At 49.2% G+C, this 272,920-nt stretch overlaps 2 protein-coding genes across 5 annotated transcripts; one reads left to right on the top strand and one right to left on the bottom strand.

The window, feature by feature from the left end:
• Window positions 1-9,728: 9,728 nt before the first annotated feature.
• Window positions 9,729-32,065, bottom strand: MAVS (mitochondrial antiviral signaling protein). The gene is made up of 7 exons (XM_014597103.3): window positions 31,984-32,065; window positions 24,810-24,942; window positions 24,514-24,688; window positions 22,506-22,732; window positions 21,068-21,692; window positions 19,523-19,854; window positions 9,729-18,439 (listed from the first exon to the last, which is right to left on the bottom strand). Exons 2-7 carry the CDS (start codon window positions 24,927-24,929, stop codon window positions 17,612-17,614), a joined length of 2,307 nt encoding a protein of 768 aa, XP_014452589.2. The 5' UTR covers window positions 24,930-24,942; window positions 31,984-32,065; the 3' UTR covers window positions 9,729-17,611.
• Window positions 32,066-53,362: 21,297 nt separating this feature from the next.
• Window positions 53,363-250,950, top strand: PTPRA (protein tyrosine phosphatase receptor type A). Of its 4 annotated transcripts, XM_059721431.1 has the most exons (25): window positions 53,539-53,680; window positions 102,841-102,967; window positions 130,450-130,587; window positions 200,118-200,196; window positions 201,783-202,157; window positions 202,709-202,729; window positions 206,384-206,410; window positions 218,814-218,898; window positions 221,584-221,657; window positions 223,846-223,982; window positions 227,782-227,872; window positions 228,532-228,608; window positions 233,846-233,882; window positions 235,857-235,954; window positions 236,444-236,563; window positions 237,376-237,542; window positions 239,502-239,637; window positions 240,776-240,925; window positions 242,294-242,387; window positions 243,770-243,846; window positions 245,938-246,072; window positions 247,266-247,391; window positions 248,354-248,505; window positions 248,937-249,072; window positions 250,404-250,950. In XM_059721431.1, the coding sequence occupies exons 3-25, from the start codon at window positions 130,567-130,569 to the stop codon at window positions 250,476-250,478; spliced, it is 2,490 nt and encodes an 829-aa protein (XP_059577414.1). In that variant the 5' UTR covers window positions 53,539-53,680; window positions 102,841-102,967; window positions 130,450-130,566; the 3' UTR covers window positions 250,479-250,950. The 4 variants fall into 4 exon arrangements, with proteins under 4 accessions (XP_014452607.1, XP_059577414.1, XP_019351197.1 ...); XM_019495652.2 differs by lacking the exon at window positions 102,841-102,967; XM_059721432.1 differs by lacking the exon at window positions 130,450-130,587.
• The last annotated feature ends 21,970 nt before the right edge of the window (window positions 250,951-272,920 follow it).

Below are 272,920 nucleotides of genomic sequence, written 5' to 3'. Positions count from 1 at the left end.
ATGATCCACTGCCCGCACGTGGGGACATGCAGGCAGCAGAAAGTGGCTCTGCCCCAACTCCGGATCACGCTGTCACCACCACAAAATCCTGCCACTTTGCCCACCTTGATCTAGGATTTTGAAAAGGAGGGTGCAGAGGGTGTGCTGCTTCAACAAAAATAGCACAACACCTATTTTTCTCCAGATAAAAATGAACTAGAAGCTTTATTAATAAGCAGGGATCCTGGTTTTCTCCATTTAAAAATCACAAATTGTCTGATTAAAAAAAGAAAAAATTCCAAATTCTCTGATTAAAAACCCCCAAATCCATGTTTTTCCATGATTAAAATCAAATGCTGCTAGATAGATTCATAGATGTTAGGGTCGGAAGGGACCTCAATAGATCATCAAGTCCAACCCCCTGCATAAGCAGGAAAGAGTGCTGGGTCTAGATGACCCCAGCTAGATACTCGTCTAACCTCCTCTTGAAGACCCCCAGGGTAGGGGAGAGCACCACCTCCCTTGGGAGCCCGTTCCAGACCTTGGCCACTCGAACTGTGAAGAAGTTCTTCCTAATGTCCAGTCTAAATCTGCTCTCTACTAGCCTGTGGCCATTGTTTCTTGTAACCCCCGGGGGCGCCTTGGTGAATAAATCCTCACCAATTCCTTTCTGTGCCCCCGTGATGAACTTATAGGCAGCCACAAGGTCGCCTCTCAACCTTCTCTTGCGGAGGATGAAAAGGTCCTGTTTCTCTAGTCTCTCCTCGTAGGGCTTGGTCTGCAGGCCCTTGACCATACGAGTGGCCCTTCTCTGGACCCTCTCCAGGTTATCCGCATCCTTCTTGAAGTGCGGTGCCCAGAATTGCACGCAGTACTCCAACTGCGGTCTGACCAGCGCCCGATAAAGGGGAAGTATCACCTCCTTGGACCTATTTCTCATGCATCTGCTGATGCACGATAAAGTGCCATTGGCTTTTTTGATGGCTTCGTCACACTGCCGGCTCATGTTCATCTTGGAGTCCACTAGGACTCCCAGATCCCTTTCCACCTCCGTGCCACCCAGCAGGTCATTCCCTAGGCTGTAGGTGTGCTGGACATTTTTCCTCCCTAGGTGCAGCACTTTGCATTTCTCCTTGTTGAACTGCATCCTGTTGTTTTCTGCCCCCTTGTCCAACCTATCCAGGTCTGCCTGCAGCTGTTCCCTGCCCCCCGGCGTGTCCACTTCTCCCCAGTTTTGTGTCATCTGCAAACTTGGACAGAGTACACTTCACTCCCTCGTCCAAGTCACTGATGAAGACATTAAAGAGTATCGGTCCAAGGACCGAGCCCTGCGGGACCCCACTGCCCACACCCTTCCAGGTCGAGACCGACCCATCCACCACGACTCTCTGGGTGCGACCCTCTAGCCAATTCGCCATCCACCGGACTGTGCAGTCATCCACATCACAGCCTCTTAACTTGTTCACCAGTATGGGGTGGGATACTGTATCGAAGGACTTCCTGAAGTCTAAGTATACGACATCCACCCCTCCTCCTGTGTCCAGGCGTTTCGTAACCTGGTCATAAAAAGAAACTAGATTGGTCAGGCACGATCTGCCTGCCACGAACCCGTGCTGGTTTCCCCTCAGCATAATTTGCCCTGCCGGGCTCTCACAAATGTGAGCCTTGATAATTTTTTCAAAGACTTTGCCAAGGATGGAGGTGACACTGACAGGTCTATAGTTCCCCGGGTCCTCCTTCCTCCCTTTTTTGAAAATGGGGACACGGCCCTTTTCCAGTCCTCCGGGACTTGGCCCGTGCACCATATTTGAGCTTTCAAATATTCCCGCCAGTGGCTCTGCAATGATGTCGGCCAGTGCCTTCAGCACCCTCGGAAGGAGCTCATCCGGGCCTGCCGACTTAAAGGCATCCAGTTCTTCCAAGTGACTCTGCACCATCTCAGGATCTACGCATGGCAGTCTGGCGCCTTGCTGCTGCCTCTCCACAACCCCAGTGAGAGACTTGCTTAGGAACACTGAGGCAAAGAACTCGTTGAGGAGTTCAGCCTTGTCCCCCCTGTCCGTCACCAATTGTTTCTGCCCATTTAGCAGGGGTCCTATTCCTCCCTGGGCCTTCCTTTTACTCCCAATATATCTAAAAAACAATTTCTTGTTGTCTTTTACTTGGGTTGCCATCCTCAGCTCCATGGTAGCTTTGGCCCGTCTAACTGCCTCCCTACAAGCACGAGCAGAGGAGATAGATAGATAAATATTAGTTGAACACAATGTTTTATTGATACAGTTACAATTGTAAAGCAATTTGGAAGCTTACCAGTGCCTTTATTATTATAATAAAATCAAGTCTAAATACCTATACATTTTGGTGCTTGATTTTGTTTTTTATCAAGGAAAATCAGAGCTCCCCCTGCCCCTTTGACTCACCAGGACACAAGTCCAACTGTGACTGTCCCCCCTCCACCGCTTTGTGGTACTGAGCAGCCCTGATTTGCCAATGCCCTGCCCCTGCCCATCCACTGACCATCACTCCCAAACCACAGCCCCCTGGTGATGCCAGTGCCCCTCACTCCTGACCCACAGCCCCCCACGCCCAGGCCCCAGCCTCCCAGTGCATGGGGAATGGGGTGGGTGTGTGAGGAAGGAGGGATGTGGGCACAGGCAATGCACCAGGAGGGCAAAGGGTGGACTTGTTGGGGGGATGGAGGGGCACATGCCCCCCCAGATTTCTGTGTCCATGGCAAGGCATGCGGTGGACTAGGTGGGTCAGATCAGCTCCAGGCAGGAATGGGTGGGACCCAGCACAGGAGGGAGCGCAGCACCACCATGGTTGCCAAGGTGAGATGCGGCAGCAGCACGGAGTTGTGCCCCCCGCTGCTGCCGGGTGGGCAGAGGCACCTCACCTTGGCAGCCATGGCAGCACTTCCTCCTATGTCAGGTGTCTCCCACTGGCCTGCAGAGGCAGCTCCTGCCCGGAGCTGGTCTGACCCAGCTGCAGCCCCGTACCCCAAGGTGGGTGCAGAAATCTGGAGGGGCATGTGCCCCCTCCCAACTCATTGCCTATGATCCCACCCCAATACTTACCTGGAGGGAGTTGTGGGAGCTGCTCTCCACCACCCTGCTTGGCTGCCATGTGCATTCATGTGCATGCGTGCACGTGGACTCCCCTGCCCACAGCCCCCAGCAGCCCCTTGCAGGCTGGAACTCTGCCAGCTTGCAAGAGGAAACCCGTGGTTTAAAGGAGAAAACCCACAGTTTTCCATTGCAAATGGAAAATCCAGATCCCTCCTAATAAACTAGGGGCCCAGGGCTATGTTATTCAGTTTAAGATTGAAGCAAAAGCAAATCTAACTTTATTGGAATATGCATTACCTCGCTACATCATATATTCTGTATGAAAAGCACAACAAACTAGGCAAACAATAATCAAAAGATGCTGTTTCATTAGTCGTGTAGTTATTAGAATTAAATGTATGTCTTGTTTTTAAGATTTATAAAGAAAAATCTAGCCCCCTGGAGCATCCTGACACCACATCCCATGCTTGACTGAAAGTTATTTTTACACCTGAGTTTAACGTTTTTAGCTAGAGTTAAAAAAAAGTCTTCAGAGCTGTGAAATAGGAGCTACATGACCAGGAGCAGCCAGCAAAATTGCAGAAGGTAGGCTAGCCTGATTAGTGGAAAATCAAGACCATTCAAAACAAAGAGAGGGTCGTTAACACCAGTGGTATGAAGACTTTACAAGAAGCAGGTAGATTACAATTAGCCATGAAGTCAATTGACTCTCTCACCGCAGCCTGACCAGAAATGCTGCTGCCAGCCAGTTGGTTTTAAACTTTGGGTGGAGCAGGAACCAAAGGTGGGTGCGACTTCATTTCCCTGGACCCACCCTTGAAACCAGCCCACACAAAAGTCTGGAAAGGGAGTAAAGCCAGCAGCACCGGGGCAGGAAACCCTGCCCTCTTCAGATACCAGGATCCGGCAGTGAACATGGGGCTGACAGCAGGGGCTGCCCTGCTGCCAGTGAGTAGATGTGCCTATTAGGCAAAAAGTGGGTGGCCTTGAATAGGCACCTAACCTCAGAAGAGGATTTCCTGCCCTGAGCCAGGTGTCAGAGAGCAGCAGGGGTTCAGACCCATGAATCATCTCTCCGGAGGCAACTCCCTGCAAATGCCTCTCTTGCTGACTGTATAGGGAACCGAGTGCCTCACCCCATTGCCTTGATTCACTCTCCAGGGGCCCGGTGCCTAATTTTGGGGTGTGGCAATGCCAGGACTACAGATGTCCAGTCCAGATGTGCCCTTTTACACTTTCAACTTAGTACATGGCCAATGCAAAAACCTGGACCACGACAAGCTCCCGGGTCATGTGCACGTATGCTGTGCGACGTCAGGAGCTTCCAGCAATGCATGCTTAGTACACAACCAGCATGAATACCATGAACAGAGGAGCGCCCTGAGCGGTGCCTGCTTTCCACAAGTTCCGCCCTTTCCTGTGAACCCTTGGCTTCAAGTACCCAGCCTGCATTGATGCCTCGCCTGTTAGGTATCCTACCAACACAGGTGTTTGCACGATGGGAGAGAGGAAAGCTCCCTTAGAGGCCAAGGAAGCAAAGCCTTGTCTTCCTAGTGCAATCAAAGCGCAAATAAAGCATAACAGATTCATAGATGTTAGGGTCGGAAGGGACCTCAATAGATCATCAAGTCCGACCCCCTGCATAGGCAGGAAAGAGTGCTGGGTCTAGATGACCCCAGCTAGATGCTCATCTAACCTCTTCTTGAAGACCCCCAGGGTAGGGGAGAGCACCACCTCCCTTGGGAGCCCGTTCCAGACCTTGGCCACTCGAACTGTGAAGAAGTTCTTCCTAATGTCCCGTCTAAATCTGTTCTCTGCTAGCTTGTGGCCATTATTTCTTGTAACCCCCGGGGGCCCCTTGGTGAATAAATCCTCACCAATTCCCTTCTGTGCCCCCGTGATGAACTTAACGGCAGCCACAAGGTCGCCTCTCAACCTTCTTTTGCGGAGGCTGAAAAGGTCCAGTTTCTCTAGTCTCTCCTCGTAGGGCTTGGTCTGCAGGCCCTTAACCATATGAGTGGCCCTTCTCTGTACCCTCTCCAGGTTATCCGCATCCTTCTTGAAGCGCGGCGCCCAGAATTGCATGCAGTACTCCAACTGCGGTCTGACCAACGCCCGATAGAGGGGAAGTATCACCTCCTTGGACCTATTCGTCATGCATCTGCTGATGCACGATAAAGTGCCATTGGCTTTTCTGATGGCTTCGTCACACTGCCGGCTCATGTTCATCTTGGAGTCCACTAGGACTCCCAGATCCCTTTCCACTTCCGTGCCACCCAGCAGGTCATTCCCTAGGCTGTAGGTGTGCTGGACATTTTTCCTCCCTAGGTGCAGCACTTTGCATTTCTCCTTGTTGAACTGCATCCTGTTGTTTTCTGCCCACTTGTCCAACCTGTCCAGGTCTGCTTGCAGCTGTTCCCTGCCCTCCGGCATGTCCACTTCTCCCCATAGCTTTGTGTCATCTGCAAACCTGGACAGAGTACATTTGACTCCCTCGTCCAAGTCACTGATGAAGACATTGAAGAGTATCGGTCCAAGGACCGAGCCCTGCGGGACCCCACTGCCCACACCCTTCCAGGTCGAAGCCGACCCATCCACCATGACTCTCTGGGTGCGACCCTCCAGCCAATTCGCCACCCACCGGACTGTGTAGTCATCCACGTCACAGCCTCTTAACTTGTTCACCAGTATGGGGTGGGATACCGTATCGAAGGCCTTCCTGAAGTCTAAGTATACAACATCCACCCCTCCGCCTGTGTCCAGGCGTTTTGTAACCTGGTCGTAAAAAGAGACTAGATTAGTCAGGCATGATCTGCCTGCTACGAACCCGTGCTGGTTTCCCCTCAGCATAATTTGTCCTGCCGGGCTCTCGCAGATGTGAGCCTTGATAATTTTTTCAAAGACTTTGCCAAGGATGGAGGTGAGACTGACTGGCCTATAGTTGCCCGAGAGCAGAAGACGGCAGACAGCCGTACTCAGGGTGGTGAAACCAGAATGTGCTTAATAAGGCAGTCAGGACTCGTAGTAGAGATGATATCTTTTATTAGACCTTATAAAGCTTTCCATGGGAGCACGGCGGGCAGGACTGCTACGAACAGACCGTTCTCTCTGGGGGTGCTGTGGCCAGAGCCCGGCCTGCAGGTTCAAGGGAGCAAAAATGGGGGGGGTTCCCACACCAGGCTGGTTGCCCTCTTGGGTGGAAAGTCACTGGATGTCGCCTTACTGCACTTCCCAGGTGCCTTCCTGCCACCCCTCCTTCTTTTCCTTTTGCTCTCAAGGATAACAGATGTGGGGTGTCAAGGACACTCCCAGCGTCCCTGACAACTTGCAACCAAAAGGCAAGAGGAGTAATGAAAGGCTCTCACTGGATCTCATCACCTTCAGAGGAAAAGGCAAGTGTGGGGGGAGTTTGACCCACACCATGGGGATGTCATTTGCAGCGCCTCTTCCTGCTCAAGGAGACCCTGGTGGTGACACAGTTCTCCAGCCTTCCTCCTGGGCTCCCTGACCTGCTAGGCTGGATCCTAATGGGTTATCTAGTGGGCTGCAGGCTCGATTGCAGCTACACAGTGATCAGTATAACACCAGAGGACACCTGTATGGGGCAGGTACCAAGTTAAAAGTTTCCAAACTGCTAGAGGCTACCTTCTTCCAAGAAGGGGCCAGTCCCATTGAAGCCGGTGTACTCCAGGCCAAACCCACACCTACCATAAATGAGACTTCATCAAGTCTCCTTTCCCGGGATCAACTCCAAAATCCTGTCCCGCTCTTCCAAGTACAGACAGGGTGCCTGACATGGTGGATGAACTGCTGTTTCTGTCCCTCGCATGCTTGTAGGCTGCCTTCCAAGTCTTTGGTCTTGGCTGGTAGCACACCATGTCCCACCGCTGGCCCTGCCCAGACAAATCACTGGTGACAGTGTCCTACACTTTGCAATTTCTGTACCTATTCCTGAAGAAGCCTGCACTTTGACCTCACCTCACAGGACAGGACCTCTGCACAGGTCCCGAGACAAGTGCAATGCATAGGCCTAGTAAAGGGTTAATGTTAACATCTGCATTTGAGCCACCTGGGTGTTGATGCCTGGAGCATCCAAGCAGAGAGGAAGAGAATGGCCAAGTGCCAGGATATAAACAAAGCTGTCAGCCAGCTCCCAGTGGACACATGAACAGCTGGTGTAGAGGAGCAATAGGCTCAAGTTGCAGCAAGGGAAGTTAGGTTGGATATGAGGAAAATGTTTCTCACTAGGAGGGTGGTGAAGCACTAGAACAGGTCACCCAGAGAGGTGGCGGCATCTCCATCCTTGGAGGTTTTTAAGACCCAGATAGATTTCATAGACATTAGGGCTGGAAGGGACCTTGGAAGATCATCGAGTCCAGCCCCTGCCCGAAGGGCAAGAAGTCAGCAGGGGTCATTGGATCCCAGCAAGATAAGCATCCAGTTTTCTCTTGAAGGTGTTTAATGTAGGTGCTTGAACCACCTCCAGTAGCAGGCTATTCCAGACCTTGGGGGCTTGGACAGTAAAGCCTGTCCAGCCTGAAACGGTCATGGAGGAGTTTATAACCATTCAACCTCATCATCCCCTGGGACGCTCTGGTGAACAGACGTTCCCCCAGATCCTGGTGAACACCCCTGATAAACTTATAAGTGGCCACCAGATCACCCCTGAGCCTGTGCTCTTCCAGGCTGAAGAGCCCCATAGCTCTCAGCCTGTCATCGTAAGGTCTGTTTTCCTGACCTCTGATCATGCGCGTGGCTCTCCTCTGCACTCTCTCAAGCTTTTCCACATCCTTTTTGAATTGTGGAGCCCAAAACTGGATGCAGTACTCCAGCTGCGGCCTCACTAAGGCTGAGTACAACGGGAGAATGATGTCCTGGGATTTGCTTGAGAAGCATCTATGGATGCAAGCCAGCGTTTTGGTTGCTTTACTAGTCGCAGCATCGCATTGCAGGCTCATGTTCATCTTGTGGTCAATCATAACCCACAAGTCCCTTTCATCTGTAGTGCTAGCCAGCGTAGCACTGCCGAGCCTGTAAGCATGCTGCAGGTTTTTCCTCCCAAGGTGGAGGACCTTGCATTTTTTGGTGTTAAACACCATCAGGTTCTCGTCCACCCATTTCCTGAGCCTGTCCAGGTCAGCCTGTATTGCCCTCCTGTCCTCAGGTGTGGACGCTTTACCCCAGAGTTTGGTATCATCCGCGAACTTGGCCAGTCCACTCTGACTCCAATGTCCACATCACTGATGATGTTGAACAATATGGGTCCAAGGACAGAGCCCTGGGGGACCCCACTGGTCACAGGGCACCATTATGATTGACTTCCATCAACCACCACCCTCTGGGTTCGACCACGGAGCCAATTCCCCAGCCAGAGGATCCTGGTGGACCCAAGGCCACAAAGCCTTGGCTGGGATGATGTAGCTGGGGCTGGTCCTGCTTTGAGCAGGGGGTTGGACTGGATGTGACCTCCTGAGGTCCCTTCCCACCCTCATTTTCTATGATTCTGTGATCACACAGATGCAGCTTTTTACATAGAAGCAAAGGTTTTATTCAGGCCATTATAAAATGATGGTGTAGACTTGCCATAAGATGGGCTGAGGACAAGGAATACAACAAGATTAACTCCCAATAGTTTTGATTATAGGCAAGATCCTGACCTTGGTTAAACTGCAATAAATACAAAATTTACCTGTAAGGAGGTATTTTGTGTCAGCCAGTTACAAAGCCAAACCGTGCAGGGCTAGGGCCTGGCCAACCCAGCCGCTTGCAAGATTTCATTCAAACACTGGCATCTCTCTCAACAAAGGGGTGGAAATCTTGTCAACTGAAACTCTACATGGCAAGATACCGGAGAAGACAAAGCTCTTTCTGCCTTCTGATATCAAAAGTGCCTTATAAATGCTCACGTACCATCCTTTCCAAATGGGGAGGAGACTTTAAATAACCTGGCCAAGTCAGGCAGCGAGGCACGTCTTTGGAGCGATGAGAGCTGCAACGTAGAAATCTTAGCATCTAACTCATTGGCCAAGGCCCTTTGCTGTGGGTCACGCTGTCTGGCTGTGTGAAGACACCAGGGATGCTAAACCCCCATCCCACAGGCCAAATCCAGCTCATTGGGCTTCCCACAGGTCAAGAAATTTGGCGGTGGTGCAGCCGTGGCAATAAATACTGCCACCCTTCCCCCGTTGCCAAATTACCAGGCCCCATACGGCTGGATTGGAGCCTGGCTGGACTACCGCTTGCAAATCAGGCTCAATTCAAGCCCAGGCTGCCCCCAGCCTTCCCCATGCAGCCAGGCCAGGGCTGTGCCAGCCCACATCTCCCCCTCTCCTCCAGCATGGCTAGACCGGGGCTGGGCTGGGCCCTCCTGCCCCATACAATGGATTGGGCCCTTGCCATGCCTAGCCCATGCACCAGATCCAGCCCACGAATGGACCTGGCACCACCCACCTGGCCCACAGGGCAAAGAAGCTGGGACAGGATCGACCAGATCAATCAGTCTTTATCCGGAAAGGTCCTGGGACCACGAGTTAGATGCCAAGAGGTCTAGTTGCAGCTCCGTCACTGCTTCACTTCCATGCTAGCACCTGATGAGCATCCCCCTCCGTCCCAGAGATGCTCCAGGAGCAAGACCGCTTCCTCCATGCTGAAGCAACACATGTAACAGCATCACAACCCAAGTTTAACTTGAGAAACTATTTTATTGTTATTTATCCTGCGAAGGCATCTTAGAAAACACTCGTATCGTGAGAGCACGGCTTCCCCTTGACAGGCACCTCTCACGGTGGCTTTACAGCAGCCTCGTATGAAAAAATAAAATCTCATGCTGCCCAAAGTAAAGGCACTCATGCAGTTCTACCATGTTCAGCGGCTACAAAGCAACTGTTTCATTGAAAATATATCTATCCTGCAAAAATAACCGCGGACTACAAAGGACTGCAAAAATACAATTAAAAAAGAGCAAGGAAGCAAAGATGAGAGGAGTCTGGCACTTGGTCTGAAGAGTTGTTTGACTGGTGGAGCGTGAGCCACTCCAAGGATGTGCTGTGAATTATGTTGGAGAAAGTCACTGTGTAGACAAATATACACTCCACCTCCTTAGCACATTGATTTTTAACATCTCAGCTTGCTTTCACATGGCCAAATGCACTCTCTCCTTTGCAAAGCTCATCCATGGCTGCCAAAGAATTGATCTCTCCCTTCCGAGTTCCCTCTTTATGGTAACAAACATCAGTTTCTCATAATTAGAAGTAAAAGATTTGAGATGTTTGTGCCATTTGGGAATAAAGAAAAGCTTCCAGAATGAAGTTACTCTAGAAAAAATATGCATTTCCTTACACAGGGAGCTTTCAGAGCATGCCTTACTGCTTAGAAAGAGGGACTGAGAGTCTGGACTCCTGGGCTCTCTTCCTAAGCCTGGTATGTGGCGTTGGACAAGCCCCAGTGATTGCTGAAGGGGGATAACAGCTGCACACCTCGCTCAGCCAACGGGAGCCAGAATTTATTCGCGTGTGGAAGATGCACAGAAATTTTCAGAGGCGCTACACAAGTACAAACGTCTACAGCCCAGCTCTATGCTGCAAAGTGACTGTGTAACAGCACAGCCGTATGGGCTCCCATGTTACTGCCTCAATCACCCGAGAGCGAAGTCTGCTCCAGTTGGGAGTGAGGAGAGGGCTTCTCTCTGCCAGCCCTGCAACCCCAGCTGAGCTCGAGTATCATTTGCAATTTGCAGACCTGCGATTCCACTGCCGATGCGAGTCAGGCTAGACCCCAGCCCACCCTCCTGCTAAGATGCAAGACCAAACCCATCTCGTAAACCAGGTGGGAGTCACAAAACACTGGGGACACCGGGGCTGAGACCCGCACAGGTATTAAGGTGCCTCAAGAGGCTTTTTTTTTTGGAAATCCCAGTAGGGACAGTGGGAAGCCATTTACTGGCTTTAGAAATCTAGTCCCTGGGAGGGGAGGGAATGGTTACTATCTATTTTTTTACCATTACAGAGCAGGTCGGTAAGGGCCATGAGCAGTAACAGAGATGGGTGGATCTAGGATTTGGAGAAGGGAGGTGTAGATGATGAGGTGTGTCATCATTGCATATAACAGCACATATTTTTCTCCAGGTGAAAAGAAACTAGAAGCTTTACTAATATGCAAGAGCCCCAGGGCTGTAATACTCAGTTCAAGATCAAAGCAAAAACAAATATAACTTTACTGGATGAATTAAAAACAGTCTGCAGAGCTGTGAAACAGGAGCTGTATTACCAGGAGCCGCTATCAGACAGCTCAACTGCAGAAGAGAGGCTGGCTTGATTAGTGGAACATCAAGGAGAGAGGGTCAATCACACCTGTACAGCAAAGAGTTTAGCAGGAATCCAGTAATTTAATGAGCCATGAATTCAACTGATGCGCTCATTGCTGCCTGAATAGAAATGCTGCTGCCACCACCAGGCAGCTGGTTTTAAACTTTGGATGGAGCAGGAATTAACAGGAGGGGCAGCTGCGCCAGGGCACTCCCCTGGATCTGCCCCTGGTAGCAGACATCCAGCATGATGACGATCATGACCTGGCTTCACCACTTCCCCCTCAATGCTGACACACTGGGGACTACACAATTTTAGCTGCCTTCCCGCACATTGTCATCTCACTGGTCTCACTGAAGAGCCAAACATATCCCTCACTGGCTGAGACAGTGGTGGCTAACCCTGCACGCAGGCACGCTGCAAATTAGGCTCAGCCTCCTCCGTGTGCTGCTCAGATCCCTGCCCCAGTGGTGTATCTGATGGGGGTTTGCACCCCAAATGCTAGAGTGGAGGCAAGCAGGGGAGCAGGTTTGATCCTCCGGCTGTGTGGAACGGTGCAGGATCCTGCTATGAGAGGAGGTGTCACTGCTGAGAGCCAGATTAAGTCTTCCCTGGCCCTGTAATTTTACATGGCAAGGACCCAAAGCCCTGACTGCAGCAGGGTGTGACCTCCCCTTCCCTCCCAGGACAGCTTGCAGAGCTCCTCCCAGGGAGGTCCTCCACTAGTTTCAACCACCTGAGTAAGGAATGGTTGGGAGGGGCGGGGAAGGTACACCCGTTTCCAACCCTCCACCAGTAATGAGGTGGGGGAGGCAGTGACCTGCTCCAGGAAGCTCTGCCCCTTCCTCTCCTCCCCATGCTTTGCTCCCGCTCACATCTCCCTTCCCCTGGCCCTACATCCCTTCTGCCCAGGGGGCCCCCGGCTGCTGAGGCTGGGACTCCAGGACATGGAGTAAGGGTGATCTCTGTGCTGCCGTCCAGCTCAATTTGTGACAAGATCCAAGAACTCAAAGAGCAGGAAAGGGTGAGGAGCAGGACAGGCCCTTTCAGCGAGAGACAACACAGCCCAGCCAGAGGGAAGAAGCGGCTCTGGGAGTTGGCGCTGCCATATGGCGCTTTCCTCCATACACCCTTGGGCTGAATCAGCACCAACAGTCCCCCCGGCCATCACCACCGGGCAGCTGGCGAGGGGCCCCTATGAAAGTGTTGGCCCCAAAGCCCCTCGACCTGACTCAACTGGATCTGGAGGACTTCCTGGCCCTTCAACCAGAGCTGAAGTCAGGGGCGTGCAGTTGCAGCCCCTCAGCTGCACAGCGCATGCAGAGAGCTCAGCAGCTCGTTGGTGGGGCTGCAAGAGCTGGCACTGGTGCAACTCTGGACCACAGAGTGTGAACACTGCTCAGGCTCCCCTCTTCCCCTGCTGTTGAATTTGGTCAAGGGGAGGGAAGGGATAAGCAGTGCTCACGTTCCTGCTCTGGGTTCAAGGAGCCGCACCAATGCAGGCCCAGGCAGCAGCCGCACTGACAAGCCGGCGAGGTGAGCAGGAGGAGGGGGCAGCTCTACCCCCCCGGGACCACCCAGGCCTGTGTCACAAAGGGGTCAGTCAAAGTTAACAACAGGGCCCCCCCTTGGCTGTCCCACCTAAGAGCCCAGGCACTGAACCACCCAGAAGAAACCAAACCTTTCACCTTCCACTGCCTGGAAGTGGCTTCTCCGGGGGTCCCACCGCCGCAGCATCACGGAGAATCTTGCCCTGCAGCTGCCCCAATGCTGATCGTTAACTGTATTTTCTCATGTAGAACATGCACGTTTCCGCACAAACTAGCGCTCATCTTGGATTTAAGTAAAGACGTTGCCTAGAAGTACCTCATTTTGAAGCGGTTCCCAGGGGTGCAACTAGGGGATGCTCAGTCCAGGGACCCTGCTCCCCTGCCTCTGGGGTGCAGGCAGGGGGGTAGAGAGCGCAGCACACAGCCAACGCTCACCTGTAAGCCTGGCTGTCCCCAGGGCTGGAAAGCAGGAAACCCCATGTGGGTCTCTGCATCCAGTCTCCCAATGAGACCGTTCTTGGCAATCTCCGGAGCCCAGCAGCTGTGCAAGGCATGGGGGCCAGAGAGAAGTATTGCTCGCACACCTCCCTGCCTTCCTCCAGAGCCAGAGGCCCTGAGGCCAAGCACATGGCAGAGCGCTTGCTGGCTGTCTGCCCCGCTCTTCCTCATGCCCCCATAGATGAGAGGAGCAAAACTGCAGGACTGAGCAACCGCCTGTTGTGCCCCTGGCTGGAAAATGTGTTGCTGTGCGCCATCACGGTGATTTGAAGCACCCAGGGGCGGGGGGGACTGGCACATCCATATGCTGGTCACTGTGCTGCAGACGCTAAAGCAGAAACCTCGTGCCATCACGGCTCGAGGGACAGCTCTGCCCTCACTGCTGAGGTCTCTGTGCCATAAATGCTAAGATGATGCAACAGGGAAACAACAGCCTCACCATGGCCGAGGCACTAGCGGAAAGACCAGCCCCTCATTCCTAGAGTCCAACTGGAGGATGCTTTAGTTAACCATCACCATGAAGGGAGTGGAGCTCTTTCATTTTCCCTCCCCAGGTAAGGAAAGCCTGAATCTGTACACTGGGAAGCTCTACAGTTTCGCACCCAGGCCAGTCAGCGAAGAGGCTTGGCCTCTCCAGGCATCACCCTCACTTGCAAGTGATCCGACTTGCAGATGGAGGCCATGGAGCGTGGCATGATCCAAGTATGCTCAGGGCAGGGAGAGAGGTCACAAAACAGCAGCACTCCCTGCAGGCCAGTTTCCTGGATGTTGAGGGGACATCCCACTAACAAAAGATCCTGACTTTGCAAGAGGATGGAGCCCTCATCCCAGCCTGGAACCGGGCCAAGCTGCAAGTTTCATCCCCCATGATCCATTCAAACCATGGCCCCTCTGCCAGGAGTGCCAAGGATGGGCCAATGGTGGTGGCACTGTAAGACACGCACCGCTGCCCCACAGGAGATCAGAGGTCACTCCTTGCACAGGGAGGAATCAAAAAGCCATCAGATACTAATGACTGCATTCCCAGTCCTGGACAGATTCCCACTGGTGAGGTATAAGGCAAGGGTGGAATTCACCCCAGAGGGCATAAGGGGCTTGGCACATGGCCTAGCATCACCTTTGTCCTCGAAAGAAGGCACTGAGTGGGATCTGACTGGCACACAGAACCCTCCACCGCATTGAGCTCAGCACGGAGGAGGATCCTGCATTGCATCCAAGAATGGGAAGGACCGGAAAGTTGCCACCCTGACAGCAAACAGGAAGCCAGAAGAGCTCAGCACGGAGCTGAGTTCATTCGAGGCAGGTCCTGCCAGACCAGCCTGGTGGCCTTCTACGACCAGGTCACAAAATCCTTAGACACAGGGGTAGCAGTGGACGTAGTCTTTCTGGACTTCAGGAAGGCCTTTGACACTGTCTCTCACCCCATTCTCATTAAAAAACTAGGGGACTGTGGCGTCGACATCTACACAGTCAAATGGGTCACTAACTGGCTGGAGGGCTGCACCGAGAGTGGTGGTGGATGGGTTATTTTCGACCTGGAGGGATGTGGGCAGCGGGGTCCTCCAGGGCTCGGTCCTCGGACGCGTGCTGTTCAACATCTTCATCAGTGACTTGGACGAGGGGTAAAAAGCACCCTGTTCAAATTTACTGATGACACTAAGATGTGGGGGGATGTGGGCACGCTAGAAGGGAAGAATAGGCTGCAATTGGACCTAGACAAGTTTCAGGGGTGGGCGGATGAGAACAGGATGGGTTTCAACACTGACAAGTGCGAGGTGCTGCACTTGGGGAGGAAGAACCAGCATCACACCTACAGGCTGGGGAACTCCCTTCTTTTTTTCTTTTTTTTCTTCTTAGAAGTCGGGTCGGAAGGGACCTTGCAGATCTTCAGGTCCGACCCTCTGCCTGGGCAGGAAGAAAACTAGACTCAAATGACCCCAGCCAGGTAGGCATCGAGCCGCTTCTTAAAGATCCCCAGGATGGGAGCCAGGACCACTTCCCTTGGAAGTTGGTTCCAGATCCTAGCCGCCCTGACTGTGAAGTAGTTCCTACGGATGTCTAATCTAAACCTACTCTCCAACAACTTGTGGCCGTTCTTCCTTGTTATCCTGGGGGGCGCTGGGGGAAACAAGGTCTCCCCCAAACCCTTCTGGTCCCCGCTAGTGAGTTTATAGACGGTCACAAGGTCCCCCCTCAGCCTTCTCTTGTGAAGGCTGAACAGGTTCAGGTCCCATAGCCTCTCATTGTAGGGTCTGCCCTGCTGTCCCCGGATCATGCAGGCGGCCCTGCTCTGGACCCTCTCAATGTTGTCCACATCCCTCTTGAAGTGCGGTGCCCAGAACTGGACACAGTACTCCAGCTGCACCCTGACCAGTGTCGCGTAGGGGGGAGGATCACCTCCTTGGCCCTACTTGAGATGCACCTGTGGATACATGGAAAGGTCCGGTTAGCCCTGCCAACCGTGACCTCGCATTGTCGGCCCACGTTCATCTTGGTGTCAATGACTCCAAGATCCCTTTCTGCCTCCGTGCTCTCAAGAAGGGAGTTTCCCATCTTATAAGTGTGTTGCCAGTTACTACTGCCCAAGTGCAGCACCCTGCACTTGTCCGTATTGAAACACATCCTGTTTTTGTTAGCCCACCCCTGCAACCTATCCAGGGCTTGCTGCGGTCTTTCCCTCCCCGCTAACGTGCCCACCTCACCCCAAATTTTGGTATCAGCAGCAAATTTGAACAGGTTGCTTTTCACCCCGTCCTCCAAATCGCTGATAAAGAAATTGAACAGTGCGGGCCCAAGGACTGAGCCCTGGGGGACTCCACTGCCCACTTCCCCCCAGGTCGAATATGACCTGTACACCACCACCCTCTGAGTATGACCCTTCAGCCAATTCACAATCCATCTGACTGTGTAGGCTTCTCATCAGTGCAGACAGAAAAGGACCTTGGAGTCATTACTGATGCCAAAATGAACATGGGCCGACAGCGTGGGGACGCGGTCAGGAAGGCCAACCGTACCTTGTCATGCATCCACAGATGCATCTCGAGCAGGTCCAAGGGGGTGATCCTCCCCCTCTATGCAGCACTGCATCCAGTTCTAGGCACTGCACTTCAGGAGGGATGTGGACAACTTGGAGCAGGTCCAGAGGAGGGCCACCTGCATGATCAGGGGGCAGCAGGGCAGGCCCTACGAGGAGAGGCTACGGGACCTGAACCTGTTCAACCTCCACAAGAGAAGGCTGAGGGGGGATCTGGTGGCCGTTAACAAACTAGTCAGAGGGGACCAGCAGGCACTGGGGGAGTCCCTGTTCCCCCGAGCACTACCAGGAGTGACTAGAAATAATGGTCACAAGCTGGCAGAGGGTAGATTCAGACTAGACATCAGGAGGCGCTACTTCACTGTCAGGGCGGCTAGGATCTGGAACCAACTTCCAAGAGAAGTGGTGCTGGCTCCTACCCTGGGGGTCTTTAAGAGGAGGTTAGATGAACACCTCGCTGGGGTCGTTTGACCCTAGTACTTTTTCCTGCCATGGCAGGGGGTCGGACTTGATGATGTGCTCAGGTCCCTTCCAACCCTACCAACTATGAAACTATGAGCACCTCTGAGCTCCCACCATGGGAGGGAGAACTGGAGACTCAGGCTCAGGGGCCAGGCATTAAGGGCTCCCCACATACCCGTGTTTTGACATCAAGCAAAACCTCGCACCGGGGACCAGCAGCATCTTGATGTTCACAGAAATTGGCTTTGGCAAACGACACACCACTCCTCCTGGCGCTGGCGGAAGGCATCCGGGAATTCCCTAGAGACACGTGGGATGACTTGCGAAGAGGCATGGTGTCCCCATCATGGAGACCCCCTAACAGGGGCAGACCTCGAGCACTGCCAGAAGGGAGGGGCAAATTTTCCTCTCCAATGAGGGTCTCACTTGGTGGGTGAGGGTATGAGAGAGAAGCCTACAAGATGGCAACCAGGGAAGAGAAGCAGGTAGAGTACCAATAGGGTCAAGCGTCTGAAGTGGCAGGACTCGACCCTGCGGATAAGATTTAATAGAGCATCCCAAAGTCCCCCTCTTATGCCTCAGGTGTACAGCCGCTGGCTGAAATGCTGCCGAAAGAGAAAGGAGCCATCTGCATACACGGCTAAGCGTGGCATTCACCCAAGTCTTGGCGGCCGGACAGGAAGCGATGTTCTTCCATCTCCCTGCTGCGCTCCTCTGCTAATTATTCAGATGCTTGTACAGCATCAACCCCACAATGGAAAAGAAGGCAACGGCCATGGCTAGCCCCAAATAGGGAGAGGCATCCTCGGCACCGTCTCCTCTTGGCTGGCTCGCATTGTGGCCCGAATCTCTCGGAGGTGCCAGGGGATTCCAAGGACCATTGGGCTGCATGCTACTGCCGGCCTCGCGGCTAGGACGTTCCCCAGACAGGTCAGGAGGGGCCAATGGCAGAGTCCTGCAGATGCTGCCCCCGTCCCTGGGGTCGACAGCATTCCCCAGCTCAAAGCTAGGATCACTCGTCAGGTGGATCTCGTGAGTTCTCACATCGGCGGCATCCCAGCTGCTGCTCACCGACTGATAGGAGCTTTGGTCAGGCTGGGGAACCTCATCTTTCTCAGGGCCACTGACAGCTGCCGAAGGAAGTTGGCGTGGCTTTGAGAAGGACGAAGAACGGCTTTCTTCTGGCTGAAGGTTGCAGGCGCCTCCAGGGTCAGAGCTGGCCGTGCTCAAGTTGCTCATCATGATGGGGTCACTGAGGAGAAAGCGGTCTGACCTCCCAGAATACTCTGGGTCTGTGTCTCGCGAGGCAGGCTGCTGGCGTGCTGGCTGCTCCGGGAGCTTGCTCAGGGTAGAGAGGAGCGTGCCTGGCTTGCTGAGCTGCTCTTCCTCCCTGCTGGAAAACACCTGGTAGCTCCTAGAGATGTCTGGCACGGTGTTTCTGGTCATGCCAGCTGGGTTCTGTGGCCTGGCGTTTCTCATGCTCCCAGAGATCTCTGGCTTGGCTAGATTCACATCTGAAGGAAAGGGCTGTGGGGTCTGAACCACCTGCAAGGGACAGCAACAAAGGGGATCGTTCAGATCACAAATCAAAGTGCCGCCTGGTGAGTGCCCACAGCTTCTGCACTCAAACCACGCTGCAAGAGGCTAAGCAGCTCAGGTCATGCAGCTCAGCCCATGCAGCTAAGAAACAGGTCTCCTGCAGTACCCAGCCTAGGAGGATGGGGCACAGCCAGTGCTGCATGGCTGGAAAGATGGCGAGCAAAAATGGAGAGGAGATTATCAGGGCTCTGACGAAGCCTGCGGGATGGGGACAGACCAAGACAAGAGCAACTGAAATGATCCAGATGCCGAAGGGATGACTGACAAGGAAAAGCGAGAACAGCTATGAAGCAGCTGGGCAGCTGACTGGGGGCTGGTACTGCCTAGTTGCACCAGTGGGACTGAGACAGCCGGTACCAGCACTGGCAAATAGTAACCACTGGGCCAGGAAGGGGATTTAATGCAATGCAGCTGGACATAACCAGGAGCACCAGGATTAAGAGGGGGCATTTCAGGCTGCATAGCAGGGAAAGCTTCCTCTGAGCGACAGCTACCAGGCTGTGGAAGGACCCTGAGGAAGCCAGAAGCCCCACCACTCTGGACACTAACAGCAGCACAGCACACTCGGCAGGATGTTGCAGGGATCTCCCCTCTGCCAAAAAGCAGACAGACTAACTGATCTACCCGACGAGCCTTTCCTACCCGTGGGGTCTGATCCAAAGTCCTCTGGAGTCTGAACAGGAAACTTCCCATTGACTCAAGTACGCGTTGGACCAGGCCCCTAATGCGAGGAGGCCCGATTCTCCCAGCAGGATTTCAGTCAGCTGCACAGACGTCTCCATAATACTCATTAGCCCAAGGGCCGCTTTAAAATGCGCATGACAAAATGCCAGGGCAGAGCAGAAGACAGACGGCCCCCTCAAAACAAGCCACCTGCTTCAAGTCTGAAACTTCAGGAGGAAAAAGTTGAGGACTGGGAGGATCTGGCTGAATGGGGAAGCATCAGGCAGAGATGTCATCCATCCTCATCGAGGCTAAAAACCTAGAAAGCAAGCCAGGTGGATGCTCCACACACAGGAGACAACCTACCTCCTTCTGTGGCAGCACAGAGAAGTTGCTGCTGCTCTTCCCCTCCTCTGGCAATTTGGTCTCTTGGATCGGAGCCTTCATCTTATCCAGGGAGCTGTCGCAGGCCAAGCGCGCTGAGCCCGAGGACAACAACGGTGAGTGAGCTGCAGAAGAGGGGAAGCTGCTGGCATCCGGAGACTCCCCAGCAAGACCAGAATTAGAGAGGTGCAGAAGCTTGGTTGTGCCAGCAAAGTGCTGGGATTTGGCCAGAGGAGCATTACTGGGGACAGGAGTAGAAGCCACTTGCTGGGGGTCAGCTGCAAGAGCAGGGGCAGCGGTGTGATGCTGAAGGTCTGGGTAGAGACAAAGCACGAGATTCATTACTGGGGGAGAGGTCTCCGAGGAAGGGGTGCTCCAAATTCCCCCAACATGAACGCTAGGTTGGTCTGGACAACCCTCAGGGTCTCTCCAGCCCCACAGTGCTAGGAAAGCCCCTATTTGAGGGTACACATCCAGGGCAGGAGCAACTTCTCTCTTACTGGGCTTCTCTCTGCTTATGAAGTCCCACTTCTTAGATTTCTCATCCACCACTAAGCAGCAGGAGGCTGCTCCAGATATAAGGAAGAACAGGAGAAAAGTCATAAGGAAGGGTAACACCGAAAGGGTTAGAGCACCAACGCAGACCTGCTTTTCTGCATGCTGGGCAAACTACAGGGATGGGGGGGATGCTGCTGTTTGAGCCAAAACAAAATGTTTCATTTTGTTATACAGAGAGGGCAGGGGTTTTGCTTTAAAAATACATATACACCAGTATATATGTATTAATTTAGGTAAATTTTGTAAAGAAAAACAGGGCATTTCAAGACAAAACTAACCCCCAAGCGCTCCATTTCAAAACTATCAGTATGAAGCGCTTCCACTCTTCCACCCTATATCTGGAATTTGGGGCCGACATAATTCAACCCGACCTCATGCAGTTCAACCCCATCTTAGCTCATAAAACATTTGAGCAAAAAATGTCACCCAGGTCTACTTGTGATAGGAAGTACAGGGTGACGGGGGCACAAGCAAAAGCTCCACGAAGCCAGTGGGTAGCCACCCTGCACTGACTTGAAGGAGTTCTGGGTCAAGCCCCACGATCTCAGAGGGGAATAACATCTCTCTGCTATCCATGATCTCCAAGCAAGGCTTGACCCCTTGGCCTGGAACCTGGGACAGGCCTGGATGGGCCAGGGAGCACCAAGGCAGGACAGCTCACTTCACAGGCTGTCTGACCATCCACTGGCCCTGCCCTGGGGTCTTCTGGGCATCCTGCTAAATGCACAGCTCAGCAGGAGCCAAGACCACGTCAAGGTCCTGCCCTGGGAGGTGCCTAGTGCTGGGGATTCAAAGCAGCTGGTTCTGCACGTGACAATGCTACAATAGTGAAAGGTCCTATCCTGCCTGGCTGCTTGTTAGCCAGGATGGCTCTGGGCACAGGGTGCATCTCAGCCCTACCATGAGCTATGCTCCCCTCTTGGTCACAGCGAGTCCCCTGCCAAGGATCTCAGAGGAGGGAAGACCCACCTGTGTTTCCTCCACCATCTTGCAGCATCTGGGCCTGTTTCTGCTCCGCATCGAACTGCTTCTGAATCAGCAAAGGGCTGCGCACATCCACCATGCTGCATGCCACATCCTCATTCACATAACCTGCCAGAGCCCGGAGCTTATCCTCCCTGAGCGCATCTCCAGCCAGCAGCCCGTCCCCCTGGCCCTCTCTGGCCGCCCCTGCTGGTGGAGGGGAGCAGTCAATGGAGACAAAGGAAACCTCTTCCGGCTCGTTCCTTCCAGCACTGGGGCTCTCAGCAGATGTTGGCTCTTCCCTTGGTGCTGATCGGCCTGTCACCAGGGCTCTGCTACCAGCCCCAGAGCTCAGGTGATTCATGTTCCCAAAATACCCATTGTTCACGCAGACTGGCTGCTGCTGGCGACTGGGCCAGCTCTGGGTCTGCTCACTGGGCATATCCAGCTCTACAAGCCCTGCTTGTCCTGCTGGCACCTCCCTATGATCCTGCTGGCTTTCCAGGGGAGGTAGGCTGATGTTTCCAGGGTCACTGCTTCTGTAGGAGGCCTGCACGTCCCCCACTGATATGTTTCTCACTTGCTGGGGACTGACAACCTGCCACGGAGGAGCTGGGGTGCACTCTGGGACCTGCGAAAAAGGGCAAGATTAGATCGCAACATCGGTGCTATTTGTGCCTTGCTTGGGCATGGAGCTCCTTGGGACAGGGTCTGGCCAACACCCTGTTCCCTTCTTCACTGACTGACGGGCAACAATCCTAGGGACCCTCCAAAGTGCTGCCCACTGCAAGTTCTTCCTGCCCCATGCTGCCCAGGTACCTCAGCCCTTCTCCAGAAACAAGGCAGCTTGGAGGTGGAAAGGATAACTATTCAAATGAGTTCAGGAGAGATGCCATAGATCAGTAGACGTGGAGAGAAAGAGCATGTCTCCACCGCCACAACAGCGAGTTTCCACGTGGACACCATGAGCATGCCTCGCATACCCGCTCCCAAAGCTCCAGCGAGGCAGCTCCTGGGTGTCTCTCCGACACCTCAGTCTCAGGCATCCTCTTAAGAGCAGCCAGGTGGGTTTGGGACATGCCTGATGGCTCTCGCTGACCTCCCTGGCCCCAGAGGTGCATGCATGAGAGACCACCTTCTAACTGAGGGAACCGGCATGGGCCGGGAGTGTTTGGCGCATGCCCCAAGGGATACCCTGCACACCTGTTCCTACCATGGAGAACTGGAGACAAGGGCAACTTCAGAGAAACCAGGGGAAAAGAAGCCAGCTGGCTGGGCTGGGCATCAGGGAGCAGCATCTCCAACCCACATTCCCCCCCCCGAAAACAGGAGACTTCCAGCCAGGCAAAGCCGGAGGGAATCCAGCCCCACATGCACCATACAATTCAGTGGGGAAGAGTCAGGCCCAAATCCAGACCAAGGGGCAAGTCCGTGAGCAGCAGACCTTCTCCGGCGTCTCCACCTTCAGATCCCTGCAGCCCTCTGCAGCACTGTCAGTGGCCACGACAGAAGGAGGGCAAGATGCAGGTGTCACTGGCTTCCTGGGCAGTGGAGAGGCGATGCCAGGCCCACGAGAGCCAGGGCTCTCAGCGGGTGGGGGGGTCCGGCTGCACGCCAACGAGGAGGTGGACGGGGATCTGGTCGCCTGATGAGAGGATGGAACAGCAGGACCTGAAAGGAGAGCGAACACTCGCATGTGGGCAGGGGCAGGGAACACAGGAGCAAACAGGAGGCCTGTGTAGGCAGGGGCAAAGGCAGGGCTGGTGCAGCCTTGAGCAGAAGAGCACCAACCTGCTGGGAGCAAGGCCTGCGCTGGCCATGGATGTGCTGACACTGGGAAAGGCCCATGCCCATAGAAAGAGGGGTGCATGCTCCCAGCAGCTCTATCAAGTCAGACAGTGACTGGCAGGAACAGCCAGTGAGGAGACAAGGGGACATGTGGGCCCTAGGGACTACCCTGAGACCCACAAACTCATCTCAGGCAGGCTCCAGCCAGCTCCTGACACAACACACCATGGGATCAAACACACCCTTAGGCAGGGCAACCCAACAGGCCCAGAAACCACATCAGAAAAGCCAGGACCTACTGCCTGCTAGTGGCAGCCTCTGCCCTGCCACATCCCTGCTCAGCCAGCTTGCCTGCCTTTCCACTCAGCTTCCCCAAAGGGGCAGGGCTGGGAGGAGAGGTCCCTTCCAACCCTACTTTTCTGGGAATCTAAGAAACAGGCTAAACACTGGGATTCATCAGCCTCGGGGGGCGGGAAAGAAGGACGATTCAGGCTTCAGTCCTGACCTCTCCAAGTACTTCCCTCACACAGGCTACCCTTGCCAGACGGGGACCGTTGCAGAAAGGGAGGCAGCATCCCAGTGCAGGGGAAAGCAACGGCCTGGGCTCAGCAGAAGGCTGGCCTAGCAGTGCCAACACCCGTCCAGGATGTTTGGTGCCGTTCTCCTCCTCCCTGCTCTACCACCGACTTCCTGTGCATCCCCAGGCACGCTGGTCAGGGACAGGATTTCCAGGGCGTTCATCCACCCCCAGCAGGAATGAAACCCACACCCCTGTAGACCCACCCAAGTGCTGATCCCACGTACATGCACCCAAATCCCTCTGGGAAAAGAGTACTTCCCTGCTTCACTGAACCACAGAACAGGCAGGTTGGAAGGGACCTAGGGAAGCCCTCATATGCCACCCCCTGGCTCCAGTCTAAGTGGGATCAGTCCCGGCAAAGCCCGCCCAGCCAAGCATGCATAACCTGCTCTTAAACACCCCCAGCAACGGAGCCTGCGCAAAGCAGCCTCTCTCAGCACACAGAGAATAACCAGGGTTTATCCTCCAATGTCCCCATGCCAGGGGATGGGTCACACTCTACTTATGTATGCTCTCCCTTTAAAGCACCCACCCCAGGCTGCCATTGGAGGCAGTGGGCCTCAGCCCAGCAGGAATAACAAGCTTCTGCCATGGCTAGAGAAAAGCCACAAGGTGCCCAGCACCTGATTTCTTGGGACAACAAACTGCAGAACAGGAACAGAAATGCAGGTGACAGGGTCATAACCAGGCTGCCAAGGAAGTCTCCATGCAGCACCCACCCCCACTTGAATGCACCTGAGGAGCCAGAGGATGCCATCCAGTGAAACTCTACTTGGAGACATGTACAGACAAGGGAAAGGACAACAGACCTCCCCCTGGCCAGCACCTCCTTCCTGGTCAGGTAGATGGATGCTGGCCAGGACCTGGGCCAGAAGGAGCTTGGCCAGGAGGTCCAGATGCTGGGCTAGGTGGAGTAACCACTGGCATGACCCAGTACGGTCCTGCTTTTTGCATGCACATGGAAGACAGTATGTGAAGGACTGTGGGGACTGCACGTCCCCCCATGGTACCAGAGTCCACGCACGCCTCTTGGAGGCCCAGGGGTCAAGGACAGCCTGCAGAAAGGCACCACGGGGCCACTTACGAACTTGCACCGCATCGTACACCCGCTGCACCTCCTCTCCCAGCGCCCAAAAGTCGGCATTATAGAGGGCGTTGATGAAGACTTCCACCCATCCCTGCCGGCGCCTCAGGAAGTCGATGAAGTCCCACACGGCGACGTGGTTCCCCTTGCTGTTCAACACGGCTCGAATTTCCTCCTGTCCAACAGGACAAAGCAGAGGAGCAGGGGTCTGTCAGTCACTGGAGAAGGCTGGGCAGGGCTCTGGGAGCAGCTAAGCAATCCAGAGAGAACAGCCCGGAGACAGAAATAAAACTTACCACATCTGGAACAGAGAGGGATGCTGACACGAAGGGAAGCATCTGTTCCACGCGGATGACGTGGAACTTGGACATGTTTCGCTTAACGTACTTATAAACCTCATCCTCAGCGAACGTCATCTTGCTTCAGATCCTAGGGAAAAAAAAAAGAACCAATGAATGTAACTTCCCCCCAACTCCCCGCTCCCCATGGCAGGGCTCACGTGCTTTCCTATTGCAGGCTGGGACCTCCGTCGAATGGATGGTCTCAGCAGAGAATAAACCTACTGCCCTTGCAGAGAGCAGTTTCCGGCCTAATAATAATTAGAATGGCTCAAAGTATTTTATTAGGGTAGAAACAGAGAAATGCCCAGGAGGAACTTTCTGACCAGGGGGGTGGTCAAGCATTGAACAGGATGCCTAGAGAAGCGACGGGCTCTCCACCCTGGGAAGTTTACAAGAGCAGGTTCGACAAACACTGGACAGGGAATTTTAGTTCAGGGTGATCCTGTCTTGAGCAGGGCGTTGGACTAGAAGACCTCCCAAGGTACTTTCCAGCCCTACTTTCCTACGATTCCTGTGAGCCCTGTCACAAAGCTGCAAGGCATGGCACTAGAGGTGCACCAATATCGTTGCCCATTGGATCGGCACCAAAAAAGGGGAAATGACATTATTGGATATTGGCTTTTTTGGGCCACCGTTGTCAATAAAGTTTACCAATAATTATATCTTCTGGCCAGGGCCCTGGACACCTGGGCTCCCTCTTCCCCACACGGCTGGCGTCCCTGGATGCCTGGATTCCCTTGAGAAACAGCGGGTTTCCTCTTGCAGGTGGGTGGCAATCTAGCCTGGAAGGGGTCCTGCTCGGGGCTGAAGGGAGCGAGATGCAGGGGGGCACTGCGTGTATGTAGTGGCCACATGCATGCATGTGGCCAGGAAAGCACCAGTGCAGCATGGAGAGCAGCTCCCTGCAGGTAAGTCTATGGAGGGGACAGGGCATGGAGGAGAGAAGGGATATGTGGGGCGAAGACTGAGCTCCCCACAGTGAGGGAGGGAGTGGGGCTGGGGGTACTGCCCAGCCAGGGCAGTGCATGGGACCCAGGGTTGGGGAGGGGAGCAGGATGGATCCATGGGAGGCTTGTCCAGGGGGCATGGGGAAGGCAGCTCCTCACCACTGCATGTACCCCCCAGAAGAGGCACATCCCCCCACCCCCCAGATTTGTGTGCAGGGCAGATGCAAGCTGCTCGCTGTGGGCTCGGGGCTCTCTGCTCTGCTGCTTTTTCCTTGAGAGCCACCTATGCATCCCATCCCCACCTGGCAGCAGTGGGGGGCGGCAAGTTGTGCCCCCTGCTGCCTGGCAGGCAGGGGGCAACTGGCCAGTGCAGGGCTCCCGGGGCAAAGGCAGCAGAGCAAAGAGCCCTGAGCTCACAGCAAGCAGCCTGCATCTGTCCTTGCCCGGCTCAGCTCTGCTCTGCTTAAAAGCATCCCCGCGCTTAAAAACGGTGGTGGCAGTGCTTGAACTAAAGCTCATTTGACAAGCTTTAGTTCAAGGGCACCCGCCGCCATTTTTAAGTGCTGGGATGCTCACACACGTGATGCAGGAGACCGCTGGAGCACGCCCCCCAAAAATTTTTATTTACGTAAAGGCATTTTAAAGTAAATCGGTTATCAGATCAGCATTGGCCGATGTGATTGGTTAATAATTGGCTACTGGTATCGGCCAAGAAAATCTTTATTGATGCACCACTGCATAGCATCCTTATCTGCCATAGGCAAAGTATGGGCGACAATAGTGACCAACGTCCCGACGCTGCAAAGGTTTTTAATGTACGCTCAAGAGATCCCAGGAAGAGGACCATGCCTTCCACTACAGAGGAAGGCAAACTCCGCCACAGTCTGTACTTATCTGCCCATGGGGCGAAATCCCTTCCTGACCCCAAATCTGGCGATCAGTCTGACCCGGAGCAGAGAAGCAAAACTCTGCAGTGAGAAACCTCTAGGTTTGAGTCCCAGCAGGAGCATTTGGCACAACCCAGTCAACATGCCCAGCCTCGGCTGCAGCCAACACCCAGTGCCTCTGAGGAAGGGGGAAAAAACCGAGCTAGAGCAGGCTATGGCCCTCTTCTTTATGGCAGCCCTGCAGACATTTGAAAACTGATTCACGTTTCTTCTTAATCACCTTTTCTGCAGGCTGAACATGCCTATTTCCTTCAGCCTCTCCTTGTACGACTTGCCTTCCAAGCCCTTTATCATTTGTGCTGCCCACCTCTGGACCTCTCTAACTTCTCCATGTCCCTTTTCAAAGGTGGAATCCAATCCTGTACACAGTACTCTAGCTGAGGCTTAACCAGCACCAGGTAAAGAACAGCTTGCACCCAAAGCTCTTGCTGATGCAGCCCACAATTGCACTTGCTGTTTTGCGTGGCTGCATCGCACTCCAGCCGCGGTACGAGTCTGATCTACCCGAACTCCCAGATCCTTCTCCATACTGCTGTCATCCAGCCAGGTGGCACTCATTTTGTATTTGCATTTTTGATTATTCTTCCTGAGGTGCTGAACTTTGCATTTGTCAACACTGAACTTCAACCTGTTAGCTCCAGCCCAGCTTTCCAATCTGTCCAGATCCTTCTGACACATTGGAACGTGTCCTCCAACACGCTCGGGATCTTTCCCGGTTTCATGCTGCCTGCAGGTTTGCTCAAGAAGCTGTCTCTAGTCCAGTATCCAAATCATTAATAAACACGTTGAACAGCACTGGGCCCAAGACAGACCCCTGTGGGACTCCACTCAAAACCTTCTGCCACCCCGATACGGATCCATCTGTAATTACCCTCTGCTTGAAGCTATAAACACGTTGCCGATGCAGCCTGTAGTAGTCTATTGGGCCGGCTGTCCATGAACCTTGTAGTAGTTTTGTCTAGCCTACATTTCTCTAATCTGTTTATGAGAAGGTCATCAAGCTATCCCAGCCCCAAAGTCAGAAACTGCCTAGGTTTCAGGCAATCCTTTTACAGGTTTAAAATAGGGTTTGGTTTTCTTTCAAACTCTGCCCTATGGCTACCTCAGAGTCTGTTATTACAAAGAAGATGGTGATGGCCTATTCTCCATGGCCAGAGGGGACAGCACAAGATGTCACGGTCTTGCATTACAACAGGAAAGGTTTAAATTGGCTTTTAGAAAGAAGTTCCTTGCTCTGAGGGTGGTTCAGCACTGGAGCAGATACCTAGAGAAGCTGTGAAATCTCCATCCTTGGAAGTTTTTAAAAGCAGGTTAGATGAGCACTTGACAGGGACGGTTTAGACCGGGGAGAGCAAAATACAGCCCGCAGGCCACATCCAGGCCGCCAGTTGATTGTATCCAGCCCACTGACAGCCGCAAAGTCATAGGATCAAGCCCATAGAGAGCCATCAGTTGTGCATGTGCGCGTGGCATGATGCAACAGCCAGATCTGGCCCTGTCCTGGCCCCATCCACGGCTTACACCAGCTCCTGCCCCGCATGCCAGAAGCAGTGCTGGGTACACGCTAGCATCAGCTCTGGACGCTGACCGCAAGTTCCCTCCAGGGATCGGGGCAATTGCCTGGGACCACTGCTGACACGTTGATGGAGCAGTGCCACCCGCGGACCCAGGAGGCTGCCCCCACCCCCAGTGGGAAACAGCTGCTTGCATCCAGCACTTGCCTGCCACTACTTCCGGCGTGCAGGCTAGGAGCGGGTGCAAGCTGCGGGGCTGTGTTGTGCCATAGGAGCAGGGCAGAGAGGTGGAAGTAGGTGGGTAGGAGGGAAAAGGGGGAGGCCAAGAGAATCAGCCCTGCCCATGATGAGCAACAGCAGCCAGTGCTGGGCACTGGGCAAAAGCAGGAGCTGGCAGTGGGCACGCTTACTGCTTCCAGGGCCCTTCCGGCTGTGGCTGCCTGAAGCCCAAGCCTGGGCTGCCCTGTGGCTCCTTCTGGCTGCTGCCCTGCCCTGCCCTGCCCTGGGCCTGCGGGGTGGCGGCACGGGAGAGGAGCCACAGGGCAGCCCCAGGGTAGGCTCTGGGCAGCCACAGCCAGAAGTGCCCTGGAAGCAGCGAGTGCACCCACTGCTGGTTCCTGCTTTTCCCCATCACCCAGCACCGGCCACTACCACTCATCATGGGTACCTCATTTCTCAGTCTCTGTCTGCCCCTTCCCTGCCCTTTCTTCCCCCAACCATCCTGCACCTACAGCACAGCCCCACAGCTTGCATCAGCTCCCAACCCACGCGTGTGCATGGCAAGCAGTGCTGGGTGGGCGCCAGCATCAGCTGCAGACGCAGGTGGCAGCTTCCCCCTGGAGATCGGGGCATCTGCCTGAGCCCCTCCTTGGGGTAGGGCAGGCTGGAGGCTGAAGCTGCTGCCCGCGCCCACACCAGCTCCCCCTACCTCCACCCCTGCAGCCCCATCCCACATAGCGAGGTTTGGTGAGCTACTATGTGTGTGTGGGGGGGGTACTGACCCAGCCTGCGACAGCTCCCCAAAACTCCCTATGTGGCCCTTGGGCCCAAATAATTGCCCACCCCTGGTTTAGACTGAGCAGGGGTTGTTTGGAAGGGATGACCTCCCAAGGGCCCTGCCAGTCCTATTCTCCAATGATTGAAATACACACAGTAATTGAATACTTTCAATCAGTCCAATGAGTTAACTACCATATGTTGCAGCACCGCGTTTACTAAATATCTACTGCTATGGCAGGAACATAGGCTCGCTTGTGGGATATAACACCAAGGACACTCTGCTTGGACTCAAATCCAGTGTCTCAATAAAGATGACCTTTCTCTTTCATATATGCTGTGTTGCAGAGGCAGATAGGAGCTACAGAGGTTAGAGTCAGGTTAGAAAGAGGAGCCTGATCCAAGTGACTTGGAGTCTGGCAGCTCTGCAGGAGCTCCAGCTTGCACAGAGGCCTGCGGGGACAGCGGCTATAGCAAGTCAGCGATAGTTTCACTTCCTGCTCTGAAGCTCCGGGGAACACAAAGAAGCAGGATGCAAACCTTCTAGTTAGCCCCGGAGGGCTCTCGCAGGAGGATCCCTTGTTCACACACCACCAGGACTTACCTAGACCAAGAGGCAGCAGCACACACGGGACTAAAGGAGCAATGGTTTGCTGCTGTCAGGGAGCCAAATTCATCCTCCTCTTACGTCACTACAAAGGGCCCATAAACAAGGCAATGCACCCAGTGCTATAAATGCCACCTGTCTCACCAGGTGCAGCATGAAGCACGTGCCCCGTGCTGGCCCCCTGAGCAGCACGTGTGGCTGATCCAGCCTGCAGCTTGCCGGGCATGTGGCCCCCTGGACACAGGGCGCACGCTGCCCACAATGGCATAGGGGGCCTGATCCGCAGTGGACACTATCCCAGACTGGACCCCTGTGCTGCCTGCAGTGCACGCAGCGTGGGGTCTGGCCTGTATGCCACATGCAGAAGGGGGCTGGGGTTGGGGCATGATATCAATCTAGATCATACAGTGCCATGGGTCATACGCCTGACACCACTGCCCCAGCCCACAGCAGCTGGGAGCCAACCTGGTTCACTCCAGGGAAGAGCTGGTCCCCATCAGGACAGAATCAGGGATACCCAAGTCCCCTCTCTGCAGCCCTGTGGGGCCGAGGCAGGAACTGAATCGTAAAATCCTAGAGAAGTGATGCTGGAACAGACCTCTGGAGGCCACATCTAATCCAACCCACTGCCCGAGGCAGGATCAGCCCTGTGCAAACCATCCTGTACAAGCCATAAGTGAAACTCTCCATCAGACTGCCATCAAACCTGAAAGAACACAAGGCGTAACACCCGAACCTGCCACCGGCAAAGCGGGTACCAGGCACCCAACGTCCTGCTGCCGTGACATGCCGTCAGTACACGCTCAAGCGATGCCACGTAGAGGACCGTGCCCCTGCTACAGAGGAAGGCAAAACTCCCCAGTCCGTACCAACCTGACCAGTAGGTAAAAGCCTTTTCTGCAAGCTGAACGTGCCCAGCTCCTGCCAACCCTCCTCACCCCACCTGCTCCCGGGGACGCCCCAGGCCTCTTTCAAGCCTGGAGCCCAGAGCACAGGGAGCCTCGTGCTGGGCCCGGCTTCCCTGGGCAGGCGCCCGCCCCACCCCGCCCCGCCCCGCCCCGCCCGCAGGGAGAGCTGCAGCGCGCGGCTGGCGCCGGGTGTGTCTCTGTCTATGAGTCTCTATGCATGTGTGTGTCTCTGTGTGCATGTGTGTGCATATCTATGTGTCTGTGCATGTCTCTGAGTGTGTCTCTGTGTGCATGTGTCTGTGTGCGTGTGCGTATCTATATGTCTGTGCATGTCTCTGTGTGCATGTGTCTCTGTGCATGTGCGTGTGTATCTATGTGTCTGTGCGTGTCTGAGTGTCTGTGTGCATGTGTGTGCATATCTGTGTCTGTGCGTGTCTGTGTCTGCATGCATGTCTGTGTACATGTGTGCATATCTATGTCTGTGCATGTGTCTGCATGCATCTGCGTGCATGTGTGTGCGTATCTATGTGCATGTCTGTGTGCATGCGTGTGTGTATCTATGGCTGTGCATGTCTGTGTCTCTATGTGTATGTGTATCTATGTGTGTCTCTATGCCCGTTTGTGTTCCTATGTGTGTCTATGAGTGCATATGTGTTTGCGTGTCTATGTGTGCGTCTGTGTGCATGTGTCTCTATACGTGAGTGTGTGTCTGTGCACGTCTGTCTGTCTTTATGTGTGCGTGTGTTTGTGTCTCTGTGTGCATGTGTGTCTGTGCATGTCTGTGTGTCTGTGTGCATGTCTCTATGCATGTATGTGTCTCTATGTGTATCTATGTGCGTCTCTATGCACGTTTGTGTTCCTATGTGTGCGTCTCTGTGCACGTGCGTGTGTTTGTGTCTCTGTGTGCAAGTGTTTCTATGCATGCGGGTGTCTATGCATGTGTGTGTGTCTGTGTCTCTGTGTGCATGTGTTTGTGTGTCTCTGTGTGCAAGTCTACGCGTGTGTGTTTGTGTGGCTACGTGTATCTATCTATCTATGCATGCCTGTCTGTGTGTGGGCCCGTCTCTGTGCGTGTCTATGTGTGCGCGCGCATGGCCGTGCGCACGCTCGGTGGCCGGCCGGACTCCCCCCAGGCGCGGGCGCTCCGGTCCGCTGCCCCCCTCCCCCCCGCGCCGGGCGCACACACGCACGCACACACGCGTGCCCTCACCTGGCGGCGGCGGCGGCGGCGCACGGACCCAGCAGCAGCAGCGCAGCCCCCGCGGCTCCCGGGGACGTTCTGAGCCCGCCCCCGGCCCGCGCGCGCCCATTGGCTGCTCCGCCTGTCCGTCCGGGGGTTGCTTGCAAGAGCTTCCTGCACCCTGCAGCCTCCTGCCCCGCCCTCGCCCTCCCCCTCCCTGCCACTGCTCGCCCTGCTGCCCTCCCCCCTCTCCCCCAGCTCCTCTCTCCTCGCCCTTTGTGGGGCCCAGGCCCAGGTGTGGGTTTACCAAAGGGCACGGGGACACTGCCCATTTCCTTGACTGTGCGGAGGGGGCGCGAGGCGGGCTGTTAAATCCTTGCCAAGCACCCCCAGTCCCAAGAGTCCCATGTCCCTCAGCCTCTTCTCATATGTCTTGCTCTCTTGGCCTTTGATCATGCGGGTGGCTCTCCTCTGGACTGTCTCGAGCTTATCCACGTCCCTTCTGAAGCGGGGGGCCCAAAACTGGACACAGTGCTCCAGCTGCGGCCGCACAAAGACCGAGTAAAGTGGGAGGGTGACATCCCTGGTTTTGCTCGAGATGCATTGGCGGATGCATGCCAGAGTTTGCTTGCTTTGCCTGCTACAGCATTGCACTGGGGGCTCATGTTCATCCTGTGGTCAGTCAAGACCCCCAAGTCTCTTTCAGTCGTGGTGTGAGTGAGCATAGCACCTGTAAGTGTATGATGCTGGTTTGGTGGAGCACCCTGCACTTCTCTACATTGAAAGCCATCAGGTCTTGGTCCACCCACCTTGCGAGTGTGTCCAGCTTGGCCTGTATCCCCAGCCTGCCCTCCAGTGCGACCACCTTCCCCCGTAGTTTAGTGTCATCCACAAACTTTGCCAGCCCACATCTGATGCCCAAATCCAGATCATTAATGAAGATGTTGAAGAGTACTGGCCTGAGTACTGAGCCCTGAGGGACTCCACTGGTCACCTTGTGCCACATTTGATTTGCTCCCATCAACTAGTACTCTTTGGGTCCGACCCTGGACCCAGTTCCTCAGCCATCGGACCGTGAGATGGTCAAGGCTGCAGTTCCCCAGCTTAACCATAAAGACATCATAGGAGACTAAGTCAAAGGCTTTCCTGAACTCCAGATATATGACATCAACCTCATCTCCCTTGTCCAGGCAATGCATCACCTGGTCATAGAAGGACACAAGGTTGGTCAGGCAAGACCTTCCAGCAACAAAGCCATGTTGGTTGGTGTTTTATTGCTAATGAATGAAAAATAATATTTAATGATAAGATAATAGGTTACAGCAGAGATTGAAAGTGAACAAGCAAGAGTAACTCTTATTATAAAGAGAAATAATAAAGAACAACTATAAACACCACAAAAGTAATAAAAATAAAGAGAGTCAATGTAATACAATGCAGGGCAGTAGTGACAAGAACTCACACAAAGAACATGAACACAACAACAAATTACCTGTCCCATGGGTGAGAACTCAATATGAGGGCATTGGTCTGATATAGTGAGGGAAGCAACGGGGAGTCCGCTCTGAAGCCTTGCTCAACAGATAGCATTCAATTCACACACAGTTCATACTCACCATATACCTGCCATATACCCCACTCTCACACCCTCAACTTTATGGGGACTTCTCCCTGGGCATGTCCATATGAGAGGCGTTAATGCACATTAGATTAAGTTAATGCACAGTATGGGTGCACTTCTACATGTGCGTGCCCTTAATGCACATTATAAATGGTGATTTAGGCTAATCACGCATGCAAATGCAGGTATCAAAATTAGTTTCAACTAGTTTAAGCACATTAACACGTGTGTAGACACGACTGCAACTAACTTCAGTGCCAGGTCTGCCCAGCCATTGGGGACGCATGGCAGGACTGCAGGGATTTGGTACTAACTTTAGTGCCAAGTCCTTGTACATGTAGACACCTGCCAAAAATAACAATGCACATTAGTTTAATGCGTATTAAATTTAGTCACACTTAAATGCATGTGTAGATGTGTCCCCTGAAATGCAGAGGTGGAGTCCAGGATTTAAAGTCACTAGCTCCTCACATTAAGATACACACGCACGCCACAGGGAGCCAATAAGCTGTCAGGCAGGATCCCAGGGATTGGATCCAAACCAACACAGGAACAACTGGAACTCTCCTAGCGGAGAAAGAACCAGAGCAAAAAGCCAAGGCAAAAGAAAAAGACCCCTGACTGGGGTACCCAGCCTTTTTAAGGCCCCCAAACCACTCCACTCTTACCAATCACAGTCTAATTGTCAGCTATCAATTATCCATCTATAACATACATTTCAGTCGCATCCAATCAATATCATTCTTACCTCCGGGGTTCAACTGTCACTCGAGGTGCTCTCTGCTTTTACCTTACAGAAACTGGACAGAACCAGTCCAGGTTTGCACCAAAATTAGGTGTCAGTACTGCGCGTGCTTGGTTGACAGATTTAAAAAAGGCCTTTGATCCAGTGTCGCATCCCATTCTTATAATCAAATTAAGCACTTGTGATGTAGATTATTACCCAGTCAGGTGGGTGGAGAATTGGCTTATGGGATGCACCCAGAGGGTGGTGGTGGATGGGTTGTTTTCAACCTGGAAAATGTGGGCAGCGGAGTTCCCCAAGGTTCGGTCCTTGGACCAGTGCTGTTCAATATCTTCATCAGCGACTTGGATGAGGGTGTGGAGAGCACTCTGTCCAAATTTGCGGACGACACCAAATTATGGGGCAAAGTAAACATGCTGGAGAGCAGGGAGCAGATTCAGGCAGATTTGAACAGATTGGGAAAGTGGGCAGATCAGAATAGGATGCAGTTTAACAAAGATAAGCGCAAAGTGCTGCATCGAGGGAGAAAGAATTGCCAACACACCTACAGACTGGGAGGTGACTTTCTAAGCAGCACAGCATCAGAAAGGGATCTCGGAGTCATAGTCGACTCCAAAATGAACATGAGTCGTCAACGTAATGAAGTGATAAGTAAAGCCAACCGCGCTCTTTCATGCATTAGAAGGTGCATCACGAACAGGTCTAAGGAGGTGATACTTCCCCTCTCTGCAGCCTTCTACAGGCCATACTACAGGCTAGCAGGGTGCCAGTGTCCCCCTTCTGCCCCCACACTGTGTCCGTGCCATATGTCCCTGTAGATCCTAAGCTCTGGCCTCTCCCTCCTGCTGTGCAGTTTCTCTGGCCCTGTGCGATGAAGGCTTCTCTGGCTAGAAGCTGTGCAGTCCTTCTCCCTGGCTGGGGTGCTCTGACCGCCTGGGCTGTGATCTGACTGCCTCCTTCTGTAATGGATGTCCTATGGGTGCCCTCGTGGGGAGGGATGAGCAAAGGAAGGTCACCTCCACCTTACCACATGTAGCACAACAGGCAGCTGGCCTGGAGCCATAGGCCTGTAGAGTGGTTTGGATGCATAGCCCCTCACATATATACAGTATGTGTGCGCATCCCTGAAGGGACCGAGCCAGAAGTGCACAGGCCCATCGTTTTAAAAGCTCACCTACCCCAACACCTTAGCAATAACAGAGGCCAGGAAGTCATTGCTATGGCGGTACATTGATACCCAGCCATACACACTCAGCCCCCTGGACTGCATGTCTGGGTGCACGTCGAATTCAGGCTGGCCTGCTTGTCTGGAGGCAGAGCAGGTGTGAGCTGTATCCCACCATGCCCACTTGGTAGGGCAGAGACAGCCAGAACATTGTCACTAGGGCTCATTCTTAGATAGTCCTCCAATACCATTCCCATAACCCCTTTGCCTGTGTGTACCAGGTCTCCTACCTACTCACATCTCCTTGCCCCTTGCAGACTGGGACTACTTGCTGTTTTATATATTCTTGCTTAGTGTTTAACCTTTTTTCTGTCTGTTGTCTGCAATCTTTGCTCAGCTCAGCCAAACTGTGCTGAAAAGCCAGATGCCCCTGCCCTGCAGGCTGCTTGCTGACTAGGGGAGCATTCCCTGGGGGTGGTGGACTGCAGAGTGAATCTACCAAGGATCGAGGTTTGGGAGAAGTACACGAAACACCAAGTCAAGCACCCTCAACCACAAGGATCGGGATGGCAATAGCAGGCCTAGCCATTCCCCATCAAAGTTACCCTTCTCCATAGAGTTTGAGCAACCCCCTGGACCTCAGAGAAGAGAGCCCACCCTCCTCCAGCACAGACCTCTGCCCACAGATGTTCTGCTGTTTGTACCAATAGAAAGGGATCCAGGTGCCTGGGAGACAACCCCGAGGACAGACCATGGTGAAGCAGGAATCAGAGTTTTAGGAACAGATCAGGGACCTGGAAACCTTGATTCAGCCCATATGGCCGGAGAGTTTAGAAAGTGTCAGGAATATTTCCAAGGGCCCAGTGAACAGCTTGGAGATGGAGCAGCCCAGCATCCAGAACTGGATCCACAGCCTGGTAAGTGCTGTCGTCTTTATGCTCACCGCCAAGGATTTGAAGCATGACACAGAGGGATTCCTGGTGCTTGGCCTATACTGTTATTACTCAGGAGGGTTACAGGCAGTGGGATGGGTTTAGCTTTAGCTGGGGACAGGACCCATGACAATCTCTCTAGCAAGCCTCTTCTCTCCCAGCCACAGGATCCGAGATGGATTCCACGCAGGAAGGAAACCAGGAAAGCGGGCGCATTGGGATTCTCTTTAACTGCAGTCTAGTTTTTCTGTACAGCCTCCCCAAGGGCTGGAGGCCTACCAAGGATGATTGCAGGATTCAAACCTAGTTCATGGCACCTGCAAGCAGAGGACCAGGCTCCAGCACCACCAGGAGACCAGCCATGGACCTGCTCCAGCTCAGCTTGGGTTCTCAAACAGCCCCCAACTAGGGTTGAGTGAGGAGGGGGTGATTATCTTTGCTGTGAGCAAGCCTCTGTGTCCCATTTCAGCATCCTGGTTGCCCAAATTTCCACCCAGTCTTGATGCCTGAGAGCGTTTCCTACAGGAGAATGAGATTCTTGAGCAGGGTGACCTTCCAGGGACCACCTGGGACCGTGATGGCTTTCTCCTTTCCTTGCTCTGCTGTTCAGTCACCCAGCAAGGCCTCGCTTGCACAGAGAAGGATTTCACCTGCAGCCTGGGAACACGAGGCTTTCGCCCAAGGTGGGAGGTGGTTCTCAATTTCTCCAGTTGCTGCAGGAATCAGGGGAAGTTGCTCCTGAAGTGATTAGGCACGTAGCTAGTCCTGGGATCAGCTCGGGTGCCCCTTCAGCTGCTGGCTCCTGTGCCCGCATCCCTGCCAGAGGTCTCTGCTCCTCTGTGCCACAAACTGCAGCCATAGATGACCAATAACCCAGTCTAGGAAGTGGCAAGAACAGAAGTTTCCCCCTAGCCAATGTGGCCAACATTTTCCACTGGGGAAAAGGAGGCCCATCTCTGATACATGCTTCCTTGCCCGTAGGAAAGCCAGTCAATAGGTTAGGGGTAGGCAACCCCCAGCACAGGTGCCAGAGTGTGGCACACAAAGGCATTTTGCTTGACACACACACCTTAGGGCAGACACTGAGGAAGGGCTGGGGCTGCACTGCCACAACGGGGATCAGGCCCTTCACAGATCTCCCACTGTCCACCCCTGGCATGCCAACACCTTACAAGTCGAGGTTGTGGGTTTTTTTGGCACTGCCCAAAAACACTGCTGACCCCTGCAATAGGTGCTGCCCTGGCAGAGAGATGGAGGCAGGGCTGGCTTGACAAGGGCAGTGACGGAGCGGCTTGGCTGCTGGAGAAGTGGCATCCTGGCCCTGTCAGGAAGGGGCTGGCTCATGCTTGGGGACACGAGGCTTTAGGTCCCTATTTGTCATCCTTCCAACATAACCCTGCACAGTTTCTTTCCCCATAGACAGCCACTTTCTGAGCCTCCCTGAGTCTTGGCCTCAGTCCCCTCTTGTGCCAATGAGTTCTGCAAGCTCATTCTGCACTGGGTAAAACCCCATCCCCTGCATGGGGCTGCTCATGCCAGCCGAAGCAGTCACTGGAAATTGGCCCATCTGAAAGCCCCATATCCAATCCCTGGAAGCATTGGGAGCATTTGAGTCTGGCTCCAGGCTCTGCAGCCACCCTGTCTCCTGGCTGACCTGTTCCCCCAGATGTTCCCACCCTGCAGCAGCTGGGCGTGCTTCAGCCACTTCAGTGAGTGATACACCCAACCTGCTGGGATCTCCAGCTGCCCGGTGTCTCCTGCCCCTGACCTCCACTCACCTGTAGGTGCCCAGGGTGGAATCTTGCCTTCTGTCACCTACTGTCTTTGCAGCTCGACAGGCAGCATCAGGATGCCGTGGCCGGGAGGAAAATGTTCCATCCTGGCTGACCTCCAAGCAGGCAATTGCCTGCTGCCTACCACCAGTTCTCAGCAGCAAGTCACTCTCCCTCTACTAAATACTGTGCTGTAGGAAAGCTGCACTCTGGTCAGTGGATTGCTCCCCAGAAGTGGCTGCATTTCACTTTGTGAAAATACAGTGAAACCCAGATAGTCCACCCCTTCGCGGCTGCATTCACCGTGAAATCCCAGCCTCGCCAAAATACTCAGAAGCTTTTTGGTAAGATCAGGTTGACATCACAAGCTGTCTTATTACATTTTTGCAAGGATACCGCACTGAGTTTCCTGACACAAGGTGATTGTGCATAATATTATCAACATGCACAATGCAGCTTGTTTACCTACTATAGTATTACTATATTTTAGGGCACCTCCCCGCCCCAGCAAGAAATTATCAAATTGCCTTCACAGCAACTAATAAAGAGAGGGAGGGGGGCAGGAAGGTGGCGTGAGGCTTCTGCAAGACATCCGGTGTAATAAAGTCAGCTGCACTCAGCTGACAAAGCGGGCCCAGCTGAGCTGCACCCCTGCTACCTGGCTGGTTCTGGGGCTGCTTTTAAGGACCTCCTGTGGTACTGGGTCCTGTTGTGCAATGTACTGGTTTCAGTCCTTGAGTGGATACTGCCTTTGTGGCTTCTCTGGTTCCTGCCCAAGTACATCTGGCCATGGACCCAGCACTTTGGACTCTGGACTCCAGTTTGGGCTTGGCTTGCTGCCTGGGCTCTGATTCTGAGAAACTCTTTGGTTCAGTATTTAAACTTTTGCTTGACCTTAGCTTGTTTCCTGAACACGTATCCTGATTAGCCCCCCTGACTTGGCACTTGGCTTCTGACCCCCTGGCTTGTAACTCAGATGTGCCTTCTGTTGCTCCAAACTATGGCTTTCCTCTGCAACCCCCCGCTCCACCCAGTTGGCTTAACACCCCATTGGATCATGACAAATAAAGGGGATGAGGAGAGCTTGGCATACAAGTCCTGCCTCATGAAAAGAGGAGAAAGGACGAGTGCTTGCAGTACAGCAAGCGGGGGAACCTATGGGGACAGGGGCGAGCTGCTATAGCCCCTTCCTGCTTCTCCCACTTTTTCTAGTGGCAATGTGGCAACACTTCAGATCCTGGGGCTACTCTGTGCGCAGAGGCCTAAACAGGACTTGCAGACTGTCACAGTGCCGCTGGGCATATTGTCAAGGTACCAGTATCTAATAGTCATTACCCAGTACTTCCTGCTGTGGCTTTGGTGTATAAGACACACCACACTTTAGCAGCTCCTTTTTTGGGGAGGAGGGGGAAAGGGAGGGCATCTCGTATACTGGAAAATACAGTACATAAGATTTAGTCCACACTCTAGTTGTCAGACACTTGGAGCCGAGGAAAAGCTTCCTAGTCACAATGGAACTGCTTAAAACAGTCACTGACGGCCACGTGAATGGAAATCTGGTGTGTTCGGCTCGGCGGATTGACTGCAGACACCAGAACGAGTATTGGCATCGCTGACTGCCCCCCTGCAAGTGCAGAACGGGATCGGGCATCACCTTGGAAGAGGAGTCAGACGGTCAAAAGGGAGCAGGTGGAACGAGACCGTGCTCTCACGGCCCAGACACACCAGACTAGGGTGCAACACAGGCCAGGGAACGTCTATTGGTCTGTGGCTCTTGCAGCAACCATGCATTGTGGAGAAACCTTGCCCTGATACTGGAAAATGTATAACTAGTGGCAGGGCATGTGAAGAAGATGACCAGAACAGCCTAAATATACTTATTGTGCCTCTTGAAACCGGCCAGTAGCAGTGGATAAGGAAGTTGGTTCCCTTTCCCACAGAAGCCCTTGTGACACCGATGCAGCTTCCTTTTTCCTGCGTCGGATTTTTTTTCCCCTATTCATTTAATAGAGTGACCTTCAGGAAGGGAAGGTCGGGTGGCAGGGGTGATCAGCCCCAGGCGAGGGAAGTGATACTAAGCACTATTAGCAAACCTCAGAGTGCCTCCCACGGGGACCAGCTGCTGCGTTTGCTCTTGGCATCACCCCACCTCCGTTGCCAGCTGGAGTTTGGGAGCGAGGTGCTACAGGTGCCCCCAGACACAAAACACTTCCACCAGTGGAGGGCAGCAGGACTCCTGTTATAGTCAACTCCGGGCTAGAAACACCCCGCTGCATGGTGAATGGGGGAAGAGTGGGGACGGCGGGAGAGCAGCAGGCAGGAGGTGAGTGGGCCTGGGACAGTTTCCCGCAGCAGGGAAGACATCAGCCTTTCTTGGCTGCTGGTGCCTCTGCTGATGGCACTCACAAGTCCAATGCCACGTTCTCTGCCTCACACTGTGCATGTGACATCTTATTAGTGTATAGTATTTAATTAACTGCTTGGACTGGCTGTGTATATGTATTTGCTTTAAAGCAGGAAAAGTGCTTAAAGCTTTTACCCGGCATAGTGCAACGGGCACGTTTTGTTCCACCCCAAAGACACGAATCCATGCAAGGGGTTAGCTGCAGCGTAAGCCCAGGCTGGGGGCTCCTATGGGATCTGTGCAACCTCAGGAGGGTGTGGGGTGTCCTGTGCTGGGCAATGGGTGCACACAGACAGCCAGGGCAGTCCCAGCAACATGCCTTGTTGAGTCCATGTGTCTGAGCAGCTCTGGAAAGCCCCCAGTTGGGGTAAAACTGCCCCTCCTTGGTGAGAAGCCCCAGAGACAGGAGGCAGGGCTGCCCCTAGCTGAGCGGCTCTTGCGGGGCTTTGGGACAGGATGAGACGGGAGTGGGAAAATGACTCTGAGAGCAGGGGTAGCCTTTTGGTAAGACCAAGGGAGACCTGCGTTCAGTTCTTGCCTGTGTCCCAGACACCCTGGGTGTTGTAACCCCTACAATGAGGATAACCTTGCTTCCTCCGCTTTTATACATCCCCCGGAGCAGAGACAGCCTCTTGCTGTGCCTACCTTTCCCCTGTTGCAATGGTTTTTGGAGCTCCTCCAGTACAAATAACCGCGGTAATAAAGCGTGGCCCCTGAGAGCAGCACGGTACTCTAGCAGCGCGAAACTCTTTCTGCCTATTAAATACTTCTGAACGCCTCAAGAGCTGTGCAAAGGGCCTTGGGCCCGGTGGGTGACAGAGGCAAAGAAGCTGTTGTATTTGGATGAGTCAGGATTAGACAGAATTAGTAAAACTGCCTCGTCGAGTGGCCTTTTTATTGACATGAGGAAGCTGCATCTGTTTAAGTACAAGCGTGATTTAAAAAAAAAACCCAAACGATTTCAAACTGGTGCAAACTCTGAACGCTCTTCAGCTTAAACCAGGCTTTTATCAGGTTAATAGAAGTCAATTTGGAGCATTTTTAAGTAACAGAGAGACAAGCCCTACTTAAGCTCAAAGGAGAGCGTCCACACAGGGGTTTGCATCTGGTCTGGTCAGATCAGTTCGAGAACAGAGGTCAGCTGAAACCAGCCCAACATCTGTACAGTAAAGGCCGTCACCAAAGCAGGATCGTCCCTGCTCGCTCCGTGGATCCACCCACATGAGCTAGCAAGGAGGGTGGTGGGAACAACCAGTGATGTTAGTGGCTTAGCATTGAAGATAGGAGGTCTGGGGGAGGCTGTAGGTACCCACAGTGTACAAGAAGCCTTGTCACGCACCTTGAGTGATTCCTGAAGCCAGGCACTGGCTTCAGCTCACGAAATACAAGACAAAAGCTGAAGTTCATGGGCTGAGCACAGTTACTTGGAAAGCATGGGAGGCAGCTGCACCTCCTGCGTGAGACCCACACGCCCCATATCCCTTGGAGCCCCCAGGCACCGCAGCGATGGGCGCCAAGCAAGAACCCCAAACCAGAGGCTCTGGGATTGCAGACTTGCAAGAAAAGGACCACGCTGCACAGACCAGCTAGCCTCAGCTCATGCCGGCGTGGGGCTCTCTCAGGCCTGCTGGAGTGAGCATTGCGGAGCAGCCCCCAGAGCTGCTGTGGGAGGTGGCCGTGAGTCATCCTCTTCCTTTGGTTTCACATCTCCTCTGTGCTCTTTGGAGGCCTGGAAGGAGCTCTCCGAGTGGCAGCTCAGCCCCACGACTGCACAAAGGCATCTCGGCGTCCTCCCACTGAGCCGCTTGCTCCTGCCAGAGCCCAGGTATCGGGACGGATGGGGCAGAAAGCACGTGGCTGGGGTGGGCGTCCTGGGCCTTGGCAAAGAGGGAACAAGCTGTAGATAGGAGCAAGTCATTCTCTCCTTTGTGAGTATGGTGTGCTGCAGAAAGGAGACCCCCAGGGACTGCAATCCACCCCCCTAAGGAGTGACTCGAGACTTATTTCCATGCTGCCTCCTCCCGAATGAATCTCTGCTCACGCGTGGTGGGGAGCATGGTTCTGGTCGCAGCGGGGGATGCCGTGCAACATTTGCAGCCCTGCTGGCCTCGTTCCCTTGGCTCCAAGCCTCGCTCCTCCAGGCCAACAGCCTTGTCTGCTTGACTGGGAGCTTGGCCTGAGGAAGGGCTGGGATTTGCATTCACAGCACTGGAGGTCCCCAGTTCGGTCCTCAGTGTGTCTGCTGGGATAGTGGCCACCAGCCCCTGGTAAAACAATCAGGCTTGGCTCTTCAGTGGTGCTACGGCTCTGCAATGCCTGTGAGAACAGGGTCTTGGCAAGCAGGACAGGGCCCTTGCCCTGCACATGGCAGCTAGGAAGCCAGAGGCTGCAAAGTGGCCCCTTTGCTCCCCTGCTAGCCCCTGCCCACGGGTCACTGCACAGGAGGGATGGGAGGGGTTGCTCCTCACATTTTTGCATGGGAATGTGGGGCCTGGGCAGAGCTGGGCCCTGTGCCCGAACCCTGCTAGTGCAGCTGAGCCCTTTCCTAAAGCAGAGTCAACCAACCTGCTTCTGGCATGGGCCCATCGCTGCTCACCTACCCACCATGAGCCTGCAGGGGCGTCACTCTCCCACCCAGCTCCCTCCAAGGCGGTGTGGTCTCATGCTGCCCCTTTGCTGTGGGCTGAGGGCAGCCTCTAGTCCTCTGGGAGAAGGAGCATGTTCTGGGCCAAAGGGCTTCTGGCTCTGGACCCAGGGTACCTAAGAGGATGTCTGCAAGGGAGCAGGAGGATGCATAAGGCTGAGAAGCAACATGCGCCTGCAGCTAGACTGTCTCCGGTGCTTGTGCTGACAAGCTCTGGTGTCTCCACACTGCCTGCAGCATGCAATACCACAATCATGTACAGCATCTGCGTCCTCCACTGCACAGGGCAATGCTTGCCTCCCCGAGCCCCTCCCTTAGCAGGTGCCTGCGCCCTCCTAGGGAGTTCTCAGGGTCAGGTGTTCCCTGAGGGGAGTGGCGGGACAGGCAGGAGGACGTTCTCAGAGCCTGTGGCCTTCATGCCTTTGGCATCATCGAGGCAGCCCATCGGGGAACTGTCACAAAGCAACCCCCCCTGCCCCCCTCCATCCTTGCCTTTCCCGCTGAGATTGCATGTGGCAAGATGAGGGTGCAGGAGCAGATGCAGGGGGTGCAGCAGTGCTCCCTTAGTCCTGCTAATCTCCCTCCACATAGGGGTGTTAATGGCCCCCTGTCCTTTTTAATGGTCAAGTCCCACTAGTCAAACTGTCCTTTCTTCTGCAGTGTTGGCCATCCCTGGCAAAGTCTGTCTTTGCCACAGCCTTGCAGACTGTTTTCAGCTTTAGCTAAAAACCTTAACTCAGGTGTGGTCGTATTCACTCGGGTGTAGAAATGACTGACAGTGACCGTGGAGTATTGGAGGCACTGTCAAGATGCTCAAGAACGTAAGATTTTCTTTTATGAATCTAAATGAGAGAAGTACATTTAACTGTGATGACTACAGGCCTCATGGAACAATATCTTTTGACTATTTTTGCCTAGTGCATTGTGCTTTTTTTTTTAAACTTTATGTATAAGCTAGCAAATGAGTGCACATTCCTACGGCTCTATTTGGTTTTGCTTTCATCTTAAACTGAATAATATAGTGCTAGTCTCCTAGCGTGTTAGGAAAGCATCCCGTGTCTCTTTAACTGGAAAAAAGTGCATTGTGTTATATGTAAGGATGTGCCACAATATCTGTGCTCTCCTTTTCAAAATCCTAGATCTGCTCACGTGGAGGTGGGTGCTCCATGGAGGGTCCTGTGCCCTCTTTTTTCCTGCTTCCTGCATCTCTGCCTCTCACTGTTCTCCATAAGGGGGGCAGTGTTCAAGCTAGTGCAAGCCCTGGCTGCTCCTTCAAAACGGAGCATCCTCCTGCTGAGCAGCCTGGGGCTCCGGCAGCGCACGGTCAGGCTGTCTCACAATCCGCTTATCAGTGTGACACATGCAGCCTGGTGTCGTGTGGGTATGCACACTGCTCTCCAAGCATTTCAGACGCAGAGTTGCATTGTTGCCTGACCTAGCAGGGAAACACGTGAGAACAGGGGCTGCCCCTCGGTGTGGACACCAAAGAGGCATGGTGCCTTTCACTAGGGCAGGCTGTTAACTCAGGTGTCCCGCGCAGCATTCATGGTGTGTGTAATGATGCTGCTGCCCCTACAATTCCCCCCTGCTTGGTGGCTTGTATCGAGCGTGGAATGATTCACTTCCCCTCCTAAAACCCCTGTGTCATGTTGCTGTGCCCTGCTAAGCACATTTGCTCCCTCTCAGAGGCGGCTGCATCTTGTGGGCGCAGGAAGCGGTTCCTCGACAGGCAGCAGTGTCATTTGCAGAGAGCTGCGGGAGAAAACGTGACATACATAATGGCGAGGTGCTCACTATTAATAACAGTGACACTTTAGGACTCCAAGGGTGTGACCTACCCTCCCTCTCTGAAAGCTAGCATGGGGCAGCCTCCTTACAACAACCCCCCCGCTCTTGACGATCCAAAGAGCAAGAACCATTTTTTTTCAATATGATGATGCAGCAAATTGCCTATTATTCTTCCAGTGAACACCCTCCTTTAATGAGCTTTTCTCCCCCTCCGTTGGGACTCTTGTAATGAGGTTGTGCTGTGTATCCAGGTCAAGGACCAGGGACTGGGTGAAGGCCAAGGAAATGAGAGAGAAGCATGCTTTCCCCCATGTTGTAGGATGCTGACCTGAAGCCTAGGGAAGCCGTTCTGTTGGCCTCAGTGAGTTTTGGAGTAGGCCCTAGGTTAGCAATGGGCTTCCCCCTCCCAGGCTGATAAGTCAGTACCATACACAAGCTCTGAACCTGCTTTAAACACTGAGACTGTCTGGGGGTAGCTGATTGCACTCTTCACCTGCTGCCACATGTAAGCAGATGAAATGGGGGCAAAGCAGAGGCCCGCACAACCCATGTGAGATGTGCAGTGTCTCACGTGCCCTGGAGCACTGGGTGGGTTTTGCCTCTGCCTTTCAGAGCGAGTGGTTACAACCCACCACCTTGCTCTCCCCCATCTGCTCTGACGTCTCCATGAAGCTTGGCCTTTTGCCTCCTCCCTTAACCCCTCTGGGTCTACTCCCAACTGCACTGTAGAGAGAAGGTCCTGGTCTCTGGATGGATGCTTTGCAAGCCTCCCTGGAGAGGAGGGTTTATATGACCAGGATCCTGATCCCTAAACTTGGGACTTATCTAAAAGCCATTCCATCCAAAGACCAGGAGCTTTGGAGGAAGCTCGTGGAAGAATAAGGGGGCTGAGCTTCATCTAGGAAGCAACTGAGATCCTTGCTTCATTCCCTTGCCCCACGGGGAGGTCTGGAGTAGCTCCAGTCTGTTGGTTTACCACAGAACAGCCTCTGCTCTTCCCAGGTGTTACCTCCGTCATCCCCCTCATGGAAAGTGCCATGCAGAATAAGGATCTCAACTCTGCCTTGCGCTTGGAGCTTACGACAAAGCACCTGCTTTCCTGTGGAACAGCACTAGGAAGTGAGAAGGCCTTTCTTGAGCTGACAAAGCCTTGATGAAGGGTCTGTATAGAGATCAGGATAGCCACAACATTACTATAGGTGGCTGCAGCTGGGTGAATCCAGACCCCCGAAGACCTTCACACTCCTGGTGCATGATGCTTCCCTTTTCCTGGTCTCTTGAGCCATGCGTGGTCATCCTTGTTGCTCCTGGAGTCTCCAGTGCTCATTGCAGGGATTGCTCTGCATGCCCCGGGGTCTGTCTGAGCACACTCTGCATGGGTCTTCAGCATCTCTTGACTCCCAGGCTCACAAGTAGGCCACAAAGTAGGCCACTTACTGAACAAGTGTCTCTGCACCACAGCGGAGAATGGCATGGCATGTGGGGAATTTCTCTTGCGGGCAAACCTGGAATTAAGCCATCCCCATCACATGAATTGTGAGGAGAAGCTGAGGGAACTGGGTCTATTTAGCCTGGAGAAGAGAAGATTGAGGGGGATTGAATAGCAGCCTTCAACTCCCTGCAGGGGGGTTGCAAAGAGGATGGAGCTGGGCTGGTCTCAGTGGTGGATGACAGAACAAGGAGCAATGGGCTCAAGCTGCAGCAAGGGAAGTTGAGGTTAGATATTAGGAAGAACTTTCCTAAGGAGGGTAGTGAAATCTGGGACCAACTTCCCAGGGAAGTGGTCCTCTCCCCTACCTTGGGCAAATTCAAGAAGAGGTTGGATGATCACCTGTCTGGGGTCTTGTGAACCCAGCACTCATTCCTGCCTGTGGCAGGGGGTCAGGCTAGATGATCTGTTCAGGTCCTTCCTGACCCTAGCTACTATGAAACTAGGAAACACTGAAACTGTTACCCAGAGAGGTGGTGGAGTCTCCATCCTTGGAGGTGTTGAAGACCTGGCTCAACAAAGCCTTGTCTGGGATGATGGAGTTGGGGCTGGTCCTGCTTGGAGCAGGGGGTTGGACTACATGTGACCTCCTGAGGTCCCAATTTTCTATGATAAGACAGGGAAGCAGGAGAGGCTGCTGCTGCCAGAGGCTCAGCCCCTGCCTGGAACAGCTGACCAAAGGCCTTCACCTCTCTGAAGAGATGGACTTAGAGCAACATGTCTATGGATCTTCATAGGTGCTGGGCTGGGGCTCAGGAAACTCTTCCAGGCTCTGCCACTGGCTTCCTAAGTGACCTTTTGCAACTCACTTCCCCTCACTGTGCCACAGTTTGCCCACAATAAAGCCCTTTGGCTGCTAGATGGGTTAGAAGTGCTAGGTAAGACCTGGGGATGGTGATTAGTTGGGACAGTGGGCCTTAATGTTTCTGTGGAGGGAGAGGGGAAAAGGGAAAACCACTGCAGGAACGATGAAGGGCAGGAGAAGAGGGAGGAAACCAAGGGAGGACGAGCTGCTGGGGAGGCAAGTGCGAGCCATCACCTCCAGAGCATGGAGAGGTATCAGTGCCTCCAGAAAACCCTCCACAACAAATGAGAAGATTGCCGCAGAAATGCCAGCTGCCTTGCAGGAGCCAGTGTTACCAGCATATAGTTGGTGATCCTCAAGGACCAACTGGACTGGACACAGTGTGCAGATGCCCGACTCTTGACTCCCAAGAAAAGTGCTCTGCTCCTGGCTTAGTTGTGGCCAGACAGCCAGAGGAAACAGTGCCCAGGCACACTGAAGGCAGACCTCCAGAAAACAGACACTGATATCAAGGGTTGGGAGGAGCTGGCTGCTGACTTGAGTCCATTGGTGTCACAGCCTCAGCCAAGCAGCAGCTCATTTCAAGGTAAAGCTTCTTGCCCTTCAAGAAGAGAAGAGAGAGTGGAAGAAGGAAGAGGAGAGGAATCCCAGCTGGCAGCCTACTCTCCCCCCTGGGAAGACCCGCAACTTTTGTGGATGGATCATTGGCTCAAGAAATGGACGCTTAAGTCACCTCAAGACCGATCAATGAGCTGTGGTAGAGATCATCCTTGAATCAAAGGATTGCTGATGACCAGGGATCCTGGTCTACTCTGATAAAAAAAACAAAACTCCAATGTTTGGATTAAAAAAAGTTACCCAAAATCCACATTTTCCCATGATCAAAATAAAGTGCCGCTATCTATCTATCTATCTATCTATCTATCTATCTATCTATCTATCTATCTATCTATCTATCTATCTATCTATCTATCAGTGGTGTTTCATTCTAATTGTGGAAGAATGTGGATTTTGGGTTACTTTTTTTAATCTGAAAATTGGGGATTTTTTTTTTTTTTAATTAGAGAAAACTGGGATCCCCGCTGATGACAAAGAAATCGTGGAGGATGGGAGTGGAGTGGAGGCCACAAGCAGAACTCGTGTCTGGCTAAAGTCAGGGCCGTGATTTCAGCTTTGATGTTGGAGCCCAGAAGAGTTTATTGGATGTGCTGGTGGTTGCGACGAGCAAAAGAAGTGGAGGCCATACTGTGGTGGAGCTGGGTTGACCACTAGTGTCGAGTGACCGTGAACCTCATGCTAAGCTCAGAATAGCCAGCATACTTTCTGTTTCTCTGAGGCTCTCGCCCCATAAGGCTCATGCGCTCGCTCCCATTTGCAATCACCTTGATTTAATAGGAGGGGAAACTGGGTGTTCTCATGTGCACGCTCCCATTTGCAATCACCCCGACTTCATAAGAGGGGAAACTGGGTGTTTGAGGCAGGAATAAGCCATGCCCACGAGGACTAGAGCATTGAAGGGCTTGAGTCCTGTCTGAGAAGCTCCAGACTACGCCGCCCTGAGCAAGCAGCCTGCAGCCCTAACACAGGAGGCAGATGTGTGTGGCACCTGCAGAGCACAGGAGGGTTCATGTGTGTCCCTCCCAGCCAGCTGGAGCTCACCTGAGAAAACACCGAGTCAAGACCACAGCACCTGGCCCCGTGGGAATGGACAAGGATCCCTTTCATGTGGTTGAGGAGAAGGGCTCGGCTCACAGCAAAAGCCTTTGCGATTTGCAAAGCTCTTTGTCTGACCCAGACAGCTCTGCTGATGATTCACGGAGGGCAAAAGATCTGGCAGCTTAGGCTCTCTGCTGGCACTGCAATGGGAATTCAAGAGGAACCCGTAGATCTGGAGGCTTGTCTACATGACAGCGCTCTGCCCTGAGAGCCATGCCAGCGACATTGGCAGGGCCCACGAGTGGAGACGCAGCGTTGGTGGCAAAGGGAGAAGCGGGGGCAGAAGCTGGCGTAGCTACACCATCTCCCTGAATGGTTGTAGCCGAGCCAGCAGAAGCAAAGGGTTTTGCCTGCCTAGCTACAGGGCTAGGAGGTACAATGTTTTCACATCCCCAGCCAACATAGCGATGCCAACAAAACTGGGTTTGGACCAACAGGCCGGTGGGGTTGGCAGGGTGTAGAGTGGAGTGGATACCCCGGGTGTGGAGTTTCCTGTTTGTCAAGTAGCTTTACCTACCAAGCAGGTGAGTCAGTGGCTCAGGAAGCAGGGGGAGCTGCAAGGGCTCTGTGTAGAAATTGGGCAGTAGGCTGGATGGGGTTTCGGGCACTCTTATAGCAAGTACGTTTGTGCAAAAGGTGCAAGGGTAGCTGGTATTGACCTGGCACATGCCTGTCAACGGACTTGGATCCCTATATGAAATATTTGTTCGTTACCTTGACCAATTCATTCTAGGCTTTTGTAGAGACCTCGGCTTGGTAGTTTTTGTACTGCACCCAATTGTGGTTCGCACATTTCTACCCTACAGAAACCCCCGCTGGGCTCAATTCCTCCCCACGCATGAGCTCAGGGACCACATCCTACCTGGGTTGCTGTCATGTGCTGTTTGCTTTCAGTGCTTGCAAACCAGACTTGCAGAGCTGTCTTGCTGGCTCGCAATTTACTGGCCCACAGAAATTGTGCTGCTTTACTGAAGGACAGGACTGTTACTCACACCCAGTTTGTACAGACAGACACTGGGGGACTAAATCAGTTGCAAATCAAAGACGAGTCAATCAGCGGCATCTAAATCTGGTGGGTTTAAATGTGTTTAGCTCTTGGATGGACACTGTGGATTATGTCTCAGACTGAAACCATTTAGCAGCTTCCCCCAAGCAGGGCACTTTTGTGCTGATGTCATGCAGTACCCAGCACAGAGACTCTCTCTAAAAAATGACGGGACCTAATTTGTGGGGATTCGACTCGTGGAGTCACATGATTATGCTAGAATCTCAGGTTTGGTTTAATAAAAAGTCAGTTTCTAGCCGTGTGGTTGCCCAAAATATCTGAGCACCTTGCAAGTAGCATGTTATAAAAACAAGACCAACATTTGTTATGTGCTTTTCCATCCCTGAAGAGAGAAGCATTGTGCAATATGTCTTATTTTGCCAGGGTCTTCATTTGGTTTCTTTTTGGCTTTTAATAAATATACATGTTGGCGCATATCTGTGCTCTATTCTGCTAGCATAGCAACCAGTGGAGTTACTTCACTCTGAGTGGTAGAAGCCACTATTGCAAACTAGATCCACGATACGAATCCTGCTAACAACCTTCAGGGAGAGAGGAAGTTGTAATGTCAAGAGAGATTAGAGCAGGAGGACTGGCTTCCCTAATGTTTGTGCACCCAACTGATTGAGTTAAATCAGTGCAAACTCCTTGTGCACACACTTACGTCAGCCCGGGTTAAGTCCATTTCACTAACTCTACTTGGAAACACTATCTGCAAAATCAACCTTTAGCAAAAACTTTAGGCTGGGAGCATTAATGATTAATATTCGGATCTAGAGGCATTCATGGCATTTTACAGAGGGGGTATTTTCCTTATTTATATTGCTAGAGACATCCCAGTCAACTTTTGTGGGTTTGCCGGGCTTTTTGTGTTATTCTGTGTTTTTCTTTAAGACCCAGCCGTGGCATCGGGTTATCATTAGAGGATCTCTGCTTTCATCTGAAAAAGGAAAACCCTAGCTCCTGCGGTTGCAAACAAAAGCTTGAACACATGACCTAAGCATACCCCACGGCTCTCCACAACAGACAGCCAAGCAAAAAACCCCCAGATACAGCATGATTTGGGGAACCCCGCTTGTGATTTTGGGATGCTCCCGTGGGCACAGCTGCACTCAGGAACACGATCTGATTGCCCCGGCGTCCAGCAAGAGCACAAGGCCTGTCCGGAAGAGCCTACGGACAAGATGCCAACATCAGAAGGGAGACGAACCGTCGGATCCCCACGCTACCCTTTTAACGACGTGAAGTCGGTAGGAAAAGTAGGACTCAATGCCTTAATGGAGCAGCGCTGGATGTGCGTGCTGGATGAGCCGCGGGGGACGGGTCAAGACACCGTGACTTCAGGAGATGAGGGGCTGGGGCTTCACCTAGGCGCTTCTCACTGGAGGACGAGGCCTGATCTCTGGGAGGCACATGCAGAAGGCACAAAACCAGGCCAGTTCCCCCCGGTGCTTCCCGTTCGGACTGGGGGGCACCAAGGTACTCTGAGGGTGGGGGCCTGCAGGAGCCCGGGGCAGCAGCCCCCAGCAGGGTGCACCCACCCAGGGCTGGGAGCAAGGCCAGGAGGCGAAGAGGAGCCTGCCCCAGGCACTGCACACCCGGCGGGGGCCCAGCCAGTGCTGCCAGGTCTGAAATATGAAATCTTCTATTGGAAGCTCAAAATGCACACTGAAAACTGATTCAAATAACCATGCAAAGAAGTCTTCTTTTGATTTACTTTATACTTCTCACTATCACCTGCCAGCGAGTGAGTGCGAGCTGGGTCATCAAACGTGAAGCATTTCTTTATTTTGGAGGCAGGAGCCGTAGGGAAGTGCTGACAGCGAGCCCCGCACCTGGCTAAGACTCCCTGGGAGCCGCGCGGGTTTTGCTGCGCTGCATCAAGTAAGGATTGAAGACATTTCCAGCGATGTGTCTGGTGGCCGTGTTGGCCTGAGCCAAGAAAGAAATGCAAAACTCTACAACTCCTGGTTCAGAGATGATGCCTTTTATTAGACCAGCTCAGAAATCATCTGTTCATTTTCTTTTTTAATGAAAAACAATGGAAGATAAAATGATCTTTTAAATTGTTTTTAAAAATTAAGAAATAAAAGATAAAAATGATCTGTTAAAAAATTCAAAATTAAAAAATGTTTAAAACTTAAAGACAAAATTGTTTTATTTTTAAAATATAAAAATAAAGATAAAAATCATCCTTTTAAAAAATAAAAAATAAAGAAAAATTATATTTGAATGTTGTTTTTAAATTAAGAAAATAAAGATAATCTTTTTTAATTAAAAAAGATAATCTTATCTTTAATTAAAACATCATTTTTTAAATTATAATTTTTTAATGAATAAAAATTTAAAGAAAAAAATCTTTAAAAACTTAAAAGAAAAAATTAAAGATAAAATTATTTTTAATTTTTTAATAAATTAAGAAAATAAAGATAAAATTTTTAAAAATTAAAAATTAATGATTTTAAATTGAAGATACAATTATCTTTTTAAATTTTTGAAAAAATAAAAAAATTAAAGATGATTATTTAAAAAAAATAAAATGAAAAAATAAAGATAAAATTATCTTTTTAATTTTTTTAAATTAAGAAAAAGATAAAAACCATGTTTTTTAAAAAATGAAAAATTAAAGATTTTTAAAGTTAAAGATAAATTATCTTTTTAATAAAAAATGTAAAGATAATGATCTTTAAAAAATAAAATGAAAACAATTAAAGATAAAATGATATTTTTAATTTTTTAAATTAAGAAAATAGATAAAAATAATCTTTTTAAAAAATTAAAAATTATTTTTTTTAAATTCAAGATAATTTAAAAAAATTAAAATTTAAAGATAAACATTATCTTTACATTTTTTAAATATTAATTTTTTTTAAAAAAATTAAAAAATAAAGATTTTATTTATTCATGTATTTATTTATTTGCGATTTCTTGGTCCAAGAAGAGGTGTCAGCTCATGGTGTCAGGCTGTAACTCCGGCTGTGAAGCCGCGCCCGGCGCAGCAGCTGACCCGAGGCGAGGATTGTCTCTGCTGACAAACCAGGCCAGTTCTGCGTTCCCAAAATGAGGGTGCGCTCGCGCAGGAGAGCATTCGGTTACCGATGGCGGGTGGAAATGTTCGCAGACATACGGTAATTCCGGTGGCCTCGCCCACCGTGGCACAGGCCTGTCGGGGGGGGGAGGGCGTGAGCCGGCGCTGCCAATCCGCGCGGGCCTCTGAGAGAGCCAATCGGCGGGCGGCTCTTATCTTCCATCCGCTTTGATGGACGGGAAAGGGGCGCGGCTCCTCCCTCCCCGCGCCCCTGCTGAACGGCCGGCCCGGGCACGCCCCCCGCCCAACGGCTGCCCGGCCCCGCCCCCTGCCCCCGCCCAACGGCCGCCGTGGCCCCGCCCCCTGCCCCCGCCCGCCTGTCAGTCGCGCGCCGCGCGTGGAGCGGCACCATGGCGGGGAGCGCGCGGCACGGTCGCAGCCGCTGCTGACGGCGCCGAGCCCCGCGGCGTGGGGCGACGTCCCGGCAGGCCGGGGCCGGGCCGGGGCCGGGCTCCATGCTGTGGCGCCGAGGGCCGCTGCGGAGTGACGGCGGCGGGGGCAGCCCGCGGCGGGGTGAGTGCCAGCGCGAGCGCGGCCCGGCCTCTCCCACCGCAACTCACTCCCACCGCGATCATGGACGGGGTCGGGCCTGGAGGAGGGTGACCAGAGAGGAAGGGGGGAAGCTGCCCAGCTCCGTGTCCCCGGGTGGGCGCGCGCGGGGGTCTCCGCCTGCTCCCTGGAGGTCCCCGGTGGCTTTCGCATGCGACGTTCGGGGCAGCGTGGGTTGAGCCCAGCTCTGTCGCCGTTTCCGCCTCTCCCCGCTCTCCGATAGGAGAGGAAACGAAATCCTCGACTGTGAAAAACCAACTAAAAAGCCTCCGTAAATCCTCCGAGGCCGCTGCATGCCGTTGTTACGTGCAGCGCCTGGCGCGGGCTGAGCGGGACCCTCCCGTGGAGGGTTTGTAACTTAAATAGATGAGAGCGAAGCCGCGAGAGAGGAAGCGGTGCTATCCCTGTCGTGCAGATGTGGGCGCAGGGGTTAGGGCTGTGAGGTGTAACGAGCTTTTTGTGTGGCAGACCCTGAAACCCGCGCGGAGCGACATCGGTGCGGACCTGTGCTTTCCGCCTGCTCGCGCGCTGGTGAGGCCGCATCGGGAGCGCTGTGTTCGGGTTTGGGCCCCCCCGCTATGGAAAGGAGGTGGACAAGTTGGAGAGAGCCCAGTGGAGGGCAATGAAAATGGTTGCGGGGCTGGGGGACAGGACTGGTGAGGAGAGGCTGACGGAGCTGGGCTGATTTAGTCTGCAGATGAGAAGACCGAGGGGGATTGATAGCAGCCTTCACCTCCCTGCAGGGGGGCTGCAAAGAGAACAGAGCTGGACTGGTCTCAGTGGGGGCAGATGACAGGACAAGGAGCAATGGGCTCAAGCTGCAGCAAGGAAAGTTGAGGTTGGATATTAGGACAGACTATCATATGGAGGGTAGTGAAACGCTGGAACAGGCTACCCAGAGAAGTGGTGGCGTCTCCATCCTTGAAGGTGTTTAAGACCCGGTTAGGACACAGCCTTGGCTGGGATGATGTAGTTGGGGCTGGTCCTGCTTGGAGCAGGGGGTTGGACTAGATGTCACCTCCTGAGCTCCCTTCCAGCCCTCATTTTCTATGATTCAGTGATTTCAGTAGGATTGAGGGTTACAATCGTAGAAAGGTGGAGCTGGGCAGGACCTCAGGAGGTCATGTACTCCAGCTCCATGCTCAAGGAAGGACCAGCCTTGTCTGAACTGTTCCAGGCAAACACTTATCTAACCTGCTGTTAAAAACTTCCAATAAAGAACATTTCACAATTTTTTCTCTAGGCAGTCTATTCCAATACCCACCTGTCCCCACAGTTAGACAGCTCTTCCTAATATCCAACCTACATTTCCCTTGTTGCCATTTAAAACTACCTATTACTGCTTGTCCTGTTCCCTGCAGTCTATCGCTGCTCGCTTCATAGCCACACTTCAGGTATTTGAAGACTGTTACCAAATCACTCCTCAATCTTCTCTTTTCCAGACCAAATAATCCCAGTTCTTCCAGCCTTTCCCTATAAGCAGTGATTCCTAGACCTCTGATCATGTGTGCTGTTTTCTGCTAGACTCTCAAACTTCTCCACCTCTTTCTTCATGTACAGTGTCCAAAACTGGGTGCAGTAGTCCAGGTGAGGCCTCACCAATGCTGAATAGTACAGAAGAATTGCTTCCCTGCCTTGCAAGCAATACTCCTGTTCAGTGATTTGCGGGATCATTGAAGAGCTGGGAACAGACGCTAGACCTCCGGTGCCCCAGGATTGTGTCACAAGCACACAACTGTCTTTGTGTTCATGTAAATCCCTTTTCCTTAAGGGAGGATTTGCAGTTTTAAGCAGGGGCCCGGGATGCGGTATGCTTGAGTCATCTTTCTTTTTCTGCCAGTAACTTTTCCTGAACTTCTAAACAAGTTACTTCACTTCTTTGTGCCTCCATTTCTCCATCTGTGAAATGGTGATGATATATCTGTGCAGCTTCCAAGGCTTGATGTTATGTAAACTAATACTCCAAGCTGAATGTGCTGTGGGGGTAAAAAGGGCTGTTAGCAAGTAAACCACAATTTTTAATGGAATCAAAGAAAAGTAGGGCTGGAAGGGACCTCCAGAAGTCATCTAGTCCAACCTGCTGCTCAAGGCAGGATCATCCCTATCTAGACCATCCCATATAAGTGCTTGTCTAACCTAATCTTAGAGCGATGCACAAACAACCCTGTTGTACAACCACAAGGCATGTTGCTCCGAAACACTAAGAACACCTTATCCTGGCACAAGTAAAGCTGGTGGATGAGGGCACTGTTGCAGGGGTTATGTGAACACACTCACATTCTAGAGTTCCAAGGAAGAGGGCCATTTTTATTTAATCCCTCCTTCTCCCCCAAACCTGCACTCTACATGCCGTCAGCCTTACTGACAGGTGAAGAGCTAAAATTTTCTTTTTCTCCTCCCTTCTTCTGGGCACTGCACACAAATACAATGCCTACATAGACAAAGCACGTGGTATAGGAACCAAGTGGCTACACAATATAGAACGCAGTGTCTGCACTTGATGATTAATATTTCTTTATTGTTGCATAGCTAAAAACTCCCAGTCCTGTGTGAAGTAAGTATGTCACTTGATGCAAGTAAAATCTAACTCCTGCAGCTTGAGGGTGAGAGCCTCAGGTTGTGTAAATCCACTGTGGTTCCCATCAGCATGGGAACTGTGCTGACTTATGCCAGTGCTGGATCTGTCCATTAGACCCACTTCCTGAGAGGTACACATTTCCCATGCGAGTCAGTGCAGCTGTGCTAATGCTCAACAGCTAAGGATTGGCCCCTCTCTTTTAAGCATTTTTTCTCTTCCCCTCCCCATTACAAAATGTAGAACAGGGAGGGTAGACACGTACAGATAAGATACCATGGCTGTACCGCTGTGCGTGCACACATGAGAACGCATGTGTTGAACGCCCTTACGGGATGAATCGAACTCTTAAAGCAAGATTCTTCTCTCCCGTACTTTGATGGAAAACCCTCAGTTAAATGAAGATCTGCTTTTTTCTGATCTGGGTTGTCATCAAGGATGGAAAATATGACAGGAAGGAAGGGAGTCTTTTTTTTTCTCTCGCTAAATATGGAGCAACATTAAAATCTGGGTATAGCAGATATCAGTGGGAAAAAGAATTCCAGGTCATTTAAGTCTGGTTTCTATTTTAATCAGATGGTTAGGTGGATGGGGATGTGGGTGTATAAGGCGGGGTAGGAGGGAGGGAATTTTGTTCATCCTGTCTGCTGTAAACTTGCTAGCCTGCAGTTTCATGCTGGGAGACGCTGATCCTGCTGGGGGCCTTCAGAGTTTAATTTGGTGCAGCTCATAGTGCTCTTGCAGCATCTAAATAATTCAGTTAAGTTAAAATTAACCACACTGTCTGCCTTTCCCCCTCTCAGCTGATGGGACAGCTTGCCGGGAGCATTCTGAATGCGTGAAATTGTTTTCTGTTTGGTCAGGGACTTCTAGAAGACAGCATACAATGGGAGAGGTGGTAGCATGGAGATCAGCTAGAACCTGCAGGGTGTTGCTGCTACAGAACAATACGACAGATGTAAAGCAATGTTGTGTCTCCCCCCATGCAGAGAGAAGCTTCTCTTCTAGCGTTTGTGTTTGTTAGCCAAAATATATTGATTTAAAGTGATAAACTGTAGATTAACTGGAGCTGTTGTGGCCCCAGCTCTGTGCAGGGGATAGAAGGGGATTAGGAATTAAAGCTGCATGGCCAACAACCATTCCCATCCTTCATTTTAACTGCTTCAGTATGCTGTTAGCTGCAAATGTGCCTGCTTTATTGGACTTTGGAACAGGTAAATGAACAGCCATTGTCATATGCTTTTTCCCATCTCCTAAGCAGACTTCCCAGTGTCACTTGCATGTCTTCTTTGCATGGAGAACTCAATTCTTTCTGTTGAGCATCGGACTTTTTATCTCTGTATGTCCCCCCATAGTGAATGGGATACCAGTGCATTGAGAGAAAGGATCACGTTTTTCGAGGGCTGAGGGGAGAAGGGACACAACAACCTCAAGGCTGGGGAATTAATTAGAGAATTGTGTGCTGGCCTCTTCCTCTTCCCTCTACCTGTCCTGGGGTACTGAAATTTGTCTGCAAGCCACTTCAGAAGGGGATGCATTTTTGGCCTTTGTGTACAAATGGTTCTGTAAGCATAGGGTGTATGTGCTTACAGGTGTATCCTCTTTATTTTTTTACTCTGCTGATATTTAATAACTATGTCCTCATCTTGGTATATGTGGCAGTGCTGTTTAGTAGGGATGCAATGCCTGCATGCATTGTGTGGAGTCTCAGGGCTGCTCATAGTACTTAAGATAAGAGGGCTAGGCGTTTTCACTTGTATCTCTGGAAGTGGGAGAGCTCAGAAAATGTGGTCACTGTGGCCAGATCCTGATCAAACTCAGAAGCCATTACTTTATGCTGGTATGTGTCCAGGATGGGTAAGCGGGACACTTCTCATAGAGTGACATGCATGTCAACCACTTAAGGGAGATGATGGGAGTGCACACAGCAACCTTTTCGTAGCTGTGTAAGGAGGGAAAGAGGATTGCCTGACAGCACCCCTTCTGCTTCCCACTGTTCCATAGTTTTGGATGTGCTGCGAATGCTGGCGCCTGGGATCTTGTTGGGAGGCCCAAGGTGGTAGTTGGTGTTTGTAGACATTAAACAAAGTGCTATCAAGCCAGCAGGAGCTGTGGGAGTCCCTTGAGGTAGGTATTTTTTCCTTCCCCATGACTGCTGTCTTGGCTTTGTCTTTATTATCTTGTTTTTAGACTACAAATTCATGTCTCTGCATTCTCTAAAATAGAAACCACTCATAACTATGATGTTTAGTGTGCTGGTCCAGGGGATAACCTACTGGGGAGAGCTCCTCTAATCCCTTCCAACTCAAGCCAAATACCTACATCCTCTCCAAACTACGTGCTCAAAGGTCCAAGTAGATGGGCCTTGCATCGTACTTGGAAGAGCAGCAAACCCTGTTTCTGGTGAACCAGGTTAAATGGCTTATTTTGGCGTAATAATAGACTGCTTCAGGTTGGGTGCACATTTTGATGAAAGACTGTGGCATAAGTAATCATTGCTCAAGCTTCAGTGCTGCAGCATAATGTTGACTATGAGGACTGGTCCGTGTGGTAAGTCCAGCTCTCTGAATTTCAATCTGTCCAGCTGTGTAATGACAACTTGTGATCACAGATGATTGTGGCACACCCTTTTTCCATTTAGCACATTTCATCAGAAGGTAGGTAGGGCAGAGGAGCACCTTGGAGGCTAACTGGTTGCAGGGAATATTAAATCCAGCTTCCCCAAACTTTTTACACTACCCAGGATTCAAACGTGTCACGTGTATGAGGCAGGGGAGGGCCAATTTACAGGTGAGCAGGTGGCATGCAACCACTGTCTCCGGTGTCTGAGGTGCCTCCCTGCCCTGCTTGCTGTCTGACTTCACACTAACACAGCTAACTGTAAAATATTTGAATGTGCGCAGGGGAAATTAAGCCTAACTTTTGTTTGTTGAACTGTCAATGGCAATTAATTTGTAATGTTACTTGATGTTTAAAATTTACTCAGTGCTGGCCAGCATGGTAGCACTTACCCACACTTGTGGCTTGAATCACCTTATTTTATGGCTGCGTCTGGATGAACACAACATTAACGATTCCTCTGCACATTTAATCAGTACTGAAGTAAATTATTGAATCTTGCTTCCCCAAATTCCCCTTGCAGTTTCACTTGGGTGTGATAGCTGCAGTTCCTGTTAAGCTGTTGTACTGGGGTAGCACTCTTTGGCACTGTTCATCTTTGCAGGATAGACTATTATGGAGAAATGCTTAAATTAAATCAAAAGTTGTAGGCCGGATACAGGACTCACTTGGTGACGTTCTGTGGCCTGTTCTGTCGGAACAAGGTCAGTCTTAATGATCATAATGGTCCCTTGTGGTCTCAAACTATGAGTGAGCTTTTCTTTAGACTAAAAAGAAGCCCTACCTATTCCTTTTGCTGAGTAAACCTTCCATATGTAAGTACCAGACTGTCTCTTGAAGTCTGCAGACAGGCAGAAACAATAGGACTAAGAGGTAGGAAATGCCCATGTTAATAGTAGTGGGCTGACTCATCAGAGTGCTATTAACTACTGTGCTAGGTCACTAGACTTTCTTTTTTTTTTTTTAACTAAAAATGCAAACTACATAGTATGCTGTGTTTAGTGGAAACACCTCACTCGTCTGGTAGGATTGTAGCCAAGCTGTTCTGTGCTCTTGTCTTTAACTGCAGTTGGAACATGATTTGCTACCTAGAGCTGCTTTTCAGGGACCAATGCAGGACTGTGTCTCTGCGTTTCTGATTGGAGGGCACGTGGGGGGAAACACTATACATACATGTCTAAACATCAGCAGTTACACTAGAAGGGATTAATATTTAATATACAGAATAAAACCCTTGTGCTTAATCACTAGATGAAGGGATCAGAGAGTCCCTGGTAACTGTCTGTTACAGGGTTTCTTGTACCTTCTTCGGAGCTGGACCTGGACAAGACATCTGCGTACAGGTCTGATCTTGTATTACAGTCCCTCTGTCCCTAAACTTTAGGTGAAAGATACTATATAGATACAAGATGTTACAACCTGTAAAGAAAACTCGGGAGTGGACCTGTAGGTAGCTATAAAGCATCACTGCTGGGTGTTGTTTAGCAAGGCCTACAGGCTTTTCTGGTCTCCTGTGGCTGTATGAGCTCAATTTTGAATTTCTAAGGGGCTTGCAACACACTTGTCTCTTCCACGATACCAAGCTGGGGAAGTGCTGCTTTTGTGCATTGCAAATATGGGTTTCAAAGGCCTGTTATAAAAAAAACCAACCCATAGTTTGTCATATTGAGACTATTTGATGATTTGTATCTCTGGATATACTGCTCTGTGCAGTATGTCAGAGCCTCTGTATCGTTCCAATTCTTAGCTTTAACCAATACACTTTTTTTAAGCTAAGTGGGGTTGAATTTGTTAAGTGTATCAGGTAGGGGAAGAGGCCAATTTATAAGCCAGTGGGCGGCTTGCAGTCTAATAGTAATGAACTAGGTGCGTAGCAGAGGGAAAGTTTCTCACTGTTAGATCTTGTCTGGTTGATGCATTCCAAGGACCAAAAAGAAGCTGGTTTGGATTATTTTTCAGAGGCTCCAAGCACAGAGGGAGTCAGAAGTCCTCTTAATATCTCCCCCTTAAAAGCTACATCCTCAAATATGCATTTGGGATACTATTTTAGAAGAAAGAGTTTGGATCCAATGGGACTGTGCAACCCTAGGAAGAAATTAAGGGAGGAAACTTGGTTAAGAAACTTTGTCCCCCTTCTATTTTGATATACTGAACTGTTTGTGCTTTGCTAACAAAGTAAATGTGGATGGTCTGAGCTGTTTTCTAGTCACTTTGTGAGCCCAACTGTTGAAGGGGTGAATCTAGTCACCAGCTGCTTGTGCCAGGCAGCAGGGGTTAGAGGCAGCAGGGGTTAGAGGCTGCAGGGTCCAGCGCTCACTAGAATTCATAACATCCCGGTTCGGTGCCTGCACTCCCTGTGAGGTGCACACAGAACTAGGCATCTCAAGCAGATCTCTACTGCAGTACGAAGGTATGTCACTGCTTTCAGCACCCAAGCTAGCTATGTTGCCATGGCGATACAGAACTCAATGCGGGCTGTAAAACTGGTCCCCAGGACTTGAGCGGCTGGCCCACTCTGAGCTGCTGTCGCTACGTTGCTGTCAATAGTCAAACTAGCTAGTTTAAAATGGGCCTTCACAAGAAGGCAGCTGGGTCTGGGGATGTACTGTATTACCACATTTCATACCATCACGTCCTTGTTTTATGTGAGCTAATGACATTTCTAAAATGCAGCCAGGCTGCTTAGAGGTCCATTGAGTGCTGTAGTCTTTGGTGATGAATAGAAACCAAGTGACTTCCGAACCAGAATGATACAGGTGCTTGAGGAAGAGGATGAAATTAAGCTGGTACTTCTAGATGTTTTCCTGAAATGACTTCTCTTGACACTTTTCTACGTGGGGTTGGCCCACTGGCAGTGACTGGTGTTGCAGACCTGGCATCACAGCAGCACTCGTGGAACCGGGGGAGGTTAAAGGTCAATCCTAGGAACTGGTGTGGAGTTCACAAGTGAGTGGGGATGGATTCATCTCAGTGTGGCAAGGCACACTGCTTATGGATGTCTAGAAGCTTGGCTTTCCCACGCAGCCCCTTGTGGGAAGATTAACTACTGGGGATCTCTTACAGGAATGGTTTGCTTGTGTCATAATTGTTTCAGAGTTTCAGAGTTGGTAGGGTCGGAAGGGACCTGAGCAGATCGTCAAGTCTGACCTCCTGCCCTGGACAGGTGTCTAAAGCTGCTGTTTCCCTTTGGTCACAAAGATGGATGGGGCATTCAAGTGTATTAATGGGAGCCCTAGCCATGCAAACCCACTCTGTATTTGAATAATTGATGTGGCCAATGTGCCTTTTTTCCTCAGCCTGGCCTTAAAGTTCAGCACAGAAAGAGGTATTTCTATGTTGACATGATGCTGCAGGTTCTAGCTAATTCATTGATCTTAATATGGGGTTCATCAGTATTAATATGGGGTGTGTGATGCCCTCTAGAAACTGGCCTGTTTACGTGATTAGAAATAATTCTCACTCTAGTGGACATGGCGTTTGTTACAATTGCTTTTTTTTTTATTCAGGGAGACCCAGTTTACCCTGTGATTCCTTGATTTTATGAACTGTTTGGGCACTTAAATAGGAGCAATAGCTCTTTTAAGTATGACAGTGGGATATGCACGTGGAAGATGGAAAGGTAGATGGATGGGCCTGAAGTCAGTGAGCAATATCTGTCTTGCATTATTGTGCAGAAACACAGCAAGTGACTATCCTGTAAGGGGGAAAGCCTATAGAGTAGGAGGCAGCAGGAGGTGAGAAGACCTGGTGAATACCTGAACAGTTATTAAAGAGGAGGCTTCTGAAATATGACAACACATGAAATGTGCAGGAATAGTCAGTGATGTGTTAGCTCCTACTTTGAGAACAGAGGCCAATTGTGAACAATGCATGTGTTCTTGCTTAAGGCTCTCACTGTAATTACTGCATACAGCTTAATATGTGTGAATCTTGACTGTGAAGGTATCACAAATTGTCCAAGACTCAATGTCATGAATTTTAAGACGTTTTCAAGAACTTCTTGAATACCTATTACATTAACTGGAACATTAAGCAGTAAAACTTGGGGAATGTATTACCAGTGCCAAGCTAAAACCTAAAGCACTGCTATTTACAGATAAGTATTTGATCTCTCATGGAAGTGAGTGGAAGTCAAATGTTCTCTGCAGGAGGTGGTGTAGGACTGCAGGTCAAGTAAGGGAATAAGGGATCTAAGAGTCCGTTGCATGGAACATCTAACAGGACCTATTTCTTGGAGTAGCAATGAAGTGGGGCTTGCTATATTGTGGAGGCTCCTGTAAATTGGTGTAGACTAGTAGTTCTCAGACTCTTTTTTTTGCGCGCCACTTGAAAATTGCTGAGGATCTCAGTGGACCACTTAATCTCCATCATCAGAAAAAATAAATCAAATGCAGGGCCAAGTACAGATATACTCGATTGTTCTGCGACCTTTCTGCAGACCATCTGAATGGAGCTCGCGGACCAGTGGTCATCCACGGACCACAGTTTGAGACCATAAATGGAAAGCCACCACGTTCTTCAGCAGAGTGGTTTGCCTCACCTAGCAGCTGTGTCTGTGAAGTCCTAGCAATCCCCTTCTTGATCACCCTTTGGAAAAGTTCTCTTAATCGATTGATGTAGATACAAGCATTCCACTTTTGTTTCCCCCCCCGCCTTCTCCCCTTCCTCTGTGTATTGGCCAAGAGTGGCTAGCATCCCCTCTGTGGTTGCTACTATGTCAGGCATTGTAAGAAAGAAGGGACAGGGATGAACAAACAACTGCTTGTTTTTCTAAATTTTCATTTTGGGGTTTGGGAGTTCTTCCCAGGCTTTGAGCTGGGTGATGGTAAGTAACTTTTCACATACTTTCCCTATACATCTAGGACAGTTATGCTTATGTAATGGCTGAGATGAGTTGGGAATGGTGATAGCGGCAGCCGTGAGAAAGAGTTAATAAATGTCTGGGCAATAGGCAGGCTGCCTAGAGGGTGGATAGCCAAAATAGAGGCAGCAGTTCAATGTGCATATGTCATGGGATGACAGCTAGAGGGGTGGCAGCAGAGGCAAGCTAGTAATGCGCGTGCCCCTCCACAGGCCGTCTGTTCTTTCACAGATGTTACCTTGAGGCATGGTTTCAAAAGGCGGCAAATGATTGTTCAGAGCGGCAGCATGCAAGCAGGGAAAACATGCTTCACTGCTATCTGCCAGAGTCAAGTGTCCAGAAATGGTATAGGGATGGAAGGGAATTGCAAGCTATGTTGGCGGTGCCCAGAGACTGGCAGTGCTGTGGAATCGCCATGCTAAAACAGAGCACACTTTGGCCTGCGTTGTTCTTGGCACCTGTGGACCAGACCAGCATAAAATGCACTACAGAATAAATGGGATCTTCAGTAACTTTAAAAGGGATGGAAGGCAAATGCCTTTAATTTTTTGGTTTTGTAACATGAGATGGATGATAACTCGTGATGCTTCCAGTTGGCTCAAATCTCATTAAATGAAGTTGAACCCAAATAATGATTTTGATTTTATCTTTTTTATATCTGCTGCTGCAATAAAAGTACCTTTCATTCAATAAGTCTTACTGTGGTGCTTTCCTCTTGACTGTGTGAGGCTCTGGTTGGGCAGAGGGGAAGAAGGGGGCAGGAGCTAAGATCTGGCAAGCTGAAGCAGAGGTGGTATATTTGCCTGGTGGGGCAAGGGGAAAGGGTCACCGAGTTCATCTGTTCTTGTTCGTATGGCTACCCCTTTAGCAGTTAACAGTGAGTACCGTTGGAGTACTCCAGAACTAAGTTTAAAACTATTAGTGCAGCTAACACATTATCCAGTATCTGCTGGGAGTACTTTGCTTTTTGCCTTGGACCTTCAGGAGCATTCATGGGTCTCTGGGACTGTATGTGCTCAACAGGCCAGAAAGGTGTCAGATTAAGAAGCCATGTCAGTCAGGAGATTTGGTGTCACCAGTGGGTTTGTGGGTGGGTGGGGGGGATGGGAGGATCTCTGATGAATATATGGCCAAAAGCAGGGCAGAGTGGCAGCTCAGAGACTAATTCAGAGGCATAAGTTTGCGTAAGCATCTGTTTTCTGTGTTAGATGCAGTGACCTGCAGGCACAGCCAGTTCCTCACACTTGCTGTAGGACCTGTGATCTCCTGAAGAGGCCCTGTTCCTGTCCTCCACACTCATCCATCCAGCTGGAGCTCCTTTCTTTTCTGGGGATCCAGGCTGCTAACCCAATTGCTCTCTTCATTCATTTGTTCAGGTAGCTATTATCTCAGGATTTGTGGAAGGCAGGGGGGGAGATTCTACCAGACTGGAGGGGGCAAAAGTAATGTCCATTTTCAAAAGGGAGGAGTTATGTAATTACAGTCTAGTCCATCTCATTTTAATATCTGGTAAAGTGCTGAACAAAGTAATTTGTTTGTGGCCAGATACTGTTCCACCTTTAGATGCCAAAGTGTGATCCTGTTCTACCCTGCACAAGTCCCCCAAAACTGTTAATACAAAAAGTGGGTGGATCTTTCTTTGTTGCTTTTGTGTCCTTAGCCTTAAGGAGTGGATAAAAGTACATTGAAAGTTAATGGCTTTTCAGGGACTGGAGTTGGATGGAAAAATATTGACGTGGCACTTAAACATCTACCAACCAGGTTAGGATCTGGCCTTCAGTCTGTAAGCACCTGAAGGATAAGGTTGATTAGTAAATGCTGACATAGATTTGTCAAGAACAGATTGTATCAAATAAATCTAATTTCCACCTTTTGACTAGATAACTGGCCAAGTGGATAAAGGGAAGGTGCTGGATTTGATGTGTCCTGCCTTAAGTAAGGCTTTTGACAATCTCCCATCAGAAATATCCCTAAGCAAACTGAAAATAAAATAGATGCAGAATTGCTTGAAAAAATATTCAAAGAGTAGTCATGGTTCTTTGCTAATCTGGAAGTGTATTTCCAGGGAGTCCAAATGGGGGCGTGTCCTATGTTTGGTCCCTTGTCCTCTACTCCATAATTTAAGTCATTAGGGAGACTCCTTGTAAAATGTTTGCTGATACTGTAGGCAGGAGAGATGCAAGCACTTCAGATGGCTGCCTTGGCATTCAAAATGATCTTGAGAAATTGGAGATACAGCCTGAAATCAATAAAATTAAATTTGGTAGAGGGTAATACCAAGTGGAGTATTTCATAAGGAAAAATCAGATACCAAGTGGTGAATATTAAATATGCTCTAAGCACCGGTACTGGACGAAAGCTAAGGAGCATCCTAGACCACAGACTTGATAGTTGTCAATAATGTAGTGCTGTTGCAAGAACAAAAAATGGCATTCTGAAATGTATTTAAGTGTTGTGTGAAAAACAGGAGATGATTATACAGTACAGGTGCAGCTCAGTTGGAGTACTATGCCCAGTTTTGAGCACTGTACTTCAAGGAAGATTGGAGAGCAACAAGAACGAGTAGTTTTCCACACAGTTCCTATTTTGCGAAATTTGAAGAAATTGGGCTTGTATATTTTCTAGGAAAAAAAAGGCTGAGGGGTGGTACAAGTCCTCAACAAATATAAGATTGTTATACAGAACATGATGATCATTTGTTTGTCATAAACAGTGTTGAAGACTGCAGATCAGAGCTGAAGTATAACATGTAGCTTCATTGCAAAGTCCACTAGGCACATGAACCCCATTCCTGCAGCTGGATTCACTTTGGAAGCCTCCATGGCCAGTGTTGTACCCAATCTCTGCTTTGCTCTAGAAACCAGTCCACTGCAAAACCATGTGCTGTACATATAGGTCACAGTACTAGCAATCTGTCTAGTAAATAGTAGAATACAGTAAAAGGAATATCTAATACCACAGTTTCAAATCTAGCAATCGCCCTATCACTGCTACACCCAGGTAGATATGAATGTCCTTTTTCATAATGAGGAATGACTTCTGAAATGGTAGTCTGCTGGTAAAGTGGCCAGATTTAGAGTGCAGGTGCATAGTTTTAGCCCAAAACACAAAACGTGCAATAAGAAATGAGACTTCTGCATACACAATACAAACATACGGATTAGAGACTCCATTTTGCTGGTTATTGAAACGCCCCTAGCAAGGCAGTCCCTGCTCTGAAGATATTGCAGCATAAATAAGGTGGGGAGGAGGGGGGAGTATGCAACATGGAGGTAAAGTGATGCTGGGCCAAAGTGGTTTGGGTCTGTGTGTGACTTCGTGTGCATTTTAGGTTTTTCATCTTCTTGTATTGCAGATGTTAGGTTGGGTAAGGGGCCAGCACAGAAGAGGCGTGGAAAGATGAAAGAAAGCGTGAAAGGGCACTGAATGTGATGAGTTAGAGCAGGGGTGCTCACCATCCAGCCTGTAGAGCCTTGGCATCCAGCACACGGGACTCCCCACAGATCCAGAAATTTGGTGGCAGGGGAGCCATGGCAGTTAGTACTGCTACCCTTCCTCACTGCCAAATTCCCACACCCCAAGCCTCCTAGTGGGTTGCAACCAGGCCATGCCCCCTTCCCTCTGTGGGTCTGGGCCACGCTCCCTTCCCCCAGTGGGTTGTGGCTATGTCAAGCCCCCTTTCCCTCCCTGCCCGCCCCCCCTGGGGCCAGGTCAAGCCCTCCTCAATGAGGCCAGGTTGGTACTGTGCTGCATCCCCTTTCCCCTGCAGGATTGGGCCATGCCCCTTCCCCTGCCCCTCTTCCCATGGGGTTGGGCCAGTCCCCCTTCCTCCCCTCCTCCTGGTGGGGCCAGGTCAAGCCCCCCTCCCCACATAAGACCCCATTAGGTCCAGGCTGCCCTCAGGCCCCCTCCAATCAGCCGGATGGGGCCCCACCACACCCTGCCCGGGATTAGATCAGGACCACCAGTTGGTTCTGGCCTGTGGACAGACTGGGCACTGCCCATCTGGCCTTCCAGGCAGCAAGGTGGTGCATCACCGAGGGGAATGACCTTGAAACAAATTGCCAATCGGTAATCTGAAAATACCAAGGGTTAACATTCAAAGTCAGCTTGAGATTTCTAATGCCCAAAAGAAGGACAGTGGAGTTGACTGAACCACCTCTGGCAACAGCTGCCGCTGGGAGCCTTGACTCTGTGCCTCCCTTCGAAGCAAACGTGGTGGGATAGTTGGCATCCTAGGGCTGGTCCCTTGAGCATGTGTTGGCTTAGAAACTGAGAAGTAGCATATGAAACCCAGTAGAGGTACTGCCCTGTTGCAGGAATGGATGGGAGGACAAGGAGGCTTAATTTGCTTCCGGCTCTTACCAGGAATATTTTGCGATCCAAGAGCAGTGGATATGGGCTAGAGTAGAAGAACCAGGCAAAGACACGGGCAGGGAACAAAGCTTTGCTAATCAGTATAATTCTTGCGGTGTAACTGGAGAGAGAGGTCAGAAGGAAATGGCATCGGTGGTGGAAAGAACTATGTTTAGGGCATGTCCATGCCGCTTCTGCCTGTGCGAGGGAAAACATGTCCCCGACACTTTTGCTTCCACAGCCCACCTCCCAAATGCCAAATCAAGGTAATGTAGCTGCTGTTAGTGTTTGCTAATAAACATGCCTGAGAGCAGTATGCTTATTAGCAGCCGTCTGTCTGCTTTGGGATAGAGGAAGGTAGTAACTACCTCACTTTTTTTCCCTTTTTTAGCACTTGTTGCAATGCAGAGCAGGAGCAAATGGACAATGTACATCTTGATGACTGAGCTGGGTTCGGAGGTGGTCTTGACCTGCTCCTAAGTTCTTTCCATTTCACAGTCAAAGGCCATTATCTTCAGGCTTTCTGCATTTGTTTCTGTGTCACTTAGTGACACTTAAAGTGAAGCTGGCAATAAGAGTTACTTGGAAACATGCTAGCAGCGCAGCGTGGACCTTTCTCTATCACCACTTGGGGCTGGTCCGTTTTTCTACTTTCTTTGAGATCTGTAGTCATGCAGCTGCTGGGCTGGTGGAAATCATTGCGTGGTTAAGCTGTTTGTGTGTGAAAGTGGATGTGCAGAAGCGATCTCATGACTTCAGGTTTGTCAACAGGGCTCTGTCATCACTTCTGTTACACACAGGCAGCCATCACAGTCCCTGTGCTGTGCCTTGGCCAGTATACTGTCCTTTTCTTCCCTCTCCCACTCTGATTGTGGTGTTAAGTCTTACTCCCAGGCCATTTGAAGCTATTCACGGATTATTTACTTGTGGGTAGTGTGTACTGTGGGTGTATAGGTCCAATACTATGTAGTCCCTAGCTTGACTGCAGCCTCTTGGCACCTGCTAAATACTGCAGAAAGCAGAGAGAATGGCTCGGGAGGTCAAGATTCAAGCGTGTAAGGGTCCTGAGCTAGTGCCCACTGGAATCAGTGGGAATCCTTGTAATGACTTGCACAGCAAATCTGTGTGCATGATACAAGATTGCAGTAGTAGGGCACACATGTGAGGTACATATTTAAATACCAACTGAAGCACTGGAAGTGAGACGCTTCCTCCACTGGTAGCTTTGGGAGACAGCTGTGGTAGGCTATGGCTCATATTCCAACCTTTTGAGCAGCTTCAAATAGCAACTAATTGTGTGCATGTGAGACTCCCTTCAGCACCTCCCATCAATGTCATAAATATTTGCTTTTCCACTGTTCCCACCCTTGGAGATGGGAATCCCTCCCCAATCACCAAAGGAACATCCTGTTTGGATGCACAAAACAGGTAATGTTTGTACCATCTGCCAGTGGTAGCATTCAGGTACAATATATCATGACTTCTCTGGACTGGTAGCAGGATTCCTTATGCACTGCAGTAGGAATGGGGAGATTACCATCTTCGCCATGCACTTGCTGACTGCTCTTTTTATTTTTATTACAGTAACAGATTGGGACCCCATTGTGCTAGGCACTGTACAAATGCCTACTGAGAGGTGGTGACTGCCCAAAAGAGCTTATCGGTGTAGACCAGCCCAATAAAGGGTGGGAAGGGAAATGGAAACTGAGAAAGGGGAAGGGACTTGTCCAAGGTCACATAATACGTCAGTGGGAGGATCAGTTGGTACTTGGGTCTTGTGAGTCCTAGTCTGGTCTCCAGTCCACTGCTTTTAACACCACTTCCATGCATTTGGAGACCAAGCAATTTCAGAGCCTTTTGGTTTGTGTTTTCATTAAAGACTTCTAAAAGATATTAAGATTTTTCTTTAAGGCCACCACATTTGGGTGGGGAATGACAAAAGTATGTGGCTGTACAAGTGGAAGAATGTTTAAAAAAAAAAAAAAAAAGACTTTTTTTTTCCAACAAATAAAACTTTTGGGCCAAGATGTAAAAAAGGGGGTTTTGTTACTCTGCGCCCCCCTCCTTTTTTTTTTTGCTATGTTCTGCAGTGTTTGTGGTGTGTGCAGAATGTCTTATGGTCTCTGGCCAGATACCGTGCTTCTCTCACCTGTTTGACACAAGCCCTGTCTTTTGTCCTGCGCTAGACCAGGGGGTCATGGTTCATTACTAGCCCTGCTGGGTGCTCTGATCCTGGTGTAGGTAATAATATCTGTACTTGTTTGGATAACTGGCATAACTTGCCTGTGGCTTCACCACATGTGAATGATAAAACCTGCATACCTCATCAACAGTGTCTCATTTAAGGGTCTCAAGCTTAAACAAGTTTAAAGTAGTAAGAAGTAAGAGTTTAAACAAGCTTAAACTCTTACTTCTACACCTAAGTGTCCTGAATATTTAATTATTTTTAGGTGTTTTTGACCACTTCAAATATAGTTTATCAGAGCAGCCAGGAATTCCTAACATTTGAAAATTGGGGTATCTTTTATTAAGTGTCAAACAATAGACTTAAGGCCTGAACATGGATATATATATGCATGCAATTTAGAATATCACTGTGGCCAAAATACGCAGTTAGTCTCTGGTCTCAAGAGAGGGGCTTTATTTTGTCCTTGTCCCTGCTATTGTCAGATCTCTGTGTACAGGACTGTTCTTGGCAGCCTCTGTCTGCACTCTCCTAAATCCTGCAGTTTACTCTCTGTTTTCAAAAATACATTCATGCATTATGTCTAGGGGGCTGAAGATGAATAATAAATTGGAAAGTGTGGATAATCCTCAAGCTTTTCTCCCAAGAGGAGAATTTAGCCTCTTTAGCTGAATACAGCAAGATATGGTTAATCCTAGTCAGCCTGCCGAACTTTCCATTTTCCTTCAGAAGGGGTGGTGGTTTAGGAGAAATAGTTATAATTAATAAATCAGTGGAACAGACTTTATCATATATGCAGCTGGCTATCAGGATAGACTGAATAGTGGATTAGATGGTTCTGATTATTTTTAAGGGTACCTAGGAGTGTGTTGGAGAGAGAAGCAGCAAGCAAGGCTGCATCATTTGTTCTAGTGTCTCTGTACCTGCATAAACAGATTGGTACTGTTTTGGGTGTTTTTTGTTCTCTAAGCTGGCTTCCAAGATCATTTCTTTTGGGGCCGAGTGTAGGAATTGATAAGGGCCTTGTAGAAAGAACCTCTCATTTAAACTTGCATGTCTCTATGGACTTAAAAGATTTAGCGAAGTCTTGCCATAAAATTAATATTTTTAATTTCTGTCTTCATTTATAATTGTGAACTTGTGCAAACTTTGTATGTAGTGAATGGGAGGTAGAATGATATGGGCCTGGTTCATGAGGGGATGGGTGTTATTTTGTATATGAGTGGTACTAAAAGGGTTCAACTACACTGAGCTTCCGGTGGTGGTATTATGCACCAAGCAGAGATGGAGGGACGGTGGATGCCTTGAGGAGCCTACAAGAAAAATAGACAAGGTAGATGACGGGAGCATTTGCCCCTTTTTAAATGTGCAAAGCTGAGGCACAGAACTGAAATGGCATATAAAGGAAAGGTGGTGAAACTGTGGAGGGAATGCAGACCTCTTGAGTCTGCATGCAGTGTCCTTACCAAAAAGCTCTCTCTTCCTCCCCGCCAACATGGGACCAGTAGTTTGGAGGCTCAGAGTAAAATACAGGTGGATGCTATAGACTTTTGTTGTTTTGGTGCTCTCCATCGTTATCTCGTCAGGCGTGATGAACTCCTGCACACCGCATCCTGCTACAGGTATGCAATACACGTCTTCAAAAAATAACGGGGAATCCTATCACTCTTCCAGAGAAGTCAGCATGCTTGAGGTCTCTTACAGTTTGAGCATGGCCCTAAAAATATGTATTATTTGTAATCCTGCTAGCCTTAAGTCTACTGGTGAGAGAACTGTTCTACCACCAAATTGTAGATCTCTAATGCAGGACTGCTCTTCAGAAAATATTCCATAGTGTTGCTCAAAGCCAAATGTTTCAACTGACGGAGCATTCACAGCTTGCTTTTCTTGGGAAGCCAGTCTCAAAGCTGATAATTAGAATACCATGGGAATTTGAGCCAATGAAGTAATGTAAGTAATGAAGTACTAAGTGCTGCTTTGCTTTAAAGAGATGTGCTTTAGGCTGAATCATGTGCTGTGTTTCAGGGCAGGAGAAGGAAGGGAGCATAGGGAAGCCTCTGTCCTAGTCCCCCTTTTGCTATCACAGTAGCAGGACAGAATCTGTATACAGTAAGCAACTGAGGATCCTAGCAGGTGGCCTGGCTGTAGTAGCTGATGCCCCTCTGTTGCCCAACGGCAATATGGTCCCCTGGAAAGAGGGCATGGTGAACCACCAGCCAGCTCATTAGCATGTATTTGTTCCTGGGAACAGCTGTGGCTTCTCTTCAAAGGAATAGCAACATACTCCTTTCTAGTCTTTCCTTCCTGGCCTTCCTGAGCCATTTTGCACTCCCCTGTGCAACCAGCGCTACGTCTCTTCAGCTGGATCCAGCAGAAGCCAGAATTTAGCTTCCTGGATTGGATTTCTTGTTTGCATGTGTCAGTCTCTGGCACTCGGGCCAGTTTTTTTTGTGGCCCGATATGGCTGAGTGCTGCTTGCACTTGATTACCATGAAGGTCAAGGGGAACCAGGGAGCGTAGCATCTTGCAGGACGGGGACCTTTGGTTCCTGGGAGAAAGAGCTCAGCAGTTGGTAGGGAGTTCACACGCACCAAATCAGCAGGGCCATTGTTTACTGCAGGCTGTGCTAAACTTTAAAAGGAGCCATTCACTTCTCTTGCAAGGCTCATTCCTGCTAATTAGTCATTTTGAAAACAGCTCACTGAACATGCAAGAGTAATTGCAGGCCTGATGCTGCCAGGATTTACAACCTGCCTGTATTGGGTAATTATACAGCATCGGAAGCCTCTCCATTAGAGCATTTGAAACCATCCATTTTTCATTTCCTCTCTCCAAACCAATGGGAACTAACCCAAAAAACCCAATTCCCAAACAAAACTTCTTCTTAACATCTAACCCAGAAAAATGAAATGCATACCCAGAAGACTGTGCTGGTACCTAAGTGATGAATAGAGAATTGGGACACGGAGTAGAGGGACACTCCCCAACAAAAATGCTGTTAAGGAGCAGGGAAAGCCTCAGTGAACAATGAGACAGGTTCTGCACAAAGCTAATGGACCCTGGAGTCGTGATTAAAGTATTGGACTGGAGTTTGTAAGACCAAGTAGCTTCAGCTCTTACAGGAAAGATGAACAGTTCAGGGGTTTACCTGCAGCTTGGTTGCGGGAGTTTCTATAAGGACACGCAGTTTTTGCCTCCTCTTGTTTTAAGCATGGGATTCTTGCCCACTGATTACTCCTTGTGTATAAACAGAGCCTTCAGAATTTTTTTTGGCTTGTGGATTTAGTGCTGGTGAAGTTTTCCATTGTGACAGCTGTGGAGACTGGAGGTGTTTTTTTTTAGCCAAAAGTGGTTGTGGCAGTGACCAAAACAGCGGCAGTGCATCTGCCCCCATGGCATTGAATTCTGCCACACAGCCTTGTTTTCCAGGGACATGGTGTCCCATTCTCCATGGCTAATATAGCTTTGGCTTTTCAACAAGCTAGTGTAAGTGGTGATGGTTTTGTGATATTGGTAGCTGTTCACAGGTGTCAGCTCTGAGGCTACCAAATCACTTCTTGGAAGCCAGAAACCAGCTATGATATGACATGATAAAAGCTTCCAGTTGCTATGGTAAATCAGAGAACTGGACTCTGTAGAAGAATTAAACTGGCAATTTCATGGTTGGTTTACCTACTCTGCTGCATCAAGTAGTACTCTGAACGTCATACAAAGGTTCATGTTGATTAGTGGATCTCAACCTCTTTTAGACTCAAAGCACCCTTGGAAAATATCAGCTTTTTGTTTTGATTAGTTTTGTGACTATGGGAAAATAATAGAGCAGTTGTTCTGTTGCAGAGATCTCAGAAAGACCTCCGTAGGTCGTAGGTCGTAATGGTTTTGACACTATGTATTACTATTTGAAACTTCGGGGTGTATCTTGTGAATAATGTATAAAGGTTCCACACCTAACAGGGCTGATATTGGATGGTAACCTTTGCCAAGGCATCTTGGTTGAGAAGCATTCATGTGGGATTAGAGATGTATAGAAAGCTTAGCCTCATCAGCTACTAAGGTGGCCTGTATAGGAGTCTCTAACAGTATCCTCTTGCCTTGCTTTTCTAGTGTTGCCTGTGTGCTAACATACACTGTCACATAGACTTCACTTCTGTAGGTGGGTCCTCAGATCCCCATTCATGTCTGGCAGGCTGTCATCAGGCATGTTTTTAAACCTGCTTTTGTAGGAATTATTTGATTGTATCAGACTAAAATTTAATTTGGTCTCGTATTCTGTGTCAGTGACCAGTGGAAGGAGCAAGAAGTCGTGCAGTCAGCATTTATGGGATAACTGCCAGGAGAAAAAGTTTTTTGCCCTGAGCAAGTAATAATGCAGAGAGGCTGGCAAAGCTGTGACAAGTGCTTGTGTCCACATTGAATGTTGGTTAACAAATAGCATGCCCTGTCTTATACAGTAGGTAGGTATTAACATATGAGAGCTGTCAAGAAGCTGTGCTATGGATTTGGTAGGGGTGGATCTCCTAACTCTGGCTGTTTTGTTTTTGAGTAAGGGGAAAAAAATATCTTCTCTGTGCAGGACACCAGCTATGCTGGAAAACAGTCTACCGTCCTTCTGCCAGAAAAATAGTCAACTGTTTCTGAACCCAGATGCAGTTAGCAGGGTACTTTTCCCCACTGTGCACAGGGCTTGAATAACTGTAAAATTTCTCAGGGTTGCATATCACATCCTGCATTGTGACTGATGAGAAAGTTGTTTGTTAGGCTACCAGGAAGTGACTGGTTTTTCCAATACAGCCTGGTGGTTTTGCAGTCTAGCTGACTGTACAAACTGTATCTAGTAGTGTAGGCAAGTGTTGAATAAATAGCATGCAGTTTCTTTTTGTGCGTGTTTTACTTTATATTGAGCCTTTATGTGTCTTAACTTGTAAGTCATTCTTTGAAGCAGTTGACTAGTGTGCTGGAAGAAGAACTTTCTTGTGATACTGGTGAGATTTGAAGGCTCCTTAACAATGCTGTTCAAGCAAGGCCTAAGGAGTATTGTGGAATCACAAGGCTGGAAGGGATCTCAAGGTTCATTTAATCCAACTCCCTGCACAAATGCACAATGTGTTATTTCTCACCGATCCCAGGCAGATGTCCACCCAGCCTCTTTTTGAAAGCCTTCAGTGAAACAGAGCCCACAACTTTCTGGGCAGCTTGTTCCATTGTCCTACGATTCTTACAGTCAGGAAGTTTTTCCTGGGATTTCATCTAAATCTGCTTTAGTGCGATTTAAACCTTGTCCTGTGTCCTATCCTCTGCAGCAAGGAACACCAGTTGTTCTCTCTCTTCTTTATGGCAGTCTTTCAAATATTTGAAAACTGCTATTATGTCCCCCTCTTAATCTTTTATCCAAACTAAACACACCTAGTTCTCTCAGCCTTTCCTCATATGGCTTGCCTTCGAACCTCTGGATCCTCTCCAGTTTCTCAACATCCTTCTTAAAATGTGGAGCACAAGAAAGTGCACAGTATTCCAGCTGAGGCCTAACCAGAACCAAGTTGATTGATATTATTCTCTTCCATGTTTTATATAGAAAGCTTCTGTTAACGCAGCCTCAAATTACATTTTCTCTTTGTGATTGCACAGCATTCCTGACTCATGTTGAGTTTGTGATCCCACATAACCTCAGATCCTTCCTGGCAGTGCTACTGCCTAGCCAATTATTCCCTATTCTGCATTTGTACATAGGATTTTTCTTTCTCAAGTGTAGCATCTCACATTTCTCTTTTGTTAAATTTCAAGCCGAGTACCATGCGGTGAGCTGTGTGTAAGAGGATGTGTACGTGGGGGAGTTTGGTCCGTTTTGTCGTCTTTTGTTTTGTTGTACCTTCCTCTTTTAGGACTCAGTCCATCCTCCACTCCTTCACAGTGCCGTGATTTCCAACTGGCACAAAAGAAAGGAGAAAGCCTCGAAATAGATTATTACACTGTTTAACACTGCTGCTTGGAGCAGTGAACTGTCTTTCTGTTGCTGTGACAGACTGCTGAGGGGTCCTGTTTGTGCCTGGGACAGGGAAAATACAGTAGCAGTGCAGTTTTGGTGCCAGTCCTTCACCCAGCAGAGTAGCCAACTGTGTTGCTTGGTCCCAGACAGTTTGCTGGATGGGCCTGGGCCACAGTTCTTGAAGGGGTATTTGAGTGTCTAAGTTAAACTAAAGGGGTTTTTTTCCTTATCTATTGAAGAAGATTCCTTAAAATAGCTGGATCCATGCAGGATGCTTGGCCCTATCACAGAGTTTCTTCTTTTTCCTCCAAGGTGACAACATGTTTTTCAAAGGCAGAGACTGATCACCTAGATACTGAAACCTGTGAGCGGAAGGTACGGGGAGAGAGAAACCAGTCCCACAAGGTGGTTTGTCTGGGGCATTGTATAGAAACAAGTGCAGGTATCAGAAGTGACTTGTGACAGTGGTCTCCTTTGGGTGTAAATGGAGGTGGCACTTGAGACCTCTGAATATCAACAGCTGCTCCTCTAAGGCTTGAGCTGCAGGTCCCTGCTTCCTCCTTTTAGGCAGTAGAAGATTAATCAACTTCTTTCCATGGATCAGCCTGGTTCTCCCCCTCACTGATAACTCTGCGATATTCTTTATTTTGAGCAGTATGAAGTGCTTGCTATGGTTGCAATGAAGAATTCCAGGTGCGTTGCCTCTTTTCCCATGAGCACGATTGGTACATGCTGCCAAAAGAGAGGCCTTTGTATATGTCTCTGTACGCTAGTTAAGGAACTGTAATTGGGGCTTTAAATGTAAATGAATTGAATGTTTGTGGAGAACTGGCTGTGGGAACTGAAGTTTGATTTGACTGAACAGATATAGCAGAGAAAGTGGTAGTAATATACTTCCTCCAGATTACAGGACTGTCCTTCAGATCAGAGGTGGGAATCCTCCATAAGTGTCAGGAGAGACTCAAATCTCCATGACTCATCTAGCCTGTGGTCTCTGCTGAGACTATTTGCAAGGGAGCTCAAACGCTGCAAGGTGCTGGGCTCTGGCTAGGATGCGTTTCTGGATACTGTGACATACTTGTTTGTTTGCACTTTAACTGCCCACTTCCTTTTATGTTTTCCCGCAAAGGTCAGTGGCTTGCCAAGAGAGGGAGCCAAGTTTGAACAGTAAAGGCTCAGTGTCTTATCTGCTATCTGAATAAGCCTGTCTTCTTGGTGACTTTTGCTAGAGTTGTGCACCTAGACACAGCCTCTTCAAAGCTTTCCAGCCCTTCTTCCATTCATCTGACTGCCTCAGTTTATCTGAGTGCTTTGGATGCACTGCTACTAGAGCAGGAATTAATGAGGCTACTATGCATGTTGTACCCTCCTTTTTTTTCTTAGTGCTGATATTTCATTCTTTCATGTTCTCTTTGGAGACTGGAATTGAAATAGGGTGGGATGCTCCAACCTTTGTGAAAATTTGGACCCAGTTCTTCATCTGAACTCACGCTCCAGTCCATATGCATAATGGGCCAATGAATCAGTGAATTAGGATGCTCCAAAGCTTCACAGAGCTTTGGTGCACGTGCTTGGGAGGAAAACTGGCCTCACAGTTTTCATTTTCATTTATTTTTTAAAATTTTACAAATAAACTTAACTCCAGTCTCACTGACATTGTCAACTGGATAGATATCCATGAGACCCTCTACTTTGTCGAATGTTTATAGCATGAATAGCAGGGGTGCTCAGGGGTACCCAAAAGGCCTACCTGTTTGGGTCAGAGAGGAGACCAGTCTTTGTGTCCCATTCATGGGACTGGTGACAGGTGGGGTGAGGTGGTACCTGGTGATAATGAGCATTAGTTTATGGGCGATAGTCTGTTGTGAACCAGGCCAGGACTTATCCGCTCATTTTGCATAACAGACTGTGAAACAGCAACACTTTTTACCATTAATATGGGGATGAAGTTCTACATATACAATTACTATGCTGCTAAGCCAAGCTACCTCTCTTTCACTGCTAAGAAAACATGACCTTTAATAGTTTTATTACCTGACTTCTAGCCAAGATATCCATGTGAACTGCTGTATATCTGTATTTCATATTCCTTGCATTCATGTATCTAGTTCTTTAAATTGGAAACAGGTCCTCTCTGGAAGGTGACTCTCCTGTGTCTGATCCCTGCCATCCAAGTTTGGAATTTGTCTTGCCCCACAGTAGCTTGTTTGGAGCTGGAATCAGTTGCATTGTCGCTCTTTTTTCTTTATATATATATTTTAAAGCACATGCATGGCTTCATATGAGATCTGAGCCCTCTCCAGTTTTGACATAGTTGTGCTGACAAAGCCCAGTGTTCAGGGCAGTGCCATTTTCCATATACGTAAAATGGGAAACAAAGGCCATATCTATGTGGCTTCCCTTGTGATCCTAATTCCGCTGACAAGATCAACCCTGCCCACTTGCTGCTTCCTCCTCCTTTGGTGCACAAAAGACTGGTACTTTGGCAAAGTAGAAAGCTCAGGAGTGGCATTGAGTGAATCAAGGCTGACAAGTTGCATCTCAGTCCTGGACAGAGAGCCTGAATGCCACACTGGGGCATGGACTGAGGACTGGTCCAAACCATTTACTCTGTCTGGTTGCAGGTTTCTCATGCATCACAACTAGAACCAGAGGGCAGGGCTTATTTTCTGGGTGGAAGAGCAGTCAGATGTAGGCTTTGTAGATATATATGCCTAAGTGACTTTCCCATGCAGGAACTCTGAGACAGAATAGGGAGCTGATTTCAGCTCTCCCAAGTCCTAGGCTAGTACCCGAATAACTGGTTCATTTGGCTTTTTTGGTGGCCTATTCCAACTTGTGGGCTGAGTTGAAAACAAGGGATAAGGCAAATTACAGTGCCACCTTACGCTGTTGATATAGATCTGCAACCGGTTTCCCAAATCAGCTGGTATTTCATCAGATGCAAATGCCAGACAACTGATCTGTGTCTGCAGGCCTTGTTCTAGATATGCTGAATCTTTTTGTCATCCATTTTCACTTTCCCTCAGCCATCATATCAGCCTTTTTAAAGAAAAAGGCACCTCAGAATAGATTTCTCTTAAGGGATGTTCCTTTCTCAGCATTCCCACATGCCTTTCTTAACTTTTGCTGGCATGTGAACACTGAGAATGGAAAGGATTGCATTCATCTTGCTTACTGCATCTGAAAAGCAAGCTGTTCTTTCTGCCTGTTACTCCACCTCTGTCATGCAGATTCAGGCATCAGACTTCAGCTGATAATAGCATTTTTAATGTGCAGGCAGAACACAAACCAGATTTCTCATTCTGGTCCAGTTTTGTGAGACCAAGGGTAATAAAACCTCGGTGCTTTTGACATTTAAAATCTGGCTGAGGAAAGCAGTAGGAAATAACATACTTTACGGGACAAGATGATCTAATATGTTTTTCAACCCTAACTTAATAGAATCAACTCCTGACCTCTGACTTTGCCTGCTACAAAGTACTGGTTGCTTCTATAATTTTTCTGTCCATTATTTGCTTGGTTGATGAGTTCCTTTGTAATTTATTTTATTTATTTGGTGTCTGTATCTGAGTCCTCCAGCCCTTTGCTTTTAAATACATTTTCTGCAAGCAGAAGAAATCTCTGCTCCCAGAACCTTACCTGTGTTTTATTATCCCTGTTTTGCAGAGATGGCACCTGTTCAGTTTGAGTTAAAGGGCTTTTCTCAATATTTTGCAGTTAGCCAATGGACCTGAGCCCAAGAGTCTTGACACTATCTTTTCTCTATTCTGAAATCCCTGGATTGTGCTCTCTTTACTAGCGGAGCTCTTTGTGATGAGGATTCTGCCTTTACATTTATAATGTCACCTGGATTTCTTTTCCAACTTGTAATTAGTTGGGAGGTTTGAATAAGCAAAATATTTTGTCCTTAAGGATTTCACCATCTCTCACCTGAAGTCAGCCAGCTGTGTGACCTCAATCATTATTGTGGCAGGACTGCTACAAAATACACGTTCCAAATCCTGCCCCATTTACCAAGGGAATTGGGGGGCGGGGGAGAGAGAGGGAGAATCCTGCCCAGACATGGACCCAAAGAAAGTGTCCAGAGTCAAATATCTGCAAACCAGAAATAGCAATTTCCAGAAGTTCGTAGCTTATTCTGGGGATTCATCTGTAGTTATAAACAGAGCATTTTGCACACTGACTGTTTCTTAGTTAGCGCCTGATTGCAGGTGATCATTTTAGGAAGGTATATGTAGGGAAAGGAGACTGGAAGGGAAAAGGTATCTCAATATCATCAGAGCCGGGTCTGAGCCTTGGATTCACATCTGAACTTCCCCAAAACCTGGGGTGTTCATGGAGTGTGTTTCAATATTCCCTTTGCATTGGCTTGCTTGTTTGAACCCGGTATATTTGCAAGCCTGCCTCAGTCTCTCTGAACAAATGTTATCTTTTAGTCTGGTTTTCCCTTTCCCTGATGCAGTGAAGAACAAGAATTCTGCTTTAAGGTCTGATTCTTGCTCTTATCTGAATGTGTGCTGACTAGCTCAACAGGCATTGAGTAACACAGTCAGTACTTTCCTCAAGTGACTATTGTTTTGCTTTTTTTTTCTCTAAAGGATTAATCTGGTTGAAAAAGGAGAAATCTATGTTATTAATCCCCCTCTTCCTCCCAATCTGAAAATTTTCAGTCTTTTGCTGGACTTGAGATGTTGTGTGGGGGGCAGTAGTTGCTGTAGTATTTGAACACCTTGCATTCATTTAGGGACTTAATTTCACCACATCCTTATGCTGGAGGAAAGGATTAATATATTATTATCCTGTAAATACAGCCTCTCATCTGAAGATCCCAAAGGTCTTGGATTGTTTGAACAAGCAAAACAAAGTCGGGGAGAAGAGCTATTTAACTAAAAAATTATTTTAACATGAAAACAAGTGGGAATAAACTGGCCATGAATTATTTCAGGCTGGGAATTAAAGGAACATTCCTGTCTGTGGGTGGTGTAAGGTTCCAGAATAGCTTTCCAACACTAGTAGAGGCAAGGAAGTGAATTAGCTTCAAGGCTGGGCTTGGTTCATTTGTGGGTGGACGATCTGATGTGGTTGCCTGGAATTGCAGGACTGGAACTGATGACCCAGGAGACCCTTTCCAGCCCTGTGTCCCTAGACAGGGTGATAAGATACAGAGAGATTTAAAGGTATCAGGTGCCTAATGCTGTGTTATTTCAGTGGGAGGTAGGTACCTAAATATCCTTTGCAAGACCTGGTGATAATTTACTCAGATAAGGTTCATAGTGAGTTCATTGGAGAGTCATTAGACCCAGGACTCTGAACTACCTGTCCACAAGATCAGCCCCTTCTCCCAGAATGATCTTCTCTTAGCAGGTTTCGTGGCTTAGACTAGAGATAGCACAAAGGATGTACAACCCAGGATGAAACGGACTGTTAAAATCCAAGGGTGAAATTCTGACGTCAGGGCTACGATGTCATCCCAAATCAGTAATAACTCAAGTCACTATGATAAATCTTTTCTGGCCTGTCTGTAAGGATAGGGACAGAAGTTACACATAAACCGGTTTAAGTGATCAGAAACTGATTTAAACCTGTAACAGAACAGAAGCTCAGTGTACATAAACTAGCTTCAAAATGGCTGAAACTGGTTTAAGATAAACCTGGTTGAATGTAGCATCAGACTTAACTGATTTGGGTCAAGCTGGTTTATGAAACTTCTGTCCCAGACCCTTTCCTTGTTCAAGTTAAATCAGAATCTCCCAGCATGCTTTCCAGCCTTGAGCTGGGTTGTGCTGTCTGCTCCAGAGAGCAGGGCTGGCCCTGCTCCTCTGCTCCCTAACTGGACCAGTGAGGGCTGGATGACAAAGAGGTGGGAGAGGGGGCAAGCCCAGCTGTGGATGTAGCCCCATCTGCAGGGGGGACTGCCCCTCCTAGGCAAACCCTGGCTAGGGTCTGGGGAAAGGGAGGTGGGTTAAACACCCTTTCCCCTTGCTCAAACTTACTGCTGCTGGCAGCTGTGGACTACAAATCCCAGAGGCACCTGGAAGCAGGAAGAGGAAGTAATGAGCAACCCTTCAGAGTCCTGCTGTTGTAATTCTGGACTGCAAATCCAAGAGACCTTGGGGGCAACAGGAAGAGGAAATGAACACAGCCAGAGAGCTGTGCTCTAGTGCCCCTGGGCTTCTGGCCTGAGCCCCTGCAGGCATGTGGCTGCATTTCCTGAATCAGAGGTAAAGGTCTGTTCACTTCTGTTTCAATTTGATCTCTGCAGTTTAGACTAACCTGCAAAGACTGAACTGATTCAGCCGCGGGCTTTTTGACTGTCTGTATCTAGCCTAAGTAGTTTGTTATCGGGGCAGTTAAAACACCAGAAGATTCTCCATCACTTTTGGCAGTAATTTATCTCCATGTTGCCATTGTCAGTGGAGAGGTTTATGGCTAAATGAGCTGTGGAAACAGACCTCCGTTTGTCCTTGGCAACTGTTGGAAAGGTGAAGTTTGGCCAGTCTGTGCTGCGTACCTGGACTGCATTACTGGAAACGTGCATCTCTGGGGCTCTGGCAGTGTGGGCAGGAGGGAGGAGGAGTCTTTTGTTGCTGTGGGGTGCCCTGCTGCCCTAGTCCAGGATTTAGCAGACCAGAAACTGGACACGTCTAACATCACAGGAGAGAAATCTTTTCAAGGAGGGGAAATGAGAAAAATAGATGAGGATTTGTAGGCTATTTTTCTCCTCTTCCCTAGTAGACTACAAGTGCTAGCTAATCCCAATGGAAACAGCTCTAGCGGATAATAACAGTACTCACAAGAGGGACTGAAGGGTTCACAGAATTGCTCTGAGTCTCTTGAAAATAGGAGGATTTTCTCACTGATACCACTCTCCCTTAGCTCACTTGGCTGATCAAAAGCAGCTCGATATTCTTTTTATTTTTTTGGCCATCCTTCCTTTAGAATGACGAAGGAGCACTGTTTCTTTAATTGCTTGGCTATTTTTTTAATTGCTGTCCTTCACACACAGAAAGCGTTGATTTTTCTTGGAGGTTGCAAATTGCCTTCCAGCACTTAGCGTTAACTCTGAGTTGGATTTGGATGTGGAACTGACTCTTTTCAAAGAAGATTTGATGGGATTTTAGAGTCCTCCCTGATGCTGGGAGGAGTTAGTGCCTTTCCCACGGCTTAGGTTAAGCTCTCTTATGCCTCAGATGGGAGACAGTTCAAGTTGCTTAAAAAAAATTGGTGTGTGCATGGGGTTTTTGTTTGTTGGCTTTTTGGCAGAAGAGGTGGTGGGGGTGTATGTATACGGATGGTTCCTATGCTTGGGATAAGCTGCTGGGGGGGTTTTGGCAGAGAAAATGGTTGCTGTGTTCATTCACACTAGTATAGCTCCATTGATTGCAGTGGTGTTTATGCTTACTAGGCTGTAGCAGGACTGGACTCGGACCCAGAGCTCTAAAAGGGATGTCCTCAAGTTAAACTTCTTAAAAATCAGATTTCCTTGCTTGTTTTTGTAATTCAGACCTTAAATCAGTAAAATAGAAGGTTGTTACAAATGTGGCGTATCAATCAAAAGGAAAGGCACAAAAATTAGTATGACGTGTTATACAGCAATACTTGGCAGAATTCATGAGTTGGACTAATTCTGAACATCAGAACTGCTTTGAACCTTTCAAACTCATCCCCTTTGCCAAAAACATCTTTAAATAGCTTCAGATGCAGTGAAACATAAAAGAGAGATGCCATTAAACCTGAATCCAGGCCTGCCTTGTTTTATTTCGGCCTTGGTCACTGACTTACTAAGTCACCCTGGGCTTCATCTCTCCAGGTCTCAGTGTCATTTCTCACTCTTTTCCTTTAGATTGTAAATTCTTTTGAGCTGGGACTGCTTCTTGCTGTGTGTTGCTACAGAAGCTACCAAAGTGGAGCTGTTCTTGGGGCCCCTCGAGGCTATTGCAGTACATATAAATTAGGAGAAGGTAAAAACTATAGGTAAAGCTAAATAAATAAATAAATAGGCTAGGAGGGTGATTAGTATTATTTGACTGCTTATTTGGGATACTAAAATGGTAAAATCATTACATTTTCTAGCACTCATATTTGTGCTGAGCTAATAATTTTTTAAAAGTCATGGTTGAGTCTGAGTGTACAAAGCAGGGAATTTAGTACTGGATGTTTGGCCCTACCTTATCCCCTATTTGAATCCATTATGAAGGTTACTTAACAGATTAATTGTTGTTAGTTAAATCTTTTTTCAGATCATAGTGTGTTTAGTAAAAGGGCTTTCCTAACTTTGGATAACTTAGCTCCAATACGGTTTAGGTGAGTTATACACAAACCTTGAACTTTAGTGGAAAATATTTATTCGTATATGGCTGGACATGCTGCTGGCATGGCTTCTGTAAACTGGTTCCTATGCTTGCCCAGTACCAGGTGACTACATTTACAAGTTAGATCTGAATCCCAGCATCTCTGAAGGTAATTCTTAGCACTTATTTTTATGTAACAAGTCACTAGAACATTTTAAAACAGTTGATAAGTATCAGTCTTGCAGTAGCTCATTAAAATACCCATCAGATTCTGTAGACTCACGGGCTAGGGACAGAAGTTGCACATAAACTGGTTTAAGTGGTCAGAAACTGATTTAAACCTGTAACAGAACAGAAGCTCTGTGCACATAAACTAGTTTCAAAATGGCTGAAACTGTTTTAAGATAAACCTGGTTGAAGGTAGTATCAGACTTAACTGATTTGGGTCAAACCGGTTTATGAAACTTCTGTCCCAGACCCTTTCCTGGTTCAAGTTAAATCAGAATCCCCCAGTATCCCAGCATGCTTTGCATCCCTGTCTGGTCCATAGAGCAGGGCTTATCCTGCTCCTCTGCTCCCTAGCTGGACCAGTGAGGGCTGGCTGACAAGGGGGTGGGGGAGGCAAGCCCAGCTGTGGATACAGCCCAGTCTGCAAGTTGGTGGGGGGGCTGCCCCCCCTCCCTCAGACAAACCCCAGCTGTGGTCTGGGGCCAGGGAGGGGGGTTGAACACCCCTTCCCCTGCACAAGCTTACTGCTGGCTGTGACTGTGGACTACAAATCCCAGAGGTACTTGGAAGCAGGAAGAGGAAATAATGAGCAACCCTGCAGAGTCCTGATTCGGTGATGCTGGACTGCAAATCCCAGAGACCTTGGGGGCAGCAGGAAGAGGCAGCAAACACTGCCCATGCTGGACGTGCCAGAGACCCATGCTCTAGTGCCCCGCGGCTTCTGGTCAGAGCCCCTGCAGGCATGTGGCTTCATTTCCTGATGTCTGTTCACTTCTCTTTCATTTTAACCTCTGCAGTTTAGACTAACCTGCAAAAACTGAATCGATTCAGCCTCTGGCTTTTTGACTGTCTGTAGAAAGCAAAACCAGAGAGGTTAAGTCATTGCCTAGACCAGATTTGCTCTTGTAACTCAAGCATATTGATTACCTTGGTGGACACTGACAAATCAGGACAAGAAGGAAATGCATTTTGGATTGTCAAGTTATTTGACAGACATTGCTTGAGTTAGAAGAGAAGCAAGACCACTAATATAGTCACGGTCCAGATTTTCTGGAGTGCATGGGTGCCTACAGGTGCTTAAAAAAAAAAAAAAGAATAAACTAAAGACACTTGTGAAAATTCCCCATGGCACCTTCCTTCCTCCATCTTTAAGTGTCCAAGACTTGCCTGCAATCAAAAGAGAACTTGTGGCCAACTCGGAATCTGAACCGGGGTTTTCTGTCTCCATTATGCTCATTGGGATAGACACTTTCCAAACAGACCTTTGCGTGTTGTGGACATGAACAATTTAAATGTCACGGTCTCTCCCTTCCTCCTGTTGTTTGAGACAGGAATGTGATGGGGTGATGCCATATCTGACTCAGTGCTTTGATCCTACCTTATTCCTGCCAGCGTGCAGAGATGTCTATAGCAAGTGCTGTCTTGGATATGGGCAATGTTGAAATTAGAAGAGAAGGGAGATAGGGGATGGGAGGGTGGATTAAAAACCATCTTTGTATTCAGTTTGTGCTTCCCTAGACCCACACACTGTGTGAAGTGACTGTTTTTTCTCTCCTTCCTTTTCCCATTTCAAATCAGTTCTTCTGCTCCCCTGTCTGCAGCGATGCTCGCAGGGAGAGGAGGAAGGACGCGGTTCCTTGCAGAGCTCTGCTGGAGGCCAGTTGCTGGCGCAGCCGCACGCTTACGCTCCACGGTGGAGCTGTGCAGCAAGGTGCTATCAAACGAGAGGGCTCGCAAATGGTAAACCCCCTACGCTGTGGTGTCTTCAGTGCGAAAGGATGGGCTAGCAGTTAAAACACCAGAGAGAGTAGCACCAGGAGTCCTGGTTTCTATTTCTGGTCTGCCACAAGTTTTTCTTTTGACCTGACACAAATCCCAGGTAAATATTGTGTCTGAGATACGAGGAGGAAGATACTTAACCACCTCGTGGGGGTGCAGTCAGTTGAAATGGTCAGGGATCCGGTGTTGTGTGATGAGGCAGTAGGACCCTTCTAGCCAGCCCTCCCCCTGAGGAACTGATTTTCACAGCTGCGGGGAATGATTGCACAAATTGTGCTTTCCTGAGATGAAAGGGAGTTCTGTGGTTTGCTTTGGATTGAATGTTTTCCTCTGCAGAAGCTGAAGTGCTGTAGAAATGATAGGGGGTCCTATTGCCCCACTCAAATGCACCAACGTGGGCGGTGGAAAACTTAGCTGCTGAAGAAATACGGGTTTGTACTAACCAGTGAAGATTATTGGAATCCATCAGAAAAGGTGTAAGGTGAAGCAGCTCCATCTGAACGGGATCTGACTTTCTCTCTCATCTGTGGATATCACAGGATGGTTTATCTAAAATGGAATGAAATTGGGACTGAAGCCAGGCATTCCGTTCCAAAAAACAGCAATCACTGGTTTTATTTAAACCGGATAACACACTCGAGCTGTATCTCCTCACTGCTGTATCTAGCACAGTCCACGCAAGCTCTCCACCTAGTAGAATTGGATATGGTGTCTGGTGTGAGCTCTTCCTTTGCCCGCAGGCAGCAACATCCTCACGTCTATCCTTGCAGTTGCTCCACTTTCCTTGGAAAATCTTCATGCATGAGCAGCACCTAATGTGTTAATGAGATATTAGCCCCTCACCCATCAGTAAGTTAGCTGGAGCCCTTGGTGCCCTGACGTTGCCTCCTTCTTGCTAGCGTGCAGCCTTTGCCAGTGGCTCAGGAGGATCTTGGGCGCTATTGAAGGGATGCGCTGCTGGATTAAGGACAGAAATGTGCTCTGGATTAAGGACACGTTTAGCTGGCTTCTGTCTGAAGCCCCTGAAGACTAGGTTCACCAGGAATCTTTGGCGACTGTTTTTGTAATAGGGGTTTGAGGGGTGAGCCCCTGCATTTGCCCTAACTGCGGTGTAGTATGCAAATAAGTGCAAAGTATGCAAGTAAGTCTCCTTCTTTCTTAATTTATATTGCTTGCTATAACTATCCAGTGAGTAAGTGAGAACTGGGTCATCAAAGTTGAAGCATTTCTTCATTTTGAGGCAAGCAGTCATAAGCAGGGATCCTGATTTTCTCCGATTAAAAAAAATCAGCAGTTCTTAGATTAAAGAAATAATCCAAAATCCACATTTTTCTGTGATCAAAATGAAACACCACAGTGGTACTTCATTTTAATCACAGATGAATGTGGATTTTGGGTTACTTATTTAAATCTGAAAATTGTTTTTGTTTTTTATCAGAGAAAATCAGGATCCCTGATCACAAGAAAGTACTGACAGCAAACCCAAATGTCAGATAAGATGCTCTGAGAGTGACTTTGGTTTTGCATATGATTAAAATGATCATGCATTTTGAACACTTTTGCTGTTATTGATCGTACATCATACCAGGGTTGAAATGATTGTACAAATGATTGTACAAATATGATACTTATTGTACACCTGGCAACACTGGCACTGAGACATGCAGAAGACTTTCCAAAGAGTATAAACAGAAGGACAGAATGTCCCCTAAAAAGGTGTACTTGCCCAAACTGTACTTGCCCTCTGTTTTGTGGCAGACTACTCCGATACGTGAGAGAGAGTGTGAAAAAGGTGGTTTGGACAGAGAGGGAAGAGCAGTGCATGATCATTGCTAGGACTTGTGTTCCTGGTCAGCTGTCTGTACAGTAATAGAGCCGATACCTTTCATCACCACCCCACAGCTCTCCTTGTCCTTGCTACACTCTGCTCTGCTGTGTCTTCATTACGTAGGCATGCCCCCCAGGTGCACAGAAATCTGGACACCCTTCTTCATCTGGTATTACTGTATCTTGTGCTCAGATTCACAATTTAGAGCCTCAGTTGTGTATTTGGAGCTTAACTTTTCAGTTGTGATTCTGCTCTGATACGATAAAAATGTCAGAAACACTTGATATTTTTCACCTGTCCAGCATTGTAGGGGCAAGATTTTTTTTTCCTCCTTAAAAGTGTAAGCCTCAAAGCAAAATGGATGCGTGGTTTCCAGTGACTATTCAAGGTACAGTGATAAATTAATTTAGTTTTTAAATAGAGAAGTGTTTCATTTGTGTTTGACTGCTTAGGCAAACTGATTTAAAGTGTTGTGTCTGCTGATTCTGGTCCCTGGTTTCATAGATTAATCTGGGCATTCTGCTAATCTACAAATTGCCGGACACCCGAGATTCCCCAGAGCTGCTGTTAGAGCCTGTATCTCCACATCTGGAAGGGCAATGGACTTCATAGATCTGATTTTTTGGAATGCTTCAGCATCCACACAGAAAGATCCCTCCTCATCCCAAAACTACACCAAAGAGCTTGCTCTCCACCCACAGCGTTTTTAGCTGGGCCACGAGCTATGGAACAAATAGAAAACACTGTAACTGTAACTCCTCCTCAGATTTGGGCAGATTTACTATCCTGTGCCCTGTTTTTGGAGATCAGTGCCATCTTGCTGGGGGAGCTTATAACTTGCCATTATAGATTCTGGCAGAGAAAGCCCACTTGAATCAAAGAAACCGCTATTTAAAGTAGTTGTAATACAGGTGCAGATTACCAGGGAAAGTGCAGACCTGGAAAGCTGAAGAAGTCCTCTGAGCACAGACTGGGAGAGGCGCATCAGTCCATAGAAATGCACCTGGAAGGAAGCCAGTTTTTGGTTGTAGCCGTGTTGGTCTAAGGACGCAGGCAGGCAAGTAGAAATCTAAGATCTTAAGATACCACATTTTATTTTAAAATATCACATCTACCCAAAGAGCCTTGCCTGCTGGGAAAGAAGGAAGTTCTCCAAGTTTTTGGCTCGCCGGATTCTTGGTTTCTCTTCTGAGAATCCCCAGGAGCAAGTCAGTTGACCCTGCAAGTAAGTAAATGGCAACTTCTTGTTAGGGGAGGGGAAGGCTCTGGAGAGATTAGACTGCAGCTGTATTTTTCATCCCATTGCAGCAGCCCATGTGCAGCTCTAGGGAGGCGCCGTGTTGAATCTGGCTGTCACGCCAGCGTTGGGTACTTGTATTCTCAGCACGTTTAGCTAGATAGCTCGTCATAAGTTCGTCACCATCTTTGCTGTCTAGATGCAGCAGTATATACATCCTAGATCAGTACCCCAACTCCTTTCACGTACATTTTTCTTGCTGTTTTGTCTGAATGAACTGTATTCCTCTGCTTGTTTTTCCTTCCCCAGTTCCTCCTTGCACCTTCCCAGATGTCTCCTCTGACCAAATTTCCTTGACTTTCATTGTTCTTCTTGTTTTCAGCCTACCTCCTGCATAAGTTGTATTATATTTTGTGTGTGTGGTTTTGACAGGGTCTTTTAAAAGTTCCTCCCCATTGCATTTTTAAAGTATCATCTGCAAGAAGAAAATTCTTATTTCAGGCCTATCCTTCCCTTACTGCTTGTAAATGAGGATACAAACTAAAGACCATGGATTTTTAGTTATCTTCTGTGACTTCAGGAACAGTTTTTAAACAAAAGCCTTTTAGTGGCATTTTTAGTGCATTCTTTATCTTTGTTTAAAGTGGGAAAAAACAGCATGCTGCACATTAGTAATTGTAATCAATCTCCTGTAGAACTTACACTTTGTTCACCCCATTCACCACCAAAACCTACAAAACAGAGATTAATGCATACACAGGAAGTGAATTGGGTGTAATCGCTGGTAGATATTTGCATTTATTGTTTTGGTTTCACCCAAAAAAGCATCTGAAAAGCACTGTGGTTAGCTTGGGTGGATTTATTTTGAACTCTTGCTGTGGACTAATTTGACGTTTTTGGCAGCTCAGTAAATTTTAAAGCATTCTCTGTAACAGCTTCTCAGCCATGCAAAATAAAATGTTCTGCAAAGAGAACGGAAGCAACTCGTGTGTGGTGCTCCGCCAGTAATACCCAGGAGGGAACGCCCTGATGACAGGGTCCTTTATTTGGCTTCAGGGCTTTTTCATTGGACAATCCCACCGTGGTGATAGCTCGCCTTGCAGGTAGCGCGTTTGTTCCTTGGCTTGCCAGACCAGCATTACCAGCAGAGGTGCTCTGTGTTAGATTGGATGAACCGCTGAGAGTTTAAAAGGCCTGCAGGATAATTCTAGCTTCTAAAACAAATTCACTCAGATCAAGGTGAGAAGCAAGGTCCATTCTACTTTGAAAGCTCTCCACTGTGGGCTAAGGCAGGTTATGGCACTTGTAGAGGGTTTTTTATACAGGAGGCATTATGCCCTGTGTATACAGTTAGTCATTCTCCAAAGACCTTACTGCCTAAATATATTTAAAAAAGTATATTGAGAAGGTTGGAAGAGAAAAGAGGCACAGAAAAGGAAAGCAAGTTGTTCCTGATCATCACACAGCACTTTATTGACAGAGCTTGGAATAGAGCACAGTCCTCTGAACCTGAATTTACTTTCCTATCTCCTGGATCTAATGTAAGCTTTGGAGGACTGCAGTTTCTCAGTATGATGGAAGGAGCTGAGAAGAAGGATCCTTGTTAGTTAGGGCTGCATAGTTCAAATCATTCAACCTCACATAGTATATGTAGACAAGCTAGAAGACTGTAGAGCCATGATGTGAGAAATGCCATAAAGACGGTGCTTGGCTGCACCCTGAACTACTGGTAAGGTCTCATTAGCAAAGGCACTTTAACTGTTTTGGAGTTTGATTGTCTTGTTCTTGCTGTTAGGCTTACCTTACGGTTTGGTAAGCTCAGATTCACCATAGGGTCTTTAGGAAAACTCTTTGCCATGATAGCGTACAAATTAGAAGCAACAAAGTTCAGTGTGCAGAAAATATCTCACCGATCATGGCCGAATACCTCGGGTATTGCATAGCTTTGTTCACACTGCAATATGTCCAAAGTTGGTGCTCTGATTTATAAGTTACTGGCTTGCTGCTCCTGTTTGCATAACAGTTATTTTTTATGCAGTGCCTTCCATAAAGATTATCCTAAAGCATCATAGAGTCCATTCAGATCCTGTGATATCTTGCAAAAGATCAAGGTTGTTATCTTGGTTGTCGTGGCTTTAATCCATAAGTAAATTACTTCTCTCTGCAGTTTGTCGGGTTGGTATTATTTACTTCATTTTTGTAATGTTCCTGTGCTCTGTTAAATAGGTGTTACGGTGAACCAGAGAAGTCGGTGAGGCCTGTTGAGGTTAATGTGAACAAAGAGTTATAGAGCATCATGTGAAAAGGCAAAGAAATGTGGTCATGGCTGTCTCCTGCTGGAGTAAGGAACTGCAGGGTCCCTAAAGCTAGTTTGGTTCTTTCATTCATTATGCAACTTGCCTAGATCTTTCCTGGTGTCCACAATGCCCTGCATGCATCCTTAAGCAGAAGCACAAAAGATTAGTATTTTTGGTCAAGATTTTAAATCGGCAGTAGATAAACCCATCCATGTTTACCCAGTCATTAAATATTTATTAGTCTCTGTCCCAGTGTGCTGCTAGTGCCATAAATAACAGCTGCGTTTACAGTAGGCAGTGGGGTCCACAGTTGCCTTTTGCATAGATATTTGTAGTGCAAGATGCAGGTCACCGCTTTATGGGGGGATCAGAGGAAATCTTGTTTACTACCGCTGCTGTGATCCTCTGGAATGAAATTTCAGGATGAGCTGGCAAACTAGACTATTTTTTTTATCATAAGGAAATGCTGAAATCTTAGGAAGTGAGAGACTGAAGTAACAATACAAAAGTTTGCAGCCTGAGTTAGGAGGTAATTTATACCTGCCCTTCCTGAGAAAAATACTTGGTGCCCTTGGAGCTGAATGGTTTTTATAACTGGATTTAATTAGGCCTTTTGAATAAGAGTTCATTTCCCTCTACCCCCAAATAACACAATAGCCAGAGCAGCTGTTGCACATACACAAACGTGTGCCATATAGTGACATGGGTTTTGCACGGCTCCAGTTTTCACGTTGTGTCAGCAGTTCTGGTATCCATTTTGGTTAAGTTTTCTTTCCAGAAGTTTATAATTTAGACAGGCTAATAATTGCTTGAGAACCGAAACTTGGCATTCAAGTCCCAGCTGAGGCACCTGTTTATATGACACAATTTTTAAAACGGAAAACTTGGATTCATTTTGTATTGCTGCAGGGCCAAAGTCTAGTGATTTATACCACATTTCCTCTGAAGTCAGTAGGATTATGTGGCATGTAAATCTGTGTGGAATTAGACAGTTTTCTAGGTAAATAAGTACTAAACAGGGATATAATCTAATGCACTATATAGTGTATGTATGAGTAATAAGCACATATATATATATATCTTGCCCCCCAGAAGGCAAAATATATATATATATATATATATATATATATATGCAAAGGTGAATATCGCTCATTGTAATCCCAATTGTAATAGCTCATTGCAATTCCAAAGTTACCTGTATTTGACACATCTTTTGTGTTCCAGTCGCTTCAATAATTCAAAATTGTTTACATCTAAAATGAAGAATGATGAAGCTGAGGGTACAGAAAATCAATTCTCTGCAGGAGCAAGTCCCTCAGCATTTTATATTTCTAACTAGAATAGCTTTGTGATCATTCTCTTGTTCTGGGTTTCTGCCACACAGGTCCCTCATCTCGATCCTGTCAGGTTGAGAGATGATTATAGGGAACCTGCTTACTATGCAGCGATCATTAGCAAGCATTGCAAATAATAGATGTTAATAGCTGTGTTCAACAAAATGTTGAATATGCACTCTAGGGATCAGTCATCTCTTGGGCAGCTGGACAGGCTGTTCTGCTGGGTTTTTCTTGTTTCTAACTTTTCCAATGATAGAATAAATTCTGTGACTTAATGTGCTTAGCTACTGTGAAGTTCATAGATTCATAGATGCTGGGGTCAGAAGGGTCCTCAACAGATCATCGAGTTCGACCCCCTGCCCCGAGCAGGAAAGAGAGCTGACCCCAGCCAGATGCCTATCCAACCTTCTCTTCAAGACCCCTGGGGTAGGGGAGAGCACCACCTCCCTTGGAAGGCCATTCCAAGATTTGGCTACCCTTGCCGTGAAGAAGTTTTTCCTGAGGTTTAGCCTAAATCTGCTCTCTGTCAGTTTGTGACCATTGCTCCTTGTTACCCCAGGAGGCGCCCTGGTGAGCAGAGCATCTCTGATCCCTGGCTGCGCCCCACTAATGAATTTGTAGGTGGGCACAAGATCACCTCTCGGCCTTCTCTTGCAGAGGCCGAAGAGGTCCAGGTCCCTCAGTCTCTCCTCATAGGGCTTGGCTTGGAAACCCTTAACCATACAAGTAGCCCTCCTCTGGACCCTCTTGAGTTGGTCCACATCCTTCTTGAAGTGCGGCGCCCAGAACTGGACACAGTACTCCAACTGTGGTCTGACCAGTGCTGCATAGAAGGGGAGTATCACCTCCTTGGCTCTATTTGTCATGTATCTGCTGGTGCATGATAAAGCGTGGTTAGCTTTCTGATGATTTCGTCACGCTGCCGACTCACGTTCATCTTGGAGTCCACTAGGACTCCAAAATCTCTTTCCCCTTCTGTGCTGCCGAGAGGGTCAGTCCCCAGCCAGTAGGTGTGCTGGATATTTTTACACCCTAGGTGCAGCACTCTGCATTTGTCCTTAGTTAGCTGCTTTAAGAACGTGTGTTGCAAAGCTGCCAGTGCAGCTCTTAAATACTCTGAATTTCAGGGAGAACTTTTCTGTTCTGCAACCTGGGGGGACCCGTGCCCTTGTGTGAACAGCATCTTTAACGGCTGCAACAGGAGGCTCGGAGTTGATACTCGGTTCCTATCCCACTTCTCTCATTGGTTTCCTCTGTGGCCCTCAGCGAGTTGATTATCTGCTTTGTGCTTTAGCTTCATCATGTGTAAGAGTATTTCAGCATTCCTGTACTGTATAGGAATGATGCATTCTTTGTAGTTGACTATAAGATACTTAATACTGTTCTCTGAGGATATTGTAAGTCTTATGAGAAAAGTAAATGTTAGAAATGATCTATTAGATTGTCTTGCACATTTCTGCCAGCATTGTTCTTTACTAGATGTTTCTAGTAATTTATCTCATGGTTTCTCGAGTGTGACTTTTATGTAAAAGGTGGTTGAGCATCTTTATGTGAAGGGTGCTGCCTTCCCAGAAGAAAGGAAGTGATGCAAGCATCGGTATGTGAGACAACATAAAAATAAATTGGAAAAAAAAGAAAGCCTAGGCATTAAAACTTAGAGAATATCTAAAGTCGACTTGTGTTTAAAGCATTGGACTAAACTTAAAATGTATTTCTCCCTGTGCCAGGCTCTTTTGAACCTTGTGCCAGTCACTCTATTTTCTAGGCTTCCCTTCCCCTTGCAAAACAGAGCTCTTAGGGGGTTCTGAGATGCTCAGCTACTGTAATGAGGGGTAAGGCACATGAGTCCTTGGGCCATGAAGGGCATGTGTACATGAAACAGCGCCCTAAATTGAAGTGGTTGATTTTTTTTTTTAATTTTATTTATTTTAAAACACTGCTTCGATTTAGGGCCCTTTAAACCCCTGTGTTGTGCACACACCCAAACTCAGCTGCCCCTCTGGCGGCAGGGAGGGGAGGGTGAGCTACAGGCGGGCGGAGTGGTCCCTGGGCTGCAGGGTGGTCTGATGCTTCCCCCCGTGGTGGCAGCAGCCCCCCCCCAGGAGGCAATGTAGCCAGCTTGGGCGGTCCTGGGGGGTACCACAACTGCGGAGGGAAGCCTTGGGACCCCACACAGCTCAGGCAGTCAGGAAGGCTCTGGAGGTGGCGGGGGAGGAGATCAGGCTCACCGCTTCTCTTGGGCGGAGCCTGTCTTCCCAGGCTGCTGCCAGGCTGCCTGCACAGGCTGCCTGCAGGGTCCCTGAGCTGCACGGAGCCTCCTTCTCGGAGTTTTAGTTTGCTGCACCCCAAGTTGTTTAAGGCACGTTACGCCGCTGAATTTGTTACAGCGGTTGGAATTACTGCGCAATACGCCGCTGCCGCATGCAAATACCAACACCATTGAAGCGGTGCAAAAGCATTTAACCTACTTTAAAGTGTTGTCTACCCATGCCCCTTGTTTCGTCTACTCACCGCTGTACAGCCGAGCCTGGGACTGGCTTCAGTAAGGAGCTGGAGCTGGGCAACAGTAATAAGTCTGTTTCTATTCTTACATTTCAATGCCTGATGTGCTTCCAGATGAACCTGTAGGCTGGCAGATTTATTGTGTTAAGGCTGGCAAGTGTGTTATTATGTTAAGAATGAGTTAAGACCAAGTTATTATTTGTTATGATGTTAAGAGTAGCACATTTATTTTGATTTGAAACCTCTTTGGTGTTTTACACCCACCAATATAGATCATCACATAGGGAAACTGCAGAGATATACATAAAGCTTAAACTGAATGCGGGTAAGAAAAAAAAAAAGATGTTTGCTGGAAATGGCTGCCCTGTGATGTCTGTGAATGACCTGTTGCTCTTTAGTCCAGACCATTACTGAAGCACATGTTGTTTTTGTTGCAAGGCACTACCAAAGCTGAGAGCGGTAGGAGGCATGCATAACAATAAAGCTTCCTACAGTCATGGTAACCTGGTGTTGTTGCCTGGCAAAAAAGAAACCTCCTTGGCAGGCTTAGTAGAGAAGTGGAAGGTGAATGACACCAAACTTTCCTTTCGCTCCTGGGAGTGTTGCCTTTGCATAAAGTTGAAACATGGTTGGTGGGCACTGCAGCTATCTACGTGGAGAATGTTAATCTTCAGTGATATGTTGAGCTTGTATCTTTCCTATTAAATCATCTAAAGTTCTCTGCTCTGGTGGACACTGATATTCTCCTTTGTCACATTTGCCTTTGATTATGACTCCTTCCTTGACCCTTTGTCTGCTCCTTCCAGTGTTGTGTGATCCACGGTGCAGATGTTCTGAATTCAGTCGCGGTTCAGATTTTATCCCTTGTACATACCGGAAGCTAGATTTCTAGACTTCAGTGGGTGTTGGGTCACCCTGTGAATCTCTGGCCCTCACCAACAGTAGTGGTCAAGTGGCTTTATTTTCCTCTCCCTGTGCATGCCTGCTCTGTGACCTGCACAGGCTGTATCAAGCAGCTTCGGTAACAGCGAAGAAAGGGAGTCTCCGAAGTGGGGAGTGATGAGGAATTTCTGCTCGATGAAGCATAACTTCAGAATGTGCATTAAGTGATAAGAAAAGTCCTTTTAATGGCATTAAGAACTTTTACATTCTCCTGTAATAACTAATTTAGCACAGATGTACCTGGCTGAAGCTTAGAGAAAATATGGAAACAGTTACGATTAACTTTATTGGCAATAAAGCAGGAGGAGAGGAAATAAAACCTTTATACAGATATTGTGCCTTTCTAAAGCACTTTTTATACGCGTTTGTTTGATGAAGCAAGTACAGACTAATGCTGATGAGTAAGCATCTCATGAATGAAGTCTGATTTAACTGTTACACAGCACACAGCAAAGCTGCCATGGTAGTTTAGGGCACAGTGTGAGGAATACCACATCCAGCTGAAGCTGTCGTGGGACTTTGATAGGTAGGGTGTAATCTCACATGCTTGGCCAGAGAAACCAAGCTGATTCTTGGTTGTGGGGAGCACTCTGACATCCCAAATGCCTACACTGATTAGTGGCTCTCCTCCAGAAATTGCCTGTTCTGGTATGCAGGACTGTCCAGCACCAAGCAAGACATTAGCTTAAGGCTGACTTGAAATTCCCGGCAGCACTGTTTTGGATGGGCAAACTCTTCCTGGGTAGAAAAATTGCAAAGATGAGCCCAGGCTAAAAGGCTGCTGCATTTTGAAGCAGCGTGGGCCAGTGAACCCATCGCAAGCCTGGTTTGGAGAGCTAGGTTGTCTTGCCTGCCTTAAACTCTGGGCCTCGTCAAAAGCCCACCGGAGTCGCAGAAAGAGCTTCTTCCATTTAACTTCTGTGAATTCTGGGTCAAGTACTGGTTGCTTGTAAATTGGAGTTGTGAATGGGATCCTTACCTGCTGGAAGCACTCTGAGGTATATAGATGTAGTTTGTGGACTGCTAAAGTCCTTCTTGGATGATAAATCATTAAGTAGCTGTTTTGTTTTTTTAACTGCTTGATTAGAGGCCCAAAAGCCTTCAGATATGGACCTTATACAAAAAACCAGTTGTTTCAAGGTTGTATTGGATCACATCCTTCAGGCACAGCTTTCTATAGACTTGAAGGCTCCTTACGTTGTCAATGACTGAAGATCTGACAGTGACAGTGACTGAAGATCATGGCACAAACTTATCAGCCCAGAATAAATACAAGGATTAGTGTTAAATAATACTGACTGGGTAGGAACTTGCACTGTACTGTACTGTACATGTTATTGGACTCCAAGCTTTGATTTCAGCAAGAACAGAACAACCCTAACCATCTCTGGGTTGTGACCTACAAGTAAGGGGTCCTGAATCCTTAGGTTCATGGCACATTACATTTGATCCAACTCCTGAATTCTTTCCACAGAAAGGCAAGGGGGAAAAAAAGTGCGGCTGATCCTCCTCCCTTTTGATAGGCCTTGATCTCCAGTAATCAGCTGCTTTTCTTCAGCTAGTCGAGTCTCTGCAACCCCTGAGATTTTCTCTCGACAGAGCATTCCTCTCTGCTGTTTTCCCCCTATGCTGTGCCTGGCTTCCTGTGATCAGAGACCCAACAAAGAATGTCTTGCGTTCAAAAAGCTTACTAAGAAATCCTTGCCTCTCACATCATCTCTGGGCTATAAAAGTGCACAGATACAACATGACTTTAAAGCCCCATGGCATTTCTTGCAAGAGCAGGGGTTTTAGGGACAGCATGTTGCTCAACTTGCAGATTCAGTGAATCTCTTCTGGGTAAATATCCAGTGAGTACATTGTATTGCTGAGTCTTCATCCCAGACACTGCTGCATTTCAATGGCAGGCACTGTGATGACATGCACAGGACAGAGCTTCCGGATGAAAGTTGCTGTAAAAATAGATACAATTAAGTAATTGTTTAATAGGCTAAACTGGTTCTTCGTTCACATTTTGCATTGTTGTGTTATCAGTATGTGACACAGCAAGTAGACAGCTTGGTAAAAAATGGAGATGTTTTAAACTCTTTGAACGTCAGTATTAAAGGCTGCAGCCGTGCTGCCAACATCCAGTCCTAAGATGACTTCCCAGGTTTAGGACAGTTGCCAATATAAATTCTTCCTGAAACCTCTCTCTAGTTTTGCTCCTCCTAGTACATCCAGGTCTTGATTTGAACCAGAGGAAGATGGCAAACAGCTGAGATGCTTGAGTAACTTGTTTTGAATGTTTTTTATTTGAACCAGGGCAGATGGTGAATGGCTGAGATGTTCACGTAACTTAGTTGTTTGAATGTTTTCTTCTTAAATCTTCTTGCTCCCATGTGGAGGAAGACCCGGCATAGGGCTTGATGACAAGTTTGTTGAAATGGTTTGTTGGAAAACCTAGTTTTCTACTAAACAAATGGTTGTGAAAAGATTTTCTCTCTGCAGAAAACATTGATGTCTGGACCAACTCCCCAAATATTTAATTTGGTTTGGTCTGAGGGGCCAATGCACCATAGCCAGGCTCCCTCCTCTTACCAAGATGGGCAGAAAGGTAAGTATAATGCAGACAGGGCTGTAGGATGCCTCACTCAAGCTAAAACCAAACCAGATTCCCACATTAGGGTGCACGTATGTGTATGCAGAGAGAAGAGGGGTATTGAAGAAGAGAAGTGAGGTTGGAGCAACATAACAAAGCACGCTTTTTATGTCCTCTCTGACTCATATTTGCTGATAGTTTAAGCTTGGGGGGAAACACAGCTCTTCCCTGCTGCCAGGCCGCTTGTCATCTGCTGTCTTACTGTCCTCTGCAGGCTCCCCTATGTGTGACATTCTGACAGCTAAAATACGGGTGGTACTGGAGGTGGTGGTTGAACTGGGTCAGGGTTTCAACTTGTGGAGGTTGACACAACTCAGACTTGTGCCTGTTTACATTGTGGTTGAACAGTTCCTTGTTCTTGAGCTCATCTTTGTATTCATCATATCTAGGGCCCTGAGAAAATTGCAGACCTCTTGTAGAAAATTCATGGCACGTGCGCAGGTAAAGTATCATTTTTCACACGCTATTCACGGAACTACCATTGATCTTGGCAAATGGGTCCCGGCAGTTCTGTGAATATTCCATGAAAAATGTCACTTTACCCACGCACGTGTATGGCAGGCACATGCACACACTACCCCCCCCCCCAAAGTCTCCAAACCCTGACCCTCCAAACCCCCTTCTGTCCCTCCACATACACTTACCTTCATCCGGCTGCTGGGGATATTCCCATGGCCCTGCCTGGGCACATCCTGGCCATGCCCCAGCAGCTGCTTGCAGGCTGGAACGGTGCAAAAGCCCAGGTTTCCCCTTGCAGGCTGGAGCTGCAAAAGCCCATGTTTCCCCTTGCAGGCTGAAACTCTGCCAGCCTGCAAAGGGGAACCTGCACTTTCACACGTTTTTCTGGCATACTCAGGACCCTAAAAAATTGCAGTGTGATGTTAATTTTGCGGTATCTCCGCGGTCTGTGAAATCATGATTTTTCTCAGAACACTAGTACTATCCAATAAGGGGAACATTTTGGCAAGGACTGTGGAGGAGAAGGAGTTGAGTTGGAGATTTGATTTCTCCTTTGACTTTAGCAGAGGCCCTGATAAGTGTAATAAGTGAAAACCCAGCAGTAGCCCTGGAAAGTTCATAACTTTTTAACAGTTAAAAATCTCTCCGCCACCCTCCCCTCTCCCTACACATCTTGGTGTTTGTGCCGGAAAGCTTGCAAAGAACTTTTTTCCAACTATTTAGTTGGTCTAATAAAAGATGTTACATCTACCCAAAAAACCTTGCCATGCTAGATTTGAAACACTTTGGGATAGACAGTCTTATGAATGTACAGTCCCTAGAGTTTGGGTTTTGAGGTGTCAGGCAGGGACCTCAGGTCCATCAGGGACCTCAGCACTAGTTTAGTAGATATGTTGACCAATGCTCATTAGACGTTTCAAGGGAGTTTAGTGCTAACAAAAGATGCCAACATGAAATCCCCTGGGATATCACTCAATCCCCATGCTGCCCTGCCAAGGTTCATCCTTTCTGACTGCGAGGAGAGAAGGGAGCTGCTCAGTCATTTAGTCTTTGGCATATCGAGCCCAACTGCCAACTTGCACTAGTTCCTGGCCCATAGGTGCACCTGGGAGGTGGACAGGATGAAGATAACTTTGGGCTGCTGTTGGGTCGGGCGAGAGGGCTATGTCTGTACCAGCCCCTCTGAGCTCTCCACTTCCCCTGTCCTGGAGGCAGCCTCCTCCTGCTCCGTCGTGCTGTGCAGCCTGGCCTGGCAGGAATGCAGAAGCCCCGGCTTTAGATGAAAAGAAAAACACAACAATAACAAGAACGCATTGAATGTGACTTGGAGCAGGCTGCTTTATTTCACTGGTGTTGTTCTTTCACCCATGTGCTTCTCCCCTTTCCTTTTATCCCGGCCTCGCCAAAGCCTGGGCTGCATTTCTCTTTTGGACAATACTGAGATTGTTAGCTTAGCTTGGCACACATTTGAATAACTTTCAAGAAGAGCCTTCAGATAAAGCCATGTCTTAAAAAAAAAAAAAAAAAAATCCTTGCCTGGCCCCTTGCCCTGGTGGGGGGAGGAGAGGGTGCAGCAACGGAGGTTTTAGAAATGCTAGGGAGGCTGGCCTCCTCCATGGTTTACAGGGGACCTGTGGAAAGTGTTGAGGATGTATGGTGATCCTTAGATGTTCGCCGACTCCCAAATGCTAACTGAATACTCGGATCCACAGCCTTTAACTCTTGAGAAGTGACAGTGTCAACAGGGACCCTGGCTCACCGGAGATCTGAAAGTGGCTGCTAGAAGATCCCTGCCGTCTCCGTACATCACGAAAGTGAAATGAAGAGTTGTTTGTGGGGCAGGCTTTTTCCTGTTGTGACATGCAAGACTAGTTAGTGTGAATGGAGTCTAGCAACTCCTTTAACACACAAGGCTTGGCTGGGTACGGGCTTTGTGCTGGGGCGCAGTGCATGCTCTCTACAGGTGTCGCAGCATCACATGGAAGTCCAGCGTACAATTATGAGCGATTTGGCAGACCCACCCTGCACCGAGAGCTAATAGTCTTTCAAGATCATAGGCACTTGCCTTTGCTTTCTCTGCCTGGGAGATTCAAGTTCTTACAGAGCATGGCCCGCGCATCTAAAAATGAGCTTGTCATTGTCCCCAACACATTTGAATTCTTTTGCCAGTGTTGAGCCTGACGCACAGAGGTCCTGGCTGTTTGTCAGATAAACTCCCTCGTGGATGCTGGTGCACAGCAGAGAGCTCCAGCTTCCTTCATGTAGGCCTTTCTCGTGGTGACTGCTTTCATTAGAGCCCTGGCTAGTTTTGAACTGAACTAGCAACCCGGGGATTAAAGGCATTGTATCTCCTTGCCAGCCCTCAAGGGCCAAACAAAGAGGGCCTGGAGTCTAAAAAGGTTGAAAACCAGTGATGTAAGATTTAAACCATTCATGTTTAAACTACTGCCAATTCTCTAAGGTGTGTGTGCCTAGAGAAATAAGGAACAATGCCTTGTCTTGGAGGATAAAAAAAAAATCTCATTTGCTCTAATTTTTGGCAGCAGTGAAAATACTGGTATCCTGGTCTTTCCGAAGCAAGTAGTTTAATGTAGTAATAGAGTAGAATGCATCCAGGAAACAAGGTAATTTGCTACTCCAAGGAGAATGCAAATAATGGCAATTCTTTGTGGTGACCAATTATGAGGAGTAGATGGGGAACTGAAAGAATGGTGAGTTAAACTACAGTGGCCAGTTATCTTACAGGTGAATTAACCAGGGTTTACTGTATAAAACAGTGATTCTCAACCGGGGTGTCTCGAGGTCCTTTCAAGGGTGTCGCAAGGTGTCTCATAATGTTAGCACTGTTAGGTTTACAAACATGGTTCACAAAATAAACCCAGAGATTTCAAATAGAAATTCATAGTTATGGTCTTTGCAAGCTATTTGCAACAGAAAAACTGATCTATTTTTCTGAAGGCAAAAAAGAGTGAACATTTTAAGAGCTGGCATTTTCCAACAGGTGTCTCGAGTCTAGAAAAGGTTGAGAACCACTGGTATAAAGAGACAGCATTCCTGGTGGTTAGCGAACAAGAAGGAACAAGGATTTTTAATTACGAAGTTGCTGAGGATTTGAAGTGTGACATTGGGTAAGTTATTCAACCCTTCTCTCTGGTTTCCTCATATGTGCATTGATTTTGGATTTTAAACTTCATTGCTGAACAGCAAGAAAGATTTCTACACTTCCCTGCTTGCCATCTAACACCTCCAGGAAAGGAAATCCTACCTGATCTGCACAATGGAGAACAACTCACAACTCAGAACAACTCACAAAGACACTTTCATGGACCCAAAGGGACAGATTTCCATCTCCAGCTTCCTCTGTGCAAAATTAAGCTTATTTCCTACCTTTGGGGACTTTTTACCATCTTTTAATTTTCCCTGAGCCTAATGAAGGGCCTTTAGCCTGGAAGCTTGCAGAAAAAGATTTTTTTGTGTGTGTGATGTCCTAGTTGGTTTAATAAAAGGTCATTTCTAAACCAAGAGTTATAGACGTTTGCATTTCTTAAGAGATAATGTACACACATGCATATCTGTACTCGTTAGGTAGCTGGCTCTTTAAAAGGAGCCGGGGTCCAGCCTCACCTGCCTCTTGGCTGTGTCGCAGCCGAGACTGTTGTACCAAAGCCCTGGAGCAGGAGGCTCTTTGGCAGACAGCCTCTGTATTATTCAGGCAGGTGGTCTAGAGCAGTGGGGACAACCATTTTGGTAGGTGTGCCACAAATTAGCCATGTACCCTCTCTTAGTGCCACTCCAATCCCCTTTCCCTGTCCTCTCTGATGCTTTACTGTGCCCAGTCTGCTGCTCTGCTTTCTGCCCCCTGCTGTATCTGCTGCCGTGCTGCCCGCTCCCTCCCTGTGCCACAAACACAGCCTGCCTGTGCCAGTTGTGGCGCACATGCCACAGGTTAGCCACCCCTGGCTTAGCAAACGGAAGCCTGCAAGAAATTACCAGACCCTGGAGGAGGGTAGTTAATGTGGACTTAGTTAATTTTTTCTGCCGAAGAAAAAAAGCTGGGAAAAAAGATCTGAACTGAGTGTGGTGTCAGCCTGGGGGAAAAGGGCTCATCGCATAGTGGGATGAAGAGCTAGGGTCAATAAGTGGGATCTCTAACACTGGTTGAAATCACTTGTTTGGGGTGATCTTCATTGGGTGATCACTTGGCAATTTATAGGGTCTTGCCATAAGTATCTCACAGGCACACTAAAAATCAGAACCCAGGATGCTTGACTTGCGCTGTTGTCTAATGCTAGAGCAGGTATCTCGGGGAATCTGGATTTCCTGCTTTCACATTCATGCCGTTCAAGACTGCAGCTTTTATTGTGTCCTGCACAGGCAACTTCAAATGTGCCCCTGGCTCTGCATACGCATATACTGCCTAGGCTGGAACGAGCATAACCATGTATGTGGTGCCAAGGGCAGGCTAATTGCTACAGCTGAGATTTCATGCTGTTTCGCTTGTCCGCAGTACCATGCAGACTCAGCTCCTCTGCATCCAGTCTGGGCAGTCGTGCATGCAGCCAAATGGCACTTTTAAGGGTGGTGCTGGGCACAGTGAGCTTGTGGCCTATATGTGGCTTTGTGTCTTGATGGTAAGAATGGAAAAGAAAGCGAGAGTCCCTGGCATAGGATCGTTCCCATGTAAAGAGTTTATAACAGGAGGAATCATTAGCTCTTGGGATTCCTTCCAGGCAGCCATATCGCCACCCAGACTGGTAGCCATTCAGCCTTCGTTCCCTTGAGCCAGTGAAATGAGACTTTCCCTTTGTAAGCTGAGAGGGTGTCAATAGATGAGAGCAGCACTCTAATGAGAGCAGTAAGAATAAGTTTTCCAGTTGGCAGAGGAAGACTTGAAATGAGACCGTGACACTGCTGCCCCTCGGTCGCGGGAGATCCCAGCTGCACGAGATGTCACTGGGGCAGAAGAAAAAGCCTGTCCCTTATGAAGGCAAGACTCGAAAATAATCCTGTTTGTTTCATATTTCTACAGCATTGGGAGCAAACCGGTAGTCTGATGGGGCTTTTTTGCTAAGATGGACATGTAACGTGAAAACTTTAGAAAGAGAAGGAAATTCTTGTGGAATTGTTTTGTTGCAGGCAAAATGCCTCCATTTTCAGAAGAATGGGGAATTTCCATTGGTAGCGCGCCATGTGTTCCCAGAATGATGGAGTACAGAATTAGGCCATCATAAATTCCCTACTAGAAATTGTCCAGGTCATGTGTCTGTTAGAGCAGAAAGTGAAATATCCCCGGATTAATCACCGAGGCATTTTCAGTTTCACTTTCTGACTTCCCTGCGTTAGCACAGTGCCACAGTGTTCAGGTTCCAGATACTTCGGGGGGAAGTTTTAAATCGAGACAAAGAGCTGCTTTTTTAGACTCTTTAAAATCATGGCAGTGTTCTGTTCATTAATCTTTGAAACTAAACTGAAACATCTGTTTGCTAAGTCTAAATCTGGGGCCAAAGGAACGAACTGCAGTACAGGTACAGCTGACTTTATGTAAGCAGCTTGTAGCATGCCCTCCTGTCCCAGTTACAGATACTGCCCGTGTGTCTGTATTGCCTTTAGCGCAGCCCTTGTGTCCTACAACCCCCTCGTTGAACCAGGTCTGTACATCTGCTTCTGTGGTCTGTATTGTTGTACAGGTGTGATGTGATCCTATTCTGCCCAAGTCCTTGAAAAAGTTATCTCAAAAAATGGATGGGTCCTCCTGCTTGCTGCGGTGTGTGACTTCATTTTAAGGCTGAGATGATGGCATGTTACAGAAGTGACTGCTTTTATGATTTTCAGAAAATTAAGCAGGGAGGAATTGAATCGTGTTTAGGCGCTGAAGTCCATTTGGGTGTCTAATAGATGGAATAGATCTGGCTTCTGGTGCTCTGAGGACATGTGCCTAGTGTTTCACTAACAGTACGTGGGTAGTAGGATGCCCTGCCTCAAACAATTGTGGGGGAGGAGGAATGACTGCTAGTAGCATGGTTAGAAAGTCCTTTTGATGCTGCAGTTTGTGCAACAGATTACCAAGCTCTGATTATAGGGAATCAACCAAGTTCAGCTTTAAAGTAAGGACAGGGGTGAAACGGTGTTAATTGCCCCAACTTCCGAATGTGAGGCATTTTTGCCCCAGGCTGCCCACTCTCTCCTGCCATAAGTGATCAGACGTCTGTCATGAAAATGCGGCACAAACTATGACCGAGAATTGTGCTCAGAAACATGGGCAGTTGTTTTGCATCAAAGGGCTAAGACATCTGTTCACTTTGGTTTTGTTCTGCCATAAGTTTTGTCATAGTGCAGAAGCGACGTCTGTTTGCAGCCTCAGACTAACATGGCTAACTATACTCGGGGTACTAAAATAGCTTTTCCACGCACAGATTTGGAGGAGAAGCCTACCGAAGCTCAGTTGCTTTCCCTAACGAGTAGAGGCAGGACGGGTGGACATGGGAATCAAACTCTTGCTTCTCCAAATGAAATTGTTTTGAAATTTCTCCGAATGTGCTGGAAAGCAAATAAAAAGTTTCCACACCCTTGCCCTCCCTCCCCCATTTTCCCGCATCTGCATGCATACAGCCCTTGAGGTTGCAGGGCTTACGTAAAATGCCAAATGCAAAAACAATACAAATCTCACTTTTTTTTTTCTTTTTCTTGTGAAGTGAGTCTGCTCACAAAACAGATCTGATTTGCAGACTTGGAGAGCTGTAGGACCGACACACTTTCTGAGCCTTGGTCTGCTCTGATGAATCTTCTGTTAGGAGCACAGCTGGGGAAGCACTTAGAAAGGCTGTGTCTGGTGACAGTAGTTAAAACTTGGGAGAATTAATAGGATCTCTCCAGGTTTCTTCCCGCACTGTTATTTGTGGATCTGTCAAATGGAGCCCTGTTATGCCATAAAATGTATTGGGGAGGAAGTTGGGTTTCTGGAGTCCTGACCTTACAGACAGATTGAGGTTAAAGAGTAGCTTTTTTTAGAACGGTTTTAAAATTAAACTATGTTAAATACCACTTCTGATCACAGTTTACATTCAAGTGAACTGGAATCTCTCCAACCTTTCGTAGGGGCAGAGTGAGGGTGGTCACACAGAAAAGAAAATGCAGCCATTTTGCTGTCGATCAGACTTCTTTTATACAAAAGGTACTTTAGCTGGTAAATAAACCTTGCAGCACTGAAGACCATATGACTTTTATGTGACTGGCAAAACAGGATAAAATGCTGTGTTCCAGAACCGGGGAGCTGGAACTGGATGGGTAGTTTTGAAAGGTTTCTCTCTCTCTCCTCCCTCCCTTTTTTCTTTTCAGGGTGATACAGTATTCAGTCTGTGCGTCCTGAGTTCAGGGCTCCCAGAACAGTAGAAATAACCTCTGGGGATGAACCTTGCTTCAATAGTGCTGGACTAAATGACTTCATAAATCTTTTTCCATCTCTAATTTTTTGTGACCAAAACTTTAAGTTTTTGCCTCCTCCATAAACCACAGATATGTGTGTGTTCCATAATTGCATGTTTTTAAAATCCATTTATTTTTTAGATGTTAACTTTGTTCTTCCTTTTTTTTGACTTGGCATTTGTTTTTAAGTGAAATTTTGTATGAAATTTATGAAAAGTGACAGGTTGAAGTAGCTTACCCTGATATAACAGGGTAGTGATAGTGGTAGTGCAAGCTTTGGGGCAGGTGAGTCATAAAAACCTTCTTTCTCTCTGGACCAAATCATGAACAACTTCTGTTTTTGTTCAGTGACTCAGGAGTAGCCCCAGAAAATTGTCACAATCTGGCTTTGAGAAAGGAGGATGATTTTGTGGCTGAAGCACTGGTTTCGCACCTGGGAGACCCGGGTTTGGTTTTTCCAGCTCTGTTGCAGCTTTCTTCTGCAGGAGTTCAATGCCCAGCCCAACAAGGCTCTATCTCAAGTGGAGTCTCTAGGTGCTGGCTCTATACTTGGCTTCTCTCACTGTCTTACCAGTAAGTCTCAGTATTTCCCTGTGGGATCACTCCTAAGAATGAGAAAGGAGTTCAGGGTCCACATCCCAGTGGGGCCTTTTGGCCCTTGTGCTGAGAACACCAAAAAGCAACTTTCAGTGAGCACCACATTAGGTTATAGGTCAGAGAGGGATGAGCCAGCTTACTTGAGCTCAAAAATATCACATTTTCATGCTTTTCTGCAGGGAAACATGTGCACTTGCTCTTAGAGCTAGTCTTCAACAAACTTAATTTACCAGCAGGTAGGATGGTGTGCAGGAGCATCCTGTAGTTTGTGAAGCAGCATCCTATGGAGCGTCGCTGTCCCAGCAAGAAACTGTGGTGCACCCTGGTCTGCGATGCGCCCGAAACTACATATGGTTCAAGAGAGATCTTTCGTGTTCTTCCATGGCATTGGGATTGGGAGGCTCTCCGTTTCTGGGTATGCAGGTGTGTTTTTCTGTTTATCCCAGCTTTGAGTTGCAGCTAACCCAAACCTGGAAAATTGTAACCTTTGATTATTATGCCATTCGTGCCATAGACGCCTTTTTGAGCTTGGGTCCTATTTTGAGCCCGAGCCCGCAAGGCAGTGATTCTTAACAAAGGTGCTGTGACATCCTTTTAAGGGTGTTGCCAGGGTGCTGCTCTACATTCGTATTGTTAGGTGTGAAAACGCCTACATATGATTCACAAGATAAACCAAAGATTTCAAATAGGAATCAACAGTGTCAAAAGCCTTTTGCCCCCAGTCTTTGACTCCTTTGCAACAGAATTGTTCTGTTATTTTTCTGGAGTCAAGAAGTGAATGAAAGCTAAGCAGTGCCATTTTCTGAAGGTGCCATGAGTCTGACAAGGGGACAGCATCACATCTAAAAAGGTTGAGAGTCACTGCCCTAGGAGTTGGATCTTAATATCACTCTTTCCCCACTGTATGAGAGAGTAGTCAGATTTGAGGCTTAGCTTTAGGTCCATTCCCATTTCAAACTGGTCCCTTAGAATTAAAATATCCCATATCCCTTGGCTTTTGTTTTTCAGTATATTTTTCCTAGGATACCAATGACCCACAGTAAGGGACTTCTATTAAACCTATTATTGTCTTTTATGAGGTTACTTAATCAAATCCAGTCAGTTCCTTTTGCTGGAACTGTCACACTTCCAGAGTGAAAGAGTAGTTTACCATTTATATCCAGTTATGCTCTAGAGTTTGTGGCTAAATATTTCCACCAAGTCCAGGAGGAATCTCTCTACTGACTGCTGCATTCTAATATCAGATGTTTTTCTGACATATTGAGCCTTTTTCTGTAGTACTCGGGCAGTGTCGAGCACTGCATTAAGCAATGTGACTGGCATACGTTATGCGGCAGAGGCCTCATTCTCTCGGAGGAAGAAAGAAGTGTTTGCAGCACAGTGTCCTAAGGGACGCACACAGCAGCATTTCCATATACATAGAGTGAAGTATTTAATGCTCTTTGGTTCCCGGAGAGCTCATTTCAGCCCTTGAGGAAAGTTTTGTGTCTGCACAAAGAAGCTTGCCCTTGTTGTAGAAGTCTGTTGCATCAGAAGAGCATAGCTATGAAGACGGCAGTTGATGCGTTAGTTATTTGAGGGCAGAATTTGGCTGATCGATTTAATGTACGTCTGAATTTGACTCATCTCTTTACTTGTGTATTTTATGCCCAGTGCAGGTTGGGACTGAACCTAGAAGTGGGAAAGAAAAATTAATTTATTAAAGATTATAGCTGACGTTCCCAATACTTTAATCAGCAGATTCAAGTCATTCGGGATAGAAATAACTTCCTGTAATTACACTTTTTGTCCAAAGGAAGACAGGAAGCTAATATCTAACCCCCTTGACAATTGGGGAGAATGGAATTACCTCACTGTTTAAATAATCTTTTAATACTGCTAAACTTTGAGATAGGAAAACATTCCCTAATTCCTGGCAAGAGTTACAGGCTTTTACTTACCCTCTGTGTTTGTGAAATTTTACCTTAGACTGCTTTCAAAGAAGATTAAATACTGCATGGATTAAAAAATGCAAAGGCCATCTGGAAATCATGATGAAACCATCAGCCTTAATAAACAAAACCGGCTTGTTTTAAGTGATTTCCTTAGATTTGAATGGTAACAAACGTGTTAAAGTAGCATCACCGGGCAGATGAATTGATTTGACAGTGCTTGATCCTGGATTCTGAACTTTCCTCTCCCTCTCATATTTCTAAACCTGCCTAGTCCCACTTTCCCAGCATCCATAGATTTCATAGATGTTAGGGCTGGAAGGGACCTCACGAGATCATCGGGTTCAGCCCCCTGCCCAAGGGTCCGATCACCCCAGCAAGATGTGCACCCTGTTTGGAGACTCCCAGCAGAGACAGAGCGGGGGCAGTTCTGCAGAAGTGTCACCTGTGACGAGTCCCATCTCCCCTGCTGGGTGGTCCTCTCCCACCTTTCTCCCCCTCCTCCTGTCCTAGCTTTTGCCTTCTGCAGGACGCAGCGTGCAGGAGCAGCAGCTGGGCAGGTCATGTCACGGAGTGCAAGGGATCCTGGGACCTGTTCTTCGCTAGACCAGTGGTGGAGTTTTCGGGTGCTGGGGGGACTTTCATCCCATTTTTCTGCTGCTGAAGTCTATGTCAAGGGGGGGGATGATGATTTTTGGCAGCAAAAAATGGGATCAATTCTCCTTCCAGCAGCAGGAAACCACTGCCACGCTACAGAACTACGATTCCTAGAATGCCTTGCACTCCCCAACCCGCATTGCCTGCACCGCTGCTTCCTGCAGCCAAGAAATGCTTGCATGGTGGCCCCCTCCCTGTCTTTCTGGCATCCATCCCCTCGAACAGTGTCTAGGGCATGCGTCCTGCTCAGCTGCCCCGTGGTAGACTACTGCCGTTTTGGGTCAGTAATGCTGTCATTTCTTCTCGCTCAGACTAGGCTACGTGGTGGCCTAGCTGTGTCAGTCAGGGGTGTGACATGGGACCAGTGCAGCTGGACCAGCAAAGGCCTGGGAACAGACAGCTCTCTTGGCAAGCCACAGTATTGCAGGTGTAAGCTGTGCTCAGGCGCAGAGTGCTTTGCTGCTATGCTCTAGTATAGTATTACTTCATAGGAATGCCTTGGATTATAGATCTGATTAAATAACACCAGGGAGGGAGCACGTGAATTAGATTATATTATTAACCACAAATTATTTTGGTCTAGGTTATTCTGTCTGTGGGTTTACAGTCATTGTAGGCCAGGACGAATGAGTAGCCATCTCCAACTCTTAGATATCTGAGAGACATTAAGATTATATAGCAGACAAAACTCTCAGTTACTGCAGTGTGCTTCTCTGTCACCTCTCAAGTCTGTTTTTCCTGTTCTATCCACTGGGCTGAATTGCATTTACTTCCATGGGGAAGGGCTGACTTCCAAGGGGTGGAGACGCTGTTGTACGAGTTACTGTACAAACACAAATTAACCAAGAATCCTTATTCAAATAAGGTGCCATCGCTCATCTTTTCCTCAAAAAAAATGCACTACTTCTTCATTTGCAGGACCAGTTTCATGAATGTTAGCTTTGGATTTTAAAGCTATGTGGATGCATTTGACTTTATCTGCTGGAGACAAGTGGCAGGTCACTTTGGAGCAGACACAAAATGTTCTGTAGACCTCTACAGACCTTTGTTTTAAAAAATGCTGGGAGATCAGTGGATGAAAAGTGCTGCACGTGTTTTATTATTAGCTCGCCTTATGCTTATAATGCTTTAATTTCACCCTTTCTCTCTGGCATTGCTTACTTTTAATTCTGATTGCATCTCTGGTTGCTTTAATTTGCAGGGTGTGGCACGACATAGGTATGATGGTGCTTTTTGCCTGTGTTGGTGTTTCCAGAAGCCAATATGGAAGACGGTCTTAAAAAATACACGTTTTTTGCCTTTATGAAATACAGTAGGCTGAGAAGGAAACCAATAAATTAAGATCTGTAAAACAGAGATTTATGCAGTGGTAGTGAAGAGTGGCATAACCTCCCTTTGGAAATATTGCCAAGGATCTGAAAGATAATGGAACCGGGAACATTAAACATCTTGGGCTTAGAAAAATACTGTTTGCCAGACTAACTCATTGCTTCCTTTTGACAGGGATACTAAATCCATGTGGGAAGAAAAATCATTAGGTCCAACACACTGGCTTCAGGAAAAGCATTTGACAGCATGTCACCAAATATTGCACTCAGCATGAATTCAAAGTGCAGCAGAGATAAATGTTCTGCCTGAAGGACCACGCACAACAGGGCAATGAGATACTGAAGCCTGTCGAGCGTGGGGAGGGGTTGGAGGTTTCTTTAGGCTTAATGTTAAATCCAGGGTTATTTAACATGTTTAATGGATACAAACCTGCAAATGATTTGATTCTGATAGTGAATCTGAGGAGTTATGAACCCTAAGCTCTGCATAAAATAGAAATGCTCACGAACAGAGCAACCCCCAGCTTTTAGACTGCTCCTGCGGGTAGAAAAGGTAGAGAGAGAAGCTTGTTTTATTAACTTGATAGGAGCTTGTGGCACTAGTGTGGTGAATGAAGTACCTACCAAGCATGCAAAGGGGGCTGAGTGCTGGTAGGCACCCTGTTGTCGTGGATTGGGCACTGTACCCGCACAGAGGAAAATTTGTGCTTCCAGCCCTGTCTTTCATTTGCTGCTGGCTTTTTTGGTCATTTCATCTCTCTCTGTCATTTCATTGCTCTGGGTGTGGATGCATGTAATGTTTGAACCGTTCCCAAAAGTCACTGATTGGGAACCAGCTCACAGTCGTCATGGGTCAGAGGTTTCCATACATCCAGTGCCCTTGCAGTCCAGGTAGAGTGGTTGTTTTTAAGGGGTTGAAGTGCTGTGGCTCTGACCCGAGGGGGTGGGAGAGAGCCCCCAGCCCAGCATGCACTGCAGTGGACAAAGGAGAAGGGAGCGCTTGTACCCATGCTTTGGGGATCCCAGGAAATGGGTGACCTGTGCTTGGGAGTATTTTCAGTTTTCCCTTGACTCCTAAACATGAGTTCAGCCAAGCTTGGTAGCGTGCACATGATCGAACTCTGCAAGGTGCCTGCCTGACTTTGGGAGGTAGGGAGTGCTTGGACCCACACCTTTCAGTTGCCAGGGTTCGGGGTGGGGAGCACGGTCAAGTAGGGAGCAAGGACAGCTGGTTGTTAGAGAGAGAGCTTTTACTGAACAAGCAGTGCAAGGGAGCTCATTGACGAAAAGTGCCAAAAAAAAAGGGAAAAATTTGGGGGCCACGTACCAGAGCACCTGATCACAGCAGTGGGGGATGCCTGGAGGACTGACCAGACCTATGCCACAGAAGGCTTGATGTCCACATGTGTCTTTGACCTGGCTCACAGTGAACCGGTTCAGCCAGCGCTTGATTTTCCAGCTACACTTTTGAACCATTCCAGGAAGCTTTGAATGTGTTTAATCGCGTTATGCTTCTGTCCGTTTCAGGTGTAAACTGCATTTCAACCAGTGTTACCTGCATCCCTTCTCTCTGTCTCACGGTTTTCCCTCGTCTGCAGAGTGGGGAAAAGTCAGTCTTTCTTTCCTTTGGAAAGTAACTTGAATATCTACAGATGAAAAGCTAAATATTATGAGACAGACTAGAAAGAACACGAGCGTGCCACTTGAAAAAGATACAGGTCTGAGGAGAAGTACTTGAAACACGGTGTCCGGTGGGAAGTAGGAGAGTGCTGGGAGAGATGGTTGGTAGGTTGATATGGCAGAGGACAGGACCTCTGAGTCTTGACTCCGGTCATTAGCCGTTATTTAAAGTTTTGCTGGTTGTTTCCATCAGGAGAAGAAGTAAATGGAGTTGGGTATAATGAGGGAGGAGCACTGGAGAGGGGGTGGCTTTGAGTCCCCAGGACAGGTAAGACTGTGCTTTCCCCTTCCCCTTCCTCTGGCTTCCTAGTTCTTCGCACCCCCTGTAAGGAGGTTTTGCCCAGGGCGCCTAGCTTCATGGCTACGCCTCTAGGGAGAAGAGAGAGGGATGAAGGGCAGCCTTGGGGATTCCTGCTTGGAGCTGGAGGAGGAAAGGGAGGACGAGACTTCAATGACATGGCTAGTTGTGTTGAAGATGGCTGATGGGTTGTGGGGGGGAGACAAAGCTGCAGTGCCAACAAGGATGAGAAGCATTAAGCCAGAGAGCATCAGGCACTTTTAGACCAGTCTCAATGAAATGAAGGGGCCAAAAGCCAAACTGGGAAAGCAGCACATCTAGAGGTGGATGAGAGGGGCACTCACCCTGGGCACCAAATTGGGAGGGGTGCTGGAATCGCCCTCACCCCTGCAGAGTCTGTGCCTGGCAGCATGCCTGTGCTGGGAACTCCAAGCAGTTCCTGGATGCTGTTGCTTGAAGAGCACCAGAGCCAGGCAGGAAACCCCTCGGCTGGGGCTGTTTTGAAGTTTGTGGTGAGCAAAGCTGCTGCACCCCAGCTCCTGGACTGGTACTCCCCCCGCTTTGGCTCTTGGACCCTGTGCCACATGCCCCATGTGCCCCCTACTCTCAGAATCTGCAAAGCCGAGCCCAGGAAGGGTCGTGCAACTTATGTGGTCCTGCTGTTCTCATCAGCTTAAAGCAGCTCACGCTCTGCTGCAAATCCTGGTCCAGCACCCCCAGTGCTCCTCCTGGAAGCCAAAGTGGATGGGACGGTTCCAGCCATGCCTGTCGTGCAGTGAGATCTCCCTATTCTGATTCAAACTAGTTTAACCACTTCCCCCGATCCCTCTTTTTGACAAGGACCTGCCCGTTGGACTCCAGAGCAGACCTCTGCCACTCCTACCTCCGTTGTTTTCTGAACCACAGGAACAAAACGCATGTGGGTCTTGTGCTTCGTGATTCTCTCTGGTGTAACAGCATTGCGCCAGACTTCTGCTGCTGGGACACTAGCGAAGAGATGCTTTTTCTCATTACCCTACAAGCGGTACAGGATTGGTCTGTGCCCTCTGCTTCTTAGTCAGGACACATAGATCCCTACCCTCAGTATAAAGATTGAAGCGGATGTGGATGCCCAGTGGAAACTCTCCAGGCCCTGATGATGTTTGCTGTTGCTGTGCAGTGGTGGCAGATGGAGACTGACTGTCTCAAATTTTCATCTTCATATTGGCCATGCCCCTCTGATCTGAATGCGTTTGCTCTGGTGGCTGATGTTTTAAGGACATCGGGGCTAGGTTCTCTGCTGGTGCAGATCTGAGCAATTTATTTAAAGTAAGTGGAGCTCCAAGGGTTGATACCAGCTGATGAGCTGACTTTGTGTCTCAGTTATTTCACCCAGCACTGAGGCCTCATCATCTGTGACCTTCCTTAGCTCTACTTGAACAGAAGTCTGTGGACATGGGAGGGAAAGAAGTAAGTTTTTACTTAAACTGAAGATTTCTCAGGGCAGGGCTGTTGTCTGGCTCCACACTGAGCAGCACAGAGCTTATGGCTGGTGTTCAACAAGTCATTTCTGATTTATAGCTTTACACAATGTGGCGCTCCAGCTTGCCTTTGGCTTGTCTATAAAATCCAAGAAAAACTTAATTTCTATCTCTCTTCCAAGGAGAGAGATCCTTCAGAGAACAAACTTACCCCACGCCCTTCCTCAAGAAATCCCATTAAGAAAGAAGGCTCTGATGAAGTGTGATCTCTAGCTGCACCAGAGCAGGGGGGAAAAGTCCAGAGTGGAAACCTTTTTCCCGCTGACGGATAACCTGAATCTGGCTTTGTCTTTGGAAGAGAACAGGAGAATACAGTGCTGGCTCGGTGACTGGCAGCAGTGTATGTACATCAGTTGTACGAATGAGCGTAGGTGGAATACGGTGTTACTGCAGCTAGACTGTTTTCACTCCCTGAGCTGGTGCCTTAGAGCTCACCTGGGTGTCTCCACAACGCACCGCCTAATGCCATATGGCCGGTGGATGTGTCTTGTGGACTTGACCCGAAGCACCAGGAAGTCCAAGGAGAACTCTTTGTGGATCTAAAGGGGCTCAGGAGGAGGCCCACACAGCAGAGAGGTCGATCTTTCTCCCATTGTGGAGACCATGACAGTTTCTTTTGAGTTCAGTAGGAGCAAAATTGGGTCTGGGGTGAGTGTCTTACCTTAATGGAGTCTGCAGAAAGCAGTGTAGAATAGTTAGGTGAAGCACTTCTGGGCAAAACAATAGCCAACTATATGGCTTTCCAGGTTGTGTCTTCAGGCAAAACCTATTATGTTTGATTTGAACAAGTCAAAATGCTGTCATTGGGAGGGAATTTAAACCACTTTCATCCTTATTTAAATACAGGGGCCTCAATAAAAATGAGTTATTTTGATCATCTTTTGTTCATATTGTACGTTCCTGAAAGCTTTTCATTCTAATCGGTTTATAATACATTAAACCACTTTATTTACCACTGAATTAAGGCCTTTTGTTACTACTCTTTGCCAGTCTTGAGGCTGTATTAAAGCTGTATAACTGCTTATATGAGTATTCTTACTATACACTTATTCTGATAGTTCGTTTTACACTTTTATTGCTGGAAAATGGTGACTGATGCATCTTTTTATTAGATTGATTTTTACTTTTATGTTCCTATTTAGATGGAAAGTGGAATTCACTTAAAATAATTTTATTGAACAAAAATGGTTAAAATTCTATCTTTGTGAAAGAAAAGTTTGTCAGCCAGGCTTGTAAACAAGGTTTATTAAACAAATGCCAATATTGCTAGTGAATTGACCTGATTTATTTCTGGTCACCACATTCTTCTACTTCTTGAAATTAGTAGAATCCATCTTCTCTTTTCTTGCTTTTCTTCATAAATTGGAGAAGGAAAATAATCATTCCTCCTTTTCAGCTCCCCTTAGGTTTCTCAATTTAAGCTAAATTTGGAAGATATTTTCTCTGCACCTGCAGGAAAGACAACTACTGTCAAGAACTGGTTTAGTGATTCATCAGGCTCCTGTTCCAGGTGAATGGCCAGTGGCTTCTACCAGTTCAGTGGTTTGACTTTCTGTAAAAATTCAGAAGAAACCTGTGCCGCCTGAATGCTTCACCGCCAGCTATGAAATATTTGATACATACACACCGTTATATATCTCTATCTATATCTATCTATCTGTCTGTCTATATAAATTTATATAAATATACACGCCCCATTGGTGTGTTTGATGGATGAGATGCTGTATGTCACAGCAGAATCTTTCTCTTGAGTGGTTAGGCATTTACACTGGCAGGAAAACGAGGCAAAGTTAGCGTTTGGTTCACTTGCTCCTTCACTGTCTGCAGTTCAACTTTTTTGTTGGGCATCTCTGCACTGTTTTTTGAAATTCTCTTCAGATTTCAGGAGCGTCAGCCATCAGGCAGCTGTCATCTGGCAAAAGTCCAAAGGTTTCAGTATGTTAAAAGCAGGCTTTTTGGGAAGGAGGGATGATATCTTTTATTGGGCCAACTGTGCAGATAGGAGCGCTGTTAGATAAGCTTTCAAGTACAAGTACCCTTCTTCAGGTCTGGGTATATCTTGTACGCTTCATTTTAGTCTGATATTGAATATAGCATATCTTTATATCGATGGTATTTAATAGTATAAGCTCTGTCAAGGCCTGGTCTAATTTCCAATTTAATTTTAAATGTATTTATTTTTTTTTTAAAAAGAAAAATATATTTAATTTACATAGTACTGTTTAAATAATTATTTTTATTTGCTCTGGCCATCACCATGGATGTGCTTTATTTAACATATGAAGTGAGGTATGAAGGAACTCAACAGTCTTTTCCTTTCTGTCTTAGATTAGGTGCTGTTGTCCCTGGCTCACGTTTATCTGCAACTCTTCTTTCTGTGAAGTTCTCTGTTTCTGTTTTACCTACTTACAGCAAACTCTGGTGCTTGGGAATCCAGGTGGTCATTACTCAGTGGACATATGGACTGATTGTTAGCTACTCTGCCGAGGGCAAGATTCCAGCGTTTGTCCGTGTGCAGCTGAGATTGGGTTCTTTTGATGCACATTACTCAGAGTTATCTTGCATTGAGCCTCCTAACGGGACTTTGTCCAACAGCAGCTTTTGAGAGAAAATGTCCTTTAAGTACACATTAGATAGAAGTGATGGGATCTGAGATGAAGATAGAGCATTGCCCCCCTTGTGAGTCAAACCCATGGAGTAACTTCTGTCTCTTGTTTTGCCTTTTACATTCGCCTTGGAGCTGGCACCCTGGATTGGGCACTCGGAGTACGCGGACTGTTTAATTCTTAGTATGTGAGCAACATCTAGGTAGAAGCAGATGTAGATTTGTGCACACTGGTCCTTGCTGGTGAGGCTGAAGCCTGGAAAACAAATGGAAAGGATGAGAGGGCAGTGTAGGCCCTGCCTGGACTGCAAATTTACCATGCCCAGCAGTAGTGCCCCCAAACAGGCTGTGCAGTTCCACATGTACTAACCAGCCCGTACAGAATCAGCATAGCTTCCCATCCGCATGGCTGTAAAGGCAGGTGAGTCATCACTGCTCAGTGACAGTATTAATTAGCCATCCTCATGCACACAGCTACTCGACTTCCCGCGAGAAAGTAGCAGTAGCCATTAGGCTGTGGTGTAAAAGACGGGAGACCTGTGTTTGAAGTGACGGTGGGTGGGAGCTTTAGCTGGAGTTCAGTCTAGGTGTTGGGTGTACTCTGGGTGTAGAACAGATTGGGAATTGATGTGGACTTAAGGTGTTTCCCAGCTCTGATCTGCATCACAGTGGAGCTTGGATGGGTGTCAGGCACCTACCTAGCTCATCACCTACCGGACTCATGTGAACAGGTTTCTGTGCACGTACGGGGATGCCCCAGACAAGAGGGAGCCTGACTCTTCCTGAGTGCCTGGGAATAATGGCGCTCTGCTGCAATGAGGTGTGGGAGGTGTTGTCCTAGGTACTGGTGCCTGCTTCCAGGACTGGTCATGCATTTTACATTGGACAGCGATTGGGTTAAAAAAAGAAAAAAAAGAAAGAAAGAAAGGAAGACCTGTCAGCTGGGATGAGGACCCAGGATTCTCCCCCTCGCTGAAGGCCCAGACCATTAGGCTGCAGTCAGGTCCTTCTCCTGTACTCTTCTTCTGTCCCCATGAATCTCATACTCTTGGCTGTGCACTGCCCCAATTTCAACAGGAGGTGTGGAAGGGGTCCCCATCCACGCTGTCCTTGTAGCCTTGTGTACAGGGCTCTCTCCTTGGATGTGGGAGTTTTGGATTGAATTCTGCTTGGGCTGAGCAGAGCCTAGAACCAAGCCTTCTGTGTCTTGACCAAGTTGGTGTGCAAAGGCTGGGCACTGTGTATGTGTGAGTGCGCAACTGTGGGTGCTGGGCTTTGTCTGGAGCTTCAGTGCTGCTCTTGGTGTGCATTAAGTGCCTTCCCTCTGCATCCCATCAGGCATCTAAGCCTTGAAGAAGAATCGGAGAGGCCTCCTTGCTTAGCACCTGTCTGTTCTGGATTGCCCCATGGAGGCGCTGAGCTCTGTCGCTTGACTGCTGAGCCATCTTGGGTGTCTAACCTTGCCAGTTTGGGTCGCTCCCCTCCTCCGCGTCCTCCCACATGTAAGAGGTGCCTCACTTTTAGGCATTGCAACCCCTCAGTGGAGGCACCTACAAGAACGATTTCTGTTGTGCGTCTGTAAGGCTTGTACAATTATGAGGGGAGTGTTCAAGAGGACTTGCCACTGCCCTAAAGAGCACAGACTCTAAAATAAGAGAGATGATCTGGAACAAGCATACTGCACAGGGAAGAGAGAGGACAACAAGATAACCACTGAAATGATCCTGCTACAGGGAATAAGCAAGAGTCTCAGCACAAGCTTGATAACTACTATCTTCTGTTCCTCCTCTCCAATGGACTGTGATACTGCCTGCCATCACCTGGCTGCCTCTGGCTCAGCGCTCTGTGCAGCGTTGATATTCCCAACATGTTGTTCAGGTCGTCGTCCTCTTTTATTGCTGCTGAAATTTTAAGCGCTTCCCCAGTGATATCATTTTCAAATTTACATCCTGCCGTCCTGTATTCTGTGTTCCTAATGAGCTCTTGCTCTCTACTTTGAGCTGACTCCACATGCCTACTAAATGAATGGGAGGTGTTATTTGTACTGCGGCTTTTGAAGTATATTACAATGATGTCCTGGTGCCATGTTAGAGAAACAAAGGCATATTGGGCTACAAGTGAGATCAATTAGAGTGTGGAAACCTCTTGTAAAGGGAGTGGAAGATCTGTTGTTTGGGACACTTAACACGATGCACCAGTGGAGTGTTGCTGCTGACATCCCTTTCCATTTGCAGGCTGCTGCTTTCTCCATCTCAATCCCTAGTTTATGCTGTCAAAGAGCTGAGTGACTTCCCCCTGTTTAGACACTTGCTGGTCTGCTGTGTTGGGTCCCAGTCTATTAGATCGACTATGCAATAAGCCTCCTGAGTCTGAACAGTGTCAGGCACAGCCTCTGGCTTAGTCAGCAGGTATGTCCTTGCAATGCAGAGTCTCATCTAGCATCCCCACCCCAAGAAACAGGACTTGTGGTCCAGCTGCCTAGACGGAGGACCAGTGGAGATCCTGTAGATTTCTCTGCCGACATACACCTGCTGTCCCAGAACAACAGCTAGGGGGGATGCTCGGGGCTGACAGTTTAACAGTCGAGGGGCATGTGATACTGAAAGCTATTGGTGCACAGGTTTTGAACAGGGTTCCCGAAACTAGCTTTACTCTCTCATTAACTGCATGAGAAATAGAGTTCTTTGTGTCACTCTTCATTTGTTCATCTTCAGTGCCTTAGACTGTAGCCTTTGAATTCGGAGCCTTTTTGCTTCAGCAGTCACCTAAGGACATGCTACAGGCCTGCCCTGCCCTGCCCCTCCGTGTGTCCCGCACCAAGGGAGGAAAAGGTGTTTTGGGTGAGAGAGCACTCAGGCTTGTGGTTTCATCCTTGCAACCACAGTCACATTGTTTTGTATCTTCTACCCTTTTTTATTTTTACTGTTTTCTTTAACAGACTATTCTTTTCTTTTGTTTTAAAAAACAACAGCGCGTGCTTGTTGCAGTCACCCACTCTGTTTTATCCGTACTACGTGGCATCACGAGATTGGGACGTTGTACACCTCTGGCCTTCCTTTAATTTCTCCCTCTTGGGTTTGGGAGAGGTGAGCTGACACCCTGTACTGTCATCGTGGTTTCTCTGACCATCAGGATTTGAGAGATGCCCATCTTGAACGTATCACCTTGGAGGGTCCAGTGTTCCTGGGATGTACCCCTCCCAGCTCATTCAGATCTAGGGCATGAGACCAGGCCTCCCCTTGATTTCTTGGGCGAGTTCATAGGATTAATTTCTGATCTGGGACTTGACCCAGCGTGGTGCTGTGTGCCCCTCCAGCACATGGGCTTGGCTCTGGTGGAGCACTTACTGACTTGCAGTGCCAAGTCTGGGTCCTGAAGGAGATCACTGGTTGGGTCCTACAAGAGGGGACCTGCTCTGCCTTTTCCTTTGCTTTCACCTTGCTCTCTGTCTTCCCCACGAGGATACTGCTAAAACCCCTAGAGACCTGGGGTGTGGACACTGGTACATATGGAGCTGTTTCCAAAGGGGAGGGGGAACTCTTGCTCCAAACCACAAAGCAACTTTCATTATGTCCTCACGGTTGTGTGGAAAAGCCTGGGCCGATACGAATGTAGAAGCAGGTCCAGGTTTAGCCCTGCTGCATCCAGGGTTACAGTTGGAGCAGGTCTGCTGTTTGTATTGCTCCCAGGCTGTACACACAACTGGTAAAACGTAGCAGCTGTTCCCCTTTGGAGATGGCTCCATATACACATGCATCCAGACCTTTGGGCACTGATGCTCTGGCTCAGTCAGCGGTCATCACTTGGCTCAGGGGAAGTTGGGTATGAGTGCCCCAGGCGTCCTTCAAACATTCAGGACAAGGCTGGTGGCTCCCACACAGTCTTGAGCTCTTCCTCCAAGCTCCCAAGTCCGAGCTTCTCCCAGGCAGGCTGCCAACTGCAGAGCGGCGACCCAGAGCCTCACTCAGACGTTCAGTGCAGAACTGCAGGCTCCTCCAGGCCGAGGCTGCATGTGCTGGGGTGATCCATCAGTCCGTGTTTGCTGAGGGGACTCTAAGGCTCAGTGCCAGGCATGTGGGCATTGCTTTGGAGTCACCAGCTAAGCAGCGCAGGACATGCACTGCTGCTCACTCCCTCAGCTCAGAGCATGGAGAGAGGCAGGGATGCAGCATGTTCTGCTGGTGCTGCTAAGGCAGAACAGCTCCAGCTTTGAGTGCCATGGTGCCCGCGCAACCACAGTGAGGAACTCCAGTTCCTCCAATTCGCAGGGCTCCAGTGCCTGATGAGCCACTTCTCCCTTGGGGAAAAATAACAATACACTGGGGGGAAGAAACTACGCGTGTGTTTTTTTGCCTCAGTTTCCTTTTCACACTGGGCTGTTGTTGGACTGGGTTCAAGGCCCTTGTGGGTGGTCCAGAATCCGCCTGTGCAGGCTCTTGGTCAACTGCATCCTTTCAGCTCAGTCGCCTTCTCTGACCGTGGCTGCTCCAGCAGCTTAACTGGGTCCTGCTGTCAAAGCATGCTGTCCTCTTGCCCTTTCCTGCCCAGAATTCTCTGCGTGTCTCTGAGGCCCATTTCTGTTCTCTCCCAGCACCTTGGCCTCTCTTGTATTTTTGATAACTTTCCACTCTCCAAAATTCCCTTCCTGAAGACAGATGAGGGAATAGCTTCAGCACAGAATACTTACTGTCCAGATAAATTCCATTGATTTCTGCTGTATCTCAGCTGGGAGGGATGTGATACAGCCCCGGAAGGAAAGCTGGATGAAGAGTCTCGAAGGGATTGAAAAATACAGCAGTTTTGTAACTCCATAACATCAACCAGAATTCATACACTGTCCATAAACCCATTCTCCAGATCATCTCACAGGCTCATTGTGAGGTTGGATGGATAGAAACAGCAGTTCAGCTGGGAGCAAAAATGTATCTTTGGCCTGTGCCTGGTAGTTGCGGATGAGCGTTGCTCATGCAGTTTCAAGAATACATTAGACAAACACTTCTACAGCGGGGCTTGGGCCTGATCCTGCCTTGAGCAGGGCTAGATGTCCTCCTGAGGTCCCTTCCAGACCAACTTTTCTATGATTCACTCAGATACGAGATTTGTTGCAGTAGATGTGAGCGGATGGAGTCTGAGGTGTCAAAAGACCCTCATTATGTGCAGAGTTATAGACTTCTCTACACGTACACCAATAGGAAGTGAAGGTACACCATTTGGGTTGGTCATCTAGTTAGGTACATGGGCAGTAATTCCAGGCACTTTCCAGTGCCAAAATACTGATTTCAGTTCCATTAAATCCATCATAGATAATTTGCCTGGTCTTTGAATAGCCCAAATTATGGCATTAGGGGGAGACTTGTTCCATGGGTTTTTCCTTTTTTCTTTTTCAAATATTTGCTTATGGGAACAAAGTACAGCTTGCCCTTTGATCCCATTAGCCAAGGTTTGATGATCTAAGTAGGCAAGACAGGTTAACGGTGGGAGAGAAAACAGTGGTACCCAGAGGTGAAGTGACATGTCTTAAGTCACATAGCAGGTCAGTGGCAGAGCTAAAGAAGGCAGGGTAGATTTGCACCTTATAAACTAGCTAAATCAGAGATGTATAAGCTTTCATAAATAATGGAAGTAAACGTCATCATTTTCTCTTCCAGGTAGATGTTAGTTGATTTTGAAGTGGCAGAGAGTGCAGGGTACTCGGAGATGCTGTTCCGCAGCTCAGGATGTTACGATGTCACAAGTAGGTTTCAGCGCCTCCTGCAAAGCTGTTTCTTCTGACACCTCTTGTAGCCGATGACTAGCAAACCTGATGCATTAACACAAACGGTTCTTTAAAGACCCAGAAAGCCTCTATAGCAAGGGTGTGCAAAACACGGCCCGCAGGCAATTCTGTCCAGCCTGCGGGGCCCCTCCATAAGCAACCAGCCCCCCCACCCCTGTTTGGCCTGACCCACCCCTAGCCCTGAGCCAGGGGCACTAGAGAAAATGCCTCTGCCTGGCACGGCGCATGCCTGGTTACCCCGAGGCTGTTCCCAGCCTCCCTGTCTGTGAGACTGGGAATTCAGGTACAGCCCCACTGGGCTGAGGCCAGGGATGCCCACTGGGGGAAAGTGGGTGGAAGTGTGGGAAGCCATACACTATGGGGCTGGGTGGGGCTGGCCCCGCACCCTGCCGCCACGTGCAGCCAGGGACTAGAGTGAGAGTATGGGAGCTGTGCGCTGAGGGGCTAGGTAGAGCTGGCTACCACATGCAGCTGGGGACTTGGGCGGGAGCACTATTGGGTCGGGTGGAGCTGGCCCCGCACACTGCCACCACCCGGGACCAGGACTGGGGTGGGAGCATGAGGAGCTGCGCGCAATGGGACTGGGCGCGGCTGGCCCTCTTGCTGCCACCACATGCAGCTTCAGGGACTTGCACACTCCAGGGACTCCAAGGACACCCTGCACCATACTGCCGAACACATGCACCCCCTCCCACAGCCCCCCCCACTGCCTCCATGCCCGCATTCTCCACACCCCACCACACCCCCAAACACATGCACACCATCCCGCAGCCCGCACACACTTCCACCCCCTCCATACCCACATTCCCCACCCCCCACCACACCCCTAAACACATGCACACCATCCCACAGCCCCCGCACACCCTCCCACCCCCTCCATACCCACATTCCCCACCCCACCACACCCCCAAACACATGCACACCCTCCCATGCCCCTTAGACACCCTCCCACCCCCTCCATACTCACATTTCCCACCCCCCACCACACCCCCAAACATATGCACACCCTCCCACAGCCCCCACACACCCACCACACCCCCAAACACATGCACACCCTCCCACCAATTCCATACCCACAGGCCCCACCCCACCCCCAAACGCATGCACATTCTCCCACAGCCCCTACACACACTCCCACCTCCCACCATACCCTCCACACCCTCCCATAAACCCCACCTCAACCACATACCCTGTACCCACACCCCTCCATGACCACCAATATACAAGAGTAAGGCTGTATTTTGAGGTATGATACAATCACCTCTAGATATACTACACAAGCACACATAAATTTGGGCAAAAATACTTTTTAAAATAAAATTAAAGTAAGTTATAGTGGATGTTTGATTTTTTTTTTTCAAATGTATGATTAGCTTTTGTTCCGGTTTCAAGATAGCAATCATTCTCATGCCTCCTCCCCCTCAGAGTACTTCCTGGGCCAGGGGAGGGACTTCTGGTGGTAAAGCTCAGGGGTTAGGGGGCAAGACTTCTGGTCCCAAGATGGCCAGAGGGCGGGGCACCTGTCAAGGGGTGGGGCTACCCATGCAGCCCTCAGCAGCTCACCAAAACTGGTTAAGCAGTCCTCCAGCCAAAATAATCACCCACCCCTGCTCTTTGGTATCGTGTCCACCCAGAAAAACAATTATACTAGTTACGAGCCTCACATAAATCATGTTGGGCCATTAGACTGATCTTGAAAGGCTCTCTCCATTGGAGACAAAGAGCAGTTACTGTTTTGAATTAAATGTATCCTCTTACAAAGTTGCTCTGATCTTACTAACCAGGCTTCAGGCAGCTGACAAATAATCATGTGATCTGCAGAGAGAGATTTCTGCTCCATCGTGCTACAGCTTCATAACAGATGCACCAATGAGTGCAAAAAATCATTTAGTTCAGTCCCAGGGCTGCTGTACGAGAGATTCTCCTCCTTGGCTTTGGGTTGTGTTCCTGGCTGCTTTGCAGGCTTGAGTCTTCTTGTCCCATATTTGCCACTGATTCCTGGTGCGGGTCCCTTAATATGTGTATCCCTGCCCTTTGAGATACAGGGATGAAGAGCACCAGTGGTTCTCAGAAGAGGTCAAAATGGGCAAGCAACTCACCCCGAGCTCCCAGTATAGGACTGGGGCAAAGGGGTTAATGTGTGTTCCTTATAAGAGTAGGGCAGTGGTTCTTTGCCCCTTTGGGCTCAAGGCACACATCCACAAGTTTTCACAAGTTTTTGCAGAACCCCATGAAAAAACGAATATAAATGTATTATGAATATTATACTCTAAACATAACTAAATTAATGATTGATTAGTTATTAATTGATTAGATCCATATACTTATCCCACTGCCACTGCTGCAGCCTGATGGATCTGTGCTGGCCCCTCCTGCAGAGCCAGATTGGGAAGCAGCTATGGCAGGAGTGTGTGATCTTGCTGCAGTCCTTCCTGGTCTGATCCCAGAAACAAAGATGCACAGAGCAGATAAAACTGTTCCACGTGTCTGTTTTCAGCAGGCCCGTAAAAGCCAAGAAATGGCTACAGCAGAAAGGCACGCTGCCTACGTTATATTATGCAGGTAGGTGCACTGTTTCTGCTGCACTTCTTACAAGTTTCCTTGTGCACACAGGCTTGCAGAGCAGTTCTAGTGCTCGGTGGCACCATCTGTCTCCAGGTTGCCACCCCTGTGTCCCCTGTGCGCCTTGGTTTTCAGCAGACATGGAGTCCAGGGTAGGGCATAAGAACCACAGGTTGCAAGCTGGTGGAACAAAGTGGGAGATTCTCTGTCTTTCTGAGGTCTTCACATAAGAACTGCTTATCTGGAAACAAAAGTGCCTGGCTCAGGGCTTGGTTACCTGCTTGAAATTTGATGGCCTGCATTAAGCAGGAACCAGCCTAGATGACCTAATAGTTCCTTCTGTCTCTAAATCAATGAAATCAGCATTATTTTTTCTTACTAAACTCAGTATAAGAGAACTGTAACATGAGCATCTCTGGGATGTCGGATGAATAGACTGTGTAGTGGTGGAGGTAGGGAAATATAGCGTTAGCCCAGGCCATTGGAAAAAGTGCCTAATCTTCTAAAAAGTGCCAGGGAATCTGCTAGGCCCAGGCTGATAGTGAAGCACTGGGCCTTTGGTGGTTTTAATAAAGGCCTATGTCCTCAACTTTCTCTGGGTTGTAGAAAAGCCTTAAGGGGTCACTCCCCATTCAACAGCCTTTTAAGGTGTGGTAGAATGTGCGCTGAGGGCTGGTCTCCATAAGTGTTTTCTGCTTCAAAATTGCTATACTGCAGCTGTATCGGCAAGGAACTTTGGTAGAAGGGACAAATGCTAATTGTAACAGTGCTGACAATTAGTCCACATGGGTAACGAAACGACTCTCCTTGGATTTCCAGACAGCTGTCCATGTGCTTTAATGCCATCAATACAAAATGGTTATGAAATGTTGGTAGTAGATTGAATCAAATAAGTGATGATGATCAGAAAGGGAATGGGAACCTTGGGCATGGCCTGCATGGAAAGCTCACCAAGGGCTGGAACTTGAGCTGGTACAAACTCCTATTTGGGCACTTCTGTCTTCATTTGAGAGGTTCATTTTGGTTTAGCTTAAGTCTCTTAGGAAGAGGTCTTGGAGGAATATAGGGTTCACTTAGGTTTAAACTCAACTGAAATAAGTCACTCTTAGGGTCCTGTTACACGTTCCGATGAAAGCTTGATAGAAAACAATTATAGAGCTGTTCCACATTTTCAGATACTAACTTAATAGCTGGTTTACTCTTTTTACAGCTGGATAATCATTTTTATCATGTGATAATTACTTTGTACACGTGGCTGGCTTAAATTTATTGTGTGATTAACCAGGTAATTGCGTAATATAAGTAACATGTAGTGGGGGCCTATATATATATTTAAAAAAAAAAAGTCCACAAGGAAGCTTGTGCCACTTTCATTAGACAGTGCAAGCTTATATGCAGATAGATCCTCTGAGGATCTGCTTGTTATTCCCTGGTGGCTCTGGTTTTTCCTCTGTCCCCTTGCCTGTGTCCTTCTCTGCCCCACCAAGAACTCTCTTGTATTTCACCTTCTTCAGTAGCGAGGGGAAATGATAATGATGGATAAAAGCAAAACCTCACTGCTGCATGATAGACTATGCATCCCTGGACAGGTCTTGTCTCTCCCTGCTGATGGAAGTTAACCCTCACTTAAATAGATAGCCCCTGGCAGATAGAGACTTTGTGTTCCTTAGAAGTGTGACCCTGCACCTTTGTACCCCGGTGGCAGCTTTGTTGTTTGCTTCAGTTGGAATAGGACCAGGTCCTAAATCTGTTGTCTGCTGCTGAGGCTCCTGGCAGGAGTTCCAGGTCCTGGTTAGCATCTGTTGTGGTAGAAAATTGTGTGATGTGGGTATCTGTCTTCTGGACAGAGACTTTACAACATAAGATCATTTCTCCCAGGCCAACTAATAGGAGTTATGGTCATCAAAATCATCATAATAGCAGCTGCCAACTGGTAACAGGTTCTGATCAGTACAGACAAGCTGGAGATTGGAGTTGCTCATCTAGAGGTAAAAGGCACAACATGCAGGGTACAACATTTTATTTGTGTCTTAATGCTTAAGAGCCATGTAAACCAGCTGTGCAGAGGAAAGAAGACCATCCTATTGCTGTCTGAAGCTATAACCAATTTAGAAATCTCTGGCTGGGGCTCTTTGCCTTGATTCCACTTCCTGAAAGCCTTCTTGACTTTCCTGCCCCAGTTTTGCAGTCTCTGTACAAAGGAGACTGGACAGGAAATCAGAGGCTTCTGAGAAAGCTGAAACCTTCAATTGATTTTTATCATGCAGTTTATATTGCATGAAAGTGCCTGAGGAATGCCTTATTGTGTCAGATCTTCCGAGATAAGATCTCTGCTAATTGAGACTGGCTTGTTAGGGTTGCTGCCCTGTAATAAGTCAAGAACTAAATGCATTCCACAGTTCTTTGCAACCTCTTGACCATTAATAATCATGCAGGTTTCATTTTGAACCCACCAGTCTTCAAATTCCTGTTGAACTGTTGCCAGTTTCTGAATAGCAGTCATCTGTATTTAGGGACAGAGGAAATGACAGGAACTTTGTACATGGTACACTTGCAAGATTAGGCCTATTATGTACGAAAGAGCTTGTCTATATGCACAGCTCTTTCAGAAAAACGTGTGTGGGCACTTTCGTCTGGATTAATTGTATTCACACACAGAGAAAAGTACTTTTTCAATGCACTTGTGGATCTAGGGATAAGAAGCACTAAGAAGTGTTATTACTCGGCTATTTATTTTTCACAGGCAGAAAGGGAAACCTGGAAGCCATGTCAAGTGCCGTCTGCTCAGAAAGACGGAAAGCCCCGGTATCTAAAAGTTCTGGAAATACTTGATTGCTGTCTTTTAGGGTCTTCATGGTTAGTGTTTTATTTCCTTTAAAGTTCTCTAAGGGTTAGATGCAACACTCATTGCAGTCAATGGGAGACTTTCCACTAACTTTTTAAATCAGCATCTAGTCCTCTTCTTCTCATTTGGTCTCTGAACCCAATCCAGTTTTGCACTTTTATGGTGTCTTTCATCTAAAGATATCGGGCTGCTTTGTCTGTGGTTAATGAGTTAAGCCTCACAACATCCCTGTGAGCTAAGTATCTTTAATCTTCATAGATTAGGATTAGCCTCATATCCCGAGTGAGCCACAGAAGTAGTGTGACTTGTCCAGTCTCTAATGCAGGCTTAAGCAGAATCAGAGATTCTCCCTATCAACCCCAAGCTCCAGAGCACGCTGCCTGCCTTAATTACAGTGCCGGAGACGGGCATGATGTCTTGCTGGCACGCTGAAAGGAAACTGTTCAGAGAGAGCAAATATCTTCAGTGAAATGGTGTTGTCGCAGTGTTGCTGTGATGGTCCAGAGCCTCTCGCATAAGTTTTATTTGACCAACTATATACCATAAATGGGAGGGATGTTAGAGAAGCTTTCAGGCACATAATGCCCTTTTTCAGGACTGGAAAAGAAGAAGTTACAGTCTGAGCTAAATCTCTGGTAAAGCAATGGTTTTAACTCCATTGTGTAAATGAAAATAGTCACTTAAAAAGGGAAGGGGGCAGTAAACCCCAGAGCTACAAGGAGAGAGCAGCTGAAATAGATAACCTACCCGTGTAAAAGCATATGGCCAATTCGGCAGGAGAAGGGAGGTCGGAGGGGTGGATAAATAGGCTATCAAACCCAGCTGTGCAGAAAAGCTTTACTTAGCCAGCTCCTTTGAATTGTAAATGCAAACACAAATGTTCAGCAAGGTGGTTAGACCAGGAGGCTGCAAGGCATGGGAATAAAGGGTGAGATGCTTTCATTGGATTCAAAGATTAGGTTTTGCCTATTCCAAGGGACTCTGTGCTGGGGTAGCTATAGTGGTGCACCTAAAACATCAGTACAGATATCCTTAGCTTAGTCTAAATGCAGTGAAGTACCTCTCCCAAAGTGAGTTTCTTTAACGGAATGACTGGAAGCGTTGCTGGGTTTGGGTGGCTTTCTGTTTCTTGGCTAGAATCATGCATTTGTGAACTCAAATTTGTCTCCAAAAACTGTGACCAAATTGTTGGTGCATTGTTTGTAGTTATTCCAATTTAGCCTCCATTGTGTGAACTGACCCCTGCCTTTTTTTTTCTTGTGAAACCCTCCTGTAGGGAAGATTTGAGTGTGGGTTCTGCTTTCACTAAGGAAGGAGCCTTCTCATTTTGCAGTGTGAATCTGGGCAACATTATCTGAATGCTGATAGTCTTCCTTGGCCCTCCTACAGCTCCCCTCCAGAGGACAGGTAGCTTCTCCTGCAGTTGAACAAGGAGGAATCTGAGAGCCTCTCAGTCGAAAGAACCACGGGAAATGCCCCAAGACACATCTGGATGAACGCAGAAGCATGGAGGACACGGGCATGAAGGTAGCGCTGTGCTGGGGGAATGCTGCCACCTGAGTGAAGCTGATTGAGTGCCATTTGCTTGGACTGGCTGTGTTGTGAAGCTGCCAGTTTGTCTTGTTAGCTTCAGCTTTCTTAACAGGCTTTTCCCCTGTCCCTGTCTGCTCCTTTAGTTTTGGCTTGTTTCTTGCCAACATGAGATGAGAAACATCAGTGGGCTAAATTACAAACAGACCTTCATCGTCCTTGGCACTGTCATGTCCTGCTTTGCCGCACTGTGTTAAGCTGTGTACAGTAAATGCACGCGGGTTGTTTAGTTTTAGATTTTGGCAGGAAGCAGAGTGAATTGTGACTGGAAGGAGCTGGTGAGGGTAGCTGGATCCAGATGAGAATGAGGGGGAACGCCTTACCATGCTGCTCCGTGGTCAGTCCAACAATTGTGTTCTTCAGCTTTGAATGGAATGAGACTGGCCGTTGCCAGCTGGTTCACATGTCCTTCCATTCAGCAATTTATCACCAGCAGTAGCCAGTACTGATGAGTACTCTTTGCCCCCCAGCATGGAAATTAGGCAGTAACATGCCCATTTCCTGAGCCTCTCAAATGGTGGCTTACTGACCAGAACCTGAATCAGTTGGGTGCCAGAGCATAGTTTGTTGGTACTGGTTATTTAGAACTAGGCCTGGGCTTGATTCCGTTTCAGTTGAAGCTAGTGGGAACTGCTGTGCTGGAAACAGGACTTGGGTGTGTATCCTGATGTAAGGGCAAGAACACGCCGTGGTTGTGCAGCTAGTACTTGTACCCTTGCTGTGTCCAGCACTCCTCATTGCCCTGCTGAAGGCTCTCTATACACTCCTAGAGAAACCAGCTAGCTACTTGTTGGATTGTTGTTCTCCCTTCCCTTTTCTGTCCTGATTGGCATCTGAGTAATTCATTCAGTCAAAACCTGGTTCAGCTTCGCTGGTTTGTTGGTATCTGGAATGGAGTCAGACGTAAGTCTATCAGATCACAACAGCCATGGGGAGGAAATGCAACCCCTGAAGTGCCCCCAGTCTGCTGCTGTAACTTAATGCGGTTGTCTGGTGCCATTGGGAGGGGTGGAGGGGGGTGCTGGGAGCCAAATAAAGCTGTGTCTAATGTCCTGCTGAGCATCAAGATTACCTCTGGAGAAGAGAGGTAGCCTGTGCTGCCGAGCTGTAAAAGCATTTGTGAGGCATGGATACTGCTGGAAGGAAGGAATTGCTTTGGGTCATTTTGCTGGGGTGTGCAACCAGAAGAGTTAGGGAACAACTAGCCTTATTAGTGGCAAGGATTTTTGTGGATTTTTTTTTTTTTAATTAATCATTGATGGCAATACCTTTCACCCTTCTCCCATAGAGGGTGTTTTTTTTTCTTATTCTGTTTCCCCCTTGGCCCTTTTACTTTGCCAGCCTTATGGCCTTGCTTTGAATCCATCCCTCACCTCATCTATTATGTAGGTACCTCCAGATTTAACTGTGCTGATCCGCCATCATTTCAGCCTGCAGAACTGTCCAAGTAGACGTGCTGAACACCCCTCCAAGCAATCTCAGAGCACCACTCTCACCCCTGTTTCTCTCCATGTTTGGCTTGGTCTGTCCATGTGCTGTATTTTGTTAGAACCAAGATCATCAGAGGTGACTAACTCCTGTAAGTTCCTACAAATGTTCATTCCTTGAGGATCCTTAGAGCTGGGACTGTCTGTATTTCACATTTGTCTGGTGTGTGGACAAATGGGTCTTGATTGAGGTCTGTAGGTATTGCTGTAGTAAATGTCATTTAAGAAGATTTTCTTCAGTCTGTGATGCCCCTTTGCAGCTCTATTTCCAGCCATTATACAAGGAGACAAGAGGAAATAATAGAAAGTGGGTAGAGACAGACTTTCATACCTTCCACTGGATTGCCCAGTGTGTCACAGCTTGCCTCAGTCTAGAGACTTGATTATAAATTGTCTCAGGCAGATAATGTCTTATTTATAACGTATACAGCATGAAGCTCATTTAGTCTGGAAAAAAACAGGTTTTAGCTTTAATTCTGGAGTCTGCTCCACATGTTGTCCACCCTTAAAAACAATAAAGATGATTTAGCTTTGAAATTAGTTTAGGAAATTCTTTGTGGACACGGGGAGTGCCAGATAACATACTTCAGGGACATTCCTACTTGGATCTATGAAGATAAATTATATGAGCTTTTAACGGGCTTTCCATCTCGTGCTTGTTAGGTTCTAGGGACAGAATCCTTGTCAGTACATTGGTGATTCCACTTGACAAATAGTCGTAATATTATGTGACCTGGCTATGGTAAGAGTTGCTGAATAGTTTCCTTTAATTCCCAAATATGATTGGTGCTGTCCAAGCAAATATCTGGCCTGTACCCAACGGAGTTTACAGTTGATGGCCTCTGACGTTATGAACACTGAGTGTTGGCAGGTTCACAGTAGTAGCTAGAGGGCTTGATCAGGGCTTGTGACTCTGCTGTGCTAAGTGCTGCAGAGGCTCCAGCTTTACTTTATTACAAGGCCCAACAGGAGGATACAGCGGGTCAGGAGAAGGAAGGGAAGTAGGGGAGGAGGTCTAGGTAATGGTAAAGTGATTTTGCTGCGAGTGACTGATTTCTGCAAGTGTTACTGCCAAGGGGAAGCTATCCACAATCTGCTTGTCGGTGTCACCTCTCCATGGTCATTCCCTTCCTGTACCTTTGTCTAAGCCAGAAGTGCTCAACTTTTGGCCTGGGAACCAAATGTGGCCTACAGAGCCATGACATCTGGCCTGTGGGGATCCCCATGGGTAGGGAAGTTTGGTGTCGGGGAGCAGTGGCAAGTAATATTGCCACCCCTCTGTAGTTTCCTGTGGTGTTCGCTTGAGCGTTGCCTTTTCGGACTGATTGGGCACAGCTGCCTCTTTTCGGGTTGGCAGCTTCTCCTCTAATGTGAGTCTCTAAGGTCCCTAGAGGTTCTCATCTGCCACGTCTTGATGTTAAGGATTATTGCTTGGAGGAAGTTCTCAAATCCTGCCTCTCCTCGTTCACTCTTTGGTCTCTCGCTTAGGTCTTTGTCTTGGGGCTCTGGCTCCCCTACACCCCGCCTTACACCAACCAGAGATGATGTTATGTCTTGGCTGAGGCTAACTCAAAATCAGTCAGCTGTGGCTGGGCCTTGGCCCCTATTTAATCTCAGTCCTGGCTCAGACGGTGTACCATCCTTATTCAGGCCTTGTGTTGGTGTGGCTCGCTATTGCCTGTACCCCAGGGTGCCTTCCTTCAGGGCTCACTCTCTCCCCAGGGGTTACTTACGTCTTTCCTTTCCTGTCTCCACAGGCTCACTGCTGTCCCAGTCTCTATCAGCTTCGTTCAGGATCCACAGCTTTGTGAGAGATACGTATCCTGGCTCCTCTAAGCCAGCCTTAGCTGGGCACCTCAACTCTCTGGGTTGCCACCTCTCGCCCCTGCCGGGGCATTCATTCACTTCCCACCACTCCAGGCTCTCAGGAGGCCTCACTTCTGGTCTCCCCCAGATGTTGGCCAGTGGGGATTTTATCCCTCTCTCAGAGGATTGGCTGGCAAATTGACGTCAACACGCGTCCATAAAGCGTGCCCACACTGGTGTGGGGGAGCGCATTTGGCCTCCAGTGGGATTTTGCTGCTGCCGCTTTTCCCTCTGCTCCTGTGCTGATGCCACTTGTCTTCTGGTGGCGACATCTCCACCACTGCACCTTTGATCTTCAGTGGCATTCTGTGGCTGCCGCTTTTCTCCCTGCTCTGGTGCTGGAGATAAGTTTCAGCTCGTGGTGGCGTCCCAGTCACACCCTCCCACACTGCGAAATTCCCAAGCCCTGCATGGTACGTAGGAGCCAGGCCATGCCTCCTTCCCCCATGCAACTGGATTGGGGCCAGGCATGCTGATCATAGTCTATAAAGAAAAAGCCTAGGGCAGGTAGAGAAGGATATATAAGCTAGTGGCTTGGCCTAGGTGTTTCTGCACATCTTGTAGGATTTCTAAGAAGGACTTTGGGGGAAACAGGGTTATTTTTATATTATTACAGTGTCAGAGAAAGAAAAATGAGGGTGATTAATATCTGACAAAGCAAACACCACAGAACAGTAATTCTAGAAGGGCTCTTTGCTCTCTGCCCTTTCTTCTTTAATATTTATGGAGTTTGCTTGGGGGAATATATAATTGCTCATTTGCAATCCTTACCTGTGAGAAGTGTGGCAGATTGCCAGCGTAAAGGCGTCATGTTCAGATATAACAACTCGCTTACAGTGCTGTCCCTGAGGATTGTGGCAGATTGCAAACATAGACTCAATAAAATCAGACCTGTCAAATTATGATAATAACTCTGCCTAATTTATGCACAAATGGTCCTCATTTATACCCGTTAATGCGTATGGATAAAGTTTTATGTTGGGTTTATTCAACTTAATGGTATTGTGCAAGCGACAAGTAATCTGAACTCACCACTAACTAATTGGAAAACAGGAGATGAGATCTTTCAGTGTAAATCATGCTCTAAGGTATCAGTGTTTCTTATGTTACTAGCATGTTAGTTTTTGTGTCTTTTTCATCTGTTCTGGCAGAGTGAACAGGTGTCCGATAGAAATAATAAATAGGGCAAGAGGCAACAAAGGATAAAAGATTCTTGTCCTGAGATTTAAAAGGATTAAAGGCAGCTTTAGTTTGCCGTGATGCATTTGGCTTTCAGGTGGATTACACAGGAGGTGGGATTTGGGCCTGTCTAGCCAACTAATACCTGGCTTAGTGTTATTTTAATTATTTTAAGAAGAGATGGAAATAGCCCTACAGCTGTAGGTCATCTGGGTCATCCTTGGATGAATAAAAAAACATTCTTTAGAGCTTCTCCAACTGCTTGTGCCTCGGGGCGTATTGTATTAGAGGTGCACTGGGAGTTGGATGGATTGGGCCAAACAATAGTATCTGTGAACAGTACAGTATATAGAAAGTAATTTAATATAGTGTCTATTTTCAAAGCAGTTTCCAAAAATGCATCTTCCCACTGGCATCTTTGGAAACTAGATATCTATTATCTCAGTTATGTTATGCAGAAGACATTTGAGTTTCGCACTGAGAAGCAGTTAGGCTTAATGATGAGGGTATTGGACTGGTAATGAGACCTGTCTTCTGTTCCCAGCCTTGCAACTCCTGCGCTGTGCGACTTTGAGTAAGTGCCTTTGTCTCTGCTCCTCCCTTTCTGATTGTCCATTGATAGATTTGCAAACTTCTTGGAGAAGGAGCTGTTTCTTGCTGTGTGTCTTTATGATATCCAGATCAGTGGGACCCTCATCTCAGTTGGAGGTCTTCTGCTATTAATGTGGTAGAAATAATAAATAAGGAGTGGGACTTGGGCTTTCTTGGCCCCTGGCACTACACGCACTTGGACAATGCTGTAATGTTGATAAGGCCATCGCTAGAGTTCCAGTCTTTAAACCACTAAGCTGCCAGCAGTACTGTGGTTGGAAGGAGAGAGATGTCCTTTGCCAGCAGTTGGGTATCTGTGGAGATTGGAAGATAAGTTCCTTCTCCACACTTTGACTTCTGGTTGGGCTGCTGGAGAATTGACATTGGCCCAGCTGATGGTCTGGGAGTGCCCAGGTCCTGCGGCCTTGTTGGTGTTGAAGGTCGACCCTTTGTAATTCCATTGTCCTGGCTTCTTCAAATTAAAGGTGTACACCTTTTGCATCTTTCTAAAAATTCAACAGTGGGCCTGTGGTTAGAGCAGAGCAATACCTGGAGGGAGTCCTGTTTCTTGGCCTGTTGCTGACCGGTTCTGCGGTTTGGGCAAGTGTCTTACACCGGTGGTTCTCAACCTTTTTTGTACCAGGACCCGTTTGTAAATATTGATGGCCAGTCCTGACTCAGTAAATAGTTTAAGTAGAAAGCTGCCCCGTAGCCCTGCTGGTTCCCCTCACTCAGCTGCCCCCGGCCTGCCAGGGTATGGGGCAGGGCGTGGGTGTGTGGGGCGGGGGGCTCCAAGCAGCCCCTTGCAGGTGGGACCTCTGCCAGCCTGCAAGGAAAAACCCACGGTTTCCCACATTTTTCTCCTTTAAAGGAGAATCCATTTTGAGTTTGTTGATCCATTTTTAAAGTTTGTTCACAACCCTTTCATGTATTCTTGAGACCCACTTTTGGGTCGCAAACCATGGGTTGAGAAACACTGTCGTTTTCAAACTAGGCAAAGGGAGTTAAGGGCTCAGTATCCCTTAGGTCCTTTGGGTGCTGATTCCTGACATCCTTGGGCTCTCCTGAGAATCCATGCCAGTAGCTGCCTACCTCTTTCCAACCACAGTAGGGATACTGCCACCTTCCTCTGTAAAGCACTCTAAGGCTCTTGAATGAAAGGTGCAATGTGACTTCACAGTGTCGGTCGTCCCTGTTTCATAAGAGAACGACAGTGCCCAGAGTGACTAGGTTAGCCATTTTCTTGCACTCCTTGCTGCAGGTCTTGGCAGCAGAGCGATGAGAGCTCCTGTGCTCAGCCTGCAGCTGCACTTCCAGCTCTGCAAGCGCGGGCAGGTTGAGGTTGCAAGAGCTGTAGAAGGCTGGCTCCTGCTCCTCGTCGCAGCCACGACCCCACTCCTGGTGCTTTCTGTTCACCCAGCACTACAGATGTTTGCCCTTTTAAAAAGGTCTTCAGTTAAACATAGACAGCGGTAGCTTACTTAGATCACACTGTATTGAGGCCATTGAGTTACAGACATGGCTTATCAGTCAGCTGACTGCACTGTGGCAAGATTGCATTGTTTTCATATCCTCAGGATATTGCATTTTTGTAAGATTATCTGGCAATCGGATTACATTGCAGGCACATTGTGTCATAGTCGAATCATAGCAAGGCAGCCTACAGTAAATACTCCTGAGTGGCTGGTGCTTAATAAGCTGAATGCAGGGCATGCGATCAGCCCCCTTCCCATGCTGCAGTCCAGACCTGCTCAATGGAAACACAGTTCCTGTGTGCACAAGCTGTATGCGTGGGAACTGCAGGGGCAGGTGTTGCAATTTTAACTTATTCCTTGCTTCAGCATCTCTGGATGCATCTGCACAGCATCCATTCACTGTGGATAAAAAGGAACAAGGGAAGGAGTTCGCTCTACGAGCTTGAGCAGGAGGCTGGGAGTCAGGCCTCCTCTCCTCCTTTTCCTTGTCCTGTTGCTGATGCGACTTCACACTCAGTATGTGAAGTCTGGGGGAAGGGGGGAGCTAAAGCCCTCTGAAATCAAAGTGAAGACTTCCCATTGAGTTTTGGATGAGGCCTATAGTCTCTCTTTTTGCGATGTGACTTTTTTGTGCCTTAGTTTCTCCATTTGTTAAATAGAAGTATTGGCACCTTTCTCATAAGGCTGGCACATTTGTAAAGAGCTTTGAGATCTCTAGGTGAAAGGCAGTAGAAGTATATAGTACTTAGTGTTTAAAATCCTGACCTCGGTGCTCTGCTCAGTCAGAATCCACCCTTCCATTTCCCTTTCTCCAAAGCAGTGGTTCACTCTTGGTAGGAGAGAGATGCTTGGATGTGCAGGGAAAATGTCCAGCATCAAGTGGTGTCAAGCTCGGGGGTGACTTGTTTTCCTTTTGGCTCCTCTACCTTTGGCAAACTGGTAGGGGAAAATCTCCTGATCCTTTTCCAGTTCCCAAAACCAATGCAAACTTTTTGGAAGGCCCTGAAACATTTTAATCTTCCTTTCTCTCCCATTCCCTTTATGTTGCTCTTCCTCATCCTGTTTGAGACCACACTCGGAGCCTGGCCCATGCGATTCGGGGCTGGTCCAGAAACCTCGGGAGGTGACAAACAGAGATGAAAAGCAGGCAAAGAAGGCAAACAGAAATATGCTCTTGAAAAGACCACGGCGTGTTTGCATAGTGGGGCTCTGATTCTGACCGAAGCCTCTGGAAGTTATCACAGTAAAAATAACTGGCATTGAACATTCAAATACTTGCATAAAATACCTGAGTCTCAGACTTGTGATGTCTGGTTGCAAACTTATCATTCACCTGAAATACACTGGATACTTAACCACTGTCTCTGGGAGGAGCTGAGAGGCAATGGCAGAGGTAGGGAGGGAAACGGGGGCACAGAATGGTTGGAGATGAGGTTGTAGCCGTGGTAGAGTACGGGCTTGCTACCCTGGATGCTCGTGTGGGGTACGCTAGCTTTATGCCACTTCTGCGCTGTGAGTGAGGGGTATCCCTGGGGGCCACTGTGACGTGACAGAGTAAAGTGGCTTGTCTTTTCTCTCCTGGGGGACAGGAACTTACTGCTTCCCTGTGCCCCCAGTTAAATACTATCTCTGCCTTCTTCCAGCAAAGCTCTTCTGGCCCAGTGAATGAGTGATGAAGCCAGGGTCTTGCCTGTTCTCCCCTCACTCACTGCTCCGGGGAGGAAGCAAGCAGGCAAGTGGCTCTGCTTTTCCTGTATGCTGGGATCCCAGGCCCTTGTGGGGTAAAGGGAGGCTCCTATTCCCTTGCCCTGGTGCATCCTGCTAGTCAGAATCTAGCTCAGAGTGACTCGCCGAAGGCCTAAAAGCAATCTCTGTGCGAACTGGGCTTTCCGAGCTGTGCACATCCTGGCACCAGCACATCTTACATTTAGAGTTCCGGTCTCTGAAGAGAAAAATCGATCTCCTCTGCTTTCATCCGACTGGCGGGCGCAGCCGTGCTCTGGCTTGTTAGCTGAATACAGGGCAGAGTAAATATTTGAATGGGAAGTGAAGAGCAAATTGGCCAGATCTGGAAGGTGTTGGGCAGGCTCGGTCCTGCTTGCCCGCTCTGAATGCCCTCCTGTGCCTTACACCAGCATTACACCACTTCTGCGCTGTGACCGTTTGGATCTTTCCTGTTTCGTGCTGACTCCCAAAGTGTTTTGCACATGGTCTTATTCCAGGAAATCTGCGTTTGGCCAGAGCTCTTGCCTGTCATAGACAGCAGCAACATATCCATGAGCAAGCTCCCAGTGCAGCCGCTGGGATGAATTCCTAAGCCTGTAACAAAAATAGAGATTTCCCTTCAGTTCTGTGCAACAGCAGCAGCAGCCCTGAGCTTCAGAGAATGAGTCATCCAAGAATTTTTTCTGAGTTAGGCTGTTGGAGCTCTGCAGTCCAAATAGGGACAGTAAGTTCACGCCACCCGGGGATATGTGGAGTGGAGAGAGAGCGTGAAAATGAGCACACGTAGAAATGTTGAGCTTGCCCAAGGACATGCACCTGAACTGGATAAATTTATGAAAGCACTGGGCCGGTAGGACTGGGAGCTCTGGCTCATCCATCAGCGTGCGAGGTGCCAAGTCACGTGCTTGCAGTCCCCAGCTGGGGTGTAAAAGTAGCTCTTGTACTGGTAAGCTCATACCTCAGGGCTTTAGCTGGTGTCCAGTTTGGGCCAGGAGAGTTTTTTTCCACTCATAAATGCTACTGCCTTCTTTTTTGGGGGAGGGAGCAAGGGAGGGGCCTTCCTTGGAGGCACGAGGCCAGAGTTAAGTCCACAGGGGTTTGCTGGGCTGCACTGATGCTCCTGCCAGGACCTAGAAAACCCAGTGGTTCCTGGCTAGAGAATTGTGCTCTTCCGCTCAGGGTTGTACCAGTTGCCAAATCGTCCCTCATCTCCACTGCTTTTACTTATGGCATGTTATAGGGTGTTCTTGTTTCATGGGCAGGAGGGTTTGAAGTAGCAGCGTTGGGAGATCCTTGGTAAAGAGTTTCCTGTGAATGAAGGAGGCTAGATTCAGTGGCCCAGGAGGCTCTTCCAGTCATGCTCCTATTTGTTTAACTTAACATTTAATTAAAAATATATGACAGCCTCTCCCTCCCCACTCTTCCCCAGTCCTCCAATCTGGATCTGTAGTGTTACCATAGCCTGGATGGATCCCAGCTCAGGTGGGACCACATCATGCACAGCTCCATACAAACTAGGGTTGGCAAGCCTGTTAATTAACTGGCCAAATATTGTCAATTGACTGCATATTTTTTGATTGGTCAAAGATTATAGCAGTTTTACAAAAAAACTACATTTTGGTGTAGTTTTCTTGAGACAAATACGATTTTTATTGTTTTTTGGCACATTTCTTAATGTCAGATCTGTGCTTTTTGTGGACTGATTGGCAATTTTTAAAACTATTTTTAACTGATATTTGACCAGTCAAATGCCCAACCCTAGTACAAACACGTAATAGCAGACCGTTCCTGCCCCAAAGAGCTTATAGTCTGTATGGGTGTGACAGAGGGTGAAGGGGGAAATGATTTGCCCAAGGTCACGCAGAAGGTCACTCTCAGAGCCCTTGTCTCCCAGTATGCCAGCCAGTGCCCCATCTGCTAGACCACGCTACCTCTCCCCTGCCCTCGCGTGTTACTGCTGCTCCTATGGTGAACGTGAGAACTCGGTAATGGAAGAGGTGAGAGCTAGTGGAAAACTGGAGGATTTGGGGGTTTGTGAATATGTGGATTTTAATTTTTTTGGACAAAACGATTTTGACCAGATTTCAAATTCTAAGTTGCTGATTTTAGTGCAGTTCAAGACCAGAGGAACTTGGATGTGGAGATTTCTGGTCTGAGTTCTGGCGGCGAGAATGCTCTCAAGATCTGGGTGGCAGGGATGAAGCTGAATCCTGCCATCCTCCTTTCCAGGACGTAGGGCCCAGTTGCACTTTGTGGGCACAGCACAGAACACGACTCAAATGCTACCTTGGACAAGGCTATGTCACCTCCATGTTCAGGAACGTCTCAAACACTGACACGACCTCCGTGGAGAACAGATTCAAGACCTGCTACCCAGCTCGTCTCCAGCTGAGTGCTTGTGCCTCGAAGGGTAAACAGGAACAGGATCTGCCAAGATCCCAGGGCCTCCAGCATGCTGACTCTGCTGAAGTTTTTTGTTTTTAATTTGAATCTTATTTATAGTTTTAATAGCAGTAAACTAAAGGGACTTTGGTATTTGAGCAACTTCAAATGGAAAATAAGTGGGCTTGTGATTCTAATACGAGCCAGATGGCAATGAAACACAACCGGGACTTGGTGTCTAAGTGTCTTGAGTTCATAATTTCTGCTTGTAATATCGACTTCACAGTTTCTGTGGGTTTTGGGTATACTCAGGGGAAATACAACTGTTGTTTTTCAGTTTTATTGGACTGTGTTTCTTAACATGGTGCATCTCTCTACATTTAAAAGTTGAAGGGAAAGTGTATCTACTCAGGCAAAAATCTGAAGGCTAAGAGAACGTTTAAACAACTTCAAGGAAGAACAGCCTCTTTACAAAAGCATTATCAGAGAACAGAACTGGGTCTGAAGAGGTTCAGAAAGAAGGTGGAGTTTCAAACCATGAAAAGCATGGAAAGTCCTTTCCTAGTGACTGGTATTAAAACCCTCTGTAAGGAAGAATTAGAGTGTGCCATGTGGGGGGGAAATATAACAGTTTGTACCTCGGCATCATTTGGATCCCTTTGAAAACCCATCAGAAACTTGTGGACCATCCATAGGTCTGTAACGGGCCATTCATAGGACTAACGAATAATATTCTGTAGGTGGCTTTCACGCTATCAGAATTGGCCTCTTGAAGCAGGGCAGGGAGAGACTCTTCAGAAGCAATTGTTCCTTTTCAAAGTCCTCCAGCTCTCTTGAGTAATCCATTCCTAAGGCAAACTGATTCTGAGTTCAGGCTCAGAAAAGCATTGTTGGGAGAATTTTTAAGATATGGCAAACCCTTCCTTTTCGGACTTCCAGGACTTGTCAGAACGGTCTCTGATGGATGTTGTCTATTGTGCCTGCCTCTCTAGTCTCCTACCAACCAACCAACCCACCAACTCTGCCTTTTGAGTGCAGATACTCGCATCTAAAATGTGAAAGTATTTGGATTTTAGAGGGAGGTCACAGAGTCAAGCCAAAAAACAGCACCTCTTCCCCATCAAGTCTGGGGATCCTACACAGCCAGCGCCAGCTCTGATCTCAGCTTCCTCACTCTGATAGAGCTCATTGTAGACTGTTGAAGAGAACCCGGTTTTCCAGGCAATATATAACATGGGATTTATAAGCACGTACTCTGTAGGTCACATGTTTCAGGGCTCTGATGAAGCAAGGCCCAGGAGGCTTGGTGAGGGCTGTGGTACACTTTGCTGAAGAATGTGTCTAAATCTGATACTCTGCTGAGGATTTGCCTATGTCCTTGCACCCTGCTTGGGGGGTTAGTGTGAACCCTGATTTTCATTAACTGCAGAAAAAGAAGTGACCATTTTAGACTCGACTGAAATAACTTTATTCCTAGCTATGGACTGTGCTATCCCCTTCATGTATAAAGTTACTGGTCACTACCAGAAGACCATGTTGTCTCTTGGCTCTAGGAGATGGTTCATTATGTTTCAGGAAAATTTAAGTGTAGGGCCATACCTACCTCATTTTTCTGTCTCCAAGTTTGTTTTCTTATAGCTTTCCAATACTGGCACATTGCATTTTACATAAGTAACAAGCAGATGAAGTGGGCATGGCTCACTTAGAGCAGCACAAATGGCGCAGTCATTCAGATCTTTCCCCAAACCTTTGTTTGCTTGTAAATTTATAGCTTTTCAATTAAAAATCCTTTCTTTGGTTTGCTTGTAGGGGGCACCACTGTTGGAATCTCTTAAGCTTGCACAAAGCTTCGGTAGCCGATTTGATTCAGAGGAGATGCAGCCCGATTTGGTGGCCGAATCTCCGAATTGAATCGAGAGACCCATTAAAAGGTCTGAATCGAATTGGAAGCCTCCGAATCGATTTGCAGAGATTCAGAGATTTGGAAGGTTTGCAGCAAACCAAAACTGAGAAGAGGGAGGGGGTGAAGTGATCTTCCGTATTGGAAAAGGCTGGGGGGTGGGACTACTCTGAATCTGACGTCTGTAGTTGGCCAGTGACTGTGATCGTTCTCTGAGTTCCCTTCCAATCACGGTGCTCTGGGAGAGGGACATAGAAACAACATATTGAGCTGTGTCTGAAGTGATCTGTGCCTTTTGTGAGCTGTGTCTGTTTTGGAGCGGCGGCATCGGAAAGGCTCTGGCTTGCTAGCTAGTCTCTCTTCTTGTAAGTTGTATCCAATCCTTTCCGACTTACTTTGGCCTACAATCCCTATTGTTGTCCCTATCCATTCTTTTCAACCTGTTCTTCCCCCAAGATCCTCTTATTTGTTCTTATTAGTCTGTCTTGATTCTTTCCCCCTACAAAAAGAAATCTGTGTTTTCCTTGACAATGTGTCATCACTTTGCAGGAAAGCACAACATATATCACACACACACACACACACACACACACACACACACACACACACACACACACACACACACACACACACATTTTGCAGCACACCAAACATTATGAAGCATGCTGGAAAGGCAGGTGCCAGGTCTTCGGTCAGGGGAGGAAGAGGGGGCAGAAGGAAAGCTGCAAGTTCCCCCCGCCCCGAACATAGACGCACCCTCTTTCCTGGCAGCGATGAGTCTTCTGCTGCTAATGGGAGCAAGGAGGTGGTAGCAGTACCTGCACCACCACTAACCAGCAACAGCATGACATTCTCCACCCCAGTTTCAGTTCCCAGCGTGAGCCATCTGGTGCCAAAGGAGGAGCCAGATCTGGAAGCAGAGCAGCTGAGGGCCATAGTGAAGGAAATTCTGGGGAAGGAAGAGGAATCTGAGTGCTCCACACCCTTCAAAGTTCCCCTACAGGCAGGTCTCCTTCTCTGGAAGGCACCTTGGAGGGCGTTGTGGGGGCAGGTGCCTCATCTCCTCCTGTTGTTGTGCCTCTGCCTGGTGAGGAGGGGTATAAGACAGGATCCCCCACCCTCAACCTAGAAGCGGGTGGGATCATTTTGAGGTGGAAATGATCCCAGGTATGCTACCTGCCAGCACTACTGAAGGCAGATCAGCGGAACAAGGTGGTGAAACACTTCACCACCACGGTGATGCTGCTGCATCTCAGGAGGCAGCACCTTTTTGCCCTTGTTCCTTCTCAGCCTGGTGCCACTGGCAGCGTGCCCAAAAAGAAGTCCCCCTCTCGCTCCAAAGCCCCCATCCCCATGAAGCAGAGGCAGGCCACCCTGGAGTGGTGGGGGAAAGGCGGAGACAAAGTGGGGCCACGTTCCAAAGGCGAGTGAGATCGCCTAGAGCACTGGGGAGATACTTGCTCTGGATAGCCAGCCCTTCTACTTTGTTGAGCGTCCAGGGTTCAGGCAGCTCATGATGCTCGTGGCCCTGTTGTACCAAGTGCCCACACGCACCACCTTTAGCAGGATGATGGTGCCCTCCCTGTATGAGGCATGCATGGAGGAGCTGTGGAAGGCAGGGCCGGAGGTGGCCTTGCATTTCACCTGGGACATCTGGAGCAGCTGCGGTGGAGATCATCCCTACCTGTCCCTGACAGGGCATTGGTGTGACCAGTCAGGCCACTGGTGGGCTCTCCTTCAAGCCGAGGTGATGGATGAGTCCCACACGGCAAGGGAGATCACGTGGCCATGAACCACATGGTGCAGGGGTGGCTCGTTGGGCAGGGCGAGCTCACCCACGGATTCATGGTCATCGACAATGGGGCCATTATGGTGAAGGCGGTGCATGATGCCAACTTTGTTGGCATATGCTGTGTGGCACACAAGTTCCACCTCATAGTCAGCAATGCCTTGGAGGGGGACAGGATTCCCGGTAATGGCGCCATCACTACCAGCCAGCTCATTTCGAAGTGCAGGAAGGTAGCAGGCTACTTCCACCGCAGCATCAAGGAGGGCAAGATGCTCTAGGACAAACAGGCAGAGCTGAACATCCTGCAGCACAAAATCATGCAGGATGTGGAGACTTGGTGGAACTCCACATACCTGATGCTGGAAAGGCTGGTGGAGCAACAGAAAGCCATCCAGGAGATGGCCTTGCTCAAGGAGATTGGGATCAGTGGCCTCTTAACAAAACTGAGTGGGATACCAACTCCCAGATCTTGGTGGTCCTCAAGGCGTTCCTCAAGGCCACTGAGACCCTCAGCACTGGTGATGCCCTCCTTATCCGGGTGATCCCCATAGTGAAGGAACTTGAGAATGAAATGGAGACGTTCTAGGGAATTGATGGTCCTGGCTGGGGCAAGCTGCTTCACCAGTGTCTGCACCTGAAGGAAGGTATCAAAAAACAGCTGGATCCATTGTGGTCCAGTGCATTCCACATGCCGACAAGTATGTGCGACTCAAGGATGAAGGGGAGCGTCTGCAGCAGCAAAACCCTTGATCACTGGATGGAGGTGCTGGTGAACAGTCAGGGAGGCAGAAGGGCGGGGGTGGGGGGATGTGAAAGAGGGGGGATCCATTTTCCCATGCCAACACTCCAACTGTGAGCCAATCTCCTCCACCCCAGCTGCTGTCATTGTGGGACAAGGGCACGGCTTCAGTGTTGGGGTCCAGAGGCACCAGACCCCATCATCAGGCAGGTAGCGTGGAGGCCTTGGTGGCTACCTATTTTGCCAAGAATGTGGAGCCGCTGCACTGCAACCCCTTGGCCTCTTGAGCATCCCATGGCCAAGTGTGGCAGGATCTGGCCATGGTTGCCCGGGAACACCTGTCCTGTCTACCGAACAGTGTTTTGAGTGAGAGGGTGTTCAGCATTGCTGGAGATGTAGTGATACCCCTCTGCACCTTCTTGGATCCTGGTTTGGTGGAGCAGCTGGTGTTCCTCAAGGTGAACTTCCTGCTGCTGGGGTTCCCCAAGCTCCACGTGTAGACAGTGTGAGTGCCACCCTCCTCACTCTGCACCTGTTTCCTTTTTTATTTGCTTTCAGAGCCTTGAGGTGCGCATTCATAGAAACCCCTGCCTCTATCTCCTTGACACTTGGCAGGCTTCATGCCCTCAGAAGGGGCTACCATCCCTGCTGTTTTCATATGAATCTGCACAAAATGCCAAAAAAGTTATAGGTATTTTAGTGATTCCCCATTATAGTCTATGGCTGAATCTCTGAATCAGCACTGAATCTCCGAATCTGAATCAGCCAAATTGAATCGGGACAGTGATTCAAATCACCGGATCGAATCGCCGTCCCTCTAAATCTGCATCAAATACTTGCTGCTTTGCACAGGCCTAGAACCTTTATGGGATCCTGATGGCATATGGATGGATAATGTACCTACAATAATTAAGATAAGGGAGAGAGTTACTAATTTTAACACAGTCCAGTTTTCTACCTCCTTGAAATAGGGTTTGGGATTTAGTATGCAAATTATAGTCCTCACTCACTTGGAAACAATAATCCAGGGGGTGGTATTTTGGTCAGGATATTGCCAAGGTAGTAACTTGTCAGAAGTGTTTTTTAAAATGGAGAAGAAAAGTCTGTTTCTTATTTAAGAACAACCTGGAACATAACAAAATGGAAAAAGTGTTACTTCCTCCCCCATGTATAATAAGAAATGCTCGATTGCATTACAATGGGAAATAGAATAACTTACTTGAAAGTGCTCAAGCAGTATTTTTTTGTGTTTTTGCAACTAAGTGGTTGGGTTTGGCATTCAGGTTCTGACAAGTCATTTTGCAACACTAAAAATGTATTTTATTCATGTATTTCCACTGATTAGAAGGGCTGTGGTCAACTGGTAAGATGCAGAAGTGTTGAGTCTAATTAATGAGATGCAGAGGGGTCCCTGATGTTTGAAATGTAAATGTAGCAGGCAGAGATTTGAAAAATAAATAGAAATGCACTCAGTGTAATACGTGCAATGCATGCATCAGATAAAGTGCTGGAAATGTTTAAGGAACATTAGACTTGCGTGTATGTGTAACGTAAGCTGTGCACAGACACTGATGGCTGCCCTTGTCCACATGACAACTTAGTCCAAGTGTTTTTCTTTTCTCCTTCATAGCATTCTCCTGAACCCCCATGCAGGGCAGTCTAGTAACTTTTGATTCACGCTCCAGTCTTTCTACCGTCATTACATGCAGGCTCGGCAGTTATGTACAGTCACTTTTGTCATGCTATTACTGCAGTAGCTGGAGCTTTGTCTAAGTTGGTATTTGTCAGAGTGCTTTCTGGGTCACCCTTCTGCCTGTGATAGTCAGGAAAGAATGCACTTGTCAACAGGCCGCTTCTAACGCTGATCAGTTCAGAATTCAGTATTTATAGCAGTAAAAACTTCATTGCCCTGTCTATTTATTGTATTACTTTAGCACCCAGAGGCTTCCTTGTGCCAATCGCTGTATAAATGCACAGAACAAGCCAGTCCCCATCCAGAAGTATTTCTAGACTGAAGAGTAGCAAAAGGGGCAAGGGGAACAGGCATTGAGAAGTGATTTCCCAGTATTACCCAGAAGGTCACCAGTGGAGCCAATAAAACATCACTGTGACTAGAACATCGGTCTCCCGAGTTTCGCAGTATGGCACCCATTCACCGACCACCCTGCAGGTCTGCATTAGTGCTCCTGCTGTTGATACTCTTTGGTGGAGCACCGGAGGGAAACTTCCTCACCAGTTCTGTGCCCTGACCGGTAGAATGGCACTCAGCGTGCTGTGGCCATTCCTGCAGCAGATTTCTGCAGACTGTAGTCTTGTAGCAAGATCTCTGAAGACATTTTGCAAAGGATCCACTTACCTGAGAGTGCAGTAGCCTGAGAAAGTTGGCAGAAAGGGCTAGAAACTGTTGCCCCTACTTATGCTTAGTACTTTTTTCTATTGGACTCCTTGGAGGAAATCATTGAGGGTTCCTTGGAGAGCAGAATGACTCCAAATGAAGACAGCCCTGCCCCAGAGGGGCCTGGGTGACATTGTGAACAAAAGCACCAGGCTGCTATGTTGAAGTTACAGTGAGAGTCAAATACACCTTCTGAAGCTGCAGTTCTAGACTGCAGACTAAAGCATAGAAGCATTGTACCACTTATCCTTGGGTTCACATTTTGCTGTTTTTCTTTCTCAGCCACAAGACTATAGTTGATCGGGAAGTATGTTGGAGGACAGAGATGGAGAGCATGTTTAATGCATAGGAAGTGACCTGGAAGGAGATGCAGTAGACTGGGGAGATCCTGTATTTAAACCTAGGCTGGTTCCCCAGGCTTCCAGCAGGGATCAGCCATGCATCCTTTCAGTCTGTTTGCATGGTTACTGGTTTTCTTTGATCTCCTTTCTTCTGATTCATTTTACCTTTTGCCTTATGTAACTCATAGCTGTTACCGGAAGGAGATGGTAGATGATGTCAGCACGATGTTTCCAATGTCATACTGTAGAGAGTAGAAAGGGATTATGGAACTGATTGGAGTCCTGAGTAGTCATCTCTGGCCCATGAATTCCCTTACAGGTAGCCCAGGCATTGGTTACATACCACCTGCAGGCTGGATCTGGCCCACAGAGCCTGAGGGCTTTGCCTACACTCATGCCCATGCCCACACCGGGGTTAAGCAGTGGGGAGCTGTGCTGCAGCTGGGCATCTTCCAACTATGCCTTTACTGCTGCTGCTTCTCCCCCACCTTTTCCCTCACCCCAGCTCCCCCATCTCTGTCTGCAGCATGGGCGCAGCTTCCAGCCAGTGGGAACTGTGCCAGGGCTAGGCGGTTGGAAGCTGCATTCACGGTGCTGCCACTTCTTCCTCCACCCTTCCTGCTACTCCCCTCCCTGTCTGCCATTTGCAGTCCAGAAGTGGCAGTGAGGGCACAGCTTCCAGCTGTCTGGCCCCAGTGCAGCTCCCTATCAGCTGGAAGTTGTGCCCAGGCCCTCTGAAGAGCGGAGGGCAGGGAGAAGCAGCAGTGGCACAGGTACCGCTCCCAGCTGCCTGGTCCCAGTGTGGGGGCAGGGAAAGCCCCCACCCCTTACGTGCTATGGAAGCCACCCGGCCCACATTGGACCAGAAATGGGTTGTTCTGGTTCACGGCTTGAAAAATCTTCTGGCCCCTGTTGTAGCCTGTGATGCTTGAACATTTCCATCGCTTTCCATGGCTGATGGTTTGCAGCCTATAAGGCCTCACAAGGGATAGTTTTGCCGGATATTCAGCCAAAGTGTTTCTTTTTCAGGTTTGCTTACAACTCCCAAGTTATTCCTCTTTGGTTGCACAAAATCTCTCCCTTCTCCCACGTACGCTTGACATTGCTCCCTACAAACCCTGACCTTACAGAGAATTACTTTATCTTGCTAGACATCTTAACTAGCTTGCATTGTAGTCTTTCGAGAGGCTGCAGTGGGTGTGCATTCGCCTTTAAATTCTTACCGATATAACAGTGTTTCAGTCCAGCAGTGTCTGGATGTATGGTGAGGCTTTCCCATGTGCAAGTCTTCCCATGAGACATGCTCTGAACAGGATCCTGTCCTTTTCCATGTGCGCACTTCTGCTGATTACAGGGAGGACTCCTGGGAATTTTTGTCCAGTGTGATGACCAATCACACAAACCCACCCAATATAGTAGGGGTGGGACCTTCTGGGGACACCACTCAGAGCACTAGGTTAGATGGAAAATCTTCAGCAGTATAAAAGAATTGGCTGTTAGCTTCTGGGCTTAGTAGTTGGAGGGAGAGAAGGAAATTCAAGCTTGGACAAGAGCAGATGCTTTACCACAGGCTTGTGGATCTCTCACGTATTCACACTTCTTGTTTGGCTTCAGATAAGAGGAGCTGCTGTGGAATGTGCTTGAAGCAGGGACTTGGGTAAGTGACTCCTTCTTACAAAATGAGTACCTGTCTAGGCATTCATATGGTGCCCTGTGGTAGCTGAGCACCCAGAAGGTAGCTTTGTATACCGCGGCTCTAATGATGGCCAGGAGAAGGCATAGAGAGGTAGATAGCTGTGGTAGTCAGAAGTCAGGCAGAAGGCAAGTCGGAGCCTATTTGCTAAGTCTGGACCCTGGGAGAGGTAGCCTTTTTGATGAAAAACTAGATAAAACATTAGCCAGTGCTTAAAATCAAGGAGTGTCCTCTGTTACAGAACTGTACCCTAGGGAGGTATCGAAGTATTTTTCTATGTAGATCTCCAGTGTGTTCATTAACCTCTTCTTTGTCATCCAGATGCAGTTTAAAGAAAAACCCCAAATCATCTAATTGGCGAGAAGTGTGAGCAGTCATGTTTGGTCTCTAGCACTTGCTCATGCAGCTTAGAAGAGTGATTTGTTCAGCTGTAGAAATTACTGGATGAAATCGCATGGACTGAAATCTTGGTGATGAGAGGGGTGATGCCTCTTGACCTTAACACTCAAGGATCTATGATGCTAAGCTCTCGCTTGAGAGAGTGCTTGATGCCAGGGCCTCTGTGTTCCTTTAGAGGCATCTTCTTTTTTGAGAATGACCAGTTGCACAGATTGGCTACTGTATGCTCAGTCTTGTGACTAAAATAGCAAGTAGGTGAATTCTGTAAGAACCAGGTAGGCTGAAAACTGTAGACCAAGGGTAGGCAACCCTTGGCATGGGTGCCAGAGTGAAGCATGTGAAGGCATTTTGCTTGGCACGTGTGCCTCAGGGCAGACGGCAAGGAAAGGGCCAGGGCGATGCTGCCGTAGCAAGGATAGCTCCCCTACTGTCTGCCCCTGGCACACCAACATCTTGCAAGCCAAGGTTGCAGGTGTTTTTGGCACTCTGCCCCCAAAATGTTGCTGACCTCACCGCAGATCCAGCTAACAGTACCCAGATAACACTTACAATAATGAAAGGCTCACGAGTGGTGCAAGCACCTTCTCTGGGCTCCTGTTAGAGACATTTGGATGTTTATCTTGCTGGGATCCCTTGACCCCGGCTGACTTCCTGCCCCTGGGGCAGGGGGCTAGACTTGATGATCTGCCGAGGTCCCTTCCAGCCCTAACGTCTATGAAATCTATGAAAAGGTCACGTAAAGGTTTAAGTAAAACCACCCTTAGAAACATACATTTTAAAATTCTGGGTCCAGTGAACACTACCGTCAGCTCCTGTATATGCATATTATTATAGAATTCAACTGACGGCAGGAGTATCGAATCCGGTGGTTATAATACTTGTCATCTCCATGTCTAGACGCCAAGTAGAAAAGGAGGGGAGACCTGACCTCGATCAAGTGCTTACAGGCTCACGTCAGCTACTCAGCCATTCATCATCATAAAGCTTGTTTCTGACAAGTAGGAGACTCTCCCCCATTTCAGCAATTTGCCAAAGAATCAAATTGCATAATGTGTAACGCACAACCTGACAAGTACAGGTGTGAGACTACAGCTAACCCATGCTTCAGTGGCCCGGGGTTAGGGAGAGAGCTACTGTAAGCTGAAAGGGGGAGGGATGTTGCCAATCCAGAGCGTTTATTTTGAAATGCAGGTGGCTGTATGTGATAGTTATGTGTTAGTTAATTCTTAATTACCCCGTGTCAAACGAATATAAAGTCTGTCCTGGGATAAATGTTTTCATGCAGCATCCACACTAAATTGTAGGGCTGTATTAACAGTTCTGACTAGGGCGGATGGGAATGTTCTCATGTCAGCATCGCAGTCATTGCACTTCCCTGTAACAACAGCTTGGGGTTTGGTGTCTAGTGTGTGGTGGTCTGCAAAGGGAAATGTGAAAAACCTCCATGGTGTTTGCGAGCATTTAAAACCATGGAAAAAAGCCTCATGAACTGACTGAAGAGCATTATTCCTGTGCTGGCGTTTGTGGGGGCAGGAGGGGGTAGTATCACTGGGGATCTTTACCCCTTCTCCTCTGAGATGGCTGTCATTTTGAATTACCTTTATGCCTGCTTGTAAGAGCTTTCTACACAGAGTGATGCATTATGGCCTTGGTATAATTGAGAATCAGGCCCCACATATCTTGCTTCCTCTGCAAAACCCATGTCCCTTGAGGACAGTTCACGTCAGAATCCAGGCTCAGGGACCTAAACTCAGGATCTCCTGCACGGCACTGCTGAGTGGTCACTAATAATCCAGCCAGAGACAGGCAGAGAAGATGTATCAGTGCCTAAACTTGCCAGCCTGGGACTTGGAGGATGTGGGGTTGATTCCCTGCTTCAGTGTGATGTTGGTGCATTGAGGATACATCTCCTGCAGGGGTGAGCAATTATTTCAGGCGGAGGGCTGCTTACTGAGTTTTGGCAAGGCATCGAGGGCCGCATGACAGGCAGCCAGGGACAGATGCATATTAACTTTCTACATTTTTAGGGGCCCCGCGGGCTGCATAGAATGGCCTGGCGGGCCACATCTGGCCTGCGGGCCGCATTTTGCCCACCCCTGCACTACTGCCTCCCTGCCAAGCTCAGCATCACCATGGAGAACAGCCCCATAGATTCACTCTGCTTTCCATGTACCCAAACCCAGTAATTGGGCTAAGTGAATAGCTGGCGAAGGCCTTGAATGCAGGCCTGAGTTCAGCAGGGAAGTGGTACAGAGATCCCTTTAGTCAAGTGGTCTCTCTCACCTCCTTGACTCAGACACCCCAGTTATGGGTGCCAGAGAGGTCCTGAAGATCAGTTTAGATGGGACAAATTTAGTCTCTTTAAAAGACAATATAGCGCCAGCTGTTCCTGCAGAAACGTAGCATAGTTTAGACTCTCATCATACAGATTGGGTGGGACTCGAGACACTCCTGCTCCTATTTGCTGAATGAAAAAGAGTTCCTTGTCCAAATGAAATGGATGCTGCCTTCTAGGGGTGATGAGAAACCTTCACCTCTGCTGGAGCATTCCCAACTGGAAGACAGCATATTTGCTTGGTCAAGGAGGGCTTCATTCCAGAATAAAAGGGCTCACAACCCTGAAGCCAATGTTCTCGGGGCCACTTCTAAATCATGTGGAAGCAGGTTGCTCTGTTGCTCGGTTTTAAGTGGGCGGGCAGTACCTGAGTCAGCATTTGTCACAGGTCTGCAGATAATGTTTTAATATTTTCAGTCAAAGCTAGAAGTAGTTTTCAGAAGCCATCAACATCTTTGTCCTTTTTGAGAGCCTGCCTTAAATGCAACACCAGAGAAGGTGTTGGTAGTTTCCTGTCGCTGATCAGTTACGTCCACAGCTGAGAAGATCCTAGCAGTCCAGTTAAACGGCACAGACAATAAAAGAAAGCAAAGCAGGGAGATGGAGCTTTCCTTTGATGTTTCACGAATGAGTTATAGTTTTGTCAGCATTTAAAGGGTTTGTGTGCGGAGAATCCACTCCTAACTTGGTTCTGGTCATGTCATAATCCAGACCTTCCAGCTGCTCTTGGAATCTGTAGCTCACGCTGGTTTTACGTCAAAATTATGTCAAAATTGATAAAGCCCAAGTTCTTAAAGAGCTTTTGCTTCCATAACTTTATCAATGGGAGCTGCAGGTTCTTAGCAACTGTGCTTGGGCAGCAGAAGTCCTTACCATCAGTTGTCCATGACTGCAGCTGGGCTTTGTTCTGGGTGTTGGCGGGATGCTGTCGGGCACAGCCAGAGCCTGGGTGCTTTGTGCTGCCAGTTCTCTGGTGCGTCTTGGGGAACCCGTGCTCCTTGGCCAAGAAGGGCAACATCATTTGAATAGAGTGTGCAAGCCCTGGCTCAGAAGCCATGCTGGTGTTGCAGAGGTGTGTTTTAGGATCTGGTTTGTTGCCTGGCAGAAGAGGGCTGGAGTCCAAATGCATCCCTGGAGCCAGCATGGGAGCTGTCAAACTCTTAGCCCCTTTGAAAATGAGTTAAGTCGATGCCTGTGTTGATTGGCAAATTGATGAAGGGGTGGAATTTTCTAAAGGGCCTAAATGATTTGGCAGGACCAGTCGCAGTATCACTGAGACTCGTGTGCCTAAGTCACTTAGACACGTTGGAAAATCATGCCCACATGAAAAAAAAAACTTGCAAAAATATATATTTCTTGAAAGAAGTCCTGTGAATTATTCTGGATTTGATTGGACCCTTCTGGTAGACTGAGCAGTGTCTACATTTGAATTTTTTGGCAGTTATAAAGCATTGATGCTAAACACACAGGACCAGTGTACAGCATTTTAGATTCACTTGGAGGTTGTGTAGTAGAATAAAACACTGTTTATGCAGACTGTGCCAAGAAGCAAGCGGGGGCCTGTTACTATTAACCTGAGCTGTTTGTACAAATAAACACGTGCACCGTCTGTCTTAAAGAACTCCTTGGGGTTAGTAATTTTAGCAGTCGATTGTGCAACTCGTGGGCTTGCTCTTGCAGGTGTTTAAGGAAACATGTTGCTGTTTTATCATGTGTCTGTGTATATCCTAGCGCAGCATAAATCGGCAGGTTGTGATCCACGCAACACCAGCTCTTCACTTACAGCAGTTTTCCGGACCTGTATGTCTGAAATAGGCTCACAAAGGCCTGATCTGTAGCAGCTTGCTCCAGCACTTAAATGAGGCAGAAAGCAGGGTAAATACTTCGGGTGAACAAGAGCAACGTTCTGTTTATTCTGTTGAAATTTTATAAACAGGAAACCCATTTCGTGCCTTGAGAGAGCTGGAATATTTTTGTCTTGCATTCTCCAACTCCCTTAGCAGGTATTCGACCACAGCGATCTACTAAATGGTAGGAATGCAGTGAGGCTGCAGGCAATTTCCTATAGGTAAAACCACTCAGTGAAGCTGAGCCAGGTCAACACCAAGTCTGGTTGATTGGTTTGCTGGCCACGGTACTTCTACTGTCAGTGGAGCTTATAGTGCAGTGGGTCTCCACCTTTTTGGACATGAGGCATCCCTTGTTTGACTCAAGGCATCCTTCTGTAACTTTGTGGTTGAGCCGCACCTCATTTCAACAACGAATGCACTTATTTATAGTGCTCACCATCTTGCAGAGGGACTGGGTAGTGGAGCCAGGGTTTCTCACACTTGCTTATTTCCTCTTTTATCTGCTTATCTCCTCACATCTGCTTATCTCCTTAGGCATTGCAGCATCCTTCAGAAGATCTCAAGACACCCCACGATGCCCTGGCATCCTGGTTTAGTCACTGCTATAGTGGCTAAATGGTGTTTTTACCAATGTCTCTTCCAGCTCTCTGCAGAACAAGCAAGTGCCGTTTTGTTGGAGTAATTGCATTTACATTGTGTATGAGAGTTTCCCAGCCCACCTCGTGCCAGGTAGGAGCGTAGTAAGTTCTGATCACTGGCCAGCATAGCTGTGCCAATGGAAGTTGATGGTATCTTTCTGGTAACCATCAATCCTCTGGATCATGGTGTATGCACAAGAGGTCCATGCGACCACTGCACCAAGACCTTCAGCGTGCATGCCTAGGCAAGAGTAGGGAGGAGTGGAGGCTGCCCTAGCCCTACCGTCACCCCTTTAGACCATCGAGACCGAGTCCAAAGGCCAGACCGAGTCCAGATGTTCAGTGCCTCAATGGCTGTAGCTTCTGCCAGAGAGTAGCAGATTAGAGCTACTGCTGACTGCCTAATGCCTCAGCAAGGGTGTGTTTCTGTCAGAGCGATGTCCCTTAGCCTTTCTCCCACCAAGGCAGTGGGGCTAGGGTTTTGAGGCATCCTATACTCACCTTATTTTGGAGGTTGCAGCATTGTGATATTTTATAGGAGCAACCTCACCACGAGTAGCCCCACCACGTTACCACCAAGCCCTCCAGTTGGATGCAGTTTATGGCCATACCCAGGACTAAAGTTTATAATATAGGCCTGGTTCTAAATCAGCTGAAGCTTCAGTACTGTAGAGCAGGGCTGCCTAGTTGATGGCCTGTGAGCTACATCCAGTCCCCAAGGGGTTAACCTGCATCCTGGGCTGGGCTGCTGATCTGGATGCCACTAGCCGCACTGCTTCAGCTGCTGCTGCCCAAGTCTCAGGGCTCCCCCTCCCTTCTCCACCTTCTGCTTCCTGCCTCTGCCCTGGAGGTGGGTGGCATGACCTTCAGGGTTGAGTGAACCCACAGCTGGAGGGTTCAGGGGGACCTGGGCCCTTGCAGGGCAAGGTGTGTGTGTCCTGGCATAGTACAGCAGAGAGGAGAGGGCACGTGGCATGGTGTGCAGGGCACAGGGGCACTGACACGTCGCATTGGGATGGTGCCCACTGTGCAGAGCAGCAGGGGTCCGCTGCAAAGTGCAGTGGGGCATGGCATACGGTCCCCACGACTTGCAACCTGGGCATGTGCAGCCATTGGCCACTTAGAGGTTGGACAGCCTGCCATAAAGAACACTCTTATATTGTTATAATGGGATCCTAACTTGGCCCATTTTAAATGGCATCAACTCGTATTATTTTATATGTATGGGTGTGCTGACTGGGGCAGAGACGTTCAAGCTGCTAAATTCTGTGAACATGCACATGCCGTAGGGCCATTTAGGACCGCTGAGTTCCTTGGTGCTTTGATCTTGGGACTCTTACTTTTTGAGCTGAAGATGGGTGGATCATAGGAAAATACCAGTGATGAATGCACTGAGTAGCTCTCTCCCCTGCATCCCCTGCGGCCCCCGCCTCTCCCCCCACAAAAAATCTCAAAACTAATAGATAGTGTGGCTGAGCTTTCCAACCACAGATAAGAGCGACTAAGAAGGTCTCTTTGCAGTTGTAAATCATTTAGCAGATTATCTTGATTCTTACAAAACGTCCTTTGCCAGGTTCACAATTACTATTAACTGGGGTTACAGCAGTACATGCTAAGCCATAGCTGCTCAACTGAGCAGGGTCACAAACAGGGTCCTAGCATGGAAGCATTTAACAACCATCATATTAAGCGCCTTCCAAACCTGTCACGTGCAGTCCATGCCCTAAACTAGGAGAACAAGAAATCTGTGAAAGGCTCGGGAGAGGGATGAAATGTAGAAGGTGCATAAGCATATTGTTCGCTGTGTTACTGGGCCTTTTGAAATCAGCTTTTTAGCTGGATATTTTGTTGTAGACCTCGTAGCAGAGGTGGCTCCAGAGAGGGGGGTTGAAGGAGGAAGAGCAGGGAGTGTCCTCTAAACATCAGTCTGGGGACAGCGATCCAGCCGTGGAACATAACATAGGAGAAAACACAAGGGGCATGCCTGTACATGGGGTTTTTCTTTACCAGGTATTGTGCATTGTTCAGACTGAGGAAGGATGTAAATTGACTCTCAGGCAGGGGCAGATCCAGGATTTGGCAAAGGGGGATGTGGGAAGACCACTCTGGGGGAACCTCTGAGGACTTCTTAAAGTCCCCAAAGCAGATAAGAATCCCCCCGCCTTCCCCTCTACCTGCTTTGGGGACATTTAAAAAAGTTCCCACAGTATGGTTCAGTATGGAAGGAGGGTACAGCCATGCCAAAGTACCCCCTTTGGATCTGCACTGGCTTTCAAATGTAGACTGGCTCCAAGACAGCTGTGGGAGAAGCTGTGATCATTAATGGAGACAGCAGTGGGCATTTAATTAAGAGACGTGAGCAGGTGAGAAAGTATGAGTAAAGCTTTGAAGGGGAAGAGAGGACAAGTGTGAGAGCGGTGTAGTGGAGATAGTTATTGCAGGGATTCAGAATTAGGGCAGGGCAGAGATGCCCATCCAAAGAGCTGTTAGGAGACCAGGCTGCAGGAATCGAGAGGGGAGTTGGTGGGGAGCCCAGACGCTAGCACTCTTGCTGAATGAACAGAGAAAAGGTCTGAGCTTAGAGATGTGCCGGAGGGAGAAGACATGGCCTGCACGTGTGGGGCAAAGCAAGGGTTAGCTGAGCGACAGGGAGGATGCTGCGATGTGAGCCTCAAGGAAGATTTGGAAGGCAAGACCTCTGGCCTCTTTCATTTGAGCTGAGTCTGAAATGTGTCTGTTGGAGGAGGGTGGGAAGGGGGATGGAGTCTGTGTCAACGCGGGGTTGGGACAGTTGCTGTGTTGAAGACCGCACGAGTCTTGGATACGGCAGCTCCCACCGCACAGCAGGCCCCAGCGCCATGCGGAGGTGCTGAGTCAGTGATGACTCTGTGTTTCATGCTTGTGAATTGGCAACATCTGTAGCTCCTGGGTGTTCAGCTGCAAAGGGAATTCAGCGCTCCTGCTTGAATGCTTAGTTCCCGTCAGGAAACCATGCTCCCTTATGGAAACAATACAAAGCCCTGTCCAGATTGCAGTCTAAATGCATTTCATAAATAACCTCTCAATTATAATAAATAGCTGCCTTCAGCCGAATAGGTATTTGCTCCATGTTTCAGACTAGTTAATTATGCTGTCACCACCTTTTGCATACTTGCATATCAAGGAAAGGAAGGGCCCCAGGTTGTTCGCTGCACAAGAGAATGTGAGAAGCAGTCTTGGGTTACAGGAAGAGCTCTGCGTCCCATGCTGCTGCTGCTTTCCCCCAAGATTTCCAACTGTCAGAGCCGCACATCTGCTAGATGAAAGCTCATATATGCATTATGCATCATGCAAATTTGTTTCCCCGAATGACCGATCACATGAAACAGATTTTCCACTCTTCGGCTGCTGGCCCAGCCACAGGAGGCTTTTGGGTTGCAGCAAGGACCCCTGTCCCAGCTGGGCCTGTCTCAGCACAGGTGCTCTCAGGCACCAAAACTGGCAGCAAATATCAGGCAAGGAGGCTTGAAAACATCCACAAGCACAAAAACTGGAAGCGCAGGCCCCACTGGTCTTGAGCCAGCTGCTTGGGGAGGAATTTGTTTAGCCCCTGGGGCTTCCTTCTACTCCCCAGAAGCAGGCTGCTTTGTTTCAAAAGGCTATTTACTGAGCTTTAAGAGGCTGTCCTCTTCCGGAGTACCAGCCAGAGGCCTGCTCCGAACCCTGTTTCATTAAGTGGGGGTATTTTCATTGACTTGATGTGCTTTGGTTTGGTTTCCAGTATATTGCTTGAGAAGACACTGGGTGTAGTAACCCGGGTGTTGGTTGTAGCCATGTTGGTCTAAGGACACAAGCAGGCAAGGCTCTTTGGGTAGATGTGATCTCTTTTATTAGACCAACTAAATAGTTGGAAAAAAGTTCTTTGCAAGCTTTTGGGCACAAACACCCTTCTGATAGGCAACTTGCACTCTTTAGCAGTGACTGTTTTAAACTGTCCTCCCTAAGGTACCTGGTACAGTTTTATCTGACCTTTAATTAAAGACAATATCTAGTAGGTACTTTGTTTTCTTGGACCCTGAGGCAGTAACTTAAGATGGTTTTCATTATGTAATAGAAGTTGTCTGTCTCTAAAGGATTGTAAATGAGGTCCTGCAGAAAAGAAGGGGGGGAGATCTAATTTTAGTGTTCAGGGCTGCAGAAGCTTCCCTCCGGGTCTGAAATTTGCCCCAGGGTGGAAGGCAGCAATACTATGCACTCCCAAAGTCTGCCTAACTCGTGCTGCCAGTTTTGCTGGCCAAGGCTGAAGTCTTAAAGTAGAGTAGAACAATTATTTAAATAATGCATTTTAATCTTTTAAACCAGCAAGCAGGCAATCTTCTTTGAAATGGTTGTGCATTTAAGATTACTTTTCAGTGGTGGGTATAGCCGATCAAATGTGCTGGCTTGCGCCTGAATGCAGTTTGTACTAAATTTGGTATTACTTCATGGTAGCCAAGAGAATGTTTCACATCTGTACATGCATTTGCAATTATTATAGTTCAGCATACATATTTTCAGATGAATTTCTACATTTTTGATTTAGAAAAGCAAGTGGTGCTTAGTCACTAGACATGCATTTTTCCTTTTGTGATTTGGGCTCAGTTGCATTTGGACGGGAATATGGAATTCAAGGAAAAACACTCTTGAAAATGTATTTTATGAAATAACTCTTAAAAAGCTGGTTATGCAAAAATTATGAAAATAGCTAAACTTGTTTTACATTTGGACATACTTTTGAAATGAATTATTAAATAAAGGAAGTGTTCATTTGAGTTACTGAATTGATGGGTTGTCACATGAGCTGGATTTTCCAAGGTTTTCCTGCAGACAAGCTTGTCAAAAATACCTAACTTGGTCCAGCTCCATTGAGTTCAATGGGAAAAGATTAAAGATGACACAGATGTAATATTGAGATGCATGTATAAAGCATAGGGGACATCAAAAGCTAGAATTCCCCCCTGGCTCTGTATAATGAAATATTCAGCGCCTGTACTCCATTAATGTTTGAAGAGGGTGTGTTGCTGGAGCATTTTACTGGAATAATTTTAATAGCTTATAGGGAAGTTAATAGCTTATAGGGAAGTTGATGCAGGTGGTTGACATTTTAAATTTAAATATTTAGTTTTAAGGGAAAAAAAAGGTTGACATAAATCAGGCGAGTCAAAGATATGGCCCATGGGCTGGACCTGGCCCATGGAGCCCCCATCAGCCAGCTCACCATGCCGCCTGCAAGTCTCAGACTGGCCCTGCGCGCTCCATGCGGCACGTGCCAGCCCTGACCCCACTGCTATGCCTGGAGCCAGTCTGACGCAGGCTGCACACAGCGAACAGGGTCAGTCTGGGCCGTGTGCTGCACAAGGCACGCAGAGCTGGTCCAGGGGTATGTGTGCTGCGTGTGGTGGCCACTCTGGAATGGCCTGACATGCTGGATCCATAGCTGGTCTGGATTGGGCCCACAGCCCAGCCACGTGTGCTGGATCCAGCATGCAGGCCAGTCTGGTATAGGTGTCGTTTCCAGCATGTGCCTTGTGCATGTGCCCCAGACCCACCCCATGTGCTGCGAGCAGGGTCAGGACCAGTGCATGCCACATGTGGTTTGGGGGGTGGAGCCGGCCTGCATGCTACAAGCAGCAAGTGCACAGGCCCAGTCCTGGGCACACGCTGCATATGGCCCCCACACCGGACTGGCCCTGCACACTGGATCCGGCATGTGGGGCCAGTCTGTGGACCCAGTCCAGTCCCAACTGGCCTTATGCTTCTCAGCTCGCTGGTGGGGCTGGATGAGTTTGACAGCCCTGATGTAAATAAAAATCCAATTTAATTTCAAAATACCTAATGTTCTTTGTTTGTATCCTGGTTTTATACCTACTCTAACTTCATGTGAGACTTGAGCCTTACATAGCTTTTGCATGTGAATATTACCCTAGCCATGGGAAATACCAAGAACGATTTAATGGTTCCTAAGCATGGTGTGTGCTTGTACCTTGCTTGCATCTCTTCCTTTCCATGATTGCTCTGCCAATGCCTCCAATCTCAGGAGCACTGAGAAACAGAATAAAACCCTGCTCTAAAATGCATTCATACGTACAAATTGCTCTCTTGTTTTTCCTGTCAGATAAATCATGATCCAGGACCAGGTCCTGGCCAGTTGTACTGGTTATGAAAACACATGCATTTGTGTCCTCTTTAAACTGGTACCTTTTCCAGCATAAGGATCTCAGGGCTGTCAGGCTTCATCATTTTGAAAGGAAACAGGTTCAGGTGACAGTCTCTTCCTGGTGGGGTTTGTCATAACCCAAGGGTGTGATTGTGTGTGTGCTTCAGCACTGCAGAATTATTTCCCGCCACGAGGAGCTTTCTTTGCACGGTGCAATTCTCAGTTGCATGGAGAAAACCCCGGTGCAAAGGAGTTCCCGCCACCCGCATGCAAATTTGTGTCCCACTATTGGCTGTTTCTAAATTATTCCCACGTGGCAGCTAGCGATTGGCTTGCTAGCCGTATAAGAGGCTTGAGCGGTTTCCGCCCAAGTTGGAGAACTCCGAGGAGAACCCCGCAAGGGAGGACTCCGTAACCATCTTGTGGAGGACTCTAAGTGCGCCGTGGAGCTTAACAAACCCCGCGTGTGCCTTAGAGGAGGATACAGGGGCCTGATCAACCTCTAGCCTCTCCCCGTCGCCGCCTGATCCCTCGACGTACCCTTCCCTGCGCGCTCGTTCCACGGAGCCTAACAAGCTTCGTGTGTGTGTATCCAGAGCTCTGTCCGAGTTGTTTCAAGAGGCTCGAGTTTTCTACAGGTCTTGTTCGTACGAGTTTTGTAACTGCAACTTAAGCGAAGTTTTCTCCTGCCTGCACCGCTACCATCTACGGTGTAAGTAAAATAATCTTTAATCAACCGCTACGCGTCCGTGCCTAATTCTAGTCCGCTGGCCTGCGTTCCCCGACCCACGTGCCAGGGCTGCTGGCCACAGCCCGCCGTGCGCCCCCGAAGGCCTCGGACCGCTCCCGGCCCGCATAGGGTTATTTTTTACCAGTGCGTGCAGCACTTAGCAATCTGTGGCCCTGCTCCAGTCGGGGTCTCTGGGTGGCATTGTTGTATGACAGCAATGAAATGCCAGTCGAGCACTTTGCCCCACTCTGCCCTGTTTTTCCAGCAAGCTCATTAGTAAACCAGAGCAAGGTATCGTCACTTTGCGTGGAAGATTCCCATTCTGTGGCCCAAACAGCGCTTCCTGTATTTAGTGGAGCTCTCCTTTTCATGATGAAGCCTCCATCTTCAAAAAATGTGCCCCAGCCCTGGGACCATTTTCATTTCCAGAGGCTCTTCTTAACCAAGTAAGCTACTAAATGCTGCAACCCTTTTAACCCTGCCCACAGCTGGATGCCCCACACAGGGAGAGTTTGGACAGACATGGCACAGTCTGTTGTTGGAAAGCAGGCCCAGAGACGAGAAGAACAAATTAGTACTGTGGCCTTGACGGAGAGCAGACCAGTGGTGGTGATGAGCAAATAAACACGAAGTCTGATCTCAGCTCAGATGTGAAATAAGAAATGTCATCCTTCAGCCTCACCCACCCACCGTTTTCAATCCGGTTTATTTGCACCCTGTCGTCTTTATCCAAAGCCTTTACATGTAACCTCCGCATTTCATCAAGCACTCCAGTTGCTGCAGGGCGCTTTGAGGGTATGGTGCAGGGTGCAGATAGGAGGGTTTGTTTTTTTTAATAGGAAGAAGCAAACAGCATAAGGAGAACACTGATGAGCATTGGCTGAGGAAAGTGGAGTCAGAGTCTCATTTGACCGTGTGTGTGTACTGCAAATGTACCAAATCCCCTCCGTTCCAACATGTCTTTGCTGTATAGGTTAAACTTGGTGATGACAGTCATTAGCACATCCCAGCAACAGAGCCTGTGACAGGTGGTGGTGGAAGCACAGGGCTGTGATGGAGAAGGATGAGAGACAGAGCCCCTGGCATGTCCCAGAGAGGGGGTGTAGGCAGACAGTCTCAGCCGTGGTGCAAAGGAGAGAAAGGGAGGCACACAGTCCCTGCTGTGAGTGTTGCTGGGAGTCCCTGAAATAAAAGGAGCTGGAGAAGAAGGACTTGGGGAGCATGTGATGTGGAATTACAGGAACCCCTCCTGCACAGTATGCAACCCTGTTGTGTCACACCACTCAAGGGGCAGCTACTCAAGCTTGGTCCTGCTAGGTGAGCTGGTGGATACATTCACCATGCATGTATGGCATTTATTCCAGCAGAAGAGCATATATAGAGGCAATTACAGGTGAGTAGCTGCTGTGTTGTAAGGTGACCCCCTATCTTACCTTGCAGTAACTGGGTCATCAGACCATAAATACCCTGAAGCGACCCTGGGTTATCTTCCCAATTCTGCATCAGACTTGCTGTGTCCCTTTGGCCTAGTTTCTCATGGACAGGTTTTTAAGGTATTTATGGGCCTGAAGTTACTAATTCCTATGAGTGCTGGGTATCTAACCTGCTCAGGAGTTTTTTGCAAATCCCACAAGACATTGTTCTGCTATTTAGCTGCCTAAATGCTTTTGACAATCTAGCCCTTCATTTTTTTTGTGCTGTAGTTCCCATCTGGGAACGGAAATGAATAACACTTGCTTTATCCCACCCTGTCTATCCATATGGATCATTTGTTCTCGGGGTCAGGGGCCGTCTCTCAATATGGCTTTATGCTGTAGCCAGCACAAAGAAAATACATTTTGCTTGGGACTTCTAGGCTTTGCTATAAAATAAATAATGATCATTAATGATGATCCCCACCACATACAGGCTCACTGGTACTATCATTTTCATGAAAGGTATGGGCCTTGCTTCTGAGGAACATGTAAGAAACCCTATAGTGAATAGTTGTGGATTAACCTCCTCACAGGATAGTTTCTTTCTGACCCCTGTAATAAATTAGTGATTGCTTTATGCTCTGTAGTGTGAGGATTTTTATCCCAGCAAAGTGTGCACGATGATATGTGATATGTGTGTAAATGTGTATTTTTCATGCAATTGTATGCAATGAAATCTCAAGATAATGAGTTAATATGACTTTGAGTTTCATGAAAAATGTTTCCTCTCCTTTTCTGGGACTTTTTTTCTAGTTCTGTTGAAACTCTGAGGAATACTGCAGTTGTTTTATGAATATCACACATTATGGAGCTTTGTAAGAGCAGGGAGGATTAGTGAAGTGCAATGCTACTTCTTGCCAAATACCTCTTTTCTTATTGGACTTGTTTGCCTCAGTGAATCCCACCAGTAAGGAACAAATGATTTTGTGGAATAGTGTTGCTGATGGATTTATTGGCTGTGACTCCAATAATTTGCTCTATAATTGCCTCCTTGCAGAGCCTAACAGCTAAAAGCCGATGAAATGTCAAGAAGGAAAGATGAGCTTCACTTTCCTGTTCATTCAACTTCTTTTATATTTTATCCAGATTTATCTCGTAGTATTCATCTGTATTTTTGCTATGCAGGCTGTGGGAGATCTGAGTTCCCCCGGTACAGAGCAAGGATTTGAACCCATATCCCAGGGCATGCCTTAATGATTTAACTCAGTGGCTTTCAACCTTTTTTCATCTGTGGACCCCTAAACAATTTTGAATGGAGGCACGGACCCCTTTGAATTGTAAGTGTGATTATTCACATACTATTGATCATAGTAGACCCTTTAGACATAGTGTGGAGACCCCCAGGTATCTGCGGTTGAAAACCATTGACCTAGCTCGCTGGATAGTCCACCGGTGGGTTTCTGTCTCTCCTGTTGGAGCAGCTCTACATTGTATCAAATTAAATATCTTACTAGAGAAACCACCTGCACCTCAATCACAGGCATCCATGCTGAATGTGTGTGTGTGTGTGTGTATGTGTATTTTTACACGTGGAAAACACAGCAGGGGAAATTGTACCCCCTCCTAGAATAGCCGATAACATGGTGATTAGAGCATTCATGTGAAGCTGGGTTCAGTTCTCTGCTGTCGATCAGGCAGAAGATGCATTAGAGGCTGCGCCTCATCCCAGGTGAGTGGACTAATTGTTAGGTTGTTCTGGGGTGGGGCGCACACTGTTTTGATAGGCTTGGAGCATGACTAAAGGTGACATAAGCAGGGAAGCACCTATGTCAAACAGTTTGTTTTATGGGTCTTGAGGCTTGGTTGACGTACGACTCCAAGGGCCTCAGCTGTGGAGCAGCATCAGTGCTTAAATGGCTGTGTGCCTGGAGGGTAAGTCCCTGGCTGAGAGTTTTGAGGGATATTGCTGGCAGCTGAATAGTGGTCTTGAATGTCTAAATATCTTTGAAGATCTGGGCTGTAGTTCTGACTGTTAAAAGGAGCAGTAGCAGTTGCCAGGAGCCTGGTCTTGATTCATGGCAGAACTGAAGCATGTGTCCAAGCTCCATTGCCTTCATTGGGACTTGGGGATGTATTTAAACACAGCTCTGAATCGGGACTAAGCTCTCCCCTTCTTTCCCGTAACGCCCAATATCTGGGTGTGGATCAGTTTGCTTGGTGCAGGAGGGGGTGTAGTTAGGAGCAATGGATTTGATTTCAGAAGAGGAGAAGGCCACAGACAAGTTGGGATTTCTACAGGGAGCAAAAGTGAAACGTCTTATCGCTGGGTTTCTTTTGTTCCTGTTCAGTATGAATATGTTGCCAGGGCAGAGCTCAGAATCTGCTGAGCACGAGCGAAGCATGGGCAAGGCTGGCTTCAAAATTAGAAATGTGCAGAAGGAAGGTTTAGACTGGAAATGCTTCCTGGCAGTGAGATGCATTAGGCGGGAGGAGAGGTCTCCCAAGAGGAGAGGTGGAAACTCTAGCGCTCAGGAATTGAAAACCGACTGAATGAGACCATCTAGCAAATTTCTCTCAGTGTTTGGCGGATGGGACAAGATGATCTAATTGGTCCCTTCTCTCCCAGTTCATATGGTTCTTGTTTCCTTTTGCTAAAAGCCTGGAAAGGATGCGAGTGATTCTAGGTATCAGGGGCTGAAAACCGAGATTGGTCCCAGTAGCTTATGGTTGGCTAATTTTTTTTTCTTCCGGTTGCTCCTCCTGCTGTTCCAAAATAACAATTTTTAATTTTAAAAAAGCCTTGTCCTTGTCTTCTGCAAGTTTTTGTTCCAAATATGAACAGGGTGAAACCAATGCAGCAGTATCCAAGCCTGTAACGCCCTACAAACCTACTTGTAAGAGAAGCATGAACCCTGTTCATCTCTGTGGAGTAGCACCTCTGAAACCCATGAGTAGTCATTTCATTGTGAATTTTAATAATACTTCATTGTGGGTCAAAGCAGGCAGGGTCCTGTTTTAGTAACCTGTGCATCCCCTTGGGTGAAATCTCACTGCGCCAATGTGCACGTGGGTTCAAGTTGGAGGGAGAGCTTGGGGAAATACCGGCACTAAATGTTGTTTCCTTCTCCCCAGGCTGCCCCTTTCTCAGCAACTTGGTCTGAGAACTGAGGAACATTTGTGAAGTGCCTGAATCCTCTAGGTTTTATCTGTGCAAGTTTTCTACTCAAGATGTGTAGTTTGTAAGGCAGCAAGATTTGTCCTTTGAGGGCTTGTCCTCTTGCACATCCCACTGTGGGTGTCTCCAGCAATTGAGTCTTTTTGCTCTGACAGTGCCCACGCAGCTGGCGTGCACCGCGTCTCCCCGCTCCATGCTGCGGAGAGCAGGGGTGGCATGTCTTTCCCCTCTACCATTCCTTGTGACTGGGTTGGCATGTTCGACCTCCCTGCCTTCTGACTTCTTTTCTTTGCCCTTTTTCTCTTCTAGAACAGTTTTGGGGGAGATGCTCTGAGCACTTTTTTCTCCCTTTTCCCCTGGTCTCTATCATCCTCTACAATGAGACCCCAGGCACCCCAGGCTCTGGCATGGAGCTTGCCAGCTAAGTGAGGTTCCATTTTTCCTGCTCTTTGGCCAGGCCCATTTCTTTGGTGATGTTTTTCCCCCTCTCCACCCTTTTCCACTATTATGGCTTAGACCCAGGGATTCAGGCTGGGTCTGTCTTGTAGCAGAGCTGTGCCTACCACGGAGGGGCATACTTGAGTACTGAAGAGTGCTTTGGCAGGGAGTCCCTGGGAAATGCACCACCTCCTGGGCTAGAAAAGAGCATGAGGCCTAGGTCCATGCTTATCTGCTGGGTAAGTCAAAGGACAGCCTCTGGTGTCAGACCAGAACAGTCAATAGAAATGTATTTTAAAGATCAAAATGAAGTATGGCAGGCTTTAAAGAGTCTTTTCTGCCCAGAGCAGGGAGGCTGGACCCGATGATCTCACAAGGCCCCTTCCAGCCCTAAACTTCTGTGAATCTGTGAATGCATGGCTGCTTGGCTCCAGGATTACCAGTTTGCTGTCACAGAGGCCATCTTCATCCTCCTTGTCTGAGAAAGCCTTCAGTGAGTGCAGACCCAGAGATAGGCCCTGCCTTGGGGTTCTTGGCGAAGATCTCTCTCCTTGCCCCTCCTGGTCCAGAAGGCCCTTCTGGCAGTGCCTGGAAAACACAGGACAAGTGCCCAAGGCATTTCTCCATGTTGTCTCCAGCCCCTGCTTACAGTGGATCCATCACCTGGGAACTGTGAACGTAGGCTCTTGCATCTCCTCGAATGAAACGTAGTGCATCTCAGTGGCTTCTTGCCACCCTGTCTGCCGTGGTGCTGGTCTGATCTGTGACTTGGCAGTTTGGCTGGAACCAAAATCCCAGCTATTCCTCTTGCCATCGAAACATCGAGCCTGCTGAGCTTGAGCCTGCTTAGAAAATAGTCTCTGGCACCAGGTCCTTTGTGCTGCCAAGAGAGGGGAACGTGCATTTGAACAGTCGCTCAGGAGAAAGACTGCGTGGGAAGTGGAGCTCTTTGAGAGATGCTGTCCATGTTCACACTCCACATCTCACCCCCCCTTCTCTTCCTTTGAGTACCATGTGCAGTGGAGAGTCACTTGACTGGGAAATACTAACTGCTCCTTATGTCCTTGGGGTGGAGCATGAGGAGAGGCAGGGCCCATTGCCACTGCTACAGCAGAAAGTGAGCTTTGGAAAGGGCGTAGACCCTGCACATCTGAAAGGACTCTGATGTTATTTTCTCTTTACTGATGGCTTTCCATGTTGCATGGTGGAGGTAACTGGGAACGGTTGCTAGTGTGCAATCAGAGGCAGCAGCACTGGTCTGCATGTGAGGTGTGGATGACTCCCTGTCTCATTTTAGGTGTGTGAGGATTCCTGTCACCATTCACGTTTGATTATGCATGCAAACACCTGCAGGTTCTGCTTCTCAGGGTCTCAAGCTGAAGCAGTCGGTTGGACTTCAGTGTGGGTTAATGCAAAGACAGTAGATCTTTTATTTCCTCCTGTTCTCAGATCCAGGAATTGAGAGCCTGCTGATGGGCACTTCCAGCTCTCATTTCCTAGACAAGTAAGTCTTGGGGGTCTTTCTTTGGATCCAGACTTGTTAAAAGGAGGTGATCTGGGAACAACTCTCTCCTGCTTGCACATGCACATGCAAGTGTGAGGTCAGGTTTCTGACAGCTCTGCTAGGTACTATCTGCAGGGAAGAAAAGAAACGACCAGAACAGTCTCCTTTCACCTGCTGAGATCCCACTCACTGGTACGCAGCCCCTCATTGTGGGAAAGAGGATTTGGATGTTGCATTCAACCTCCGCTTAACCCTACCAGCATTCTCGCCCAGGAGCACTCTCATTTGCTTCCAAGACATTTTTAAAAAGTATCCTAATCCTCCTTTTCATTATGGGCATAAGATATTTTTCTGTATTAAAGAGGACGCTGTTAAGTGACATTTTAGTCCATGGCTGAGATTTTAAAACACCCCTGAAGCCAATGGAAATGTTCCCATGGTTGGGGTTTTTTTGTCCTTTTAAATAACTCAGTGTCATTGTTCACCCAAACCTTGCAGCATTGTGTTGGAACATAAGGGCCTGAGAGTGAAGCGGACTAGAAATGAGGGCAAACTGAGTGGCCCGTTTTTCACTATTTCTTGAGAAAAGTGCAGGAAATAAGCATAAGGGGAAGATGGAAAAAAGCCCCCTGGACATTTGAATGATCCTTTATTAGTATACTCCAGTGTGTTGCTTGCACATCACCCTGTTGTCTTGCCGTGGCCATGTGGCATGGGCCCTATTTATCTGTATTCCTCTTATTCTTTTTATAGTCAATAATTTTAAAGCTATTACAAACCTCAGGTATTGATTGAAGATTGATTTCCTAATAATCTTTACAAAAACTTTTTTTTTTTAATCTGACAACTTTTTCTCCTTAAGGTCAGTGGTCCCATGATTTGCTGCTTCCTGTGTATTTAGTAACAGTTTGAGTGTTTTTTAAATCATTCTTTTGATGCTCCTGTCCCCTCAACTTCATTGGTACCAACTCCAAGTCGGAGTGGGCAGGAGTCCAATACTTTGAGCTTTTTAAATACAAACGTGATAAAGGACTAGAGAATATAATTAGAACAATTCTTCACTCCCTCCTTAAGAAGTCACTTCCTTCTCTTTAGTTCTGCGTTGCTGAAACATGTTACAGAATAGATGGTTGTGTAAAGGGGGAGTAATCGTATTTAAATCATGGCAATGGCATGGGTGTAAAACCGGTGTGAGATCAGAAGCAGGCCCCTGACAAGTGTTCCAAATCACTAGACACGTATAATAGTCAACGCAGACATTATAGTTACAATTGAGTTGCTAAGGCAGGGTTTTCTGCTAGTGCGTTGCATAGCCCCATGTCGTCTAATTATTCCACTTCATTGCAAGTTAACAATGAAGAGAAGATAAAAGCTTGGCAACTAGTTTGCTTAAGGGGGATCAATTTATCCTGTCTCTTTGCAAGAGAGTGTAATGTCAGGTTTTCAGGCCAGGGAGAATGCCATCTCCCCTCTGAGATCGTACACTGCGTGCGATCTAAACATTTTATAAATGGTCCCGAAAAGCCGTGGGATGTGAACGATGCCAGCAATGCACCTTGGCTAATCTGGGTTGGTTGGTTTAAAAAAAAAAACGTTTTTGTCCTTATTGACCTACTTTGTGAGAACTGGGTCAGTTGGGCAACCGTTGTGATCAGCTGGTGCCAAAAGCTGGGTATTTCATGGTGCTTGCAGAGTAAATTTGGGAGGGGGAAGGGGAGAGCTCATTAACCCTTCTGTCGATGGTAGAGCATTGCCATTTTGCTGAACTGAGCATTTGCCCAGTGTGCCTTATCCATCTCTCATGGATTGTAATGTAGTTACAGAGCCATATGTGGGCTCTGTTGTTTCTGGGCATGTCTGGAGATGACCTGGCTTGGGCACATCCCCATCACTTTGCTAGTACTGTATCAAAATGCCATGTAGAAAAGCAGCAGCCCAAAGCAAATGTCTGGATGAGAACAGTAAAAGCAACTGAGAACTGTTAGCTTTGGTGCTTGGTCCAGGAGACCAGGGTCACCTACCAGGAGCTGGAAGACGAGGCCTTTGTTCCTGCCTCTACCACGGATCTCCTCCTGTGTAGCTGCTCGCTGTGGCTTTGCAGCCCTTCCTGGCGGTGGGGCTTGGTGGGTGAGCCCGCCCTATGCTAGGGGAGGAAGACTCTTGTTCTAAAAGAAGCAAAGCAGGACGGGGGGTGTGTGTGTGTGTGTGTGTGTGTGTGTGTGTGTGTGTGTGTGTGTGTGTGTGTGTGTGTGTGAGTGAGAGAGAGAGATCTTCTGAGTCCATTTTTTCTAGTTTGGGTCTCAAATAAAATCTCCAGCTCCTACCTTTGGGGCCCACCTGTGCTGTTTCAGCTATTTCATGCTTGTTTAAATGAGTCTGGAATGGGCTGCATGGAGCCTTTGAAAGCTGCTTTCAGATGCAAGGAAATGGAACCAGGTTTAAAGCATCTGAAAATTGGGCTGTGTCCCCAGAGTCTCCTTCAAGAGCTCCTCGTCCGTGTGCTTTGTTTTCCTCTGTGAAAGATGTCAAGCTCCTTTGCCAGACTGCAGCGCGCTCTACCTCCGTTATAGGGGCTGCCAAGGGGTGGGCATTGGAAGCGAAGCAGTATTCGGTTATGGCAAAGCTCCTCATTCTTTCTCTACTCCACCCACAGGTTGCTAGTAACTCTTGGGAGGGGGTAAGTATTGGGCAGTGTTAAAAACCAGATGCTAAACTTAACGTTTTTGGGACGGTCTCTAAAACTGACTGATTACATGAGGAGTCATGCTGAATAACATCTGGCATGACACAGCCTGAGGCTGATACAGCTCTTTGAATATTAGTATTTTATGACCCAGTCATGAAGGTGTTCTTCTTTCCCTCTGGATACAAAAAAAAGCAACCAGCTGGGGGTTACCTCTCAAGTGTCTTGGGATCCTCTAGGATTGTGGGCAGTATGTGAGATGAATACCATTAAAACAAAGCAAAAGAGCCGACTCTTTCTTCTTCCTGCAAATTTTGCTCCACAAACCAGAGTGGGTAGACTGATTTAGAGAGGGAAGGAAGTTGCACTAAAAATCTTTAGCTCTTTTTCTAGAGAAACCCACAGAAATCGCTAGTGGACCTGGGAAAGTCAAATGGCAGGGATACTTTTCATATTGCAGTCTTTCTGGGGAAAAGAAAAAAAAAGTTCTCTTTCTTATTAGAGCTTAGTAAGTCATTCTCTCTGTAGTAATCCTCTGCCTGGGGCAGCAGCACCAAGGGATAAGTAGGAATTCACCTCCTTGCTGCAGTTGCTTAACTTCCTGTATGTATTTCCCTTCTTTTTGGGTTAGATCATCCTTGAGAGAAGTTAAACCACAGTTTCCCGAGAAAAGCAGGCTGTATTGGTTTGTTCTTCCAGTGATTTTCTTTGGTGCAGTGATGCTCTTAGCTGCGAGAGGCTGGACAAGGCATCATTCTGCCCCTCTATCACTCCTTCCTTCCATCAGTCCTCCTTTCTGCAGGCTTTCTTCTTTCAAGAGCGCAGGGAGCAATTTCTGCTTGGCTCTGTAATTCCCCGATTCTTTTGTACCGGGTGCAGTGACGTTCAAAAGGAGACGGGACTGTGTAACCCAGTGCCAAGTGTTCTGGGCTACAGCTGAGAGCCAAAGGCACATTTGACTAGAACGGGAAACTTCTCTGGAATTAGAGATGTAGATGAGCAGGTAGAGACTCCACAATTCGAGAAGAGCTATTGAGAGCTGACCTGTTGGTGAGCGAGTACAGCAGGCTTGTGACTATATTGATGCCTACTTTGTACCTGAGTTCAGACTGTGCCTTCCAACCAAGAGCTTTATCCCCACTAGTGATTTCTGTACTAGTTCCCACGTAGAAGTAAAGGAGGAGGATGGGTGGATTTCCAAGGCCGCTTTAAGAGTGGGGGGTGAGGGGCAGAGAAGGGGAGAAGGTTGTTGGAAAAACTCTGGCAAATTTGTTCAACTTATTTTGTTTTAAAAATTGCTGCTCGCTTGGGAGAAGCCAAGTCAAGCCTTCCTAGTATATGATGACGAAGGATAGTCAATGGGTTACGGTAGGGCTGTCCAGCTGGCAGCCTGCACACCGCATGTAGCCTGTGAGGGGTAAGTTGCAGCCTTCAGGCTCTGGCCTGTCTACTGTTACTCTAATTTCTCCAGCTGCAGCAGCAGGAGTCAGGCTCCTGCTCCATCGTCTGGGTTTTGCTTTCTGTGCCTGCTCCGCAGGGCTGGTCAGCGTGGCATGGCATAGCACGGGGAGCTGAGGGTGAGGCCGGGGCAGTGTGGGTGTGGGAATGCCCTTGCAGTGCAGCACTGGATGGGGGGAGCGTGCACATTGTTCAGCAGGGGTAGGGGGGTCTGCACAGGAGGTGGCCTGGAGGCCTGCCATTCACATTAGATAAGCCTGCCGGGCATGCAGCCCACTGCCACAGAGAAGTTGGACAGCCCTGGGTTAAGGATACTAGGTTGGTCCCACCAGTGTGAGCTTTGGCAAAGCACTTTGCATCAATTCCCTAGCTGTAAAATAGGAATAATGATCCTTCATCCATCCTGTCTGATTTAGATTGTGAGCACTAATCACTACCACTGATTGTAGTCCTAGACTGGGAGGTCACAAATAACTGGGTGAAGGGCTTGATCAGGAGACTGGACCTGACACATGAGCTGTCCTCTTAGCTGCATGAGCGCTCTTTCCTGCTTCAAACGGGGACCTGTTGGAGGGACTGTGTACGGGGTGGGGCGAAGTTTGCACTGCCAACTGTCTGTTAACAGAGTAAAGTGGAGATTTTGTCCAATGCACTCTGCAGTGTCTGTGATCACTAAAATCTGGTGGAAAATCTGATTTAGAGAAAACTAGGATGATGAGAAACTTGAGGTGAAGGGACTAGACATACACTATATGTTTCTGTTGACATCAAGTAGGAGTCAGCAGCAACTCCTCCCATTGTCTGCTGGCAATGGAAGAAGTTAGGCCTTGCCTTTTAAAAATAACTTGTGAAAGATCCATCTTTACACTGAGCAGGCGTCAGCAGCTGGCACAGGTTCTAGTGGAGGAACAAGAGCTGCTGGAGTGAATTGATATATCACTAGAAAGGGCAATCCCTCCGTTAGAGTGTGCATGGATTGGCAGAGGCAGCAGGAGAGACTGGGAAGATACCTCGTCTCATCTGCAGGAGAAGCCTTGCGTGGGGAATGGTGTCTTAACGAGAGAGTGTGTGTGTGTGTGTGTGCGTGTGTGCATGCACACGTGTTTATGTTGGTACCTGTACACATCCAGGTGTATGTGCTTTCTTCACTTGCATGCATGCATGTGTGCCTAAAAAAATAATGTCACAATTTCTCCCCAGGTCAACAATACTCTAAGACCAGTAACCTGGTATTTCTAGAGTGCTGACCAGGGAGGGTGAAAAGGAACCTAACCAGGGCTCTGCTAAACGCAGCTGATTCGTTTACTTGTGTTGCAGTTGCACCTGGGAGTTGCACTCGTGGCCCAAGGCCCAGTCCACAATACACGTACGTGTATAACGGGCCATCCCTGCCCCAGAGAGCCGATGTGGAATTAAGCTGCTACTGGAGTAAGTTCTGTGAGCTTGGGAAAGGGGAAGTGAATTCAGTGAAGCACACACTGCTGTTGACTTTATTTGGACCCTTGGCTTCTCCCGCTTGCAGCACAACTGCAGGAGGAGTGGTGAGAGTGGCATGGCGGGGGCTAGAGGCGGCAAACACGCCCTGTTGGGTGCAGGGAGCTCTGCCTCCAGCAGCAGCATAGTACATGACCCTCTAGTGTAAAATCCACAAAATAAAATATAAGAAACTGTGTCCTGGTCAAAATGGCACTGCCTCAGGTCGGCTTTCCCAGGGCTGATTTAAATATACAGGCCCTGTCCTCGCTTACAAAATGTACCTCTCTCTCTGGGTACCATATCCAAAGCAGATGTTGGTGACGCTGATCTTCCACAGATCCCTTCTCTTTGAGCCATGCAGATTTTCCAGTGTTGATGCATTCATCCATTTAGATAAACTCTTGACGTAAGTCAACCTCTGTCTTCCACCATCTCTGTTTCCTTCAGTCTTTCCAGTTACAACCAGACTTCCAATTTCCTCTTTCCTCATAAAGTGTCCGAGAAGCTCCAGCTGTCTCTTTCTGATGTTAATCAGCAGCTTCCTCCTGCAGCCTGCTCTTAACACAGTATCTTCATTTGAAGTGTGACTTGTCCAACGCACCTTCAAGATGCGCCTTAAGAACCACATCTCAGTTGCTTCAATTCTCTTTTCCATGCTTGGTGATACTGCCCAGGATTAAGGCAAGCCCCTTTCAGGAAAAATGCAATGTTACTGAATTGAAAGGGGAACCAGCAGTTGAATTCTGCTCCTGGTCTCTTTGTTGGAGGGAAGGGACATGCGTGTGTACATGCATGCAGTTTTACTGCTGCATCCTGCTGCAGCTTGAAAGGGGCTTGCCTTAATCCAGGGACAGGTTTGCCTTAATCCATTATTTTGGGCAGAGGGCTGCTTACTGAGTTTTGGCAAGCCATCAAGGGCCACATGACAGGAAGCCCAGGGCCGATAAATTAATTTTCCAAATTTTTGGGGGGTCCCATGGGTCAGATAGAATGGCCTGGTGGGCCGCACCCTGCCCACAGGCCACATTTTGCCCACCCCTGCCTTAATCCTTGTGTGTAAGGCAGGTCTTCAGGGGAACAATGGGAACATTTTAACCTGAAGACTTGTTTGCACCTTTTTATGTTGCTGGAGAAGGGTTGTTGGAAGACAAACCTTATGAGGAAAGAACTTTCTGGTAAGGGGGACCAAAGTCTGGGCTAGACTTCCCAAGGAGCTGGTATAGTCTCCAACCTTGGAAGTCATCAAGAGGAGACTGGACAGACCCCTTGCTGGGATCATTTGATCTCGGCTGTATTCCTGCCCAGAGCAGGGGGGTTGGACTCGATGATCTTTCGAGGTCCCTTCCAGCCCTTCATTTCTACGATTTCTATGAGAAGCATGATCTTAATTTTTCACAGGATTTCCTGTTGGTGACTGTTGGCCCAAGCCCTGGGGATTTTTGTTATCTAACTGAAGTTGGTTTTACTTCCTTAAAAAGCTCTTGTATGTATAAGTGTTGTGCTGTTGAGATAAGCCAGCCAGACCTGCCTAGGGAGTGGCAGGCCAAGCGACGGGCTTGGCCTACACCTGTGTTACACCGCTGCTATGTCTCACAACTATGGCATCCCTAGCAGTAAGCAAAGATGGTTTCAATGGCTCAGGCAGTGGTTTCCTATTCCTGTGCCCAGAGAGGAATCTGATCCTGCAAGATTGATTGCATCCACCGCAGGCCTAATTGGAACAGAGCACTTCCAGCAGCAGGCCTGATGAGACCCAACGGTGGCAACAGTTACAGGTCCCACCAAAACTGAATGGAAATAAGATTTAGGCCATGTAACGTATGAAGGAGCCCTGAGATGGCAGTGGATTTACTTTCCTACTGCATAGGCAGTGCTTGATCTGACACCCTGAAGGCAAAGGGCTCAGTGGTCTGCTATCACTCTGCTTTCAGTCCAGTAGCAGAAGAGTGACATTTCCATCTGATGCGTTGGAAATGGATCTGGGCTTTGAAGCTTAGGCCTTGTTTGGGATCTGGACCTTAGTAAAGAAGAGTGTTGAATGCATTGTTTCAGTTCAGTTCTGTCTTTGGTTTGGGGGGAAAGCATTGACTGGGAAAAGCCTGCCTTTTCCTTACCCCTACTGAACCAGCTGACTGGAGAAAAAAATTAAAGGTGTCTCTGTTCAGTGAAGTCCCTTGCAGAGAGCCTGATACCTTTAATTTTTGTGTAGTCTTTGCTTTGAAAAGCCAGTGCTCTATCTCCTGCATGGTTAAAAGCACAGCTGTTTAGTCTCTGACAGTGAAACCCAGTCACTTCCTAGCAGGTGATATTGCTGGCTGCTGTTATTTGGGCTGATTTCAAAAAGGGTAATCTGGGATAAGAGGAGTCCAAGTCTGCCAGGAAGAACTGCATCTCTAAATTTGGTCATTTGACAGTCTCCTTTCCCTCTGTATAAAAGGGTCTCTCCTTTGGTATAAAAGAGCCTTTTCATGAGTTTTATTGATAATCATGACTGCCGGAGTTGCCACAGACATCGTGGGGAATAAAGAAACTCCCCGTCCCCCTGCCAGTGCATGCCTATGTGATTCCACAGACCCTGGGAGGGAGCCCAGAGAGAGGGCAAACTCCCCTGACCTAAACGGTGAGTATTAATTGTCCTTGGAAATGACTTCTAGGCTTGGGGGAATGTAATGGAGGCAGCTGAAATGGCTGCTGGGGTGCAGCGCTCAGGCCTTCAAAGCTGTTTTAAGGACCATGGCTCTGTGCCTGAACGATACAGCTACGAGTGTGAAGAGTGAGACTCTCTAAATCCAGTACCCAGAACTGGTGGGAATGGGGAATCTGGTTGGCCGAAGGGAGAGGAGGCTGGGAGTCTTTTTCTGCATGCGGTGAAATTCTGTTTCCATCTTGTGGGTCTAAAAGGCAGCTTTCCAGCCACAGAAATGGCAGGTGTAGGTAGCTATTCTGCTTCCCCTACAGTGGGGCTATGTGAGTGTCCACACATAGCATGAGCCTGGTGCATGCTGGCTGGGCTATGGACAACTGCCCATTCTGGACACGCGTGTCTAAGTCCTGCAATGACTAGTGAGTCTTCAACTCGGGAGCAAAAGGGGTCAGATGGGGACCCCTCCCCGTGTTTAATCCCTATCGCTGAGTGGTTAGGGCACTCACCCAGGAAGCCAGAGCCCTGGGTTGTGGGCTCCCCTCACCCAGAGGGGGTTTGAACCTGTATCTCTCCCAGCACAGTGCTCTAGCTTAGATCCCTGCTCCCAGATGGGCAGAAACTTCCTCGCTGCCCTTGTCTTGCAGTGATTATCAATTACATGACACAGTGGCTCAGCCTCAAAAGTTGAGCTGGAAAAGAGACTGAATAGTGCCTGATCTAGGGTGCTGTGGGTGGAACGCTGTGCTGGGAGAGACGCAGATTCATCCCCGTCTAGGCGAGGGGACGCAAGAGCTGGGTCTCCAGCTTCCTGGGGAGTGTCCTCACCACTAGGCTACTGGGGCTAAAACGTAAGGCTCTCATCCCTGCCAGTTTTCTGAGACTGGCACTCAGGGATGCATACACATGCACCTGCTCTGTCTGATGGTGCCTGTTTCCAAATCCACAGTATAAAACTGAGGGCAAAAGCAGCCAGGGAGATGGCCAGAAACCTTCTCTAGTTTTAATGCACAAAAGGAAATAGCATCTTGTTCAGTTCACATTTAATCACCTACGTGAAAAGACTATGCCCCAAAAGAAAGGACTTCTCCAATCTAACCCCTAGCAGGTCGCTTTAAAATCCTCTGTTCTAGCTGGTTCAGGAAAGGCTGCAGATTGAATGCAGTTTCATCCCAAGAGTCAGATCTTTTGTAAGAAAGGTGTGGGGAAGCTCATGCAACTTCTGTGTGCATTGCATCTCCTCTGTACATAGAAAGCTTCGGGCTCCAGAGCTGCCAGTCATGACATTTTTCAGGTGATGCTAATCCATTTAGGAAAGTACTGTTATGTCTGTTTCTTCACTTCGGTTTGAACCCTGCTCCAGCACAGTTTGCATCTGCACACCAGATACCTTAGTGCTTGTTAGGTGGTGCTTTGAGTTAGCTGGTTTGTTGGAGGTATCGGCTCAGGCTGTAATGCTGGCGGTGATAGAGCTATTTAGCAATCCAGCGGGGATGCAGCGAGTGTGTGCTGTTAATCCCAAGTGTGTGCTGTTAATCCAGTTGCTCGGTATAGCTCCCGTGTGCGTGTGACTGTTCTCACTTGAACAAGGCCAACTCGCTTATAGGTAACTTGAGCCAGCTTTGCAGCCAAGACACACCCAAAGAACAACTCCCAGTTTTTGGGGTCTATGCCAATGTTTCCTTTGCCCCCTGGTACAGTTCTGGCTTGATTCCCCACCGCATTCATTAAGATGAAGACCCTGGGCCCTTGAGCAAACATCCTTTCAAGTCCTTTGTGCTGATAGAAGTTCAATGAGATGTGTGAAATCTTGGGCTGTAGCTAAAGAAGCGATGAAGGTTTCCAGTTCCGGTTCTTGAGGGGGAAAAATATGATTGAAATAGCCCCTATCCCCTTGTACATTTATTTGCTTGCCACGTTGGGCCAAAGTTGTTATCCTTGGTAATTGTAACCACTTGCTGGAACCTGCTTGGAGGAGAAAGTCCGCCCCAAAGCTACATCCAGCCTTGTGCACTGGACTCTCGAACCAGATCCTGCTCTCATTGTGATCCCTGGAAAATTCATGGGATTGGGAGTGAGAAGGGGACAGCATTTTCCAGGGCATTTGTGCCCCATTTTCACTAATGGTAGGCATATAAGCCAAACTCTTATTGAGAGTCGGTGAGACGTAAGGTCCAGAGCACCTAAGTTGCTTTTGAAAATGAAACTTGAAATTCTGTAAATTAGTTGGAGGCGTTTGACCATCCTTGGTCCTTTCTTCAGTAAGATTTGGCTGTCTCACAAAACAACATGTTAATCCAGTGAATGCAGCTGCTTAGCTACTTCACTCCCTTTTTGTTCGTGTGCTTAATAAATATTGAGTGTTTGCTCTGTTTGCTTCCCCACCACTTCTTGTTTTGGCATCATCTGCAAATGTCACTGCGGTTGAATTTGCACAGAAGAGACTCCCCAGAGAACAAGAGCTGAGGAACAGTCTTGGGGTGGGTGGGGGGGAGGTTTTGAGTTGTAATTTAGCTGTTGCAGAAAACAGCCTCTACATACTCCACAAGGAGCTGTGAGGACATGGCACGGCACCACATCTCTACTGCACCGTGATGGAAGTGACCTGAGGACCCACGTGGAAGTACTTGGGAGCCCACCATCACGTGCAGAGCACAACTTGAGAAGATGCTGCCTTGACGTTGCTGGAAGCCCCAGCAAGTAATTCACAGACTGAAATTTGAGATGCATCTGGTTTTTGTGATATGGCTGGTATCAGGCTTGGTCACAGAGCAAGTAAAGCCGATCCCTAGCATCCGTTGCCTCATACAGAGGATATGGGATAAATGTTGTCCCAGTGGGCTCGCCTGACTTCAGATTTGTCTCAGTGCAACCCCACTTACCCTCTGACCTCGAGCAGCTTGGATTTCAGGCGGTCAGAATGAGATTAGGCCTGGGCACCGCACATACAAATACAATATTGGTCTTTAGCAACAAAGTTTGTCTTGTATTTTTTTCAGCAGCTAGCTATTACAGAAAGCTCTCTTTGTTGCCTTCTTGTTTCTAATCTCCTGTACCATTTAATGCCTGCTTAGGGGAATCTCTCATTTGATGGCAACACTGAAGAACCTTCTGTGCATTATACTCCTAGAGAGAGGGGTAGTGGAAATGGATGTTTTCTGTGAAATGCTACTTCCAACATTAATCCCTTTAAAAGATACCAAGACAGAGAGAGGTGATTCTTAGCCCAGCACATTGCTTTTACATAGGAATTAAAACATTAATCTTGGGTAGAGTGCTAGGTCTCCAGTTTCCATTATTCTTACTGGACAAATGTTGCTTTCACAAGGAAGTGCTGGAATGCGATTCCCAAGTCTGGGTTCATTTCCTAGCCCTTGTGCACACTTCCTAAGTAGATCATTTAATCTCTCAGGCTCAAAACCTCAACACTACTTAGATGCTATTTAAACCCATGGGAATGGGGTGTGTTTGAGGGTCTAGGCTTCAATTCTTCCTCTTTAAAAGAGGGAAAGTGTTCATTTCCCCAACCCTTTCCTTCTGTCTCATTTTATATGATAAGCTCCTTTGAACAGGGACTGCTAGGAGAATGTATTTTGTCAATGCAGTAGAGCCACGATCTCTGTCGGGACCTTTTTGCCCTACTGCAATGCCACTAATAGGTAATTAGAAGTGGCAGGCACCAGATGTCTGTCTGATCATCAGAAAGGAAGAAGACAGATAAGACCTCTGAGACTGAGTCACAGTGATACCCCAGTCTTGGTATCTCTTTAAAGTATGTCAGTCTGCAGCCATCACCCAGGGTCTCATAGTAAGAGATGTTATCCCAGTATTGTATGTGTGGGTATGAAATAGTCCAGAGCTGTTATCCAGCAGCTTGTCGCATGCATCTAAAAGCTTTAACCAGCTCAGTGCAGTTGAAATTTTGAAAACTTCAATACAGTCAGCATCCCAGCACCTAGGGGCAGAGCTGCACTTGATCTGAGCCTTCAAGAGGCCAAGAAGCGATTCAGCTTTGTTTCATGTGTGCACAGGGGGAGAAGTCTCTCTTGTTTGGGATACCGTTATATGAGTGCAATTTTAGAGACCTCCATTAAGGTTTCTGTATTAGTTCATTCCTCCTTTCTCTCAAAGGGGCCCCAGTTTTCACTGGCCTCCGTAGTGGAGGAAATAAAATATGAGGCTGACTATAACTGAACACAGGCGGTTAAGAAGATAACGCAGTGCTCCCCAGCCACTTGCCAAAGCAGCTGTTGTGGGCAGCTTTTCTCCTCTTCCCCCTTTCTGTAAAAAGCCCCTTGCAACTCAGTGTCCTGAAGCTTCCTGAACGTTTAACTCCAGCAATTTGTGTTCCTGTTCCTCCTCCTGGGTTTTCTAAGACATGAGGGGACTCCCAGGCCTGGCTTGCAGAGAGCAGAGATGGAAGCAGTGGAAAGTGCAGGCTTAGGAGAAGTGACACCTGCTGAAAATGACAACCTGCTTTAGGAGTTCACTTCAGGTTAACCCTGGTACAGAACATTACGGTTTGAAATACTGTCTCTGGAGGAGAAACAGTGCAAGGCAGAATATCAGGTACTTCCCTCGACCCTCTTGAATCTTAATTCTGGCATATTTTTAACGTGGCAATACTGGGGCACATGGTTGCAACCATCACACAGCCACAAGTGCTGATTATAAACCTTAGCACCAGCGTTCTTTTATGATTCCTTTCATATCCTTATTCTGTGCTGGGAATTGCTATTCATTAGCAGGCCCCAAACAGGGGAAAGACTGATGTACAAGTCCCCGTAGAAATCATCATAGTTAAACTAAGCTTTTTGGTAGGGGTTTGAAACAGGGTGTGAATGAATAACTTTATCTTGACATGTGAGAATTAGTCATCTGAATCCATATTAGTGGGAGGAGATATGCAGAGGGGATTTAGAATCATAGAAAATGAGGGTTGGAAGGGATCTCGCACCTAGTCCAACCCCCTGCTCAAAGCAGAACCATCTCCAACTAGATCATCCCAGCCAAGGCTTTGTCTAGCCGGCTCTTAAAAACCTCCAAGAATGGAGACTCCACCACCTTTCTGCGTAGCCTATTCCAGTGCTTCACCACCCTCCTTGTGGGAGAGTTTTTCCTAATACCTAACTCAAACTGCCCTTGCTGCAACTTGAGACCCTTGCTCCTTTTTCTGTCGTCTGCCACCACTGGAACCCTCAAGTCAGCCCCAAGATCTTGGCTGCACAGCAGGGCAACGCGTAGGGGGTGCATACGGGTGCATGTGCACCCCCTAGAAAAGGTGCCACCGACACTGTCGGCACCTTGTGGCACTCAGGTGAACTTGTGGCACTCAGGCGAAGTACCCAAGGATTGGAAGAAGGCCAATGTGGTGCCTATCTTCAAGAAAGGGAGGAAAGTAGATCTGGGGAACTACAAGCCCATCAGCCTGACCTCCATCCCCAGGAAGATCTTGGAGAAAATCATCAAAGAGACCATTCTTGACAAACTGGCTGAAGGCAACTTCTTGAGGGATAGCTAGCATGCGTTTGTTGTGGGTAGATCTTGCCCAACCAATCTCACCTCCTTCTACGACCAGGTGACATATCACCTGGACAGGGAAGAAGAGATTGACATCATATATCTCAACTTTTAAAAAGCTTTCGATCTGGTATCCCACAATCGTCTTATAGAAAAACTGGCCAACTGCGGCCTTGGCTTCATCACAGTCCACTGGCTGGGGAATTGGCTTTGAGGTCGGACCCAGAGAGTGGTAGTTGATGGAAGTCAGTCATTGTGGTGCGCCGTGACCAGCGGGGTCCCCCAAGGCTCCATCCTTGGGCCTATCCTTTTCAACATCTTCATTAATGATGTGGACGTTGGTGTCAGGAGTCGACTGGCCAAGTTTGCTGATGACACCAAACTTTGGGGTAAAGCATCCACACCCAAGGACAGGATGGTGATCCAGGCTGACCTTGACAGGCTCGGAAAATGGGTAGACAAAAACCTGATGGCCTTCAGCTCCAAAAAATGCAAGAAAAACCTTGGGAAGAAAAACCTGCAGCACGCTTATAGGCTCGGCAGTGCTATGCTGGCTAGCGCCACAGCCGAAAGGGACTTGGGGGTCATGTTTGAGCACGAGATGAACATAAGTCACCAATGTGATGTTGTAGCTAGCAAAGTGAGCAAAACTCTGGTTTGCATCCATAGATGCTTCTCTAGCAAATCCCAGGATGTCATCTTCCTGCTTTACTCGGCCTTGGTGAGGCCACAGCTTGAGTACTGCATCCAATTCTGGGCTCCACGATTTAAAAAGGATGTGGAGAAGCTCGAGAGAGTCCAGAGAAGAGCCACGCACATAATCAGAGGTCAGGAAAATAGACCTTATGATGAGAGGCTGAGAGCTACAGGAGTCTTCAGCCTGGAAAAGCACAGGCTCAGGGGGGATAAGTATGTAAGGGGTGTACACCGGGATCTGGGGACGCCTGTTCACCAGAGCGTCCCATGGGATGACAAGGTCAAACGGTCACAAACTTCTCCAAGACCATTTCAGGCTGGACATAAGGAAGAACTTCTTTGCAGTCCGAACCCCCAAGGTCTGGAACAGACTGCCACCAAAGGTGGTGCAAGCACCTACTCTGGATTCCTTTAAGAGTCAATTGGACATTTATCTTGCTGGGATCCTATGACCCCAGCTGACTTCTTGCCCCGGGGCGGGGGGCCAGACTCGATCTTCCGAGGTCCCTTCCAGCCCTAATGTCTATGAAATCGATTAGGAAGAAGGAATAGATGTGTGGGAATGGCTCCCCCCACTCCCAGTCTGTGATTCTGGGAGGGAAAGAGGTGTGCTGCCCTAGCCCTTAGATTGGTGTTTGTCAACCCGTGGGTCGTGACTGGAAAGTGGGTTGCAAGAATATATGAAAGGGTCGTGAGCAAACTTTAAAAATGGATTCTCCTTTAAAGGAGAAAAATCTGGGAAACCATGGGTTTTCCCTTGCAGGCTGGCAGAGTTCTCACTTGCAAGGGGCTGCTTGGGGTCCCCTATATCCCACCCAGCCACCCCCTGCCCTACATGCTACAGGGCTGGGGCCTGGGGGTAAGGGGGCAGTGGGTTGGGAGTGAGGGGCACTGGGTTGGGACTGGCCATCCATGTTTAAAAATGGGCCCTGATGCAAAAGAGTTCAAGAACCACTGTCTGAGATGGCAGGTGTAAAAATGAACAAAGCTGGTCCCATTGCTTTTTCCGTCATTCACTCCAGAGCCTCACTGCGGTATTGAAGGAGGGTGCCGGCCTTGTTCTACGGTGTAGCTGTGTATAAATGAGGGGAAACATTAACTAAATATGAGAAGAAAACCTGAGAAGCATAATTTGCTCTGTCCTTCCTCTGCACTACAGGGAGCATGAAGCTGGGTAACCTGGTAAACTGTTTCCATCCCGAACACAGATGTCTTTCTGAGCTGGTTTTGGCTATTCTTGGACTGCAGCATTATCGCAGGGCAAGCGGCAGAGTGCGTGAGCTGGTGCAAATTGTTTGCAGAGCAGCTCCGTGTGGTCTGGTCTGTGGCCAAGACACGGATTCCACTTGCTCTCGTCATGAAAAGGCGTCGTCACCTGCCTTGAGAGAGAAGCAAATGAACGGCTTCCTTATCAGTTGACAAAACGTGGGCAATAGGGAGACGGCAAATAGATCTTCTTGCTTTTCTCCTTGTCCTTGGAGGATTGATTCTTTAAGGAGATTTTTAGGTCTTTTTTTAGTTCAGTGTCCCAGCCAGAAGTGGTTTGCACTATGTTCATTTGGAGATTTCACAGTTGAATACATCTTGCTGTCAAAAAGCTTTGCGTCATGTTTTCCTACTTAATCTTATCCCATTACTTATACTTGCTTCATTGCTTCACTTAAATTCCTCCCCTTTGGTGTTTGCACCCTTAGTCTTTTTAGATGCTGTTACCATATCCCCCCCCCCCCCCCCTCTCTGTTGCTCTTAGCTAAGCACCGACAGCTTTTCTACACGACAATTATTCCTGAATAAGTTAGGGTGTGAATTCAGGTTGTTCCTGAATTACTCCGTGTGTGAATACACTTATTTGGGAACAAGAGCACCTTTTTTCCTAAATTAGTCTAACCTACTTACAAAGTGCAAAAGGTACTTTTGTTCCAGAATAACTGCAGTCACACACAGACTTACTCTGGAGTAGCTCTTCTTGAATAGCTATTCCAGCATAACCCCATGCATAAAGAAGTCCTCAATCTTTCCTCATAAATCAGTCAGTTCCTCTTCTCCATGCTCCCTCTAATTGTCATGTCTGGATAATTCATAACTGGAAGATACGATGCATCAAAACCATTTCTACGCGGAACAGCAAAAAATTCCATGCGCTAAGCCTATTAAAAAATTAAAGCTGTTACCTAAGATGACCATAGCTGGAGCCCACTCTTTTCAGTAAGTTTTTCTACCATTTTCATCATGGCAGTCCCTAAAAAATCCAGTTACTGTTGAAGCCTCCTTGGGGTGGGCCGCTGGCTCTTAAGCTGTAGTCAGTGAACTACCAGCATACATGGTTCTGGCTCATAGCCTTGTTTCCAACTGCTAAATTACATTAAGAAGCAGCTAACAATACATTAAATGCTTTCCTTCTGTAAACTATTACTGCTGGGATGTTACGTGATTGCAAATGGGAAGGGATTTTGTCCGTGGGCACTCTCTGTTACGATACAGCCCGTGGTAAGGAAGAGGTTGGGAATCTCAGTGGCTGATGCTGTACAACATGGGAAACCACATTCCTGGCCCCGAAGAGCTTGCAGCCCAATGTCCGTCTCCCGCTGCTCCTCCAGCAGGGCTCTCTGCAGTGGCCCAGAAACGACGCTCGTTCTGGAGTGAGGGTTGCTTAAACCCACTGGGTTGAGTGGTGAAGTGTAGTTAACTGAATCAGCTTAATTGTCAGCATTAATCCTATGTGCCCCGAAAATGAGAAGTTAATGAGGGCTAACTGGACTGTTCAGTAGTAATCAATGGCAGCCCCATTGATTAATTGTCAGCTGATAATTGAGCAGTTGCTGTTGGTTTCATGGCTTTCCCTCTGGTTTCCAGATCTCTAAAAGGCGTCTCTTGTATTAAAGTCAGGCTGGCAGTTTTAACCCTCTATCTCATCATATGATGTTTTTCCTTCTTAGTATTTCAATGGGCCACATTGTCTAGACCTGTTTTGTTGTTTTTTTAACCTGCTTCTGTAAGCGGTTGTTTCAGTCACAAGAAAAAGAAGGTGGGGAGGGAGCTTCGGGTCCCCCTTTGTCCTCTGTATGCTGCAAAGCCTGTCTCCACTGGTCTGGGCAGAGAAACGGGGCTTTGGACACTGGGGTCAAGACACTTGCACACACCCATTTCTTGTGTGCCGGTGGCGAGCTGGGGGAGGGCTTGGTGGCAAGCCCTTTGAATGATTTGCCCTTCTTGTGCCAGTAGTTTCCTTTAATGCTTGCTCTGGGTGTCAGGTCCTCTCTCTACCCCATTTGTAGTCAACAGCAGCCCTTTGTAGTTTCCTCCACTTCCTTTTATTCTGTTAACCTAGTGAGAAGGGACTGAGACATTTCTTGGCTGGCCTGCATTTAGATTGCTGCAGGACAGGGCCTCTTAAAAATGGGTAGAGATCAAATGTCATTGACTGCAGGCACTGGGGTCACTAAGTCTGTCAAGGGACTGGGCTGGTAATGTAGAGCCAGGTTACTGGGGCTCAGAGTAATACTCACCTTCACATTTGGAGTATTAAAAAAGTATGTGACAGCCACATACCAACTCCAGCTCCAAATGGAGCCCTTTCCCTTCCCCACTTCTAGTGCCTGCTTCTCATCAGCTTGTCCAGCTGTAAGCCAAAACCATGCAAAGCTCTGCAGAGACAGCCTTGTTTCTGCCCAGTTTAAGAGCCTGCTGGGGGAAGAGAAGCAGCCCAGGAGCATCATACTCCACCTCTGGAGTGTGTGGCTTGCCATTAGCTGCTGCTTCATTCATGCATCCTTTACCTAAACCTCTCTCACAGTTTCAGCAGGAATATTCTCCCTTATTTTTTGTCCTAAACTGATGGTGCCCAACCTTTTTTCCCCCTTCAGCCGCATGGATGGTGCTCAGTCCTTCCGTGGGCTGTCTCTGGCCAGTGGTCCTGATCTGGCACATGGAGTGGCAAGGCAGGGTACTATCCAGCCATGTGGTGGGGAAGGGGGCATGGCCCAGCCCGGATCTGGCTGCATGTGGGGGCCAGGGGTTATAGGGCAGGGGTATTGCAGATCCAACCCCGCAGGACTTGGGAATTTGGCATTGGAGGAGGGGTGGCAGCACTGCTTGCCACTGCTTCCCTGCCACCAAATTTCCTGACCCATGGGGAGCCCCGTGGGCTGGATGCTATGGCTCTGCAGCCCAAATCCAGACATGGAGCACCCCTGTCCTAAACATTCGAGGCCAGCAGCCCTTGTACTGATGGGCTTGGCTTGCCAGAACTGTGCTCCAACTCTTGAGGGAGCAGTCCCTGCCCTCCTGAGACCTGCTGGGACTGCTTAGCCGCTGCGGTTCCTGAGGACCGATTCTCCAGAGGAGGGAGGGAGGATGCACCAGCCCCCTGGGAGAAACCGTCTATTTTGCTGTAAGAGAGGAGGCAGATGGCTCCTGTGCTTGTGGAGCAGCCTCAGGAGAGAGCGGTCTTGCCAGTGCTCCCCACTGTGTTCCCACACAGGGCTGTGGGCTAAATGCTGCACTTGAATTTGGGGGCAGTATTTCTCTGTGCTGTTAAATGGCTCTGGCTGCCCACCGGAAGCATTTCAAGCACGGCTGAAGGGATTTGTGAAAGCGTGTGTGTGTACAACCACACTGAGCTCTGTGATCTGAAGCACTGTGAGCTTAAAGCAGCTCCTCCGGGTCTCTGCTTTTCACGACTGTAGCCAGGCACCGTCGGCTTTGGAGCCTTTTGCAGCCAGGGGGTCTCTGACTCTCTGCCCGCCCAGAGCGGTGTAAATGAGAGATCAGGCCCCATTGATGGAACAACGTGCTGTACATGCTCTGGGCTGGCACCTCCCAAGAAAAGAATGTCATTGCCTGGCAGCGACAGAATTTGGGGGCTCTGCATCCTCCTGTCTCCCAGTTTGGGAGAGCGACAAGTGCAACCCAGTGAGAGCTTGAAAGATAAGGGGCTGTGCGGAGTGAAGCAGCATCTCACCAGCTCGGTTGCTTTGCTGGAGTGTTGAGTGGTCTGTAGTGATACTTGCCAGCCCCCACTTGGCTTTCGGAGCAGGTGCCCGTCATTTATTCTGAGTGTGCGCGTGAGTGTTTGTGCCAGGCTGGCGTGCTGCTGTCACGGAGCCTTCCCAGGAGGAGGTATCTCCAGATACTTTGCAAAGTAACAAAGCAATGGGACAGCTTTTGGGCCCGTTCTGCTTTGCATCACTTCGGTCTCATGGCAGGCGCTGGTGTTTTTGGTCCCCTTCCAAAAGCTGCTTTGCCCCCCAAGCAGCTGCATCTAGACCCGGCCTTGACAGGACTAGGCCACGTGTTGCTTTCAGACCTTCCCTTTCTTCTGCTTGCAGGTACAAAGCATGGAGCCTTATGAGAGCAGGAGGGATGTCTTAATTACCAAACTCCGATTTCCCTCATTTGTAATTAGAGATCTCTGGTGTGCCAGAAGCGTTGCTGTGGCAACAGGGGTGAAATTATCAAGTGGTTGCTGTGTTTCACCAGGTAAATTATTATTCCTGGTACACACTGCGGTGTTTTAACAAGACTCTTCAAGGGGCTGAACAGCCTTCTCTTGCTGTTACCATCCGGGTGTCTAGGATGGATTTCAGTGTAATCAAGCTCCACAATTAAGCATCTTTTATGGGAGAGAGCAAGAGCAAGTGCCTTCTAATTGGAGCTTAGCTGCTGTAACAGGATTTGAAGGTCAAATGCACGCGGTATATCCCGTAGCAGCTTTCTTTTAAATAGCTTAATCAGGTGAGGCATGATAGCTATGCTGATGCTTGCTTGGTGGCTTGCACAGATGCGTGGCACTCTTAGAGAGAAGCTGTTGGTACTGTGGCACTAGTATACGTACATGTTATAGATGAGACACTGTCAGGTTAGAGAATGAGTAACAGTGACTAAGCAAGCAGTTTGCTTTGCTGAACCAGAAGTCGTGTCAGAATAAACGTTTCTAGTGTATAGACCGATATAATAATGGATCTATCCAACAATACCAGTACCGGCTGCTACAGTGGACTGATATATCTACATGCTTCTGTAGAGATGCACATGAAGCCAAATGGTTATAACTTTAACTTGTTTCAATTGAGGGTTGAAGTCACAGTGCAGTCCCTAATTTGTATTACTATTGCAGTTCCATCCAACAGTGGGTGTAGGCTCCCACGAGGCAACTTCCCCCTTCTCTTACAGTTAAAAGACCGCCGTGTAGTGGTATAGCAGGTGGCTGCTACCTTAGCTATGCCAATACAGGGAAAGCAGCAAGCCCTTATGCATTTAGAAGACCAGCTTGCTGAAAGGCAGTGGGACTTGGCTTCCCAATGCACTGCTGGGACTTGGGTGCTTTTGAACATTTTGCCTTTCACTTTCAGCATCGGTCACAAATGCTGGCTGACTCCCCACAGCCTCCTTGAATAGTGGGAGGAACAGCTGAAGGGGGACCATGCTCACAAAAGAAACAGCAGACAAGTCCATAAGCCCCGGGGTAGGGACTTTCTTTTTTTTTCTTGCGCATGTGTGCACAATGCCTTCACACTGGGGCTGTGGTCTCTGAGTAAGACTTATTGTGCAGCACCCATATGTATAACACTAACAGCGTCAGCTTGACACAACACGTTGAAGTACTGTTGCTGTTTTTGGTGCTTGGTCCTCTCCCTGCCTCCTTTCTTGATCACTGCAGACAACCCTAGCATCCTGACTGTCCTTCAGCACCATAATCTAGGTGTCACCTTCAACTCAAACCTCACATTTGGCTTGTGTTTAAGGATGGGGGCACAGGCCACAGTTACTATGGAGTGACTTTTTTTTAACCTAATTTTACTCCCCAGTAAGAAGCAGACACATGAGCAACTCTCCCAAGTCACCTGGCTGCAGTAGGCACTGTTAGACCAGCAGGTAGCAGGGCAGCTAGTTTGCACTGAGCACTAAATCTGGTACGCAAGAAAGCACGCGACTGGGACTCCAGTGCAAGTTACCCCAGCATATGGTTACTCCTCACCTTGTGATGAGCAGCTATGTGAACATGGAGTGACTTCCATCAGCTTAAGGGGGTACAACTTCTGTCCACTCCACTTTTACCCCCAGATAAAGCCAGGTTATTCTGGAGTCAGTCTCTTGTGTCCATACCCTGCTTTTTCCCCACAATGCAAGCTCTTGTCTAGGCTCCTACCTTCATGTCTCAACATCCTTTTCTCTTGGCCTTCATAAATGTAATATTGCCACCTTCATATCTATTTTGAATAGATACTGCAGTGATCATTTTCCTAGCCATGCTCTTGTTGACCGTGCCGCATACACTCCTAGCATCTCTCTGTGGGTTCCCCCATCCCTACCACCACATCAAGCAGAAGCTGCATTTCCAAGTCCTTCCGAGTCTGACTGTGCTTTGCCTGCAATCTCTTGTTCACCTCCGAGAAGTTGGTTCTTGGCTCTGGCTCTTGGTGCAAGCTTCCACTTTCACCATGGCTGCTGCTTGTGCTTGGGAAGAGTTTCCTGTGAGCATCTGCACAGCTGCCTCGTTGTTCTCACAACTAGCACTTATTGTGATGGTGACAATGCATTTGACAGCAAGGCCCCTGGTGTGCTGAGACCTGTAACGATAGCACTGAGCTGTGCCATTTCCTCGCTTCCTGGTACTCCCCCATCTGTCCAGCTGCAGTCATAAGCTAAGCTGTAGCTTTTTTTTTGGCCAGGAACTATCTTTTTTGGTTCTCTGTGAGTGTATGAAACCTGGCTTAGTGTGGTCCTGGCCTAGTACTGTGTTTATATAAAAACAAAAAATCAAGCATTGCTACTGTAGCATTCCTCAGTATTAAGTTACCTGTGTAGGCTTGATTTGGCCCCTTGTGCAGAATTTGGATTGTGATAAGGCTTTGGTGGTATGAACACACACTGCCTTTCCTCTGCCTGCCACAGTACAGATGGTGCTGACTAGAGAGGTGTTCAGGATTTTCTGTCCTTGTGATTTAGTGTGTGATACAATGCATTATTTCCTGCTCTGAATACAGAGTTGCTCCTTCCCCCCTGTGTAGTTTGCTATAAGAATGCTTTCAGTATTCTACAGACAGACTGGAATTTAGTTTTATGCCATCCCTTTGAGGGGAAGTGGGGCTGTCACCATTTTACACACAGGGAATTGAAGCACAGAAGTGACCTGCAAAAATTGGGCTTTAAGTGACTTATCTAGCATTGCCCAGCTGCAGGGATGCGAAGCATTCTCCTGGGCAGCATTCAGCTCCTTGTCTGCAAGACCGTCTTTCCCTTCCTGCCTCGTTCACCAGAACAAGGACATCTCCAGCTGTGCTGTAATTAAGTTACAGTGGCACTTGCAGTCTGAACACGTTAACGCCAGACACCTTCCAACTTGCATGACACAATGCCTTACAGACGGCCTTGATTCATTCCCAGAACACTGCCCATCCTGTGCACAGGAGAAAGCAGGGTCCTGGCGCTGAAAATATTTGATCAGGTAATTAAGGACTGTATCATCATAATGCAGGCCAGCAAAGTGGGGCGGGTTAACTCCACTTATTCCAGCACTAGATCCTCTGTGAGGCTTTAGGTTCATGCTGCAAAATATGGTTGTGAAAGAGCTTCTGAGTAGCATGTTTGTATGGGGGTTTTTTTTAAATTGGACAAAAGACTGTTTTGTCTTAACCACCTTCTTTGAAACACTTGAACTGTTCTATTAAAAAAAAAAAAAAAAAAAAAGTCAGGCAGAGGCAGTACCTGTCTTGGAGCATTTCAGCCCAAATAATCAAAAGTTTATAAAGTTACAGGCAGCTGCAAACAGAGTCTTTGCTTAGGCACCTTTCATTATTGGTGGTGCTGCCTGGGCATATAATAATAAATGTGTTGTCTTCTAATGCCTTCCATGTGAGACTCAGAGCACTGCCAAACCTTGCATGGATTAAACCTCCTGGGGCCCCTGGTAGGGTGGGCAGATCCCAGAGACCAGCGAAACCGTATGACTAGAGATGGTGTTTTTTATTCGTGGCCCAGACAGAATCTGAATCTCCTCACTCCCAGCCCTGTGCTTGCTCCTCAAGACAGTCATGCCTCTAGGCCAGGGGCAGGAAAAGTCTGGCCAGCAGTGGACTCCATTTCCCACCAGCCTCTGCCCATGTGGCTGGGGCCGGGTTCCATGGAGACCTCAGCAGCAGCGCTGCTGTTATACCAGGGCCAGAGTTTCCATGGGGACTGGCCCCAGCAGCACTGGCAGGACTCACGGCAGGGCAGGGAGCTGCTCCGGGGCTGCTTGCAGTGGTGACACCATGGTCCAGAGCCAGGGCAGAGCCTGCGTGCTCCGGGCAGGGGCGTGCAGGCAGCAGATCGTGACTCTGCCCCAGCTCCGAACCACGCTGTCACTGCTGTGAGATCCCAGCCCGGCCCCTGAACAGCTCCCTGCCCCGCCAGTGCTGCTGGGGCCAGTCTCCATGGAAACCCCAGCCCCGTGCTATCACAGCGTGCTGCTGCCGGGTGTCCATGCAAACTGGCCCCAGCCATGCAGGCAGGGGCTGCTGGGAAATGGAGTCTGGCTGCCAGCTGGATCTGCCATTTTGCCCACCCCTGTCCTAGACTGTACTCTTGTCTCCAGGCTTCTCAGCGACTATGATGATCTGCTACACACCTACCTGCTGCTCTTTCCTCTCTGGCCTCTTCTTTGTCTGACCTGTTTAAATCGTAAACTCACTGAAACAGGAGTGGTCTTGTTTTAGGGCTCTGTATGGTGACTAGCACAATGGGACATAGATCTTACTTGGGGTCACCCGGCTTTATTATAATATATTAGTACTTCATAATTATTGTTCCTGGAGGTCACAGAGACTTTGGCAACAATCTGATCTAGTTGTGCAAAGTCCCATATGTATATACAGTGTGGGATGGTTGGTCTCTGTTTAAGATAACTACAGTATAAATGGGCAGGACCAAGGAAGTGACACTAACCCCATATCAATGATGGAGCTCTGAGGTGCAGAAAGATTGGGACTTGCTTCTGGTCATTCAGGTCACCTGTAGCAGAGCCAGAAATCGAACCCAGATCTCTTGTTTCCCAGCCCAGTGCCATGTCCTTCCTGTCTGGTCCAGGCAGCCGCCTGTGGATCTGTTGTGGCTCATGTGGATTTGATCTCTTCATTCAGAAGTAAAATCCAGTGGACTGTGTTCTAAGAAAGGGTCAGCGATTGCTGCAGTTATTCCTACTTCCTAATTAACTGTGGGAAGTAAAGGGTGGAGGGGAATGATGTTCAGAGACACAGAAGACCCATACGAGGAGTTGGTTAATCAGTCTTGTTGCGCCAAAAAGTGGCGTCATAGAATTTAAAATAAGAACAAAGCCTTGCCAACTCCCCAGCCTCTGCGGTAGCGAGCATGCTGGGCCGGCGTTCTTCTGCTTGAGCATGGGAGCTCACTCTGCAGTGCAGGGCTGGGCAATTATTTCGGCTGGAGGGCCGCTTGATGAGTTTTGGCGAGCTGCTGAGGGCCGCAAGGGTAGCTCTGCCCCTTGACAGGTGCCCCGCCCCCTGTATATGTGGGAGGGGTGGGTTGTGGGGGCAGTATGTGGGTGTGTGGGGACCTCCTGTACACTCCCCCCCCTCCCCCCATGGCACAGCCCCTGCCACCGGCAGCAGGTGGCAGGCTCGGGGCACTTGGGGCCTGCACAGGCGCTGCCACAGCAGGTGCACAGCTACACAGGCCACGTGCGCTTCGAGGGCCTGCTGCTGCCGGGAGTGGGGGCTGTGCACTGTGGGGGCTAGCCCCCACACCCTCCTCGCCCTCCCTTGCCAAGCTCCGTGTTCCTGCTACTCCCCTGGGCATGAGCTCCGCACTCCTGCCAGCCACAGCCCCATGCTCCCTGTCCCCACCCAGCTGCAGCCCACCCCGCTTTCCTGGCGCTGGGAGCGAGCGCTGCAGCCAGGAGACCAGGAGGAGCTGCTGGATGCTGGGGAAGCTGAGCAGACCCCCCACAGCTGCAGCAGTGGCAGCAGCAGCCCTGCCCGGATGCTGCGTGCTGGCTGGGCCAGGCCCTTCTGCGCACAAGGGTGGGAGTGCACGTGGGCTGTGCGGGGTACAGTTAATCAGTGGGCACACATAGGCCATATGGAATTGCCTGGTGGGCCGGGTATAGCCCATGGGCCATATTTTGCCCGCCCTTGCTCTAGTGCTGTCCAGTGTGCAAAGGCTTCTGGAGCCTTCAGTGTGGCATTCAAGTCCTCACATTTTAAAGGACCTGTCCTATGAGCCTCTGAACATCTGCCCAAGGTCTGACAACCCTGGGCTCCAACTGGTGCCAGTGAGAGCCAGCAGCACATAACTGCTTGCTGGAAGGGCTCAGCCCATCCCATGGTTGGGCACAAGGTCCTTGCCAGTGGACTTGCATTGCAAGGAGTTCTGCTCTCAGCAGAGTCCTTGGCACGTCCTGCAAAGCCACTTTTCTTCCAGTGTTGCTGAAATGCAGGAGGCTGTAGTTGGGGTATCTACAGAACAGGCCCATCTGAAGTACTGATGGAGCAGGCCTCCCCTAGTAAAACCTCTCTCCTCCAGATCATGTATGCGTGTTATGTGCATCTAAGTGTTGTTTTAATTATGGAAGCACCAAGGGAATGAACTGGCCTGAGTTCTCAGCCCTGTAGTGCCAGGTGCTGTTAAAACAGAGCTCAGTTTTTGCTCCAGAGAGCTTGCAGTCTGAATAGCTCGGGCAGGGAGAGTAGAAGGGGAAGAGACTTGCCTAGTATGACCCAGTAGGTCTTGGGAAACCTGGAAGTAGAGACTCAGGCCAGTGTCTTGCTCAGGGCTCTGCTGCCTCCCATCCTGGTGGGGTTTGTAGCATGAACACGTGTGACATGCTAAGGTTAAGCTTTTTTGAACCCTAGAGAGTAGACAAACACCAGCAGACTTCTCCCTAGGCCTGAAGAAGGGTGCTTGTGCCTGAAAGCTTGTAAAGAACAATTTTTCCAACTATTCAGTTGATGTAATAAAAGAGATCATATTTACCCAAATAACCTGGTCTACCTATGTGCCATGCTAATGACCAGACCCCATGGAAGCAGAAGGTCATTGTTAATGAGCAGAGGCTCTGTTCTCTCCTTGCTCCACGTGGGGAACAGAGCTCACTAGGAGCTACCTGTATCTGCGGAAGCAAGGTGCTAGAGTTCACCTGGCCATCTAGACCAGTTTGGCTAGATCAAGTGTCTCAGTGGTAGCATCTGAATCCCAAGACCTCCAGGCTCGGGCCTGCATGTAGGATGCCTGCTAATGGATTTGGGAGTATCTGAAGTCCCAGGGGGGGGAGCCTGGGACGGAGGATGCTCGCTGGTTGTCGTGCCATACATGGTGTCCAGAATGATTGTTCTGCTCAGTTGATATGATATAGAACTGATTTGGCTGATTTGTCCTGGAACATGAAATATAGACATCAATTAAGAAAAAAAATAGTTAGCATTCGTTTCAGCTATCTGGCTTCTCACAGAGGTGGTAATTTTGAGGGATGTCAATCAGCTTAATGTTATGTGTTTACTTACAACTGAACAGATCCCGGAGCCGGCCTCCTGCCCTGTGCGGCAGGACGCTGTCTGGCTGAACGCCGGAGGGGCTGTAGCGTTCCCCGCTTCCTCCCTGCACACAGGGCCAGGCACGGCTCTCTAATTGTTCACAGCAATCATTCAGTGAAAGATGGAAATACCTCGGAAGAAACTGCAAAGTCTCCTGCCCGAGCTGGGACCCCCACCTTGTGGTAACGCTTCCCAGCTGGCGCGGGTGCCTCTGCCTCTTCCTACCCCCACCCGCTTTCCCTGCCCTCCCCGGTTGGACTAAAGCTGGCTGCTGAGGTCCATCTTGCAGTCGGGCCCTTTTTCTCCGGTGGATCCAGAGACATGACGTCAGGGTGTTTTTGTGCAGAGCGCACAGGATGTCGCAGGCAGCCAAGAGCTGTGTTTGTGTTGATAACATTACAAGTATTTCCTCTCCGTTTCCGAGTCGGCAGGGGAGGGAGCTGGGGGAGGGGAGGCCCCTGGTGCTCCGGCCCTGGGGCAGGGCTCTGGAGGCCTTTTATGTTAAGAACCGGGCGCAGCACATGTATTTATGCTGCATTTGGGAAGAGGGCTTATTTAAATAACGGGCGGAGAGCGATTCTCTCGGGGACAGGGCTCGGGCTAGGGCGGGCTCAGTGTTACACATGGCTCTTTCTGCAGCTCTAGCCTGGATCCATTTTTAAGGTGATGAAACAGCATTGGCAAGTGATTTCTGATGACCTCAGCAGCTCTCAAGGCTTTATTTAACGGTCTCTCTGGCAATCAGTGATGGCACTGGGTTGCCCCGTGTCCATTCACAACTGCTCAGGAAATCAGGTGATATAATCAATTATACAGAGCTGGTCACGGTCTCTCTGGACTGTCTGCGCTCAGAGCTTTCCCTGCAGCAAGGGGGAGCTTGGGCTGCCCCTTTCTGAAGCCTTCCCCTCATCCCTGCAAGCTGCTGGAGAATCAGTGAACTTTTTTATTTTTGCATACCATCAAGGGAGCTGTTAAAGCAGACAGCTGCATTGCAACTGATGTAATCCTAGAGCCTGTCCTTGCTGCGTTCGCCAGCTCAGCTGCGCAGGCAAGCAGAGACCTGCGTCCTTTTACCTTCTTCTAGCAGGGGCTTTCTAACAAGTGTCCCTGAGCATTTCAGCAGACGGTACGTGCCTTCATCGAAGGTGCCTGCAGCCCTTGCCAGCTGAGCGGTAATGGCCAAGGCTGGAGAGCATCCTTCTTGCTCCCACAGCATCATAGCTTCTCTGCGTTTGTTCGGTCAGGGGAAAGTCAAAGTGAGAAACAGAAGGGGGTTGCAGCCTTTGCCCCGTCATGGAAGACATGTCGCGTGATCCAGGAAGCAGGGTCTTGTCCTTGGGGTCAGGACTCTTGGCTTCTGTTCCCGAGTCTGCCTCCGACTTGGATGGAGGACAAGTCACTTCATTGCTCTGTGCCACGGTTTCCCCATTTATAAAATGGACATAACATAAGCAGCCCTTGGAGATCTGTGCATGAAAAGTGGTGGTTGTCAGGAAACCTGAAAGCATTTTGTCAAAAGGAGGAAGCCTGACTTCTTTCCAGCTCCAAATGGAGATGCATTAGAGCCAGTGGAAGAACCCAAATCTCCATGAGGTCCACTAGAGACTTTGTTATTGTTACTCATTTCATGTGGAAGCCGCTCAAATACTCTTTTGGGTGACAGGGTACAAAACCTTAGTAACGCTATAGCTATCTACCTACTCATCCATCCTATCTGATAGATCCCCAGAGAGCTGAGCTTTTGCTGGTAGAAGCAAAGGATGGTGAAGTGGGATCTCTTGGTTCTTTTATTCCCAGCATTGACTCTGATTTGTTGAACAACTTCGGGTTGTGAATGGACTGTATAATGGACTGTATAATTGATTATATCATCTGATTTCCTGAGCTGACAATGCCATTGTCCCTGTATGTGATGTCCTTTGGCACATGGCAAGGATGGGAGAAACCAGGGTGCTGGATTATACAAACAGTCCAAAATGCCTCTCCGAAATAAAACGGGCCCCTGGGAGGCACAGTCTCTACGTTTCCCATCGATCAGTTCGATAACGGTCCCACAGAGCTTGGAAGAGCAAAAGCGCCCTGCCAGTACTGAGCATTGTTTCAACAGGAGGTGGAAGCCTCCCAGTTGTAGTGACTCATCTGGCTGCTCCCAGTACAAAATGTTACCCAAACAGCAGTGTTGACATAGGTGTGGAAATGCCTAATGCTCTTTAAAGCTGCCGTGAAGGGAGCAGCAGGGGATTGTGTACCCTTGATGTCCCTACCTTATTTTCATGGGACATGTACTGCATCAGATTGGGTATTGCAGGGGGGAGGCAAACAGAACCCCTGGTCTTTACATGCTAGGAAATCTCCCCGCCATCAGGCAGGTTTTTAAGCAGTGGCTTGAAAGCCATTTCCCGGTGGCCATCGGATGATCGTGGTGGCAGGACCTTTCTCTGGGCAAGCCCCTGGTGAAGCTGAGTTGTGCGCTTTACCAGTACATGGGCAGCAGCATGAAATTGCGGGATCCGGTCTGCTCTGCATTCTGCTGGCGATCCTGTGCAGGCCTAGCCATTCACGGTGCAGAGAGCACGTAGCAGTGATGGTGATGGCAGGAACCCTCTCCCAAGTCACGTGCTGGGCTCTGTGAGGTGCTCTTGTTGCTGACTTTACAGTTGCTTGGCAAGTTCATCATAAATTGAGGAGTCAATGGATTTGGGCATAGCTGTAGATCTGCTCTGGGCTCTAGTTTCAGATGCCCATGTCACTTTTAACCTTTAAAGCACTAAATGGTGTAGCTAGCGGGTGTTGGGCTTTACCCGCAGCAAGCAACGGAGCCAGTTGCATCGATCCATTTGAAGCACAGTTCATTACATCCCCATTAGCCTTACTGAGCAGCTCTTAATGCACCTGTGCTAGTCCTGTCTTAGACCCCTTCCAGGTAATGGCTTCTGGGGTACTATCCCATAATTCTTCTCTTGGCTTCTGGAAGTAAGACACATTGAGCAACACTGAAAGGCCACCAGCACACTGGGAAGATGCCTTGAACTAGTTCAGCTTCCAGGTATTCATACTCTTCAGAAGGATCCAGCTGTGCCTTAACCGGTTAGCAAACATGCTGGATAGCTGGGTGCTCAAACTGATTGCAAGGCCACTTGGAGGACATTTTTGCTGGTGGGTCTGCAGACTTCTTCTGGCTGCTAACTGGTTGGCTTTCTGTAGTGTAGATGAGGCTTCTGAGACACTGTCTGTGTGTGATCCAGCCTCAGTTTGGCTCATGTGAGGTGCTGAAGCTAGCAGCCCCACTTCCATAAAGAGGGGCTGGCAGGGTCTTGTCTGGGGAATGTGATGCTGTGTCCAGGATTTGTTGACCTTTTGCTCACCCTGCAAGTCTCGATGCTTCCAGGGTTTCTCCGGGAAAGAGCTAAATGGGTGGTACTGGGTGGCAGAAGAGTCCCGGTCTGGGTGGAGCAGGGAGGATCTTGTATTTCGGACATTGTTTCCAGTTTGTGACTTCAGCGTTGTCTGCACGCCCAGAACTTGGGATGGGCTTGGTTAAACCAGATTAGTATAAATACAATGAGAAGAGACATCACGGGATGGATTAAGGAGCAGGGAAACTTGACTGACTCTCAGGGGTAAAGTACAGCCATGTTGTCTGCGGGGTGGCCTGTGTCTCCAGGGAGTGGAGGGAGATCTTGTCCCAGGAGGTGTTTCAAGTTTGGGCAAATGCCAAGAGCTTGAACTGGAGGGAGTTGCCATGACGGGGAAGCAGATGGGTCAAATGAGGTGCAGCACAACCCCTGCATCTCTGGCTTCTCTGAGTCAACTGAGTTTTGCCTTGAGATTAGGTGGTGCCTCTGTCCATGTCCAGGTGGATTGGAATGACACTACTGAATTTGATTAGGCCGGTGCACTGAACTGAGACGCAGAAAACCTGGGTTGTGTTCTGGCTGGCAGAGGGACATTAGGCAAGCCACTTTGCCTGTCAGCCATCTATTAGCTGCCCATTTCAAGAGCTACGGAAGAAACGCTCCCCATTCGACACAGCATTTCAAACAGTATTGGACAAAGGAATATTTTGAAGGGGGAGCAGTTCTACAAGCATCCCTGCATTTGATGAGTCAGGGAGTTGTGCTCCAAGACCTGGTAGGAGGTTGTTTCCCTCTTGGTCTTTTGTCCTCCATGGTGGGGGTACAGTGGTCAGTAACGTCCCTTTATTGCACAGGGTTTCTAATACAACTCTTCTCCATTCTTTCCCAGGCCAACATGGATTTGTGGTTCTTTGTCCTCTTGCTTGGAAGCGGCCTGACATGCCTAGGTGCAGACAACATTACCACAGGTATGGCGTGCTTCTTGCTTCTTACTTCCTCTCCCTTTGGTTGAAAATGGTGGTTGGAATTAAACAAAGAGGCCCTCAGTCACTCTACCAGTGATTGCCACCTTAATCATCAGTTAATGACACCTTAAGCTGTCTCCTGGCCACACGTTCAGTCGATTAATGGTGTGATAAAAAGAGGAATAAGTTACAAAGTTATTCCACAGAATATCCCACAGAATGTGGAATAACTTTGTAGCTGCTTCCTATCACGTCATTAATTGAACGTGTGGCCAGGGAACCCTATGGCTAGGAGCCCCTTCAGCTGATAGGATCTCCTAGCTTGGGGGCCCACGTGCACCCCGAGCCAGGGAGCTCCCAGCTGATTGGGCTTCCAGCCGTGCAGGGCCCGCTCACTCCCTTGGCTGGGAGGCCACAGCTGCTGCAATCTCTCAGGCCTTATGCATCTGTTACATTTGTAAGCTCCTGCAGTGATACAGCAGCTGCCGTCTTCCGGGTGCGTGGGGTGTCCCCATGGCTGGGAGCCCCGTCAGCTGAGTGGGCTCCCAGCTCTGGGAGCTTGCTTCTCGCTGGTGCAGGGGAAGCCTGGGAGCCGGCTCCCCCTGCACCAGCAATAAGGTGTGATGGCACCTGATTCATGATCTCACGATCACTCCTCCTGCCATGCATATGTGGTATGGCAGGAGGCACAGTTGTGTGCATCGCACATTAGATCCCATCGCACCTTTACCTGCATAAGGGCTGTTAGGGCCAAACACAAGAAGAAAGGTCACAGGTGCCTCAGTTGAACTTCAGGCAGAATTTAGGTTCTTGTTCTCAAAGGGCTGGGCCATTGGCATTGGGAGAGTTGCATGAAAGCGGATCCCCAGTTTACAAACACTGCAGTGATGCAAGATGGGACTGATGTTAGTGCAGTGGACTAGTGAAGTGTTCATCAGGGTGGCTGGTTATGGTAGGGGTTTACTGCAGCGTAACGCCTCAGAGTAGTTATATCAGTGCAGATTCCCCTAGCTTACGGCCCTGTGCGATACTTTGCCTTCCTCTCAACTGCTGAGTGTGGTTGGCACATCCCACAGGACAAACTTCCAAGTGGTATCAGTGATGGGCATTGGCGACCTTTGCATTTTCCTGTTGGCAACAGTCCCTCATTAATCTTGCTGCCAAACAGAGTATAACAAGAGAGGCCACCTCCCCCCTGGGTTTCTATGTTTAGAGCATAGTACAGTGCCAAACCCTGGGCAAACATTTGCTTATATCAAGTGAATGCTGAGATAGAAACTTGCCTTGAATGATCTGTGGCTGAGAGCGAAAAGGAGAAAAGAGTTCTTTTCACTCGCATTGATTTCCACCGGAACCACTGGGACCTCAGCTGGGCTTATCATTTTGAAGACCTGTGCTGGAAATGCAGGGACTGGTTCTCCTCATGCACTGCTGTGCTACCTGACTGAAGTCAAGGGAGCTATATGAGGGTGAAACGGAGGAGAACTGGGTCCACTGGGTGTTCTTAGGTTCCCTTCGTCTGCTTCCATGATGGAAAAGGAAAGACAAAAGGAGGAGACTTCACTGGCTGTCTGCTTTTTGCCTTCCAGTGACACACACCACCAACCTCACCTCTTCCACAAGTTCCACTGAAGCCTCTGCAACACAGCCTGGTAGCGGGAAGAGCACTAGTGCAACCAGCACAAATGCTAGCTCTTCAGTGACTGTTTCTTTCGGGACGGTGAGGACATCTGGTGCTACAGCAGCTATGGAGCCCTATAATTTCAGCTCACTGGGTACTGAGAATGCCACCTCAAAGATGGCTTCAGCTTCTCCTACATCTGCATTTGTGACCCCCTCCATTGCAATGAGTTCAGTGTCATCTTCTCGGCACCCAACTGTGCAAGACAGAGGAACAACGCCTACAGAGGGGAATGCAACAGGTCCTATGATAGTTATGACTACAGAACCCCTTGACAGCTCAGGTATGGTGAAGATCCTTTCCTCGGTTCTTCTCTGAGCTCCCTTCTTCCTTTAAAACTGAGCTTTTGTTCCTCCTCTCTTCTGTGCTGAGAGCATTCACAAAGCAAAAGGCAACTTTAGGGCCAGATGTACAGCCCCTGTAAAATAGCTTAGCGCCACTAAACTGAAGAGATCCAGGCAGATTTGTGCTGGCTGAGGATTTGGCCTTTATTCCTAGAAGGCAGGGAAATGGAAGCCAAGATAGCTTTGCAGAAGAGCGATGGTATGTGGCTGAGATGCAGGGTGGAGGTATCAGGGCTCCAGCCTCATCTCCCCACAGTGTTTGGGCCAGTCACCGTCCACCCTTGTAGTCTTAATCTGTGAAACAGGGGGAATCTGCCAATGCCACTGACAGGAGTTTTAAGCACTTTCAAGCACAACCTACACCCCTGCAAGCACTTCGTAATATTTAAGTGGGAAAAGCTATAGAATTAGGGAGGGTCGGTGTGAAAAGCTTGGCTGAAAAGAGCAGCGGGTCATTCCTTGACACTCTGGTTTGCTTTGCTTTTTTCAGATGGAACATCCAAAGACCCAGGTAAGCACTTCCCTTTGGATCCTCACACGTGCGCTCCTGCTTCGACCTAACGAGTTCAAAGAACACCCTTAGTTCAATCACTGTACATTGAAGTGCCCTTTAGAACAGGCTAATAAAATATTACTAGTGGGTATGTTCCTGGTACAGACAAAAGTAGCTTTGGTTTGTTGTTATAAGCATGTTAGTCAGAGATACTTCTAGGTGGCCATCAATACTGGTTATAACCAACCTGGTGCCTTGGTGACAAGCAGCTCACTACTTACTAAAACGTCTTATTTATCAGCAGTTTATAAATGATGGGTAAGTGGATCCTGAATTAAAGCATGAGCCTTGATTCTACCTGGTTGGTTCTTCCTTTTGTTTTTCAAGTTTCTCCTCATTCCATTTTTCTGAGGAAAGAGCTATGCAACAATTTGATATAACTTATATTTGCAATTTCCTATAGTGATACAATTGTAACAAAACTTTCTCAGCGGTAACCCTGTTTCATTCAGGGTAAAGTTACAGTGGTAAACTGCCTCACATTCATAGTCATTGAAAGTCAGGGTTGGAAGGGACCTCAAAAGGTCATCTAGTCTAGCCCCCTGCTTCAAGAGGGACTATCCCCAACTATAGCATCCCAGTCACAATTTTGTCTAGTCTGGTCTTAAAAACCTTCAAGGACAGAGATTCCAGCACCTCTCTGGGTAACCTGTTCCAGTGCTTTACCCCCTCACCCAGTGAGAAATTTTTCCTAATATCTAACCTCAACTTCCCTTGCTGCAGCTGGAGCCCATTGCTCCTTGTCCTGTCATCTGCCCCCACTGAGAACAGTCCAGCTCCATCCTCTTTGGAACCACCTGCAGGGAGCTGAAGGCAGTTATTAAATCTCTCAGTCTTCTCTTCTCTAGATTAAATAAACTCAGTGCCCTCAGCCTGTCCTCACAAGTCATGTCCCCCAGCCTCCCAACCATTTTCATTGTCCTCTTCTGGACTCTCTCCAATGTATCCACATCCTTTCTGTAGTGGGGGGCCCAAAACTAGACACAGGACTCCAGATGTGGCCTCACCAGTGCCAAACAGAGGGGAATAATCACTTCCCTGATCTGCTGGTAATGCTCCTACTCATGCCATCCAGGATGCCGTTAGCCTGCTTGGCAACAAGGGCACACTGTTGGCTCGTATTCAGCTTATCCACTGTAAGCTCTAGGTCCTTTTCTGCAGAGCTGTTACTTAGCCAGTTGGTCTCCAGCATGGGGTTGTTCCATCCTAAGTGCAGGACTTTGCACTTGTCCTTATTGAACCTCATGAGATTTCTTTTGGCCCAATCCTCCCAATTTGTCGAGGTCACTCTGAATCCTAGCCCAACCCTGCAGTGTATCTACTGCTTCTCACAACTTGGTGTCATCTGCAAACTTGCTGAGGGTGCACTCCATCCCTTGCTTCTGGTCGTTGATGAAGATACTGAACAAAAATGGCCCCAGGACTGACCCCTGGGGCACTGCACTTGATACCGGCTGTCAATTAGACATTGAGCCACTGATTACTACCCTTTGAGCCTATGATCCGGCCAGTTTTTTGTCCACCCTACAGTCCAACCCAGATGCCAACGTTGCTACAGGAGCCTTCAAATGTCTCAGTTACATCATGCGGGGGTGTAGGTTGTAGCCGTGTTGGTCTAAGGACATAGGCAGACAAGGTTCCTTCGGTGAATTTGATATCTTTTATTAGACCAACCCAAATGGTTGGAGAATAGTTATTAAGCAAGTTACATCATAGCAGCTGATGTACCCTCTCTCCCAGCAGCTCCCTCTCCCCTTTTAAAGCAGTTAAAAGGCACGCTTAACCATAGTCTCTGCCTTGCCATTCCTACGCTGAAATGGAGCTGTTAGAGGGAGGCAAGGGCTATCACACAACCAAACTTTTAACAGCTTCAAAAGGGGTGAAGGAGCTGCTTCTGCTTAGGAACTGCATCAGCCGCTATAATGTAACAAGCACTTAGAGTACCCTGTAGCGGTACACATTAAGTATATCACTCTACATCCTCATGAAACAGGGCTGAAGTTGCAATGGTTTTATTGTACTTGCTTGCTACAGAATTATGCAGGTGTAACAGCTGCATCCTAGCAGCCTATGCCAGCATCATTTGATATCGACACAGGTGTTACCCCGTCCTGCTGTTGTTCGCCTGAATGTTTCCAACCTGCCAGTTTTAGAAACGCTGGGTTCTCCATGGTGATTTTTTTTAAAGCCTTCCTGATTACCTGAGACTTTAGCTTTGAATTTAGTGAATGATCTGGCTTCTTGATCAGCTGTCCAGCTCTTCTGTCCTCCCCACCTTTTTCAGACTATCTTCTTCATCCATGTGACTGCATTTAAGCAGAAGCTTGTTGCGCTTTGTTGCTCAGTTGTTGCTCAGGGGATATTGAAGTACGAGAACTGCAAAGAAGGGTAGGTAGGGAAAGGCCTGTTGGATCACATCTACTTCAAAACCCCAGACCAATACGTGGCTGTTCCTTGTGGGTTTTGTCTGAAAAGTATATAGCTTGACCATTAATTGTCCCTGGATTCTTTTGACTCTGCATTCTTATTGGACCAGATATCTGGTGGTGTAAACTAGCATAGCCCCACTGGCAGTCAGGAAAACTATGCTGTTCTGCATTGTAGTCTTCTGAGATGCACACAGCAGACTGCTGTTCTCTGTTGCATGGCTGTAGCATTACTTCCAACGGATAGTCCATTCCACTTTACATTTTTGAGGGGTTTGTGTCCTTCACTGAGCCTTGGCTCATCCAGAAAGACCTCCAGATCCTACAGCAGTAGTCCATGTAGCCTTGCAGTGATTACTGGATTCATCCTGCTGCCTCTCAGCAGATCCTGCTGCCTCCACTACTAAGCGGAGCTACAGGACTAGCACAAGGTTCTTTCTTAAAGGAGTTCTGTTCGCAGTAAGCTGGGGACCAAAACCCCATTGTGCAGTAAAATTCAGAATAAAATTTATCACGCTTCTGAATGCTGCAAGCCGGCACTTGTTAAAACACAGTGAAAAGCCTGGATTCCATTTGGAAGGAGTGTTTATCATTCTGCCTGCAAACAGATCATCTCTTTGCTATAAGGACTTCTTCAGTATTAGGTGTGTATTTTTCTTCCATTTTATTTGCCACACCACTGTTCATTTTTATTCCCAGTATCTTGAGTTCCATTCAGGTCATTTTTCTTAACCATCAGAACCAGAGCTGCCTGTCCTTTGTGGGTCTCATGAAGGATATGTTCCCAGCGCTGCCAAGATGCTAGTGCTCAGAAGTCATGAGTCAAGTCTAAAAAACATCATGAGATCAGTTTAAATATAATGAGATTTGGAGGAAGAAAATGGGCTTATGTTATTTGCCTTCCGGTTTTTGAGTCATTAGGAGGATGCACGCAGATCACATTTTTAACCTTTCCTGTACAACCATGAGAACTAGAAGTGTGCTTTACTGACATGAAACCCGAAGTTGTCATTAATCGTATGATTCAAGTAACTGGTGTACCTAAAGAAACAGCAAATATTGCAACAATCACAACAGAATCATGAGAATACATAGTACTATTTCTGTCTCCATTTCCAGCCTCTCGTGCTTCATAGAATTTATGGCTAACTCCCATTTGATTTTTTTTTTTCTTTTGGTTTTGCAGGTGACCCTAACTCAGACGGGAGAAGAGGTAAGATCACCCTTCATCACCATGTTATTTCCATGTACTCTGCATTTCCCTACTAAGCCTAAACTCTTCTGTTTGGGATTTTTTAATATCATTTTGTATTTAAAAGCACAGAACACTGCTTGGCATTTTCCCCCTTTTAGGGACACACATAGAGCTCAGGGCTATATTTTCAAGGGCTCAACACTTATTATGGGGGTCATTCATACCCACTCACACTCAGGTGCCCAGCAGCCCCTGTCCAGAATGCTTGGCACCCAGTGTGGCAAATTCTTTGGGAAATCGTGATACTTATTGTGCTCTTTTACGTGAGTGTTGAACTCACAAATCTGACTCCTGTCGTGCCTCCTTCCTGGAGCTAATGAGTTGGGTCTGAGCTCCATTGAAAATGCTTACATTGCAGCCATCTACAGAGCTGGGTGGATAATTTGTAGGTAAGAGGCTATTTGACTCATTCCCCCGCTCTCCTTCTGCTGTGAGTAGTTTGCTCTGATCATGATTTTCTTCAGTTTCTATTCTTCAAATTTGCCCAGTTCCTCTGAATATTTCTTAGTCACGGCAGTTTTGTTGGCAAATAATAAAACAGTTCGGCTGTGTTGATTGGGCAGAGTATTCTGGTTGTGATTGGATGCATTTAGCTTTGAGACTCAGGTTCCCCAGGAGAATATCTGCAGTTACAAATTAACTCAAATACAAGAATTGCCAGACCTGAACTGTGCATTGGCTTCTGCTTTTCTGTACCTTAGCATTTGCTTGAGTGCATATTTCAGCAATATTGAGTTCAGTGTCTTGTTAAGCACTTGACTTCAGTGTGCAGCTCTGATGTGGGTAACTAGAGAGATATTCCTTGTTTCTGTTATGCTTCTTACTAATAAACCCATTTACTGCAATGTTCTTAGCAAAAAGGATGCAGGCCAAGAGAATTAGTTTTAAATTTGGATGATCACCTGTGAAAACTTTCTGCACAAGTCCCTGACTCTAGAGCAGCCTTTATTATTCAGCTTTCTGCCGGTTTTGATCCTTACATGTACGAGCACAAAGCAATACATTGGGGAAAAAAATATTGACTGGATCCTGCTCCTTTGCTCCTGTTAATTTTTGTGTTTTTATTGGTAGAACCTGATTTATTGGCCCAAACTTGACAGAACTGGCTACATTTTGATGCAGATGCACCTGTGTGGGTTTCAGTGAAACCGTATCCATGTATCTGAGGGGAGAATTTTACCCTTAGAGCCAGATCTTCTCTTGATACAAGTCAAGGTGATGTCATTGATTGGCTATAGTGGAGCATCAATCACACTTTTACAGCAACAGAGAACCCAGTCTGGCATTTTCAATTTTTCTTGCAGTAACATAGACACTGAACAGAACAGAACTGATTTTTCTCTAAATAATTACATGTAGGATTGGTCAAGACAAATTTGGCTGGCATAGCAACACTCATTAGGTGGAGGAAAATATTATCCCCTGATCAGCACGTCCGTGCTGACAGAAGTCATAATACAGTGCCAGTTATACTGACAAAAATGTCCTTTGGCAGTGTAGCTTGTAGGGCTTGGGGGGGACTGTTTCAAATGATAATGACACTCTTTGCTGATACAAGTCTTCAGTTTGGGCAATGTCCACGTGATCCTGCTGGGTCACTACACATGAAGCTGAATGTACTATATTTGCTCACACTAGGGCTTTCAACAGCCCCAAGCCTGATTTATTTTTCATTGGTGTAAAATCAAGTCATCTGTTTTGCAACACTCTAAAACAATGGTGGACTTAAAAAATTGGTAACTTCTCCAGGTTTAACTGGTGCAGGATAAGGTCCATTACTGATGGACTGTCTCTACAGTTTCACTGGAGGTTTCCCCTTAAACCTCAGGAGCGTTATGAGCAAATATTACAAAGGGTTGACAAGGAAGGAGGGACTTTGAACATATATAATTCATCTTCTTTTAATTCTGGACACCCCTTGGGAGCTTCTAAAAGCTTTATTTAAAGGTCCCGGTATGCAGAAGAGGGAAGTGGCTGGTGTTCTTGTCAAGAAAGTTACAGCGATATCCTTCTTCATGACACTTGAAAACTAAAAACTCCTAGCAAAGTGCTGGTGCCATCTCGAAAGGCAAGCAAGATAAAGGAGCTTTTTATCCAAAATGAGCGGAAACATTCTGTATATTTTTCCTATGATCATTAAACTTTCAAGAGAAGTGGCCCGAGATGTACATGTTATATAACAAATCACACTTTGGTTATTTATTATTTAGAGCTGCTATAAAAAAATCCAAACCATTGCCCTTTTCATTTCAAAACCTTTCCCCAGCTGTTGCCCACCTCATACTCCCCAACAATGTCTCTAAAAGGTGATACACACCTGAAGTCTGAAAAGATCTGGTTTCCCTGTTTTATTTTTTAACCTTTTTTGGCTCACTGAAGATTGGATTTCCTTGCATGAAGTGCTAGTGTAAAAGAGGCATTACTGTATTGTGTAGAGAGCTTTGAGCCTGGTGGGGTATGGCAGGAAATTCATGCCTTGTTGTCATTCACGTTGTTTGCTTTAACTTGGCATTTTCCAAGTGGCAATGTTCATATATGATCCTAAATCTTGGATCTCATCATTGCACACAACCAGGCCACTGGGAATGAGCCGTCATTGACTTTGGAGCCGATAGCAGGCTAGGAGAGCTGTCTGAAAGGTGTGCTTGGAGCTGACATGGAGGAGGAATTCTCTGCCCTAGTGTACATGGGTGGGGATCTGAGTCACCCGAGTAATTCCCCTTCCTTTTGAGCTCTAGAAAGAACAGAATTGCTTGTATTGCCCTCATTATCCTCACAACATTTGTGGCCAGTGTTAAGACAGTGATTGTCACCAAATCTCATGCTTCAGGGCTTTAGCTGGTGTCCTGTAGGGGTCAGGAAGGAAGGTTTTCTTCCCCAGTGAATAATGTTGTTTTGTGCCTTCTCCATCTCAGCCGAGCTCATTCACAGCAGGAGTCAGGGCGCTAAGCAGGGGCACAGGGAATCTGCCCAGGTGCGGACCGGTGTGTTCCCGAGTTCAAGGTCATGCTGAGGACCTGATCTGGGGTCAGGAAGGAATTTCTCAGCTGGTCAGATTGGGGTTTCTCATTCCTCTGTAGTACAGGGCACTGTGGTGAGGTCAAGGTCAGTGGGGCCTTCCTGCCCTTGACACATCTCCAAGGCAGGAAAGCAGAACATCCCTCTCTGCCTGAGCTACAAACAGAGACTTTGTCCTCAGGACCTGTGGGAACCAGGAGGAGTCTCTCGCCAATGAGAAGCTGGCAGGCCAGTTAAAAAACCTTGTCTTCCTCTTTGGGGAGGGCGCTGGGTGAAGTTGGCTAGAAGAGTTGCTCCTTAGTTTGACAGCCCCTCTTCTCCCTGACTAGGGCTTTCCATTTAAAGCCCTGTGGCCATGCAAGGGCTATTTACTTATGCTTTGTTCCCTGGCTGAAAAGCAGGTAGAGCGAGAAGCACATAGCTCTTGTCCTCCAGTGTCTGTACAGGCTCCCAGTAGCTTTCAGGCACAATTCAAGGTGCTGGTTTTAACCTAAGGCCCTGAATAGTTGGGGCCCTATTTAAGCTAAAGTATCACCTTCTCCTTTATGCCTCCTTGTGATCCCTAAGGTTAGCTGAAAACAACCTCCTGCAAGAGCTATCAGTATGTCAAGTTTTTGTGGCAAAATGCTGGGGAGGTTGATCTCATTTGTTGCTCGGCTCTGGAAGCCCCTCCCTCTCGAGGCCTGCCAGAGCCCAAGCTCCGACGTCTTTTTGGGGCACTTTAAGACCTTCCTATTTGGGTAGGCATTTGGCAAATGAAGCTAGGCTGAGATATTGTTCAATGGGTCTGTTTTTGATATTCTCATTGCCTTCTGAAGTTGTCCTCTTCTCTTACTGTAAGCCACCCCGAGCCTTTGTTGGGAAGGGTAGCATATATATTGCATAAATGAAGAAATAAAAATAAATTCATTTGTTAATTCACTTTTTAAAGATCTGACACCTCACTGAAGGCTTGGCCCTCCCAGCTATAGGACACCTGCTAGGTTCATGTGGACATGTCCTACCAAATCAGCTTCCTTCCCTGCAGGGTCCTGGACTCTGCTGCTGCCTTCATTGCTCCCATTTTCTACCTGTGGGTTACTATTAGTGTTTTTGAAGACCTAAAATGCTTGGCTTAACTGAAATATTTGGGTTTGATACAGGATATTTGGGTGAAACTTCATGCCCTAGACATGCGGGCTTTCTGGTGAGCTAGTGAGGGCCTTCTGGCTGTACGTTGTGTGAAATTATAAAAATATAAAATACCACCTCCTGGCTGAACACCCACGGCTGCTTTCACCCAGGCAGGAGGATCATCTCCTTCAGTGTTAGCAAGACAGGGACTCTTGTTGACACAAAGTTGAGTAGTTGTAGTTCCCCCCAACTGAAGATTGTGCGAGTGTGTGGGGGGCAGGGGTGCACAACTGTGCGCACACACACCATTTTGTGATGGTCTGTACAAAGAGATGCTGTTTGGTAGTGAGAGCAGAGTACGAGGAGTCCAGTCCTGGGTTCTTAATGAGATCAGTTGCTCTCTGACTCACTGTGCACCGTTGTACAAGTTACTGAAATCATAGATCTAGTCTGACTAGATCTGGGTCAATCATGTATCTGCTGTCCAGTCCAGGAACTTGGTTGACTAATGCACATCTTCCAGAAAACTTCCAGTCTTGATTTTAAGACGTCAAGGGATGGGGAAGTCTCTCTGCTTGGCTTTTGGTTTGACTTGGTTCAGGTCTGATGAAAACCAGGCAGAATGAATGTAGGACCTTTCTGCTCCCAAGCTTGAAAATCTAAGCTGGGAGCAGGCCAGGCTGTGGGGATGCTGTCCCAGATCATGCACCCCCACTGGTTGAGCCAGGTGAGTTGCCTTCCTTCCCTAAGTGCCCTGGCAGCTGGGAGCCAGAGCTGGGGGTGCCATCTTCAGGGCATGGGGCCATGTGGGCATGTGGTGGGATGAGTGAGATGGTGGCAGCAGTGCTAGGCCATGGCTCAGGAGCTGTGGCTAGCAGGATCTGTAGCCAGCTCAGCCTTGGACAGGGACAGAGACCAGGGGAAAACCCTGGGTGCAGCTCAGGAGGGGATTCCACTGAGGGCAATGCAAGGGCTTTCTTTCCCGCAGATGCGTATTCATTGAAGCAATTTTGAACCCTAATCCCATACCTGCTGCCCCAGCCTGCGTCATAGGTGGCTCAGTATAGAGACTGAGTTTGCAGGCACAAATGCCCTTGAGTTGGGGGAGTTCAACTCTGCAGGTCGCACCCATGGACAGATGAATCTCACCCATGTGTCCATTTTGGGTTGTGATTGTAGCAGGGACAGGCCGCAGTGGAGAAAAGTCTGGGATCTAGGAGCCTCTGACTTCAAGCCAACAAAAAGCAGGGACTGGTGGCACTTGGGGGGCATGTGGCTCCTGGTTGTAGGTAGGCTGTCCTGGCTTGTGACAGAGAGGTAGGAGCAGTGGGGGAGACAGGACTCCTCCTGGATGGGTTTGGGGAGAGGAGAAAATGAATCTCTCAAAACACTACTCCCGGTATCCTGAAGGCCGCCGTTTCGACTAACGGAGCTCTGCATAAAGACTGCCAGCCTCAGCATGAAGCCGAAAATCCTGCTTTGCTCCCCTGCCATCAGCACCAAGGACTGCTGTACCTGTTGTAATTGTTAATAATAACCATGGCACGCTTTCCCCTGCTGCCAACCCTTTCCCCCTTCTAGCCCCCAAGCCCTGAAGTCCAGGTGGTATCTGCAGTCTGCAGTTCCCATCTGGCAGCCAGCTGGGGACTGGACAAGTGTGTGTGTGTCTGCAGTCTAGCGCTAGCCTCCTCTACCAGGCTGCGCCACATTCCTCCCCAGGCTAGGCATGGCACCTGTCTACTTTGTCTGATTCAAGTCTAGCCCTTCTGACTGCCTGGGATGCCCGTGCTGGCATGTCTGCAAGAAGAACACAGGATGCAGACCTATTAATTAACCAGCACTGCCCAGCAGAGCTTAAAATCAGACACGGCTGTGTTTACTAGGATGCAAAGAGCTTTTCTTTGCTGGCCTTGTACATGGTTATAGATGGGTACATGGCGGGACAGGGAGTCTAAAACCAGACCTAGACGCAGAGAAAACATGAGTTGAACCAGGCTCCCCTTTTTTAAAGCAAACCCCCCCCCCCTTTAATTCTTTCCCCAGCACTTTGACTGTTAATCACTTAATTGCCTCATCAGTGTTAATTCATGAATTGTCAAAGACATCCCTGGAGGAAGTGTCATTCCTTTGAAGGTGGATGAGTTTCAGGGATGCCGCTGGTGTGCACACCCTTCCCACTCTGTATTTGCAAGGACTGCAGAGAGAAGCCTTCCTTAAATTTTTTGTCCGGAGCTCCTGACTCAGAGAAAGGATGTTCTTGGAGTGAAAGCCGTGGCCTGCGAAAGCTGGGTTTGGTTCCTGCTCAGCTACACGCTAATTCAGTGCGACTGTGGACCAGTTGTCATCTTCTCAGTTCCCCAGTTGTAAAATGGAGGTAGTGATCGTTCTCTTCTCTCCCACTTTGTCTGTCCTGCTCTTTGGAAGCAAGAACTGTCTCTGCTCTGTGTACAGTGCCTTGCGCGCTGGAGGCCTGGTCTCGAGTAGTTTGGTCGAATAGAAATGGGCTAAACTGAAAGGAACTTAACCATCTAAGGTAAATTCTCCTTGCTGTGTCTAAATGTGCCCCAGCAAAATACTGTGAATAAATCCCAAGTTTCCTCTGGAAATCTGGGACTTGAGTCAGCTGCTCTGGACTGGATGGATTTCAGCGGTGCCCGGGCCTTGCGCTGGCCCTGTGCCCAGGGCTGGATTTCATTTAGCTGGGGGCACATTGACTGCAACTGTTGCCATCTTTGCCATAATGTATGCAGATAATATGACCATGTATTTGCACATGTGTAATCCTTTTGCGCTTTCAAACACCTTCTCCGAGGTGCTGACAAAAGGCAAACAGCTCACGTTAACAATGAAGCTGTGTTAGGATCAGTGAGGGATGGAGCCAGTGCAAACAGCTTAATGACACAGCCGCGATGGCTCTTGCCTTTTTTTTTCTTTCCTTGGGATTTCTTGACAGTGATGGGTTGCTGTTGATTTTGGCCCCTGCTGGCCTGTGCTGACTTCTAAAGTCAACATGTCCTTTTAAATCAAAATATCCAAGCAGAACGCACCTGGTTTATTTTCCCTCTTCCCACACCCCACCCAGCCACGCTGTCTGCTGCAGGCTGCGGGTGTTGGAAAAGCAAGGGCAGCGGGTGGAGCCTCGGAGCACCTCGTTTCGTTGTTTATCCTTTCACTGGGATTTTGCACGGAAAAAAAACCCCCTCCTCGGTGTGTCTCAACTGACTGTTTTTATTGTGGTTTCTTGTTTTCCTCGAAAATGTGACTGCGAGGGAGATTGTGCAGGGAAGCAAACAAGACCGAGCACAGATCCACCCTGCAGCCTGCGTGGCACCGGCAAAGAGCATGGCCGGTCTCGGAGGCACAGCCGAGGAAGCGGGTGCGGATGTTACCTCTACCGGGTTCCCTGCCCAGCCTGGTCCCGGTGCTGTAGAACGAGGTTGCCCAGTCCTCATGGGCTGCTCTTGCTTGAGTTTCTGGCCCTTTGTCCCTCTGTGCTTCACTTCCTCTCTGTACAGTGAGGATGGCGAGCATTTTTCCTTCCACCCGTTTGTCTTGGCTGCAGAGGTGGGGAGCTCCTGGGGGCAGCCACTGCCTTTTGCTGCATGTGAGTCGGTGCTAGCACTATGGTTCGTCTGCTTCCCGTCACTACGGGAGCTTTGCTTCTCAGGGTGTTCAGCCTCACAGCACCTCCTAGGGATGGGGAACCACCGTGCCCCTTCTGCACATGAGACACCATGAGGCTGAGGCCCGTTGAATGAGACACAGGCGGCAGCAGCTTGATACCTTTGAGGATCCAGGCCCAAGTGATTTGTCCAGGGCCACACAAGGTGTGGGGTAGAGAAGTGACTTGAGCCCTTCCCCAGGCCCTAGAAAATCACTAATCCTTGTGTAAAGCCCCCCCGCCTTTGACCTCAGTGGGAGCAGGAGCTGGCTCTTCTCTCTGGGCTGGGGAAGCAGCTAGGGAGCGCTCCAGTGTGCTTCCTTCCTGGGGTTTTGCCGGTGGGCTGGGCAGCAAGACGGTGGTTAATGGCTGCGGAGGAAATGCTCCAACTCCTCAGGCCAGATGTGTGGAAAGGAAAGCTGTGAAAAACCCCAGGCTCCCCACATCCTGCTGCCAGACGCACCCTTGTCAGAGCCCTGCCCATTAATCACTCCTCGCACCAACTGCCTGCCAACAGATGCTGCTGCCGCAGCCATGGGGAACGCTTGCTCTCGGGGGGCAGGGAGGGTGGTCATGAGCTCGGTCTCTTACTGGGGCTACATTCCCAACGGACACAAATGAAGTGATCCAATAATCATAATTCAGTGCTTGTTGGGGGGGCAGGTAGCAAAGGTCAAAGCCAAGGCCCTTCGTTGGTCAGATCCTGTTCCCACTACATTGCACAGCCAGCAGTCGGGCTGGAATGGATTCTCTGCTTCCTCGCTTGCACAACCTCCATAAGCCCTGAAAGAGGCTGGTCTTCCTGAGCCCAACACTGCCTCCTGTCCCGCGGGGGATCAGGTAGACATCGGGACAGGGCTCTGACATACACCATCCATTAATGCTTGGAAAAATGACTGTTGTTTACTGGCAATGTGCTCTAGCAAGAGCACTAGGTTGGGACTCAGGAGATGTGGCTCCTATTCTGGGCTTAGTTGTTTGCCTGCTGTGTGACACTGGGCAGGTGACTTCAGCTCCTGTGCCTCAGTGTCCCCATCCCTGCGATGGCCTTGCTGAGGAGGAGAGTTATCTTGCAGTCGGAGATGAGTGGCTGAAGATGCTCAGACAAGATGGTTCATGTAGAACAGTTTATGTAGCTGGCAGACTGAGCCAGATATGAACCGATGGGCTGGGGGTAGGAGACCAAAGGGAAATGTGGAGAGACACAAATCTAGAATAGGGCAGGAAGTAAGACCTGCTCCAGAGGACGGTGTCACCAGCATCAGTGACTTGATTGTGTGTCAGGGTAGTTGGTGCTTCTCTTAAAGCATCAGGTTCTGGAGTCATGGGATTGCTTGGGAATCTTGTCTTTTGTTGAAAGTAAGGGAAAGCGTTCTGCCTTTATTGTTTCAGAAACAACCTTGGAGCCTCATGAGTCAGGACCCCAAAAATCAGATGTATCTGTTACCAGTATTTCAGTGCATGCAAAGCAACCTCATGAGTTTGAAACAATGGATTAGATGTAATGATGGAGGGATGTGGACCAGAATACAGAACTGGGTGTGGGATGGGGCTGCATGTAGAGGGAGGAGAGAGGGGTGGGACTCTGGGAAGGACGTGGGTTTATTGAGAGAGACAGAGAGGAGAAAGCTATGCTGTTCTTCCAGCTGATATCACAGACACCCTGGCTTCCTCTGGCTCATTGCAAATGCAGAGTATTTGCCCTTCAGGGCTGCTTTGCAGTCTGTTTGACTTTGTCAGGCTTCCTGTCTCTCTCCATATAGGTTGCTAGCACTAACCGCCATTGCAGCAGCTCTCCAAAGCAAGCCACAAGCAGCTTCCTTGTCAAAACTGTTGCATGTCCCAAAGGAAAGGAGTCTTTCATGTGCATTAATCTACAGTGTGTTTGCAAAGGAATCTCACAGCGTCTGCCCTTTAAAAGCGCACGCGTGTTGTGTGTGCGAGCTCACATCTAAATCAAGTTTGTAGCTAATAGCCTGCAGGTGTTAAGAGCTGCAACATGTACTGGGGGTTGTCTGGAATCGCACTCTCTATAAATCAAATATCTGCGGAAGGAGAGAAACAGAGACACACATCCAAACCTAGCTCAGTGTTACAGCTTGCAGGTCACATGCTATTAGGGGCCAAATTGTGCTGTCTTCTGAAAGAGTTTGGGTTTGGATTCCACCTTTCTTCCCAGCATCCATGGCATCAGACCTCGGGGTTAGGTTCAGGCCTCTCCAACTCAGGAAATGGGAGATGGAGATGGCTCTTGAACCAAACCCTTGGCTCCCCTCTGGATTGTAATCTCAGCATGGCAACTCATCCACATTGCCTTTCTAATGCACGTAGAGAGGAAGGGGAGATGTACAAAATATCTACATCGCTCGGGCCTCTCCTCCCTCTGCTGCTGGGAGCATTTTGCGCTGCCTGGGTCCAGTTGTCTGGTAGATGACTTTCAGGGAATCTGGGGTTGCACTGGGACTGGAAGACCATCCAGATTGTTCCTATGGATTATAGCAGGGGAGGGCAAAATATGGCCCACTATGTCATTCTGTTCAGACCACCAGGCCCCTCCAAAAAAGCCATTATTACCAGCCCGCGGCTGCCCTTCTGAAGCTGGCGGGAGATGAGCGCTTTCAGAGGTTGCATGCCATTGGACCGGGCGGGCTCTGTGCATCCACCTCCGTGGGGCTCCCAGCATTTCAGCTGGGAGCCCCATGTAAAGGCACCAAGCACGATGGCGCATGACTGGACAGCTGGTGAGTGGGGAGGGGAGCTCCCATCTGTAGGAGGGGGAGAGGTAGGTGGGGTGGGGTTTGTGGCTGGGTATGGGCCCCACGCCATGGCACACAGCTTCTGCTGGCAACGACAGCAGCAGGCTGTGGGCCCTCAGAGTGCTCCTGACCCACTGCAGGCAGAGCCCCCGGGCATTGTGCGGCTCCGGCTGAATCCCGGGAGCTGCACGTGGCAGCAGGGAGCCTGCCCAGCCCGACCCACTGGCACATGCCTTCAAAGCAAACCAGGCTGGTTCTGTGCCAGCACATGGGGCTCCTGGCACTGCAGGTGGGAGCCACGCACCATCAGGCCGGACCAGCTACATGACTCCACATGGGGCTTCCAGCACTCTAGCAGGCACCCGCATATGGCAGCATGGACCCTGCCTGGCCTGGTGTCATGTGACTCCCCGTAGCTCCCGGTCCACGCACCGTCGGGCTGGGGTGGCTTCATGTCTCCACGTGCGGCTCCCCACTGGAGTGCTGGGAGCCCTACATCCTGGCACGGAACCAGTTTGCTCTGTTTCAAAGGTGTGTGCCAGCAGGCCAGGCCAGGCCAGATCCTGGACAGGCCGGATCTGTGCCTCCATGCAGCTCCTGGGATTCAGGCAGAGCTGTGCACCGCCAGGGGACTCTGCCTGCCACTGGCTCGGAGTGCCCCAAGGGCCTGCTGCTGCCACTGGCGGCTGGGGGAGGGCACCCACAAACCCCACACCCACCCACACAAACTCCTCCCACACCCTCTCACCCCCCCACAACACTTCCCAGCCCACCCAACCCCCCCTCCCCGCCCCACACACAGATGCACAATATAAAAGAGTAAGACTTTATTTTGAGCTATTGTGCAATCACCTCTATATACACTATGCAAACACAAATCAGGACAAAAATATTTTTTGAAATAAAGTATGTTATAGTAGATGTTTGATTTTTAGTATATGATTTGGGGTTGTTTTCTGGTTCCAAGGTGGCAAACCCCTCCAACATTGCCAGGTCTTAAATATGAAATGATCATATGGGAAGCTCTAACTATCATACTTTCTGAAAAACTATCGTATGCTAGAAAAATAAGTATGCCAATAAGTATGCAAATAAGTCGTCATCTTTACTTTATATTGCTCACTAGAAGCCTCCAGGGAATGAGTGAGAATTGGGTCATCAAAGTTGAAGCATTTCATTATTCTGAGGCCAGCAGCCGTAAGAAAGCACTAATGGCAAACCTGAAAGTCAGTTAAGAATCCCCAAGAGTGACTTGGGTTTTGCATATGCTGCATCAATTAGCTGCCTCAAAAATTATTGTATGTTTTGAAAGCTTTTAGTATTATCTATTCTATAGCATACAAGGGTTGAAATTATCAAACAGATATGGTAATGATCATACACCTGGCGATGATGAAACCCTCCCTCCCAAGAGAAGTACTTCCAAGGAGGGAGGAGGACCGGGGTGGGGACGGGAGGTGGATAGATGGACTGACGGACTTCTGGTGTCAAAGGTCAGGGGTTAGGAGGTGGGCAAGATGGCAATCGGGGAGGGGCACCTTATCGCCCTCGACAACTCACCAGAAGTCTTTAAGCAGCCCTCCACCTGAAATAATTGCCCACCTCTGGGTTATAGTCTGATGTGTCAAATTATGGTCTGTACGAGATCAGTAGCACTGTTTTTATAGTTCGTGTCTGTCTGTTCTGTGGGACTCCATCTTATTAAACAATTGGATTGTCTTTAGGCCAGTACTTGTAGAGGGATCTGATCTGTGAAATGTTATTGCTGGTAACTGCTGATTTCTTATAATTATGTTCCTGTTCTTTATTTCAGATGAGACTCCAATTATAGCTGTCATGGTAGCCCTATCTTCTCTGCTAGTCATAGTATTTATTATCATCGTGCTATACATGTTAAGGTAAGAAACGCTTGTACACAGACATTTCCTGCTCGATAATAAGGATGTGTTTTCAGCCTTGTGATTGGCGTTAATGAGCACGTAGGTTTAATCTTGGGCCTTTGCTAGCCCGGGCCCTTCACTCTGTTCCCTAAGCAAAGGGGTTGGGTTGTCCAGTGCTTGGAAGGAAGACATTCTAGAACAGGGGTGGTTAACCTACCGCACATGTGCCACAACTGGTATGGGCAGCCTCTGTATGTGGCATGCAGCAGACGTAGGAGGGAGCAGGAAAGGTAGCAGTAGACAGGGCAGGAAGCAGGAAGCAGACCAGTAGGTTGGGACAAGGAAAGGGGATTGGAGCAGCATTTGGGTGTGGGACTTACCTCATGGCACACATCCCAAAAAGGTTGCCCTCCCCCATCCTAGACCAGCAGTGTCAAACTCATCCTGGGCTCCAGGCTGCATCTGGACCCTGGGGTCTCCTCCTGGGCCAGATCTGTGGGGCTGGCAACAGCAGTGGTGGGTGGCAGCACAGGTCTGTGGCCAGGCAGTATGCACGTCTTGGGGTGGGTAGCAGCAGGAGTCTGGGTGGTTGATGGTGACAGGAGGTTGGAGAGCAGGTAGTGGCACAGGTCTGGGATGCAAGCCATGCCTCAGTGTCTTGTAGCCCAGACTACCAGCAGAACATCTCGGTGGGCTGCATCCAGTATATTTGACACCCTGTCCTAGACAGTGCAGGAGATGTGCTGGTGACTTGGTAGGTGATGCTCTTTATTCTAAATCAATATGAAGCCAGTTCCTCATGTGGAGGGGTGTGCTATGCTGCTGGGGATGCACTATAATCATCATTGTCATTACTGAGATTGAGATCCTGCCATATCCAACAACCCACAGATGGACAGAATATCCAAGCTAAGAACATGTGGGTCTGAGAACAATACCTCTATTACTGTGGCTGGTGGATAAACCAAGAACCTGACTGCTTGTGTCATTAAAAATTACATGGTATTTTTTTTTGTGCAAAAATAACATGTTAACTTAGTGTCCTGATTGAAATGCAGAAAGCTGCATTCAGCCTATTCAATTCCCTTCTACATTTACAGCTGAATGTGACACTTTTTCATTTCCATCTCAACTTCCACAATCCCGATCCAGAGCCCAGTGAAACCAGTGGGATTCTCTCTGCTGACTTCAGTGGGCTTTGCCTCAGGCCTTTAACCAGCTGTGCTTTCTGTGTCAGGCAGCTGCATTTCTGTGGTGGGAGAAAGTGGCCAGTCTGGTTTGCAAAGAGCTTTGGGAATCTTCAGACTGAAAGATGATCTGCGAGGGTAGCTTATTAGCAGGACAAGGTGACACCGGTGCTGCATGTATAGAGCAGCAGACATTCCATGCGGAGGTTTTTAAAGGATCGGAGCAATTGTTTGGCCTTTTTCTGAATCACAGCCTCTGTAAGTGGTCCCCAGCCCTGAATGCAGAGCTCAGCAGCCGGGAGGAAGTGTTTGCTCACTGGCAGTAAGCATTGTACATAGTCGCTGCAGTGTTTAGTAAATTAAAAAAATGCAATTTCCTTTGTTGGTGGAAAAGTCCATGTTATTACTTGGTGTTGGGCCAGACCAGCACCAGGGGGTCAGTGGGAGCTTTGCCGTTGAGCCCTGGCCACCTGGAGCATCAGACAACTTCCTAGCCCCTATGAAGCATTACCTGCTTTCTTCCCCACCACTTACAGGCCATGATTCAGCAAAACCCTTAGCTTCAGGGCAGTGGGTTAAGCATGTGCTTGAAATTAAAAGCATGTGGTTAAACATATTGCTGGATGAGGGGAGATTTAACCATGTGTGTTTAAGAGCTTTGCTGCATCAGGCCATAAAACACGCATCTCTGGAGTGTCCTGTCGTGGAGGTGGGGTCCAGATCTCTTCTAGGGTTTTCTATAGCTACCATCACCGTAGTATCTAAGTGCAGGTGAGGCAAATGATAGTGAGTTCATGAAAACTCCAGAAAGGGGGATGCTGCATCCTTGCAACTGTTCTTAGGAGGCAGCAGCTGGCTTCCAGAAAGATCACCACCCTATGTTGGCTGACTTTGCTCTTACACTTCTAAATGGGTCCCACGAGAGTATCCCACAGCATTGCGTTGATGCCCAAAACATCTGCTGTAAAGTACAGTGAGAGCTGGTGCACAACTAAAGGGAAGGAACAGGATGAAATGCTGAATTTGGGGTTCACTGTGTGGCCTGGAGCAGACACCTGCTTCCCTGGGGGACAATCTGCTGTTAATCAGTAGACACATGAGCTAGTTCTCTGGGGAGAGGCATAGGAGGCAGGCCCTCCTGGGGACTTTTGTTAGCTCTGCCACTGAGTTTCTGTCCTTGACCCCCAGGTGCTTGAGTTTTCCCATCTGTAAAATGGGAAACATCCTACTTCCTCCAGATCTGAGGGCCATGAATCTTGGGTCAAAGGGTGCCCTAACTGAAACCCTGTGTGACTGCAATAACAGCTCCATGGATGGAGAAAACTCGTTGCTGTATGACTGAGGGGATACTGCTGTGCACAAGACCTCAAAACGACTTTGATTCCCTGCCAAAGCTTTAGAGAGGGTTAAAAATCACTGTGGAGTTTAGACCAGACTTGGGGGCATTTATCCTACAAATAAATCCATTTTGGCTGATCCTTATGTTCCAGTGGTAATTTTCTGAACTCTTCTTTAGGTTCAAAAAATACAAGCAAGCTGGGAGCCATTCCAACTCCTTCCGTTTGTCCAACGGCCGAACAGATGATACAGGTGAGTCTCGTTTGAGGGTGTAACCACCTGGAGAACCTGTGGTTTTGTCTCCCTGAGTGGCTGATTCACAAGACGGCTTACTGAATCAGCAAAATATGGGAAGATGTTATCGTTTAGCTCAAGCAGGCCTGAAAATCTTACATTCAGATCTTGCTATTGAAGTGGTCAGGGTTTGTTATAAAAGATTCAAAGAACTCAATCAGTTTAGCTTAACACAGAGGAAGTTAAGGGACGACTTGATCTCAGTCTGTAATGGGGAACAGAACACCAATATGGTGCATAGTGTGCTGGACTCCCGTTTTGTTTGGTCCTGTAAACACTATTGCAATACTTATACCAATGATAATTGCCCTTTCCAGCCCTCCTTATATCCCATGGGGTAAGTTGGGGAGAAGATGAGACACCAAATCTAATTTTTCCCCGCTGCTGTTTGCCTTAAAGCTCTCCTCAGAACGGTGTTCGAGAGAGCTGGTTTCCTTTCACACTCAAAATATCTTCTATTCTCACTCTCAGCCACAAGGTATCAACTTAGCTCTGATCTTGAAAAGAAATGCACGCACAATTGACTCGCATGCACTCTTTTTGTCATGGGAGCACTAGAAGACCTTGTGCTTAATTTACATATCATGAAGAGTCCCACGGGCAAATGACTTGTAGCCTGTAAAGTGTGCACCTCATTCTTTGTAGGATCCATGGTTTTGTGGGCAGTTGCTTGAAATCATTTCAAAGAAAAGGTTTTCCCACTCTCCACTAGTTCTGGAGAGCTAATGGAATGAGGGCACCATTAGAATTAGTAAATTGAAAACTGGACATCTGGAAGGGAAGAAAGTCATTGGTGCTGCCGTTGATCAGAAAACTATTTTATTCTTCCATATAACATTTGGTGGAAAACTAAAATGTTATTTGTATTTTTTTTGTGGAAATTATTTAAAAAAAAGTTATTTTTAAATATTTTGGTGCTGAACAAAAACAATTTTGACAACATCAGCATTTTTTAGCAAAATTTGGGTTTACATGTCTAATTTAATTGACCTGAAAAATCATTTTCCCTAAAAACATTATGATGAAAAATATTTTGCCAGCTCTAATAGTTACACTGTTTAAAGCTGCTCTTTGTTTTGCTAAAATCTGATTAACTTCAGTGGAAATGAATGTTTTGGAGAAAATGCATCTTTGCTAAAGATCCAACTACTCTCCATTGCTTCCATTTAAGAGTAAGTGTGGGGAAAAAACCCTGATGAGAGTTGTAAGGCCATTCAGCAAACCCAGTGTCAGAGTTGACATTACTAATATTAAAGGTTAAAGCAAGAAAAAAAAACCCTGTTTTTGTCTTTAAAAGTCTTTTTGCTTCTTTGTCCATCATTGGGACACAGAAACACACAAGCCCAAATGTTCAAAAGCCTCTGCAAGTCCCTTTTAAGGGACCTGTGAACCAAGATGCCTGGCTTTTCTCCTGGCCCTGCGGATGATTTGATTTGTGACTTTGGGCCAAAACTTACCTAGCGGGAACCTGAAGTTAGCCACCTAATCCTATATTTAGGCACATTAGAGCTGAAATGAGTGCTTTTCACTTCTGTATTCTATGTAAGATTTTATACAGAGCCCATCTCTGCCATACCTTAACTACTTTTAGTAGTGCAATAAGCTTGAAAATCAGCCTTTTAATATCTAAGACCTTCTTTGTGTCAGTGTTAAACTGGTGTAAGTTAAGGTATGAATGCAGACTGGCACACTATGCTGATTCAATCCCCACGTGTGCACCTGTATAGTTGCACCAAGAGGCTTCTTTTGGAAAAGTCACTCTGACACTGGTATAAGAAAATCTGCGCAGGAAAAGTGTGTGCATGTAAAATCAGCATAGCTACATGGATAGGGGCAAAGTATGAATTTAAGTGACTTATGACATCCTAAATTGAAAATGTAGCTCTGCCCCGCAGCATCATGGTTTTGTAAAAGGAAGAGAATGATACCCAAAGATCACTCCCCCTGGGATACTGAAAGGCTTCATTAATGTCTGCAAAGCACTCAGAGATCCTGTGCACAGCAGACCACATAGAATCAGCAGACTAAATCAGTGCTACCTCAGAGAGGCAAAATTGTCAAAAAAAAACCAGTGGTCTTAGAAGAACCTGTTTCCCAGCTTTGTGAGTGAAGAAGTAAACAGTGTTGTGCATGTGTGATCTTGCAGAGCCCCAGAGCATGCCACTGCTGGCCCGGTCTCCCAGCACCAACAGGAAATACCCGCCGCTGCCTGTCGATAAATTGGAAGAGGAGATTAACCGGCGAATGGCAGACGACAATAAGCTCTTCCGAGAGGAATTCAATGTGAGTGCTTGCTAATCCTCTCTCGTCCAAATGCGGCTCAGTCCTGCCAGAGAGACTGATCAGGCTGAACAGTAAAAGGGGTGTTTTGTTCACTGTGTCAATGTGTTCATTCTAGCAAATCAAGCCAAGTGAGACCAGGCCGCCATTCACCTTTCACGCTAATGTTCCTCTGTAGTGCTGCGAAGCAGACAGTGTTTCATGTGGTTACAATACTGTAATCGGAGTTTGAAGCCACTGAGGAGCTTCCTGGTCCGGCAGTAACAGGGATAGACCTTGTATCCTCCTGTGTCCACAGCACCAGCTTCTACCACTTGAGACAGCTGTTAGCCGTACAGGGCTTATGACACACAGCAGAGCAGTTCGGTCTCAGCAGGAGCATAGATGTATTACATGGTACCTTGCACTACTGATCTGCCCCAGCATTTTCTATACTAATCAAAGACCAAAGCCACCTACAGACATTCATTTTCTCCTGGGAGAGTCTCTGTTCTCCCAGTAGAAATCACAAGTGTACAGAAATTCGGGGTTTTTCTCCCAGAGCAAAAATGGCCACTCTGGGAGACAAATAACCTGGGAACAGCCCAGGAATGTGAATGTCTGTACACGTTCCCAGTGAGCAGGATGACACACTTGGGGCTGGAGATCACAGGTCAGGTTTTGGGGTAAAAGTGCCTCTCTGTGACTGGATACCCTGCCTGTGAGTCTGTCCACCCACCAGCTACTTTCCATCCTTCCCTCACCTGGCCTAAGGCTTGGGCCCTCCCTGGCTCCTTCACTGCCACTTCCTCTGTGTCTTCCTGTTTCCTTTGTTAGAAGGATCACAGCGTTAGTTATTTAAACTCAGCTCTGGCCTTTAATTGTTGTTTCTTTCAGGGCTCTGTGTTCTTCCCCTTCACTATTCCTCGGCAGTGGTATGCAGGGATAACCAAGATGGGTCAGCTATGTCAATGAACAGGCATAATTGTGCTGATAAAATAATGACTGGGTCTCTGTTCCCAAAAGGTCTCCCAAAAGAGTGTGCCCTGGGGCACACGAAGTTGTATTCCACAGTACCCTGCTCTCCAGGAATTGAAGGAGAGCAAGTAAACCTGGGGAGCTGGCTCTCTTCCCAACTGATCTTGGGCATGTCGCTTCTCTATATGCCTCTGTTTATCCACCTGTAAAACATATGGTAACCCCTGCTTCGTAGCAGTACCATAGGGTTAATGCATTCATGTTCACAAGATGCTTTGGAATAAAAGGAACTATGAGTGGGAGCCCCAATGCACTGATACTATCCCTGCAGAGCTGAGCTCCGGGACAGAACTGTCACTGTTCCTAGGACTTTTCTGGCTGTAAAGGAAACTTTAAAAAGATAGATTCATAGATGCTAGGGTTGGAAGGGACCTCAATAGATCATCAAGTCCGAGCCCCTGCCTAGGCAGGAAAGAGTGCTGGGGTCAGATGACCCCAGCCAGATGCCTATCCAGCATGGCATGGGTATAAATAATATCAGGTTGCCTTCTGAGCCGTCTGCAGACAGCTCAAGACGGGCGCTCTGAGAGAGAGAAACCCTTCAGTCATTTCAAGGAGGTGTTAACTCAGACCTAATGGTGGCATTTTAAATGGCAACACTGTTTGCACTTGTAGCCCTGATCATTGTTGCTGACATGCCCAGGCCTTCTGCCTTTCTCCCAGTCTCATGTAGTGTCTCATGTCTTGCTGCCCACTCCTGAAGCAGATGTCAATACCCCAGCTTCCCCAGGCAGCACTCCCGCTGCAGTTACACCTTGCCGGTCCAGAGCTCTGCTACACATGGAAAATTAATGACTGATTTAAGTATCAGAATTAATCACTTGGGAGCTGCTCTGCTAATCCGATTCCCCATTGGCTTAAGAAAATCTTCTGGTTTTGCTACACATTTTTCAGACCTCTGCACTGGAGGCAGCTGGCTGGAGAATTTTGGTCTAGCTTGACCTGGAGTACAGAGCAGCCCATGTGACAGACATGCAGGACACAACTGTTGGAAAGAGCCTTAAGCTCTCTGTGTCTCCTTAACCAAACACTTCCCTTCTCCCTACTGTTGTGAAACCACTTCACTGAGAGGGAGGGTAGCAACTGTGGCTGCATCAGCACTGCTGCATGTTGGTGCTCTTTTAGGATGAAAGAGGGGTTGCAGTGAAAATTTCTGTCTCCAGAGCACAAACTTTTGTCCCCAGAACTAGGAGGATGATTTATTTAGCTCCCTGAAGAAATAGCCTCCTATCTTATGTGAACCAGCCACTAAAAGAGCCCTAACTGGGCATTATGAAGTCTCCAAGGCTGGGAACCCTGCCCTACTCCATTCCCTTCAGGCCTGAATACCTGACCCTTCCCCACTTTGTGTTCAAGTCCATGTCTCTTCTTGCTGGCTGTTTGGTGGCTTGCATGGGACATGCCATACTGGCCCTTCCAGGGATAACTAGAGCTAAATGTGCTGCTGTAATGCAGACTGCTCTCCCGAGTGCCTGGACAGAGGCCCATCTAGTTGGGCCTCTGTCCAGTATAGCATGTGCTGCAGAGAATGGATCCCCTGTAACCTGGGACGGGGGTCTCCTCAGGTCAGAGGTAGGGTTAATTGATGGGGAAATAAGGGTAGCTTTGCTCCACTACTGCTTAGGTTCCGTGGAGAAAGGACTTTGTTCCCCAGGACCTGGTAGCACTGGTACTTGTTACTAATCATTCAGTTCTGATGACTTCATTTTTAATTAACCTAAAAGGTGCAACTCAATCCTACTTCCATTTTTTTTTAATGAGAGAAGCTCCTCACAGAGCCTGGTGCTCAGAGCTGATTCCCTGCCCTCCTACAATCTTCCAGGCAGCCAGCAGAAGCTGGGAGGACCAGCCAGCTCCTCTCCTAATTCAGTCTGCTGCGTAACTGGTGGCACTTGGTATTTTTTCATTCAGAAGCAATATGAAGAATAGAGCTGCCAGCCCTGCCTCTCTGTGCTGCTGAGGGCTCAGGGCTTGTGCTGGAGGAGACTTTGCTGCCACCATGTGCGCCTGGATAACATGGCACCCTGCTTCCCAGGGAGGAGGGCCCAGCTTGGCCCAACTGTTATTTGAGGGGAAGGCCACGGAGTACAAAGGCTTGTTATTCCCATCCTGAAGTGGAGCGGTCTGTGCTCAGAGGTGACTTCCAGATGAGAATAGAGCTGGCTGAGCCATGCTACCTTTAGGACAGAAGCAGGTCTCCTGCAGAGCAGGTCCCAAAGAGAACAGGGCATCGTAGACCTGTAAAACTCATTGCTAAGGGCTGATTTGGGTCTTCTGGTGTGAGATGGATGAGGACAGTGAGTATCGACTATAGTGGGAGCTTGTATTTCACACTCAAGGTAAAGGTCTCCTGCTGGACCCAGGCAGGGGCTCAGCAGAGCAGAGTGGTTCCCAGGCTGCCTCCCCTCGTCCCTTCACTGTTGTATGTGTACTGTGTGCAGTTCATTGTCTCTTTAGACTTGAACATAGTCTGTTTTGCCTGGCCTTCCTGGTATAACCTAATTAGAGCAAGGGTCGGGAGTCCATACTCCTCTTCTCTTCCCAGTTCTTCCAGCTGTGTCCCATCAGGTAAGTCCTAGGACCCTATTCTTTCCCAATATAGAAGATGCTACCCCTGGAGGTTGTGGGGATTACTTAAGTTAATGCCTGTAAAGTGTCTGGAGATCTTTAGCTAAAAAACATGTGAAGTACAGTAGAGCTGCCTGCTGTATGAAGAGCCAGTTGCTTTGTATTTACTACAGGGTGCAAGGTATAATGTTAAATCTCTTTTTTCCTGCCCTTTCAGGCTCTGCCAGCATGTCCCATCCAAGCGACATGTGAAGCTGCCTCCAAAGAGGAAAACAAAGAGAAGAACAGATACGTGAACATTTTGCCCTGTAGGTATTTGTTCTAACCATTGCTTCAGTGAGGCTCATAGTCATCAGTGGCACCACCCACTGCTGCTGGGCTGCACTGCCACTCTGTGTGGCTGGCATGGCCAAAGCAAGGTGTGCAAAAGGCCCATGGAGTGGCAGCTGCTAGGGAACAGGATGCCATGTACAAGGGGTTAAGTTAAAGCAACAGGAGAGGTCAGGTGATTTCCCTCCTCTGGCAGGTTGCTTCATCTCCTCTTAACCCAGCTGATGTATAGAAAGAGTCCTCTGCTGCTGCAGGGCAAAGGGAAGGACTCAGGCTGGCTTCTACTGGGTAGATGTTCACATCACTGCTGTTGCCTCTCATGGAGAGGGTAGAGAAGACCCTGGAAAATGAATGCCCTTCTCGCGTTCAGGCCTTTAAAGCGTGGAGATGAGGAATAAGGTGGCAGGGGCCAGAAACCTCATTTACCTGCATGTACCTGGTGGTGCCCAATGAACTTGCATGGTTAGGGGGTTAGAGAGCAAAGGTAGCTGGATGGAGAAGCTATTCAAGGGCATGCCCTCTGCAGAAAGAACCCTCTTCTGCGTGGAGCTCATTGTCTGTTCTGTGCATGCCCAAACCTCGAGGACCTCTACATTGGGCTGCCCAGTTTTAATGCCCAGTTTTCCTTCTTCTCCAGATGATCATTCCAGGGTTCACCTGACTCCCGTGGAAGGGGTCCCGGATTCCGATTACATTAACGCCTCCTTCATTAATGTGAGTTTCTGCCTGGACTTTGTTACTAATTGTTTCTGGGGGCAAACCCCAGTCTGCTGGGCATGGTTCTGCAGTGGCCAGTTTCGCTAGGCACTTACCACTGTGCGTGTGGCTTACCCAGAATGTGATTGTGGTTGGAAAAGGGGACCGTGAAGAGCTGGCCCTTTGGGGCTGTCCAGCTTTCTGAGTATATGATTCACATCTGCTTAGTTCACTGGCCAAGCATTGTGCTGTTCTTCAGTCCTGCAGGGTCGGCCTAGCAGTGGGAGCTGGGTGTGATCTGCTCTGTCCTGGTGTTAAAGGGAATACAGTCTGGTGATTAGAGCATGGAGCACAGAGCCAGCACTACGGTAGTCTCTTTCTGGCTGTGCCACTGACCTAGTTTGTGACTTCAGTCATGACTTTTTGGGCCTATGTTTTCTCATCTGTAAAATAAAGATAACATCTACCCTACAGGATGCTGAAAAGTGTAGCTGCCACGTTCCTCTGTGTTGGGGAGATAGTGTTATGTGATTACTCTGGGATGAATGGGACGTTGGTCACAAAGAGGAAAATAAACTGTTGGACCAAGTTATCAAGGGAAGTGGTGGATTCTCCATTTCTTTGATGGATGCATCTCTGGTAGATATGCTTAACTCAGATGCACATCATTGACTTCTTGCAGAGATGACTGGGTGTAATTCCCTGTCCTGAGTTGTGCAAGAGGTCAGGTAGATGATTGAACCCATTTCTTCATGTGAAACAGTAACAAAGAACTCCTGAGAACTCCTGTAGTAGCCAGCAGGAGCTGCACATCCAGTGGGCTTGCAGGAGATTGGGTTTGAATCAAACACAACTGGCCAATTAAATTCTGGGCCTGCTCTGCTCCTAGTAGAGTAGATGGGAGTTTTGCTGTTGATTGGAGTAGGGTAAAGACCATGCCTTCACTAAGGAAACATTGATTTCCGAGGTTGACAAAACACAGGGTTCAGAGCCCTGGTTCCAGACAAAATCTTTTCAATGGAAAGTCATTCAGCAAGCCATTAAGACGGTCCGGTCTGCAAGTTGCTCCCTAAGATCAGTAGCACAGGTGAATGCTGATAGAAGGAGAAAGGTCATTCTTGGGGTTAGGATACCTGGAACTCAAGTTCTGGGCAAGTGGTGGTGCCATAGGCTTCCTGGCAAGTTGTTCTGGCTCTGTATCTCATCAGTGTAAAGGAAACTTGTCATTCTTCCCTTTAACATGTCTAGTACAAACCTTGCGGCAGCAAGTGTTTCTTTCAGTGTCTGTGCACAGCATCTAGCACAATTATTTAGTAATGATAAATGGCTCCAGTGGCAGAGCAGTATGCAGAATACATATTTTGGCGAAGTGTCAATTCACACAACGTGCAGGCGTGAGGGATCAGTGCTCAGGATCCAAGATCACTTTTACTTTCCCCAAACATATGTTGTCATCAGCAGCTCCCCTTTTGAACATTGCAGTCTGGGGTCCAGAGGGCTTCTGTAGGCCTGCAGAGGTAGTGCTCAGACTTCAGTGCTTGAGCTCAGCTGCAGGGTGTTCAGATGCTAGCATGGCTGCCTTTGGGGACAACGTCATTATTCTAGGCCCTTTTCCAGGCCAATTAAACAGTTCCCCCAGCTCACTACACAGGTTGGGCTTCCTCTGGAGCAGACTTTCCCCATGCTCAGCCACCCTGTAGTGCAGGTCGCCTAAGAGAGCCTGCAGAGTTCAGGATCTATGAGGAGGGGAGGAGAGTGGGCAAGACAGCAGCAGGTGGAGAGAGTAGCAGCTCAGTTCAGTAGCTGTGTGCCAGCACATGTTTGACTTTCCAAAAGCAATGCAAAGGACTCTCAACAACAGATCTCAAGATTTGAATGTCTGTAAGGATCTGCAACAGTGTCTCCATGGCAAGCTCTCTGCCCTGTCCACAAATGACGGCAACATTGAGGAACTCTGGAAGAGTTTTAAAACCACTATTCATATGGCCTGTGCTAAATTCATTGGCTATACCACTCATTGACACCAAAACTGTTTCGGTGAGAATGAAGCTGAGATCCAAGCCCTCCTTGATGGAAGAGAATTCATTCTGCTTGGCAAAATGACACCTCATCTCAGCCAGAGGAGATGTATCAACTCCTCAAAGCCAAAGCTCAAAGGAGGACCTGGAAAAATCGAAAACCAGGGTGGCAAGATAAAGCCAAAGAGGTCCAGCTCTGTGCTGACAAACGTGATATGCATAGCTTTTGGAGGCAACAAAGGCTATCTACAGCCCAGCTTCCCATGGTCTTACTTCCCTGTGATCATAGTTTCATAGTTGTTTGGGACTGGAAGGGACCTTACAGATCATCAGGTCCATCCGCCCTGTATGCGGGCAGGAAAGACTGCTGGGATCAAATGATCCCAGCAAGATGGGTGTCAAGGATTTTTTTGAAGAGCGCCAGGGTAGATGACTACTACTTCTGGGGGAAGCCTGTTCCAAACCCTCGGTACTCGGCTTGTAAAGAAGTTTTTTCCCTATGTCTAGCCTGAAGCGATCTTCAATCAACTTGTGCCCATTATTTTTTGTCCTCCCCTGGGCCTTGGTGAATAGATGCTCCCCTAAATCCTGATGTATGCTTGTTGAATTCATACATGCCTCAAAGAAAATAAATCTATCAAAGATAGATGGAAAGAGCTCTTTGAGGCATTCCTGACCCATGAGTTAAATGTGGTGGCAGATACCATCATCAAATCCATTCCCCAACACCCAGAAAGGGGATCCCTCACCAACCCTTCTATCCTAGAAGAAATCTGGTGTGCCATCAAGGAAACTGAAAACAAGGCTACTGGACCGGATGGCATACCTGATGAAGTCTACAAGCCTGACAGTGAGGAGCTGGTACTGAGACTCTACACATTTATTCATTGAATTTGGAACAGTGAAGAAATGCTTGGGGACCTAAGGAATGCCAACATCGTGACTGTTTTCAAGAAAGGAGATTAGTCTGTGTGCGGGACCTATTGAGGTATCACCCTCCTTTCCTTAGCAGGGAAAACCCTTGCCTGCATCCTCCTGATCTGTTCTACCTCTTGCTGAAGAAGTCCTGCTGGAATCTCAGACCAGGTGGCCTATGGTTTCAGACCACCCTTTGGAGCAATTGGCAAGATCTTTGCTGCCCGACAGGTCCAAGAGAAGTATCGGGACCTGTCTGTGGCCTTCATTGACATCACTAAGGCCTTTGATTCCATCAGTCCTGAAGCCTTGTGCAAAGTACTGGCCAGATTTGGATGTCCTGAAAAGTACATCACGGTTCTGAGGCTTCTCCGTGACCAAATGCCTGTGGCCATTCTGTGTAGCAGACTGGGGACAGATCCATTTGTCATCTGAGCTGGGGTCAAGCAAGGATGTGTCATCGCCACAACTCTTGTTTCCCATTTTTTCACAGTCATTTTGGTTCTCATTAAGGACTGCCTTCCTTCTGGAATTGATATAGAATACCAGACAGGTGGAGGGGTCTTCAATCTGGGACGTTTTTGGTCAAAGAACTTGACCTTCAATATACAGATGACTGCGCCATCCTTGCGCACAGTGTAGAAAATCTCCAAACCGTGCTGGACCTTTTTGGAGAAGCCTACCAAACTTTGATCTTTTCCCTCAACATCGAGAGAACTAAAGAGCTCTGTGAGCCTGCCCCAGGCCATGAATGTGACCCCCAAATTGCCATCAAGGGAAAGACCCTGGAGGTAGTCAAGCACTTCTCCTACCTCAGTAGCCACCTGTCTCAGAAAGTGAAGATTGAGGAGATCAGCGCAGGATCTGGCGCACAAATGCCTCCTTTGAGAAATTGCTTTCGCATGTTTTTATTCATCGCACTCTCCAGAAAGACACCAAGGTCCAGGTCTACCATCATCTCCACTCCTTTCTATGGAAGTGAAACATGGTTGATCTGCCATCGTCATCTCAAGAGTCAGGAGAGGTATCACCAATGATATCTCTGGAAAATCCTCCACATCAAATGGGAAGATCACCACACAAACTCCACCATTCTTGCAGAAGCCAGTGTTACCAGCATTGAGTCAAGCACCAACTTCACTGGACTGGATATTGGGGGCAGATGCCCTAGTCTTGACTCCCGAAACTAGTGCTTTCCTTCTGGCTTAGTAACGGCCTGAGATCTCGTGGCGGGCAGAGGAAATGCTACAAGGACCCACTGAAGGTGGACCTCAAGAAAACGGATACCAACATCAAGAGCGGGGAGGAACTGGCTGTCGACCGACTCCAGTGGTGCTGCAACTTCAGTCAAGCAGCAGCCTGTTTCAGAGTAAAGTGTCTTGCCCTCAGAGCAGAGAAGAGAACGGAGGAAGGAAAAGGAGTGAAATCCTAGCCTACAACTACTTTCCGCCGCAGGAAGATCTGCAACTTTGGCAGATGGGTCTGTGGCTCAAGAAATGGACTCTTAAGTCACCTCGAGAGCCATCAGTGAGCTGTGGGAGAGATCGTCCTTGAATTGAGAGACTACCAATAATGACTACAACTTGGGTCAGAGAGGCTCTCCCCTCTCATGTTCCTAGTGCACTTGCCTGGACATGGAGCAAGGTTTATAAAGAGACCCTCTGTTCTCTGTCTGCTGGAAATGCAGCCAGCAACATGTAGTAACACGGCACTTCCTGCTGCTAAGTCCAGGTACTCAGAAAGGCCATCAGGGGCAGCTGTCTGTGGGGCTGCAGCATACAGAGTCATCTGCTGCGGGATACTGGGTCACTTTTTTTACATAACTTGTCAAGCTGCACGGACCCTGGGTGTTTTGCAGAGGATTAACAGAGACTAGAGTTGGGAGGAGAGAGTTTGGGAGGTGCTGTGGGATCCTTCAAGATGAAAGTTGCTGCATTATAAATATGGATCTCTGCACGTGGCCAGAAATTACAGCCTTCTATCAGCTGCAACACAACGGCATCGTTTTCACAGCTCACAGCAACGACAGGTGGAGAAACAACTGAAGGGCACCAGGGCCATTCAGTGCCATATGGCTGAGATTTGCCTCAGCTCTGGGAGCTGAGATTACAGCATGGCACTAATGCGCTTCCTTGTGTGGGTATGGCCAGCTTGCAGGGGCCAGACTGTGATCTCCAAAAGCAGTGTGAGGGAAGTCGGGGGGCCTGCTGATTACATGATGCTGTGCTGCTGAGAGGAGGCTGCAATGCAGATGGCTTGCCTTGGAGGCATGCTGCTTTTTCAATCAGTGACTTATTTTTCTCTCTCTCTTTTTTTTTCCAGGGGTACCAAGAAAAAAACAAGTTCATAGCTGCACAAGGTAAAACCAGTCGACTACTCTAGTCACTGTGTCCAGAGAGCATTAGGCTGGGGGGTCCTTTCCTCATCTGTGGGACTGTAAAATGTGACTTGCAGCTCATCTGCCCTGGGCCCATCCTCTGGGTCACCAGAGAGGGAATGTAAGGGACAGATTATAGGGCTCTCCAAGTGCCCTGTGCTGGGTGTAGCAGAGAGGCAGAACTCCAGGTACTTGCCTCTGAAATATTAGGTCATGGCAAGGAGCTCCACGGAGTCCCTGCCTGGCCTCAACAGATGCTCCACTTGCACCCCGAAGCACAAAGATCATCCATCCCCCAGTCCTGGCAGTCCTGTTGAGAGTCACAGAACCCTGTTCTCCTTCTTGCAAACATTGCAAGCAGTGAGTCGGAACAAAATCTCATCATAAAAGCTGGGAAGCCTGCTGAACAGAGGCAGCTTCAGGGCAGCCGGGCCTGATCGAGCACAGTCAGACAGTGTGGTGGTGTGCCAGCAGACAGGATCTTAGCTACAACCTTCACAGTGGAGAGGCTTCCCATGATGATAAGAGACAGCACTGCTCCATAATAATAGAGAGACCAGGTACATTGAGTATTGCCAAACCTAGTCCAGAGTAGGACTTCTATACCTGCTATGCCCCCTTGGGACCGGTGATTTCATTGCATTGTATGTGGCATTAACAGTTGTGTGGCATGACCACCGCATTGGTGTTGGTGTGGAGTGCCCCATGATGTGGCGCGTGGAGTGCCCCACTCCTGCTGCCACCATCTCTTTGCAACCCATTGATCCTCAGCTGCTGTAACAAGCGTGTGGGCCATTGGCGCCTGATGTAACTTGGAGCAGCTTTCCAGTGTTAACAACCTTGAGGACGGAACCTATTGTGCAACCAGCCCAGCTGGCTGAAGTGCAGTTCCTCAACCCACCCTCACCAGGGCAGCGGGGGCTGGATGCATAGGTGCAGCCCAGGCACTGGGCTGGGGACAGAAAATAATTAACCCCAGCGAGCAGCACATTGAAGGAGGACCAACACTGGGTTCTCTTGTGCTGCCCTAATCTCCCTGTGTGAATTTGGGCAAGTCATTTCTTTACTCTGTACCTCATTTTCCTCCTTCACACCCAGCTTGGATTATGACTATTTTAATCACATGACATAAAATGTACTTTTAAAAACCTGACTATGTTATGTGCTTGTTCATTCCTTGTGATAGCCAAAGTCGAACGTACCCAGGCGAGCCAAAGAGAGCCTGCTATTGCCACCTGCTGGCAACAAGCAAAAAATCTTTGATGTAGCTTCATCCGCAGATTGCATTGCGCTAAGTATGGTCTCGGAAGAGATTATGGATTCTTATCCTATTTACATGACCTAGCTTTTATAGCTCTGTGTCTCTCGGTGGGTTAATTGCCTTGTTTATACCTGTTGACCTATTCAGCCCACATTCCCCTGCCCCCACCCTTTCTTTGTATTTAAATCCCCCCTCCATTTAGAACCCCTGCTTTCTACCAGTCCAGTCGCAGCCGCTGAAGTTAATGCCTCTCCAAACTAGTTAGTCTCTAAGGGCATTTATACACATACATTTTTGTGCTGCGACATACTGGAGATCAGGCATGATTAATCGAGTCTGTTCTGCACGCAAGCTGGCGCACACTGCTGCATCGCATGCGGTTGTAAAAATGGTGAAATGCGTGTTGAAAATGGCAGCGGTGTGCTTTTGAACTAAAACAACTTGGATGTGTTTTAGTTCAAAAGTGCGCTGCCGACATTTTCTCAGCGCTGACACACATTTTGCCATTTATACAGATGTATGAATCGCAGTGCCGGGTGCTTTTAAAAGCGCCTGGTGCTGCAGTGCAAGCACGTGCACAAATGCCCTAAGGTGCTCGCGTGCTCTGCCTTCTGCCTGCCTTGTATGGAGTTGCTAATAGTGGGCTGCGCGTCTGCCTTGAATGCTTTTTAATCACCTGCTGTTTTCTGTTTTAGGACCAAAAGAAGAAACCGTGAATGATTTCTGGAGAATGATTTGGGAGCAAAACACAGCAACAATCGTCATGGTGACAAACCTGAAAGAGAGAAAGGAAGTGAGTGTCAGAGTGGGGCTCGCACAGTGAAGAAACTACTACTTCACGTGGGTGAAGCCAGGCCTCTAGCAGGCTCGCCTGTGGGATAGATCCCAGTGCCTGAGATGCCTGCATCTAAACACATGAGCTAGCATGTTTGAGCTGAAGGACCACACCTGTTAGCCTGCAGGCAGTAGCAGACTCATAAACCTTTATATGAGACCCACCTGAAGAAGGACAAAGTCAAGTGGGTTATCCTGGGTTACCCACGGTGATGGGCACATGAGCTTCTGTACACCTCCCACAGCATCCCAGCCCTAAGTGCATGGGCCTGGGTGTAAACCCATGCCCACGGGTAAGGAAGTCAGGGCTGATCTATTTCTGTTGAAGCTGCCAGCCTCCTTCCCCTTGACTTCTGTGAGATCAAGCCTGGGGGCCAGGACTTCCTTTTAGCAGGCTGTTCTGTGGTCTCTAAGCTCTGGCCTTTGTCTTTGTGTCATTTCTCTCCAGTGTAAATGTGCTCAGTACTGGCCAGATCAGGGCTGCTGGACATATGGAAACATCCGGGTGTCTGTGGAGGATGTGACTGTCTTGGTTGACTACACAGTGCGGAAGTTCTGCATTCAACAGGTACGATGGGGCAGTTACTGCCCTCTGTGTCTCCTAGCTCCCCCCCAGCCCTGAGAGAAGTGGGAGGGGTGGAGTCATCTGATTTATTGGGAAGCTCCAGATTTCATGATGCTCGAATACTCTTACTCCATGATCACAGGGCTATGCTACTGCTGCATTACTAATGGCACCTAGGAGTTGGAGTGCCATCAGTCGCCATTTTACCATAACTCATCTCTGCTGGACTCTGCCTCTTGGAACTGATTTACTGCAGCAAAGGACCCAGCTGTGTTGTTATATGGACCGGTTTTGCTTTAATAAAATGTGCACGGGCCCTTACCACTGGTGTACTCCAATCCTGGATCCTCCTCCCTGAGTTTTCCTTCCTCCCCTTCACAGCTGGGGGAGAGGCTAGCACTAGGACTTGTGGAAGTGGAGCAGTGAAACCTGCTGAGTGAACCCAGATTGTTTTGGAGAGCACAGGGTCACTTTGTCTTCAAGGTGCCTCTGCGTGAAACCTGGCAGATTTGGGGTTTGGGTTCAGCTTGAAGCTTGGGACAGTTCTAGGGTAAGAGTCAAAGGAATGCCTGCCTGCTCTGGGGCCCTGTGGCTAGGTTTGGTGTCTCAGCACCTCCTTATTGGGAATGCACTGAAGGACAGCTGTAGGTTTCAAAGGGGGGTTGTGGCAGGGGTGTATCTGCCCATGGCCACTGCCTCCAGCACCAGGGAGCACTGCTTCAGTTGGTGGGTAGTGCCCTTGTTCCACTGATTCAACGCAGGCTAGCTTCCAGCAGCTGGTCTGACAGGAGTCACTGTATTTGCTTCTTCTCCAGGTTGGTGATGTCACAAACAAAAAGCCACAGCGCCTGGTGACGCAGTTCCACTTCACCAGCTGGCCGGACTTCGGGGTCCCCTTCACCCCCATTGGGATGCTAAAGTTCTTGAAGAAGGTGAAGACATGTAACCCCCAGTATGCAGGGGCGATCGTTGTACACTGCAGGTCAGTGTGGGGATTGGCCCCTCAGAGCTCCCCCCCACCTACCCCCCTCCTGACTCTTGGGGCGATCTGGAAAGCCAGTTTCATCTCCTGCTGATGGGCAGGGGCTGGCAGAGGGGATCCTGTCTATCAGGCACTTGACAGGCACTTGGCTGGGATGGGTTAGGCTGGGATAATCCTGTCTTGAGCAAGTGGCTGGTCTAGATGGCCTTGTGAGGTCCCTGCCAGCCTGACTGCCCTATGATCCCTTTAACTGATTCACAGCCTCATTTACACAGGGCCACTCAGGACACTTAATCCAGATTCACTTTTAAAGTGGACTAGGTGAACTCTGTGTGAGCATGGTTGCTCAGAACCAAAGTGGTCCTGGGCTGGTTTGGCTTTAATCCACTTTGCAAATGAACTGGAGAACATGGTTGCTTAATTGTGACAGCTCCCCTTGGACACTGTGAGGGCTCAGCCACTGGGAGGCAGCACCACCTGTCACCTACCAAGAGCTATAGCTTTCCAGCAACCTGGGAGTGATGCTTTGGCTTTAACATCTTATGCCTTTGTGGATTGGAGTCCCAGGCACAGCAGGGAACTCCAGGGTCCCTCTGCACCCAAAATAATCATGGGGATGCATTTGGTAGCTTCCCCAAAGCGGAGGATGCACAGCTTGCTGGCAGTCATATCCCCCATGGGTTATTTGCTCCTTGCCTTCCCTTGGAGATGGGCCCAACCAGAGCACAGCAGCTGACCAAGCAACCAAGACTTTCTAAGGGTCTTGGGGCTGCGGCCGTGATAGAATGGAGCTGTCCTGACTCACGTTCCCCTGTTCCAACCACTAAGCATGCTGCCTGTAATGTCTGTTCACTTCTGTAGCCCCTTCTATCCTTCATGCATACCAGTGGTTCTCAACTGGGGTGTCTGGGAGATGCAGTGCAGGGTTGGACCAGGAAGGGCTGCAGCACAAGCCAGCTGTCCTTACTGCTTTAGTTATCAGAGAGCCCTAACAAGGCAGGAGAGCACACACGTGCCATGGCCTTTCTCACTCTGTTGATGCAGGAGGCGTGTGGGGCAGTTTTACTTGGCTGTAACACCTGGTTGAGAAGCACTGAGGTAAGCTGAGGCAACAGAGCCATGTTTCTCAACCAGGGGTACCGCCACCTTCAAAGAAAAGTTGTGGAGGGTGCTGCGACTGCGAAGTTTGAGAAAACTGGCATATTCTGTATGGACTCTGAAGAACTGGCATGCAGTCACCTCTAGGGTGGAGCATGGCTGTGAGTGTAACAGGAAGGATCAGAGAACACTGGGCAAATCCCTCTCGCATGAAAGGCCCCACACCCTGCAGCGTGGAGTGCTCAGGGTACCAGTACTGAGGTTCCCCATGAGGGCTGGACCCTGGAGACTCCCCTAAGCTGCCCACCTCAGAACAGCTGGTTGACTTCAGCCTGAGCCTCTCCAGCTGCGCACAAACTTCCAGAGGAAAGTTCCCATCCTTCTGATCCCTGCTCAAGCCCTTGTCCCCCTCACATGCTGCTTGATGACTGAATTCACCATCATCGATAACATGGACCCCACACGTAGAGTCCAGAGGAGCAAAAGAGCTGGCCTGTCACAGGGCTGGTCACACCTGTGTGCCACAGGGGAGTCGGGGACAACTCCAGGCAGCACTTTGGCTGCTAGATGTAACTGGCTCCAGGGCTTCATTCTGGGTTACCCCAGCCTGCAGCCTGACCTGCTCTGCTGCTGGAGGCTGGAAAGGTCTGTGCATCTCTGCTGTGGCCTGTGAACTAAGAATGGTCTCTCTTCTGGCAGGGTAAGAGCCCTCTTGCTCTCCTGTCTGGAGTGGATTGAGCTGCCCATCCTCTAACTGCCTGGCTGTAGCCCCTTAGCTCTGCCCTCTGCAGCAGGCCTGATGCTGTGGATAGGGATTCTACCCAGGTGCTGTGCTAACTGTTTGCCCCTCTGTTGATGCAGTGCTGGGGTGGGACGCACAGGCACTTTCATAGTCATCGACGCCATGCTGGACATGATGCATGCGGAGAGGAAGGTGGACGTGTACGGCTTCGTGAGCCGGATTCGGGCACAACGCTGCCAGATGGTACAAACAGATGTAAGTTCAGCACGCTGGGCCTGGTAGGGCCTTCCTGACAGCACTGAGCATTTGATGCTGCCCATGCTCCAAGCACTGTGCAGACTGCTGCTCATCAAACCTAGCCTCATCAGGAGGCAGAAGCACTGCCCCCATTTTACAGATCGGGTCACTTAGGTGCCATCATGGGATATGACTTGTTTTGCCTGTTTCAGAGGCATTGGGTATTGCCTGCAGCCAAGGCTGGGGATTGACTGGGCTGTGCCACTGCTCCTATTAGGACTTAAAGCTAGAGATTTTTGGCTAAAGGGTCTTGCTCCTCCACTCAGGTCAGACCAGTCACCATGCTTTGGGTCAGGAAGGAGTTTTACCCCTGGTAAAATGTTATCCATGGTCAGACTGGGATGGACTGTGCGGGTTATTGCCTTCATCTGTGTGTGTTGGGGGCGGCCTTATGCCTGGGATCTTTCAGGCATATTTTAACAAGCCTTGCAGCAGCAGGACACTGGCTGATATTGTCCCCCTGCTTTATCTGTGGCAGGTTTGCGTATTATGCCTCATGGTTGTGTCAGGGGCAACTGTAGTTTTGCTAAGAGGTTAGACAATGGATTTGTCTAGGATGGTTTGGATAGGGCTGATCCTGTCTCAGGCAGGGGGGTGGCCTAGATGACCTTTGGAGGTCCCTTTCAGCCCAACTTCTCTATGGTTCTGTGACATGATTTGCCCAAGGTTACACAGTGAGTTAGTGGCAGAGCAGAAATAGTCTTCAACACCAGCTAATTCCTTGCCCCAAGTCTCGTGGTTGAGTCCTCCCTTCTTTGGCCCCCTCAGTCTGAAAATAATGAGCTTCTCTTAGCCAGGCTTTGCGGTCATGTGCATCAGGCCAGCCCTTGTTCTCCCTCCCTTTCCCCATGAGCTGTTGTCTGAGCATCTGCACATCTCTTGGACGATGGCCTTGCTCTGTACTTCCCAGTGGGAACCGATAGTGGGACTCCTCTCTGATCAGGGCAAACTCCCATTGACTTTTATAGGGAAGGACTGGGCCCAGGCGTAGCCGGTTTGTTGGGCGGTGGTGCTGACATTGGAGACTGGCCTGGGTTGGCACCCTGACTGTGCATGTGTTCTTGAGGGCACTCAATATGACCCCCATCTCTTCCAGATGCAGTATGTGTTTATATACCAAGCACTTCTGGAGCACTACCTGTATGGGGACACAGAGCTGGAAGTGACCTCACTGGAGATCCACCTCCAGAAAATCTACAACAAAGTGCCAGGGACCAGCAGCAATGGGCTGGAGGAAGAGTTCAAGGTGGGTGAGCCAGAGCCAGGGTGCCATGGCAGCCTTTGGAGGGGAGAACGGGGCAGTGGTTAGTGACTGCTGCATCAAAGCCTGCCTAGGACCAGCAGGATCTCAAGGGAGATGGAGGGCAAGACTGGGCAAAACACTAGGCAGCGCTTTGTAAATGGAACAACCCTCTTGTGGCATTAGGTGGCTGAGGGATCTGTGCCTTTGTAATTAAAGTCATTTGACCGCTTCGCCTCCAGGTCCCTTGCCTGCAACCTGCTTTTCCATGGAGTTTGTTTGTAGTGATCTGTCTCATTGTCTCATGACTCCCAGGATCCAGCTGGTTTTATGGTTTAGGCAGAGACTGATGGGTGGGGCCAAGCCAAAAGCTTTGGGAAAGGTGGGATGTGTTTGGAAGTGTCCCCACGGAGACTCATACACAACATAGTGCTCACAAACCCTGCATGGACTGAAACTCCTGATGGCGGTGAGTTTCTACCAAGGCCAGAACCTTCCCTGGTTCTCAGCACAAGCCCCTCATACCTTTCCACATGGGATTCCCAGAAAAACAGCCTGGCTTTGGGACACGGAGTTGGCAGAGTGAGGGAATTGGTCCAGTACTAGCTATATACAGTGTGAGCTAGCCCAGGAGGGCAGAGCATCTGGCTTTTCCACATCCCAGTGCAATTCCCATTGGCATACCAAACCAATGCAAGTTGCACTGGATGTGTGTTAGTCTGTCCTTGCCCTGAGTCTTGCAACACTTTGGTGCCATCTCTGCCTTACGGATGGGAAACTGAGGCACAGAGCAAGGAAGTAACTGGTCACACAGAAATCCTTTGTGGATCTGTCACTCCAGATCTCCTGACCCTTTTTAGGGAAGTGATTGTAGCTCTGATGGCTCCTTTGCATGGGGGAACATGCACAACTGAGTGCAAAGCAGACAATGACAATCTAAGGGGGGCTCATAACCCTTCATGTAAGCTAGGACTGTTAAACATCTGGCCTAGGGGCTCCTGGAGGGGCCAGGAATTTAGGGGCAGGGGTGTGGAGCCCTGCTGGGGAGATGTTTTACAGGTGGCAGGCGAGTGAGCTACGTTAACCCCCATGGCTACCAGTTCATCCCGCTGCTACCACTCACACCACCACGGTCTGTATCCAGATCTAGGTTTGGGGGGGCAAGCGAGTGTGATTTCCCCTCCCGCCCCCCCAGTCCAAAAGGAAGAGAAGATGACTTAGAATAATGCTTGTGGAGGCCTGCGCTCCTGCCTGTGGCTGGAGTATGTCTCTGTGGGCCACCTGGCTCGGTACGAGGCACGTAGCTCATTATCCTCGTGGCTGCTTTTGGCCCTGCCAAAAACCATTAGTTTGGGCCTATCTTTGTTCCCACAGAAACTAACTTCAATCAAGATCCAGAACGACAAGATGAGAACAGGCAACTTGCCAGCCAACATGAAGAAGAACAGGGTGCTTCAAATAATTCCATGTGAGTTGCTCCTGCCCCCAGGACCAGGACACGCTGGGTTGGTCTTGACAGAGTATGAAAGGCCAGTCTTCGTGATGAATGGGAGCTTGTCCCAGAGCTGCTGAAGGGACCATAACAGGATGGGATGGTGGAGCTACAGTACAGTCAGGGAGCAGAGATGTGGGGAGACAGTGAGGTGGGCTGGAGCTTCTGGTTAGGGACAGAAACTATGTATAAACTGGTATAAGTTATCAGAAACCAGTTCAAATCTGTAACACAACAGAAGTTCAGTGCACATAAGCCACTTTCACAATGGCCAAAACTAGATAAAGATAAACCTGGATGGATATAGTATCAGATTTAACTGATTCAGGTTAAATTAGTTTATTGAACTTCTGTCCCAGACCTCCTCTAGATTCAGGTTAACTCAGAATCCCCTGAGTTAACCTGGATACATTGTACCTCCTCTGCCAACCCCCCTTGGGTGGGCTAGCCTTGGCTCAAGCTGTCTGCCCCAGCAGAGCAGGGAGGTGGCTTCTGGCCTCAGCCACTGCAGACATGTAGCTGCTTTCCAAGGATTAGAAGTGAATGTCTGTTCCTCGGCTTACTGGTTCAATCTATACAGTTTAGGCTAACCTGTGAAGATTGAATCAATTCAGCCTCACATTTTTTGACCATCTTTACTTAGCCTCTGAGAACAAATGAGGTGGGTTTGAGGCAGATCCTGAAGTGAATTGGAGGACTGTGGCTGGAGCAGCAGCACTGTAGGCTGGCATCCCAGCTCCAGGGCTTGGGCCTGGCTCTAGCTGGCCTGCTCCCATCCTCCCTCCCCCTGGGTGCTTGTCCCCCTCGCTCCTCTGCCTGAATGCTAGGGGAGGTCTCTGTGTGGGGAGCCCTTTCTGATCCTTTCTGTTTTGGGTATTCCCATCACGTGGCCCCTGGGAAGGTGTGCTCAGCTGAATCCAGACCCCTGAGGACCAGCTCTGCTGTTGTGGTGACTTGAGAAGCTAAGCAATAGCACACAGACTAAGGAGACAAAGGACAGCACAGTGTAACACAACAGCCCACCCTGGGGACAAAGGCCTGTGCCCTGCAGCACAGGATATTTTGCTCCACACTGAGCTGTCTGGGACAGGGCAGTGCCTGTATTGCTCACCCATAGTGCCTTGAGAGACTTACCTGAGGTTACACGGGAAATGCGTGGCAGAGTAGGAAATCAAACCCTGGTCTCCATCCCTTGCCACTGGGCACGCTTTCTTCATTTCCCTCTGCTGCCTGGTGGGCCTGTGGGATGGCCCCCCTGGGGCTGCCTTAACAGTCAGGCTCATGCTCAGACAGAGAGCATTTGCTGTCCATGAGCATTGCCTGGAAGGGCCAACCTGTGTTCCTGTCTTCCCTTGTAGATGAATTTAACCGAGTGATCATTCCAGTGAAGCGAGGCGAGGAGAACACGGATTACGTGAATGCTTCCTTCATCGATGTGAGTTCCATGTCCTGACCACCCACGGCCTATGCTCAATAACCTTGCACCCAGGGCAGTTGCCTGGGGTTTAGCAGTCCTGCTTCCCTTTGCTGGTGATCAGTGGTGGTGGGAAGTGCCAGGGTGACAGGGGCCATTGTTTGTCCTCAGAAGAGGAAGGGTGCAGCCAGGAGCAGAGTGAGCATCCACTCTGCCCTATCCATATGCCATCTCATGACTTTCAGCACTCCACCACCAGTTGTACAGACCCAGCAACCCCCATCTCCCTGGCCCTTGCTGTTAGCCCTCACACATTGGGGCTTTTGTGGCATGAAGGAGCAGAACTGGGACTACAAGTCTTTTTCATTTGGCCAGGGAATGTGGTGCAGTATTACGCAGATCTCTAGGCCCCCACCAAAGCAGGTCACCCTCGTTAACTCTGTCTCTTAGGCAGGAGGAAATGAGACAGCAAGGTTGTGATTTCTAGCTCTAAACAAGCAATACACGGCTCTTACTCACAAATGCACCTTTTGACTGCCATGGGACATCCTGCATTAGCCTTCCCCCATGTGCAAGCTGGCCAGGAATGAGTAAGCAGCATAGAAGTCAGGTCCTTTAATGCCTAATCAGTGCTCTAGCAGCGACAGTCCCTGCTGTGGATTAGATCTGACCCCATGAAAGGCCCTTTATGTCCCCCTGAGAACGCTGCCCCCATCCACACTGGGTTTGTCCTGGCGTGTTACCCCTCCGATCACATTAGTTTCAGATGCAGCAGGATGTGAGCAGCCCATCCAGCCTCCTGGCTCTATTTGCTCATTGTGAATCTAGGTCAGAGAGCCCTTGATGTGATGTGGGCTATTTTGTTGAGAATTCAATTTCCTGCCTCTACTGAACTTTGCTTGAGTGACAAGCTCCAAATGACTAAGCGCCTTTGTGTCCTTGCTGCAAACTGTGAACAAAGAGAAGAGCAGAATCTTGTACTCTTGGAAGTGGGAATGCTTATGGGGTGGAGAACAGCAGGAGTCTCCCCGCATTGGAGATTGCATCCATTACCAGAGAGGTTTCATTTTCCCTTAAAATCCACAGTAAGAGTCACATCAGCCTTAAAATTAGTAGGTTTGAACTGAGCCCAAGGAGAAGGTTTTCCACCCAGTCTAAACTGAATTGGTTCCTGAATAGGACATGCTAGCAACAGGTGTTCACCAGGGTCCCAAAGGGTTCTTGATATTTGTTCTCAGAGGTGGAGAGGCAGCCTGCCACTCAGCAACAAGTCCAAATACCTCAGAGAGACGCAGTTCAGCTCAGAAGGCAGCCCTGGCTGTGCACTAAGGTGGACAACCATGCCTGAGCTGACAAAAGTCTTGTTCCTAAAGACGCACGCTCTTTTGTTGGAGACTTGCTGCAACAAGGTTTTATGCTGAGCCTAGTGCGGCTGGAGACCCAAGTCAGCCTGTGCATAGCCGAGGCGGCCATGTCTGTGCAAGGAAATAGTACCAGCTTTGCAATGCGGGTTTAGAAACAAAGCTTGTTAAGTCAGCAAGACATCTCTGCAGGACAGTGTCAGCCAGCATGAGATTGTCTATGTTACGGGGCTTGCACTGCTTGAACTGGAATCAGCGCTGTTCTCTTGTTGTAGACAAGACCTGTGTATAGCCCTTTCTACTACACAGACGGAGTTCACAGTGGTGTCACAGCAGCACTAGGGAGGCTTCTCTTGGAGGCCCCACTGCCCCTTTGACAAGCTTACCAGGAACCATGGGGCCTCTGAGCATTCACAGTGCTGCTCATGAAGGGTGGGGGAGCCTTGCCTCTTAGACACCTCACTAGAGCTCCAGGAAATGAGAGGTTACCCCTGATTCTCCCCCAGCTCCATGTTCCCCCACTCCTCCATGCAGTGTCACTTACCTGCACCCCGTTCCCTGTCTGCATGCTCTCATACCCTCAAATATTACCCTTTTTATGGCGTGGTATGAAGACAGCTGGGAGGGAGCCCATTGCAGCAGGGCTTTGTATCATGCAGAGCAGCCGTTGTGGGAGAGGCTGTCAGCATAGAGGTAATCTCCAGCCTGCTCATCGTTCTGCTGCCCTGGTAACTGCAGCTTGGCATTGCAGGGTTACCGCCAGAAGGACTCGTACATCGCCAGCCAGGGGCCTCTGCAGCACACAATAGAGGATTTCTGGAGGATGATCTGGGAGTGGAAGTCCTGCTCTATAGTTATGTTAACAGAGCTGGAAGAAAGAGGCCAGGTAAGTGTCTGGATCAGGGGAAGATCATGAGAAGAGCTGTGCAGCCCAGAGCAAGTGGATGTTGGAGAGGACCATGCTCAGCAGCAGGAGAATGAAGCAGAGCTCCACAGCCAGCTTTATTTCTAAAGAGGATGAAAGGGGATGGGATAATGTATAGAGGAAAGGATGACAGAGAAGGGCTGTGATGTGTGGAGTTGTTTGCTGTCCCCAGGTTGCAGAGCAGACTGGAGGACATTTGCTTTCTCCTGTGATTTGGGCTGTGCTGGTCACTGCATGGGGCTGGGAAATAATTTTTTTCTCCTCCTATTGCTACAAGTGTCGAGGTTTTTTTCCCACCTTCCTCAGAAGCATTGGATGTTGGCTGATGTCAAGGCTGGAGATTTTGGCTGGGCTGCGCCAGTGCTTCTGCTGGGACTAAAACCCAGAGGTTCCTGGTTACAGGGTTTTGCCCCTTTGCCTATGGTCAGACCAGTCGCCACATTTGAGATATGGAATTTTTACCCAGTGGTCAGATTGGCATGGACTGGGGCGGGGTTTGCCTTCCTCTGTAGTTGAGGGGCATGGATCTCATCCCCCTCCTTTACCTGTGGCAGGTTAAGGTGCGACAGGGTGTCTGTAGTTTTAGGAATAGGCTAGACAAGGACTTGTCTGGGATGGGTTTGATAGGGATGGTCCTGCCCTGCACGGAGCGTTGGACTAGATTGACCTCCTGAGGACCCTTCCAGCCCAACTTGACTATGATTCTGTGAAAGGAAGCAGTGTCCTTATGACTCCAGCAGGGAATTACTGCAGGCCTCTGAAGTCCCCTGATGGTTGTCACACTTGTTCTCCCTACATTATGCCAACATCTCCCAAGTCATGTCATGCCATCTCTGAGACCCCCTCTGAGACTCCAGGAGAGTCCATCTGCCCACATACACAGCATGAATCGCACCCATGAAATGAGGTCTCTGGACTTGCAGCTCCCAAACACCCCTGGAGCTAAACAGCCACTTCTAGTGGGTCAGCAGTGAGGACGGAGCATTGCTGCACCCGGAGTGCACGCATCCAGACTCCTCTCTGAACCCCGGGAATTCAGTGGTTGGCTGTGCAAAGCTGCATCCCATTGCAGGGCAGAGACCTCCCCCTCCCTCCTGCAAGCTAATCTGGAGATACTGGTTTCCCACCTCTGTACCTTCCTTTACACTTTCCAGGAGAAGTGTGCTCAGTACTGGCCATCTGATGGCTCTGTGTCCTATGGGGATATCACAGTGGAGCTGAAAAAAGAGGAGGAATGTGAGAGCTACACAGTACGGGACCTGCTAGTCACAAACACCAGGGTAAGCACTGCCTTATCCACCCACAGCAGGCAGCTCTGGAGTCTGCTGTGTTTAGCCCCTGGTGCTGTATGTAGGTGTCCAGTTTCAATTTGCTCCTGCAGCCCTGTCCCATGCACCGGTTGCCTCCATGTACTCTTTCACATCAGCCCCAAAGTGACACCCTTCTGCTGCCAGTTCCCTTCTCTGTCACCCTTTCACCCCTCTGTGCTTGGCCATCCTGCTGTCTTCCCCACTGTTAACTCATCCCCTTTCTTACCAGACATCTGACCTCTCCTTTGCCATTGCTGGCTTCTGTTTCCCACCAAAACCCCAGTCATCAGGTCTAACCTGTCCCTTCTACTGTTGGCTTGCTCCTGCCCCTCTCACTCAATTCACCCTGTACTTCCACTCAGGTCCTCTCTGGCTCCCCATTCCTTCCATCACCCTGTGGTGCATTCAGTGCTGGCTGGTTCTGCTCGGCACTGGCCCTTCCTCTCTCACCTTGCAGGGCTCCTGTCCCCATTACCCTTTCTTCCCTTCTGCCATCCTCAACCCATGCAAGATACACCCACTTCCCTGTTGTCTCTCTCCCTGACTCTGTCCCCTGAACAAGACTTCTCTTTTCCTGCCAGTTCTCTCCCTAGCACCTTCCCTCCTGCTGCCATGCTTTATGTGCTTTACTGACTCATCCCATCTTCTAATCCCTGTTTTAACCAATCGTGTGGTGATGGGTGCCAGAAAGCTCAGAGGCCCCTCTGCAGGTGAGGAGTTCCAGCAACATGGGGCAGGAGCAGGGCTGGACTATCCTAGGCAAGGGTCCCTACCTCTTTCATCTTGTAGTTGCCAAAATCCCCCTCAGTCCCCACACCAGCACCCCCTCACTTGACTTGCTTCCCACACTTTTGAGGCAGCTGGTGACCAGTCATCTGGCTCCTCACATCCATCCCATGGGCGTAAAGCTCTCATTCCTGTTCCTCTGCCAGGAAAACAAGAGCCGGCAGATCCGACAGTTCCATTTCCACGGCTGGCCAGAAGTCGGCATCCCCAGTGATGGGAAAGGGATGATCAACATCATCGCAGCTGTGCAGAAGCAGCAGCAGCAGTCTGGGAACCACCCCATCACTGTGCACTGCAGGTGAGACGGGCAGAACACGTGACAGAACATGGGGTAACTAGTGGATCCACTGCAGGACACCAGGCAGGAGGCCAATCTCCTCTCTGCACAGCACCGCTGGTGTCTCTACTGCCCCAATTCAAGCTGCCCTGGGCTGCCCCTCCAAGAGGGTGTCAGGCCCTAGTCAGCATTTGGCTTCCTTGGAGCCGTGTGGGTGGTGTGTGTCTGAACCGGTGCCCAGGGATGGAGGGTCACTTGCACTCTAGTGACTAGTTCAAAGTACAGAACTGGTGGCTGACCTAGAAAAGCCCGGAGGAGATGGTGGGAGGTTCATATTGCCCACCATTCCTCTCCTCCCACCAGTTGTTTCTGAGGTGGAGTTTCTGTGCAGCCAAAAGGCCATGGCTTTGTATGATCATTTTCTTTAAGCTGTCTTTGTTTCTCTCTGCCAGTGCGGGAGCAGGAAGAACAGGAACCTTCTGTGCACTGAGCACTGTCCTGGAAAGGGTAAAAGCTGAGGGCATTCTGGATGTCTTTCAGACAGTGAAGAGTTTGAGGTTACAGAGGCCGCACATGGTGCAGACACTGGTAGGCACAAAGTATTGTTCTTCCCATACCTCCTCAGCACCCCCCCCACCCCAACCCTGGACAGAAGACCCACTAATTTACCTTCAGCTTGCAAGGCTGAGTGGGAATCTCCTCCACTAAGGTAATCCCCCACGGTGGAGCAGGAAAAACTAGCTCTTCCACCCCACATATTCTCCTCTAGCTTGACCAAGGAGAGTCCTGCTGTGGGGAAGATCAGCAAAGACCTGAGAAGGTCTAGAGGGAGTAGAAGATTTTGGGAAGAGCAGGGGCTTGGTGAAGGTTATGGAGCATCTCCCACTTTCTGTGAACTTGCTGAGGTCCACAGGACCCCAGTGTAAGGAGGGTGAGAATCCAGATATCTCACAGAGATGGCCCAGAGCCTGGGCTGCATCCCAGCACTCCAGGGTTCAGGGTGGTTCAGGGCACAGAGCTCTGGTTTCTGGTGTCAGCAATTAGTAACCAGGATCTCTGTGCCTTAGAGCTGAAGACTTGTGATTGGGACTGCTGGCCTCTGCGTGTTCAGCTGTGCCTCACCAGATGGAGTCTGGGGCTGCGAGTCAGCCTCTGCTGTTTGATCCTAGGAAGTCCCGCAGGGTCTGCTTTTCAGAAGTGTCAAACAAATGTAGGTTCCCAGAACTGTGGAGACTTAGCACCTTTGAAAATTGGGCAACTGGTTTCCCCATAACTCAGATTCGCCATGTCTCCAGAGGGGGACAATGCACTTCTCTTATCTTTTGCAAAGAACGTATGGTAATGTTACATGTTATCCTTAAACCAAGCTAACTCTGTGGCGTGTTAAGTGGTGTTAACATTAGAACAGGATGTGAGCAGCCAGTCAAGGGTTAATATGGTTTCTTGCCTGCACTGCTCTGACTTGCCACTAGAGGGCTAGTGAGCAGGGGTGTGGCTAGGAGCCAGGACACTGGGGCTCTCACTGCTGGGGGGAAAGGGGAGCTAGGAGCGGTGCATCCTTGGATGCTGGAGGACTGCAGATTGCTTGTTCTAGCTCGGTGTAGCGGACTGAAGTTACCATAACACGAGCTGGGTAGCACAGCCCAGAGTTAACCCTCACTTGACACGGTGTAACTTCGAGATGCTCAGAGGGTACTTTGTGTGAGTTAACGAGCCTTGATATGCAGACACTTAAGTTTTAAGTGCCATTAGTGTAGCAAAAGTGTAATGTCCAACTTGACCTTTAGAGGTGTAACGCAGGAAGGGATTTATAGCGTGACCCCTGCAGATCACAGGCCACTGGTGCCAAAGCATTGAAGTTGTATCTTGAGCACAGCCTTTCTTGTCTAACGGTGCGCTTCCCTTCTCCAAATCCACAGGAACAGTACGAATTCTGCTACAAGGTGGTGCAGGAATACATTGACGCCTTCTCAGACTACGCCAACTTCAAGTGAAAAAACAAAATGAAATGACAGAAGAGTTGCCTTCTTTAATATTTTGTAATATTCTCTTTGTTAATATACCCCCCCAAATATGTGTATATATCTTAACTGTTTTAGAGGTTGGTACCATAAGCTTCATATTAGCCGGAGATTTTATATGTAGCAAAAGTGTTAGCGCAGATACTGTTGGCTCCTTTTTTTTTTTCCAATGTTTTATTGGGGAATTGAATAGCGTGATGTTTGGATTAATATTGTTGAAGCAGCTCTCTGCTGGAGAGCCAATACAGGCTGTTGTTTTGTTTGTAAATCTTTTCCTGTTTTTTTTTTTTCTTGAGGGAGTAAAGCCTTTTTACAAAGATAACATCCTGGCTCTCATCTGAAAATGCAAGCACAAGCCTTCCTGGACTCACGGGGAAATGGTTTCACATTTTTCCGCCCTTCTGCTGTTGGGGAATTAAAAAGAATAAATTTCATTCTGTAAATATCCCAATTTTTATATATAATTAAAGTGAAAAAGCCCAAAGCTTCCTCCTCTGGGATGAAATACCAAGTGTCACCAATTGGAAATGATAATGGACCCTCAAGCGGCAGCAAATGCTTGGGATTTCAGCCAAAAAAGAAAAGGATTTTTGCTCCCTGAAGGAAATCTCCATGTGTTGTGTGCCAGGTTTCAGGCTGGCCTTATTCACTTATTCACAGGCCTGCCTTGTGCACTTACAGGCAGGCAGTGTTGGAGGTTATTTCACTGCCCAGCTGACTGCAGAGGCAGTTATGTACGTGGGCACCAAAATGATCCAAAGAGGGCCTGTGCCTGAAGAAGGCTGGCAATCGAAACCCTCTGGCTCCCTGTGCCCATGTTCTCCAGTGAATGGTAGCTGCTTTGGATGTTGTTAGTGTCAGCATTTGTTCCCTCTCTCTGAACGACAAAGCCCAACGTCTCATTGTAGCCCTGCCCACACTAGGGAACATCAGTCACTGGCAACCCAGCAAGGGGTGGAGGAGTGCCAGCCTGGTAGATACAGGCAGGGCCCCCACACGCTGCTCTGGGTCCCTCTGCCCGAGACTGGGGTAAGTTGTGCTGGTGCGAATCCTGGCTCAGGGCAGCTCTGTCTAAGTGCAGGAGGGCCTGCCCTGGTGCTGCTGCCGTGAGTCCATAGTGTAGACGAGGCCCCAGGCTGGGACTGCCATGAGCGGTGTGTTCCATGCTTGCCTGACAACACTCAAGGCTGCTTGTTGGCCCAGCTCAATTTGGAGTTGCCCACCCCAGCCTCCACCCAGCTGACATTGGCTGGGTGCATGGTGGCTGTCAACATATCAAAGCTCCCAGGGCTGGGGAAGGCACTGAACTGTGCTCAGGATTGAAAGGAAGAGAGAGGAGAGCCTCCATTCAGTGAGGATCTCCTTGGGGTACAACCCCAAGCCCCAGCAGCTCCCTGGACAGAGTCCTTCCTCCCCATTATGGGCTGTTAGCACTTCTCAGCCAGATTCCCTCGCCTGCTGGTGAAGATCAGAGGTGAGTTCTCTGAAGGCAGTGGGTTGACTCCAGAGTGAGGTGGGTGTAAGGTCAGAATCAGGCCCATCAGGATAACAATTTCTTTCCGTGCCAAAAATCATGTGTTCATGTGTCCAATTTTTATATTTTTTAGCACCAAAATGAAAAGTCAAATAAAACAGAGGACGCCTGCGGCATTCGGGCAGGCAGCACACCACATAGCTACCAGCCCCAGGCTCCGGGGCCGGCGTGGGAGCTCTCAGCTCTCTTGAGTTAGCTGGGGCAAACCAGGGTTGTGTTCAGCGTTCCTGTGGAGCATCTTGTAGGCACCTCGCCCAGAGACAGACTCTGCATCTCAGGTTAGTCATAGGAATAGGATAGCTCAGAAATTCAGGTTCACTGAGTGCAGTGCCCCACTTCCCCCTGGAGGGGAAAAGAGATTTCACTCTCTGGGAGCTGTTGACTTTTGCCTCCCTTCAGACTGTCCTACAATGGTTTGAACACACCCTGTGAGCCACACTGTTGGACCCTTAAGCCCATGGAGTCTTGCACCCACACGCATGCGTGTGTTGGGCTCTGCTTGACCCTGGGCCAGGGAAGCACTGCTCATGTGCTTGAGTGTTGTTCTGAATAGTAGTGCCTTCCTGATTGAGACCCAAGGGTCCAGAGGCCTGCCTACCAGGTCAGTTTGCAGGACCAGGGGCCAGAGATCCAGCTGGTGTCAGCAGCTTTGATGGGTGGCTCTGGGCCATGGTTACCTTTCTTCTAGCAACTAGAGGGACCTCCGGTGGCTATCACCAGTGGATAGGAAGGAAGGAGGATCCTCCATGAATGTATCACTCCTTAGAAATATAAATAAAATCACTAGTCATTGATTTCAATGCCAGAAGGCACTGCTCTGGTCATTCAGTCTAACCTTCCCAGAACAGGCGCCAGGGAATTACTCCTGGGGACACCGTTGTCAAGCCTGAGAGCTGCTGCCTGGTTTCTAGAAATGCATCACACCTTTAGTTTAAAACCTTCAAGTGATGGACAGCCTACCGCATACCTTGCGGGTAGGAGGCGACATTATCGAGACAGAGCAGAGAGGGTGAGTAAAAGCAAGTGGTCTGTTCTCCTGAACAAAAACACTGGCTTGTATTTCATAGAAGTCATAGAAAATGAGGGTTGGAAGGCACTTCAGGAGGTCGCATCTAGTCCCAAACCCCTGCTCAAAACAGGACCATCCCCAGCTAGATCATCCCAGCCAAAGCTTTGTCTAGCTGGGTCTTGTAAACCTCCAAGGATGGAAATTCCACAACCTCTCTGGATAACCTGTTCCAGTATTTAAAACCCTGGAAAGACTTTTTTCCCCTCTAAGGCGTGTTCTGCCCATTCAGATAGCACATGAGCCAGGCCCTGAGTGGGTCCAGTGGCAGGTTTTGGGCCCGGATGTGTTGGTGCTAAAAGATTAGTTATTATTTGTGTTGCTGGTGTCCCTCCAAACTCGTGTCATGGACACAGGGCCCTGCTCTGCTGGATGCTGTGCAACGCAGAACAAAAGAATCTTCCCTGTCCCAAAAGGCTTACAAAGTAGCATAGTTCATTCTCTCTTTCCCCTGACTCTGCAAGTGGCTGGTATTTCCTAAAGCCTTGGCTCAAAGGCATTTTGCACTGACAAAACCAGGCCTCTCTGTACCCAAGGGCTTTCATTAGCTTGCACTAGGTCAGCAGGGTTTTCCCAGATATTAACCTCTGTTGATGGGGCAACAACCCTACTCAGAGACATCCGAAAACTTCTCTGTCCTTCCCAAAAGGAAAACCCCCAAACCTTCCAACTGGAAAGTTAAAGATGAAACAGCTGCATCTTGCTGTGCCTGGCAGCTGTTGAGCTGTAGGCACAGCAAGTGCAGAAGGCCTCTCCTCCCACTTACACTAGTTACGTACTGGTGTGAATCTGCTGGCTTTAGTGGTTTGCACCAGGTCAAAATATGTTCCAAAGAGTCATCCCTCTTCCTTCCACCTTCTGCTCTCTTCAGCTGCCCCAAGGAAACAGAGCTGTAACCCTTGAACCGCGCAGTTCTCTCATCAGTGCCAGATGGCTATTTGCTGACCTACAGAGGACAGGGTAGGCGACAGGGAGGGCAGGATGCCAAGACGTGCCGGGTCCCCTCCACCCATGCTGTTGGCCGGATTGTAAAGGGGGTTTCATTGGCATTGGTTCAGTGAAACAGGTTCATTCCAGGCTGATTGGGTGTGATGTGGGAGTGGACCTGGCCATGGGGTGCCAAAAACACTCTGCACTGCACACATTTGGGCCTGAGAAGGTCTGGCTTGGCGGTTTTTTTGAGGGAAGCCCCTGAGAAGCCAGTCCCTTTAACCACAGGGCTTGGCTCCGAGCTGCCACCTGGATAGCATCACATGTTGTTGGGATGAAGTACTCCTGAGGGCTGTACCCTTGTGCTATGACATGGGCAGCTCCAAGACTGGCCCAGCATTTGCCACCTGGGAACATATCGCAGCTGCAGCTCTGGCTCTGTTAGAGAAAGGACTGAGACAGTGGGGAGAGCAGGGGCATCCATACCAAACAGAGAAGGCAGTCTGCTTCCAGTGGATATGTCCCTAACATTAGGCACCTGGGCACTTGTGGCCTGTGAAGCCCGGTGGAGCTCTGCGTTAGCCCAAAGATGCCCTCCTTGTTAGCCCATTGCCCTGCAGCAAAATGGACCAGTGTTTCCTCTAAGTGCTCTTCGCTCCCCGTTTGCTGTACTGTCTTTATTTAACTGTGGCAAGATGAGCTCTTTCTGGCCTCTGCATGCAGAGACTTGCTTCCACAATGACCAGGCCTGTGTGGTTTCTCGTGACCCCACCCACCAGTGCACAGCCTCCTCCATTAATCCTAACATCCGCGACAGCTAGTGTTGTAAATACACTGAATCCGGAACTGGGGACATTGGCCAAGCTGTAAGTTATACTCTGAAATAAATGTGCTCATTCCAAAAGAAACCAGGCCTCTCCGCAGGTCCGTGGGTAGCAGGGGCATGTTGTGCTTGCTGAATGCTGCTGTGTTGGGGGGCGTGTGTGCGTGGGTGTGTGTATGTACACGCGCTAGTGATTCTCAACCAGGGAACCGCAGCACTCTGCAGTGCCTTGAGATCCTTTTAAGGGTGCTCTAAGTTGCCGGGTAATACTAATGGTGATGTGTGCAAACACCTACACATGATTCACAAGAGAAACCCAGAGATTTCAAATAAGCATCCATTGTATTACCATTCTGCTTTCCTGTAGTCTTTCCACCTCGCAACAGAATTGCTCTAGTATTTTTCCGTGGCCAAAGAACAAGTGAAAGTGAAGAGCTGGCCGTTTGCAAGGGGGCCTTGAGCCTAAAAAGGTTGAGAACAGCTGGAGCGTGTGTGTGAGAGAGATATGGAATGCGTCTAAAACCAGCTGAAATGTTGTGCCCTGAACAGGCTACATGTTTGCATTGCTTTAAAAGCATAGTGGACAGTTGATGCAAATCCACTGCCCAGGGTAATTTCAGCCAGCCCAGTGGAGAAATCAGCCCTGGAAGAATCTGGGGTTAAACCTTCCTGCTAGAAGTTGCATCTGTTTGTATTATCTGTCCTCATCCACCCTGGGGTAGCTGCCTGCTAGAGGCCCCCTAGCAGCAAGGCAGCGCAAGCCACCTCCTGGGTGGGCTGCACCAGGTGAGCTGCATGTATCCCAGTGTTGCTTTCATTGGAAAATAGACCTGAGGTAAAATGTCCCAGGGTGGATGAACGCCTGTCCAAGACCTTCCTTCAGGAGCTCTCAGCTTGCATTGATGCCCCCTCAGTCTGTTACAAACGCTGCTCTTCTCTTGTTACTAAATGGGAGAGGGCGCTGGGCAGGAGGTGGGGTTGAAAGCCCTGCTCTTAGTGTGGTTCTGACCTACTGAGCTGAACAGCCTTGGGGAAACCTGTCCTTACCCCAGCCCAGCCGGGCGCTCAGCCAGCCTCTTCTTGAAAGCCTCCAGTGAGGGAGAGTCCACAGTCCCGGCACCGGTTCAGCACAGTGGTCAGCAGGGCTCAGCTCTGAGCTCCCTTCATCTGGAGGTCTCCCGAATTGTGGGGATCCATTCTCCAGGGCCCCTGTCTGCACAGGCTTTGCATCCCGCCCTCAGGAGCATCCCCGATAGTCCAGCTCTTCTGTGTCCCCGGTACGTGAAGTTTTTAGCAGGCTCTGGTCTCCTGTGGGGGGTGGGAAGTAGTAAATTATCCCAGATGCCTCACACCTTTCTGTGCGCAGCATTGCAGATCATTGCGTTGTGTCCTGGGGCTCAGGCAGGGGGAGGGAGGGTTTGTCCATTCCCATGGGTGTGCAGTTGCTGCTCCTACACCCACAGGACATTGGAGAAGCTAAACAGAGCTAGCATAGAAAGGCTGTACTCCAGACAGGGCTGCTCTCCCACACACAGGTCCCTGCTGGACTTCCACGCTGAGGATCCAACTGTAGCTGCTGTTACAGACTCTCCCTGGCATGTGAGGACCTTCTTCTGCAAGTCCCTGACTGAATGTGCTTCAGAACAAGAGCAGAAACAAGGTGCAGAAATCAGCAAGCTCGTACAGAGCCGCAGGGTGAGAGGAATGGGGGGATCTCCAGGGCTGCCCAGTCCAACCCGCTCCCCAAGGTGGAACACGCTGTTCCTGCCTAACCCATCACAGCCACTCGCCCATCCAGCCTCTGCTTGAAACCCTCTAGCAAAGGCAATTCCACACCTTCCCTGGACGGCTTGTGCCACCATCCTGCTGTTGTGCCAGTCGGGGACTTCTTTCCAAGATTGAGTCTAAATCTGCTTTGCTTAAGCCCATAGCCACATGTCCTGCCTCTGCGGCAGAGGGGAGCAGATGTCCTCTGTCTTCTTCATGGCAGCTGTTCAAATACTTGACAGCTGATCTCATGTCTCTCCCTTTATCTCCCATCTCCGAACCAGACGCCCTGTTCCCTCAGCCTTCCTCACTCGCCTGCATTCCAGCCACTTCATCATCATCATCTGTTCCTCTTAGCAGAAACAGGCAGGGAGGAAGACTGCTCTGACTCTCTAGTACCTGTTAGGCTGGCACAAAAGGCCTGTCGTGCCCACAGCTTGTGCCCCTCAGCCAACAGGCAGTTCACAGCTCAGCCCAGCTCCCTCATCACTACGGTACCACCATGTTCGCTTCCCCCCCATCAGCACTGGTGCCCAGGGTACCAGTCCCCACAGTGCCTGGCATCCTGGTGTTGAGCTTTGCAGCATGGTTGCTTCTGCCCCAAAGCTTCTCACCACCTGAAGTCATCGGTACCGAACCCTGTCACGGTGATGGAGAAACCGGGGCGCACGGTCACTGGCAGTCTGTTGTCTCTGCATCAGTACCCAGGCACCCACGGCACCATGCACTGCACCTTGGGGGCTGCCAGCAGCAAGAAACCTCGCTGCCCTGGCCCAGCCCCTGCAGAGCAGGATCCCGTGCCTCTGAGCTATTGTCGGGTTGCCTGCAAGTGGAGGTGGCTCTAGTCTCACTGTCTGCATCACCAGGAGCATGAAAGGAGCCCTTCCACCCCTGCCTTGCTCCTGGGCTGGGAACCCTGAGCCCCAGTGTCGTGCTAGGGGGCAGCCAGTGCAGGGAGAGCCAAGGGCTAGGGTTGCAGTTCGACAGGGAAGGGGGTTAACCACTGGGCTCCCAGCACCCAGTGATCAGCTCTCACACTTCGCTTTTTGTTTGAACAGATGTGACTCCAGGGCAGGCAGCAGGGAAGGATCCTCATGGCCACTTGGCGCCTGCTGCGCCTCTGCTGTGACCATGCTTGCTCTCAGAGATCTCCAAGTGCTTCCCAGGGGAGGCTGGTATCGTTATCCTTGTCTACAGAAACAGGCACAGAGTGAGATGCAGGGGCTTGTCCCAGGTCCTGTGGCGAAGCTGGGAGCAGAGCCGGGTCCCTGCTGTTGCTCTGGTTCCAGGCCGTGTTGTCTCTGACAGCTCCAGGGAGCCGGGGCACTGCTTTGCCAAGGCAATTTCCCTGTAGTGGGGTGAGCATGGGGCTTGCTGCTGATAGAGCAGCGAGCTTCCACCCAAGGCCTGGCCAGCACCCAGTGCAGCTTCTCTGCACAGCTTCTCAGGAGTCTCTCTTCCCCTCTCCAAAGAGCAGCTCGTGCTGCTCTGTCGATCAGGCCTTGTTCCCCAGGGAGGGCAGCGCACCAGCCAGCTGCCAGGTGCAGTGAGTGCGCTGCAGCCTAGCCCAGCCCTCGCCCCACAAGAGCCGCAGCAGACAGTGACATTTTGCTGCCTGCCGGCTGAGACGCACAAAACCCCAGCTGCTCCCCCCAGGCGCAGTCCATAGCTGAGCAAATATCAGCAACATGGCCATGACCTCCGGCTCCTGCCCGGGGAGCTTGGGCACAGCTGTGACCCACAGCCGCAGGATTAAGGCCCTGCTGGCAGGGCCCCGAGCCCTGGGGATGGACGGGGGAGGCTGCAGCCATTCGCGGCTCTGTGCTGTGTTTGGCCCTGCCTGGGGGTGCCAGTGTGAGCTGTGACAGCTGGCCCAGGGCAAATCCTGCTCAGGGTGCTGGAGTGTGAGGCTGGGAGCCCCAGGCTCTGGGCTCATGGGTCCTGCTCAGGTACACTCAGCAGGGGAGAGTCCACAGGGTGAGCACCCACCTCCCTCCACTCAGCCCCCTGCAAGTGTCAGGGAGGGGAAAGGAAGATGCCTGATCCAGAGAAAGCCCCAGACCGGGCCTCCCCCCATCCAGGTCCTGTTTCCAGTTCTGCCATATCGTTTTTTTTTTTTTAAGTAAAGTTTTTCGTGTCCCAAGTCAAATCAGCCAAATCAATTCCAAATCCATGGGAATTATTCAAGAACCATATGTGGCCCTGCTACCGGCAAGCATCCTCCACCCCTGGCTGGGGCTTCAGATGCTTCCAAATACTTTGGCGAGCATCCTACGTGTAGGCCCAAGCCCAGAGACTTGGGGTTCGGATGCCCCCGAGTTTTGCTTGCCCTCAGCCATACAGCCGCAGGAGCAAGCTAGGGAAGAGTCTCCATATTCTTAAGGAATTCTTTTCCATGTCCCAAGTCAAATCAGCCAAATCAATTCCAAATCCATGAGTCCTTCAAGAACCGTGTGTGGCCCTGCTACCGGCAAGCATTTTCCACCTCTGCCTGAGGCTTCAGATGCTTCCAGATCCTTTGGCAGGCTTTTTTTTTTTAAATAACTTGTATCCAAGGCCAAATTAGCCAAAACTAATTCCAAATCCAAGAGTCCAGAACCATAAGGTGCTGTACTACCGGCAAACATCCTCCACCCGCACCTAGGGTTTCAGATGTTGCCAGATATTTTAGCGGGCATCCTACTTTCAGGCCTGAGCTCGGAGGCTTGGGGTTCAGATGTCCCTGTGTTTTGCTTGCCCTTAGCCATAAGGCCCTTGGAGCTGGGGCCCTCCATGCCTCAGTTGCATTGTCAGTGCCTTCCTGGACTGCAAAGGCACTTAAAGTCTTCAACTGCACAAAGACCCTGAGCCAGGAGGTGCCACGTCAGCTGTAAATGACTTCCTGCTGCAGAGTGCTCCCCTGGCATCCTCCGTTGCCCATTGCCTTCGTGACCGTTTGTCATTATGGCATTATCACTGCCCTGGTCCCAGCCAGGACTGGGGGCTGAAGACCTGGAACACAGCAGTGGCCCCTGCTCATGCTCTGCGGAAGACAAGGGGAGGGAGAGCCTGATGGACAGTGGCCTGTGCTGCCCGAGCATAGCCAAGGTCTGATTGCCCTCCAGGGTAACGCAGCACGTCCATATGGGGAGTTGAACCCAGAGTCTAGCTCAGGTGTGCAGGTCAGATGGGGGAATCACACCGATCCCTGCTGGTCTCCAGATCTGAGACTCCACAGAAATCCTGCCCCACTGAGCTTGTGACCTCACCCAGCCCTGCTGATGCCCCTGAAATAGCATGAACGCACCAATTTCTATACCGTGCCGTCTTCACCTCAAAACTAAAGATAAGCAGCAAGGACATGGACAAGGACCCTCTCCCCTCTTGTATTAATGGCTGGTCAGGAGCTTGAGCACAGTGGGAAAGGCAGGACAGGCTCTCACCCTGTGGGACCAGCCGCCTGGCTGAGGATGTGAATCCTTGCTGCTTGCCTTTGCAAACCAATCACCAGCACAGGGGGAGGTAGCACAGCGTCCTGAACGGGGCAGGAGTGGGAGTCCTGACTGCAGCGGATGCAGGGGCTGAATTCCCAGTGTGGCCTTGTTCTCCTCCCCCAGCCGTGTGCCCGCGTTCCCTGATGGCAATGAGGGGACATGGAAGGAAATGAGCTTATTGATTGTGCTACTGCCTCAGAGCCCTGGCTCCCTGAGTCAATTTGGCCTTTCAAGATGGCTCTGCTCTTTCTTTAATGCTCTGCCGCCTTTTTCTCACCAGTGCCATCCAATTAAGACTATGTACAGAATGGGGGGGAGCCCACAGAGAAATGAGACAGCTACAGTCACATTTAACCATTCCACTTGCAAGCTTTTGTTCTGGAAAGGAGGTCGGAGGTCCTCGGCATCCGGCCGCTGGCGAGTTCACCTCCCACGTCCATCTGCTTGGGGTTAGGTGACAACAGCCAAGACCTCATGCTGCAGCCCCGGCCCCAGCTCCTCCATGGGTCGAAGGGAATGTCTGGAAGCAGCTCGGCCTTGATTTCAGGCGATTTGCACTTCTGTGGCCCCTTTCATCCCGGCAGCCGAGCATGCCCAGCACTAATTAACGCCTTTGCTCTCCAGCGAGATGGTGCTTTTCATCTGCCCAGCTCAAAGCGCTTTGCCCAGGCTGGGCATGAGCTCCTTATCTCTCTCGTGCAGGCTGGGCCCGGTGGCAGAGTGACTTGCTTCATATCATGGAGTGAGTGGGAAAAGCTGCCGGCATCCTGGCTTCCAGCCCCGTTCTCAGGCCCCTAGATCTGATTTGTGCCTGGAGGACAGGTCTGCCTGGGACTGGGGGCAGCAGGGGGTTGGTTTCTACCTCTGGGTGAACCCCATGAGGAATATGCCTCCCCTACATGCAGCTGGGGGTGTCATGAGCTCTGCTCATTAGTGTTCCCATAGCACATGTATGTCACAAGTGCGTGCTATGTACACTCTGGGCATTGGCATGACATGACCCGGCCTAACTGCAGGGGATCTGAACACTTGGCCTAAACCCACAGAAATGCCTCCCCTGGCGCAAACACACGGGCAATGGCCATTATCCCCCGAGAAGCCGACCCCTACAGCACCAATGACAAGAAAACAGCACTAGGACCCCTCTAGTGCCCCCTCCCAGCTGCAGCCGCAGGACACGGACTGCCTGTCAGCCTCCGTGGCTGTGAATTTTGGGGGCCATTTGACACCTGCACAAGTCTGTTGGCTTGTGAAATGGCACTGAGTCCAGTGGGCCTTGATTATGCTGTGTCTCTACCGTCCCCAGGCAAAGGGGGATCCCAGCAGTGCCTCTGGTCTGTGTCGGGTGCCTGGGCATGGATTCAGCCGCCTGTTTGTACGGTGCCCAGGGCGACGGGGCTACGTCTGAGTTGGAGCCACAAGGCATTGCTGTCAGCCGAACAGCAAGAAGCCTGGTGGGGTCTTGCCCTAGGACACACAACAGGCCAGTGGGTCACAGGTGAGTTGCTGCCTCTGGCAGTAACATGCAGCTGAGGCAGAGGACACAGGCGGGTAGATGAACACCCAGGTGTAATGCCTGTGAGTGTTGTGCAGTCAGAAAATGCCCTGGGACAAGGGCTGGACAGACACGCAGCTGTGCCGGGGTAGGCCTATGGTGGTAGTGGCCTCTTTGTCGTGTAAAATAGTGAGTCATGCTGCCAGAACAGTGGAGTAGACACCTAGGGAAGGTGTGGACTCCCCATCGCTGGAGGTGTTCAAGAAGCTGGACAGCCCCTGGTCGGGGGTGATCTAGGTGTAGCGATGCCTGTCCTACTATGGGTATTTTCCAGACTTCTGGGCTTTGCTGGTTGCCCCCACCTTGCCCTTTCTGTTACTTGTGTCAGGGTGTTGTTAAGCCTTTCTCGGTGGTACTGGGTGTTGACGACAGCCAAGACTGGGGATTTTGACTGGCCCATGCCCGTACTCCTGCTGGGACCGAAGCTGGAGGTTCCTGGCTAGAGGGTCTTGCCCCTCCACTCGGACAGGCCGATCGCCAGCTTTGGGGGATGGGAGGAATTTTCCCCCATGATCAGATTGGTACAGACTGGGGGAGGTTTTCCTTCCCCTGTAATAGGAGGCATGGCCTCTACCTGGGATTTCTTGATCATATATTAACATTTCCAAGAAGCTGCCATGGGCCCCCTGCTTTCCCTGTGGCAGGTCTGGCTGTTAGGTCTGTGTTGTGTCAGGACTGACGGTAGTTTTAGGAAGAGTTTACACGATGGATTTGGACAGGATGGTTTGCACAGGGCTGATCCTGCCTCAGGCAGGGGGTTGGACTCGATGTGACCTCTGGAGGTCCCTTTCAGCCCGACGTCTCTGTTGAGACCCCTCATTCCTTCGGGGCGCTCTCCCCCGACAGGGCCCAGCTCCCCCAGTGGGGAGTTTGTGCCTTCTGTCTGCCCCTTCTTGACCTGGGAGAAGGGCATATTTCTGCCCCCCTTCCCCCATGCAGCATGCCCAGCTCCCTAGGGGCAAGCGGGGGAGTCCTCCCTTTCTGAGCCTTGTGGCAACTCACTGATGGCTGGGAGCAGGTGCAGGGAAGACTGCCTGCCAATGGCGTTGGTCTCACCTTAGACTAGAGTGTTTCTGAAAGGAGATCCACGAAGCCTGGAGATGTCTATGAATGAAAGCCCCGGCCTTTCTCCCCACTCTGAGGCCTGTCAGCACGTGGGTCCTTCCTCCCACTTCTCCCCCACCGTTTCACCCATTTCGTGCCTCAGAGGCACCCACTCTAGCTGCCTGTGAGGTGGAGATTGCAAGCACCAGCAACAAAAGAAACCCATCGCTTTGCATTTAAGCGGCGCTGCCCCCCCCAGGGGTATTCTGGGATTGGTCCCACGGTGTGTCCTTTCTCCGTGGTGATCCTGGGGGCGGTCACCAGCCCCATTTTGGAAGAATGGGAAACTGAGGCAAGAGGGGACATGACTGCCTATGGAGATGCAGTCGCTAGCACCTGACTGCGACATGCTCACGGGACATGCTCTTGCTTCAGGCACTCCCCTAACCCAGGCGTCAGACCCATTCAGCCTCACCTGACACGGCAGCTCGGGCCCCCATGGGGCAGCTCGGCCACAGAAAGAGCCTCCCTTCAGGCCGCTGTGCCCGTGGTTGTGGCTCTGGGGCAAGTGTCAGCGGCCTTAACCCTGCTTGATGGATTTGGATAAGACGGCATGTGGGAGTTCCCAGGGCATGGCATGGGCATGGTCCCAGGCCCTGCAGGAGGGGAGTTGCACACCCCTGCCCTGCTTCAGCCCAGGCTGGGCCTTGCTGGCACCTGTGCGGGGCTCTGAGCCACGAGGTTGATCCCCCTCAGTCCTGCCCAGCTCATAGTCTCTGCTCTGACAACCACACGTCTGGAGATCTCGAGGCCCTGTCGTAGCACGGGCCAGTTCACTGGCGTCCTGACAAAATGCAGTCGCTGGCCATAACAAGCCACCGACATGCCTGTGCACACATATGGAGATTGCGTCGCAGCTTCGTGCCCCCGAGCAAAAATGTCTGTGCTGCAGGTGTCTTAGGGTGACCACCCATCCCTGATTGGGTGGCACAGTCCCAGAATGGGAACATCGAGTCCTGGTCCCGGGCTGCATGGCACCAGGACAGCATTTGTCCTGGATTCGCAGCGTCGTGCAGGGATTGGGAAACAGTGGGGTGCCCCTTGCAGGCTGGTGTGCTTGGGGCTGCCGGGAGCAGGACGCAGGGGGCACTGCGTGTATGTGCACGCCTACACACGTGTGTGGCGAGGAACATAGCCATGCAGCGTGAAGAGCAGCTCCCTGTGGGTAAGTCTGTGGGGGGTGAGGGTGCACGTTGGGGGCAGATTGAGGCTCCCCATGGTGAGGGAGGGAGTGTGGCAGGGACTGGGGGCACTGCCCAGTGCATGGGGCCAGGGGCCAGGATATGGAGCAGGATGCAGACCTGGGCAGCTCCCTGTCACTGCGCACATCCCGGGGCGGACAAGAGGGGCACATTCCACCCCAGACTTGTGTGCAGCGCAGGGACAGATGTGGGCTGCCTGTTGTGGGGCTCAGGGCTGCCCTCCTGTACTGGCTGCCCCATGATGGCGAGGTGCCCCTTGTCTGCCTGGGAGCAGCGGGGGCAGCGGCAGCGTGGAGTTGTGCCCTCCGCTGCTGCTGTGTGGGCAGAGGGTATGCGGCTGGCATGGGACTCCTGGGGGAAAGGCAGCAGGGTGGGGAGACCGGAGCCGGCAGTGGGCAGCCTGCATCTGCCCCCACTCTGCTGGGCTCGGGGAGGGAGGGAGGTGGATATGTGTCCTCTCCATTTTGCAAAAGGTGGTCCCCCTGGTGTGTCTCCATGTCATGGGGGTGGGGGCTCATGATATGAGTGCCTGGGCAGGCCTCACGCTCACCCATGGCCAGGCAGGGGAGGAGGCATGGGAAGGACAGGCAGAGCTGGCTGAGCTCATCAGGACTGGTGATGGCTCAGGGGCCTTGTGGCAGCTCGATTAGCACAGGCCATGTTTGCCCTGATGAGTTTAACCCCGCGGGCTCTAGAGGTGATGCCTCCCTTGCAGGCAAACAGCTCTCACAGGCGCGTGTCATTCGAGCTGGGAAATGCCACCTGCTGCCAGCTCCTCCCGGGGCCGCGGCGGAGCCGGCTGCCTCCAGGCAGCAGCACGGTGGTTGCGGCCGCAGGGACTAGCTGCCCAGGCGGGGGATGCTGCTCTTGGCAAGGGCATGGGCCAATGTCCTGCTTCAGCTTTCCAGCCCTACTGATGGGGTGAATGGGGAGGGAAGCTGGTGGCCACGGGGCGCGTGGCAGCCCAGGGTACCTGCTACGTCCCGCTCCGTTGGAGCTCCTCATCCTGGGACAGGAGGTATGGGGCAGGCGGCATGATGGCGAGAGTTGTAAGCAGCATCTCTTTCTTACTCTGGGATTTGCTTTCCCCTCCTGGTTTTCTACCTTTTGCTGCAGAGGAGGTGCATGCAGATGTACACACACACGCACGTGTGCATGCACGCACACAAGCAGTCTCTGCATGCAAGAGCACTTCCCATTGACTTCCCAGGGAGCTGCAGACCCTTGCACCCAGGCTGAAACAGCTCTCCGTTCTCTGGCTGAATTGCAGCACATCCCTGGGGGGCATGAGGGGCACATGCCACCCCAGACTTGTGCGCGTGGCAGGGGCAGATGCGGGCTGCCTGTTGTGGGGCTCAGGGCTGCCCTCCTGTACTGGCCGCACCACGATGGTCTTTGGAGGACGTTAGCACCCCTGGAAGGCAGCCCTGGCCACCTCCATCACTTAAATGAGATGCATCTTCCCCAGCCAGTGCCTGGCCTGGACCTCAGGGAGTCCCTCATAGAAATCAGATCTGCGGAGAAGCAGGGCCAGAAGGGACCTCCAGTGGTCGCATAGTCCAACCTCCTGCCTGAAGCAGGATCACCCTAGCTTCCCATGCCCATCATCCAGCCCAGGGTGGGCCGGGAGAGGCGTGGGAGCCTGGCAGCCAGGAGTCACGAAGAACTCAGGGGAGGCCTGGATGGGAATCGTGCTGATCCCCGGCCACCCGCACCCCTGCTGCCCTTGAATCGGAGGGCAAGGCCAGACCACCCGTGCAAGACTTTCTGCAGGAGCCTGCCTGCTCGCCCCGTGCCCAGCCGTCGGGTGAGGCTGCCGGCTGCCCAAAGCCACTGCGAACGACTGCCCCGCAACACAAGAGCGCCAGGGACGTGAGTGGCTCTGCTCCCATCTGCTTGCACAAGCTGCCAAGTTCAAAGGCGCTCCGGCAGCTGACGGGCTGGCCACCCGGTCACAGGCACACCCCAGAGACCCTTTCATCAGAGCACGGGCTGCCGACAAGGGGGATTAAATGCATCCCGTGCCTTGTCAGACGGCAGCCTGCAGCGAGCGTCAGCCTGCAGTCCCCACGGAGGGGAGCCCGGTGACACGGCCGTATAAATATCGACAGTGCGCGGGGCTGGCAGCAGTCGAGCCTCAGGACAGAGCCAGGCGGATCCGGGGCAGGGTGAGTGAGGACGGCTTTGCAAGCCGGGGCTTGGCGGGCAAGGGGGAGACAGGCTGCTTGTGGGGAAGAGCGGGGAGCACCAGCCACAGGTGAATGCACCTGATCCTCTCCAGAGCCGCCTTCTGTTGGCAGCCTGGCTCGAGAAGGCCTCCAGCCTTATCCAGGAGGTCAGGATTGGTTTGGGTGGAGTGGGCCCCTGCCGGGCTCCTCTCTGCCCCACCACCAACCAGGGAAAGTTGGATTGTAGCCCCGACGCACAGCTGGGGAGCGGAGGGGGCAGAGACGGCACATCTGCAGTCACCCCGTGTCCCGGGCCGTGGGCTATCCCACATGCTGCAGCTGCTTGACACCAAATTGGGGAACGGAAACCTTATTTCTGAGCTTATTTGGTCGGTTCCAGTCCCAGAGCCTCTGGGCTCACAGCCATGAGGCTGGGGCAGGGGCATTGCTTCAAGGTTTTGAGCAGTTCGGGCACTCAGGAGATCCAGATCCGGGCCCTCCAGAGAGCCGCGGAGCGCTGGGAGCTGGATCTGAGGTGATCTGGCCTCTGGGCATCATCATCTTTGGAAGGAACAAGCTTCCCTCCTCCAGACCTGAGCTCTCAGAGACGCTGGACAGAGCCATGTGGCTGCTGCTTATAGGACGATGCAGCCTGGGGCTGTTCCAGTCTCCTACTGGGACCCCAGACCAGTGGCTCCAGCTCTGCCACTGCCATCCTGCATGGCCACAGGCAAGTCCCCCGGTCCCCCGTGCCTCTGTGCATTACAGCTTAGCGTGAGGGTGGGATTTGTTCCCTGGGGCCAGGGTCTGGACTGGGGAGGGGTGGGGGTCATGCCCCAGGAGCTGTTGAGGAGGCTTTGACTTATTGCCTCAGTCCCTTCGGGGTACAAGGGCAGACTCTCCCAGCTCCAGCCCAGCTCTCTCCTCCCCTGCTGCGCTGGCCTGACCCCAGAGCAGTGCCCTGGACCCAGTGGGGTGTTACACATAGCCAGCACTGTCAATCCAGAGCCAGTCTGGTTTGCTTTCCTGGGGGGAAGCACTCCTTAATGCCCCGCTATGCCCACTGCCTTGGCACCATGTTGGAGGGATGGAGGGACTGAGGGGGGGATGCACCCTCAAGTGCTCTCCCAGCCTCTCTGGGGATAATGGTTTAGAGGTCCTGAAAGGTCCTGCCAGCTTAGGGCCATGGCCATGGCCAGGAACAATGTCAGGGCACCAGTGAGGGCATTTTTCCAAGGGCCACATGCCTCTTGGTGTTACTCAACTGAGCCTCGCCAGGCAGCTGGATGCCATCCTTCCCAAGGTAAGGAGGACTCGAGGAGAGTGAGCACCATGCCTGAGGCTCCCCAGTGAGCTGGTGGGAGATCTTGGGAGTGAACCCAGGAGTCCAGGCCTGCATGCAGCCTGGAGTCTGTGTGTCAAGCCCCGGAGCAGCATCACAACCCATCTGACCCCCTTCCCATTGCAGAGTGCACTGTGCCAGCCACCCCCACCCCACAGACAGCGCCATGGCATGCCCGAGGTCCCTCCTGCTCCTGCTTGTCCTCCTGTTGGCCATCGGCGTGCCCCTGGCACGAGCCCAGCACTGGTCCCACGGCTGGTACCCCGGCGGGAAGAGGGAGCTGGACTTGTCGCAGGCACCACAGGTGTGTTGCAGCCTCTGCCACAGTGACCATTTCCACTGCCGCCACCAAGGACCCGCTGCTCGCGCGGGGCCTGTGGAGGGTGGCAGGGGCCTGGGATCGGGTCCTCTGTGACTGTATTGGTGCAGATATTTGACCACCTGCTTCCCAGCACTGCACCAGCCCACAGACCCTGGATACAGCAAGGGACCCAAACTCTGGGCTTCCTCCAGCCCTCAGCTTTGGCTCAAGCAGGCCTGCTGCTCTGTGCTGCTCCGTGCTCATGACTGCGAGGAGAGCTCAGCACTGGAGCAGATTCATGGCGGTGGGATCCCATAGGATAGGAGGAGGTCGGGGTGGGGGGGGGGTCCTGTCACCTGGCCACCATCGATTTGGGGTACTTCAGCATGAGTGGAGTTGGCCCTGCCACAGGGCAGAGGTTCGGGCTTTTGAGGTCCCTTCCCTGCGATCATCCGGGGCAGCTGGGCCATTGTGACGGACCAAACCAGAAGCCAACAGCCATGCTGAGGGCAGAGGCAGAGTCCTGGCGGCCTCTTCCAGGTGGTTTCTACCTTCCCGTTCCATGCCTGGTAGAGGTGGGTTTGAGCGGAGACCTCAGGGTTTCTGGAGGGGTGGGAAAGGTTTGCTTTCTCCCTGACTGAACCTCATCACAGCCACCACCCACAGGCTGCAGCCCAGCAGGGGACAGTGTCAGGGACACTGAGGGTGGTCGGGAGGGCCCGTCTCTGCCCAGAGCTGCACAAAGGCCAAGGACGTGTCTCCTGCAGGCTGCCGGCCGCCCTCAGATGGGAATTTGTTGAGCTCTAGGGACACTGGAAGTGCCATAGCGGCTCAGCTAGACCAGGGTCCCCCACAGGCAGTACTAGCTGGAAACCCCCCAGCAAACAGTGATCCCCCCCCCCGAGAGGGGAAGTTCTTTTCCAACTCTGTTTCAACTTATTGCAGGAGGGTTTGCAGCCTGTCTGGCTCCTTCCCAGGTCGAGTTGTGCCTGTGTCTCTTGTTCTCACGGAGCTGGGCTCCAAACCCATGATGAAAGCCACCCTGGTCTCCCCAAACTGCCCGGGGGCGCTCACGCTCTGCTTTGTTTGTGAGTTCAGGCTTCAGAAGAAATCAAGATCTGCGACGGGGAAGAGTGCGCTTACCTGAGGAGCCCAAGGATGAACGTTGTGAAGACCCTGCTGGTAAGAGTCAGGCCTGCCAGGCAGCTCACCAAGCTCCGGCCGGGGCCAGCGTGGGAGCTGAACGTGGCATACGTGTCCTTGGGATGATTATCACTCTACATATGAACGGTTATTACTAATTGCAAGGGACTGCAGTGTACCCAGGGGGTAGGCATGTGCCTAAGGTGTGGGGCAGGGAGTGAACTGGAAGAAGTGAGATGGGCAGTACCAGTCAGGGAAGATATTCGGGGCTGCCCTAGTGGAGTTTCCTCTTTGAAGGCTGAATAAGCAGGCCATATCTGAGCACCTCATAACGAGAGTAGCAATAACATGATTGTGGTAGCACTCCTGCTTTAGCCGTGATGGTCCAGGGAGATGAGAGAAGCCAGATTTGGGAGGTGAGGCCACACCTTCTACTGGACCAAGCTGAAGAGTGGGGAGAGACAAGCTTTCGGGTTTCAAGCAGCTTTCATTAGATCTGGGAGAGAAGCAACCACAGGTTAAGCTGAGTACCAGGTGGCACAACTGCTTTAGCTCAACATTATCATTACTGCTACTTGTCCTGGGGTAGCCCCAGAGGTCCCGGCCCCAGAGCTGGGCCCCACTGCAGCGTCAAGTAAAATTCCACGAAGACTAATCAAATGAGACTTAATTGTCAGTCTTCAAATTTCCTGAAGGGTGATCGTAGAGGAGGTGGAGATGGGCTTTTCTCTGTGGGTGTAGAGGGGACAGAACTAGGAGCAATGGCCTCAAGCTGCAGCAGGGGAAATTTAGGTTGGAGATTAGAGGAACATTGTGGCTATGAGGGCGGTCAAGCCTGGGACAGGCACCGCACCCAGAGAAGTTGTGGGATCTCCATCCCTGCGAGTTGTCGCGAGCAGGTTGGACAGACGCTTGGTGGGATGGTTTAGTGGGGGGCCGGATGAGATGACCTTGCAAGGTCCCTTCCAGCCCGACTTCCCTATAAGTCTACGCGCTATGTTGCCCCTTTGTGTCCGAGCAGGCTGACATGCTGGCGCGGCAGCTGCAGAAGAAGAAGTGAGCCCCCGCAGCCTGCTCATGAAATGCTTGCCTGCCCCGCAGCCCTCCCCGTCATCTCCTTTGCAGCTTGGTGTCGTGTCTGTGGATCCCGTGCGTGCGTGCGTGCGGTGGGGTGAGAACGGGGGAAGGCCTCAGCTGGCCCAACTCGACGGCTGAGAGCACAGGTAACGAGCAAGGCTCAGGGTCCATCTCCGAGCGAGGACCTGCCTGGAGTCTCCCTCACGCCCTCCTGTAACTCCACCATGTTGAATAAAAGACTTTATTTTGCTACACACCCAATCCCAGGGACGTTTGTGTCCTCACCTCTCTGGAAAATAAAAAGTGTCACTTTTAAGCGAGCCCTGATTTCTGAACATGAGGTAGGGAACCAGGCTGTCCAGGAGTCACAGGCATAGGGTGAGGCTACGTCAGCAGGGACTGCGAAGTGCTTAGAGGAGATGGTGATGGGTCCCTAATAAGACCGCAGCGCCTGGAAGCATCAAGTCCTGTGTGCCTCAGCGCTGCAGCAGGCTGCGTCTAACTGAATCGGTACCTGCCACCATAGCGGTGAAGCGACTTCCCTGAGGCAGCAGTGCACAGAAGACAAGTTGGAGCAGGGGGAATGGGTATGTGGATTTTCAGGGCTAAATGCAGGTTACTACCCAGGCGCAAATGTGGCAAAAGCCCCATCAATCAAACTGCCGCTGAGGTCTCCCAGGCTGGCCGACAATGGGCAGAGCAGACGTGAACGTGAACACCAATGCTCAGATCTGATTTAGTCTAACCCTGATGCTGCTCTCAACCTGCCTACTAATTGTTTTGGGAACCTGATGCAGGAGCAGCCTAACTGGTTGCTACCATATCAGTTTAAAGGTATTTGGGGTGGGGAAGAAATGGAGACTAATCGTTCCTGCCGAACAGCACTCTCCTCTTTCCAACCCAGCTTGTATAACACCTCCCTCCGAGGAGATCCCCAAACAGTTTGCGGAGGCCAGATGTCACACTAATTAACCTGGGATAACTCCACTGACTCTGTACATGTGAAAGTTACTCCAGATGTACCACGCTGAGAGCAGGCTCTGGCTCTTTGCTAACGGGGCCTGGGTTCTGCACTGATTTACACCTTGCCATGTCCACTGAGACATTTGGCCAACCAGAAGTGACTCCACAGGAACTGCTGGAAACACCTCGGAAATAAATCTGACGGAAATAGGTAGAAATCCACAAAGCAGCCTGAGTACTGCCAGCCTGCTTCAGATCCAGGGATGGCTGGGAGCAGAGCAAGGCGCCAGGCTCTTCAGGCCAGGCAAATCCAGGACCATTTGACTACCCTAAGGCCCGAAGCAGGACTCAGATCTGGGACTTCTGATCCCTTGTTTCCTAACATAAAAAGAAAGGGGCATCCCATGAAACGGGGTGAGAAATCCACCGCTGGCAAAGGGAGACGCTGTTGCACTCAGCGCCTTGTTCCTATGGACTGCGATGACTCTGGGCTTTCCTGCCCGTCTCTGTCTGTCCAGTCCTTTGGGCATCTTGCTAAATTATTCCCACAGCTTCCTGGGGCGACATCGGGTACAACAACGTCTCCCTTTGCCAGCAGTGGCTTTCTCACCCCATTTTATAGGATGCCCCTTCCTTTTTGTGTTAGGAAACAAGGGATCAGAAGAGCTCGGACTTCTCTAGGACAGGTTATTTTAGGTGCTCTTATCCTGCCACCTCTGGGTCATTTCCTCCCATTCCCGCTCTTGTCTGCCTGCCATAAGTTTTCCCCAGGCCCTTGAGGGGATACTAGTGCACATGCACTAATCCAGATGTGGCCATGTTATCAATGTGCAGACAGGGATTCTCAATGGCTTTAGACTCAAGGCATTCCCCCCCCCCATTGTGCTCAAGGCCTGATTCACTACACTGAAGGCCCCCCCACCCCCCAAAATGCCAGCTCTTTGCTTTCACTTGTTTTTTGACTATGAAAAATAACAGAGTGACGTTTCTGCTGCAAAGACCTCAGAAAGACCACATCAGGGCAGAGTATTTTTGATGCAATGGACTGTTGGCCGCAGCCAAGATGGGGGATTTTGACTGGGCTGTGCTAATGCTCCTGCTGGGATTAAAACCGTGGTCTTCCTCCCCTGCTTTACCTGTGGCAGGTGCAGGTGTTATGCCTTGTGGCGTGTCAGATATGATGGTAGTTTTGTGAAGAGTTTAGATGACGGATGCACCTAGGATGGTTTGGATAGGGATGATCCTGCCTCAGGCAGGGGTTTGGACTAAGTGACCTGTGGAGGCCCCTTCCAGCCCTGCTTGCCTATCATTCTGCCAAAGAAATGGCTCCCCAGGGAGGATGATTGTTTGAGATCTCTGTTTATCTTGTGAATCATATGTGGGTATTGGCACACCAAACAGGGCTAATATTGCACGGCCCTCTGCAACCCCCTGGCTGAGACTCCCTGGTGTGCGGGCATCACATCCTTCCCCCAAGCTTAGTTTTCATCATAGCACCCTTATCATCCAGCATCAGGGGTGCTCAACCCCATCCCCACAGAGGCGCATCATCTGGCAGGTGGGTTGCACCGCCTGGTAGCAGGGAGGTAGTGGTGGTGTTAACTGCCTCACTGCCAAATTTCTGGACCCACAGGGAAACCTGTGGGCAGGACAGCGAGGTCCTGTATGCTAGACAGGGCATGATCCAGCACAAGCACCTCCTTTGGCAAAATTGCTCTGGCGTGTCTTTATTCATTGCGCTCTCCGGAAAGACATCAAGATTGAGGTCCACATCATCCCCACCCTCCTCCACAGATGTTAAACATGGGTGGCCTGTGGTTGTCACCTCCAGAGAGGTGTCACCAGTGACGCCTCCACAAAATCCTCCGCATCCAGCGAGAAGATCGCTGCACAAAAACCAGCATCCTTGCTGAAGCCGGGGTTACCAGCGTGACGTTGGTGATCCTCAAGCACCAGCCGGACTGGAC

This window comes from Alligator mississippiensis, chromosome 2 (genome assembly GCF_030867095.1).
Source record: "Alligator mississippiensis isolate rAllMis1 chromosome 2, rAllMis1, whole genome shotgun sequence".
Classification (NCBI taxonomy): Eukaryota; Metazoa; Chordata; order Crocodylia; family Alligatoridae; genus Alligator; species Alligator mississippiensis.
The sequence above is the reverse complement of the archived record's forward strand: the minus strand, read 5'-3'. Positions and strand labels throughout refer to the sequence as shown.

Excerpts from the sequence above, each read along its gene's own strand:
- MAVS (XM_014597103.3), bottom strand. The coding sequence starts at position 24,929 with ATGACGTTCGCTGAGGATGAGGTTTATAAGTACGTTAAGCGAAACATG. Across the intron at positions 24,689-24,809 it reads CCCTCTCTGTTCCAGATGTG|GAGGAAATTCGAGCCGTGTT; the intron begins GTAAGTTTTATT and ends CCTGTTGGACAG. Across the intron at positions 18,440-19,522 it reads CTGTGCTGCCACAGAAGGAG|GTGGTTCAGACCCCACAGCC; the intron begins GTAGGTTGTCTC and ends TGTCCCTTGCAG.
- PTPRA (XM_019495652.2), top strand. The coding sequence starts at position 130,567 with ATGGAGGACACGGGCATGAAG. Across the intron at positions 242,388-243,769 it reads GGTGCTTCAAATAATTCCAT|ATGAATTTAACCGAGTGATC; the intron begins GTGAGTTGCTCC and ends CTTCCCTTGTAG. Across the intron at positions 247,392-248,353 it reads TGCTAGTCACAAACACCAGG|GAAAACAAGAGCCGGCAGAT; the intron begins GTAAGCACTGCC and ends TTCCTCTGCCAG.